The sequence below is a fragment of the Columba livia genome, chromosome Z (assembly GCF_036013475.1).
Source record: "Columba livia isolate bColLiv1 breed racing homer chromosome Z, bColLiv1.pat.W.v2, whole genome shotgun sequence".
In the NCBI taxonomy this organism is placed as follows: Eukaryota; Metazoa; Chordata; class Aves; order Columbiformes; family Columbidae; genus Columba; species Columba livia.
The window spans coordinates 24,560,563-24,848,920 of record NC_088642.1 but is presented as its reverse complement, the minus strand read 5'-3'; the positions used below and the strand labels follow the sequence as shown (position 1 = coordinate 24,848,920).

General features: G+C 38.3%; 1 protein-coding gene and 1 long non-coding RNA gene across 2 annotated transcripts; one reads left to right on the top strand and one right to left on the bottom strand.

Annotated features, from left to right (window-relative positions):
• Positions 1–76,739: 76,739 nt before the first annotated feature.
• On the bottom strand, positions 76,740–80,740 carry LOC110357668 (uncharacterized). The gene is made up of 2 exons (XR_002411433.2): positions 78,997–80,740; positions 76,740–77,809 (listed from the first exon to the last, which is right to left on the bottom strand). It is a non-coding gene; the product is annotated as an uncharacterized LOC110357668 (long non-coding RNA).
• Positions 80,741–81,132: 392 nt separating this feature from the next.
• Positions 81,133–277,165, top strand: HCN1 (hyperpolarization activated cyclic nucleotide gated potassium channel 1). The gene is made up of 8 exons (XM_065045178.1): positions 81,133–81,661; positions 104,569–104,992; positions 182,254–182,415; positions 208,650–208,868; positions 232,554–232,700; positions 253,308–253,548; positions 271,575–271,739; positions 273,679–277,165. Exons 1-8 carry the CDS (start codon positions 81,279–81,281, stop codon positions 274,485–274,487), a joined length of 2,550 nt encoding a protein of 849 aa, XP_064901250.1. The 5' UTR covers positions 81,133–81,278; the 3' UTR covers positions 274,488–277,165.
• Positions 277,166–288,358: the final 11,193 nt, after the last annotated feature.

Here is a 288,358-nt window from a genome sequence, read left to right as displayed (position 1 = left end):
AACTCAGTCTGTTTGTGTAGTGGGGAAATCAACTCAGCTCCAACAACTTCCCCTTGATTTTTTTAAAAGACGAGGAAAGTGAACTTGTGATGGATTTATTTGAAAGGCAGAACTGCAGAAGGTTACATCTAGCGGAAGGCTTTTTCTTATGCATCCCAGAAGCTTCCAAATAATATAGGTGATTCCTCTGTACAAATGTAAATAGTCAATAAATAAAGGTAATAATGAGTATAACAATGTTGATGGTATATTGATTAGTACAAACACAGTCCTGACAAATATTCAAACGGTCATGGCTGATATGCTTCCATTGGCTGGACAATGTTATTGGTTATCTTTTAAGACACCAAACTAGCTTTCAGGAAGATCTTGGAGACCAACACATCACACATGCTGGGATAGCAGGTGGTAACTCTGAATTTAATTTGCATGTTGATTTGCTGTGACTGCATGAAGATAGGGGCTAGCTGCTTATGGGATGCTATTTTATGTGGAACTGTCCAATCTGAAAGTATAATTGCAATAATTAGGTGAACAAATTAGACACATGACTACCTTTGCATTTTTTTCCTAACTTCTCTCAAGATACAGTCTCTTCCTGTCATGTACTTTTAGGCAGAGAGAAAAGCAAAACAAAACATCCTCCTTGCCCTGGCAAAACAAAAAAATTGCCCCCCCAAAACCCAACAAAATAAATCCCAAACCAACAAGCATTGTAAAGAAGCATAATGAATGTTTATTCTTCATATCTAAGTATTCTGCCTTAGGATGCTCACTTGGTCTTCCCAAATACCTCTGCCAGTATGTTCCATAAACTCATAAGGTCATTATAATTGCAGCTAGAGGGAAGTGATGAAAGAAATTTAAGCTCCTGGTCATCAGCTGTTTCCAATTCTCCGTGTTTTTCTTCCTGCATTCATCCCAGAGAATCCTGACAAATGAGTGCTGACATTTTGACTCCGATCCATATAGGTGTATACCTGGCAACAGCATGACATAAGCCCAGAGTTTGTTTTCTTGACTACTTGATAGAACATAAGAGTAAAAGGTAACATTGTGCGTTCTTGGTAATTACCTATAAATACTGTATGCTGAAAATGTTATCAGGATGTTTGTGGTGAACTATGGTTTACTTCCTAAAGAACCTGAGAAAAATAACCCCAAACATGCCTACTAAATGTCAGAGAGTAAATATTACAACTCAGCCCTACACTTAGGCTAAACAATTGATTTTTATCTAAGCAGGTCAAAGACCACGCATGTGCTGGCAGATATTCCTGTGGCAGCAGTGCTGCCAGACACTCCCAGCAACTGCAGCTGCCAGATCTCTGCTGAGACGTGTGAACTTCAGAGAATGAACATTAATGCTAGCAGGACTGAGAATCCCTACTGTGCCTGCCTTGTGTTGGCTTCTCCGAAAGCTTTGTTCTTATGATTTAATAAAAAAATCAGGATTTCAGGAAGGCTGTCAGAGCTGCACTCCCCAGCTACAGGAGTCAGACAGGAAGAACAATAAATATTCGGATTTGTTTGGAGTTGGTTGATTAGAAGAACTGATGCACCGGTTGCTGTAGCACAAAACTAGTGAATAGCAGAACATGGAATAATCTAGAGAGGCAAGACTATTACGTTTCAGATGTGAATAGGTACATTCAAATGATGGATAGGCCATGATCTCATCTTTCATGGATGCTTTACCTTAGACACATGGGCTTTTCAGCAAGACAGGCAATTGAAGCTTGTTCAGTTAACCTGAGAACTACAGGAAAGGAAGCTTGATGAGCTCTCTCAGAATTTCTATATTCATCAGGAATAGATCATAATTCCTAAAGGAAACTGCACTTCAATTACATATAAAATTCATTACCAGTTGTCCCATGAGGTGCTGATTAAATAAAATTCTTTTGAAGTTCTGTACATATGCACAGCCAAGTATTTCTAGGTTCTTGAAAAGACAAGGCTTTTTAAGGGATACAAAGAGTCATCAGCACTCAGCAGTCTGCCAGGTTTATAGCAAGCCTACCCATACACAGTTCTTGAAGTTATGTTTTCAGAAGTATTTACAGAACATAATGGTAAAATATTTTTAGTGCGTTTTTGTACCTGTTGGCATTTTTTGTTCAAAAGAGCTTAAGCCTTCATAATCAAGCTACCATTAGCATATTCTAAGCCCTGCAGATTAGCCATTTAGCTCCAGTGAATTACAGCATCAAGCCAGTTATTATGTTAAGCTAGTTCAAAACTGATACAACTGGAAGCTCTAGGCAAGCTTGTTAGGGTCCCAGTCCTAGTAGGAACGTCACATCTTTTATGAGGCTTCGCATCTCAGTGTTGTATGAACACTGCTCAGGAGATGGGAATGCCCAACATCCTGCAGATCTCAAGTGAGTACCGTGCAAGGTAACGTCCCAAGCAATCTACAGCATCTCTAACTCACTTTTCTGTGAAGTCATAGTGTACTGGTTACTCTTTGCTGGTTTTCAGCAACCTAGAGATCTCTGACAATGTAGTGCTGAATAAATCTCTCTGGGCTTAAAACATTCTACGGCAGAAGGCCTTTTCTGATTTTCCATACTCTATTAAAGGCCATCAGAGGGTGCAGGGTCTGCAGGTTGCTAAAGAGAACAGCTCCTCTTTGTCCCCTCCATTCTCAGGAGCAGCAAGAGCATTCTGCTCCAGAAGCAGCAGTTACAAAAGCTGGCTGTTCCTGCCACTGCGTTGTGGATTTATTCATTTTTATCTGCTCAGAGACATGAGCAGCTGTGTACTCACAAAGGTCCCTCCTAAGGGATGCTGAAGGGACACAGAGCAGTATAGATCTGGTGTTCCCGGTCCCACTCTGGTGCCTGAGGAGGTGTAAGAGGATTATGCCAACCCCTTCCCACATGAAGTGTCCGGGCTATTTCAATTAATTACACTTGACTTTCACTTAAAAGCTTTTCTGTGCAGCCAGGACGATTGTGTTGCTCTTGGTTTTAGGGGGAAAAGCTGAGACTGCAATGTTTGGCTATCACTCTAGGAACTAGGTCTTTGAATAGCAGCAGCTTAAAAGGTAGACGCACTTATGCTAGACCAGAGTGAATATTTCGTCTCGTATCTCCCAAATCATGAGAAGACAGCATAAATGATCATAGAGTTTTAGATTTTCTCACCATATGCCATGTCCTGGAAATGAGTGCTACATTTTCTCCTGATTAACAGAAGAGCTGATTCAAATTTCATTATTTTCCTTTTCCTATTTTTGACAAACGATATGCAAACACTTAGTGCCCCCACAGTTTCATGGTAAGTAAATAGTTTGTTGCATTGAAGGAAGAAAAATATATTTATGCTGGGGAAAAAAGCTGACTGCATATTAAATATGAGAACATAGTTCTGCAATAGCCTATGAAATGTCATATTGATATAGACAACAAATGCTAGATAGCTTTTCTGAGATGCAGATGACATGCAAAAGGAAAGAGGTATGAGTAAGAGCAATTCTTGCTACAGAAAGTGCCAGCACATAAAAGATTCTAACCAGACAGGAGTTCTGAGTCTGTCAACTTCTGCTTCAGTGAAACAAACAGGAGACAGATCCTCTGTTCCTCTGTTCATTTTCCCCCTGTTTTGACAGCAGAGAAAGAACACGATAATAATTACTGCTCTAAAATCTAGGTGGTGAGGCTCAATATTTGAAGTTATCTCCGCTTTAGCTCAAAAACTTTGCGGTTGGCACAGTAGTGGTTATATAACTCACAGAAATTTTATTTTAAGTTTTGATTGCATTTTTATATAGGAATATATAATTAGTTAACATATAGACAATCACAATGTGAAGGTATTTATCACAGCTTTCAGGTGTTAAAAATTGAGGGATTATTTAATTTAAGACCATCCACAACTGGATGGTCCCATGGGAGGGCTCTTGGAACTAGGTGACGTTTAAGGTCCCTTCCAACCCAAACCATTCTATGATTCTGTGGTGTCTTATGCAGCCTCTGGACATTAAAACTTTAGTCATATTTGCAGTGCTAATTCTCGTTTGCATAGAAACGACAGTGTCACACACAGTGTGCACTGGCTTTTCTTTTGAAGAATGTGTAACTCCCATCACAATGCAGACAGATCATACTGCTGTGGATATGACAGTGAAAAGAAAATTCTGTGGTGATCATGTTGTCTGTATTCTCTCAGTGTTGTCTGTACTTGCTACAATATTGTCAGGAAAAGGACACTGCTGTCCAAGATGACTCTATCTTCCATGCACAAATAACACAAGTGCAAAAGGATAAGATATGGCAGGTTCAACAGTAGTTGAATAAAATAAAGATAGATGTAAGTGACATGCATGCAGTTTCAAATATAGAACACATTATTCCATCTCTACTGTAAGCAAGTATCAAGAGAATAAAAAACAAGATTCATGCAGCCTGTTTTACAATACCCAGAAGTAACAGTGAAACTCACAAAATGAGCAGGAAGACCTTTTTTTTTCCCCATGAAGAACAGCGATTACAGAAAGATAATCAGTCCTGACTTGTAACCCATACAGAGACATATGCAATTAAAGCAGACAAAAACCCCTCAACATAAACACATAATCAGTTAATTACCAATAAAAATAAAAAAAATAGTATCTTCTTAGTAATTTTCCTTTAAGTGAATGACAAGTTCTTTTTATACTACTTGTACCAAACACTGTGACTCTCCAGTAGCTGCCAATGTATGAATTGTGTGGAGGGGCTACTTCTGAGGCAAAAAAGGATTACTCTCATGGCGAGTCTGTAGCTGCCTGCTTTATTCATTGTGATAAATTGGAGAATAAATATGCTCAAAAAAAAAATCAGATAGCTAATGACAGTTTACTAGGATAGAGAATACTTAGGTTATCTGTTCTTCTCAAGCATGTCAGCGATTCTCTTGAGAATACAAAAAAAAATTCCTACATCTAAAAGCTGCATAGTGAGTATATTCTTTCCTGAGCTTGTTTGTTAGAATATATAAAAACCCCACAATTTTTGCACTGGTTTTCATATGAAAAAGCCTTATTGTACTTAAAAATGGTATCTGGAAATTAGAGTGAATAGAGAGTGAAAATCTAAGCAAAGAAAAGCAGAGGTTGGGAAAAAAAATGAAGGACAAATTTAGTCTTTTTTTTTTAAATTTTTTTTCTTCACTCTGCCTGTAGGATCTTGATTAATACATCTGTTCTTCAGTTGCCATAATTATGAAATTTCTGTGCCCTTGACTGAAAAGTATCAAACTAACGAAAGATGAGAGCGCAAAATACATTTTTGCATACTTCTTAATTTATATTTTCATCTGTATTCATGAAATCTTAAGAATTAGACAGGGAAGAGACCAACTAAATCATCTAGTCATTCCCCCTACTGACAGCTCTGAATAATTCCTTATATTTTCAGGTCCTGAAAATACAGCATTTACATACAGATGACAAAATACATTTTAATGAGCAAAGTTCTTTTTCCTGTGCAATCTGAGCAGAACTGTTCAGACGAAGGCAGCCCTTTGTCACAACAGAAGACTTCTAAGGGAATATATGCTTCAGGTAAGATGAGTGCATGTTACCTGATGAAGTAGTGTATTTAAACAGTTTATCATTATGCTTTTTACCACATCACAGGAAAAGGACACATGGTAATTAAGATCAATCAGCACACTTTCTGCAGCCTAGCATGGCAACTGAGAGGTTAAATATTGCTTTAGACATGAGTGAACAGGATAAGGTAACTTTGGGTAAACTCTCTTCCTTGTCATTCAATTAAAGATCAGTGAGAATCCACCATTAGTTCAGTACAAAGTCACTCTGTCACTAGTGAGCAGCACAAACCACTGTTTGTTCGTAATTGTAATCTGAGAATTTTTAGCTATTAATAAATAATAACATTAGGATGAATTTGCCATTCAGAAGATGGCTGGCAGGCTGACCTTTAGTCATAATGTGACTCTCAGCATGGACTTACAATCTGTGTCTTGAACTTCTGTACCAGCCCTAGTTAGACACTACTGGCTTCCAAAAAACATACTTACTGTTTAAAAGCCAGGCTACATGGGATAAGTCAGAATATAAAGATTTATTGCAACCCCACCAATATTAAAAATGGAGTCTTTAATATTATTTTAAATAGAATTTTATTTTTAGACTTGTCTCTGTGTGACAATTCACAAGAAATACCCAGGCTCTGGCTCTTAGCTCTCTTTTCTCATCTGGTGACATTTTGATGATAAACAAGGGAACCACCATAAACTTACATGCAGCATTTCTGAGGAACAATTTCAGCAAAATTATTACAGATCAGATGCCATGCAGTGCAGTGCAGGATACACTCTAGACTGTTCTAGACCACTATCTAGGTCAAGGGCTTGACAACAGGGCAATTCCAGTAACAGGCAAGTAAGTATTCCAACACTGTTGAAAAGAGCTGGAGATTTGACATTGACTTCCCTGTGTCGAAAGTACTGATAAAAGTATGCTTCATAGCATTTAGGTATTTTATTAGACTTTTGATTTTCATAATTTTTACACCTTTGAGCAACAGTGATATAGTGCTGTATCAAATTGCTGGTAATATGATTCAAGCAGTCCCTGCATCAATTTTTCTTCTCCTACGGTGCTGTAACTGTATGCCTACTGTGATTTTACTATGTTTTGAAGAGCTAGATCTTTTTCATAATAATGGAATGGATTTACAAATAACCGGCTTAGCCTCTGAATCAGCCTAACACATTAGGATAATATATTAGAAATAAAGATATGAAGTGTTTTGATCTATTAGCAGTTGTGACAAGTGTGTGCTGTTCGAAGCTACAGACTAAGAAACAAGCACTTAAATATATCAAGTGTGTGGCTGACCTATCAGCAAACACTTTTATTTTCAGATACACATAACACTCGTTCCAAATTCAAAATATGGTCTTCATAAAACATGTTTTTACAAGCTGTGATTTAGTAAAGGCATTCTAAATTTATTAGATCAGTTTCTAAACCCATGTAGTTTTCTCCTTCTATTCATTTATACAGAGGGCAAGTGAGAAGCTCATTGAAATTACTAATCAATAGTGTAGCGTGAACAGGAGCTTTGTTGAAAAATATTAATTCCAGAAAACTAAGATACACATCCCCCTTAAAAACTCGTCTTCGTTTGATATTTCATAGAGAATCACATAGTCTGCAATTCTACATAGCACATGAATTACCTGAAGTAACAGTTTACTATTTTAATGTATTACAGAAAGTCATGAGAGTGGGCAGGTTCAAAGCTTTCTCTCCACTGCAAATCATTTCCCTCTGTGTTTATAAAGAGACGTGGACAATTTAAAGTTACCTTTAAACTGCCCACCTTCAGTGGCCCCTCAGTTCAAGAAGAACAGAGAACTGCTGGAGAGAGTCCAGCGCAGAGCCATGAAGATGATGAAGGGAGTGGAGCATCTCCCTTATGAGGAAAGGCTGAGGGAGCTGGGTCTCTTTAGCTTGGAGAAGAGGAGACTGAGGGGTGACCTCATTAATGTTTATAAATATATAAAGGGTGAATGTCACGAGGATGGGGCCAGGCTCTTCTCGGTGACAACCGAGGACAAGGGGTAATGGGTTCAAACTGGAACACAAGAGGTTCCGCTTAAATTTGAGAAGAAACTTCTTCTCAGTGAGGGTGACAGAACACTGGAACAGGCTGCCCAGGGAGGTTGTGGAGTCTCCTTCTCTGGAGACATTCAAAACCTTCCTGGACACATTCCTGTGTAGCTTCATCTAGGTGTTCCTGCTCTGGCAGGGGGATTGGACTAGGTGATCTTTTGAGGTTCCTTCCAATCCCTAACATTCTGTGATTCTATGATTCATCCCAGAAATCTGATCTATCATGCAAGAGCATGAAAAAACAAATAAAAATAGAGCAAGCATCCGACAAAATAAATGTTGATCTGGACAATCCCATGGGTCGTCACCTGTGCACATCCTGTGAGATGCCCATGGAACCACAGACACTATGATTAGCTCCATTACATTTTTTATTCTGTGTATTAGCATACACTACAGAACATGGTAATGTGTATTTTCATCATCTATGGGAGTAATTCAGAGACTTACAAACCTGTTTCCTCGTATAATATGGTATAAATGTTCCTTAGAAAACCCTTCCAAATTGTCAAGGCTGCTCATGGAGACAGTCCATAACTAAAGCAAACCGTTGCCACAATGATGACATAAATTAGCAGCATGATTTGCTCCAGAAATTTCTCAGCCTGAAGTACTGTTTGTGGCAGCAAGAGAGAGTTTATGCCAAAAATAAAATCAAAGCATTGTAACACATAATTGGACAAGCTTGTTGTTGTTATTTAAAACAAACAAATAAACAAAAACCAAATAAACACTGATTTCATAGCCTATGAGCAAAATGAATCTCCTCTTTCTGACTTTGCTATTGTACAATAGGAGAAAACAGAACAGATGGACAAAATAAGACAAAAAAAAAAAAAAAAAAAGAGAAGCAAGAGGAAGGAGGTGAAAATGATACTTCTCAAAAACGTTTTGAATCAGCTGAAATATGGAGGGAAAACTCGAGTATTTGCAGTATTTGGCTGTAGCTGGAGGAATTACCACCTTTCCATTACATTTTTCTATCTGCTTACTGTTTTTGTTGCTTTGGAAGTTGTTCATTTATTATACTACGGGAGCTGCTATTCAAATCAAAACTGAGCTGGCAGGATTCACAAGGCTCTACTCCACCCTCTCAGTAGATGACAGGGGAATCAGCTATTTTTGACAACTATACAGTATTGACAGTATTGATGTGGTTTTTTGTGTTTGTTTGGTTTTTTTTTGTTTGTTTGTTTGTTTCTTTTTAAAAAGAAGTTGCAAAGCAGCTATATGGAATGCATCTTTTATTCATGATACACCAAAGATGTGAATAAAGCTTAACTTCATTGCTTCAGAGGTTGAAATACTCACTGTTTGTGCAAAACAGCTGTGTGACATTCCTGTATTTTGACTCTGGAGTAATTTGTCTCCTGGGGTCTTCACTGGCATCAACAACCATGATCTAGGTTTTCTTTTGACACAGAAAAATTATTGCAGTGTGTGTGTGCTGTGGAGAAATAGAAGGTAAGCATTCCTATGATACATCTGAAAATGCCTGTCACAGAAGCTTGAATGTAGTTTTCTTTTCTAATCTACTTTATCTTGTTTTTAACTGGGACCCGGGAGAGTTTAGTGAAAAATATGCAAATGAAAATCTAGATTCCCAAGGGATATGCTTGAGTCGAAAATAATTCTGTCTATCCAAACTGTAACTAATGAACAAATGATTCAGTGAAATACATTCCATATTTCCATTCACCACCATCTGTTGTTGGCAAGATATTTTGTTTGTTCTCAGCTACAAAGCTTGAGCAAGTGCATAACCACCAAATCAAGGGAGAAAAGTGAATGCTGTGAATACTGCAATGAAGAATTATGGCTGCTTTTCACAGAAACCCATGTATTTGCACTTCAATGGCTAGCATAATTTAACATTTACCAGAAACAGGGCGATGAGGCATTGGTATCTAGAAAAACATCCAAGACAAGCAAAGTTGCTTTTTTTTTTTTGGCATGAAATTCCCTTTCATTGCAGGGAACAGCACTCTGGGCTCCATGAAGCTACAGAGTCTATTCCACTCATTGTCTAGACCCTCTACCTTTTTCTTAGGATCCTCTTTCATTTCATGCAGTACAAATCAAATGGGCACAATACTTAGCTACAACAAGTTGTGTTCCTGTTTCAATAATTAGCATCCTTCACTTAAAGGTATCCTCAGCATGTTAAAATCAGACTATACCACATATAATTCCACTTGGACATAGGTAGAAAAAGGTGTTGACTACAGTATGGCAATAGACAGCAGGATGCTTTGTGAACATGGGAAGAGGGTTATTTTTTTGTTAGTATTTCATACAATTTAAAATCCTTTCCACAGGGATATTAAAACTATTTATACTAGTTAAGCAAAAGTGCAAGGAAAAAACTCAAAAAAATAAACACAGAATTGCTAAGTTACGTGGAAGAAGAGGGAGAGAAATATATCATTCACTGTTCTGCTTTCAAAACCACTCAGTTCTATTTTGCCTTAATATTATTAGTATCTACAAAGATGCTTTACAAACATTATTTACTAAAGCAGGTACCAGCGCCTTCCACTCACACAGGAAAACTATATGATCAAATGCAAACTGTCTTCAACTAGTTCCATATGCTTGGTGAGCTGGTAGGAAGCATTGCCACCTCTACCCACAGCTATTAACTTAATGTATTTCATAACACAGGGGTGACAGCTCTGCCATGTATCATGCTGTTGTGGTGGCGTAACAATCAGACAAGTCAATGTGATGATACTTCACAGTGCAATTCAAGATTTTTTTGAGAATTGTTAGTTTTTGTATCTTAATTTGAGATAACAAGTAAGTATCAGAAAAGTTATTTTAAACAAGACTACCTCTAAGAAGTCACAAACTTGAAGATACAGCTTGAACCTGTCTCTGTTAGGCTCAATAATTTAAAGTCCAGCTGTCACAGCCAGCGTTGCCTTTATGAGCTGTTTAAACTGCATACACGTTAGTACTGAATGGTTAAAAACAGCATTTATGAACTATCATATGAATGATAGCCTTTATGAACTATGCTTATTTATAATTTATTTTTAAAGCTTTTGCTTTTTTCTTAGTGTGCATGCAGGTTAACAGACCATCTAATTTACACTAATATATATCATAGCAAATGCCAGCTATATGTGCAACATCTGGAATTCAGGCAGGAAATGCATTTATACTGACAGGAATTAAATATTTTACAACTCAATTTTCCTTATGTTTAACTAAACCTGTCCTTTCTTTTATGATTACATACTAGTCTTTCATAAAAAACTACAGAATAAGAAACTAGAGTATAAGAATCTGGTTCAGAAATCTGTTTGAAGATTTCTCTTTTTCCAGAGGAATCAGTTACCTGAGCCAGACTATAGTTTAGTTGATCCCTTTAATAGGACACTAGAATCAAGCTCAGTGTTGTACTTGTCTCTTCATTCAGTTTAACAAAGAAAAAATACTGTTTCTATAACTATTACTTTCTACCATAATTTTCCATGGTTGGAAACTGAGATTTAACTAAAATATCTAATCTGACTGCTTACCCTATAAAAGTATTTAGAATATCAGTTACATTCCATTCATTTTATGAGTTCAGTTTTTTTTCTGTCTGATAATCAAACTCAGTTTTCCTTTTTCCATTCAATAACATTTTGTACAGCAATGCAAGGTCACGCTGAAGGTCCATCTAGCTCAATATTTCATGTCTGACAGCAGCAAACGTTCATGAAAAAGTAAGAAGGAGGACAAGCACAGAGTCATACTGCCCACATTGCATTCTATTTAAAATTCGATCTTTCAGTTGTAGACTACCTTCAGGAAAGAAGATCAAGTCTTATTTAGATAAAAAAGCTAAGTTTTATAGAGCTCATATACACATTAATATTTTAAAAGCTGAAAAACAAACCACATGAGAATAATCTTAATTCTGTGGAAGAAAACTGGGGAGTAGCCCAGGGATGCAGCTTTATCATAGTTACCAGCATGTTGAGCTTAGACTGGGGCTTGCAGAGAAGTCACCTATTATTCTGGTCTTCAGGGCACCAGCCATAGAAAACACGGTTGATTGTCCGTGCTGCTGCTGCTGACACCAATAACTTGTGGGCTGTCCTAACAAAGTGATTATAAAAAAAATCATATGTCTGTTTTTCTCGGAAGCCGGAACATGCCTGGAGCCAGAGCAAGATACCTGTCTGCATTGTGGTGAGTGGCAAAATGGTAATGACCCCAGCAGTGACTATGTGAGAAAACAGGCAACCAGACTTGCTGCAAACTGCTTCTACTGTGAGAAGGGACAAGTGACTTGTCCCATCGACTGTCACGGCTGCCAGAAAAACAACCCTGTGAGCCAAGTGTCCCCGTCCCCTCCTGCCCTCCTCTTTCCACCCCAATTCCACTCCTTAGGAAAGTAAGAACAGGGAAGAGGGATTCTTTTCTTACCTCTGCTGATACAAACCCTAGAAATAATTTTCACATATGGTGTTGAATATCTACAGTAAGAAGAGAGGACAGGGAAGAAAGGTTCCTGTCTTGCTCATATGAAAGAATTAGGAGCAGTTTGTCAGTGAGTTGCAGAGGTTGTCCAAGGGGTTTTACACAAACAGCAAGGAGCATCAATAGAACCAGAGGCTGCTGAAGGCGATTTCTCCCTGAGGCAACACCCATGGGTGCTTCCAAGATTTCCAGCAGCATGATCCAGGCCCTTCTTTTGGGAAAGACATAGGTAGATAGTTTCAGCTCATAGCAGTCTAATCTGTTGAGATAACATTTGGAATTTAACACACTTTCACACAGCAGGAAATCTAGCTAATTCTAATGGTCAGAACAACTTGATTCAAGACTAAGCTGATCTCTTTTATATTTCTTTTGTTGATATATTTCCATCTGTTTGGTAGAAACCTGTACTTAGAGTAGATAGAAGAAATTTTTTAAAAGTCAGAACTTGAGCTTTCACTGAGTATGAGAATGCTGTTTGATCCACCTTTTGTGTACATTTTTATTTTAAGAAAGCCGAAGAACGTAAGAAGTGAAACATGTAGTTTAAACCCATGAATTGTTCCACAAAGTAGTATGACACTCGTAATTGAGCATTTAGATAAATCAGCTGTAAAGAGGGCTAGCAATCTTTAATTCGTCACAGCACTTTCTAAAGCACGTCATCCATGGTGGCAGTAATCCATGACTCTTCTGTCTAGGAAACAAGACACTATATCTAAAAATAGAACATAACACTACTTAAAACCTTTGGCACGATAGCGGTAATAGGAGGAAGAGGAACAATCCAACAAGGTTTGCTTTACTTAGAGGACTTGCAACCCATCCTAAAAAGGCCTCATCTTTATGTTCTTGTCCCAGATACAGTTAACAGAGTTAAATGGTGCAGGAATTCCTGCACCATACCTCATAATGCGATTCACACCCTGTAAAGCAGATTAATTGCTACACATAGCCATGTTAGCTATTAAAAAAGGTTTAGTTTACTTCAAAAAAAAGTACAGGAAAATTAACTTGGGCATTAGGAGGAAAAAAAATCATAATCAGGAACCTGTGTAATGAATTTGTACAACTGTCAACAAACTGGAGCAGAAGGATCAGTCTCTCAGAGCAGATGAGGCAAGAGAAATGACTGAACACATATGCAGTTCCAAATGCCATTATGCCCACAAATGGAACAGCTCAAGAAAATGTTCAGAAAACATTTAATATACATAACACTTTTGGAGGCAGCATTCTGGTTACTTGAAAAGGCCGTGTGTCAGAGCAGGTTAGATGTAACTGGTAGAGAGAGCCTAAGGAGAAATATAAGGACATTCCTAGAGAGACAGAGATGTTGGAAAGCATGCCTAACTAAAACTACAGAGCAAATGGTATCATGTTTGGGTACCTGGAGAATTCAGCCTAGTCTTCAAGAAATACAGGTAGAGCTCTACATGGGAAGATTTGACATGCACGATGATCAAATTGGATTATTGCTCCAGGGCTTCAATTGCCTCTAGAGAAAGCACAGTGGTAGGTTAAGTTAAAGTACCCTACCATGATATTGGCTACACTTGGTTGCCCTTCTTAGCAGTGCCCTGTTTCCAGGTGGCTGGAAAAGGTTATATCCATCCTGCTGGCTCATACTTTAAATCACAGATGCTGTATACCTTTCAGAGAGCACAAACTTGGGCTCATTTCCTATTCTACATACATCAGAATGTAGTAGATTTATCTGCTCCAATGGTTGGACATACACCCACAAGGTTTACCTAATTGAGCTTGACCAAACATCATAGTGATAGTTATTTGCATGGAAAAGGACAAATAAAAATAAGTAGGCTAAATTTTTGAACTGTTAGTATGGTGGGCATAGAAATAATGAAAAGAGAATACATTTGGAAACTTCAAGTCAAGTGATAAAATTATTAAATTCAGCAACACAAGGGTGACTTATGGGTAGAGCACTTCATAATGAAAGCACCTTGTGTTGCTACCCAGACCATTTTTGGCATTATTTGAAGTGATGATCATTACACATGAAACATAACGTGTAGTTAGAAAGACATGCAAGTAATCTGCAGTGCTATGGAATCCTTTTAAAAGTTTGTGTTTTCTTGGTCATTACTTACTTTACCTTTTCAGCTTTCACAATCCATTGTACCACAGCAAGAATCCAGGAAATGTTTTGCAGGTGGCAGGCCTGAACCTATGAAGATTTTTAACAATGAATTTTTATCCTAAAATGCTCATATTAAACTGAATTCCAGTGTTATCAATATCTTAAGAGCATGAAATTCTGTCTCCATAAAATAGTAATGCAACCTTGGCACCAGGGGACAGGCTTACTGATGGAAATGTAAATTCACTTTAGCTCACATTCAAGACTCGGTCTGCTGAGTCAAGTAGCGGTGCTAAATTTTATATTAAAACTGTTCCGATTGAAAGTATCTGCTTATTTCATAGCTGACAATTTGTCTCTATCAATACAAGCTGAATTTGAATCAATGACACAAAAGCAAGACATAAATAACTCCTTATTTTTTAATTGAACTGCTATATAAAAACTTGCACTTGTCCCTAACTATGTGAGAAAGTACATAAATGCAGTAGAATAAACCAGACTTAAAGTTCAAAGTTTCTATCTCTTCTACTCAAAAAGCAGAGAATGATGGGTCACAAGGTAAAAAAAAGTACTGTTCAGGCAATAAATGTAACATCAAAGCAGGTGTTATTATAGTCATTTGTAGCCAGTCTGAGGACTTGATGATAAAAGAAATTGATTCAAGCAACAGAAGCCTTGAAAAAAAAAACCAAAACAATAAACCGTGTTTTAAACAGTACATTAAACAACCAGAAATATAAAATAAAATTGTAATAGTGAATACTTAAGACTGCATATAGCTATTTGTACTGTCACATCATATAACCTGATGTAAGAGGCCATCAGTCCGACCGCTATTCTCCAGAAAGAAAATCTCATGAGAGGATTTTAAAGAACAAAGCACAAATTTGCTTAAGCAATTCCTAGACTATATTTCAGGTTTCAGGCCTCATCTCAGTTCCTCCCTTTTCTTGCCAGAAAACCAGAAACCAACCAAACAATAGAATTTTTGTTGCATATTTAGTTGCCCCAACCCACCTAAATAGATTTAATCCCTGATAGTAGCTCCACACTTTTCCATGTGCCCTCTATATCCAAATTCTACATGGAGGACTGTGAGATCAAAAAGACAGGGTAGCCTCACAAAGAAAGAAACATTACAGTTGCCGCAATAGTCCTTCACAGCCATACAGGCCACACAATATAGCAAATCACAGATTATTTTACCTAAGTGCACTTTGCTTTCTTGCCTCTCCCCCAACTTTAGTCATTGTTCTTATTCCACAGTGAAAATTTTGTGCAAGTATTTTAAGCTGCGGATTGTTTGACAACAGGAAATTGAACATTTGCTGTTCAATTATCTATTATTTGAGCCACTTCGCAGATCACAGAATCACAGAATCACAGAATGTTAGGGACTGGAAGGGACCTCAAAAGATCATCTAGTCCAATCCCCCTGCCAGAGCAGGAACACCTAGATGAGGTTACACAGGAATGTGTCCAGGCGGGTTTTGAATGTCTCCAGAGAAGGAGACTCCACAACCGCCCTGGGCAGCCTGTCCCAGTGTCTGTCACCCTCACTGAGAAGAAGTTTCTTCTCAATTTTAAGTGGAACCTCTTGTGTTCCAGTTTGAACCCATTACCCCTTGTCCTATCATTGGTTGTCACCGAGAAGAGCCTGGCTCCATCCTCGTGACATTCACCCTTTATATATTTATAAACATTAATGAGGTCACCCCTCAGACTCCTCCAAACTAAAGAGACCCAGTTCCCTCAGCCTTTCCTCATAAGGGAGATACTCTACTCCCTTCGTCATCTTTGTTGCCCTGCGCTGGACTCTCTCCAGCAGTTCCCTGTCCTTCTTGAACTGAGGGGCCCAGAACTGGACACAATATTCCAGATGTGGTCTCACCAGGGCAGAGTAGAGGGGAAGGAGGACCTCTCTTGACCTACTGACCACCCCCTTTGTAATACACCCCAGGATGCCATTGGCCTTCCTGGCCACAATGGCACAATGCTGGCTCATGTTCATCCTGCTGTCCACCAGGACCCCCAGGTCCCTTTCCCCTACGTTCCTCTCTAATAGGTCATTCCCCAACCTATACTGGAACCTGGGGTTGTTCCTACCCAGATGCAAGACTCTACACTTGCCCTTGTTATATTTCATTAAATTTTTCCCTGCCCAACTCTCCAGCCTGTCCAGGTCTCGCTGGATGGCAGCACAGCCTTCTGGTGTGTCAGCCACTCCTCCCAGCTTGGTGTCATCAGCAAACTTGTTGATAGTACACTCTGTTCCCTCATCCAAATCATTAATGAATGTATTGAATAATACAGGCCCCAGTACTGACCTCTGAGGCACTCCACTAGATACAGGCCTCCAGCTAGACTCCACCCCATTGACCACGACTTTCTGGCTTCTTTCCTTCAGCCAGTTCTCATTCCACCTCACTTCCCGATTGTCCAGACTGCACTCCCTCAGTTTAGCTGTAAGGATGCTGTGGGAGACTGTGTCAAATGCTTTACTGAAGTCAAGGTAGACCACATCCACCACTCTACCACCGTCTATCCACCTCGTTATGTCCTCATAAAAGGCAATGAGGTTGGTCAATCACTACTTCCCCTTGGTGAAGCCATGTTGACTGCCCCTAACGACCCTCTTATCCTTGATATGCTTTGAGATGGCACCAAGGATAAGTTGTTCCATCACTTTCCCAGGGATGGAGGTGAGGCTGACCGGTCTATAGTGACCCAGGTCCTCCTTCTTGCCCTTTTTGAAGACTGGAGTGACATTTGCTTTCTTCCAATCCTCAGGCACCTCTGCCGTTTCCCAAGACGTAGCAAAGATGATGGAGAGTGGTCCAGCAATGACCTCAGCCAGCTCCCTCAGAACCCATGGGTGCATCCCATTCGAACCCAAGGATTTATGGATGTCCAGATTACCTAATTGCTCCCTAACCCAGTCCTCATCAACTGAAGCAAACTTCTCCACTGTCCTGACTGCCTCTGGGGCCTCAGTGGCACAGGGCTCCTCAGGACAGCCTCCAGCAGAGCAGACAGAAACAAAGAAGGCATTCAGTAACTTCTCTGTATCTTCTGTCACCAGGGCACCCACCCCATTCATCAGTGGGCCTACATTGCCTCTGGTGTTAGTTTTATCTGCCATGTTATTTGAAAAAGCTCTTCCTGTTGTCCTTGACCCCTCTCGCCAGGTTTAATTCTAAGGAGGCCTTAGCTTTCCTAGTTGCCTCCCTACACCCTCTGACAACAGCCTTGTATTCTTCCCAAGTGGCCAGCCCCTCCTTCCATGATCTGTAAACTCTCCTCTTCCACTTGAGCTTAGCCAGCAGTTCCCTGTTCAACCACATGGGTCACCTGGCTCCCTTCCTTGACTTCCTAAGTGTCAGGATGCTCTGATCTTGAGCCTGGTAGAAGCAGTCCCTGAACACTAACCAACTATCTTGGGCCTCTTTACCTTCAAGCAGCATTGCCCATGGGATTTCCCCTAGCAATTGTTTGAAAAGGCCAAAGTTCACCCTGATGAAGTGATGAAGTCCAGGTTTGCAATTCTGCTTGCTATTCTGTTCCTCCCACACAAGATCCTGAACTCCACCTAAGACACATGGTATTTTTACGTTTGAATTAATTAACCTGATTAGTGTAAGAAACATTTCTTTTTTATAACAGTGTATTACTTGCAAATATTTGCATCTGCTTACTATATCCATGAATAAACCAAAAAACTTCACATACAGTCCACAAAGGCATTCCAGGGCTATTCCTTCCACAGGGCCATTCCTTCCACAGCTGTTCATTCATACATTGCTTTGCCTTTGTCTTCCGCTAATAGTTTATGAAAAAAAGCTGATTCCCCAAATACCTGAATGCAACTAAAGAACAGAAGAGCTGCCACAGCAGGTGAGACTTGACACCCATATGCTCTAGGATCCCACCACTGGCAGAACTCCGTAGCACCTATGCACAGAAAGCACACAGAGAAGAAATGGTTCTCCTGCCATGCCCTCCAAGCTTTAAATAGCCAGTGACTTACAGATAGGCTGAGCTAGAAAATTACACAGAGTGTTTAACAGTCATGCAGACACAAAAAGGGGTTTGAAAGTTTTAGCAGAGGAGTATTTCCATTAGTAGAGGAGTATTTCCATTTTTGATCTTTCGTGTCTAGGAGTTCCCCATTTTAACTACTGTGGTGTGAGAGGTTCTCCCTTTCATGGATAACTTAGTTTAAGTCTGTTATCTAATTATTTCTGTGTTTTCCATTACTCTATATTGTTCAAACCCCCAAAATGTTTGTCCTGTTATTTCCATATTATTTATGACTTCAAGGACCTGTATAATGAAGTCAGTAAATGATCAAAGATAAGGGACCTCTGGAGATCATCTAGTGCAAACTTCTGCTGAAGGCAGAACTTTATATTAGGTTTTCCAGGTCACTGTTAAGCCAAGTCTTGATTCTCATAGATTCCAATACTTCTTCAGGTGGTCTACTCCAAAGTTTAGCTGTTCTCACTGTGAAAAATATTTTTTTTTAAATCCAGACACAATTTTCCCTGAAGAAAATTGTGCAGTTGTTCAGTGTTTCTCTTCAGCTGGAGGGGACCAAAGCTGCACACAGTTTTCCAGGTTTGTTCTAAGATATGCAAGTGGCGGGGGATCATCACATCCCCCCTATCTCCTGGCTATGCCCCTGCTCCTACAGCACCAGATGCTGATGGCCCTGGCTGCTGCCAGCCCCAGGGTGGCTGCTGTGCCACTTGTTGTCCCCCAGGGTCCAGAACTCTTCTGCATATCTACTGCACAAGCAAGCAGGGCCCAGCCTGGGTGGCTGTTTAGGATTCTTCCATCACAGTACATGACTGTCTTTGCTGACCCTCATGCAAGCCCCAAGGTTAAACTCTGTGTCCTTTTTTCTTAATATAAAACTAATTTCGCTGTTTTTAGAGGTGGCTAAACTAAATTTTCTGCCACCTGGTTCAGAGAATTGAAGGTTGACATTGTAGTAAGAATGCCTGCCTACTCCTCAAGAATCACAGAATTTTGTCTTTTTCTCGTTCTTCATGATGGGTCAGCCAAGACACCAGGTTAATTAAAATATCTTCATTTCTCAGGCTGAACACCTCTGAGGTGCAGCTTATTTAAACCCAGGATGTGATAACAGAAAAGTTTGCCCTTTTAAAGCATCCAGGATATATGTATATGGTAGAGCTTTTTAATCCACAAATGAAAAGCTAAAAGGGATTTTCCTAGACTCCAAGTAAACCTATAGATTAACAAAAATAGGACTTTCTTTCAGTGCTGGAAGACAAAATGATTTTTAAAAATTCCTTGTTCTTTCATTCCGCCCTAGGGATTCACATTTGGCAACTGTCAGAAATAAGGTTCAGAGCTGAATGATCACTTCTCCTGTATTATTAATGGCTTCACCTATGTTTTTATGATTTAGTGTTGTTGGTAGGAAATTGAAAAAAACTTCAGTTTACAAAGGCGTTCATGTTTTCCATAGCTGTATCCCAAAAGGCCATGGTCATACAGATTTCCCCCAGTATTAGTGTAGGTTCCAAACCCTACGAACATACACTTCATCAAGAGAAAAATTTCTCTATGTTTGCTTACTAAACCTAACAAAGTATTCAAATACAGGCTGAATTCAAATGTGGATATAGGTTTTCTAGTTTAGCACTTGGACACTACATAAATAGATCTCTTAGTCTCATGCACTTTTGTTTCTCTTACTTCAGAAGTTGCCTGGAGTAGGAACATGTCAAAATTATTACCATTAAGTGCATTTCTTTCACTTTGAAATGTCAGCCCTGCAATTTATACAGAATTCCAGAGCTCTATAGCCTTAGAAAATCTACTGATTTCTCTGACACAGTACAGGAGAACAGAAGTTCTTCAGAACGTTACTAATTTCAGAATCAGGTCCTACAAAAATTGTGGCAGCTCACTGTCCGTATTGAACTCCTTCAGGATGAGCTTCATAGTCTGAATCAAAATGATGTATTTTCATAAGTTATCTAGGTACTTACTGAATATATTAACAGAATACAAACATTTTTGTCTCTCCTACTTGTAACAATTTGCTTCATGAATGCGCCAATAGACAAATTAAGGCCATATTGTAAAACATTCATATTTGGTTTTCCTTTTATGATAGATGGAGCTCCATAGGGAGACAGTTTTATTTTCAATGCGATATAAGATTAACAAAAGCCTCTGCCTTTCAAGAAAAAAATATAAAAGAAGAGCATTGATTTGAAATTGTGCTTAGTGCAGATGGTGATCATACTGACACAATTGCTTTAGAGTTACTGAATAAGTTGCAGTTGTAGGGTATAATGTTTGATCAAAATGAAATTCACATTCAAATGCTGGATTTCATCAACAGTTGTGGCTCCAACACTACTAATTCAAATCCAGCTATTAACAATTTTCCTATTTGTTTTGAGCAAAGTGAAATAGCAAAAATATAGAGCAGTCAAATTCTTTCCATGGTAGTATATTAAACCTAGCATCAACCTCAACTGAACATTGCAGAGTAGTTCAAATTCTAGAGGCAAACTAACACATAAAAGCACCTGGTTACTAAGTCTGAAATGTTAATTTGTAATATTAAATTCTTTGTAAGTAGAAAGTCCAGGAGACGATACAGAACAGATGCAGACAGTCCTGTACTACTAGTTTTTTGGGCGGTTTTTTTTTGAATCTAATAAAATTAAGCCAAATACCATTAAGCCAAAGCCTTCATCCAGTAAATTCTCTTATGACACTACAGAAATGAGGTACACTGAAACAATATTCTCCCCTACAACTTCACTTTCTTTTTATCCTCACCTCACCTCATTGTATTTCCCCAGGAGTCACATTCCTCCCAGCAAATAGGTAGGTACCATTTAATCAGTATAAACCGACTATTTTAAAAATGGTAATTGTTAGCTACAGAAAGTTCTGCTTTATTCATATAAATTAATATATGTAAATTTAAGCTTAAATAAATAACATGTTTTTATGTTATATATATTTTCTCTTTCTAAATAGGATAACCAGGATAAGACACAATGGATAATAATCAAGTTTTATGGCTATTTAAAGTTTCATTCTAATCTTCATTATATAAGGGTTAACATGATCACAGGAATCCTTATTATCTCTCCTTGTTACAATCTGATTTTCTTATTTGCTTTCTTAGTGCACAACTATGCTTTAGTTTCATGGATTTATGCACAGATCCTTTTCCCTTAAAGGTACAGTTAATTTAGAACACCCTCCAGATATGTTTGCAGTTACAATTATCCCTCTTATTGTGCATTTGTTTGCACTGACAATAGTCAGTCTCATCTGTCATTCTGCCTCCCAGGCACCTAACTTCATTACACTCCTTGAGTTCTTCATAGCCTTCTCTTTCCCAATAGTCACAAATGATTCCATGTGATCTAATCACACAAACTAAATGTTATCCAAACAGCCTGAGGAGAGGGAGAGAATCAGATTTCTTATCTGTTGACTTATTTTTTTAATATAAAATTGGTTAGGATGAAGAAATACATATTTTTTTCCTCTCACATTTGTTATTATGGTATAAAGTACAGGTGGCTGAATATGTCTTCAGAGTTCTCTACTACTTTACAAATTTTTCCGGAGTTTAGATGCTAGAGCTTCTTGTTCACTTGAGTTTTAGCCACCAACACTAGCAGTGATGAAGTTTTCAAGCACCTGGAATTTGTTCCACTGCCATCACCATCATCCCATGGTACCAAGCACTACATGGTGTCAGTGACGCACCAGCTGCAAACCCCTATACACAGAAAAAGTATCTAGCAAAAAGATAATCAGCTGCTTGTTCGTTATGGCAGTTACAGATTTACAAATGGAGCCTCTCACTTCAGAAACACAGGGCAGAGTCACAAGCAGCAAGCACCAAAGAGAGAAACGATATGGTGCAAAAGGTTGGTGGAGTGAGCTTTGTTTGCAGTGACAGCCACAAGAGGAGGCACAGCTGATTACCGCTCTTTAATAGTTTGGTCTTTACAGCACAAGACACATGGACTGGTGTTATGTTTTTGTAATGAGTGTCTTGTCACATACACACTAACTTCTCAGAAGTAATTACTGATTTTGTTTAGCTGGGGGTACGCCTGCCCACAAAACAAGGCTGATTGTTTGCTCAGGTTTTCATGAACTGGCACAGAAAACTGGATTAATTTCTTTTGAAAAAAAACCCCACCCAAACAGATTCAAGCAGACAAGGAAAATTAGAGAATGCTCTCAGAAATGTGAGAAAATTCCCACACCTAGGAAAGTGGTGAGACATGTAATCACACTTATCTTTGCTTTAAAAGCAAAACAAAATGACAGGCACTCATCTCATTATCATATTGGAGAACAGGAGAATCACAACCAAAATTCAAAACTGTCCGAAATGGCCCCAAACATTAACGGACAAAATGCATTAGAAGCCTGCTGAATTATTTAGGTGACTCATACTTTTGTTGATATGGAGCCTCTGATGAATGTCTATTCAGTCTTTTGTCTTCATCTGACGTGCTTTCGAGAACAATCCTATGGATGAGGTGAAATAAAAGGAAACGGCACATCAGAATATATACTTCTACTACTTTTGTTCATAACACACAATGAGGTTTTCCAGCAAGCCCCAAGTTTGTTCAGTGTCTTCACCCTCCTTTTAAATTTTGAAAATTTTTTGATGTCTCACGTTTATCAATTGTTAAAAAGCAGCAGAACAGGGGAGTAGAACTGAATATTTACTGTTTCAGGTTTTGTCCTGCAGGTGAATCAGAATAAACGTTTAGACAAGACTGTCATCCAGAAAAGCTAAAAATCCATAGATTATTATGCCACTAATAGATTTTGGAGGGCCTTCTCTTGTTCTTGAGAGCTCTGACAGGTTGTCTTTTGTGCAAGCAGGTGTTCTGGGAATTGAGTCCAACAATAATTGAATGCAGATGTAGATAGCCAAATCCTCATTCAAAGCAATGTGAAATATTCCTGTTGGATGTAGCTTTCACCCATCAGAAAAAGCTTAAAACAAGTCAGGCATGAAGAACAGAGAGCATTCACTGAAGTCAAGGAGAAAAAAATGAACAAAAGTGGAACTATTTAGGATGCACAAGATAGTATTGGTATCAAACTCAAAACATAGTCTTGATCAAAGTTCTGCTCTCTACCTCTGAGAAGTTCTTGATCATTTTCTCAAAACCCAGACTTTTATAGAATCTGAAGAGCCAAAGATGATCAGCTATATTGCCCATACATTTCATCTGTACTCAGGCTGTGACAAGGAGATTCAAGACCTGTTCATTGGTTATGTGAGCAAAGTAGCCCACTACGAAGTGGAACATGCAGTGCAGGCACCATACCTCAGTACACAACTGTCTCTTAACACCTCCTTTATCAGAGGATCCTATTCAGCCTTATGGGAGCTGAATGAAGTGTCAGATACTGCTAGAGTAATCGTGAAGAAAATTAATTGTAAACTTCACCTGGAACAGTTTTCAACACAGTTTCACATGCGATAGTCCTGTTCTAGTCACTGCAATCATACAGGTTAACTTCAAACAGCCAGATAGGGGCAGGCTGATTGTATAATGACAAGCAACTGCAATTTTAATTGCTGGATCAGAAAAAAGCTAAAAAACCCAAACAAAAGACTTGTCAATCTGTTCTCAAATAGAGAAGACAACCCAGTAGAAGTTGTAATATACAACAATAATATACAACACCAGTACTATATGAAGACCAAAGCCTTATACAGTCCAGAAAACCTTGTAGATCTTTCAGGTACTGATTTTTCCCTCAGGACAAGCAGCATGACAACCTGTGAGTGTTACAGATGCATAAAATGAAGGCAAGTCCAGACAGACTTTGTGGAAGTAACAGAATATTTGGGTTTTTTAATATAGTTTCACAGGAATTCTGTATATGTCTCAGGAATTAAGTAACAAAACACAAGGCTTAATCTATTCAAAACAGGATCTAATAGAGAAGTTCATGATACAAAGCTTCTGAGAGGATTATAGATGCTCATCAGAGAGCCTCCTGAACTATGCTGGGAGCAATCTAGCATAAACCAATGGCACTGTTTAGGCTTTGCCTTATGGTTGAACTTAAAACAGCTGGGACCTTCAATTCTCATTGCTGTGGGCTGCACCTAATGGATCATATTGAAGCACATTACTTATATTTTTTATTTCTATATTAAGATGTTAACTTTATTTTATTTAGGAAGAAAACTGACATTTGGTCCAGAACACTGTTAATCAGTTCAGCTGGTGTCTTAGCAAGCTAGTCAAGTGTGATGCATATGCTCTGTTTCAATTTAAACTACAAAATAGATTGACACAAATGAATTACACCCTCAGAAAGTTTTTTTCTTTTTGCTAATAGATTTGTACCTCAATATAAATAGCTCATAAAGAAGCCTAGAGTTAATTCAATCATATTAAAGGAACTGTCTATAAACCCAATCTATTTTCTAACTGAATGTCCACTCACAACCTGATTTTCAGAGACATCAATTAACCTAGCCCACCTCAGAAAACCTTATGCTCATTTTCTGTTTCCTTCAGGAATGTCATCTTTTTCAGGACAAATCTTTGGTTTTCCCCAGAAGACTGAATTGACACCACACATCTGACAATCCAAAACTGCTGAGGTGGAAGTGACTCAAATAAACCAGAGGAAGTAAAAAAAGATTCATGGAAAATTAGATTTTCTCAACAACTGGCATGGTCTGCATGATCAAGATGTCTAGTAGTTAACTAACAACTTTAGCTGCAGAAAGAATGCATGGCCTACATTTATGGTTGTTGTTACAGGGGCCACAGCACTGAAAAGTTAACAAAGGTAGCATAACCAGGACTTTACCATCAATGCAATTTTCTCAAAAAAAAAAGAAATAAAAAGTGAAAATATGAAAGTGTTTTTTCGGATATCTTTCAATGATCCAATATTAGTCTGGTTTATTTTGTATTCTGATGAGTGCAGATCATGTTTAAGGGCTGGAATAAATGTTTTGAGGACTAAAAATTAAATTATTGAGATTCCTTTGATTAACATATTTGTTCCATGTTAATTAGTGATTATACTATGAGACAGCAGAATAAATAATGCCATAAGCAACAATGAATACATAATAATACAGAGTCTAATGTCTTAAGGTTTTTTCACAGAATCACAGAATGTCAGGGATTGGAAAGGACCTCAAAAGATCACCTAGTCCAATCCTCCCGCTGGAGCAGGAACACCTAGATGAGGTTACACAGGAATGTGTCCAGGTGGGTTCTGAATGTCTCCAGAGTAAGAGACTCCACAACCCCCCTGGGCATCCCCTGGGTGCTCTGGCACCCTCACTGTGAAGAAGCTGCTTCTCTTATTTCAGCGGAACCTCCTGTGTTCCAGTTTGTACCCATTGCCCCTTGTCCTACCATTGGTTGTCACTGGGAAGAGCCCAGCTCCCTCAGCCTTTTCTTATAAGGGAGATGCTCCACTCCATCTTCTTTGTTGCCCTGCGCTGGACCCTCTCCAGCAGTTCCCTGTCCTTCCTGAACTGAGGGGCCCAGAACTGGACATAATATTCCAGGCGTGGTCTCACCAGGGCAGAGCAGAGGGGGAGGAGAACCTCTCTTGACCTACTGACCAACCCTCTTCTAATACATCCCAGGATGCCATTGGCCTTCCTGGCCACAAGGGCACAGTGCTGGCTCATGGTCATCCTGCTGTCCACCAGAACCCCCAGGTCCCTTTCCCCTATGTTCCTCTCTAATAGGTCTAATAGGTTCCCCAACCTGTACTGGTACCTGGGGTTGTTCCTACCCAGATGCAAGAATTTACACTTGCCCATGTTATATTTCATTAATTTTTTCCGCGCCCAACTCTCCAGCCTGTCCAGGTCTCTCTGGATGGCAGCACAGCCTTCTGGCGTGTCAGCCACTCCTCCCAGCTTGGTGTCATCAGCAAACTTATGAATAGTGCACTCTGTTCCCTCATCCAAGACATTGATGAATATATTGAATAATACCGATTCCTAATATTTTCACTGAAAGGAGATTTAGCTGGAGATTCTACAGATAATTCCTGAATTTCCTTTTTCCTCTCTAGAATTGCACACGCCCTTCTTTACCTTGGCTTCTTCTAGAACACTGGATTTTGATTAATATTCCATGTTTCTTTTATACATCCCTTTTTACTTAAAAGCTAATGATTTAGTAATTTGCTGTAGCTCCTCTAATTTAGTGGAAACACTGATAAAAGAATTTGCTTATTTAAAGGCTCCTTATTTTAATCCCTTCCAACATGATTTGTATTGAAAGTCTGTTTATTCATTTTTTTCGGTTTCTCTTTTGTGTTTTAAGGTAGTTCATGCCAACAGGAGTAAGGACATGAAGGACCAAATCAAGGCCTTACAACAAAGAACAAACTCATTAGAAGAGCTGTGCGACTTGTACCTGTTCTGTAGGCATTGCTGACACCTCAACACCAACCTGTGCTATCATGCAGATCTACAGATCTTATCCCAGGGCAAACCTGCCTCTGGAATAAGACAAAGCCTTTGTCTGCAGTTATAAGTGACACTACAGAAGGTCTGTTGTCTTCTGGAAGGACCCTGACAGGTCTTGAGAGAGTTGCCTGGCTTAGGTTGCCCTTGCCAGAAGAAATCCCACCACTTGCTTTTACCACATTCTTGCTTGAGGAGTGGAATGGGTTCTGGGTAACACGGTGATCGTGTGAAGGGTGGGTGGGAATGATGGCAGCCCATCTTCTTAATAGACTCCCGGAAAAAGTGCAATCAGGGAAAGACTGAATGAACTGCTGCAGCTGGTCACAGATACAACAGAATTAAATCATTGCTGACAAAGATGTCATGATCTGTTCTGCCAGACTAACATCAGCACACTTCAAATGCAAGTTAAAAATCATTACAGTCCTGATTTTTTTTTCCTTGTGTAGCAACTGAAGATGTTTCTGCTAGCTGAACTTGCTGTACCCATAAAAAAAGAAGCATGACCCCACAGCTGCTCCAAGTCATCGAGTTCTTTTGCCTCTGACAGTTCTGTGCCGATTTAGATCTTCTAAGACTCTCCAAAATAATTTCAATCACAGAATTGCATAGCTGTAAAGAGAGGATTGAGTAGGCACTGATGATTATGCTTATGGTCATTGTTTTGTCACATGAAACTCTGCAAAAGCATGTCATTAATGAGTCATGGTGAATTATGTTTAAATTACAGATTGTGACTCATTGATTTTCACATTGTTTTATCCTTCCAGCATTCTTCTGTAAGAATCCAAGAGACAAGAAAGAGCCTGCTCTGTTAGTACCTGAAAAAAAGAAAGGCGCAATTCATTTATACCCACCCCATCATGAAGGCCAAGAATGAGGAACAGATCACTCTAACCAGAGAAAGAAAAAAGTAAACATTTTCTTGCATCTTCTGTATGTCACAACTTGGGGGAGCTATGTGCTGGAAAACCTGAACACAGCCTTGTTGAGTAGGTGACAGAACAATCCTATTTATGGCATCACAGTATCGGAAGCTGTATTTTTCTTGGTTGTCTTGCCTGCTTTCATCGTTAGTACAAAACAAGCTAAATCACCTCTCTGAAGGAAGAAGCAGAGTTTTATATGAATAAAATAAGTTTTCCTAGCTGCATTTCTCCATTTTTAACTCTATAAATTCCTGGCCTGATTTTTTTTTTTAATTTTTATTTTTTTTTTAAGTATATCCTTCACCATTACTTTTTGCTTTAAGCAACACAATTCAGGCCAGTACTAGGTATTGTCCCATTTGCCCCATGTTAGCATGTGGCACTAATGACACTAAGAACATGTAGAAACTAGACCCACCATAGAAAGTCCAGGTTAGAGCTAACACAGGTTTGGGCAGTGACTTGTTGCTGCCTGCCTTCTGGGGATAAGTGTAACTCCTGTGGTAGGTGTCTCTCCCCTTTGTCAGTAGTGGGGCTTACCCCCTTTGCTTCAGTTAGGGTGAGGAATATGCCATCTCTAAGATAAATGCCCTCTGACTTATCTGCACTGCAGCAGCCTGCTCTGAGGGCCACTCCATGGCTGTGACACGCAAGGTACAACCGCTTCTCAGTTATGTCCCCACCATGGCTGTGGCTCCAGGTGTGCTCCTCATCACCAGGAGTGCTGCTGAGGAAGGATCTCAGCACTCTGGCCCGTGCTCTGCAACCATCTGAGGGGACACCAGCTCGCACAGAAAAAAAGGCCAGGCCAGTACCTGGCTAATGGTGCTTGAACCATAATGATAGAGTTTAATGATAATGAGCAAGTTAATCTCACTTTTAATTACTAAATCTTCTTCTCCAGTGAATAATCAAAATCTACAGCTGGTTGAGACATTTCAGAGCAGTAACAAACTGATGAGCCTATCACGCAGTCTCTTTTTATGGCCTATGGTTTTGTGATAATGGAAAATAAGAGTATGTAAACCATTGCTAACTGCAAGATCAATTTTATGGTGGAAAAAATATATTTATATATAGCAATGTTTGTCTATATAGCTGAAGATATTATCTATATCTAAATAGATGTATATTTAGATATAGATAATATCTTCAGCTATATATAAATATGAACAGAAAATATGTAGATATATAGATATATAAATACAGATATGTCTCTACAGAAAGAAGATATCATTAGATATGGAGTAGATATATATTAGATACATATGCAAATGGATATATTGGATATCTATATTTGTATACAGCGATCTATATATGTATATAGATATATCTATACATATACAAATATAGATGTATATATATTTATTTTTAAAATATTTAAATATCTAGATCAAAATATCTAGAGAAAACATATATTAATATATAGAAAATACATAGAAACAAGTTTAGGAAAAAATACATATGTGTCTGGAATACATCATATTTATCGCAGAAAAAAAGGCTTCAGTGTGAAGTAAGACATTCCAAAACATCTACATAGTAAAACGTCAAAAAAGAAAACACATTGTACATTGGATTTTATTAGAATATTTCATTTCAATAGGAAGCTTGTTCCTAATATTTAATAAAATACTAAATATTTTAATCTAGAAATCCAGGATGTTCTCAAATACTAGAAAAAAAAATGTATTTCTTTTCCCAGCTTTGGCTTCACGGAGTATTCAAAAATCAACAGAATCATCTTGGTTTTATGCTGGTATTTTTGATTGATATTCATTTGGTGATGGGAAGAAGGTTGGCCCGGCTGAATAGAGAGCTGAGGCTGAAATTTAGGAATAAAAAGAGAATTTATAACCTTTGGAAGGAGGGACAGGCCACTCGAGAAGAATACAAGAATTCTGTGAGGTTATGCAGGAAGAAAATCAGAAGGGCCAAAGCCCAACTAGAGGTGAGCCTGGCCACCGCTGTGAAAGGCAATAAGAAATCTTTCTATAAATCTATTAGCAACAAGAGGAGGGCTAAGGAGAATCTCCATCCACTGATGGATGCAGGAGGAAACATTGTGACAGAAGATGAGGGAAAGGCTGAGATACTAAATGCCTTAATTGCCTAGGTCTTTAATAGTCAGACCAGTTGTGCCCCAGGTACCCAGCACCCTGAGGCAGAAGACAGGGATGAGGAGCAGAGTGAAGCCCCTGTAATCCAAGGGAAAATGGTTAGTGACCTGCTTGGACACTCACAAGCCTATGGGCAGATGGGATATACCCAAGGGTGCTGAGGGAGCTGGTGGAGGTGATCACTGAGCCACTTTTCATTATCTATCAGCAATCTTGGCTAAATGGGGAGGTCCCAGTTGATTGGAAGTTGGCTAACATGATGCCTATCTACAAGAAGGGCCAGAAGGATGATCCAGAGAATTACAGACCTGTCAGTCTAACCTCAGTGCTGGGGAAGGTCATGGAGCAAATGATCTTGAGTAACATCACACGGCAGTTACAAGAGAACCGTATGATCAGACCCAGTCAGAAAGGGTTTACGAAAGACACATCCTGTTTGACCAGCCTGAACTCCTTCTATGACAAAGTGACCCAACTAGTTGATGGGGGAAAGGCTGTGGATGTCGTGTAAGTAGACTTCAGTAAGGCCTTTGATACCGTATCCCACAGCATTCTCCTGGAGAAGCTGCAGCTCATGGCCTGGATGGGTGTGCTCTGCAATGGATAAAGAACTGCCTGGAGGTCCAGGCCCAAAGAGTTGTGGTGAACGGAGCCAAATCCAGTTGGCAGCCAGTCAGGAGTGGTGTTTCCCAGGGCTCAGTATTGAGATCAGTTCTGTTTAATATCTTTATTGAAGATCTGGATGAGGGGATTGAGTGCACCCTCAGTAAGTTTACAGATGACACCTAATTGGGTGGGAGTGTTGACCTGCTGGAGGGCAGGAAGGCCATACAGAGGGATCTGGACCAGCTGGATTGTCGGGTTGAGGCCAATTGTATGAAGTTTAACAAGGCCAAGTGCTGCGTCCTGCACTTGGGTCACAACAACCCCAGGCAGGGCTACAGGCTCGGGGAAGAGTGGCTGTAAAGCTGCCTGGCAGAGAGGGATCTGGGGGTGTTGATTCACAGTGGCTGAAGATGAGGCAGCAGTGTGGCCAGGTGGCCAAAAAGTCCAACAGTGTCCTGGCTTGTGTCAGGAATAGTATGGCCAACAGGACTAGAGAAGTGATTGTGCCACTGTACTCGGCGCTGGTGAGGGTGCACCTTGAATCCTGTGTTCATCTCTGGGCTCATTGTCATAAGAAGGATATTGAAATACTAGGTTGATGAAGCTGGTGAGGGGTCTGGAGCACCAGTCTGATGAGGAGCAGCTGAGGGAACTGGGACTGTTTAGCCTGGAGAAAAGGAGGCTGAGGGGAGACCTTATCACTGTCCACAACTACCTGAAAGGAGGTTGTAGCATGGAGGGTGTTGGTCTCTTCTCCCAAGTAGCAAGTGACAGGACAAGAGGAAATGGCCTCAAGTTGTGCCAGGGGAGGTTTAGATTGGATATTAGGAAAAAATTCTTCATGGAAAGGGTTGTTGGGCATTGGAACAGGCTGCCCAGGGAAGTGGTGGAGTCACCATCCCTGGAGGTGTTTAAAAGGTGTTTAGATGGGGTTCTTAGGGATATGGTTTAGTGCTTGGGTTAGGTTACAGTTGAACTCGATGATCCTGAGGGCCTCTTCTAACTGAAATGATTCTATGATTATTACACATGGCTAAAAAAAACCCCAAAACCACAAAGATATCTGATGAGCCAGAGCAATCTTTCAGCAATGGAATTCAATCTGTTATTTCAGCCTGGAATCTAGGCCTGCTGCTAGAAGACAACTGTGGTATGAGGTACTGATGAGGTTACTGAGCTGCAGGAGGGGATTGCTCTATCAAAAACAGTAATAGCAACAGAACTTCAAAGAGGCTGTGTAACCACCCAGTGCTCAGGAAGAAGGTGGCTTTCCAAGGACGACCAACAAGCTGTTTTACCAGAAGCATCAGTTGCTGTTTCCAGTTCTGTCTGTGGAGCTCAAAACCCATTACATAGTCCTGGGATCTGGAAGGGAGGACCAGACTCCAGCAACCTGGGTGAAGAAACAGCATGCTGGTGGAAGTGGTTTTCAACATAGGAGAGAAGGTGGCCATGGTCAGTCTGCTGGCAGGACCAGAGGCTTGGCTTACAGGAGAGCACCCTGCCTGCATGGGGCCAAAGTCTAATTTTTGCAGGATGCCGAGCCTGCTTCCTGCCCATTATACCCTTGCAGGTAGAGTTTTCAAACTTTTTTGACATTAAATCGGTGACCACATAGTAACAAACCCTGCTGTGTCCCTTTCGATCCTGGAGGTCCCCCTCCCCGTTGCCTTGGCTGCCTTGCTGTTTGCTCAGTCTCCCACCTCCCTTCCACAGTTACCTGCCAAGCCGCCTTACTACACGACTAAGCTCAGCTGCTCCACTGGCAGAAAAAGTCTGTCCTATCTGCTCTTTGGGAAGACTCCAGTTTACTCTATAAATCAACATACATAAACACTGCTTAAAAAAATAATAAAAAAAGAAAAAACAAAACAAAGCAAGATGGGCTTTACAACATTAACTGCATGACCATGCATATACTACCAATGAAAAAGACTACAAGTGGCAAGAAGAATCAAGGTGTTTTAGGCACTATGCAGTGATTTTATCAATGCCTAAACTTACATGGACCTAAGTTCTTACATAGCTTTCACTCAAAATTAAGTCAGCTACAGTCATATTAACAGCTTCTTGAGGTCTTTCTGAAGGGGTTATTGCTACCAAGGCATCAGTCACAGGCACAAAATAGCATCTCACTACATTTTGCCCACCAACTACAACAATGCCCTACCAGCTGATATCCTGCCAGAGATGCCCTGACAGGATTATCTGCTTATTTCAACATACCATTTTAAAAACAATTACAACAACAACAAACCAAACCAACCAAACAAAAAACCCATAAAAAAACCACAGAAGAAAACAAAAGACAAAACAAATCCTCCTGAGACCACAAATAAAAGGCATACCAAAAACCTTATAACCACAGGTGTCTGATGTTTTACATGTGGAGAAATATTTGTGCAATACTTTCAGAAGCTTCTCCAGCCCATGCAAGACCTCTGTTGTGGGCTACAAAATTAGTCTGAGCATAAAAAGAACATAATAATTTTCCAAAGAAAACTACAATTTAAGTTGTATGGATATACAAGCATCCTGGATCAGTTCCCATTCTCTCAGAGACAGTTTTGCCATCTTCAGTAGCTAAGGTTCAGAAAGATGTAAGACTTGCTTCTAAAAGGCTTAATGTATTAAGTATTCCTGCTCTAGGAATTTGTCATTGTCATAATAGGTGTTGTATATAAACTGACAAATGCATAAATAAAAATAGAAAATATTTCACATTTTTCCTCTGCAAGAGACTTTATTTGCCATGGACAGGTCAAGACTTGTTCTATATTTAATATATTGAGTTTCTCAGAAGTATTGCTGTTAAATTATCTCTTCTGTATCATGCACATAAAAGAAGCTAATGGCTACCATCTATAATCAGAACAAGATAAATAAGGGCACAGAAAACAGAATAAATTCAGAAGATATATATTTTGAAAAAAAAACTGCTCCAGCTCAGATAATAAAAGATGTCTGGAAGTGGAGCATCATATTTTATTACTGAGGAAAGTAATTATACAAAAAAGAAACCAGACAGAAACATTTAATTGCTTGTAGTGGATGCATTTTCTGTAGGGACCAAGGTTAGGAAAGTAAGATAACACCTTCCTCAGAAAAACGCAAACGTGTCTCAAGATGTATAATACACATGTGACAAATTAAATGGCACTGGTAATGTTACTGAGAGTCAGGTGTCCTAATTATGTTAATCTGTATAGTTTATACTTGAAGTTTGTGACTAGAGTCAGGTCACCGCATTGTGCTCATGCCTCAGATTTTGTATATTAAGCCAGCCTTTCCAGGATCAACTTCCACAGAAAACATATTTCTACCAGAATGTATACATAAAGTTTGAATGAGGCAGAAATTATGGACTTTAACTTGGCACTCAAATAAGATTTTTGGAATTACCATGCAAGTACCACTTTGATGCCCAGTCAACTTCAAAAATGAAACAAACAAACAAACAAACAAACAAAACCAAACACAATTGAAACACCCTTGCTGAATAAGATAATACTTAAATAACAATAAATGTTTTCCATAGCTTTTCAGTTGCAATAATTCCCATCATCCTGCTCATCAAATACAACAGGAAGTAAAAGTGGAAAAGCTTCAGAGAACAGCTTCGAAGATAAAGAATGCCTTCCAAACAAAGAGAGACAAGAGGTCTTCATTTTGTAATAGGATACCAAGAAGGGAAATTGTAAAATCCCATGTAATCATGAAGAACTGGAGAGGACAAAAAAGATTATCTAGAAGACAAAAACACCCAGAAAGATTCCATTTCACACACAAGTTTTATGTTATGAAACTCATTAATATAGCCTGGTTAGCACAACAGACTCTATCCTCATTCATTACATTTGCTTGGAAGTATGTTTGACTTTGTATAATCTACATAGCTGTTTGAATTTCACTGAAGAGAACTCAACTTTTTGAAATATTGGAATACGACACAAATAGCAGCTTTGTATGAAACTATGTCAAAGAAAACTCTACTTCATCCTTTGGGGCTTGTTACCCAGATGTGAGATACACATATAATAGTTTGTGGAAATCTTTTTTGATACAGTTTTTGCCAGCTTAAGAAGAATTCTGTGAATCCAGAGGTCTTCACTTTTATATTCTGTTATCTTCAAAAGTGATTATAGACACTTCTACCAAATAGCTAAACAGATACAAAAACACATATAGTGTAAAAAATGCTAGGTCACATTAAAGAAAGGCATATAATTTTTTTTTTTTTTAGTAAAAGTACAAATAGTATTTAAATGCATAGCAAATATACAATTCTTGAAACAATGTAAAAGATAAAACTATTCTAATAAAAATTAGACGTGTAATACTGTAGTTCATGCAACACCTCTATGGCAATAGTTATAGAGTCTACTGGGCAATTCTTGAAAGAAGCCTTCTCTGGTAGATTGTTAAATTGCCAAGAGAGGGTTTTAAACTATTTTAAGAAAACTATTTGACATTAGGAAGTACTAGATTTATGGACTAATAAAATGAAACTTGGGTTTGTTTTTTTGTTGTTTTTTTTTTTTTTTATTTTCCTGTTTGAATATCATATTGAAATACATCTGGAAAACAGTAAGATCATTTTATCAAACTAAACATACCTTAATTCCAATAAGAATCTTAGGCAACAGAAAAACCTAAATCATTTCTCAAGGCACATAACTCCCAGGAACAATTTATTTTGACAAATAAAAAATTACTATTAGATCAGTATAAAGGCTCTTTGTGTGAGGTAGTATGAATGAAGTGCTTTCACTGACAAGCATTGGAAATAAACAATTATTTAAAACAAGCAAAAGAGTGAGGTTACCAGAATTCAGAAGAAAAAGTACTACATTTATTCCTCAAATGTGTTCAAATGTAAGAATAATGCTTCTATTATACCCACACAGAGCAACTCCCATTCCAAGTAAAGAATTTTAATCGTGATCAACTGGTCTGCAAGTCTAACACCCATCATATTATGGATATTCTTCTAACCAAGTAAGCATTCTCATAACTGGAGCATTATATGACAAATAGTCTGAACTGATTTGGGATGGAGACATCAATGTTTGCAGCCCAAATATTATGAAAGTATAGGGAGAAACATGACATTTAGTGTTTATAGACCTGGAAGAGGCTAGCTTAGTCTTTCTATTACTCATTTCATCTGTTTCCTTGGGGATCAAAACTTTCCAAAGCATCAAAACACAATACATGAGTAAATCAGAAATCTCATGGATGTAAGTAATGTTGTTCTTAGGAGACTGGTTATCATTTTAGTTTTGTCCAAGTTGCAACTGAGTCAGCTGCTTTTCATCTAAGTACTGTTTTTTGTATGTGTAATAAAATTCTTGCAGCAGCATTGGTTCTTACGATAAGTGCTTTCATGGAGCATATGAAGTAAATGAGAAGCAAGAGGTATAAAGAAACATTAAATGCTGGTGGCAGTGAAAAGAAGAAGTATTTTCAACACGTATTCTTCTCAGGTCTTTTCACAGAATCACAGAATATCAGGGATTGGAAGGGACCTCAAAAGATCATCTAGTCCAATCCCCCTGCTGGAGCAGGAACACCTAGATGAGGTTACACAGGAATGTGTCCAGGCAGGTTTTGAATGTCTCCAGAGAAGGAGACTCCACAACCTCCCTGGGCAGCCTGTTCCAGTGCTCTGGCACCTTCACTGAGAAGAAGTTTCTTCTCATATTTAAGTGGAACCTCCTGTGTTCCAGTTTGTACCTATCACCCCTTGTCCTATCATTGGTTATCACCGAGATGAGCCTGGCTCCATCCTCGTGACACTCACCCTTCACATATTTATAAGCATAAATGAGGTCACCCCTCAGTCTCCTCTTCTCCAAGCTCAAGAGACCCAGCTCCCTCAGCCTTTCCTCATAAGGGAGGTGCTCCACTCCCTTGATCATCTTCGTTGCTCTGCACTGGGCTGTCTCAAGCAGTCCCCTGTTGTTCTGGAACTGAGGGGTGATGGTGGCTGATTTAAAAGTGGTCGAAACCCGAAACTGGCACTCAGTCCCCGAGGTCAGCTGATTTGAGCCAGCGCAGCCAGAGCTGCGTCTGCAGATCCCGTGGTACAGGGGGGTTTTCATTTAGGTTTTGCGATACGGCAGCACCCAGCAGCCCTTGCAAGAGTGGGCATTACCACAGTGACAGCGATCACACTCCTGCCCCTTGCCTTGAAAAAGCCTCAGGGGTGCGTCGCTGCCCACCAGGTGCTGAGAGGTGCGACCAGTGTGTAAAGCGAGTGCGTACCACCCACGCCGTGCTGCAGCAGTGGGTGTGATAGCTCGTGCAGCAGGGTGCAGAGGTTGTCACTCCTTGCTTGTTAGACTCTCGGCTATTGCCAGTGTCCCAGAATGCAGCTGACCATGGTCTCCTCCATGTCACAAAAAGACTGGTGACCCAGACAGAGGGCCTGCCCCAAAATGTGGCTGTTCGGGTCTCAGGCTGCAGGAAGTGCCAGAGGCTGCTGCTGCCAGACAAGGGAGGCAGGCAGTTAGCCTGTGCGAGGTGTGAGCAGGTGGAAGATCTGCTCAGCATGGTTGTGAAACTTAAGGAGCTTGAGAGACTGAGGATCATCAGGGAGTGTGAGAAGGAGATTGACTGATGCTGTAGCTCCCTGGTGTGCTAGTCAAAAAAGCCCCAGGGAGATGACCTCTAAAAGGTGATGGACCCCACACCCTGTTGAGCAAAGCAGGGAGACATAGAACAGCCCCTGCCCCGTCACTGTCGGGCAGAGGCAGGGGACCAAAAAGATGAGGAGAGTTGGAAGCAAGTTCCAGTTTGGTGTCATGGGCAACACATCTCCCTATCTGCTTTGCTTCTCCAGCTGCCACTCTGTAATAGGTTTGAGGCCCTGGATCTTGAAGGAGAGGCAGGTGAGGATGTGGTCCAAGGCCCACCTATGAGGTCACATACTAAGAAGCGGCTGACTCCACATCTCAGACTGCCTCTGATAAGAAAGAAAGAAGGGTAATTGTAGTAGCCATTTCCTGTCTGAGAGGGACAGAGGGCCCAATGTGCAGAGCTGATTCTCATCATGGGGAAGTTTGTAGTCTACCTGGAGAACAGATCATGGAAATCACCAGGGCACTCCCCAGCCTGGTGCACTCAACTTACTACTACCCACTGTTGATCTTCCAGACAGGTGGGGAGCTAGCTGCATGAGCCTAAAAGAGGACTAGACTCTCTGTTCAGGGAATTAACAGACAAAAACTGACTTTCAACAGTCTTAAACTCAAACCCATACCTACTAACATCTATTCATAAAGGCAAAAAAGCTTCAGAGGAATTTCACAACATCCAACTTATGCAAATGTGAAACAGGTGCTACTTGGACTTACTCTGACAAGTGACAGAATATGGCGTTGGATCAAGTTTGTAGGACACCTCCAGTAAGCTACAATGGTCTTCTCTGAACTCACTGCAAAAACAAGTGTGGCAGGAAACAGCTGAGAGTGAAGTTTAAAAAAACCATTACATTATCTGATTTGACTGTGTGAAAATGGGCCTAAGTTCAATTCAGATAATTCTGCGGGTTTTGTTGTTACAAATGCTTTCTGCTGCTACAACAATCAAGTATGGGGAAGACTAACAAGGTGAAAATTAGGAAAAAATAAATGTTGGATGGAAAAAAAATGGCTTCAAACAGTTACCCATCTAAATTTGGGTTTTCCAAATTTAAAATATGATTTAGATGGACTGTGCAACTACATACAGTGTTACAAGAGAATGCCATGTACATCAAAATATACATAAGTTAATGTTAGTATATTGACACGTGTGAAGCCCAGACATCACTTTCTTCCAGTTGCAAATCACATTTAAATGACAGGAGCTCAATTTCAAAAGATTAATTTATTCCACAGAGTCTGTGTGTACTGAGATTTGTCAGATATTTGTCGGAAAAAAAACTGCGGAAGGTATTTTGGAAAAAAAAAAAAAAAAAGCAGATGCCTATAGTGAATTAAAATAATTTCACTGACAACTCCTTGAAAGTATGTCTTGAGCAGGTGCCTAAGTTTCCTAGACTAAAAGCTTAGCTAACATTTTCAAAGGTATATAAGTGAAGTGGGAAATAGCAAGATGATGAAAAACAGCAAGGAGTACATTACGTTCAAGAAAAGCTAAAAAATTAAAAAGCTCAAACTCCTAAGTCAGCTTGCAAGAATCTTTGTTAAGGAGTCTCTAGAAAACAGCGAATAATACTTTCACGCAAGAGCAGAGCATGAGTAGCTCATAGGTGTGGCCTCAGGAAACACAACAGTTTGATCAGTCAACCATTCCACATAAATTTCAGATTAAGCAGAATCTGAGCCTATTATTTTCACTGCAGTAATAAATCATTCATCTTTTTCTATAATCTATCTTTTAGATTTTGACTGTATTGAATCATGTTACTAGAGACTATATCATAAGCAAAATGACCATGACCAGATTGGAGATAATAGATTCATATAATAGAATCATAGAATGTCCTGAGTTGGAAGGGGCCCACAAGGATCATTGAGTTCAAGTTCTGTCCTTGCACATGACAACCCCACAGTTCACACCATGTGTCTGAGGGTGTTGTGCAATCACTTCTTCGTGGTTGCTGTGGCCAAGGGAGCCACCCGTCACCACTTCTCTCACAAGACCCTCTCTGTTGGTGAGAATCTGATCTAGAAAGGCACCTTTCCTGGTCGGTTCCCTTAGTACCTGCACCAAGAAGGTATCATCCAGATGCTTCAGGAATCTTCTGGATCTGTTGCTGCCAGCTGTATGATATTCCCAGTTGACATCTGGCAAGCTGAAGTCCTGCATAAGGACAAGAGCAAATGATTTGGAGGCTTCACTTAGTTCCTTAAAGAACAACTCGTCAGTGCCACCATCTTGTCCGGGTGGCTTGTCCAACTGCCAGCTCCATGCACTCCAGCCCATCTGCCTCATACAGTGCCACCCCCCTGCCTCTCCTACCCTGCCCTCTGAATAGCCTGTAGCCATCCATCATGGCACACCAGTCACAGGATTCATCCCACCAGGTTTCGCTAATGCCATTTTTATCATATCTTTGGGACCGGGCCAAGGCTTCCAGTTCATCTTGCTTGTTCCTCATGCTGCACGCATTAGTGCTAAAGCACTTTGAGTGTGGTTGATTGTGCCCTTCACCTCATGGCACAGACTGAGGAATCTCGCTGCCAGGCACCTCCTCAGGTTTTGGTGTGCCATCCCATTGCTCATCACTGACCTGCCTGCTACTGCTCCCTTCCAATCTGGTTTAAAGCCCTTGCTAGTCCCTGAGCAAACACCTTTTTCACCCTCTATGAGAGATGCATTCCATCGGGTGTTAGCAGACCTGGCAAAGGTCTGACTCTCCTGTGGTTGAAAAACCCAAAGTTCCATCAATGACACCAGTCACCTAGCCGATTTGCTGGGCCTGCCTGTTCCATTCTGTATTCCTGCCTGCTACTGAAAGGGTGGAGGAAAAAAACACTCGAGCACCCGAGCCATTGACCACCCACCCCAAAGCTCTGAAATCCTTTTTTGTTTGCTTAATAGTACTATTGCCCATCTCCTCCCCGTCTACATTAAAAACCAATAGTGGATAATAGTCAGAGGAGCCTGGGGAGTTGTTGAGCCGCATCTCCTACCCTGGCCTCAGGGAGGCAGCACAGTTCCCTTTGGGTTGGGTCGGGATATCAGTCCCTCTGTGCCCTTCAGAAGAGAGTCACCTATGACAATTACCCTTTTTTTTCTCTTTACGTGTGAGGTTTTTATGTGTTTGTTTGGTTTCATGTGGGGAGTGGGTTGCTCAGAGGACCTCTCCTTCCCAGAAGGGTCTTCATAAGCAGTTTCAGCTGCTTGCCCATCAAGTTCCAGGGCCTCATACCTGTTCTATACAGGTACTTGGGAAGGTGGGGCAGGCTGAGGGTGTGTTCACCTGCTGCTCTGAGCAGTAACTCATTTCCATTCTCCCCCATCTTCTGGGTTGCCCCTCACAGCCTGGTGGCAAGAGTGCGAGGGGTCCTTTGTCTCTGGTGCCATGGTTGGTTTCTGGTCTTGCATTAGGCATGATAGGCTGCAAGCCCACCAGTCAATCTCCTTTTATGACTCTCTGATGCTCCTCAGCGTGGACTCCTCCTCTCAAAGCTCTGTCACCAGGCTGAGCATCTCCTTCACTTGGGCACATCGCCCACAGGTGACCTTGCTGCTGCTATCAGTCCCCGAGCAGAAACTCGGGCACACTCTGCAGATCCAGACCTAGACATCTTCCCTCCCAAGCTCGGTTTGGGTGGCTGCATCGGTTCTTGCAGTCAGAGGAACTGTGACGGACACAGATGGTACTGCTCTTCTCTTGGTGGATACCATGCCTCCTGTTGTACTTTGCTCCTTGATAGCAGGTCGTAGCCCCTCTTTGAAGTGGCAGAGTCCCCCCTGCTTGCCCTTGCCACTCACCCTTCTGCTCAAACTGCTGCTTTAACTGCCTGTCCCTTTTCACTGTGGTTGGTTGCCTGTGCTCCCTAGGGGCCGTTTAAGTATTCTGGCAATGCCTCCGTGGCGTCAGCCTCCCATGCAAGATCAGCCAGTTTCTGGGCAGTCCCTCTGCCCGTCTGCGGATTTGCCTGGCACGGGGTTTGCCCCTCTATTCTCCTTGATCCGTGCTCTACAGCAGAACTTACCCTATCTGTTGCTGTGCTCCTTGCTCACTTGTTGCTGACGTTTAAATCCAAAGCCCCAGATGTCTTAAAATACTTTGCATTTACAGAGGCATGTTTTATAACTTATAAAACTAGGAGCCATCACACATTGAGAGTCACTAGTACTCGAGTACTGTAGACAAATCAGAACTCCCAAAGTTTACCTTAGAAAGATATTGTGGGATAAAACCTCCTTTTACTGCCATAAGCTTATATAGATCCATTATTCATCTGAGCGCTGTATAACCACGCTACTTATGCTACCTAATTTCATTTATCACATCTAAGTTCCCATTTCATATGTCACAATGAAATTTATGGAGAAGCTTTGGTCTAGCTGGTCTGATGCTCTGCATCATGACGAAAGAAGACTCTCTGAAGTGCGGGACATGAAGGACCTTGAACACTAATCAAATAATCTACTACAAAAAAAATATTTGACCTACTAGAAAAAATGTTTTCAACCTATAAATAGCTGTTACACATATTTTTAAGTTATTCATTTTTAAAGTATTCCTTGTCAGAATGAAAATTATGCATTTCATTCTGCATGGAATAAGCTTTGTTTTCAAGGGCTTATTTTAAACTATTATGTTCAAGATTGGTGAACAAAAATCTCATAGGTGTCAATTTAAGTCAACTTCACAGCTCTTCTCTGTCCTTTCAGGCAAGCATTCACCAGAACTCAGACTGAATCTGCAGAGCTGATCCAATTGCTTTGACTTCTAAGAATCTTATCACATGGTAACAGACTTTTCCATTTTTGGAAAAGGTTACCTCAACTCGCAGCCTCCTTCCTTGCAGATGGCATGGCAGAGAGCCTGCACTTCACTGTACAAAACCCTGTGAGGATCATGGGACTTCCTCAACTGCAGCCCCACAGAAGGTAACACTTACCTCCCTTCTGCAAATCCTTCAACATTCAATCCACGTGGATTACAATCTGCTGGCTGCTTCTATTTTACAGCTGATCTCAGAGATCCACTAGAGAGACATGCTTACTTAACTGGGAATATATCCATCCAGAAGCATGTTATACTGAATTCTCAGTATACAAAAACCTGACATTTTTTCATAAAAATGGAATGCATGAAGATTCATCATTCTGGGGTCTTGCTCTAGAGCCACCAATCTGGAATGCAGTGTTTGGCCACATGGCTTTGGCGTTTTTAAGACAATTTTGTAATTTTCACAGAAAAGGAGAAAAAAAAAAACATACCGTGGTGACAGCTGTCAACTTCAATAAATACAGCCTGACTGACCTGGATCTTCAAAGCTTACAAATTTATTCCTATCCATCACTGCTGTCCTCTGGAGCGCACTCACTGGTGGTTTCAGTACCAGCTCCAGTAAATCCTTTCTTTGCATTTCAGCCACATTTGCATCTGGATCACATTCAGTGTGCCTCATGCCCCAGGTTTTTAGGGTCACAGTCCAGACTGACCTACTGCCTGCAGAGGCAGCAAGTATCAAAATCTCAGACCCTATCAGCAAGTCTGAAATGTTGTCAGACGCAGAACAATATTCAGCATTTCACAGAAAGGGAATTATAACTGGTAGCAGCTTCTACTGTCCTTCCTGCTCCACATCTTTGTGTTCTGTATCGGACACAAGTAGCAGAAACCATCTTTTTATGCAGTTGTGGCAGATGCACTGGACGGCCCCCAGCCAAACCAGCCAAACCAGTTTGGTCCAGGCTCCATAGTGGGGGAAGGGCCTGAGTTGCAACCAGGCCAAGAACTCCTTCCAGGAGATCCACAAGGAAGCAGAACAGCACACTGGACACAAGGAGTCTCGTACATACTTTTCCTGCTGTATGCAATTTGACTACAAGTCAGCCACTTTATTCTATAAATACGACAGCCTGGATGAGCCCACTTTGAGCTCTCCCTGCTAAATAAGTGAGCTGTATGACAACGGTTTTCCTACTCAGAGGACAGTGGATGAGCCCAATTCAAGTTCAATATTAATCATTTAGCTTAAGCAGATGCATACTGAATGTAATGAATTATTTAGACATATAAGGTTGTATGATTTTTAATATACTCTTTGATTCACATTACTTGGTAGACTAGATTTGCTACAATTTTAAGCTGCAAAGTCCTGCTCCTATTTACCAAACGCACCTGCAGACTGCACTGAACGCTTGCAAGATAAAGTTTAGCTTGCATTTTGCTGGGAAAAATGGAAGTGACAGGGAAAGCAAACATCCAAGGCTAACACAGAGACATTACAGACATCTGCAAAGCAGGGTCTATTGTGCACTTCACTGAGAAGTAAGGATTTTCCAGACAAAATGGCACCTGCAGGGACATGGACCAAAAATAATGTCTACAGCTGAACAAAATAGAGGCCCACATGGAGTCAGAGAAAAAAGGTCCAATGGGGAGAAAAAAGATGGTGTGGTGAAATATTGCTATTGGACTGAATCACAGTGTGAATAAAGGTATAAAAATTTGTAGTTTTCTATGCTTGGGTAGACCTCTGTGCAGGTATCCAGCTTGAGCCAGGCCTCCTTCTATTGTACTTCACTAAAATGTCTTTTTTTTTTTTTTTCCCTGATAATTTTGTTTCCTGAAAGTATGCTTTTGCAAATGGCTACAGGCCGCCCCTGAAAGTTTGCCTCCGGAGCTCTAAATACAGATTCCAGAACAAACGGTTATCAGGGAGAGAAGAATCCTGAAAGTTTGCACTGTGATGGATACAGGCCTTGCCTGAAAGTTTGTCTCTGGAGCTCCAAGACACAGATTTCAGAGTGAACGCTTGTGAGGGAGGGTACATGCCTGAAAGTTTGCTTCTTGAATGGATACAGATGTCTGGAAAGAAGGAAAGCAGCATTTGGCTCGGCATATATCCCCCATGCAGTTAATAATAGAGTAAACCCGCCATCGAACTCTTCTAAGTCTCTCTAAGAAATCTACACACAGTTCTGCAGCAAGCAGAACCTTAAATTACTTCCCCATGATAACAGTATACAGGTCCTGAAACACTACATGTTCCAGCAGTATTTCTCACCATTGTAAAAGCCACGTGGACTGGGCTACTAATCTACATAATGTACAGTAATGTTTTAAAAGGCTGGAATTCACTTTGTTTTAGAAGAGAATCCTCTCTGACTGCAAAGGTCAGTCAAATTCATTACATGCAAATACCTATGGGACACAGGTGCCATGTTTGAACAGGAACTGAAGAACGTTAAGTTTTTAAAGGGATCAGGGATGAAATGCCTTTCTCTTGCCAGACACTTCGTAGTTAATTATGATAGATGGAGCTATTGCAAACATTGCTAATACAGATGAGATTAAATTTCAGATCAGTACGTTTTTGTACTTAGATGTTAGTTGCAGGATAAGACAACGAGGTAGCAGCATTGGTCTATTTTAGTTTTGATATATTTGGACAGATCTTAGAGATGTGGCCCCACTTGTAGCCAGCTACCTCATTACTTTGAGGTAACTTTTTCATCCCATAGTGCATGAACACATTTCACTCCTCAGAACACTTTACTCTTGAAAAAAAGTCAGCACAAAAAGAACAGAATATAAAAATCTCCAGTCTGTAATTTAGCTCTGATTTTCATTTCTGCTTTCTTATAACTGGAAATGTAAGCTTTAGGCAACGGCTGCATCCTTTTGAAGCTTTCTCTTGTTTAAGCACTGTTTGCCCTGAATGACAGCCTTCTTGGATCTTGTGAGACCCATTTTTCAGGCTATGCCCACAAAAGAAGATTTCATCTTCTGATTTTAAGAGAGGTCTACTTCACTAAAGGATTCTGTAATGATAGCTGATCATTACTTTCGTAACTGCAGCTGCAGAAGTTAAAGGACTGTAGAGCTTTTTTAAAAAAATGTGGCACCTCATATTTCACAATTAAGATTTTCAGCGGAATACCAATTCAAATGCTAATTCAAATCTAAATAATTCCATTGGGGGCTTCAAGTACAACAAAGTTTAGATCTATATTATTCATAGAAATAGTTCATTATAACTAGTTGAAATCTGTGCTAAAATATCAGGCCAAAAATGCCTAATAAAACAAACTATAAAACTTTAGATTTCAGCAAGTCTAAATTGCAATTCTTAATTCCATCCAAACAAAACATATAAAAGATACCTATTTAAGTAAAATCAAATTAACTTCTTATAGCTGGGTGTATATACAAATGACTTAACGCCATAATGCTTTGTGCTGTCATCATTATGTTTTGAAGTCTCCACAGAGCAATTACTGTATTTTTCTCGAACACATTTTTCTGCTGATACTGGTCTCACTGAGGTTATCTGTCTTCCAAGCACTGAATATTTTTGCTCTTCATGTATGGAATTTACTTCATACTTTCCTTTCAGGTGACTTCCATACGTTCAGACAGTGAATTGCATATACAGCTGTACCCCACACCTCTTTATATTATTAGTATCTTTTCATTACGACTAGTATCAACTGTCATGAGTTTCAAAAAACCAATTCAACAGAGCACACTAAAAATAACATCCTCAGCAGCCAACAATCTGTAATTTTGAATTGCCTTCATTTCTCTAAGTTCCTTTAAAGAGCATTCAGAACAGTCACTTTTAACTTTGCCCTCAATCTTACACCTAAATCCCCATCAGATTACAGTACACTCTGAGGAGGTTCCTTATCATATGGTAACTTACATAAAACATGATTGTTTTAAATAAAATAAATTCAATATAAATCTCTAATGAAAGCCAAAATTTAAGAAATATTTTTTCTCTATTTTTAGCTGTAGTTATATAACTCTAATTAGCTTTAATTTTGTGAGACAAAGGAATTTCTACATGGTGTTGCAGATATCCCTTCTGAGAAAAATTCAATCAAGCTAGTTCTCTTTAAAAGTAATTGTGCACCTTTCCCCATTTATCAGTACTCTGTTTCTTTCTGAAATTCTTTATGGACATGTATAAAGTGATATAGAACCCTCTGGGGTTCTAGCTTATTGTAAACCAGACAGGCCCCTGCAACTGTTTTAAAGCTAGTACAAAAATGTCAGAGAAAACCTCTGTCTTGGCAATGCCAGATGAGCTGAAAGGGGCAATGGTCACAAATTGTTGATTGGAAGGCTCAGGTTGGATGTAATAACAAGCAGCTTTTCACTAGGATGGTAACCTAGTAGTTAAAAAAGACTAATCAAAGAATTTTGTAATTTCTACCCCTCGGAGATTTTCAGATCTCACCTGGACAGGGCTCCAAGCAACATGATCCAACTTTGGAGCTAGCCCCGCTTGCAGAAGTAAGGTCCAATAACCACACATGTCCTTTTCAACAAACTTCTTTATTATTTTATGGACCTATATATGAACAAAATTGCTCAATTTTCAATAGCAAATGTCAAACAGGTACACTGGTCTCATTAGTATTTTTGAAACAAATCTTTACTAGGTTAAATTCCAAGTGCCTCTGAGTACATGAACTAGAAGACTGAAAAATCTGCAAATAATATCTTTCTCATTACTGTTATTATGCAAAAAGTATCCAAATTTGCACTTCAAATATCAAGAGTACGAAGAGCAGGTAACATTGCTACCAGAAGGGCAGACAGTCTGTTGGAGTTATGCAGGCAGGTGCAGGGACTTCTTTTTTATAGATGCTATCTGTCTTGGTTACACAGCATGACTTCAACTTTTCCCAAAATCCAAATCACCAGAAGCTGGTGGTAAGTCAGGGAACAGGAGAAATCTCTGCTGATTATGCATTGGACTATGAACAGCATTTCTCTGCATACTAGCAAAAGAATGATTTCTCTTGTATTCTATAGCATGTGAACAGACTTCTCTGAAACTACTTTAAAAAGCCTCTTCTCGTAGTGTGAGAGATGCAAAAGCTCTGCCAACTTTTTAGTACTCAGTTTGATGTGTTGCTCATTGAAGACCACATCAAAAAGAAGCTGCAGTCAAAAGTGTGTTTTGCCAGAAGCTATAGAACAGACAGTTACTTCAAATCAGTGAATCTAGAAACAAATTTAGCAATATTATTACTTCCTTCTCCTGCCTGTAGTGTTGTTTATGCTCCTTCAGTAACACACCTGGTGATACTTATCTAGAAGTATTCTTCAAACAACACGTATATTCTAAAATAATGAAAAAGAGATTTTTCTTATGAATTTTTCTGTGACATTTAAATAATCTGAGTAGCTTCTAAACTCCTGCACTACAGTAAGAATCCACATGTTCACTTTAGAAACAAAGGAAGGTTTTACCTTTTTTTTCCCCTTCCTGTTACACAAAGCTGAACGCTGCTTACATCACATGAATAAAACATTGCCTCCCTTAATTCTTATGTGCTACTTAGATGTTATCTAATACAAGGATCCAGTAAGTCGATTTTATTTATACGATATTTCCATAGTAGCTGATTTAAAGAACTTACTGTGTAGCAATTCCTTATTCTCTGTTCCTCTCTTTAAAAGCACTTCCTATTTAAAAAATTATGCTGAGAACACTAAGATCTTTGAAAAACTTTATTTTTGCTTTCCATGGATTTATGACTTTACAGTTGAGAGAGAGTTTGTCCTTTATACTGGTCACCAATTTGATGCAGTCATAAATGCAGTTTTCGAGCACTCCAGCATTTTGGAAAAAGGAAAAACAACAACAGAGACTATGCCACTCAACTCCACAGTAGCTGTGGGACTCCATCAAAGGTCATTCTAGAGGTTGCATGAGCTAAGTGTAGGATTATGTCATAACTCGTTATCATGATTTAAACTTAAGTTCTTTTTATTCCCATGCTAACAATTTTACAGTGTAATTTATTTTTAGTATACAGTTCCACGTGAGAGTGATAGCTGTCAAACTGTACTTCCAGCTGTGGCACTTCCCATTCACATTGCAACAGGGTCTAAGTCTGTTTGAAAAAGCCTTCAGAAATTGCTGGGTTTGGAAGGAAGCTTTAATGTGGATTCGGAGTAACCACCATGCAAAACAGACTCATTTACCACTCATCACCACCTCAATACAAAAATCTAGAAGGGTAACGTCATGAAAAACAGAGAGAGATGCAAATTTTACTAAATTTTCTCATTATGATGGAAAAGCACATGAATGCCGGTTTACATCATTACCAAATGTCTGCAAATCTAAAATGAGCATCCCCTTATTAAATAAAGACAAAAAAATCTCCAACCACATCAGTTTCATCTAACTCTGAAAGTTTATCTCCATGTTCAAAAATCAAGTCTTTATCTATTGGAAAGTACATTTAGCTATACACTTGAAGTGGGGGCTTCACACTCCCTCATCTTTGCCGTCTACACAGCAGTGATGCAGTGTAAACCAGTTACCTAGACTGCCCCTGCCTACAGTCACTGGGACAGGTACCTCCAGAGAGCAATTCTACCTGTTTTGTAATGTGAACCATAATACACCACTGAGAGAGCCTAGACAACTAACAGACAAGAGACCCACTTCACAAGGCTAATGATAAGTGGAGATAAATTCAGTGCTATAAAAAAGAAAAGGAGGAGGATTTGAGACAACACTAGAGATCACGTATCTTCTTTGCATGTGCTTTTTTTCAGAAAAAGAGTTGTAGCAGATTTCAGGGGCACGTTGATTTGCCAAACTATAGAGACAGCTGGCCAGTAGAAGACCATAAGTAATCACAAATACTGTCATTTGCAAGTACAACATGATATAGATGAAAAGAATTATTTTTTCCAAGGCCAGTCCTTTCAAGATATGCTTGTACAAGCTGTTGTAAGTAGAGATTAACTGACCTCATAACAGCCATGGAAGAGCAGTCAAAGTGGTACCAAGCTGGAGAAAGTAAGTCTGCAGAAGGCATAAGCTGAAAGGTAAAATGAGCCAAGAAGTTAGATTAAGTGGATTTGAACCACAGGCTTACTAACCTACATCCCAATTATAGCAAAGTATAAAGCTCTGAAAAAAAAATATAAAAAAACAGAGCAGAAGGATTAGTTCAAGGCAGGACAATATGAAAAGAGAGATCTAACAAACATAGCAACGCCACTTAACATTATGTTCTCGTTGTTGTCTCTAAAGACCAATTTTACAAAAGAAACAACGATCAAATTTCTGTAAGATTTCCATGACTAAATCTCTCACCTAGAGTTTGGAAAAACAACAAATTCCCCATTTCCTAATCCAAAACAATAGTAAACCTTTGAGAAGTAAAAACGAATAGTCATCCCTGATATGTAGGCCTGTTTGTAATAGCACCTATATTTCATTGGAATATAATAAAACAATCAGTATGTTTTATACCTCCAACTATCTTCCAGCCCAGAAAAAAAAATAAAATAAAAAGAAACAGAGCTCCAGAGCTCAGAAGCTTCACTGCACCCTTCTCTTTCCAAGATGAAGAACACAAACAGAGCCTGAGTGTTCCCACAACATATGCAGTGTCTCAGCATGCTTCTACCTGCACCTGAGCAGCAGAAAATATTGGAGATTGAAGAAGCTGTCAGGTGCTTTACTGCTTGTTCTCAGGGTTAGTACTGCACACCTGTGTGACCACAGGTAACACTGCCATGAGAACCGTGGCCCTACCCACTCCACGCACCCTTTTGCTCAGGAGCTGCGTTTAAGCATGTGCCTCAGTCCCTGCTTGGCCTGTCCGGTGCCATGTGTTGGTCTGGGCAGAGGCTGATGTGTACGTCTGAGTTGGTGAGCTGACCTCAGACATCCCCATCGCTATGAACTTGCTGAGCAATCTGGACTCTCTGCTAGACTCAGCTGCCACCAGACCTGCCATGCTCACTGTGTTTGGGGGACTGAGCCTTGGTGAGGCTTTGCCAGCTGCATTGCTGGGTTTAGTTCTCTGTTTCTTCTGGAGAAAGCAGCCCTTGATGCTCCACAACAGGAGCCTTGGGAGTGATAGGGACTCTGCTCATCTTCTCAAGGAAAGGACAGAGGGAAACTTGATTTAAATTGCTGACTGTGCATGTGGTACATTAGTATCGTATTTCAGACCAGGTGTGATGCTGAAGCAATCTGCCAGTTACCCTTGCTGCTCTCTGCATTACAGAGCAGCCTTGAGAGAAGAAACTGAATTCCTCCTAGGAGGTGAACTCTAAGTGCCAAGAGATGGGCACTCTATGGGACTGGTCCAGAGTGTGCCCACTACATTGCTCACTCTGTGACGTGCCTTTTAATATGACAAGGGATACATCCCAAGAAAGCATGAATAAGATAAAACATTTTACATGAACGCGAACTTGTTTAGTATCCTAACAATGGATATGTAACCTGCATCTATAAAGTTCGTTTGGTAGAAGACAAAGTTGCAAGCATATTTCTGAACTTTTTATTCATAAGTAAAACTACACAAATAATAGTTGTTGCACAATCACACACATTAGGATTCCAGAAGGAAACTTTGGGAAAAAATCCGACTGCAGAAGACTCCCCATGTTTTCTGCCATATTAGACAATATTCAACCTGAAATAAATGACCACAAGTTATCAAGAGCTTAGCAGTTCTCTTTGGCATATGTGAACTGAGCTGAGTGGCACCACTGACATTCTCAAGGAACACTCTCACCAACTATTATTTACAGTGGCACTAATTTATAACCTTATTGGCAGCCTCAGAAGATGAGATACATTATATGCTGGGTGACATTTACAAAAAAGCAAAAGCCTTAACCAAACTTTGCCATATAAAATATGAATAAATGGATTAATTTCAGCCACAAGGAACTAACTCCATTACTGTCTAGAGGCGAGAAACCTAGATTTTCTGAATGATACCTTGGCTGTGGGACCTTCATGAGGAGGATTTCAGCATCCACTTTTAGTTTTCTAGAAAGATGCAAAGACAATTCTCTATCTGCCAAACCATGCTTTCCATTTGTATCTATCCTTTTAAGTGATACATAATTATCATGCACATGCAATATTTAAAGGACTTTTCCTTTCCAATCTGTTCATTAAACTTTGTTTTAAAGTGAGGGTTTTGGTATGTCATTACTTTTCTAACAAAGCCGGAAAGATGTTTTGCTACCAGACACACAGGAATCTTAAGGAAGTAAGTACACAAAATAATAATCTAGTCCATTTAGTTATTAATGAGAAACACATGCAACAAGCAAACAGACACAGAAGTAGTAAATTAGCTCAAAAGTTCACACAGTTATTTTTTTTTAAACATTAAGAAATGATATTGAAGACATAAATAAATTTTCAGGACTTGATATAATTTTCTAGATTCACAGAAAAATTAAGATTTTCTTACAAGTCAATTAAGAAGTAGGAACCCAATTCAGCTGCTATGAAATAAAATGCAAAGATTATTATAAAGAAACTGAATTGTGCTCTCAAGAAACAGTGTAGAAGCATAAAGACATTGCTTTGCAAAGTGCATAGCAGCTGTTTTCAGTATCCCAGGTTTTGCCAGGATTTTTTGTGACAGTGCAAGCAGCTGCTTTTCTAGTACACAGCACGCTTGGCATCTTTCTATCAAATTATTTCATTTCAGCATAAACAAGGAACAGTTTGGTCTCAGAAATAGGACATAGATAGCAGTCAATAGGAGAGAATGCACTGAACCCATTATCTGTAAAGAAGATTCATTATTTCTAGCTCCCCTGCTTGTAAATTTATTTCTTGCAGTAAATGTTTTGTGTTCGCAATTGCAATGACCTATTCTCCAATGCAATTTGCAGTTGCAGATTGTTGAGACTATGTGTTATATACAAGCTGGGGCTTCTGGCTAAGGTGTGAGGGAATCAGGTCTCTTCAGTTGTGACCGATGGGCAGTTACTTGCTGAGGTCTCATCAAAGGGCCATGCTGATTAAGGAAGTGGCTTATTGACTGCAAGTGCTCTGTACTGTTTGAGTGCCCTGAGCTCCATTCTCCCATTGATATCCAAGTTGCAAGGGCTATCATTTTCCTTGCCAGTGCTCTTTACAGGACTGAGTCCTAACAGTCTCCCCGTTTGTGGTGTATGCATCACTGCCAGCGATGTAGTTTCCAAAAAGTAAAGTGGGCCATGGCGATGCTTGGGAAATTAGAGTATGACACAGTCACAGGTTTATGAGCTAGCTGCTACCACTCAGAAAAGAAACTCTAGAGTGATAAAAGGCTTATGAAAAAGCAATTTTATTAAAAAGTTCATAAGATGTCAGCCCAGTGTGCAGCAGCAGTGAAAAGGCAAAAAAAATGTAAGGAATAATTAGCAAAGGAACAGAACAGAGCATCATTATTATACTGTATTAATCTGTATAGCACCTGCAAACAGTGCCTGCAGCTTGGTTCTTCTCTCTCAAGAAGATTATAGTAGAACTGGAAAATAGAGGAAAGAAAATATCTTCCAGGGAAGAAATGGCTAAACAAAACAGCTTTCCATGGCTTAAACTGGCAAGGGGAAGGAAAAATGTCATGAAAGGTCTACAAAACCATGACTGGCAAAGGAGGAGCTGAGCTCAGCTGCACCAAGCAGGGGCTGGGCATGGACCGTCATCTTGTCCAGCAATCATCGGCTCAGGGCTTGACTGGAGACTCTGAACAAGAATCCCAGTGAGTGGTCCGGTAAGTGTAGAAAACCAACACATCAGAAAAGGAAGAAAATACGATAGAAAAGATAGTTAGCACTTGGGGCCTAAACTGATTGCAGGCTGTGTCTCTAAGGCATGGTGTAAGTGATTTACATCTTCTGCCACTTTGTGCCCCCGCAAAAATTCTCATCAGCTTTAACACCTTTCATCTGTATTGGTACGATGTATTTCAGCGAAGGGTTATCTCCAACTATAATTTAATAGATTTCTTAACAAGTATATGCTATTTGATGCTATTTATTTCCACTTTTTAGCATTTCAATATATATCTGTTTCAAACTAAAAGTATTCTAATTATTTTTAAATGTTATAATCATAGGCAATGGAAAGGCTTTGATTCAAAACTTAAAAATTAAATACAACAAATTACTTCATGTAATTTGTGTGAATTTGCCAGTCCTGTGACTCATGGTTTCACATTGTTTCATTTAAATTGTTGTGACAGTCAGCTCTGTAGCTACACTGAAACAGAGAGGAGGATCTAATAAGGCTAAAGTAAATACTTGTATGTCATTACCACTGCAAGAACAGACAGTCACAATTACACCGGCAGATGAGAGGGGAATATCTAGCCTTATGTTTTGAGGCAGAATAGAAATGGGCACATGTACTTGTGGAAAGAGAAATGGCTTGAAAGGTAAAGGAATACTAAAGATCCAAACACTTTCTTCTATCAAAATAAGAGGATACATACTTTTAGAAAGTAGAACAACTTAAACATTACAATGATTTTACGTGATTATGAATCAAATTAATGGCAAAATACAGTACTAAGGGTAAATGGATTAATCCCACATTTAAATGCATGAATGTCAGCTGCATGTCTATACTCAGATTTAGAAATACAGATTTAAAAATCAACGTATAGACATTTTAATTAAAACCTCAGAGCCTATAATCCAAAAATAAGTCTTAAGTTTTATTAAATACCCACATTTGGAAACTGACCTCTAAGTCATACTTGCAACTTTGAATTTTTTAGTATTTCACCAATTTACACTTATCTTTGGGTACTCATGAGGACCATGTTCAGCAACTTTATTCTGCTAGCACAGTGTGGTTCTAGAAATAAAGACAGAGCTTGCCTTTTCAGAGGATAATGTGCTCTCACAGCCCAGCCTGTGACTATGGAGGGGATGACCACAGGAACTATGGACTGTCACAAACCTCACCATTTCCTGCTCCAGCTGCAAAATGTGTTCCCATAATCTGTCTTTATCTGATGTATAGATCAGTCAGATTGATATATCTATTTGTGCACATCAATAGTACATAAAAATACAGAACACACTTTCCAAGTGCATGCACTTCCCTCTCAGGGGAAAAAAAATTAAAGAATAAGCATGTAAGAGATGGCAGTCAATTTGCTTAACGCATTACTTGAAGGCACTCAGGCTTAAGTGATAAGAATAGCAAGAGTGGATGAAGCCTGTATTAGCAGAGTAGGATATCAAAGCAAACAATTAGTAGAGATGTTGCTGTCCCTCTAACACCTTCTCATAAAGAATATTAATTTATGTGAAATTACCATTCTACGCTCATACAGTAAAAACGTCTATCTGTTGGTTTGCTTTTCCTTAAGCTAATCTGGTTTTCTCTGAGTTATTTCACTAATAGCATTTGCTTGACTCAGCAAAGTTCTGGACAACTGCTACACAAAAAAATCCCCTCAGTTCTAAGGTTCTGTGCTTTAGACTTTAATTTGTTCATTATTGTAGTCCAACATAATTATATTTGGGTATGTGTTTATCCTCAGGTTGTGAAATACTGACTTTTCAGGTGCTATTCCAGCAAGTGTTTCAAAGTTTCTTCACTGTTCATTAATGATATGTTAATATTACTACTGACATGCACAATGCAGTATGTTTCAAAAAGATGGACCCGATTTGAAATCACACTGCTTTGAAATTGAGTCCATCTTTGTGAAACACCCTGTACTTTCCAAGCACAGAAGGCAGACAAGGCTTTCTGTCCGGAAATTTGTATAAGCAAGTTCACAAATTATAAAAGTCTGGGTGGTACATAGGGAGGGGGTTTTGCGACAGAAATACGCAAACACAGTACATGATACTCTGTTGCATCTGATGAATAACCAATTAAAAGAGGCTGTCATTTACACACCTCACATCCAGCTTCTAGTCCAGAGAAAGGTGGCAGGGGGTGAGCATACCTACAGATTCACCCTCCAGTGTTTTCAAGACTGCAGCATGGGCCTGAATAAAACAGAAAAAAACTATTTTTTTTTCTCATTTATATATCTTTGTACTTCTTATGCCTTTCAAATACCAGGCAGGGACCCACCACGAAAATTATTAGTGCAAGTAATGTGACTGCAATGGTCAGCACAAGCTGAAATAACATCCGATTTTTTTATTAAGTTATTTTGATTAATTATGAAGTTATTATTAAGTAGTCTTGCAGTTCATTTAGCCTGAAAAACTAAGCTCTGTTATCCGACTATAATAAAGACCCCAAACTGAAGCTAGCTGTGACAGCTCTAAATTGTATTTCTTAATCTGAAATGGGTTTGTAGCTTTCTAGGTAAAAAAGAAAAACAAAAAACCACAAACAAACAAAAACTCAACCCAAACCAAACAAAAAACCCAACAACAAGCAAAAAAACAACCAACCAAAAAAAAACAAGTATTGCATAACAGAAGTATTTTATCGCAGTACCTCAAAGAATGATTTCAACTAAGTTAAACCCTGTATGTTTAGTATTCAGAAAGCTGACAGCAAAAGCAAAGTGGAATTTTGTTTATCCACAGTAACAACTGATGCATTATTCTTGTGCTAAGATAATCAGCTATGTGAGACAGACTTGTTTATGCAGTATTATGTGCTATCACTAGGAATTCACTTGATGCTGGGAAATATTTTTGAGCATCTATCAATTGCATTTCAAGATTACCAAATATCTAATTTTCAACAACATACTGAAAAGGCTATTTTGGCTGCTTTTGGAACTGTGTGATCAGAAAATAAGTTCATTCTGGCTTGTGTCAGAAATAGTGTGGCCACCAGGACTAGGGGAGAGATCGTCCCACTGTTCTCAGAACTGGTAAGGCCCCGCCTTGAATCCTGTGTTCAGTTTTGGGCTGCTCATTACAAGAAAGACATTGAAGTGCTGGAGAAACCTTATCGCTCTCTACAGCTGCCTGAAAGGAGGTTGTAACCTGGAGGGTGTTGGTTTCTTCTCCCAAATAACAAATTATAGGACAACAGGAAATGGCCTCAAGTTATGCCAGGGGAGGTTTAGTTTGGGTATTAGGAACAATCCATTCACAGCAAGGGTTGTCAGGTATTGGAACAGGATGCCCAGGGAAGTGGTAGTGTCACCAACCGTGGAGGTGTTTAAAAGATGTGGAGATGTGGCACTTGGAGACAAGGTTATAGTGGTGAATGTTAGGTTAATGGCTGGACTCAATGATCCTGACGATCTTTTCCAGCCTAAACCATTCTACAGTTCTGTGATTCATAAGAGGTACAGTTCCCATCCCTAACCACTGGGAGGTAGCAGATGTACTGTGCATTCATTATTTAGAGCTCTCTAGAACTGTGGTTGGTACTTGATGTAATATGTAACGCTGTTGATGCATGCTGCCTAAGGATGCTTTTGTTTGCTTTAGGTTTACCTAGTTTTGCTGAAAATTGTATATCAGATGAAATACAATTTTAAAAGTCGCTCAAATATTAGATATATATATATATATACTTGGATAGAAAGCTTTGAACTACTACTACTACTACCGCTACTGAAAATACTAGAAAGCAAATTGCTTTTCGAAATCTGCAACATCCATTGGAAAAATGAATGATTCAATGATTTGGATTCCACACAGAGTTATCTCTATAATATGGTAGCTGTTGTATTTTCTGATCTTGTTTTGTATGAATACCACTTTTGAGGTGAGAGACAATGTCTAGGCACTACAGATCTTGCCATTTTACTTAGCAAAATGTACATGAACAATTAAAAATCACAATTTCAAACACTCTGATAATAAAATCTTTTTCTTTCTATTTTGGTTTTCTAGAGAATAAAAGAACAATACTACCATAACATTAAATAATCAGTGTTTACTGGGTGACTGAACACCTTAATCAGATAAATCAGTCTAAACATATCATAAGAAAGGGCTACTATAAACATTTCAACACTTCTTTGTTGTTCTGTAAATATCATGAGAATAGCTCTTTCATATTGTTTATTAAAATGTAAAAAGCCCACTTGCACAAATGAATTATGGATAAGAATGGAAAAAATGTGTCATACGAAAAATGTAGCTGGATTTTGTTACCCCTTGAATAAGAACATGTGAACAGCTCCACTGATTTAATTTACTCGGTTCATTAGGGACTGCAAGAAGAAAAAGACATACTACAACCAGATTTAGGGTTATATTCCCAAAACGTGAATTACACACTGATGTATGTGATTAAGGGGGAGTTACAAAAAAACAATGTGACATTATCTTTCAGCATGCTATTCTTATCAACTTAAAATGGCAATATAACCTGTCTTCATAACTTCTCTTTACCCCTAAGAAAAATCTGTAATTATTTTCCCTACTCCATCCATTTATTAAATAAACCTAAAGTTAATCACATGGTATATGTTACTATCCCTAACTTGTACCGAACATATATTGCTTCCTAAACAAAACAAGGCTTGACAACAGCAGAGTAAAGTGAAAGTTCACAGCAAAATTTTAGAAAGACATTTTTTTCTGCTCAATTTTATATATATTCTCTCTTTTCAAACTAGGCTTAAAACAAACTGGGTTTTGCTTCCAAAAACTACTTGGAAGTTCTGCTCTTCTCCTTCCATTAAGACTTCACGGTGCTTCATATTGCACTTCAAGTTACCACTCACACTGTCAGTACTTTATTATTTACTTCATTATTATGAAACTCTGTTTTTTATTGTATGCAATTTCGACCGTTGACAAAATAACAATTTTGAGTTAAAATCTGCCTTTTTTTTTTTTTTTTGGATATTCAGTAATAAAGAACGCACCAAAAGCCACATATGTATCCTGAGTTTAATGAGAGTAGTTTTATTTTATTTTAGACACTACTACTTACAAATCTAAAATTTCATTATTGCTCAAATAGGGGTAAAGCTATTGTTCAACATAAACAAATGCTTTTAGAACAACATTATTTTGCTCAGCTAGATGCTTAGGCACAATTTATTTCAATTTATCTGAAATGTTTTCGTGACAATCTAGAACTAGACTTACAGAATAATTTCAGAGCTTCCAGAGTTCACAAGGAAACTAAACAAACTATAGTTCCAAAGTAATTTATAGATGTAATTTTGTAATTTCCATTTTCAATTCTAGGCAAACGCAGGAAACTAATAAACAAAAAATCTTCAAGAACTTTACCTTAGAGGTTTGATGATTATTTTTTAGCCTTACAATTTTAATGTAATGACATTAAAAATTCAAATTCTTGCAGTTCTAGTAGACACTAGGATATGCTCTGGAAAATCTTTGTGCTTCTATAATTTCCATTTCCCTTATGTCTGGTTTTTCTTTGATCTTCTATTTTAAAGTGTTGAACCCTAAGTAACACCTCAAAGGTGTGCTATATTCTTGGTGAAAATTAGTCTTGCTATGATATTGACAAAACACACAACTATACAACACAGTAAACCCTTTACTTATTTCAGTAGTCTTTCTAAATTCTATCTATCTATCTATTAAAAGTGTGGAAATGTTGTTAAGAACACCACTTCAAAATGCCAGATTCTAAAAATCCAAAAATGTCTAATAGATTTTAAATGTTCCTGTATAATTCTTCTCAAAAAAAAAACTTCAACGGACTATATTCATTCTTGAAAAACAATCAGTTTTCATCAACTGTTTGTTTTGGTTGGTTGGTTGGTTTTGGTTTTGTTTGGTTGGTTGACTGTTTTTTGTTGTTTGCTTGTTTGTTTGTTTGTTTGTTTTTTCGAATAATGACAGGTTAGCAAATGTGGTCATGTCCACTTTTTATAATAAAATGAGATCCAAGTCAAATTATTTTCTCAGTCAATGAGGTTTCTAACCTCTTAACTCTGCCACCTGTCTGGAAAGTAGGTTAGCAAAACCTATTTTCCAAAAAAGGAATTTTAAGTTTTATTAAAACAGAAAGAAGAAAGTTCGAGGTCAGTGATTAGGGCTGTCACTTATGAGGGAGAAAAAAAACAATCTGCATTCTTTTGTTATGTACAGAATTAGTCCTTCATTTCATCCACTGACCTTCTAGTGTTACACTTCCAAGAAGACCTGGCCAGTTTTCCGTTGAAGTGAAGTGAAGAAGGCAAAGGGTGAAAGCATAAGTCTTTCTTTTGATTCATTTAATCTCCATATCCTCAACTGTTTTATTACTAGCTTGCCTGTGGATTTTTACAACTCAATTAATTTCATACCTAGGAAATCTAAAAAGCTTTCTTGACAATAGTGCAAGATCTGCACAGAATTTGTTTCATCATTGAAGATCTCATCACAGGGTGGAGTCACCTTCAATGAGGTAGTGCTGAGGACAAAACCTTAATTAGATAGAGGAAGAGACTATTTGATTTGGGGATAAGTAAATCTTGCCTTTTTTTTTTTTGTTGAACAGCTGTGATGGTGAATTCAACTCCTTCCACAGAGGAATTTGTAGACAACACTGCAATTTTATTATGTTTCAGAAATATTTTTGGCAATTATGTGATCAATATTGGAAACCTCTTGCCATAAGAAGAGTACATGTTTTATTGAAAAATTGTATGTTTATAAATCATTTTTTTCTGTACTCAGGTTATAGAAAGGTGGTGACATTCACTTCACATGAATTTTATGATTTACTTAAGAATTAGAAAGCAATTATGCCAAAAAGGCTTTGAAAACAACCATCAGTATTATTTCTTATTGGTATGATGTTCAAATAGGAAGTATTGGCAAGAGAAGACAAAACAAGTAGAAGAATAATTACCGTTACACAGTGGACTTTTCTCATAGAGTTCTAGTACTGACTTGATTTATAACGTATTTTTGTTTGGATCTATGACTCACTCAGTTTGATCTATTGACTCTTCAAAAAATACGTTATGTTATTTAGACTAACATGCCACGTTTAGGGAAATTTGTCTCTTGGCTGTCTATAGCATATGACCTGCTAATTTGAAACATTTGCTACCAGTTGGTAAAACAGCCTAGAAGATGTTAAAGAATATCAGCTAGTGTTTTGTTCATTTCAGAAACTCGATGCCAACTGGCACATCAGCTTCAATTTATCCTCAAGGAAATGCTTTGCAAGAGAGGCCCAGGAAAAGCTGAATGATTTACTCGGTCTATGAGAATATCAAGCTTCACAGCCATGGTCAGTCCCTTTCAGAGTTCATTTTCAAGTCAATGTCCTGTGCTACATCCAGTTTTATCACATTGAAGAGAAAGTTTGTGGAACATACAAAAAGATACTAATATTTTAAGGCTGTGAACTCTACACCATGAGTCCTTTACTGTTTCCATAACAATCATTCCTATTTTGAAATCAGTGATGTGACAACAAGGCACACACTGAGCTGTCATTTGAGATTTACCAAATTGGACAGCGGAAACATTTTAGGAGCATTCCTTCATATTTTGGTGTATTTTTACTAAAGTAGGAGATAATTTTATAGATTTTTGGTTGGTTGGTTGGTTGGGTTTGTTTTTTTATTCTAGTACGGAACTTCCATGTGGCAACCCTGAAAGGAAGACATGTTGGTGCTACTGCAAGTGAACCCTGCATATGTTATCCTTACCCATAACTCAAAAAATCAGTGATAGTTGTATTATTTCTTGCTTTAAAAAAAGAAAAAAGAAAAAAAAAAAAAGAAAAAGAGGCTTTTATTCTTATTAGTAAAGACTGAAACTCAAATACTGCAATATTTCTCTAGATAATTTTTGGCAGTGCTATTCTATCCAGTTTGAATTCAATCTGCATGCAAGAGTACTAGCTCAAAGATTTTCATCCTCATAGTTTATATATAGAATTTAGCGTATAGAATTTACTATCCATTTGAATTTCACTGTGTACTTCATAAAATCTAAGCAAGATGCATGCCTCAGACACACAATGAAAATGTGTCAGAATTAGATTCTCCTGCCACTTGTAGTGAAACAAGTCCACTAATTCCATTGATTTCAGTACAATAATTTCTAATGTATGTATTTACATTTAAGACAAAACATTCCAGGTTTTATATTACAGATACTGAAGGAGAAACCTCTGGCTTCGTGGTTGATAATTCAGCCTGATCCTAAAATTGCATTTTACAATGCATAATTGTATGCCACCTTCAGATTAGACAGTGGGGTATGCTGAATTAGTAGAGAAAAGTGAAAATCTAAAATCTCAACACTGCATTCATGAATTGATTGTTATTAACTGCTTTGGCACCTTATTAGCTGCCATTGATAAGGTTGCATGAAACATGATATGTAAGATGTATAGGTAACCTAGATCAGCAAATAGAATGTGCAGTTCTTTTTTTCAAATATTTCTATCAGTGCTCTTAAAAAGTAGGTGGAATTTTAATTTGTATTAAAATTGCTATGTAGCACACTTTGAAGGGAAGTTTGGAAGGAGTATGAAAGTAGAAGACTAAAGAGATGTCCATACAATGACCATTGGTGTATACAAAGATGGTCACTCTGATGAACAGGCAGAAGACTGTACATCAATCTGAAATAACAGGGAGATTAAACTCAGAAAACTGTAGCTTTCTTGTTCTGGAAAGTAATTCTACAGAGAATGGTATATTGTTCTGCTCATCATCTTATCTCTGAGTCTTCAGAAAAAAGACCAGAGAACATGAATGACTAGACGAATCTTCTGAACAATCAGACAGGACTGAATGGCACCAGATATCCTGCTTAGATTTACCCATGTCCTGATGTTTCTCTGACTGAAAAATAGGTCCTGAAAAATGTTTTGGTTTGATTTTCTTTGCTTCATTGAACATAAATTGCTTAATTGTTACATTTTTGTGTATTCTTTCTACGAATTATTCCGTGGGGAAAAACATGCCAAAGTGTCTGTGCTCAGAAGCTTAACCCAAACCCACAATATATTTGGATAGATGTGATACTGTAACATTAATATTTGCATCTCTGTTCCCCACATTACTGAGGTGTTTATCAAAACCTGAGCATGTGCATGCTCTCTGTGAAATCAACAAGACTACCTAAGCTTAATAATTTTGCTGAATCACACAGTAAGTTAATATAGGTAGGTAAAATTAAGTATGGGATAGTCACTTAAAAATTTCAGGAAACTGCTTACCAGTGCAGATAGAGTGGGCTTTAATAATTTATTATGTTGTAAAAATTTGTTTTAAAATAACATGACTAAAATGAACTTTATTGCTTATTTCTAAAAGTTACAGAAATAATTCTGCAAGCTCTGCAGTGTTACATGTTCCTGCTAGACGCCAATATAATATCTTTAAAAGTATGACCGCAGACAGTGACCTCCCTCCGAGGTTTGCATTGATTATCTTGTATAAGCAAGATAAATAATCTTGTGCAGTACAAGGTTTTTTTTTTATTATTTTTGTCATAGAATGCTTTGTTTGATTTATGACTGAAAGTGTGGTGACCTACATGACTGCATTCTCTTTCAGAGTTTCACAAAAGAAGGTCACTTTTTATCTCAATGACCACAGATCAAGGCATCATATCATAAAAGGTGAAGAACATTCACAGTTTAAAAAGCACAACCAAAGAGGTCAGTGGTCAAACAGTTTATTTGATGCCCATCACACCTCACAAAAGTGATCCATATTCTGATGTGTTTGTCCTGTTGAATACTTGGGGTCAGGGAATCACACAGATTTGCTTAGGGAAGACTAGCACATATGTAGGATTTAGACATGGTCTATCCTATAGGACTGAAACCAGAGGGATCTCACTTAGACAGCAGAAATATATGAATTGCAATCATAGTACAATTCTTAAAGATGGTTAAAAGTGTTGCCATGTTATCTTTCTTCATTATATGACAGCCAGAGCTGCTCTAACTTTTACAGTTAACCGAAGTCTTTGCTGTGTTTCCAGTGATCATCGGATCCCACATGTGATGCAGTGCTTATACAACATAGACTGCATGACTTCTATATTAACAACGTTCAGCCTTAAGGATTATCAACAGTCCATTTATCCACATTTGCCAGTTAAAATAATGAATTTCTACTATTTTTTGAAATACTAGCTGTTCACTCAGCATTTCTTTATAGGTAGTCTCAAACTAGTATCATACTTCAAAACAAAAACAGTATAGGTGACTCACCATAACTGCAAGTATGGAAGTCTCTTTAAGCAACATGAACGGACCCACATATTCGAAAGGCAGCATTATATAAAATCCTTTATTATGATTAAGAGTAGAAGTTCTGACCTGTTAGATTGCTTCTGTAAATTAAAATTCAAGCTGTGTATTTAACATTTGAACTCTAGAGGTCAGACCAGAATTTTAATGAATGTTTTTTCCCTGTGGAAGATTTTTTCCACAGTCCTATGAGTGTTACTAGAATTCCACCATTGCTATTTGTATTTTCTCTTACAGTCTCCTTCTAAAAGTGTGTATTTTCCATTTTTCCTCCTCCTTTTTCCATGTGGTAGGCAAAGATATTCCATGACTCAAACAGCATTAGCAACTGAATAAGCCTTTGAGAGTACTGAGAAAAATGGAGAGATGTTAACAGCCACATTTCACAGCACAAGAAAAAGTGCTTGTGTAGCATTCACTGGCATAGCTGAGCATATGCTCTCCATGGTTCTTTAGTCATCTGCTTGGAGTGGGCAGCAGTGCTGAGGAAAAGACAATCTGTCTCTCTGTTAATGAAAAAGTATCTCTATGCAGTAGAGTCGATTAGTTAAAGGGTAAGCTGTTCAGTGACTTAGAAACCAAGAAACATGAAAAAAATTCACGGTCACTGTAAGAAAAATTACCTTTCTGCATGAGCAGCTCATATATTTATGTTATATGAAACACAAATATGGTAAAGCTTGTAGTACTTGAATACTTGAAGACAGAATGCAAGAAATAAAAAATATTCTTAACTAAATACACCTGGAAAATTTACCAAGTTATAACTTATATGATCTCAAGAATACTGCTACCTTCATTTAAAGTATGCCTATAGCTCAGTAGAGGGATGCACAAACCAGATTTAAAACAGATAGCAGAGGCAATGGAATAGGTTTAAATTTGTTAGGGAATAAGCTAATCATCTCTCATTTCTCACCTGAATACCTTGCTCACATAGGATTCCATGCTGCTGCTACTCGACTGCTTCATATAAACAAGTCCAACTGTGCAGATAGCTTGACTATCTCTGTACTTTTCTGTTGGCTGCAGGGCAGGAGAATTCCTTATACAGATCTGAAACAGCAGGTGGCTGAGCAAATAAAAGGGAAGGTCCAATTCAGCAGTGTTACCACGTTCTTTCTTATTTTTCTCTCAGCAGTGAACATGCTGCTGGCATTTTAACTGACAATAATAGTGACAACATAATCACATCATAGATGGGACTAACACCTCCTTCTTTTAATAACATCATCCAACAGTGAAATCCGTTTGAATTGCTGAAAAAAAGGGGCAGAAATTTTGCCAGCTGCACAAAACCACAGATTTGAAATTTTATATTTTTCGTGTGCCAGGAATATGCCTGAGGCTGAATTTTAGCAGATGGACAAAACAACTCAGATTTTTTTTTTTTTTTAAAGGGTTATACAAAGCAAAGCATATTTCTCTTATATTCAGTCATGATAACTTTTTTTTACAATTTCCAGAATATCCAAGATTTTGAGAAAAATTTCACATTTGCTGAAGTCTCTTTTGGGCAGCAAGTAAACCCTGCTCTCTCTTCCAAATATGTACTCATATTTTTCCAGTTTGAGTCCAGTCAGGAACAGAACTCACTGAACCCACTGTTCTCCTGCTGCTAGCAAATATTTATCAAATCCAGCAGCAAAATGTCTCTCCTCCCTGCATAGCACCAACTCCATGATGACACCAATTTGGGTGGCCGTGCTGATCTGCTGGAGGGTAGGAAGGCCATACAGAGGGATTTGGACCCATTGAATCGTTGGGTTGAGGCCAACTGTATCAGGTTTAACAAGGCCAAGTGCTGGGTCCTGCACTTGGGTCACGCCAACTCCAGGCAGGGCTACAGGCTCAGGGAAGAGTGTCTGGAAAGCTGCCTGGCAGAGAGGGATCTGGGGGTGTTGATTGACAGCAGCTGAAGATGAGCCAGCAGTGTGGCCAGATGATCCAGGTGGCCAAAAAGGCCAACAGTGTCCTGGCTTGTATCAGGAATAGTGTGGCCAGCAGGACTAGAAAAGTGATCGTGCCACTATACTCAGCACTGGTGAGGCCCCACTTCAATTTTGGGCCCCTCATCATACGAAGGACATTGAGGTGGCAGAGAGAGTGCAGAGGCGGCGACAAAGCTGCTGAGAGGCCTGGAGCACAAGTCTGATGAGGAACAGCTGAGGGAGCTGGGGCTGTTTAGCCTGGAGAAAAGGAGGCTGAGGGGAGATATTATCGCTGTCTACAACTACCTGAAAGGAGGTTGTAGGTTGTAGCATGGAGGGTATTGGTTTCTTCTCCCAAGTAGCAAGTGATAGGACAAGAGGAAACAGCCTCAACCTGTGATGGGGAGGTTTAGATTGGATATTAGGAGCAATTTATTCACAGCAAAGGTTGTCAGCCATTGGAACAGACTGCCCAGGGAAGTGGTTGAGTCACCAATCCCTACAGCTATTTAAAAAATGTACAGATATGGCACTTAGGGACATGATTTAGCAGGATTTGGCAGTGTTAGGCTTACTGTTGGACTCGATGATATTAAGGTTTTTTCCAATCTAAATGACTCTATGATTCTAACTCTAGGTAGAACTTACTTCTCCTCTCTCAGCTGGAGAGGTCTGCTGATGGACTTAAGCCTTTCAGAGATAAAGATGAATGTAATTGTGAGGCAAAGAAAGGAACAGTGTTTGTCTGGAGGAAAAAAAAAAAAAAGGCAAATAATACATACTACTAGAAAACAACTGTCATTGTCAGTCATGAATTTGAAAATTGGGAGTGCTTAAAGTAATGTCTCCCATGCTACTCTTTTTTTGTTAGTGGGATATTTCCCACAGTTTTTAAAGTACAAAAGAGAACAGAGTACCTAAGTCCATCATTCCCAAACAGATCCTCACTGATTAATTCTTAGTAGAAAATACATATAGGTTTAAGACATTAGCTCATGTGTGCTTTGATCATAGGCAATTTTTGAAACATATATGTAGGAATAAACCTATGCCTACACTAAACATGTCTATCACAATGCACAAGATACAAAGCCTAGACAAAAGCCTAGATTTTGTATATAAATCATGGCACAGCACATTTTAAAGAATTACAGACTGCTTACTGTCATTTTCAGAAGACATAGTTCTTGCAAATTGCATGATGCTCTACAAAGCCTCTCATGCAAACATAGATAAGCGTAACAGTGATACACGGATTTAAAAAAATGCTATAAAGCTTGTAATACTTAGAAGAATGAAACAGTGAATGTAAGATGTAAATTACAACATGATTTTTACTTCAGTGTTTCAATGTGTAGAAGGGATTCATCACAAACATCTAATAATATTTATTTGAAGATAGACATTGGTAGCACTTTGAGGACTTTCTGATTCATGTTAAATAGGAAGTGTTCAAATACAGCAGTACCAAATAGCAGCAGAGAACTAAAAGAATGGTTAGACAATAGCCAATGCGAATGAAGATATAGATTATAAATCAATCAAAGTTGCTGAAAATACAGAATCGAAGAACAATCTACCAAGTCACTAACTTACAGAACATTAACTGGCAACTGATTCTTCACACAAGTGACATTCAGAGAATGTACTACTAGAGCACCTACAACATGATAAAATTGTAGGATTGTCATTTGATTAGAAATGTTCTGTTTCGTCAGTTTTGTAATTATACTGGAGTAAAAGCTTACCTCTTTTATAGTCTGGGCTAAGAGAGGCTATTCTTCTTAAGGACAAGAAAAAAGGTGAGCAATAAAAAACAAACCCAAGTTTAGGACATAATAGCTCATCAGCAAAATCATTCATATCTTTTGCAACTTGCCACCTCGTGTATTAAGACAGATATTCAAGGATTTCAGAAAAAGCAAGTTTTGGATAGAGAGCTTTACAGACCTTTTTTTCTGCTGCTTCCACTACCTAGTTACAAGTTGCATTACAGTATTCTACTTACCAGATTTTTCTTTCCAGCTTGAAATCGTACACTCTGAAATTCCATGTCTTCCTTACAAAAGGAACTGAGATAATGTTATACCATCTAAGATCAACATCATCTACCATCTGTATAGCATTACTGTCAGAGAAGGCTGTTGTGCTTTTGAATACCATTACAAATAAGATAGAAGAAATCTCCATTAATAAAGCACCAGATACCCATTTCGTATGTTTATCCATGATTGCTGCACATAGTATGTATTTTCTCACTTTGGAAGTCTTCCAGGATACTCTTTGCCTCCAATTTATCCTCCTTCTGTGTCAACTAGTATCTTGACATAACCACTTTGTAAGATCTCATCTTTAGGTTAATGGTTGGACCTGGTGATCTTAAAGGTCTTTTCCAAACAAAACGGTTCTATGATTCTATCTTGCACAAACCGCTATCCCCATTTCTCTGGAAACATTTTCAGTTTTCTGTCCTCTTTATAATATTATGCTTCCCCTGATGCTTAACTTTTCCCCATAGATCTGATAATATTCCGCTTAGTTCCTAAGTAAGATTCACAATTTTTTAGGTAAGCTTTAAAGGCAAATATGCACTCTTTCTTATTTTCCCCTTTTCTCTCTGTTGCATCATCTTATTTTCAAATGGAGATTGTTCAATGCTGAGGAACATGCCCTCATCTTTCCGTACAAAACAAAACAAAACAAAAACCCCAAACACTCACCAAAAAAAGAATTGTATTACAATGTTCTCTGAATTTTGCTAAGATAAATTAAATACTGTAGAAAAACTGACTTATTGGTCAACCTTCTAGTCCAGTTCTTCCATCACTCACGTAGATGAAGAAAGATACATACATGCACAACAGTCTCCACTGTTCTGTGTGTCAAACACATTTTTATATCTCTGTCTATTCATAGGTACAAAGATTAATGGTTATCTGGCAACTCTATCCATAAGTGTTTCTGTCTACCTAACTTCTATGCAAAGTAGTCTTTAGCAGTAATTTTTACTGGACTGAAAGTCCATTGGGAGAATACAGTAATTGAAAAAAAAAAAATCTTAAATGAATAAATGTATAGACAAGGCTATAAGAAATAAACATCACCAAGTGTCTTCATTTTCTGAATCCTTATATACACTTACTGTACTTTACTGTTTGGGATACCTACTGTGCATATCCTTTCATAAAAGTTACGACTTTTATGCATTTTTTCCACTTACTTTCCTTTTAACATGATGAAGCCTTCTTATCTGCTTCTGATATCACTTAGAGGGAGTGTTTGTAATCATCTTTCTCTTATTTTTCCACAGTTGCCACCACTTGTTCAGCAATACTTTGGTTACTAGTACATTAATAATTACTGCCAGCATTAAACTCTGAATTTCTTTGAGTTAGATTGGATGTTATCGTGGTTAAGAGCCTCTTTGCACTTCATGTTCCTAATGCTTCCGCCACAACAGCCCTGAGGAAGCAACCAACATCATTCAGTTCACAGTTTGGGTTTTCTATCCGATCTCTTCCAGAAGACCTGAACTTGCTACAGATACATATGGTCCCTTATGGTTTTGCTGAGTCTTATGTGTAAGGCTCCCATAGGCACGGAATTCACATCCAATAGCTCATCTACAGAGCACCACAAATGCTGTCTGCATTCTCTATGCACAAGATTTATTTGCCATATAGACACCTGTTACCAATGTTCATATCCCCACTATTATCAAAAAACACCTTCCCATCAGTGATCAAACCATCTAATTTTAGGGTGGGTATCTAAGGTCATGTGTTTTGTCCCAGCAGTGGCCTAGGGAAGGAAAAGAGCGACAACTTTTTATTTTCCGTTCTTGCCGCTAATTCATTGAGATTGTTATTTTATTCATATTTCTCTTTAATAAAAGAACACTACACCTGTAGCAGGTATGACTCCATTAGGTACTAGAGGTACTAGAGAGAGTGCAGAAGAGGGTGACAAAGCTGCTGAGGGGCCTGGAGCTCCAGTCCGAGGAGGAGCAGCTAAGGGAACTGGGGCTGTTTAGCCTGGAGAAAAGGAGGCTGAAGAACATACTTTATCACTGCCTACAACTACCTGAAAGGAGGTTTGTAGCATGGAGGGTGTTGATTACTTCTCCCAAGTAGCAAGTGATAGGACAAGAGAAAATGGCCTCAAGTTGTGTCAGGGGAGGTTTAGATAGGATATTAGGAAAATATTCTTTACGGAAAGTGTTGTCAGGCATTGGAACAGGCTCCCCAGGGAAGTGGTGGAGTCACCATCCCTGAAGGTGTTTAAAAGGTATTCAGATGAGGTTCTTAGGGACATGGTTTAGTCCTAGAGCTAGGTTACGGTTGGACTTGATGATCCTGAAGGTCTCTTCCAACCAAAACTATTCTGTAATTCTGGTAGTTTCCATTTCCTCATGTATTGATATCACAACCAAAAAGAGGAAAAATAATCTCAGAGGTAAAAATTCTTTATAATCACTAATTCATCTACTTTCCAAGTAGGATAAGTCAAAGAGTATTGGAATCTGCTTTCAAACCTAAACAGCTGGTGTCTGCAGTAGCAGTATTTACCCGAAGTACTTGTGGCAATTCAGGACGTTTGTTCTGCTGTGTATGTTGTATTGTTTGCTTCTGCCAGTTGTGATAGATTACTCCTCTCCTCTGCAGCAGAGATGTCTTTATCTGCAAGAAAGCTGCTGGTGTGAACTGGGGAACAAAAGTCTGACAGCAAAAAGTGGGACAATCCTTCCTGAGTTGTGTGTTCAATGTCACCATTTAGCCTGCCTCTCTGAGGCAGTCCAATCAGCAGGGAATAGTGCTGTGTGTTCTTCTAATTACACATGCTAATTAATTGAAATGTGCCTACCATGAGCACAGCCAGCTATAGTAACCCAAGTACCTCTGAAAAATCATTAAATGAATAGGTATCTCAAAGATGGCAAGTGAGATACAGCTCTGGATTAGTGCTGGGACCATCTCTGGACTTTTCCAGACGACTTTCTTAGTTGCTGGTAAGGCTGAAGATTTAAATCAACATTGAAAAGATTTATGCATTCACACTGTTTTCCTTAAAGTACTCATTAAAAACAATAACACTTTTTCACATTTGGAACTTCAAAAAATATTCTGGAACGTTGTAAAAAGCAGTGTAAATTTAAATAGTTGTTTTGAAAGTCTTCCCTTGTGATGCTTTTTTCCCCCCATTGTTGTCTTAATAGCTGAAATTTCTTGATTTTCAATAACTTGAAGATTTTGCCTTTCAGAATATCTTCCTACAACTTAGAAACAACTGGAGCAGGCCTTCCTTTTTGTAAGCACATAGAAACCATCAGATTTCAAGATTTCATGTTTATTTCCCTAAGAAAGATTCTAATGAACTTTTAAAAAGCAGTATATTTAACTCAATGAATATTACATTGAAGACACATATTCAGGCCAGACATGAGGGAGACATTTTTTACAACGAGGGTAGTAAAACACTGGCATGTGTTGCCCAGTGAGGTGGTAGATGCCCCATCCCTGGAGACATTCATGGCCAAGCCAGATGGGGCTCTGAGCAACCTGATGTGGTTAAAGACGTCCTTGTGCATTTCAGGGGGATTGGACTAGATGAGCTTTGAAGGTTCCTTTCAACTCAAACTATTCTATGATTAGTCCTGCAATATATTGCTCTGCATAAGAAACAGAATACAAGACACATGCATTCTGCTTGCCTCTAGTATCTACACCATTAAAACATGATGGTGAGGTGATGGATCTTAAGTGCTTAAACTAAGTCAACCAACACACAAGAGCAGATTGCAGGATTAAAACTGACAACTATTAAAACTTTATCTAATGAATTCACAAGTCAACAAGGGGGCACTTTCCAGCTATCTCTAAAAATACTCTACTAGTTCCAATAACCTGAACAAAGTTAGGATGAGAAAATGAACAAGATTATTGATTTCTGGAAAATCAGGACCATGGAAGAAAATTATTTAAAAGGTAGTGTAGTGTCTGTCATAATACATGCATATCGCAGCCAAATATTTGACAATATATACTTAGTCATTCTTTTTTATGCTGATCTTCACAAATTATTGAAACATACAACTTTAAAAAAGCATTTCTTTACTTGGCCCTGGAACTTCCAGACGGAAGAGATTTCTAAATCACAATAACTTGTTTTAGTGGAATTATTATACAATTATGTAGGAAAAAACTACTATTAATGAGAAGTCGCAATCAAGGCATTTGCATTTTTAGAGAAATAATGTCTTTTTCTGATATTACAGAGAAGGGAAAAAGAAGCCTGAACATATTTGCTACCCAGCACAGCACTTAGCACTCTGAATATCATCATGTGACCTTTCACGGCTGTATACGCTAGTTTTAGAAATGTTCATAGAATTAGCCTTTGTATTAAACAGGTACCATGTTTTTTACAGAAAGTATTCAGAAGTGTCTACAGCTGTTGTGTTAAATCACAGTTCTTCAAATCAATACAACCATAAGATCAATATTATTTTAAATAAAGTTTTTATGGAGGACACTTGCATATGAACTAAACAACAAGAACAATTTATTTTATCATAGCACAAATTCAAAGTGCATTGTCAAATCAAAGCTGTTTAGCTGGTCAGCTGAACATTCATCAGAGAAAGTGCTTTCCTAAATAGTTCTAAAGCACTGCAAATACTCAACAAGGCAGACAACAGCAAAGAGTAATTAACAATTATCTATACACACGTGACTCAAAAAAAAAAACCCAAAAAAACAAATCAGAATTTCTCTTCAACCTTTCACTTTCCTTTTGTGGTGGTGTTGTCTCTATAACAATGTGGCAGGTTATTAAACAGATTAATAAACACTGGCATTACAATATTGTTCTTCAAAAAAGAGCACTCAGAGCACACAAATATTCTACCAAATTTAGAAGGGATTTGCATAAGTAAATGACACTCCAGAGAGCTGGTAAAAAAATAGCAGGAATTTTCTGTGCTCTAATTTCACCCAGGGACATAGGCAACAATAAATCCTTCCTGTCTTACCTCACCTGTCACTGTTCTGAAGCATCACACTCAGCTGCTCTAGTTTGGTTTCCAGCACCAGGCCAGAGCTGAACACCAAGATTTTCCAAGAGGTAAAAACAGCTAGGGCATGTAGTGAATATGCAAGCATGTACTTCTGTAGAGTAAGTGTAACTGAGTAGACAGCTTAGTAGACCTCAATGCGCTATAATTATTCTTGGCAACCAGAATTTCATATGACCCAGAAGATTAGGTAAACTACACTTCTGTTCACACGCACTGTGGTGTGTTTCTCTCTGTACAGATGAGCATGACATGCACCTTAGGTCACATCTCAGAGGCATCTCCTATACGTACGAGTGTTTACCCTACTTTTTGTTCCACAGTACACCACTGCCTGCGATTTCTTTCAAATCTTGCTTTCAACTTTCAGAGAGATGGATTCCCCTAAAAGCATGTTTCGGGAACCTATCAGATCACTGCTTTTGGGAACAGGTAAGAGAAGAATCACAGAATCACAGAATCACAGAATCACAGAATCAACTGGGTTGGAAAAGACCTCAGAGATCATCAAGTCCAACCCTTGGTCCAACTCTAGTCTGTTTACTAGATCATGGCACTAAGTGCCATGTCCAATCTCAGTTTAAAAACCTTCAGGGACGGCGAGTCCACTACCTCCCTGGGCAGGCCATTCCAATGCCTGACCACTCTCTCTGTAAAGAATTTCTTTCTAATATCCAGCCTAAATTTCCCCTGGCAGAGTTTAAGCCCATGCCCCCTTGTCCTGTTGCTAACTGCCTGGGAGAAGAGACCTATCCCCACCTGGCTATAACTTCCCTTCAGGTAGTTATAGAGAGTGATGAGGTCACCTCTAAGCCTCCTCTTCTCTAGACTAAACAACCCCAGCTCCCTCAGCCTCTCCCCATAGGTCTTATGTTCAAGTCCCTTCACCAGTCGTGTTGCTCTTCTCTGGACCTGCTCCAGCACTTCAGTGTCCTTCCTGAACTGAGGGGCCCAGAACTGAACACAATACTCCAGGTGTGGCCTCACCAATGCAGAGTACAGGGGAAGGATCACTTCCCTTGTCCTGCTGACCACGCTGTTTTTGATACAGGACAGGATACCGTCGGCCTTCTTGGCCACCTGGGCACACTGTTGGCTCATGTTGAGCTTCCTGTCAATTAGTCCCCCCAGGTCCCTTTCTGTCTGACTGCTCTCCAGCCACTCTGTGCCCAGCCTGTAGCGCTGCAGGGGGTTGTTGTGACCAAAGTGCAGCACCCGGCATTTGGCCTTATTGAACTTCATCCCATTGGAATCAGCCCATTTTTCCAGTCTATCCAGATCCCTCTGCAGAGCCCTCCTGCCTTCCAGCAGGTCGACACTCCCTCCCAACTTGGTGTCATCAGCAAATTTGCTGATGATGGCCTCAATCCCCTCATCTAAATCGTCAATAAAGATGTTAAACAGGACTGGACCCAACATTGACCCCTGGGGAACACCACTAGTGACTGGCCGCCAGCTGGATGCAGCCCCATTCACCAGCACTCTCTGGGCCCGGCCCTCCAGCCAGTTCTTAACCCAGCGTAGAGTACACTTGTCCAAGCCATGGGCTACCAGCTTTTGCAGGAGTATATTATGGGAGACAGTGTCAAAGGCCTTGCTGAAGTCCAGATAGACCACATCCACGGCTTTCCCCTCATCAACCAGGTGAGTCACCTGATCATAAAAGGAGATGAGGTTGGTCAGACAGGACCTGCCCCTCCTAAACCCATGCTGGCTGGGTCTGATCCCTTGTCCATCCTGAAGGTGCTGTGTGATTCCATTCAGGATGATCTGCTCCATAACCCTGCCAGGCACCGAGGTCAGGCTGACAGGCCTGTAGTTGCCAGGGTCAGCTCTGCAGCCGTTTTTGTGGACTGGGGTAAAATTGGCCAATTTCCAATCATATGGGACCTCCCCAGTGAGCCAGGACTGCTGGAAGATGATGGAGAGCGGCTTGGCAAGTTCTTCTGCTAGCTCCCTCATCACCCTAGGATGGATCTCATCTGGTCCCATAGACTTGTGAGGATCCAGATGGCTCAGTAAATCACCAACTATTTCCTCCTGGAATACAAGGGGCCTGTTTGGCTTCCTATCTCTGTCAACCACCTCCAGAGATGAGTTGTCCTGAAGGCCACCTGTCTTACTGGTAAAAACCGAGGCAAAGTAGGTATTAAGTACCTCAGCTTTCTCCTCATCTTTGTTAACTATATTTCCCTCAGAGTCCAACAGAGAATGGAGGTTTTCCTTGGCCCTCCTTTTGTTATTAACATATTTGAAGAAGGACTTTTTATTATCCCTGACAGAATTGGCCAAATTAACTTCAAATTGCACTTTTGTTTCCCTGCTTTTTTTTCTGCATGATCTAGCTATTTCCATAAATTCTTCATAAGTAGCCAGCCCTTTTTTCCACAGTCGGTAAAGTCTCTTTTTATTTCTGATTTCATTCAGAATCTCCCTGTTTAGCCAAGCCGGTTGTCTTCCCCGCCGGCTAGCCTTTCGGCACACTGGTATAGCCTGTTCCTGTGCACTCAAAACCACCTGCTTGAAGCATGTCCAACCCTCCTGGGCCCCCTTGTTTTTAAGCATTGTTTCCCAGGGTATGCTCTGAACTAGACTTCTGAATAGGCAAAAATCTGCCCTCCGGAAGTCCAGCGTAGAGGTTTTGTTAATGGTTCTCCCTGCATCTCTGAGTATCGAAAATTCTATTATTTCATGGTCGCTATGCCCCAGGCGGCCTCCAACCACTACACCTCCCACCAGCCCTTCTCTGTTTGTAAACAGTAGGTCTAGCAGGGTCTTGCCCCTGTGGGCTCATTTACCAGCTGATGAAGGAAATTGTCCTCTATACACTCTAGGAACTTCCTAGACTGCCTCTTCTGTGCAGTATTGAGCTCCCAGCAGATATCCGGCAGGTTAAAGTCACCCACAAGAACAAGGGCCGTCGATTTTGAGGCATCTGCCAGCTGCTTGTAGAATAATTCATCTCCTTCATCGTCCTGGTTGAGTGGTCTATAACAGACACCCGCGAGGATGTCAGCCTTGTTGGACTTCCCCCTGATTCTGGTCCACAGGCACTCAACCTTGTCACTGCTGACCTCAAGTTTAACAGAGTCGAGTGACTCTCTAACATATAAAGCCACCCCTCCACCTCTCCCACCCTGCCTATCTTTTCTGAAGAGCTTGTAGCCACACAGAGCAGCACTCCAGTCATATGAGTTATCCCACCATGTTTCTGTGATGGCAACTATGTCATAGCTCTCCTGCTGCACGATGGCTTCCAGCTCCTCTTGTTTGTTGCCCGTACTGTGTGCATTAGTGTACATGCACTTCAAGTGGGCTGCTGATTTCCCTCTTAATTTGGGCTTTCCATCCTTAGGCTGATCTTTGGAGAGCCCAGTTTCAATCCCTCCCCCCTTCAAACCTAGTTTAAAGCCCTCCTGATCAGCCCTGCCAAGAAGCTGCCTTTCATGCTTTGCAGCAAATGTAGGTGCCCATTACACAGTCAGGCAAATTTAGGACTTCAAACTTCTACAGATCGATCACATTTGCTGTTGTTGATCTTCATAGAAATCATGAAGATCATATTTACATCAAAGTTCACTGTGGATATTTAGAGTGTACGACAGGAAAAAAAATCACAAAAATACATGGACGGCTACCACCTAAGATTCACACTTGTAGGTACACTTGCTTTCTGACAGTTTTATTAAAGGGATACTAATGATGGCAAAAGCTAGATTCTTCCTTCTTCAGGCAAACATTTGTTGCCAGTAAGTACGTATGACTAAATATTCATGGAAATAAGATTAAAAGAGTGGGACCAAATCAAAATTATTTATTGCAAACTTAAATGACCAGACACAGAAAACAGCAGATATTATGAACTTGGATTAATTCTCAATTTAGCTTGCAGAGCTAGTCCTATAATGGTAAGTATTATTTTACTTCCTTGCTAATCCTGCTTTAGCATTTGACTTGGTGATCTTCTATTGAGAAACAATCTTAAACAAAAAATCACAGGGGATGAATCTAAAACTTGAGAGACAAGAGCTTTGTTCTGCAATCAGATGCACCTTGCTGTGTCATCTCACAGAAGTCCTGTTACTTCTCTGTGCCCCAGTTTCCTCGTGGAACAAACTAAATTTGCTTCAATACATAGGCTGTTATATTTTTCATTGCTACAGCTGAACTGTTCTGGATATGTTCAGGTTATAATAAAATGAGAAAATATGAGAAAATAAAAGAAGTGGGACTGTATTTCCTACAGGTATAACAATTTACTCTTTCACAGAAGGAAATTAATTTTGAGGTATACATTAGTATTGCAGTCATATAAAGCACGGAATCAATGGTGTTATAATAGTTTTATGGAGCCCAGTAGTTAACAAAAATTATTTAATACAAATAGAAGAGCCTACTATTTATTAATGATCCATTAACCTAGGACACAGCAAAGAGATATAAAAGGTTTTCTCCTTATTCTGTTAACACTGATTTAATGGCAAGTTCATTTATCAATTTCATTTTTTCAGTGCCTTTCCTGACATGGTCACAAAATCAAAATCAAATTTGACAGAAAACAAGCTATACCTTTAGCTCAAGGGAGTCTGTGACCTTTCTACCATACGTAGCGGTCTCCAGAAATATTCACACACACCATGCACCATTACTTCTCTTTCTGTGAAACCAAAATGCTCTCATCTAAACATGTTGGCCTGTGCCTCAGGAGAGGTCAGTATCCTGGATGAAAACAATGTATTAGGTTGGTGCAAAAGTAATTGCAGTTTCAGACTGAATTTTAAATCATTATAACTAGGCTCATACACCTCTTTATTAATAAAAATAGGAACCATTACAATCAACATATTTTTGCCAACAAGAAATAAGTTTGCTCATTCCTGTAGCTTATAAATCCATGCTTCGGAATTCGATGAACTCTTGGAAAGCATTTTCTGCATCCTGCTGGTTGTGGAAGCATTTTCCCTGCAAAAACTTGTTGAGATGCTTGTAGAAGTGGTAGCTGGCTGGTGAGAGGTCACGTGAAAACAGCAGATGAGGCAAAACTTTGTAGTCCAATTCATTCAAATTTTGAAGTGTTGGTTGTGCAATGTGCATTTGGGTGTTGTCATGAGGAAGAATTGGGCCCTTTTTATTGATAAATGTCCATTGCACATGTAGGAGTTTTCATTGCATCTCATCAATTTGCTGAGCATCCTTCTCAGTGTAATGTTTTCACCAGGATTCAGAAAGCTGTGGTGGATCAGATTGGCAGCAGACCAACAAACACTGACCATGACCTTTTTTTGGTGCAAGTTTGGCTTTGGGAAGTGCTTTGGAGGTTCCTTCCAGTACAACAACTGAGCTGATTGGTCATTGCCAATTGTCATATGAAATCTACTTTTTGTCACATGTCACAATCTGATCAAGAAATGGTTCATTGTCGCTGTGTAGACGAAGACAACACTTCAAAATGACAATTTTTAAAAATTTTCAGTCAGCTCATGAGGCACCCATTTATCGAGCTTTTTCACCTTTCCAATTTGATAAAACTGCTGAATGACTGTGGAATGGTTAATGCCGAGTTCTTCAGCAACTTGTCATGTAGTTGTAAGAGGATCAGCTTCAATGATTGCTCTCCATTGGTTGTTGTCAACTTCCAATGGCCGCCACTATGCTCCTCATCTTCAAGGCTCTCGTCTCCTTTGTGAAACTTCTTGAATGACCACTGCACTGTACGTTCTTCAGCAGTTCCTGGGCCAAACGCATTGTTGATGTTGCAAGTTGTCTCCACTGCTTTATGATCCGTTTTGAACTCTAATAAGAAAATCGCTCCAATTTTCTTTTTGTCTAACATCATTTCCATATTCTAAAATAAAAATAAAATAAACAGTAAGTAATAAGTCAGTAGCAAAAAACCCCAAACCATAAAGTGAGAAAAGCGCATTAAAATGATGTATAACATAACCACGTTTATTTAAGAATGTATTCCAATATCAAATGGCAAATTTCAACAATGCAAAAACTGCAATTACTTTTGCACTAACTTAATAAGTTATTTTGACCTGGAGAAGAATCCATTGTCCCACATATAAACTACAGATTATGAAAATCCTTTCTCATCCTTACAATTGCAATATTACTATTAAAAACTGCAAGATGCTGAGATATTAAGGCCACTCAGGCCATGCGGATACTTAAGACAAATAGTACCCAACCATGCACAAATAAGCATACATTTCTTCTCTGTAGAATAAGAACTATAAAAATCGAATATTTGATCACAGGGAGCAGAAGATATCAAAATATAAATTTTATTAAGAGATTTGTACCTGTGTAGTTTATATATGCTGTCTTTGAGAAACATGCAGAGAATACGTTACAGATATATTGCAAGTTGTTTTCTCTCATTAGAAACGTCTCTTAAATAATGACATTTAGATGTAATAAACCACTTTTGGGTTTATATACTGCCACCAAAGGAAATACAATATTTCTAGATTCTTGTACTGTTGTTCATGCTAAGTAAGCATAGATAAAAGCAGAGTCTCATAAAATAAGAAATTGGATGTTCTTGTTGTGCACAGTTTTCATTATTCAGAAATGAAGGACCATTGCCATTAACACAATATCACTGCTTCTCCAGTTAAAGACATGTACATCAGACTCTGCCTATTGCAGATATAAATGTCTCCATTTCACTGTTCCTATTTACTCTGTTACAAGTCTGTTTTCTCCTGTACTTGATTAGCTGTTGTTTAGCTTACGTTGGAAGAGACCATTGAGGCCAAGGGCTGCATGCAGAAGTCCTCTGGAATAATGAGTGAACAGACAGGAAAATAGGTTGCTCTTAGAGAGGAAAGTCAAGGTTGCAACGTATACACGACTGAACCGTGGAAAGTGTCAGTTACAGTGACACTGATGTGGTAAATGGTGTGAGTACGTGAAACAGCACAGCGTGACTTTGCTTTTTTATCCCTCGCCTTTGTGAATTTCTGTCAAATATGATGTGACCTAATTCTTTCACAATGCTGCAAAACAATAATAATTTCTTACTTTTTAATTATAATTTGGTGACAGACACTGCATGAGAGAAGAAGGAGGACATCATCTGGGGATAAAACAGTAAGAGGGTTTTGTCTATCAGCAGCTGTGCATGAGCCATCAGCAGCTGTGCACACACTCTCCAGTGTTTTAGGATAAAACCACACAGAAAAGTATCACTCCAGATGGGGAAGGCTTATGTATGTCAGCCCTCGACCAATCACACTGCGAGCATATTCCTTCCTGTGCTGGTCACTGCCCAGCCTCCAGCAAACCATCCCAGTGCATCTACACTTGCCATCTTCTTCCACACCAGCATCATGTTAATGTTAATATCTTCCACACTTAACAACACACTAACATCACCCGAACGTTGTGTGTTTGAGTGCACTAGGCATAAACATTCTGTGAGCTGGAATTGCTGAGAAAAGCCCTTGGATCCAGTTTAGAAACAGAGCTCCCCAATGCACCTGATTTGCACTGTGCAAATTGTGGCGTGCAGACTTGCACACCTGTTTCTCTATCAAGTTCAAGCATCTGTTTTGCAAAGGATTAAGTGGATAACAATGAAGTGACAAATAGCATTGAAAATACTGGAGCCAAGCTTGGGAGACTTTACTAATTCTTTCTTATCATATTTGTAATGGGCAAATTGAAGTGTGAAAAACAAACCTATGTCAAGCCAAATGGAGTCCCAGGACCTATGTATACACGCTGTAACATACGCATTCATGCGTATGCAGGTACACATAATGCTACAGCTCCTGTGATATCATGTGCAGATATTGATGCTCCATCATTGTGTCACCCAGACAAACTCACCCCCATTAGGGGTAAATATCAGCATCCTTCAGTTTTCAGAGCAGAGACCAAGGCCCTCCTCCTCACCCACTGCTCTCAGATCCTATGCCACCCCACACCTCCCCAAATACTTGACACAATCAGTGGTTAGGGTAGTATGTGTAGAGACACCCAAGGCAATACATATTCTAATTCCTTTGAGTTTACTTAAAATATCTGCGAGCTAGAAACACCCGCTGTTTCTTCCCTGTCCGATAGCCTTTTCTCTCCTGAAGGCTTCTTATCTGATGTACCCCAGCATGAGGTAGAGCGAGCTGAACTCCAGCTCCCTCTTTACAAACGTAAACAAAACCAAAACCGCCTTTTGGCATCTGTGAAAAGCGCGTCTCAGCACTTGGGTACACCTGCCATTTTACGCCGTGCGGTGAGACACGCAGGCACCCGCAGCGCACGGCCCTCCCAGCGGGAATCACACCCGGGGCTCCGCAGCAGCCCACGCGTGATGCGCCCCTATGCTTGTGCGCTCAGCCGCGTGTTTGCAGTCAGCGTAAGGTTCAGGAGGCGGCAAACCGCGAGGTGCCACCGAACCCCAGTGTCTGTTTTGCGTGTGAAACCGAATGTCACTCAAACCTGGCCTTCCCTCCTCACTCACACCCCCTCCTCCTTGCTCGCTGTCGCGCACGCACCGCACGAGCAAGAGGCAGGTCCTGACTTCACTTTCAGCAGCCTGAACCTCGAATGGCTCTGCCACCTCCAGTGGCATCACTCGGCCGCTTGCTCTCTTCCCGTCAGCCATCTCCCGAGAAGCACTCCAGAGGCTTCGCAAGTGACAGGCGAGCCCGAGCGACCTCCCACAGCTTCACTCCCGGCCATCGTTTCCCACTCCGGGTGTGCAGACACATCCATCCCACGCCTCGCCCAAGGTGAAACACACACCGCTCTTGTCCCTGCCTTTCTGTCGGAAGGGCCGGCAGCCGGCCCCTCTCTTCTCCCCGTCCTTCCGCCCGTCACAGGCCGCCCCGCGCCACACCAGCCACCGCCATACGGCGGGAGAGCGGCCAGGTCGGGCCGGGCCGGGCCCCCACGCCGCTCCACCCCGCCCCGCGGGCCACCCTACCCACGCCCGAGCGTCGAGCAGCCGCTGGGCTCACGCTCGCCACCGCCCCGCCGGCAGAGCCCGCCTTCCCCCTTCCCCGCTAGCTCCTCTGCCCCCGGCCCGGGCGCCTCAGCCCCTCAAGGACTCCGGGGCGCTCAATGTCAAGCGGGCGGCGCCGCGCGGCCGCCGGCAGGGGGCGGGCGAGGGGAAGCGGTGCCAGCCCTGCGCCGAGCGCGGCTCAGAGTCGGTGGCGCTGGCCATGCCGGGCAGCGCGGCGGCGCGGAGCTGAGCCCAGCCCAGCCCAGGGCGGCCGAGCCCAGCCGCGCCGCTGAAGGGCACCGGCGGCGGCGAGGCTTCCCCGCGCTCTCCCGCAGCTGGGGCGCGCCCGCTCCGCATCATGGAAGCTGGGAAGCGGAGCTCTTCTGCCGGCAGCCGGGACGATGGCAGCGCTAACGCTTTCCCATCCAAGCCGGCGGCCCCGGCGGAGAAAGCCCAGAGCAGCCCCGGCGGCGGGGGCAGCGGCGGCGTGAAGGAGCATGGCAACTCGGTGTGCTTCAAAGTGGACGGCGGCGGGGGCGAGGAGCCAGTGGTGGGCTTCGAGGATGCCGAGGGGCCCCGGCGGCAGTACGGCTTCATGCAGCGGCAGTTCACCTCCATGCTGCAGCCGGGGGTCAACAAATTCTCCCTCCGCATGTTCGGCAGCCAGAAGGCGGTGGAGAAGGAGCAGGAAAGGGTTAAAACTGCGGGGTTCTGGATCATCCATCCCTACAGCGACTTCAGGTGAGCGCGGGTCTCCCGGCGCCCCACGGGGGGTGGCCCCGGCGCGGGGAGCGGAGCGGCACTCCCGCCGGCTGGCACCCCGACCGGCGCGAACTTCGACGCGCTCCGGCTTGGAAGGGAGCGGGGGGAGCCCCGCGGAGGTGAGGGGCTTCCCCCGCCGAGCTCGGCCCGGCCCGGCGCTCTCCAGCGTGCTGCTCCCGGGACGGACCCGCGGGCCCGGCGGCGGTCGGGCACTGGCTGCCCGCAGCCCGTTCCCCCTGCCGGCAGCGCGCTGCCGCCGCCGGGCCTGCGGCTCCGTCCCGGTCTGGCCACGCCGCGAGGTGTGCCGGTCCCTCGGGCGGGGGGAGGGCAGGGGTCGCCACCGGAGCGGGGCACGGCTCTGCCCTGGGCTGGGAGAGCTCGCCGGGGCACGGGCAGCGGCAACTAAAGCGATGAAGTCCCGCGGTCCGCGCTGGCCGCACGCCGGCCCCTTCCTGGGCGCCCGCCGCGAACACTTGTTCAGGGGGTTGCGTTAAGGAAGCGCGTCTGGGTCAGAGTCGCAGCAGAATAACTTTATCCAAGCTGACGCTGTGTACCAAGCTACGTTTTCATAGGTAGATGGGTAAATGTGATGTTAAATTAGTTTTTCCTTTGCAGTAAGTTGAACATATGCCAAATTGGAATATTCAAATGAAAAGCAGTGCAAATTAGTTTCTGGGAAGAGATACTTCCCTCTAAAATTACATTTTAAGCGAAGGATTATTTCATTATGTTCTCTATGCTAACTGGCCACATGGCTTTGTAAATTTTACACTCCACAATATTTGCTTAAGAACTATGGGTGTCATTAAGTACATTTAATCAATAGTCTGTATGTATACAATAAGTGAATTGCTGTGGAGACCATGTTTAAGAAGGAAAATCCAGAGCGTTCAACAGTTACATGGATCTTCTAAGAAAAAGTAGGTTAAATAGGACACGCTTCCAGTGGTAACTGGAGAAAATACTTCCAAAAAATACTTCCGAAGTCCAGGTTTCAGTGGGACCGTTTAGAGTGAGGTGCTATGCAGTGAGCTGTGCCTACACATCGCAGTCGAGCCCCAGAGCAGTACAACTACAAAAGCAGAGGAGCAGGGCAGCACTCAGTTATGACTCAAGACCATGCTTCAAACCCCTGCTTTTTTCCTGGCTCCCTGGAGGCAATGAGCTGCACTCATTCTTTTCCTGGAGTACCTTTTCCCCCTCGCATGCCAGCTCAGCTGCACTGGCAGGTGCATTAAGTGGAGGGAGAGCCAGGAGTCCACCCGCTCCCTTTCTGCCAGCCCGAGAGGGATGTAGCAGGTCACATCTGGTGTTGTGGTAGCAAGCGCAGCGGATTAGGAGGGTCTGATGGCCTCATCCATGTGTGTGCATGAATAACTTTATTCACGTTAAAATTGCACTATAATGAATGAGATTATTCTTGCAAGTAAATTCCCTGGTTTTGTTGTAGGATTGGTTTCTGAACGAGGTGCACAACCCAACTGTTTTGGGCAGTAGCAGGTTATGCATTATGTTGTGTGCAGCATGTAACTTTTCAAACCGATGGTTGAAATAGGTGATAGGCTTGTTAGTTCTGTCTCATTACAGAAATATCTTCTAATTCTGTCGTAATTCTTCCTGTGGGAAGGTTTAGGCATCAGAGCATATGTTTAGTTTTTTTTTTCGGTAGGAATAAATAACACTGCATCCTTTTCAGTCCTGTTTGCATATTCTTAAATTAACTCTATTTTCTGAGGGTTTTGTTATGTCTTTATTTATCAGAATAAGGTGTTTGTTTTTTAAATAAAGTTCGTAGTCTTTCATTAGTCTTGGGATGATGTGACCTGATCCAGACCCATTTTTTTTTAGCCAGTAAGACTGTTTCAGTGAGAAATGTGAGATATTTCTCCTGAAATAATTGCAGCTGTATAATAGTAGTACTCTTTTTGGGTGGCAGTGTTTATAGAAATGGTTGAAGAAGTTGTACTATATTGTATATGCGCTTCCTATATGTGAATCGTGAAAATGATAGTAAGTGCCTCCCAACAGTGTCTCTGTACCAGAACAAATGCATTTGTAAGGATGGATTTGATCTGGTTTATTTTTGTGTGTGATTTTGTAACAATGTAATGCATGTATGGAGACAAGCCTTAAAACATGCAAAGAGACAGAGGTATCCTAATTGCACAGTGTTAATGTTGATACCACCAAGGGAAAGAACTAAATTTTCTAAGAAAACAACAAGAAAAAGGTAAAAAGGTGAATATTTTATGGTATCCAAGTGGGAGGATTCAGAATAAGTTTGTAAATGTAGCTATCATTACGGTGTTTGTAGCTCATATGAAAACAGACATCACAGCAAATTTTAAATATAGGCAATAATTAGGACAATACTGGGTTAACCACATAAGGCAGAGGAAAATTCTGGAACAGACTCCTATGGACTTTCATTTATTTTTGTTTTTCTAGTTCTGGATGCTTATATGCGTTTGTTGGGATACTTTGAATGCATTTGGTTACATTTCTTGACCTCTTTCTCAGGATTGTTATAAAACTTCGTACATTTTTCTACACAGCAATACTTTGCTGTGTTGTCAGGAGGGTTGGGCAGTGTCCCTGTGCCCTCTCGTCCCTCTTTTTTGGTATGAAGAGAGTGTGGAAGCTGTGTTTGTAAATTCGGTGCTCTGTGTATCGGCTACTTGTGTCTTTGTGTGGCTTGGTCTCTAGTTCTATGGCTCTCCATCCTCCCTGTCTCTCTGGGAAGGATTTGCTCTTCATCAGGCAGATATACCCTTGGAGAATTAAATTCAATAAGTATTACATAATTTTTCCACAAGAGGACCATTTTGTTCCTGGTTGTCTTTTTCCAGCCTTCTGAGGTTAATGTCTAATTTGGAAGCTGTTATGTAAACTGAGCACCTAATGCTCATCAAACCCAGCGCAAGACCTCTGTTTATCTCTTCGCAGCTCTGATTACTGTGTCTCTAAGCTTGGACAACAATTCTGTGTAATTGCATTACTTACAAAAGTGAATTTATTGTCAGTGCTTTGGTTGGGGTTTATTGAAGTCCTGCGTGCTTTCTGTGAGATAGGGAGTGCCTCTGGCCACTCTTGCACATGTGCAGAAGAACGAGCCCACGGGAGAGCATCCCTGGTCCAGCCCCGTGGCCTCACAGCCATGGGACGGATGAGAGCAGCACAAGGCCGACGGGAGATGGGAGCAACTGCACGTGGTTCTGCTGCTGCCGCCATACACATTCCATTCATTTCATAGCACAGTTGCACTGTTTGTGGGCTTTGAGGGACTTTTATATTGTACAGCCTTCTAGTATTAGTGGAAACGTACGTGGCTGATTTTTCAGATGATTAATTATTCAGTGTCCTTCAGCATGTCAGGAGTTTCTTTAATGCTCAGAGGGCTTCCTTGCCTGTGCCTGCGCTGTTGATCTGGCCCTGGAGTGTCTGCTTCTCTCCCTGTCTATAGGTACACAGAGAAACTCTGGAAATCTTCGTTTTAGTACCGCATCAGCCAGGGCATCTGTAGTCAGCAATCTACAAAGAAAACTGTTAGCACCTCCAGACTCACATGGGAGAGGCATCTTTTGACCAGAAATAGCCATCTATGAGGAGGACTGAGAGGAAATAATACGTGTATGAGTAAACGTAGCCTTCACACTCTGATGGTTACAGTTTTTAGTTTGATGTTTGGGAACAGCCTTTGACTGGAAGTGGTGACAAAAAATTTTAACTGGCTTTCAAGATGAAGTGAAGTAAGACTGTGATGTGGAGTGGACTGGCGCAGCAGCGGATAAGGAGGTGCGGTGCGGGCAGCGCTGAAGGTCTTTTTCCTGTGTAGATGAACACAAAATATCAACTGCTTTTCAACAATAGCAAAAAGCTCTTGACATTTTATGTCGAGAGAATCTCTCTGGGTAACTTCTCATCTATTCAGAGAGCGCAAAGCCATATTTTAATGATAGCAGAAAAGTAAAAGCAGAGTTAATTCTAAAGCAGAAAATTTCAGAGCATAGTGAATAGTAAACGTATGCCAGATTTTTTTAACAAGAGTGGCACTCCAATTTCAAACAGTTTTTCTATACACATTTGATGGTCATCATGTAAATGTATGAGGTTTATCATATAAATCTTTATAAATCATAGAAGGCTCTGTTGATGCTACCTTGTAAGTAAATTTAATGCCAGGTTTCAGTGGGTTTTAATCAGGGTGAAAGACACAATATTTGCATGTGTATATCTAGGTACTTATGGAACAGGGTTTTTTGTCTATTGCTATTAAAAACCATTCTGTTATTTTGTGCAGTTTTATGTAACCCATCCATGTTGTCATGTACATGTGCAGCTTAATTTTTCAATTATGTGCCAAACTGTAAGTCATAATTGCAACGTATTGGTGTACCTCATGTTTTTTATTATACTTTCAATTTTGGACTTATATTTGCCTTATGAATCAATTTTATTTTTAATATGTGCCTGTCTTTTGGGCCTGTCTTTGACTGCCGGTGAAAGGCACCCTAACATGGTAGACTGTGCATATGTGCAGCTCACATACATGTTTCTATAATTTGTGCATATATTGGTTTAAAACCTGTTATTTGGGACCAGTCTCCACGTGTCATACCTATCCTTTATATTTTAAGAAGCTTAGGGTAAGCACTTTGTCTCTCTTTTGTCACATGTCTGTAATGTCTCCGTTAAAGCTAATGAGATTTATCTTTTGTGAGCTGTTACATGCTTAGGTTTATATTGAACAGTAGAGTTGGAAGGTAATGCTATATGTGATGAAGACAAAATGTGTTGTATCATACTTCAGTGTAATTGATATAGACATATGTGTGCAAAATTAAGTCTATAAGTAATGTTGGTTTGTATTAAGTAGATCAGATACAAATTAGCGTGGGTTTTCATGGATACATTATATCACTAGCAGTGTAGGAGTATGAAATGTCTGGTTTTCAATTGTCTAGGTAGTCATCTCAGTCTTGTTGCTCAGGATTTGTCATGAGGTTCTTTTACAGTGTTAAGACTTTTGAGTTATTTGCTAATAAACTGATAATCATGGATTTATAATTATACTACATACATTCTTTGCACAAAGCATTTTAAAAAAATTATTTATATTTTTATGACTGAAGTACAATTTCAGCTAGAACTATCTTTCATATATCATTTTCAAATACTGTTGTGGCAACTATATTTTTTATTTCTATTAAAGAAAAACCTTGTACATTACACTATTCCTGTTACTTGGACATTCACTCTTTGTACTTGACTAAGCATAGAGAACCATTAAGTATGAAAAAGTAGTAGCATTTGGCTTTTTAGTTGCTGCATTCCAACAATTTTTTGCACTTTACTTCTGTAAATGCCCCAAAGCATAAATTGACAAAATGGTAGCATTAAACTAAATAATGCATTTATAAAGTCTGAAAATACTTTCGACAGTAAGTTATATATTAAGCTTTATAATAGTTCCCCAGGTAAAATGTGTCTCCCATAAAGGCAGGCTGAAAAAAAATATGTTAACAGTCCTCAAATGCATAAATGGATGTTACAAAGTGGAAAAAAATTGCATACAAGTAATAGGGTGAAATTGCGGCAACAAATATGTAAAGGAGACATTTAGGAAGCAGAACCAAAAATAAGCAATAAAATATTCTATTGGAAATGCTTTGATGTGGAATAAGGGCCAGAAATGCATTAGGTTGTTTTTCATCTTAAGTTCCTATTATTTTTGATACTGAGTAATGTCTCATCATCGGCTGTCACTGATTCATTTGATATGAAATCTAGTTGATTAAAGCTAGCTACTGGCATTTCTTTTTGTGCCACTGGTAAGCATGTATAAATGAAGATGGATATGTAGAGGTGCACATGAGGGCCATGTGCTCTTGTCCCCTTGGAGGTTCTGTCCAAGAACCACAAAAGCAAGCCATCTGAGTCCACCTGAGCACTAGCCTTCTTGACCTCTAAGGGATGTGCATAAGATTATGCCTTTGTTCCAGACAAGCAATAATTTTATTGATAAGGCATCTTTCTGTCTCTTGATAATGTAGAATACTAATGTATAGTTTGAGCTCACGTATATTTTGAACATTTCCCAATTTTCATGTGTCCATTATAGTCCTGGAATGACAGTCCATTCATTGCATTTTCTTTCATGTTTTTGAAACGTTATATACTTGAAAACAGAAAAATGTTAACAGCAGAGAACAAGCTTAGTAACTCAAATAATTCCTCAGTTTCGTTTTATGAGGTACTTTTAATTTAACTTCAGATGTTTCGAAGATTGTGGAAAGCACCTATGAAAAAGTACATAAGTATATGTATATATATATTTTTTTTTTTTCTGCAAGATGCTTAATTTTAGAATATTCATTTTCACAATCTAAATAAACGCAAATACTTTTATCATTATTTTGAGATGTGTTTTTTAAAAAAAAACAAATCAGAACAAAATCAAACCAAAATGTTACACAATTTCTGTAAGTAATCTATAAGATGATGTTTTGGGGGACTGCTTACATGTGAGTCTTTAAGCTTTGACCTGGAATGCTCATCAATATCATGAGACTCCCTTTTCAGTTTTGTTTTTTTTTTTTTTTTTAGTTTGGCTTCAGTGATTAAAAAAGCATTTGATTAATATTATCTATATATATACACCTACCAAAAGTAAGATCATAAGATTAGCACCATGCTTGGGCCCATGGGGAAAAAGTACCGATTTTGTTATTCCCATTGGTTATTCTAGCAAGACTACACATTTTTGATGGTGTACCGGCACTTTATTTGTTAGCTCATCTAAATAATTTATGCTTACAATCAAGTTAGTAATAGTTTTTTTTTTCTTTATGTTAGGTTTCTTGTACTTGAGTATACAGAGAGAACTGTGAATTGGAATACTATGTAAAAGCATAGAATAGTAAATAAAAATGTGGATTTAGGATTTGGTTTGAGGGTTTCGGTGGCTACAAAGATACATAAAAAATGCATAGCATTTGATAAATTGCTTGGGTTTTTTTACGGTTACATAATCAAGTTAAAATTTGAGTGGCTCAGTTTCTGATTGTTCAGCCTGGAATAGTAGAAATAGAGACATACGAAATCAGAGGTCACTTAAAAAAATGTGAATCTTTACCTCTGCATTTCTGCCTATGCCTAAGATCAGTGACATTGTAATATTTAATTAAACTTCGTCAGCTTTTTTTTGAGAGGCTCGGTTGGAAGGTACTAGAAGGCAAAATACTATTTTTAGAGAGGGGGTAGAGTATGAAAATTAGTAGAGAAATTTACTTCATTTACTTGTAAATAAGAGGTATCCATTTCTCATCTCTGCTTTCAGTGAACAGTATGCCTGAGAGCTGTCTTCTGTGTCAACATATAATTTCTGTGAGAGAAGAAACTTTTAACCTACTTTGCAATGTTTAATTTTTAACCTGCCAGTACAATTCTCATTAATTGCTTGAAAGTCCTTTAGCTGTCTCTTCCCCGATTCTTTCCCAGAGGCATGATTTAATTTTAAAAATCATAGTGTATTCAGCTCTAATTATTGGAGAGCTCGTTCCAGACACATAGTAAGGTACGTTAATGACCAAAAACTGTATCAGCTGCAGTCAATGTCAGTACTACCTCAAGGACACTGTCATCTAGCTTCCGTAAAATCTCTGTTAATATTTTTTAATCTGATGATAGGCAGATTCAGGCAAGCTGCGTGATATTTTGCAGTAATCTTATTGCCTTTGTTTGCAGTGCAACTGGAATAAGTCTGGAGTAAACTTGTGTTCAGAAAACATTCGTTTAATTACAAAATAAATGCAGTCTGTTTCCATTATATGTTTTAAAGACCCCCAGACAAAGGCCAAACCCTTTTTAATTTATGCCAGTGAAGTTCCCACAGCTGGAGTTGTGTCATATAGCTAAGAACAGGATTTTGTTATTATTTTGTTAACATCTACGTTGTTTATGTGGATATGAAGCACATTATTTAACAAATAATTTGATAGGCTGATGGAATTTAACATGCTGCTGACATTAATAAACTATCTCTAAAAATGTAGCATTTATTAAAAATTATTATTAAGATACTTTGTTTTCAACTGAAAAAACACAGGTTGCTTTATGCTCCCAGTCAATACTAGGTCACGTGGTGGTTTTTTGTGTGTTTTTTTTTTTAATGTACTTTAAATAGCTAATATGCATAAAAATTGTTTTGACAGTAGGATTTTTTTTAGGTGGTACTACTCTTTTTCATCCAGTTCTCAGTCTTGAATTCACTGAAGCTTACACATGTGCTAAAGCTCTGGTACATGAAGAGCCCCACAGAAAGAAAATGTCCTCTCATGACATCAAATTTTCCAATTCTATACATAGCATACTTAGGTTACCTCCATTTTTTTTTGTCTGCTGCCAGCAGAGTAAAGTATGGAGGTATTGATGTTTCCTTGGCTAGTTCTGTCATGTCTTACAGTAATTTACCCGGTCCCTAAGAAGCATCTCTCTTTATGGCAAGACTGCAGCAACAGGTAGTGTGGTTCTGATATGATCTGATGTTAAGCAAATCTGTAGACTGCAGTAAATTTAGCATGATATAATAGGATCCTAAAGATAAATGAGTATTCAAACTTGCTTTAGGTCAAAGCTATGGAGAATATACAGAACTTTTATAAGATGCATGGAGTGAGATCTATATAATCCTCCCCAGGAGATGGAATGAAAGTGTGGCTGCAAAACCATGGGGATGCAATCAAGTTTTCACATGAGTACTGAGAGGTTTTCCATTGGGCTCTTGAGTTGCTTCTGCCCATGCGTTCATTCCAGGACAACTTCTGATTTCTGTCTGGTAGAGAAATTACTATGAAACCTGTAATACTACCCCCTAAAACACCTTATTACTGCCTGACAGTACACACTTGCAAGCCTCTGGATTCCCCAGACACATCCTGGGCTATAAGTTCCTTGGGGTGGCTGCATATGGGCTTGTTTGCACTTGATTTCTCAGTGAAGATGACAGCCAAGCATGTCTGTCACTCTGATTCACCTTGTCTTTGGTGCCAGACAAGCTCAGTAGTAACACAAAGATTTCATTTTCTAACTAGGGATTAGTCTGTTACACACACACAAACTTCGAAACAAAACATAAATAGTAAAATAAATCAAGCATACATGTCAAGCTTCTTGGGTGCCTTTCTCATTACCCGCCTTACCACGTATACTTCAGAGAAGTTTGTTTTTCAGAGCTATGTGTCCAGTGTTCATGGAAACTGTTATCTAGGAGACTCCCTAAAAACTGAAAACTGGCTTTTTCTGTCTTTCATTTATGGCATTTCGTATGGTCTAATTTTCAGACAGTGAAATTCTGCTATAGACAACTTGCACTTCTCATTTGAAGGTTAGCAAGAGCATGGTGATGTTGTCCCTGACAGATTTTTTTTTTAAAACAACTTCTCTTTTCCCTTATTCTGTTTCTGCTTCTCTCCCTCCTGCATCTCTTCATGAAGAGATAATGATTTTTTTTTTTATATAAATGGAAATCAAGAGTTTATTTTTTAATTTTACAGTTTGTTAGCCCTGCTATATGGTTTTCCATTCTTACTGAGTCTGTTAGCTAGGAGCTATTGAGCTGTTTGTTCAAAATAGCAGGGAGAAGTTAACCTAGTAGTAATTTGTAGTTTGTAAATAAATACTTTGTAATAATTAAAAAAAACATAATTGTATGGACATCTTTTGTTTCCCATGACTTGGGCAGGTTGGAAGTTTTCTGTTGAGAATTGCAACCTGATGCAATTGAATATATCGTTACCATAGACCTAGTAACAAGATACTTCACCAAGATTGTTTCCTCAGCCTGTTTATTGCCAGCTTGGGAATGCTGTTGCATACATCTATCACATTAAAGATATAAGAAGCACACTTCTGTAATGCAAAGGGTGTGTGGTATCAAGAGTAAGAACTGCCAGATGGTAGGTAATCTAACAGAACATTTAAAGAGGGTCAAAATGGAAAATATCTGAAATCCGATGACTTATTAAGCAGTAGATGTTGCATGTGTGGGACAAGTGAGAGATAAGTAACCTAATTTAGGTGCCCACATGACCAAAATTGACTTTTAATTGCTTGCATTCTGTCAGTAAATTTCTGAAATACATGGTTTTACTAACTTAAAGGTGTTTTTTGAAATATGGAACAGGATATTAAATTCAGTACTATACTGGTGGATGTTGAAAACTTGAGTATGATATATTCATATTCTTATTTTGTATTTATTGAAGTAATGAATTTATTATGATGCCTTATCTCTCAGAAATGGAAGAAGAAATTCAAAAACAGTTGCAAGGTTTTTGATATTGAAAAGAATTACATCCAGAACCTACTGTTTTATTATTTCATATGCATATTACTTAGCTAGGCGTGAACAAAATACAAAATAAATAAAGGCTGAATCTGATTAAATGTTTTAGTTTGCTATTTAAAGAAATTTGGTGTGAGTTTAAAATGTCTTGCTTCCCTTTGAGCTGTCCTCTCTTCTCATTTCCTGAAGTTATATTTTCCTGTGGTCTGCCTCTATCTGTACTCTGTCGTTCACACGCAGGCTAATTTTCTTTTGTCAAGGGATGATCCTTGTTAAGGTGGGTCTGAGGAAGACTCCTTCAGCTTTATACAAGCTGTCAGTGTTACTCAGCAATTTCCACCACCACCAGCCATGTTACCCAGGACCGTATGAACATCGCTCGATGTGACCATGGTTGTTTCTACCATTTCTAAGCCAGAGTCAACTCTTACATTCTCCCACAGGCTAGACCCAATTTATTTTTCTGTGGAAGGGATGGGAGAGCTGCAGTGAACTTCCACTCCCACACTTGTTCCTCACAGCGTGACTGAGTTCAGACCTGTTCCAGAGAAGAAGAGCTAGCTTTGTATCCCAGGAATGCGGGTAGTATGAATCTGCATGAAATGGTAACAGATGTTCCTGCTGGGGCCACTGACTTGTGATTCCTTGAAGTGTCAGCAGCTCATCTTAGCATTGAATGTACATACTGATTTTATGCCACTGGCAATATGAGCAAAGGGAATACGATATTTAACTTGGTTTCATGTTTCCAGTACAAATTTTTCCATTTCTGGAATGTCTTTGAAAATGACAGTTTTACCCAGTGCTCTGTGCAGAGTGTGCAGATCCCTAGGATGTTAGATGAAGATCTGAGATGGATGTCAGGAGCCTATCTATCTTTGGGTTTCAGAATGAGATAGGGACCTAGATACTTGTAAGCATCTGGACTCTGTGCCTGAACATCTTTCAGAATTCTAGCCATAAGGAGCTGTAAATGGTAAAACTGATTTTTAAAAAATGTCATCCATGGGTGCTTTGAATTTGCAGAACTAGTATATCAGAATATTTTGAATATGCTTCATGTTCCATTTCTGTCATATTATATATTTTGATTTGCAGAGTACAGATCAATATCTTTTTTAAGATTATGACGGAAAGTTCTATTAATCATTTGTCGCCCTGAATTTCTTGCTGTCCTACACCATTGAATTATTAACATCTGTTTGGCTGTTCTAATTGTTGCACATCTTTAGCTTAAACAGTTTTGAATAGTTCATAACTTACTGTCCTCCAGAAATGAAACAAACATTTGGCTAAATTAAATTTTGTCTTTCTGAGGAATATTGGCTTGTGGCTAAAACCTCTCCAAGATCTCCACAGTAAAATGTTTTAATTTGCAGAAGGCCAGAAACCTATTTATTATATGTAGACAACTTAATTTTGAGTGAATATGGATGGAAGATAAAGATGGACATCTGGTGTTTCATTCACCACGGTCAAGAGAAGCTCCTGTTATTGTGCTGTATCAAAGCAACAGTCATCTGTCTGTATGGGAGTAAATATCTTCCTTGGTACTTCTGCTGTTGTTTATAGTTCAGGTCATAGACCCCTGACCAAAGTTTCTTTTGAGTGCTTATTTTAGAGTCAGTTATCAGTGGCTACGATTATAGGCAACTTTACTTGCAGGCAAACACATTTCCCCGTCACCCTTAACCTGTGCTGCGTGGCTGATGCTGAGAGCAGCGTGTGGGCCGTGCCATTGTTCAGGAATACGGACTCTGTTTAAGCGCCCGAGGATCAGAGAAAGAGAAGTTTTGGACCAAGAGACTTCAAAGTCAACTGTGAAAAACAAAACACTCCACCAAAATATGAAGTGGAGAAGTAGATTATTAAATAATTCCCTTTTATATTTTTTCTGATAAATATTCATAGGTGAAGCATAAAACAAAGCCTGTGGTAAAGTTTGAATATGTTTTCAGATCTTAACATTTTTACCAATCTTTTATTTTCAAGCTGAAAACTGACATGTTTTTCCTGAAGCCTAAAGTGCTAAAGTGACTTCCTCTCTCTCTCTCTCTCCTTTTTTTTTTTTTTTTAGAAAGCAACTTTGGAGGAAAAAAGCTTTCATACACGTATTTTGTATAATAGGTTTACTTTAGATGGTTCTGTCTCAGTGAAGATCAAGTAGAAGTTTAAATTAATCTCTATATTGTTATCAAATATCTTCAACTGATTTAACAACCATTTCATATGACTAAATTAAAACAATAATTAACAAATGTATTTCAAGTTTGTAAGCTGCCATAGCTCAATAAATACTTCCAACACATAGTTTCTAAATGTAATACCTGTTGTTTTTAGAAATTGCTCTTGGACATCTGTTTCAGTGTTGTGTATACCTATGACAAAATATAACGGAACCTTGTTTTTTTAATTACAACCATACAGTGGATATGACCTGCAGTACTGCTGCTGGCAAAGAAAAGGCCCATTGCATGTAAAGGCAATCCCTTGGAGTGTTTGATATTGCAGGTTATCTCCCGTTTTGCAAATTAAAAAAACAATTAATAAATAAGTATACGAAAGTTATTTTGTAGGTTTTTTTTTGAAAGCATTTGATTGTTTGCTTTTGAAAGAATAACCAAAGCCATTTAATTGGCTTCCTTGTTCAGTTATATTGAATTAAACTGCAAAAGGGCCATTCAGCAATCACATTTCATTGCACTGGCCAATGTTCATAAATGTCAGATGTGGATTTTGCATCCCCAGAAACTTGTATTCCAAACCTCCACCCTTCACTGAGCTGCTCACAGTGGCAGTACATGAGATTTTGCTCTGATTTGCTTGCGTGGAGCTTTCTGGAGCATTATAGGGTAAATAGCATGAAAAGACAATGAAAGGAACAGAGGTAAAACTAACAAGGCTTCAGTTACTTAGGCCAATAACCAGAACATCTTTGAACATCGTGTATTCTCTTTGTTATTTGGTTTGTTTGCTTTTCTGAGTTTTCCTTTTTCTTTTAAAAAAGTGAGTATTAGGTCTGTCTGATCACTGCTCTGTCTAGCTGCATAATTAGCTGATGTGTTTTGGCAATGCAGGCAGAATGCTATTCTCTAAAAAAGAGTGGTAAGACTGGAGCATGCAGTAAGTAAACCGGGAAATTTTAAATAAATGTTAAAATTATGGTGCATCTGCTTAAATAGTGTAGAAGGTAAATGGCTAGCAAAGAGATCTGGATACAAGCTGAATGATGAAGATAATGGGGACTCTGAGTGTAGATGGTATAGACATGAGAAACATGCAAGAGCTGCATTTTATTTCTGGTAGGGAAAAGTGGTGTAGTGTATGAGGTATGAAATTTTGTTTTCAAAGATAATGGTAAAACTGCATGTGGAACTTCTTAGCTGAGCATCCTCCTTCCTATCTGCTCTCCAGTGCAGAACTCCTGAGGTGTGTCACCCTGTAAAAAGACAATCATCATAAATACATGTAGGGAAAGGTATAAGAGGCTTGTAGATGATTATTGCTTTAATTGCTTAAAATATTTTGTATTGGGCACATTGTGTTTTCAATTAATTGCTGTTTTAGAAAGATAAATAAAAGCAATGAATTCAGTTAATTAAGTTAACAAAATAACAAATAATCATACTAATGCTATTTTCAGCATGTATTTTTGAGCGTGTACATGAATATCTCCTGTATCTGCTTAGGAATCCGAACCATTCGTCCCTGATGTTGGAAGTGCAGAGTAATTTCCATCCTCTGATGGGCAGAATTGAAGCCTGTACACTTACTTTGCATAACACTTCTGGCATAGATGCGTTCAATAACAATATTGCCTCTCAGTGCTGATCTGCTTCGACAGAGCAAAAGAGTGAGAATTCCTCTGTGGTGTAGTCGTCACCTTCCCTGGGAAGAAGGTTTTGGTTCCTGCTCTGGTTTATATTTGTTCAGGGAAAGAGAACAAGGAAGCAGTGTACCTCACTTCAGGAGACACAATATGGCTTGGGGGTGATGAGTTTTCCAGAGAAGGGGGAGATCCTGGGCTCAGCTACCCACAGATAGGTGAGGAAAGTCAAATGGATTTTCTGAGGCGTTGGTGAGAGCTGTAGGTATCGAGCTGTTTTGCAAAAGGGAGATGCGCATGACGTGACCCTAATTACTTATCATGTTGCTCGGTTGTGAATTCGATATTTTTCCTTTACTCTTCTAAAAAGTGTCTGAAATATATTTTTAATTCTTTTTCATCAAAGTATAAGTAAAAATGAAGAAAGCGGTTATTTTGATTTGTTTTGAACACCAGTTCCTCAGTTTATTGCGTTATTTTCACAACAAACACAAGTTATTAATGATTTAACCTGTTATATTCATGGATTACAGTAAAACAATTTACTGATTCTTAAAATGGTACTTCCACTTGTTTTAAAGGGTTGAAATCGCAGGCCTTATTTTTAATATTTGAAGAAACATAGGCTTTGGAACCAAAGATCAGCTGTAAATAGTTTTAAAAGGGAATAATAATTTAGCATGATATATTTATGCTATCTCAGTTACTTGTTCTTGCACTAGAATCTTGTACATCCATGTAGATATATGAGGTGTATAAATATTCAGTCATGTATATTTGTTTTCAGTCATGATGTAGGAATACAAAATCTGCATGTATAATCCATCAACTTGTTTCAGACCTATACATAGTTCTTTTGCACTTTTTTACACCTCTGTACCTTTTTTTTTTTTTTTAATTTTTATTTTCAGTTTAAATATACCACACAGTCTTGCCTTTAGTGAACTTTTCAATAAACGATGCACCAATTTCTGGGAAATGAAAATTTGTGTTTGAAGTGGCTTCTCAGGATGTACTGTATCTTTGCACAGTTACATGCACAAAGTGAGTTTTACCTCTGACTATCAGAATGAAATTGTTAGTATATATGTCAAATACCAGAAGTCTTGCAGTCTTACATGAACCAAGTTGATGGCCCTAGTCTTGTTTTTCTTGTCGAAGGTATTCACCTCTAAAAACTAATTGCTCCAACTCATTCAGTGGTCACAGGCCAATCTCCTTGCCAAACCTCTGACTGAGGTCTATCAATGCTACTAGCTACTGAGCAATGTCTTCTCCATCTTCTTCTCTGAAGATAGCAGACAAAATGCACTTTTCACCATCAGCAGAACCTGTAAAGATTACACTGATAAGAGACTGAATTAGTTAAAAAAAATCTGTTAAAGCAAAATATTAGGTGAAATTATCTGGCTTTTTTGGTTTTGCGAGGGGATGCTGGTTGAGGTACCTTCCTTTTCATGTGATGCTTTTTTTGAGAAGAATTACAGAAGGCTTCTCCCAGTGTAAGCCTCTGAATTTTTACTTAGTATGGAGGCACCCTGAATGTTGTATTTCTAAATGACACTCTTAAAATTACTGTCACTACAAAATTCTTAATTAACGCAAGTGTTCCGATATGAGATTATTTTGCAGCTGAAATATTTTTAGACCTGTCTCTTTCAAACTTTTTTTGCGCCTGTAAAGCGGTCATTTCTAATTTGAGAATGTGAATGCATCTTTTGCAGTGATCTACTACAGAAATTTGCTGACACTTAACAAATCAGTATGTTGCAATTAGCACTTGGTGTAAGGGCTGGTAATATGAAACTGAAACAAATCAGTTGGAGTCCCTATATGAAATGTTTCCTGATACTGAGAGGCTGTGGTCTGGCAGTTTGAACCGGGCAGGGGGGAGTAATTTTGAGGAATATATGTTACTTGAGCTGTGATGTGTGTTGATGCAAAAGCGATCTTGATAATCTGAAATAAATAGGTTTTGATCAGCATACAGGTCAGCGTAGACAGATTCAGCTTTTTCCAAGATAAAACTGATTTGTGAGTTTCCAGCTGGTAGCTATCTGGATGGGACCATTACCCTGCTTTTTCACTAAGGAGTGGGGCTGAACAAAGAGCAAACTGTGTAAAGATGGGGAAGTGCAAAAGCAATATCAGAGCTCCACTGGCAGTGGTGCACTGTTCTTGCCCAAGGTTATGTGGAAGTCAGGCATTAATTCTTTCTGCTGTAGCTTAATAAGTTTATCTGAGGAAAAGCAATGGCAAACATGAGATGTATTCAGGCACTTGTGGTAGGGGATTATTAGCTAAAGTCAAATAGGCTCAATATTAAATAAAATTGCCATGTTATATAAATTTCTTTTTGTCCTGTCCTTCCACCCCTCACATATGCAATGAGGGCATTACTCCTGTGCCTTTTTGTTTCAGAAATCTGAGACTTAATTTTTGTTGCGTGTAAAATACTATAAAAACTTTAGACAGAAGCTATTGAATCTGTAGTGAGAATTAATTTTTTTTTTAAATGTCCACTGATTAAATATTAGTTGAATTTATTGAAAATATACATATATATTAATATAGTGTTAATTAGTTAATTTTATAGTCACTTTCCATGGACAGTACTGTGATTTTCTTCTCTAGTAATCAAACCTTTGAAGCACTCAAACTTTAAACCTAACCAAATAGTGCAAACAAAGCCTTTTGAACCTAGTAAATTGCTCTTCATTGGCTTTACTGGGCTCTGATCAGGTGCCCCCAGAGCTGCATTTATCTATTAATCTGCCTTATGCATAGAATCACAAGTGAGCAAAAAATCACTGATTTCCACTACTACGTGTGTTTAGTTATCAGGTAAAACTAACGAAATCTGTTTGAAATTGTGCGAGTTTGCAATTTTTAGATACATTCTATGGCTATATGAAAAAGAAGGCTCAGTATTGGTGAATTTTATTAATCCATCTTTGAATTCCTTTTCTGCTACTGGGTAGGATGTTGCATCAATATTTAAAAATTAAGAGCAAGGCACATAAATTGGCTCTCTAAGTACATATGGCTAACCTTGAAGTGAAGGACTTCAGTTATTAGTCTGAAATCAAATTAAGATTTTGGGGAGGGTCTGAAAACTTCATTATTATTTTATTTTTAAAATTGCTTTTAGTCTTAATCAGAATTAAACCATTAAGCAAGAAGATTCCCAGGTCCAGCATTGCTCATAACTCAGTTAGGGAAATGGAGTTTTCAGAACATGAGCCTCTGCCTCATCCCAGACTGGCCAGTCTCAGGCAGGCAGAGAAAGCCTTTCTGCTGCTTCAGCAGGATACCTAGCTAGGTCAGTGAAAGTTAATTAAGCTTGATGTGTTTTACATTAAAAAAGAATAGCTAATACTGATGAAATTTTCACCTGAGAAAGTGTCACAGGCTTCTACTTAATAATTTCTGCCCTTCAACCTCAGCACTTGAAGTGCACGAGATGCTGTTAGTGCTCGGCTGTGGTGTGTGCTTTACAGTCAAGGGGTGAGCCGCGAAAGGGGCTCTGTTTCAGCCTTCCAAAGTTCCTCATTTGTGTTTACTCAACATAAGCTAAAAGCTATCAGAGCAATAATAGAGGACAAGAGAGAATATAAATCTACAATTTCAGAAGAATAGTTTATCTTTTAAAAAGAAACCAAACCCAAACCCAATCTTCTGTCTTTCTAAAGCTTTGCAAAACTGGGTACATTCAGATGAGGAAAGTTTTACCCATACAGAAGGACAACACAACTGCAGAAGTGACCTCTTTGCCAAAGCAAAACTGGCCAATGTAAAGAAGTGACACTTCACTAGCCTTTTTAATGCATTTATATTAATGCAAACAAATCGGTTACAATAAATTCTAAATTTGGAAATTTGAAAATTAAAAAATTGCTGCAGGGCCAAAGTCATGGAAGCGTTCCACAACAGATTTGCAACATTTAAATATAATTTGTTCCATGGAAGATGTTGAATGCAATATTTCTTGTTAAAATAGAAGGATTTTCATATTTGATTTGTATTTCTTTTTCCCAGAAGTGTGTTTTCCTCTAGGTGTGTATGTGTAAGAGAGACAGATGGGCAGAATGAAAATGGATAGCTGGGCAGAAGGGGATATCCTCACTTTCAGGTTGTGAAAAAAAATGGTGATGATTTTTCAGAAAATTTTCAAGTACGAACACCTGTGCGATCATGAAGATAGTTTGTGTCTCCTGAAAAAAATCCTCCCTTCTTCATCCTCCTGTCCTTTCCAAAACATCCGAGTAATTATCTGCAAGTTGAGAGGTTTTCAGGCATGTCTAGCTTTTTTCTCTCTTACTAAAAGAATAATATAGTTGCAAAGCAAGAGAAAGATGGCAGGTCTGGTGAGAATCAAATTCTGACATGGATAATACCAAGGTTAGTGCTTGTTACAGTATGTTGTAATGAAGTTTTAAATTACTGTTATATATACTAAGATTGTTTTGTTATATATAGGACATTGATTTCTCTGTTAGGTGAACTGATGATCCATGAAAGCAAAATAAATAAAGCTGCGTTTGAAGCTGAGATAAGAAAAAGTCAGTTTTCATTTCACTGAGCATCTGCTAGTCAAGAAAAATATTTAAAGAGGAGTCAAGTTTTACATGGAAAACTTGTAAAAATTTTGTACTGTTTAGGGTTCTTTGTGTAGAATGAAATAATGTCTTAGATGCATCAGGTTTGGTTTGAAAGACATTTTACAAGCAATTTGAATTAATATCTTTTTCAAAAACCCTCCGCTTCATAATGTGGCTAATAAGGTGGCTGTTGAGTATATGTGACTGCTCTGTGACCTGTAGTCTTAGCACCCAGTGCCTTTGAGATGCTGTTCGCTTCGCTGTACGGTTTGTCAGACCACTGAGAACTTCCGCTGGGTCAATCTGTGTGTACCACAAGGATAACCACATATCAAACTCCACCGATTCAAGGTCATTGAGACTCCTGTGTCAATGGGCAGCAACCAGGAAATAATAAAGAAAGCAGATCTCAACGACTTTTTATGCAGTTGTATGCACAGCAGATTATTCAGCAAATTAACTTAGAACTGAAATTTCCTTCTTTAAGACTCAGTTTTCTTTGGGTTGGACATACAAAGTGGAAAATGAAGTGCCTGTTAGAATTCATAGTGCCTTACATTATTAAGCTTAGTACAAACATTGATTAATTAATACTAAATCTGTATCGCTGCTTGTGTAGGCACTCATTTTGAACAGACTGTTCATCCTATTCAGGATAGCCTGTGGCAATAAATAAGCCACCAAAGCTTCAGCACCATGTTCCAGAGCTGTAAGGAACACCATGCTGTTACTGAAAGTTTTGAAAGTACAGTAGATATTATAAATTTAGAGTGAAAAGATCACTGAAAGAGTGCTATGAATCCAACTAGTTTTATTTGAGAATACCAAAGCAACAATTAGTGTGATTTTTTTTTTAAATTTTTGCATAAAACAATTCTTTACAATTTAGAAAAAATGTGCCTTAAAACTGTTTTTTTATACTTTTTTTTTTCATCTAGAGATATTAAATATCTGAGCTATTTAGAAGCATTTAAAATTTTCAGGAATAGTTCAGTGCAGTGTGGTGCAACCTCTGTACTTTCAGTAAACAGCAAGTAGTAGTAGCTGTACCGAGTTAGTTTTAGAGTAGTAGTAAGCTCTGTGGCAGTTTGCTATGGGGTTAAGGTCAGTTCTTCCTTCTCATTATGAGCTCTGGAAGATCTCATTACTCCCAGGTTCTTTTTTTTTTCTTTTTTCCCCCTCATTCTTGAAAATTTTGTGTCACAGGCCTATCTCTTCCTTGCTTATAGTCAACATTTCGTAAATCCTTGTATAAATCTAGAACTCTGAGACTGTAAGTGTTAAATTTATAACCAGCTTCACTTCGGGGGAGGGGGTTGTAGCAAGTAGCAAAAATAAATAAACAAAACTATAAATAGCTTGAAACAAAGGGCCGCCTCTGTGCTTCAATAGCGTCTCCTTTCACTGCCTTGTGAAGCTTCTCAGCTAGCTCTTGGTTACATGGATAGTAGGATGTTCTGAACAAGTAGGCAGGGAACGCATTGTATTACTTTCTCTGCACAGGTCACAGAAGGGCAATACAGGGACTCGTATCTAGTTTTTTTCTCACCTGAAAGAAAAATATCATGTAACATTGCCATTTAGAAACATTTTCCTAAAAGAAAATGTCCGATTGGTTTCTAAATGAAAAATAAAATGTAATATAATAAGAATTTGTCTTACAGACTAACCAGCTTGTACTATACTGTGGGCTAGAATCAAAATACAAAACTGGTGCAATCTCATAGTCCTTAGCATTCAATCTTATTTTATTACTGAAGCCCTGACACTACCACTTTTGCTGTCATTCAGCATCAGGAACTCCAGTGTATTTTACGTAATCGCAGTACATAATGATCCTTTAAACCGTGGATTACTGTGGGATAAAAACACCTTGTTCTGTATAATATTTTATGTTGGCCAGGTGGCTGGTTGTTGTGCAGCTTTGGTTCGCCTTCCTTGCATAACTGCTCCCTGTGCTGGTGAAACATGAAGGTCAATCGGAAATCAAGCAATGCTTTGCTTAGGAGTGAGCCACAGATACAAGTACACCTCTGCTGTTTATTTCCTAGTGGTTTTTCGCTCATTTTGGGGGTTCCTTGGAGACATTTATTCTCCAAGAGAAGAGTTTTTTGAAATATTTTGATCAATAGCATTGTAAAAGTGTTTGTGGTGATTGTACCTGTAGATCATAGTAGCAGTGATATATTAATTTAGTGATTCCTTCTGTATAGTAATTCTAGATTATTGAAAATAAATCTAGCACAGCAAGAAACCTATTAAATGAGTTTAAAAAGACAGGAGAAATCAGAAAGTTTTTGTCAGATATGGTACAGAAATAGTGAATACCATTACATGTGAAGCAAAAATACATACAGCCTGCATAAAACTGAATATTTATAGCATTTTGTATGCACATTTATTGTAAGACTAAAGATGTGTAAGACATAAATCACATTCTGGTATACAGGGAATTATGTATAAAGTCTATTTCATGCAGTTTCTGAGGACTAGTTTAAGGTTCTTTGCCACCTACTCTCTCAAATGATAGTTAAGCCTAATCTCTATAGGTTTATCTTGGAATAAAGAATTCTAAAACTGGGAGTTCTTATGCCACTGTCAATCCTATGCTACTCTTCCTTTAGTGTATTTTGCAGTTACAGTTAATGACTTGTAAAACTCAGAAGTGTTTTCATGGATAAACATGAAACAAAGGGAATTTATAAACCTGGATTGTTGAATACAAGAAGCAATCTCCTAAATTTAGTGTAATCCATATGCTCAGTTCCAGTCTAGCAAAAACTAAACTTGTGTGTATGAAATGTTCCATGACCATTTGAACTATCATTACGGTTAATTGCCATGAACCTTTACCAAGACGATGGTATTGGTCGCATGCCAGGAAGCTGGTGGTAGTGTGATTGAAGTGGCCTGGAAATCAGTGCTGGAGGACTGTGTTGGTGACATGTCCATCACATGTTGCCCAGCACAAGGCCCTACTGTCATGGAGGCTGGAGCAGGGAGGTAGTGGTGGAGCTGTTGCTGCCTTCAGTCTTCTAGGAAGCCTAATGAGTCCACGGGGAACTGTTATTGAGTGGTTTCTGTGCCTCTCCAAGTCAAGTTTATTGGAGCAGATCAAGTTCTCAAGCAGAATAAGAGGTCATGCATCGTGTTCAGGTTTTCTGAAGTTCATTATCGGTTTTTGTATGGAACTTTCGTTGACAGTTTAACATTTAGGAGTTATCATAATTTGCTTAAAATCTGTTGGGTATATACTACTCTGGAAATCTTCCATCAGGGTAGATGTATATTTGATGTAACAGGTGGGTTTACTCATCATTTCTGTAACAGATGCTAAAGTTATGAGTCTCACTCTTCACAATCTGTATTGGGCACTGTAAGCTGCATTCTAACAGTGCTAAAGGGGAGACTTTAGATGCTTCTGGAGTAGAATGGCAAAGTCTCCAGTACCCATTTTATACTATGCAAGTTGAAGCTATTACTGTCTAGGCTTCTTAGCTAGCTCTGAAAGGAGGTAAGACTAGGAGGCTGTAAAAATGCATAAAAGTTCAATTAGGGTTGTAAATGTGGATGGAGGTTTTGATGTTATCTAATTTTTGTTTCTGTTTTTTTGCTTCAGTGCTTTTTTTTTTTTTTTTCTTTTCCTGAAATTTTATTCCAGTACTGTGATGTTATGAGCATATTTGCAAAGAGGTAGATATTTGGGTTTCCATTTGGATAGAGGCCTTAGAAAAATACTGCATTGCTAAAGCAGTTCTGGTAGGCACCAGATATCAGTTGGAGTTGTATAAACCCACTAACAGGTTTTAACTCAAGTCTGTATAAATCTACAGAGTACCACGCATGCACAACTTTCAGATATGCTGTGTAGTGAAAAACCATAGTACTGTGTTTATCCTAGATGTGTATTCTTGAGAAGGAAGGCACATAATGAAATGTAATAATTACTCTGTCTCCTCTGCTGACTGTAAATATATTGCATGAGTTGAAACAATGAGAGTTTCCTTAGCATTAACAAAATATCTTGAGGTGAAGTTGGTGACATGTTAGAGACCATTTTTCTAAGCATGTTTTACTACAGCACATCAACCATTCTATTTTCTCCTTTTTTTAGGTTTTACTGGGACTTAATCATGCTCATAATGATGGTTGGAAACCTTGTCATTATACCAGTTGGAATCACATTCTTCACAGAACAAACAACAACACCATGGATTATTTTCAATGTGGCGTCAGACACTGTTTTTCTATTGGACTTGATCATGAATTTTAGAACTGGGACTGTAAATGAAGACAGCTCTGAAATAATACTGGACCCTAAAATCATTAAGATGAATTACTTAAAAAGCTGGTTTGTGGTTGACTTCATCTCATCAATACCAGTGGATTATATCTTTCTCATTGTAGAAAAAGGAATGGATTCAGAGGTTTACAAGACAGCGAGAGCACTTCGTATTGTGAGATTTACAAAAATCCTCAGCCTGTTACGTTTATTACGCCTTTCAAGACTGATTAGATACATACACCAGTGGGAAGAGGTAAGATTTATATGGTTATAATGTAATTCACCAAGATCTTATTCCTACAAAAAAATATTCAGGACTCTCCAAATAGCTACACAAGAACCAGAATGCAAAAAGAGATTTTACTCACCAATTAGTCTAATTACATACAGGTACTAGTAGAAAAGTCTTTTTGGAAAAACAAACGAATGCAGAGTAATCACCTTCTCTCTGCTAACAACAGAGACCAAAAACATGTTTGAGACCATCAGCACAATAGTGTGGATGGGCTCCTACTGAGAATATTAGAAATTTTAGCAGCCACATAAATCTGCATTTGAGTTGGTGACTAGCACTTACGCTTATGAGCTTAATACTCTTATAATCACAGAGAACTTAAAACATGTTCATATTTTTCTATTTCAGGAGAAATTGAAACCATTTATAATTGAGTAGATTTCCTAGAATGCTCACTGAAGGCTGTGTGTAGGCCGAACATATAAAATTCTGACCTTCTCTGTAAAAAATAGGTAGTTCAAATTTTGAGTCATTGCCTTCTAAACTGTCAGCTCCACTCTTTCCTGACATGACCTTGTGCTGCCTGCCAATTTGGCATGGTGACATTTCCAGGAAATGTAGCATTCCCTAATTTGGCATGCTCATGGCTAGGAAGCATTTAATACTTTGGCGCCTACCACTATGATTCAGTCATTTCACTTCTTGCTTGTCCCCATTTCTGTAGTTCTAAATATCATAATGTATTTTCAAAGGATCTGCTAAAAACCATGGGAAAAATAACTGCTGTTTTCTAAACCTTTCTTGCAGCAAGTGTAATGAGGATTATTTTGTAAAGCATTTTCATGGAAACACTATTAAAATAGATTTGCATAAATTTATTTACCCACTTTGATAAAGATTTATTAAATGAATACTGAAAGATGATTTGGTACCATTTCTGATGCTTTTTCTGCTGGTTATCTCCAGTATTATAGCCACTTACTGGTTTAACAGAAATCTAAATGCGAAGCCATCTTACAAATAAAATCAGATTATATTTAAAAATGGAGTGATGCTGGATGATACTAAATATGGAAAATCTAGTAAATTTATAGCTTTTTCTCAAAAAGCTCTTCAAATAGGTCATTATTTTTTGTTTCTGTATTTTGTAAATTGTTTCTTTTTACCTCCCTATAATGCAGTGTTATTCTGTTTTTGACACAAAAATAGAGCACTGCAATTTGGTACTCAATTAAACTAAGCTGAATGATTAAGCATATTTTGCAGTTCTACCATAAAGCTGTGCTTTTGTCTCTGTGCTTTCCAGAGAGACAACCTTCTGAAATGTGTTCAATGACATTATTTTCTGGCAGCTTGAATTAATAGCTTTTGACTATAAAGCCCTTCTAAGCAGAGAGTTGAATACCTGCACCCCCCATTCCATCTGCTATCAAAGAAAAATCAGGTATTCTACATCAAAAATAGCTGAACTGGCCACTAAGTGGGACTAGAAGTGACCAGAGGATATGGTCCAAACCATGGATTTGGCCCATTTGATCTTTAGTTAGTGGCTGCTTGATTACAACTTCACCTTTGATTCCAGCAGTAAAACTTGTGAAATATTTCCTGTATGATACTTTATTTGACAAGTATTAAAAAATAATTGGAGTCTGTATTTTTGTGTTTGATAGCACAGTATGGTGTTCTCTGGATGTTCTCAAGACGGAGAGCCTCAGGCGTATTTTTTTTTTGAGCTTGCAATAAAGCAGCAAGAAGCTGCTTGGCTGCTTTCAAAAAAGGTTTCTGATGACTGCGAGAACATGTGGAACAGTGTTAAATATCTGAATCAGGTTCTGATAAAACCCAAAATGAAATGTGTGCAAGAAAAGGAATTTATTTTTTCTGTTGTTTAGTATTTTACAATTATCAGAAATGAAGGTGGTTATGGATCTTCATACGTGGCTTTTGTTATGACAGTGGTTGATGATTACTCTGGATGTAGCTTATGAAACTGGTCCGCGTGGTGATCCATTACCACTCTAGAGAAATTGCGTGTTACAGTATTGTAGTGTTTTAACATTAAAAAATCTGTGTAGGGATGAACTTTGCTGAATTAGGAAACAATAGCTGGATGATCCCATAGGGGCAGCCAGTGTGACGGTTGCTGCTGATGTTAATCTTTTCTGTATTGTGTGTGTTTGCACATGCACCACAGGGAGCAACTGTTAACCAACGTCTATGACACAGAAGTAGAGTCTGTTAATGTGTGGTTAAAAGGATTTAGTAGTTTTTGCATATGGGCTGACATGTTGGTTTAATATGGTGCAGATAAATCTGAAATACCATGTGTTTGGAACCATTATAATGAGCATTATGTCAGAAATACCAAGGGGACAGCAAGCAAACTCATTCTTCATAACCTGCCAAGAGGAGATTTCGTTGAAAACTGATTGATGACTGAACCAGGTTGTTTAATAAGGCTGTTATCCCACTGAGGTATTTATACATCATCCAACAGAAAATGAAGGCTGAAATTGCTTGAGCTTTTCCTTTTTTTTGTGCCTGGACTTTATTTGGTTGGTATCCTGAAGTTCACATGAATAACCAAAAATTTAAAGCATTTTTATATGATACTGGTGAAACACGGTCTCTTTTCTTCATTTATTTCCACATCATTTAAATCAATTAAATAAAGATCAAGTTGCTAACAGCCACATGGAATAATACTGAGGTAAATAATACAAACATTGCAGAAGCTTTCTCCTTAACTGTTACGAGGGAACACAGCTGTAGCCTGTGGTGCAATATATACGAAATCTGATTGATATTTTCATATCAGTCTGATGTTAATAGCTTATCTAAGTGAATGACGAAGTGGAAATGGGAAGAAATGCTTTAACAAATGAACAGGAGATACGTTGGTAAGAATTAATTTACTGAGTTTGCAAATTCACACTGTCCTAAAACTGCTTTTTAGCTACAATATCTAATATTCCAGGCTTTTACAACTCAGATGTTGAAAAAAATATCAAAAACAAAATTACATACTATAACATGAAATAAAAAAAAAATGTTATTTAAACTGGTGATTGCACAAATTTAACTTTGGCAGCACAGGTTCCTAAAACCTGAACAGGTTGTACTGGACCTAATTCTTGTTTACTTTAACTTACTTTGTGAGACTGCCTAAGCTGCTGGTCCCTGAATATTTAACATAAGTTTGCATGCAACTAGTATGTAATTCTTATTCAAATACACTCATGGATAACTGAACAATTAAAAAGATATGAACAATTAGAAATAAATACATGGTTACATGTCAAATGATATGCCACTGTGCTTTACTTTTGTCTATGATATAAATTTACTGATTCTTTCAAATAGCTCTATTTTCCAAAAGTTGCCTAATAATCAGACTGTAATAGCTTTGCTCACAGCAATTCTTGTCTCAGGACAAGACCTAGCAGACGTATGAGTAAATAGGAGTGGTACTTCTAAAACTGTACCCCGAGTCTTTCTCCTTCTGAGATGTCTGATTATGTAGAATTAAAAGCAGTTTCAGTGACTGAATGCTTATTGCAAGATGTGCAATAAAGGTTATATTTTGCAGGAAGCCATCTAGTAATATATGTGATAATTGTAAATTGCCACTATGTCTTTTGGTTTGACTTGTATTGAAATCAAATTCAATTTGCCAAACCTTTTCAAGGATCATGAGCCTGTATAAGTGTTGATATTCATTCTAGCTATTGCTAAAGCTTAGATGTTTAATGAAACATATTTCTGAGCATATCACACAGACATGTCTTATTCTACTTTTTACTGTTTTATTTCTAATAATCACAGTAATGCTGATCCAGAAAAGCTCATCAATGCAAGCTTGCTTGAATGCCAAGTTTTACTAAAGTGCTTAAAAATTAAGTAAGTGTCTAAGAGCTTTGCCAAATCAGATCCTGCCTTAACGATTTCATCTGTTGCATCCTCTCTACCAGCCCTAACGACGACAGACCAACAGTAGGTGTCCTCTCCTCGTTGTCCTGCTTGTTGCCAATGGTACAAAAATACATATTTTGTGTGTTTGCTGTTGAGTCATTATTGTTGCCTAAGTAAAAATATTGTAAAAGAATGCTTGTGTTGTCCAGACCACAGAAGACAACTCTTGCTATAGAAACCTGCTGTTTCTGTGGTAGGTGTACACATGGCTTTTTTTCCCTATAGGAGATCAAACCACTTTTTCTTTACCCTGCATCTGGGTGAGAAGTGCAGGTTTTCTGTGTGGGAAGGGAGAGATTATGAGGTAGGTGGGTACTTGCTAGTGTTGGATAAAAACACATATCTTTACTGATTGGATTATTTATTTTATTTTAACAGGACTGTGTCTACCATATGTGGAGTTTTCATATCAATTATGTTATTATACAGTTTAACTTTTTGAATTAATGGTCCCATGGAAATGGGAGGTGACATAATAGACTATTTTTTATAATTCTAATACAGTTTTAATTCCTGCCCTCCAAGGAGATAGTTCAAAGTATATTTTCTAGGCCCTATAAAGCTGTGTCAATTAGTGAAGTACTTCAAATAAGCATACTAGTACAGGTTGAGTGGCATTTTAAAAATAAATTAGCTTAAAGTGGGACACTTTTTTATTGCCTATTACAGATGCATCAATCAAATATGAGTTGTCTAGCTCATAGGGAGTGTGGGGGGGAAATTTGTTAAATAACTCTCAGGGAAAGAAGGCGTAGGGGAGCCTACCTTCTCTTACTGGCACAAAGTCTGTGAATTCTGCAACAAAGCCTCTGTGTTGGTGTCTTCTGCCTTCCGACCATTAAGAAGATTGAAGTAGGAGAAAATCCCGACTTCCTACTGGTTTCTATGGGAAGGAAACAGAAAAGCAAGTTTTGCATTTTTTTTTTTTAAAGTCATGCTTAGAAAATGCCTCTAACATATAAATTAGTGAATTTGTGTGCTCCCACATAAAGTCTATGGCTGCGGCCAGGTTGTGTAGATCAATGAGAAATATCCAAACCTGAGCTGTTTGGTGGTTTGTTTTTGTTTGCTTGTTTGTTTGTGTTTGTTTGCTTGTTTTTTGTCCTTTGTTTTATTTTTTTTTCCTAAGAAATATTCCCTAGCAGGACTAACTAAATATGCAAAGCAGTTATTCATGTTGTTGTTCAGTGTGCAGGTGCTTGCGTATGTACATCTGACACACCTGCACTGCGAGGTTTGCCTGGAGCTCCCTCCTTGTTCTGCATCTTCTGAACCAGGTGAAGCTGTTGTCATGTGTGCTCTACATCTGCTGACCAGCTCCACCTCTTGTGTAATCTAAAAACCTATGCTGTTTGCTTGCAGTTTGAATTACAAAATTCGAGAGTGCCCCGTGCTCAACATGGCTGTGGTAGAAGATGAGCTCTCTACCTTCACTGGGGCAGGGGGTTGCTCAGCCTGGTTCCCCAGAAGGATCACTGGCTGTCAGGTTACTGGTTACGATTCTTAGTACTGGTATTCCTCCCTAATTCAACTGGGATGTTGGCTAATGGATGGTCTGTCTCTACGACAGCAGTTGACAGCAAGGTATTTTATCTTCAGACTAATACTTCTTATTTCATATAAATCTCTTTGTTTACATGGAACTATACCTATTTTAACATCAGATGGTGCTCAGTTGTGCCAGTGCTTTTTGATTTATTTCAATGAGAATTATTTGTTTCGGGAAAGTCTGTATCACTGCAGCTGAAGCATACATCCATGAAATTTCGCTGATGTAGACGATGGAGCATACTCTCGAGTTTTTATTTTTCACTTTTCATTTTTTATTGTTCTGTACAGCAGTAGGAAAATACACATAACCCATAGAGACTATTAGAAGACATTATGATCCATGCTCTCCTAATAATAAATACTAACTGCCAAAAAAACCCAGCACAGTTGTACAGCAGGCAATTACAGAAATGCAAGCAAGACATGGGGTATTTTGTTTTTTAATTTCCTACTTAATGGCCTACACATAATCACTTTTGTGGAAAGAATAATCCGTCCTCCTACAGATTAAATAGGAAGTGTAACGAGTTTAAAGGTTCTTCGTTGATCTGTATACCCCCTTTTTAAGGCTGAGCAAACTGAGCTGCCTTTCTTGTATGCCTATGCCAAGAGAGTAATTGTTTGGCGATGATGTTTTCCCTAGGAGATAAACCATGTGGAACATAGCCTGAGATAAATTTCCCTGAACTCAAATGCTGGAAGATAATGTTTTCTGCTTTACATGAGTTTTGTCTGCTTTTATGGTAATGGGCCTGTTGCTGGCAGTCTTGGCTGTTGAACCCAAGAAGGTGGGTTCACTCCTGCAGTAGCATTTCTACTTAGTGGCAGTCAATCAGTTTTGAAAATTATCAGAACTATATTAGCCTGTCTTTGATACTGAAGTTTAACACAGTGTTTTAGAATAATTTTTTAAAGGCTGATTTTTTTTTTAAAAAGTAATTCTGTAGATAATTCCTTGTTTTGCATTTGCTAGGGCATGCACACATTACTCCTGGCTGCAGATGTGGAAAAAAAAGACTCTTGTTCTTCCATCCCAACCTTTTAACATGAGCAGAAAGCCCACTTAGCTTTTGTGGGGTAATGGCCTGATGGATACACCCCACGTCAGGCAATGGGGCACCCCGGAGCGAGACAGAGCTGCCAGCTGCTTGTCTCGTTGTCCTGCTTCCTTCTTGGAGCTGAAAATCCATTGGAGAAGGTTATGACGGCTGAATAGCTGTTTGAGCAGTCCCCGGTCTGGATGGCGGTCGCCGTGCAGGCACTGCGATGCTGCAGAGTCCTTCCTGCGTGAGCACAAGTGTTACCAGCTGCCTTTGGTTCCAGCAGTGAAGAGCCAGAAGGGGGAACCTGTGAATTGGATTTTTCCATTTTTTTTTTCCCCCAATCTATTTTAATAAGAATGACAATTTCAGGGTTTATTCTTTGCAGGCTAAGCAGAATCCATCCAGATATCTTTGCGTTTTCAGCTTTGTATTAATAGGGACCAGTTCAGAATGCCTGTTTACACTTCTAAATTACTCAGCAACAGTTATTTAACTAAAAGATATTCTCCGCTTGTCACTAATACCTTGTAACATCCTTCCCCTCTGTGTTTGTTTGCATACCAATAGATCTTTGCATGTAAAGAAGCCAGTTGAATAACTACCTTAGATTAGCACACAGATTTTAATTCTTCTTGTTATTCCCTATATGTAGCGACTAGGGCTAGTTATCTTTAGAGATTGTTAGGCATACCTTGTGGCCATTTTATGCTGTCTTAAATAGACTTACTTTTAAAATAAATTTTTAAAAGGCAAATCTGAAGGTGGCTTGTTAGTCTACATGATAAAATAAACCCAGTTATCTGTTGAAATAGGAGATTTATACTCCACAGTAATAATATTTAATATGTTATTTATTTAGTAAAGAAAGCAACAATATGTCGTTAAAGGGCATTATTACTAATTGAAAGTTGAGGAACAAGTTATACAGGAAAACTAAATCAGAAGCTGAATATGAACAATTTTAACCTATTCCTAACATTTGGCTACAAGAGGCATTTCATTTTTCAATTAGGCAATCGTGTTAAAGAGTGGGAAGATGATTTATTAGATTTCAAGTTGATATAATTCTATTACTATGTTCTGACTTAAGGAGAAAGTTGTCAGTTGCTGTGAACACTTTTTAAATAAAAAAACTCCTTATTCTCTTATGCAGAGAAGAGTGTGTTGGTGAATTTTGTGGGGTTTTGTGGGAGAGCATTGCCTCAGTTATCTCAAAAAGGCCTGAGGGTAGAAAAAGGAGGTATCTGGAGAACTTGTGCTGCGCTGTGCTGGGTAGACCATCCATGCACAGCTGCCTTTATTTATTCTCCCAGTCTGTCGTGTTCCTTAGCTCACCTGGGCATTTTATCAAATAAGACTGGGACTGAAATGATACAGAATTCACCATATGTCAATGGGTTGAGGATCATGTTCTGATTTTCTAGTACAACAAAATACCTGGACACTACTTGTTTAAGTAGGTTTCTGTTGTTATGGTTTCCCTTGAAGACAATGGAATTGTGGTTTAATAGTTACTTAGGAACAAGGTTCTGCTTTATAAGGATAAAATGATCTGAATTAACCACTTAGGGAGTAAGATGCAACTGTATAAACCTATTTAGAGAGGGATGAAGAACTGAAATGACAGTGAGAAATGGCTTTTCTAGCTGCAAGTTATCTTTAATGAGTTATTTCATGGAGTTTATTCCAAATAACCATGACATTATCCCACATGCGTAATATATGATCTAAATATAGTTGTGACCTGAAATGAACAGGAAAATAACCTAATTCAGGAGTTGTCAGAGCTGTGCTGCTTGCTTCCAAGCAGAAATGAAAGCTGTGATTGAACTGTTAGGCGCTCCTCACCACACTACACAGGAATGTACCCTCTTTCTTGACATTTTCATCTTCCTGAACCCTGACACATGATTTGCTATGGCCTGTCTATGTATCTAGGCTTGTAGTGTTTTCCTTTTAGTTAGTTATTAGTTAGTTATTATCCTCTTAAAACAGGTGAGAGGGTTTTTTTGTTGTTGTTTGGTTGGTTTTGTTTGTTTGTTTGTTTTTTCCCCAGCCTCTCTGCTTTCACAACCAATATCAACGAGCTTAATCGTACACCTGCATACCCGGATAGGGTGCCTTGTCATTGCGTTGCCTTTCTTTCCAGTGAACCTTGCACCTTGTGATCTAGTGGGAACTGCTGCCATGTGGTGTATCGGGTGTCATTTCAGTCTTGGTTTTGTGTGACAGAACGGTGTGCAGCACTGGAGATCCTGCTTTGCATCCCAGTGGGGGCTCCTAGGTGAGGACCAGCGACAGCAGAGCCCTGAATAGCACATATATGTTCTCCCTGTACAGGCATGGCAGAAGCCATCTGTAAAAAACTGAAAGCAGCTGAATGCTTCATTATTTTATAACTGCTGTGATCTTTGCCAGAGCCATGAGTGTTGTACAGCTAGGCTGCCTGTAGGAAAAGGAAAGACATGACTGTCACAAAAAAACCCCAGAAGTGGGAAAATAATGGTAATTCAAGGAAATGTGCATGAACATACTTATGTGAGTATGTCTCCAGGTGTGAAGGTTCCTGACAGCTTCTACGTACCTCTGAATAGAAACCAAAGAAAATGGTCCTGTCTAAAATTTTTATCTCCCCAGAATAATTTTCCATGCATCATATGCTCAGTTTACCTTAAGTGACTGGCAACATTCAAAGGCTCATGACAAACAACCTTTTACTGCCACTAAAAACTGTAAGTTTTGCTGCCAAGCTGATGCTTCTGTTCATACTTTTAAGGCAGTGGCATACAAGATTTATGGACAAAACCTGAATCTGGAGAGAGAACATTGCTGTGTGTAATTTAAAATGAATCTATTTTTAAGAGTACCTTCCTGTGGGATTTCCAAAGCACATGATTGAAAAAGATGTAGTAGTTCTCTGTAGGATGATCAATTCTTCCCTCAACCAAAGACATGAATTATATCTTCATCTGTCTCAAAAATGACTGGGCATTCCACATGAGAATTGCTTTCCAGCTGGGGAAATTTAATGTAAAGATATGTTTTAACGAGGAAATGGGAAAAAAAAAAGCAACCAAAATGTAATTTCATCTGGGAAAGGGTGACTTCTAGAACTACTGCATTGTTTGGTTGTCAAGAAGTTTTAAAGATACTGAACTTAAAAAAGTAACTTGCATTTTTCTTGCAGAGACTTTCAAATGAACTAAGCGAACCAGTTTTCCTTCAGCATGACTCTTATAAATGCTCTTTTCCCCATCAGTTATTTATTTTGCCCATGGCAAAACAAACCTATACCATAAATGTGGTTTTCTCTTTGTTCATTCTATGATGTGACAATTGTGGTAACTTAGCCATAGGTGGATTTTTATTTACGTTTCTGTTAATGATTGCATATCATATATAGGTACTTTTATTGATCTTTTTTCAAATAATCTTAAAAAAATCAGTCTGTTTATGGGGGTTTTTAACTGGCATAGTAACTGCTAGGCACTGGAAATGAAGGTATCTAAATACTTTGCATGAACAGAATTAATCAACACTGTAACTTTTTTAACAAGTAAATTCATGAACAGACAGCTTATTTTTAACATAATTATCTAATAAATAATTCCAGTAAAACTTTACATGATTTCTTATTCATTTTTAGCACCCCATGGCTATTCCCATGGAAGCTAGTGAAAATAAAATTAATTGACACCAAGATTTTTACATAAGGTATTTTTCTGTTTGTAACTGATTGGACTGGTTGAGAAACTAGTTCTTGTCAAATCTTGTTTAACAGTTAAGTAAGTTTATATTTGAAATAAAACCTTTTTTTTTTTTACCTCAGCAGACCATTTAGAATTGATAGCATTTGACAGCAGCTATACTGGATGCTTTCCTTTGACACAACAATTCCCATGCTGTCTGCTTCAGCCAATTACTAGTGCTCTTCAGGGTGAGCAAGTCATTTTTGCAACTTTAGATTTTGCCTCTGGGAAACTCTCCCCCTTTTTAGCTGTGTATGTATCCATTGTATAAAGTAAACATAGTCTGAATACCAGCTGAAGACATGAGCTCTTCAGCAACATAACTGTAGAACTATGTGCATCTCTGTTGAACAACCTAGTTAGAATTAAGACTTTAAAATTGTTGTGACAGTACAGCAGCATAAATTTTGGGCATTATTTGTTACAGAGGAATAAGAACATCTTTTATTCGACTTCTCAGCTATTTTAAGGTGCTTCATCTATTGAATCAGTTTCTTTCTCATATTTTTGAACAGATAATGAAAGAAAGTTAAGTGTTTGGTTTCCTAATTTAACATTGAAATACAGAAGTAAGCATCTAAAATAAAAATTTATAGGTCTTTGTTAGTTAGTACAGAATTTTGTTCCTCCCCTCATGTAAACAACTTTGAAACTTGTAGTCCCACATGAGTCATTACCATGTTCCTGTGGATTTCCTTCCACTTTCTCTAAAAGTTCTTCTCTGATGTGAAGAATATCATAATACTTTTTAGACATAGTGATTATGTCTTTCAGAATTAGAATGTTTAGCCCAGTAGTGGATTTTCATCTGAGCAGTGCAAAATAATTCCCCACCAATACAAAATGGTAACTTTTTGCTAAGTCATGAAGGACGTATAGCTTGAGATATTTAAAGCTTGAATTTCAGGATTACTATACACATTGGAGGAGTTTCATTTTCCTTTAATTCTCCTTTTTGATCTTTTGACAGTAAGCCTTTTGAAACAGCAGTGCATTTTGTGACAGGTGTAGGTGCAGGTTTCTGGCTAACACGAGGACTTCAGTACAGTTAGGTACACACAGACCTGCCCAGGGGTGGCCGGTAGCTGAGCTGGGCTGTTATTGCTATAACTGGGACAATAATAAGTGTTGCAAGTGCAGTATTTACGTCATTTTCCCACTCTGTTTGCATGTTTGTAGCATATTGCATGTGTGCTATTCCGGTTGGTTAGCAGAGTAGGTAGATGCTATTTTGGGGTGTGGCACTGGTCTTTTCACTGGAGGATTTATACTTGAAAATCTGATTTAGGAATACAGACATATAAATCTGTTAGATGTCTTTTAGCATTTTCACATTTCTGATCTTTTACATGCATAAAAGTGATTGAACTGTGGTTTATTTTTAAACTGAGCTACAGATGTACTCAAGTGACCTCCAGCTGTTTTGTTTTCACACCAAGAAATGCCCCCAGACATTTATCCTCCAACATCTTTCCAGTCTCCCACCTCTTCCTTGACATTGTGTAAGAGTCTTGGGAGGAGAGAAGGCCTGTCCTCTGTGCCTGCAGGCGATGGCTATGGAGGGTCAGGGAGTTCTATCAGATTCGTAGCGCCAGGTCCTTCAAGTCTGTTTCTGTAGCCGGAGATGCAAAACACAGGAGGTTTTAGTGACAGTTTTTACTTAGACTAGTACAAATAAGCATCCAAAGAAGACATATGCTTCAGTTTCTTTTTTTATGTTTGGAAACAAAAGAGAGAAAACCAGTTTTCTAAACTTGTCATATTTGCTGAGTTAAACAGAGTATTTTTGTAAGACATCCCAGATGAAAGCTGCAGAATGTAGAGTTGTGCCAATCATCACATTTATTCCTAGTTAAAATTCTTCCCCTATAGTAGCAATGCTTTATTTTATAAAGTGAAACAAACCAAAGAAAATCCACCATATTGTCCACTAATGTCTTGAAGAAAGGAAGCGGTAGACTGGGAATCTCTTCCCTTCTCAGTCTGGAGGGCTTTGGGCAGTATTGGCATGGGACAAGGTTTGCACTGGCACATTGCCCTAATCGACCTGACGCAATTCCCTGTGCCAGAGCAGGCGCCTGATGGAGTGCATGGCTCTGTCCTCGTGGTGGGACCACTCATGCCAACAGAAAGGCAGCGTGGGCGTGGAATGACTGTTTCGTGCGTGCACAGCAAGGGCAATGCCTCAGCCCTGATGTTTCCCATCGACTAGCTGTCAGCAGATCTGCGCTCTCCTTTTTGACTCTTAGCAGCACCATCTGAAGTGTCTGCCTCTCTCCAAAAATTGGGCAGGGAGCCCGGAGAACCATTAAGCGCTGGAGAGCAAGCACTTCAAAATATGCTACCTAGGGGCCTTCTTATACTTGGCTATTAGGGCTACTCTCAAGTTCCAACCAGTGATAGTGCTGAGAATTTATTTGTGTACAGAAGAAATATGGTGTATGACCTGGAGAGAATGGAAAGGTGAAGCCCATTTAGTTTTGCTTTGTAATGTTTTGTATTCAGTGATCCAGTCTGTTGATCTCAACTGATTTCACTGAGGCTACACTGGTGGAGATTAGAGAATTTCCCATGTTACTGATTGAAACTCTGGAGTCTCCATAAGGCTTACCTTGATCTGACCCATTTCATTCATTTGCAAGATTGAAAATAGATATGTCTGCTGAAAAACTCTTTTAAATGTGGTACAGAAGAACAAATCTAACTGTTTTTAACTTTTCTTTTTAAGTTGCTCTTGTGTTTAAGTGTAAAGCATGGGATTGCCATAGCCTGTCCCAGCTATCAGACTGTGCCAGAGCTTTGCAGGGATACTGCTAGCATTTGGTTACTTTAGATGATGTTCTCAGAATATTTCTAAAGTAGTAGGTAAAGAATGATTAAGTAGGATTTTACCTTTTCACAATCTTTTGCGTGGCAGGTCAAGTAGTTGTACTTGAAGAACAGAGTTATGTATTCTGTGTTATGTACTTTGAAAGAATTATCATAGATTCCTTGGATATAGTGAAATGAGTTCATCAGCTCACTACTGTTGTTTGATGAATGCTATTCTGTAGGTAGAACAAAATCAATTATAATAACTCCTAAATAGATAGAGATGTATCAAAATCATCAGATGATTTGACCCATTACTAGGCTTTCAATCTTTTACTTACTGTGTCTACTTTACAAAAAGTATTATTTCTACCAATAAATAAAGCACATTTTAATATGCCCTTTATCCTTAGGTACTCAATATGAAGTTTATGACAGGGTGTAAAAAAACACATCTCTGTAGGAGCTTGGTGGCTTAATCTACCTCCTGGTTGAAAGTATGATGAGATAAACTGTCCGTAATTGAAAGATGATAGGGGGTGGTCTAACATTGACACAGGTCTGCTGCCCTGATAACTAATCAGTATAAGAAGAAACAGTGAGCCAAAATGGCTCAGAAAAAGATGGAATATTATATTCAAAAGGCTAAGATACAGATTGCTCTGCATACCCTCAGAGCAATGCCTGATATGGCATATCTTTTATACTGTTGTTCAAAATGTATTTCTACCCTAAATAACAGCTTTGTTATTCAAAGTGCTGTCTTTGCTAGCATGTAAAAATATTGCACTCTGCCTTTTAGTCAGGCTAAGTGCACCAGCATCCATAAGGGCTGCTGTTCTATCTGTTGTAAGCTAATGTTTCTTTCACTGTTTACAGTTTCTTCCCCTGAAATCCAGTTTCAAATGCAGTTTCTGTTGCATTGTGATTACCTTGGGAAATTTTGCCTGTTCCGTGCATCATCAACAATTTTCAATTTTTTTTTCCCCCAAAATGACATTTAATCAGGGTTCCTGATTTGCCACATCTTCACTTGATTCCTTGAAGGAGTGAAGTATGAGTTATCTCAAAGTGGACTTCCAAATTTGAGATTTTTAAAATCACTAGGCACCTAAAGGTTCCCCTGCCTTCACAGATGCTTATTTGCTATGGTGTCCTTGGCATATAAAAATGCATCGTAAGGTACAAGGCTAAATTCCCCTGTCTCAGCCAGTTCCTAGACAGTCAGCACTTTTTGAGTTGGGAACCAGTTGGGGTTTGGCATTCTCAGAGTAATGCAGATAGGCTTATAACCTTGACATAGTTTATAGCAGTCCAGAACGGTATTTAATATATACCAATGCTTACATGTAATTGTTGTCAGATTGTTGTCAGTGATTTCCCTGGTGCTCTAGCAGCATTCTTCAACAAAGTGTCACAAATTCACTTAGTTCCCTGCCTTTTAGGTATGCCATCAATAAGAGGTTGTGAGACTCAGCAGTGGCCAAAACAGATTGCTAAAATGTTGTTTTTCTTTGTAGTGCAGATTAACTACCACAGATCCTTGACTTGTCAGTTTTCACATTTGTATCCTTTTATCATGTTTATTCCTGTAAGATCTATGGGGTTACAGCAATCTTTACCCCTAACAGGGAGCAAGTCTTTAAGAAACTGAACAGGCTGTTAGAATGGACCTCTTTTTGATGCTCTGGGGGGTCTTGTTCCCATGTGCCCAAGCCAAGCCCTGTGTTACATGTTCCACACATCTGGATGGTTTTGCGATTGCTGCAGTTCTTAGGGAAGTAGATTTACACACCTGTTGCATATGAGTGCAGCTGGTAGGGAAGTGCTGTATGCCTTACAGGTCTCCTCTCCTTTCTATTAATGCTTCTGTGAGCACTGTCTAATGCTAGCCAATTAAATTTTGTTTCTTTAGTCTGATTTCTCAAGCTACTTAGAATGGATTGAGATTTTAATTTTTTCTTCCTCCAGCAGCAGTATGTAATATAAATTGTCTTATTTTTGTATGGTTTGTTATTAGTTGCTAAAGACCTTATAAAGAAATGCAGGTTTTATTCATGTTGTGAGTTCTGCTGGGGAGCATTGTTGTTTGCTACAGTCTTCATTTTGGAGCATTTCACAGACTTTTAGGTTTCAGGGCTAAAACATGGAATATTTTGAAGACATTTTGAAGGTCTGAATTTGAATATAGCAAATTCTGAAGAGAAGATAGGCTTCTTGTGCTTTTAATAACCTGAGGAGACATATCACTCACCGTGTACTATTTCAGGAAAAGCTTTTTCATAGTTTTGAAACAAAAACAAAGTTTTATTTGGTGTGGGGTTTTGCTTGTTTGTTTTTTTCTTCATAATCTTCCAAATTCAGAGATTCCCTGTAATCGATAGAATTACGAGGGATACCATGAATAAGCACATAGGGAGGGAGGACACTGGGAGGCTCCCAGGAGGTCTGTCTGCTGTAACATCTCCTACTATGGTGGAGGAACTCCAGGATTTCCTTGAAGATGCTTCATGATACGAAGTTCTCTTTTCAGTTCCATGAGTGATACAAAAATAACGAAAAATGCAACTCTGCTGGGTAGCTGTAAGACTGGCGAGATTCAGTTTTTTGGAAAAACATTTAAAATTAGTAATATTTTCAGTCTGTTATGAATGGCGTGTTCCATGTATGTAACTTGTTTAGGCTTGGATGTTTTTTGTCCACTTGTTTATTTTCTTTGGGAAAAGGTAGAAGTGAGGTTACTGTAATCAATGAAAGGAAAATTCCACTGTTAGGCTATTAAATATTCCTTACACATTAATAGGGATTTTCTTTTCTTGTTCTGCTATTCTTAAGTACCACAGACAATTCCAGCAATAGCACTAGCAATGCCTGACCTTGTGTTGTAACACACACAAGCATGCCAATCTTGCCTTCGCTTTGGCAGTGATAAGTTAAGGCTCTAGGATAATTAGAGCTGGCATTTTCTGCAAATGTGAGCTTTCAACAGAGGATGCCAATTCATGGTTGCCAATAATAATAATAATAATAATAATTTTCTAAAAAGAAAGTGCGATGCTACCAGTGACAGCTCTTTAGTGAGGAAAAACCTCAGCTCTGAATATTTTTTATCAAAGCTGGGGGAGGGAGGGAGGAGAGATGCCAAAAAGAATGATGTTCAGTAAATAAGGCATCGAGAATGCAGAAAAATCAGATAAAAGTCTTTGCCTGGCTGCACTCCTATACTCCCTAGTGAGCGGTCCGAATTATCAGATGACGATCTTCTCCCTTTTTGATCTGTTGAAGCAGCTCCATTTTGTTCACTAGGCAACTACTTAGGAAATAATTCATCTGTTCCTTATCTCAGATAAGCGGTCTGGCCTCCAGGCTGCACAGTGACAAATGCCTGCCTATTTATTTTTTGTTATATTGTGAAAATGTCTTGGACCTGTAACAGTTCACATAGAAGTGTCTGTGGTTCGTTTGAGGTTTTAGAGGCTTTTGGAATGAGAACCTTTCCTGCTCTTTCCTAAAGATAAGCAGATGTTATGTCTTATTTCAAAATTTCAGTATCAAATTGAAACTACTACGTCTAATAATTTTTCTGCACTTGTGTTTCCACCTTGTTTCCATTGAAAATTATCTTCATTGGCTTTCCTGAGCCTTGCCAGTTGTCACTTTACTCTAAGGTGCTTATAACCATTAGTGACAGAAGAGGTGGAAGCAGTTGCTTTTGAAGTGTCGGTGCTGGCAGCTCATGAGAAGATAACATTAACAGTGCTACGAAATAGCTGCTTGTTGCTGAGAAAATAATTGGTGACAGTACAGTGTAATAATTCTGTTTCTCTCTATTATTAGTGAACTCTGTAAAGTGAAGAGGCTTTTTGATACATGTTGTATTGGAATGTTTGCTTACTAATAGCCCTTCATATCTAAAGCAAATTGATGTCCAGATAAATTTAATAATTGTATTTTAAGAAGTGTTCTCAGTTCCATTGAGTTTGATATTATTTCATTGCTGGTACAAAAAAGATATAGAGTATAAGCAAAATGGTAACTTTGTAAAGTCAGAAGGGGGTCCATCTGCTTTCTGCAGCCTGCAGCTAGAAAAAAGAATCAGGAGACTTGCTTCAATTGCTATTATTGGGAAATATGTCTTTTGTCATAAAAATAACAGAACACAGAACCACCATCCTTACAGCAGCTTGGACTTCTCTGTTTTCCTTTTTATTCTTCTGCTCTCTACTTCCCAGTTATTGCCTTATTTTCTCCTTTTTCTTTCTTCCTACCCCCCCTCAATAGGAGGCAATGTTATTTTGTTAGCTCAAAGCTCATTTTCGAGTTCAAAGGTCGGTTTGTTAGCTTGGAAAAATAAATCAGTAGAGTAAGAGACATATATATGTTATGTGTGTATGTTCATGTAGATGTGCAATCTAGCCATGAGGAAAGACAATACAGGAACAATTTGTTCATGACTCTTTAATATTGATTGATTTCCCAATGCAGATTTGTGATTATTTATTACTTCAGTGCACTCTGAATGAAGTCTTTCACTTCTCAAAGCCTTTTTTTTTAATTTAGAAGATGATGGCACAGAAACTTTAATGAATGTAGGACCACAATTTTATATGTTCAGGCTGTGACTTTAAGAGACAATAACTACAACTGCATGACAATCTCCTCTTGAGCAATTTTGTTTTGTCAAAGATTTTATGACTTGGATATCTTCCTTTGCTTCAGTAATGAACAAAATTTGGTAATGCCAAGTTTACCAACAGGATGAATCAAGAAGAATATTTTTCAATTAAGCTAGAGTATTTTAGCTGGACAAAATTCAAACACTTGATTTCACCTTTATTTTTTATTGCATTATTATATATACAGTTGTTGCAATTCTAGTTTTAACTGAGAGACAGGATATTTCAACATTGCTACCTCCTTAACTTCCTTCTCTCCGCTCCTCCAGAAAATATTAGAAGAAGTAGTATTCCTCTATTTCCAAATAAATATGTTTCCAAATATGACTTTTTTTTTTTTTAATCAGATCTGTTACTGAGTCACATAAAACCATAACAGATTCGTGGCTATGCGTTTGCTAAAGTATAATGACTCATTTTCAGGAAAAGATAAATCCATTATACTGCCTGGAACACTTTTGATGCTGTCTGGCTTTTACTTTTCAATTACAGCATACATTATTTAATATACCTTCTCTGCTCTTTGCAACAGTAAAAAGCTAATAATATGGAAAGCACAAAAACTACCATGGAAATTATGTTTAGGGAGAACTTGTGATACCTAATATTTATGCCACTAATTGTGCCACGGAATTTGTTTCAGAACAGGATTCAAAACCATCCTAAAAGTTGTGTCCCCAAATGTATACATCCTGACCCAGATGTGGTAGGGTAAATAATATAAAACGCAGAGGCCAGAGCAATGTAGGATTCTGCCATACAATAGTCTGTGCAGTGGTGGTTCAGGCATAGGTCCTGTGAATTATAACCAGGTCTTTCAGCCTGAAACAGGGGCTCACCTCCATCATCATGAAGTAATCAACTTACTATTATATAAAAAATAGTTATATTATTACTAAAACTGAGCCACTAATAGTCCCCTATTAATTCTGTGAAGCGCTGATTCCCAATGGTTTGTATTAGGCTGCTTTGAGAAGACATACCAAAGTGGCCTTTGGAGAATTAGGAGAAGAAATAACATTTATTTAAAATATTTAAACCATTTGAAAGTCAGCATTAAGCTGTATGGGCTGTTGCAAAACCTTACCTATCTTGACATTTTATTATCACCTTCAAAGAACCTGAACAAATAGGCAGCAGCTTTAGTGGGACTTTATCCATCATAAATTTATATCACAGTTTAGGTTTTATATCATGCCCAAAACTACACCGAACTCTATTTCATTTAAAGTGACAACAACGCTGACACCCCGTGTATGGTATTATTTTAGATTCTCCTTCAAATTACGTTTGAGCACACTTTATCTTCATGGAAGAGGAGATCATGCTATTGGGTGAGCAAAGTGTGATTGTATGGGAACTAAACTGGCTGGAAAAAAATGCCTTGGGAAGTAAAGAGTGCTTCAAAGACCTTAATACATAACTGGAATTACTCCGTGGAATCCCGTCTTGGCTCTGTCCGGGTCAGGTAAACGCTGTAGGTGTAGGTAATCCTACCTTCAGACTGACTGATCTCTTGGAGAGCTTCCAGCCCACGCTTCCAGGGGCATAATGAGAATTGTGTCCTCACCCTGAGCTTTCGTTTTATCTCTTTATCTCTCTTTGCTGTAATCCAAGGTTGGTTTTGAACCTTCATGCTTTTACTCTTTTAGATTTCATTGTTTCATTATTTGTAGTAGGAATAAGAGTTTTAATGGCTATATGCTTTCATCCCCCCCACCACCCCTTTTCTTTTGTTCTCTACTCTCTCATTTGCTTTCACTGGGATGTACAATGCATTTGAAGGCAGAAGCCACTGTTGGCTCGTCTTTAGGCTAGATTTTGCACAAGCTCCCCTGATATGACATCTCTCTTTGCCATGGGACTGTGGGACAGGGTAGAAGTGTGTAATCTTTGGCTTACAACTGATAGGAGTGAGTGTGTGAGGGTAAGCCTGTTTGCATCTGTAAAGAGTTTTTGTAAAATGGACCGGTTAGTGGCCTTTTGTTGGTAGTTCAATATTCATTTAACATTGAGCTCCATTCCATTCTCTATTAAACCGCTAAGCTAATCCTGAAAAGCAGTAAATAAAGATTGATATTTTCTAATTAATACAATGGAAGCTGTTCATGAAGATAGCAACATGAAGGCTTTTGGGAAAATATGTTGTCCTAATTTCTCCACAGTAAGCAATTTGGTATTGTTAGACATTTAACATATAAGGCCAAATTTTGTCACATCCATTACTTGAGTTAGGAACTTCATAATTCATCAGTTTTCCAGTAAATGGAATAAAATATATGTGTTTTGATCTTTTGGAGGAGCAAGTGAAATCAATATGAATAAATTGAACATACTCATCAGTATTTCCATAGAAGTAAGTAAGTTACATTAGCTCATTAAGAGACATTGGAGAGAATCTTGTTATTTAGTTTTAGTATTGCCTGATTCAAACATTTAAACAAAATCTAAGCCCCCAAATGATGATATTCTAGTCTAATAATGGATTTACAGTATCACAAGACTGCAAGATTAAAAAAGCCAATATCACAAGCAGTACAGTTAAATTGCAAGTGCAGGCAACAAAGACTTGCTTCAGTTTTTGTATTATAATGGATAATGCAATCTATGCCCTTGTCTCGGCTAAGTAGGACAAAGACATTCACATCTTATGCAATCCATTGACAAGTTCTTAAGAAATCTCGCATCAAATAGCGTTCTATATTTGTTCATTAATTGCACTATAGTGCTACCTGAAATACTTTATTTGATGTTGGAAGTCACATTGTTTCAGATGCAGCAGGAGTCTGCCCAAGGTTGTTAGCTGCTGGAGAGGCAAATGGAGGGTATCCTATTGGCCTATTTAGTTCACTGTGAAGGGGTTTTTCAGTACATCCAAACTTTTCCCTTGATATACTTATGATATTTCTATTTATGTACAGTATTACAAGCTAGACGGAATGTAGCTGGTCTATTAAAATTACTAATTACAGGCAAAACTAAATAAACCAGGCATAATTATAAAGCCGTACAGAACAATTAACAGGAAACATATCCCAGTGTACCAGCCACTGAAATACACACTTCCTGACATACTTGTAGAGTGAATGCAATGGCACAGATAAGGCTTACTGCCTCTCAGTGGAAATAGAGAAATTATGTACTGATTGTATGCACATTTTTAATAAGGAATGAGAAACACAAGGTCGGGTTCCAGCAACAGCTTTGAAGGAGCAATGCCAGTAATTTATTCTGTGTCAGAGTTGTTATTTTCTACCAATATTCTGCTCTGCTAGCATGTCAGAAAAAGGTAGACTTCTGTTTTTCTAGACTAACAGCAAAAGAAACATAAGGAAAATGACTGCAACTGTTCACTTATATTCAAGCCAGGAACTACTGTGGTTTTCTTAGAAAAGAAAGGAAAATGGAAAAGTCAGTATTATTCTGTAGGCAGAAGAGTTTTGTTAGATTACTCTATCTGCCACTTATGTAATCTATGACATATTAGAATTTACAAAATTAAGCTGCTTTTGTTTTCTGTAACAATTCAAATAGTACAGGTTCCATTTAGATTGCAAAAAATGCATTAATTTTATGCAAGGATTTTGCTGAGTGTTCTCACTTTTTATAGTATATGCACTGTTTGCTTTTATTAATTAATATTTCAAATCACACATGAACTTGTACTATTGGTGTTTATTTTGCATTCATTACTTGCAAAAGTTTTCAACACAAAACCGACAAGGAATAAGCTTGTACCTATCACAAGGAAAAGCTGTGCAAGATGTAGACAGAGCCTCGTGGGGCGTCCATCTGCTTTCCTCTGCCAGAAACAAGCCAAAATTCCTCTTCCAGCCATGCTTACAGCATTCACAGTGCCTTAGTAGCAGCAGTGTAGATTTCCAAGTTACAGAGCTATAAATTACTTTTAATCCCTACCGTTGTGTTGTTATGTTGTAGTCTGTTATTACCTCGGATACATTTTATTAGAAACTCTCTTTTCATCTAGAATAATTCATGGGTTCTTTATTGCTTCCTCCAGTAAATGTGGCTGATTCTAGAAATGCTAATTTCCACATTTATAAATGCTTCCAGAAATGCTAGTTTCCTTATTTAATGCTTGACTGTGCTTGCTTACACTATAGTGCAAATTTGGAGTTACTGAGGTACACAACTAATAGAAGAGATGTGACCTGCTGCTATTTGAAGTACGGTCTCGTTACAGTGTAAGCATGTCTGCTCACTGAACGATTCTGAAATGGAGATTAGTTGATTTTTCCTCTAGATTAGTATTAAATAGTCAAAACTAATTTCCCCTATTTATTATTTACATGGCTTTTTTCCAAATTTATTGAGTATAAACTGCTTGCTGGAGTATTTCTAAAAGCAATTATTCATCTGCTGGAATGGAAGGTGAATCACCTTTCAGATGATTTTGACTGAACAAACAAGTCACATGTTTCTGTGTTCTCTGGTCAGAAAAAAAATATCAGTCATATTTCTGGTACAAGTATTCCTAGCTATAAATAATTCTGTTTTCTAGTGTTCTCTAGTACAGATTTAAAATGGCCTTCTTTGGCAAATTATTCCTGCGATGCAAAGAGATGGCTGTGAATAGATGTGAAATGGATTTGATGGAAAAGCAACATTAATATTCCCTGAAACTGTCAGTATTTACCTGCTTTTAGACACAATGTTCCTCCTCTAGCCATGTATTTGTACCTGTCTTTTTAATCCCTGTGACACTACATTAATGTAGTCAGTTCGCTTTTTCAGAAGCACTTCAGCTTTTGAAATCGTGAATAAAAACATAAAAACTGCTTCCAGTGTCCCTACTGTGACGGCTCTTTCCTAAGTGCTTAGAGGGATGCTATCATAACCCGTGCTTCTCTTGCTGCGGCATCATACCCTGCAAGCACGTAGGCTGCGGCGCCGAGGAGGTTATTGCAAGGGTGTCAGAGAGTCCCGACAGTACCTGAGGCCACTGACAGCTTTTCAGGAACAGGATAATTCCCGTATTTTGTTCTTTCTTGACTCAATTTCCCAGACAGTTTTTATTTCTAATTGGATTATGCAAATAGAACCCTGAATCTCCACTCTCTCTTCTAAACTTTGAGTTTTGTTGCTGAATTACCTTCTAGTTCGCCCTCTATCCAGCAAGTCTATTTTGGCCATTTATTCTGCCTTATCTAAATTTTAGGTCTTTGGAGCAGGGACTGTTTTCTTTTGCTGTCTGTAAAATACCAGCACAGATGTGCACTGGTGTTCAACTAGGGTTTGCATGGACTGTCATAATATAATTAATAACTGGTATTAATAACTTGATGTGCATTCTGATAGCTCACTCACTGAGTGAGCACTGTAACCTCCAAGGTTAATAGTTGTTACTATTTATACTCTGTTCCTCTTATTGCCTTGAGAATTAAGCCAACATCAAAGTTGTATGGACACATGGGATAAAATTCATCTGATGAAATGTAAATGTCTACTTCAGGGAGACCTCAGCTTTCTACGTAATTAAAATTATGATAGATTTTGCTGTTTGTCCCTTGACAAAGTCAGTGCTGTTCATCTACTGGTCTTTTTTTTTTTTTAAGCTTCTTCTTTTTAAACTTCTTTCTGTTTTTTGTAAGAGTATTTCCTTTCATTTACTTATTTCTGAAATAAAAACAGTGAAATGACTATTTGAAATAGAAAATGGGAGTAGTGTAATCACTGAGTTTTTAAGGTAAAGACACTCTGTTCCAAAAAAATTTTCATTGAGAGTCTCATAGTTGTTGTTTTTTTTTCCTGTGTTGCTGATAGCAATCCAGTGTTTTGTTTAGCAACTCTGACCCTTCTGATTATGAATAATAGTGGAAGACAGATGTTAGAAAGAAACTGTTGCTGAGTGCTGAGTACTCTGTCACCAATTTAAGCAAACATATCTATTTAAAATGCAAGAAAGCCACAGGTTATACCACAGCACAATGATCTTTATTTTGCTCTCTCTTTTTTTCTCAATAATTTCCAACATATGATTTACTTTTTCAACCAGAGCTGAACATTAAGCTGTTCTTTTCATGGCAGTATCTTGCCAGGATCTTGCTCTTGATATAATAGTTAGCGAAGTGCTCATGATCTTGGATATAAAGTTAAGTTTGTTTGTTTGTTTGTTTTTGGTTTGTTTTTGTTTTTTTTAACCTTGTGTGTTAAACAATAATTCTTCTGCCATTTTTTGCTCATTTTGTAATGTCTTTCTGCAGTTCTTCTCTACTAGTCCTTGCCCTTCTTATCCCAACTAATTATTATCAGCAGCATTCTCACTCCACTTGCAGGCTGTGCATGAGGATGAGGATCAGCACAGTCCCAGCAGAAGCGGTGGTGCTTCCTTCCCCAAGGAGCAAAGTGGCTGGTGTGATGGGCAGTGCTTTCCTGACCCACAAGCTGTGCTTAAAATTAAGTGTATGAATTAGTTCCATCCAGCTTCAAGGCAATGAAGCAAAAGCTGGGCATGCATATTAAGCATTGAATTACTTTGATGTTAATTTTGGGCTTGGTCCTGCAAAACCTTGTATTTTGTTAAGATAAGACCACATAGCACTTTGCAGAACAGAGTGAAGTGTTAAAAGCATGGTGCAAAATGTTGTCTTGTTTTCCATACTGGTATGCTTTTTTCCTGTTTAAAGATGTTAAACATGAAAACTGCAGAAATAATCTGCAGTAGAATTTAGAAAGTACATATGGCTTTGCATGAGATCTTCAGTGTTGCTTATTTTTGATCATATCTGTTCAGTGCACATCTAGATTTAGGCAATAGCTGTTAGAATTAAGTCGTTGTTTATCTTCTTTCAACATTGCCTCAGGGTTTATGAAGAACATAATACTGTAGTTACATATGCTTTAATGTTTTAGAAGACAAGCCATTAATGGCATACTTACGAAAGTGCATTTTAAACCACAACCAATATTTTTACAGGACAAGTAAAGAGATTTGTTTAATCTGCCCTATTTTTAAAGTGATATTGCCATGTGACATAGGGTATTACTGTTAGAGAACTAGATAAACACATTAGAGTAATTAACCTTCCTGGAAAGAGGGAGCTTCTGAAACTTAAACATACTGTTCCAAAAAATAGTCACTGTTGAATTATCAGCATCTGCTGGATAAAGACTAATGATCTCATTATCATTTATTTTAAGAATATTGGACTGATTTCCTTTGGAGGCAATTGAATTGGAATCAAATTAAAACAAGGGAGCTGAATCAGTCTTTTCACAACAGGACTGAATTTAGTACATTTTTTACCTCCAATACTTTTTATTAGCTCCATTACAAAGCAATAAACGGCAAACAACTGAGCATCGGAATTCAGATTCAGACCTCTTAGCAAAAGGAGAACATTGTGCAGTTGTTTAAGATGTGGTATTTCATGTGTGACATTTCTTCTCTTTTTAAAATATAATAATATAGATCTTTACAGCTTTTCTGACTCACGAGTAGCTTGACATGAAGTGGCTGACATTTTCAAATGGCTTCCTGGTCAACATTTTATTTTTTACATCATCATACTAGCAAACTAGCTGAAGTATTGTTACAGTATTGTGACATACAATTGCAAAGGTGTTTTTTTTTAAGTTACTTGCTTTTCTTTACCCCTTAACTCTATCCCTTCATTTACTTCCAGTTTTTCTAGTACTGAAAATACTTAAAAATCTCTTGCTGCTTTTATAATTGTTCCAGTGTGACCTTTCCCCAGACTGATTGATTTGAAGCAGTGTTGTTCTTGGTGCCCATGAAAAGAATAAATATTGTTCTGCATATGAGCAGATTTTATTTGGAATGTGACCCTGTAACAAGTATTTCAATAATTAAACTACAGCATTTTCCTCTGATTTTTTGAGCACACTGTATTTTACTGGAGAGGTACCAGTCTAACAGAGCTCAAAGTATTCACTCTCAGCGCACTCTTCAGTTCCTTGGAAAGTTGCTTAGCAGCTGCAGAGATTTTCCAGCTTTAGTGTCTCATTAATATACCTCTCCGTCAAGGCTCAGTGAAGTTCTGATGAAAACTGAACTTGAAACTTGCTAATGTGACCACACTGCTCCTTATCTGGGTGTGAGTCCCGCTTTTCTGTTAAAACTGTGCTGTTTAAAAGTAGCTGAGTGGAAGTAACCCTTCCACTGAAAAGCAAAAAAAGAGCTCCATGTGAGGTTGCGTATGAAGGACTGATATGAATTTTTCAAAATACAATTAATATATTACATTCATGTTTATTAATTCAGTTTTGGACGATTACTTGGTAGTTTTATTAAGCTGAAGAATACCATTACATAATTTTAAGTTTGAGGAGCTGCTCTAAGTTTTATAGAGATGGAATATAATTTTGTGGACTATTGATGACGTTTTTTAAAGCTGTCAGCACAGCAAGACAGCTAGGTACTTTTTGAAATTCATTAATATTAATTGCTAAAATTGCTAATATTTAGTGGAAATATCCTGGCATTTTTTTGTCTTGGAAACATCTGATAAAATGTGTCATAATGAACCTGAAATTTTCCCAGAGACTACACACTCTCTTTCCTTCCTCCAGATTAAGTGAAAAAGACACAGAAGAACTCAATAAATAAAAATGGTAAATCTTCCCTCCCAAATTATATGCCTAGAGACTTTGTTCATATTTTATTTTACATATGCAAATGTATTCAAATAGACAAATGAACACTTTAATCATCATTGCTCTGAATCTGTCAAATGAATGACACCTTCAAATGCCAAATGAATCCAAGAATTTAATTGAAATTATTTCATTTTTGGCTACAAGACTTACAATAATAATAAGCATGAAGAAGACCGTAAGTATGAGCTCAAGCGTTTCTTAGCAATGTGTTAAGGATGTCACATTTAGACTGAAAGCACATTCCAGGTGGTGATTACAGCTGATTCTTTTTGGCAATGAATTGATATTAGACTCAGGCTTGACAGGAAAATATTTAAGGCTTTTGACCTAACGCATAGTACACACTGTTATGTATCTGTTACCATGGAGAAAATAAATGCAAAAAGTAAACATCACTTCAAGCATATTTGGAAAAAAAAAATGTCATCTTCTGCTCAAAAAATATTTCCAGAACTTTTTATTTGGTTAAAGGAAGGAGGCGGCTGGAGTTTTTCTTGAATATAGGCAAGACCAATCCTTTTATACTTTAATTTCAGTTTTAGGATTAAGACAAATTTTGTACCCAGTCCAACTCAAGATGTCACTATAAATGTATGGCAAAGCATTCCTGTCTGGCACTTTTCCTCTGAACGTGATCTTGGAGACACACAGCAAGCTCTGGAGAGTCATTTGCTTGCTGGGTCTCATAACAGCTGGTACATTCTGAATAGTTAACACACAAGTGTTTTACAAATGTAGAAGTAAAGGATGCCAGAAATAAAGGATGTACTCTGTTGATGTGTTCATTGCAGTAAACAAGCCTGAAAACAATAAACCCTCAGCCATTCTGCTGAGTCCCTTGCTGGTAAGGTTCTTCTCCCAGCCCATGGCTGAGGACCTCAGCTGGCAGGCATAGATTCAGTAAGTGTTATCTGTGAAAGGGGTTAATTGAGCACAAATGTTTGCTCTGTTTTACTCTTGGCATGTACTTCGTCAGCTTATAGGACTAAATATTTGCTCTCCCCATTTATTGATTTTTGCTTCACTTCTCTCCAAAAATATCTTCCTTTTCAGTTGAGTCTGTTCATAAGCTACGGTTTCACCAGTACTTGCCAATGTTGATACAGTTCTGGTCTTTCAACAGCTGAATCTGTTAATTTTGAAATGCAGTATTCCTCTGTTGACAGAGTCTTTATTTCAAGAGGTACTTAAACTTCTCCCTTAGCTGTTTAATCGTGCCGTTTAGAAGACAATGGTTAGTCCAATGATGTCTAGTTATTCCCTGGCATTGCTAGGAAAAGTCCATGCTGGGCACTGCCTGCCTGGGCAGCAACTCTGCAGAGATGGCCCTGGGGGACCAGGCCGCACAGGGCGCACCCTGGGGCTGGCACCAGTGAGAACTGGTGGCATCTGGCACTGTAGGAGCAGGGACACAACTAGGAGCTGAAGGGTAGGAATCCTTGGCCTTTGTTCGACACTTGTGAGCATAAATCTGGGGTGCTGGGTCCACTTCAGTCTCCTCAGTACCAGACAGATGTTGCAATACCCAGAACAAGAGCAGAGGATAGCCATCAAGATGCTTGAGGGCCTGGAGCGCCAGGTGCATAAGAAGCAGCTGAAACACCAGGGCTTATTTAAGGCTTTTGGGTATCTTATGATTGTCTACAACTGCCTAACTTTAGGTAGTCTTTCAGTAGATGGAGCTAGATATTTCTCAGAGGTGCCAAATAAGAGGAGGTTTAGTGGACACAAGTTGCAGTAATGAACTTGGATTAGACATTAAGATATATCTGTTATTTTACCATAAGACTGGTGAAATACTGGAACAGGGCCCCAGGGAACTTGTAGAATCTCAGTCCCTGGAGGTATTTAGAACTTCATGAGATGTGGACCTCAGCAACCTGATGGAAGGTGACCTTTGTTTGATCAAGGAGCTGGACCAGATGGCCTCTGGAGGTACCTTCAAACTGATGTGATTTTATGAGCTCTATTTTTCTAGTTTGTTTTTTATTTATATGCCTTTAGTACATTTCTACAGTTTCACCTATTTGCTGTCTTAATAGCCAGTTAAATTTATCCTGGAAAAATACTAGCTTATACATCTTCGTCCAATTTAAAATTAATAAATGTTTTGTGCTGTCAGACTGATAGCAATTTATCTACACTAATGCAACAGACAACATTATGGCAGATGATGTAACTTGGACTTCTTGTCCCTGCTTGCAAATTCACAAAGCAATGTTATTTATTCCCTTTCTTACGTCTTTTCATGTAAGATAAACATCATTTTTTATACTGCATTGGTTGCCACAACTGGGTATGTGCTTGTACGGTTTTGGGTAGATTTCAGTTTTGGATTCCAGAGGTCTTTCTCTCTCGTTCCTTTAGATTCTTTAAAATGCCTATTTATGTCAGAATGCTGCCCACACATGCTAAGCCTCCTCTCCCCCACTCTTTCAAAAATATACTGGACTTCTTCAGCTTTTAACCAATCATGGACTCCTTTATGTTCCCATTCTTTCTGCATTCTCTTTTAAAGAGTGTATTGATCAAATTTCATTTTTGTGCTTAGTGCCATGTATCTCAAATGTCTTCTGTACTGCTTTATATTGGCCTCTTCTTGAGATAAATTATAATTATAAAAAGCATTATCATGCTCAGAAATGGCTGCTACGAAACATTTTTCTGCATGTCTTGTCCTCTGCTGGTGTCTGTTGCAGTTAGTTGTACTTTGAAAGAGAGTTGTTTAGACAATTTTCTGAAGTCAGTGTCGGAGACAGATGCAGCTCAAAATGTCTAACTCACCTGGTATCCATCACAGTATCTACTTGCATGTCTGTCTCTTGAGCTGCATGGACTTGGTTGTTTCTTTGTCATCACACTACAAGACGGGTAATGCTAGGATGATTAAGCATTTTCTCAATCTGCAGAAACACAAGACGATCAAGAACAGTGTATTAAAAGCAAAGTGTATTTAATTAGAAGCGTAAAGACTACGAAACTGCTATTTTGGTTTGCAACCTTCAGCTCAAAGCCAATCTTTCATATACCAATTGTTTAACTTCATATTGGGCAGCTAATATTCCAGCTTCCCCTATTCTATCTTGTCGTATTTTCTTTTCAATGTTTGTTGTGCCTTTTATTTATTTTTTCTTTTTTTTTTCTTTTTTACACAAGGTATTCATTCAATATAAAATGAAAAGATTTTTCGAAATCTCAACATTTTTCATAAAATGTAATATTCTTGGTCATTCTTTCTGGCCAGACCAGATCTTTACCATTCTATGCTATACCTCTTATTCTAGAATTAATCCCTTTAACACAGCATTTAACACATTTTCTTCAGACTTTATGAGATGATTGTACCAGATCTGAGTTCATGTCTAGTGAATGATAAACTGTTTTTGCCTGTTCTTCCTACTTCTTTCTTTTTAGAAAGGTTGGACTTAGCAGTGTGAAATAGCTTACAAAGTTCAGTTCTGTTACGTTATGGAGTAGTGTCCCTTAGCAGAAATGACAGTTGTGGCATAGTTAATGTCATTTCAACAGGCTACCAAAACCCCCAACCCAAAATATATCAAGTCAACAAATGTCCATTAGCAAGTCAAAGGTCTTTACCACCTGAGTACATATTTTTTTTCAAGATTTCAGACTTCTGTTTGAAGGTCTTAATGTCATCTGACAGAAAGCAAGTTTGAAAACTGGATGGAAGTTATTAATAAACAGCAATGTGCACAGAAGAGAAGATTTCCCCCCTGCCCTGAATATAATTAAAAAGTAATGTATGTCAGATTCATGTTGCAGTAAAGGACGTACAACTGTAAATAAGTAGTTACTTGAAACCAGAACATGTGTATCAAAGAAAAACATATCTGCTATATGATAAGTCACTTTTGCACGTTTTCAGTGTTTGGATACCTTCATTATGTTTCATTTTGAGCAGCAGCAAAAGATAACCATTGTAATGTGATACCTGTAAGATATTTCCACAACAGCAATTTAGCATTGGTATGCTGAACAGTCAGTACTCCCCTGAACTCAGCTTTTTATACAAGTAGGACTTTGTTACTGTGGCGATGGCACAGCACTGCTTCTGACTAAAACCAGAACTGATTAGACTGCATTATATTATTCATCCATATTTTATTATCATTGAGCAATATATTTTTTTGAATTTTGGCTGCCACAAATATTGTTATTTAATGGGACAAGTTCTTTAAAAAGGTTGGCTGCAGGAAAAGAGCAACAAGTCTGTTTGTATTTTTCTGTGCTCTTTAGTTTGTCTTCATTCAGTATATTGTCATAGAATCATAGAATTGTTTGGGTTGGAAAGGATCTTCAAAGGTCATCTAGTCCAACCTACCTGCAATGCGCAGGGACATCTTTAACCAGATCAGGTTGCTCAGAGCCCCATCCAGCCTGGCCTTGAATGTCTCCAGGGATGGGGCATCTACCACCTCTCTGGGCAACCTGTGCCAGTGTTCCACCATTCTCATAGTAAAAAAAAAAATATTCTTCCTTATATCTAGTCTAAATCTCCCCTCTTTTAGTTTAAAACCATTAGCCCTTGTCCTACAGACCCTGCTAAAAAGTCTGTCCTGATAGGAGAGGTGTTCTACCCCCCGATCATTTTTGTGGCCCTATTCCAGACACACACACTCTTAATATTGCATCTTATTCATTTCTGCTCTTCAAATAGGTATACAACTGTTACTCTCTTTGGCAGCCTGTCCACACTCTGTCTCTCACTCCCTGTCCTGTATTTCTCCACCAGATTATCTTACCCGTCATAGCCATTAAGAATTACCTTGTACTCACTGAGTGCATCTAAGTGCCCACCCACTCCATGTCCTTTCTATAACAAGATACTGTATATCAGGGAAGGGGATCCTCGTTCCATCAGAGCATTATTTGATCAGCTTCTGGCTCAGCATTGCTTAACAATGGTGACGTGGTGCTTTAGGGAAGTGAAGGTCTCCTGAATTTAGGTTTTCTGTAGCAAAATCAAGGCCTGCTAAAGCTATGTTATTAAATTCTATATAGGGTTTGTTCTTTGAGGCAATTTTCAACCACCTAAATGCATTGCAAAACAAGATAGAATTTAAGCTTAATTATTACAGCAGTTATGAGGCACTGGTCCAGATGTAGTGAATTAGAGAATAAAAGAATGAAAAACTATCTGCAATCAAGATAATATTATTTTAACAATTGATTAATATGAATAATATATTTTTTCCCAAGTGTTATTCTGTTTTCATTCTTCACCTGATATGTTTTGGGAACAACTAAGCATTAGTTGTTAGAGAGACATTATGTCTACTACTTTCTTTCTGTTAATGTTCAGCTGTATTCTTTCATGTTTTTTATTGCACTTCACCATTTCAGAGTTTTAGTTTATATATTTCTTGCTTTTATAAAACGAATTCCCTTTTTTCAGCTATTGTATAAAAAAATCTTGAAGCTCCCTGACACTACTTTGACCATTTTAAATGAAATATATTTAGAGATCTGCAATAACACTTCCACTTGACAGCTGAAGGAAATATCTAAACTTCAAAGCACTGCAGTTTTGAGATTGGACTGCAATTAAAGTGTCAGCGTTTCATACCTGTAATAGTGCATACGTATACTATAATCACTAAAATCAGTTCAGTATTTGCTTCCCTAGCAGGAGGATTTCCTGAGACTAAAAAGCTGTTTGTTTCATAGAAACCATGTATATAACTAGAAGAATGGTGCTGAGAAATGGGGAATGATAATCGTGTTGGTGCTTGTGAAGAAAAGCTTAATTATTGAACAGTTATTCTTTTAGTTTCGATGGTATGTGAAAAGATCATGTGTTAGCTCAGCTGAGCTAAGCTTAGAGATGGATTTTAGGGCTTTTCTCTTGATTTTAATGTTGTTGCAAGTAATTGATATTAAAAAAAAAAAAAAAACGTGAGCAGAATTTTGTATTTGCTCTTAGAAAGAACAACACCTGTATTCTCAACCTGTGAACTTCAGCTTTTGAGTATCATCAGGGTGACATAGCAATTTTCTTGAAATCCATACTGTTAACAGGGGTGCTCAGTCTCATTTAGGTAAGGAAACTGTATGTTTGGTTGAAGAATAGCGCCGAATGATGTATCAGATAGACATACCTGCCTTCAGCAGGATTTTTCAGAACTATGAAATTCCGCTTCCCCCATCAGCTGTTCTAGGAAAGAAATAGCAGAGGAAGTGATAAGACAATCCACAACTGTTTTCCTTGCCCTGCCCCGTGTGTAGTTGCTTCTCAGATTTCTAACTCAGGATACCTTCCTCCCCATTATTTCTCTCTGCATTTGAGGAGTATCAGAGACAGGGCATCAACCACAGGGAGTGATACAGCTGATACAGCTTAGGAATTTGTTCATATGACCTCAAAATGCCCCTTTTTGTTTTCAGGGATGTTCTCCAATGGCCTTTCATAAGAGTATGTTACAGTCACAGAAGGGTCAATGAATTAAAGGCACTCTTTGCCCTTCTGTACTCTTATAATTTGTATTTCACTTTTTCTACATATCACAGACCGTCTTTTCTTCAGCTTTCTTCTGTTTAAAATGCAGCTTAAGGGAAGGGGGGAACAGTGTGTGAACTAATGCTTGAAGCACTAGGCTGTGTTATCATATTGCTAGTAAGATTCCAAAGCATGGTTTCCACAGTATTAGTAATGCCTATATATCTTAGTAACATGTGGGAATCACCATTTAAATTTCAAATGGTTATCTTAAAATAATAATACATGCATTGGTACATTTTAAAAAATGTAATTAATTTAAAGGTTTGCATTCAGATTGCTGCGGATGAACTTGGCTATATTCTTTACATGAACTCTCTAAATGAAATAACCGAGATGATCTACTGCACAAAGAAGTTAAAATAACAAACATACAGTACAAAAAATATTAAACATTTTACTTATTTTTCTTATCATCCTATGACCTCTAAATTTGTATTTCAAGTAAAATTGCATGTAGAATGTCTCCTAACTGCAATTCACATTGAAGTTAACAAAAACTGAATGGTTGATTTTAATGAACCAAGAAGCAAACTGTATTGTTGACTGAAGGTTAATAAGAGCAGAAAATTGTTGGTTAGTCTGACAACAGAGCTCCTGCTACTTCCTTTTTACTTCAACATTTTCTGTCTAGATCAGATATAGATAAACAAGTTTTAGAAATTAGAATAATTATGTTATGGAATGGTCGCTCCTTGTTACCTGAAACCACAGAGGAGAGATAAAACATGAATTGGGTTAGTGGACTGAATGGCATATTCTGAAGAAAAATAGATGCAAATTAAAAAGCAAGCTATAATTTTATACAGTACCAATTAGCAGATAATGCATGTCCAAAATCTGTATGCTGTAAAAAGTGCTTGTATTGCAAATGTAGTGAGTTGAAATAAATTAGATTTTCACTAATATTGTATTTAACACCAAATATTGTGGCTTAAATTTTCCTAATGAATGTAGTGAAAGGATTTTAGTATTATCTTAGAGTACAGGATAGAAGTTGCTTCCTTCAAAATAAGAACAGGACTCACTATGTTCCTTTAAATTGAGGCCAGAGGAGACTCTGGTGCCAGTACTTTTGAGTGATGGCCTGGTGGTTGGAAATCTCACCTGGAATTAAGAAAATGTAACTTAAGGTCTGAAGAGGTTCATGGTGGTGTCTATCACTTCTTGAAATAGTATTCTTCTGGACCACTGGTGACTCAGTCATGAAGTATGGAGGAGTACCGATTCTGCCTAATGCTTAGTTTGTTTTTCTGCTAGATCGTTAGCTTTTGGAAGTCAGATCTGAAAATAATGACCATCACAATTCTTGTACTTGTCACTCTCTGCTGGATACTATAGGGAAACTCCAAGTTTGAGTTATAAAAGAATTACTAAGCTCTCTGAGACTCCATCTGGGTTTTTATATCATCTTCAGTACCAAAGTATTTAAGAGCTGTCTCTTCATATGCATAGCTGGGGTTCATTGGGGTTGGTCTTGTTTTTCTGAAGTATCAATTAATCCTTTCCACCACTATTTTTCTTTTAAATAAGGTAATTCAGGTTAATTACTTTTTCATTTTGTGAATGCAGCAATATGTCAAAATGTCATTAAATTTCTTCTTCATCCTCTCACGACTTTTGCATTTGGAGCTTATCCAGAATAACAAAGCAGTAAAATTTCACATTTTCTTTGTTGCTTGAACACTGTTTTCCAACCACGAGTAACAGCAACATTTTGTGCTGTTGAAATCCTCAGAAGTGCTACAACATTCATCCTTTGATTGCTTAGTTCTTTGGTTGGGCAGTATAAAAAGGTGTATGTTTAGGATATTTGAGCATTTAAAAACCTCTAGATGCAGTATAAGAAGGCTATTCGAAATGAAGGATAAAAGTGATAAGCAAAACTATTAGGAAATTATTAGCAAACAGCAGAATAACTGTTGGAGTGCCTTTTTATCTCTTCGGTGTTTGCACAGGACCTAACATTTCTGTTAATTAGCAGATCAAATATCTATGTAAAGTAGAGGTGTCTCTGGTCAGGATAATACCTTTCACCAGCCTCTGTCCTCATATTGCCATAAAATACCTCAAGTCCATTCGTGACTACTCACTTCTTTCCGATATACAGTATTAATTTAAGCTCTTCTTATAAAAAGCTTTAAAAAGCATCCTCTTTTGAAAATGCATCATAAATAAATAAGATGGGATTGAAAGAGTGGCTGATCCTTGCTGATCCGATACAGATGCTGAAATACGTGAAAGTAGATCTGACTTAAAACACCATTTGTTACAAAACGCTAACTAATTTGTTGGTTGCATCCTTGCCAGGCTGCCCTCTGTAATCTTTCTCCTGATTTTGTCTTTTGCTTGCCACTTTTAGAGGTCCTTCGGCATTGTATTCACAGAATCTGCTCAAAATAAGAATTTGCCATTTGTACTGATCTTTCTCAAGTTTGTTTATTATAAAATAGATTTTGGGGTTTTTTTTCCCTGCTTTTCAGGCATCTGAACTGCACAGAGGCAGTGTCTTCCCAGCAGCCTGGGAAGCCTGTCCCCAGCTGTCCCTTTATCGTGCTGTTCCGTCTGGCTGGTGCGACGCGGGTCCATCAAGTAGAACAGCACGCAGCTTCAGTTTCTGCGGTCAGCAACCACAGCACTGCTCGTAAATGCATTGCACACAGATGCCGATGCCTGGTTTTTTTGTAGTGTGAATGCTATTTTTTCAAATAGTAGAGCCTTCTTTTAAGTAGAAACGCCCTGTAGTTATGGCTTCATATTTTTTTTTTTTTCAGCTGTGAAGAATAAAAAAAATGGCAACATACAAAAGTTCTGCAGCCACAAAAGTCACAGAGTATTGAGATACTTTTTGCTCCCTCAGCTTGAGGGCTGATGGCTGGTTTGTAGCAGCCCATTAAAGAAAAGCAACAACCCTCCTCTGATTTTTCAAAGCTTTACATGCTAGGCGATATATTTGACCTTATCAGTTCCAATTTTTAAATATGTTGGGATTTTTTTTCCCATATTCTTACTTAAAATAGTGAAAAAACAGCTCTTTTTAGATGTCATGTCATTTCTCAGGTAATTTGATGGAGTACGCATATGCATGTCACAGAAGAGGTTATATTGGGTGGGTTTCACCTGTTTACTTGCCTTTCTGAGAGTTTTGTTTCTTTTTTGACCAGGTTTGCTAGCTGGATTATAACATGCTGCTTAAAATGGAAACAGTAGATACATTTTGTGCTTAGAAACAACTGCCTTAACAAATAAGGATAATTTTCCCCCTTCTCCCCGCCTTATGCAAAATCATTTCAAAATGAGTAGAAAGTATTCTAGGCTAAGGCAGTATTTTTTAACTGTACTGCTCGTCTAATTTTAAATAGTGGAATCGAGAAAATTGCAATCGGTTGTAATTCCTCTAGACTCGTTACAGTGAGTTAATGTATTTGTCTTTATACATTGCCTCCCACTGAAGAGTAAAATTGAAGATGAATGCTATTGTGTGTCCCATTAAAGTGTCAATCACTGCATCTGAGAGAGTGAAAGCAGGGGCAGACAGAAGTGATGACTTGGTGGGCCCAAAACAGAAATCGCAAACTCCCCGCTGGTGTCTCAGTTGTAACAGAAAGCTTCTTCAAAATCACAAATATTAAAATATTTTAATACTTATAGTATTGTATGCATACATTGTAAAAAGTTTTACACATGATTGCATTAAAACATAGTTCTACCGGGATAATTAGGAAAACAGTTTGCAGGCGAAATGATACAAAACTCCTTGCATCTTTCAGTTCTTCAAGAAAATTCTACAGTTTTTCAATATTCCTAAGTCAAAAATAAACAGCTTGGTGGTGGTTGTTTTTTTGTTTTGTTTTTTTTTTTGCCTTTTAATGTGACAGGAAGGTTTCTTGTGACTGCTTTCAAATTCAAGACTCTTTCAATGCCAAAGATGCAAAGCTGGAAGAAAAAAATAAATATTTTAAAACTAGATATAAAACAAGATATTTTAGCAAGCAGTATATCATAAATCAAAAATCATTCAAGATTGCCAGTGGAAGTAAACAGTATTGTGGCAGTGATAGTATTTCAGAATTTCTAGAAAAATTACTTAAGATAAGATAGCCTGAATTGGAAAGTTAACTGTTTTAAGCTTTCATGAAATTTAGCTTGTATGAGAATCCTGATGGAAAAAAAGTGCAACACATCTCCAGCTTACATTTAGGCTGCCCTCAAATACATTTGGAAAACGAGACTCCAGAACTAGGACAGATAGTCTGATAGTATATAAGTTACTTTAGTGAAAGAATCATCTCTAGAAGAAGAAAGTTTTTACACTATGCATTATACCTTACTTGATACGGTAATTTCATCTGCATTTGGGAACGCCACCATCTAATATTCAGCTACCTTTTGATATGCTATTAATATTTCCTTCCCTTGTACTTTTGGTAAGACTCCAAGGGATGAGCTGGACTTCTCTTTGATCAATGTCCAGGCAGGTAAGCATATTGACAGAAAAAATACTCAGGGCCATATTGTGGAAAGTATTTAACAGGTTTTTTTAAAAAGGACAAAACCAAAAGTAGTTACAAAGATAGTTTAAAAGTCTTATTGCTAAATGTGCAATGGTATTAAGATTTTTATCACCAACCATTAATTGAAAATAATTTCTCAACTGATGTATGCATTGTCATTGTAAGTAATATTGATTGAAGCATCTTGAACAGTCGGCCCTTGGATAAAATGCTAGTTTGATGTCAAACACCATAGTCTAAAAATTCTATTAATGAGTTTTTATGAAACTAATACTCAGACTCTTCCTTCCTAATGTCAAGTATTTGTTTGGATTTATTTTATCATAGCTGTCAAAATTAGTTAATAAAAATAAATTTTGGCAGGGGAGGATTTTGCATAGTTAGGACAGCCAGATTTAAGGCCCTGATCCTGTCAGGCTGACACATACAGCTTGAGTGTGCACTTGGCTTCTTTCAGATTTAATCTTTTCTTTTATCATAGATAAAATATGAGCAGCAGCTTAGTGCTGAAGATGTGAAATTGTCCTAACTCTTTGACAAATGAAACATATGTTTACTAGTGGATTTAATGGAGCTTAACATGCAAACAAACTTACTAATTTAGCACTAACAACTAAACATGAAGAAAATTACAGCACCACAGCTGTTGCTAGTGACTTTGCTAATGATTTCAGTGAGGTCAGAATATAATTCAAGATTGAAAATGCAAGTGAAACAAGCACCATTTGACAACATAAATTTACAGATTAAAAACTTGCTCAACCAAGATTAAGAAAAGTTTATGAGCTAAATCCCTGAGAAGCTCTAAGATAAGAAATCAACATAGAAAAGGTGCTGACTTACCTAAAATATTTTCCAAATGAGAAACACTATCACCACCTGCCATATCTGCCCATTTTATTCCTGTATGAATCATCTCTAGCCACTAGCTTTCTTCATTAGTAAGTGGGAAAATACAGGAAGCATCTTGTGACTTGCATCAAAAGAGGGAAAGTGAAACCAGCACTTTCTTCTGCTCTGCTTTGTAAGAGAACTGGCATGGTATCATGGAGTTCCTTGTCATTCTCATTCTTTCATGGTTTGCTTATTCAAAGATAAGTTATGCAAGAATTAGCAATTATATGTGCCCTGAAGAAAGAAAATCCGTGTCAGTCAAGTTCAAATCTTTATTTTGAGACTCCCTAAGAATATGAAGTTTTGAAACAACAGGAGTTGGGGCAGATTTTTTTCACCCAGCTAACCAATTTAAATGAAATTTTACGTCAGTGTTTGGGTTTGTTAAGCTTTAAGGTTGTCATACCTGGAATTTGTTCTGAGTGCAGTAGATATGTGGCAATAAGATACTGGTTTGGTGCATTATAGGAAGATAATTGACAAGCACTTCCAAAAAACTTAATTGATGTAGAATTAATCACTTTTGAAGAATACTTGTAGGAGTCAAGAATTACTAGTGTACCATTTTTGTTACTTAAGTATTTTTGGTGATAATAAAATGACTCAATACCTGATAATAAAAACTGTTCCACAACAGAATTAGAGCTAATTTCAATTATTGTTGGAATGCATTCCCATACAGATGAAAAATCTATTAGAAAATGCACTAGCTGTGTTGGTGAGATATGATGATACGTATCTTTCAGCTGAGTGTTGTGCGTTTTATTTTTTTTTAATTTGCATATTGTTTAATGTGGATCCATGACTACAGAATTCTTATTTCTTGTATGCTTTCTTCATCCTGCCACCAACACATTTGGCAGGGGTCTAATTTTTTTTGTCTTTTTCAAATGCAAATACTTTAAGACTAGGAATTTCCTGACCACCTTTTTCTTCCTCAATGAACTACACTATTTTCATCTTGAAAAACATAATAAAAGAACCTGTCACTGTAACCGCTGCTGTCAGAAGTTTTAAACATGCAGAGGCCTCTTAGTCACTCTGCAAGTATCAGAATAAGTTCAAAACAAAGTTAGTACTGGTATTGGACAGAGAAGTTAGCCGAATTAGACTCTCACTGGCTGAAGATGAAAAGTGAGGTTGAAAGATATCTGTGCCAAAACTGAATGTATAAAAGTGTTATTAGAAAGAAAAAAGGGGTGGTAAGAGCAACAGGAGATTGTATCTTAGAGGTCTGGCCTATGTTATAAACCTGAATTTCTGAGATAATGAACTTGCTTTTCAAAGACTACTTCTTCAGTGGTTCTGTGTTACTGTTGATGCCTTTTATCATCACAACAGTATCACAGAACCATGCCAGTCAAGGAAATATGTCCCTGTTTGACAAATTGTGAGGAGGACTGTCTAGGACTTTGCAATCTGCAAATTAAAAAGCTAGAAATAGCGGACAGAGACTGTTCCTGCAAACTGAGCAGCATCTCAAACATTGCTGAAAATGCTACTCAAAAAATAAAAATTTGGACAACTGTCTGTTAACTCTGTTCTCTGACCTAAAGGATACGTGGCCTGACCATGCTGCTCCCTGACGATGTGAGATACCGTAGTCAGCTCCAGCAGGAAGGGATAAAGCACAAAGAAGAAAAGGAGATAAGAGCTGAAAAGAAGCAAATATCATTTTAGCCTGATGTCTGTACAACACTGAAGAACAGAAGAGACACAGTTGGTAAAACTGAAAAAAAGCCCCAAACCTTTTTGCTGACTGGGGGCCCAAAAATTGTGGTTTAATGTCTGGCTAAGCTGTGGGCTGATCTATATATTATAGTCAAACTTACAGACTTGGGATTCTAGGTCAACCCAAGTCTCCTGGAGAAAGCAAGCAATACAGGATAAAACCATGGAAGATTAAGGGAAGATGAAAGTTTCAAACTTTAATTTCAGTCCAAAGCATCTGTTCACTGCAAAAGTATCTGACTACTTAAGGAGTCTGAAGTTTCTTTTTTTATGCTATGGAACAGGACAGACAGTTACTTCTGTGTGTGTAATACCAGGACAATTATGTAAACATCTTTTTCTCTCCGCTTTGTTCACAGAAAGGCAGTAAGTCAAGGTCAGTTTAGAAAGCAAGTTACTGTTACTTCAATGTGGAGTTATGTGTTTGAAACCACTCATTTTTTCTGTATACATCGTTCACAATTTGGATGGATAAATTCTCAAAGTGCTTGTATTTGCCAGTATATGGAAATACTGAGGAATTTGTCAGTATATACTGATGAAAAAGAAATTCCTCATAAAATCAGTTAGGACACTGAAATGGTAAATCAATTATACTATGCTTTATATAGCTTTGATATAAAGATAAATACATTTGTTTACAAATACCTGGGACCAGGTCAGCTACTTCAGTGATGATGGCAAGAAAGTAGATAGATTTCTGTATCTGTCCTTTTTTCTTTTTGCTGACAGTTGCAGCAAAATCAATAAGAACAATGCTATGGAGAACTGTTAGCATTAAATTCTGGTCTTGAAATGCAAAGAATGCACATCAGAGTTATTAACAGAGGCATGTGGCAAGATGCATGGTTGCTCCTTCTGCTTCTGGCTGGGTAGCACAATACTAGTAATAAAAATCTGCCTTGAACCTGTGTGACTTTCCTGAATGATTATGGTGTTTGTGGAGTAGAGAGAGTACTCAGTGGGAATACAAATTTCCTCTCCTACCATTAAATGTCTTCTGCCTCAAGGCTGGAGAAAGGGGGATGCTGTGGGCAGCATCCTTGTTCTTCAGTCTGTCGTGAATCTCAATAATTCTGCAGCGGTTGTGATTCGGAGACCCTTCTTTATGCTACATTTCTTAGTTGTCTCTAGGTGTATAAGCTCTGGTGTGAAACATAAGACCTGGTTCATTACTCTTACTTGAGCTAGTGGTCTTCTTCTGCAGAGAAATGAATGAGCCTGATGGGTGAGGCTGAAGGTCAAGCAAAAAGGAAAGTTCTGTGAACAATTTAAGAGCAGATCCAGAGAGGAATAGATGACTGGGACATGACATAATGGACTTCTAGGGAAAGTGCCTAAAGTGATAGGCTGTTGTCTTGATAAGCTGCTGTAATGCCTATAGCTGTAGCATTCATGGAAGACAAATAAATTAAGAGGCTCTGTAATTGTAACTTCAAGTATTTTGTGCCCTTTGGAAAGACTGCAATGAGGGAGAGTTAGCTATTTTTTTTTTTTGCCTGCTTACAAAATAAAGTGTTCAGTTGAGTGTTTGGTATGAAATGCTTGAAAGATTTCTGATGCTCAGGATACAGCTGTGTGGAGGAGTGCAAAGATCATTCACTGATGTAGGCTCTTTAATTACTGGTTTGGTGTCAGATCTAATAGTCTGTTTTTAGCAGATATGAAATAGAAATTTGAGTATTCCTCTTTTGTTTCTTTAAGGAAGACATGAAGAGAAAATAAAATTCCATTTTAGAAGAAGTCCTTATTTGTTCATTGTTCCTTCTGCTTAACACTATTATACATTCTTCATGGATAGAAAATGAGAAATAAAGCAAGCAACACCATATTTGAAAGTGTGTAGCACAGAAGAATGTGGGACAAAACAGATTGGTAACATAGCTACATTTATAAACTGGTGAGCAGAAGTAAAAACTCACTGAAAAATTATTGCAGATACACAGGTACTAAAGCAGACAGGACAGCTGGATACAGTAATGTGAGCAAAACAGACTCCTGTTTTTAGTACCAGCAACAAGAGTTTACAGCTGATTATCCTGCCTGAAATTGAGAACATTCAGGGCAGTATTAACTGGTCTGTGTTTCAGTCTTTCTGTCTTAGATACCTGTCACCGGGGGCTGAGTTTATAAATCCATCTAAATCCCATGAAAGTAACTCATGAAAGCCAGTGTCACTGCATGACTCAGCCTACAGAAACATTGCCAGGAGTTCAAAATTCATGACTTATGCCCCTCAAAGGTCATGATATTTCCCTTGAGAAAAAAATGGTTGCATTTTGAATTTTGAGCTTCTGAGACTAGTATTTCCTAATCATTAAAAAAGAGAGAATTCCAGGTTAAGCTGTTAGGATATGAGGTTTAAAAGGGCAGGAACCATGAGACTCACAATGACTGTGTGACTTCTGGCAATGCAAATGTTCGTCAGGGGAAGATGTACAGAGTCTGGCCCTTACCGAGGTCGACTTCACTAGTCTTCTCATGTTTTAAAAAGCATCACCATCTACTGAAGAGACATAAACTGCTGAAGTGGCATGTTAGCATTAATAATACAATAAAATTTAAAGTTTTAATTAAAGTAATTTCTATCCTCATGTTAAAACAAAGGATACTCTTATACAATCCGTTACATCTATTAAATCTAAATTTATAGTTTTCCTCTAAGTCCTTTGTAGGAAATACTAGCCATCCACAACTGCAGTGTTTCTGTTGTCTGCAAGATAAAGTAGCAGATCTCAGACAGAAGAAAAGAATTGTGCCACAGCTGGATATAATGGAGATGTCAGGTTTAATAATTTGACTTTGCAGGCCCAGAATGTGATAGATTTCACAGGGGTTATTTATAGAATCGAGTCTCACTGACACAGAGTTAGGAGAGTTTTGGACATATTTTCCTGGGCAAGCAAGTTTTCTTTTGCATAGGAAGACCGCTAAGATTGTGAGCCTCAGGAGACATTAATTAAATTGAGGAAGAAATGTCACAGAAAGGGGAATTAAACTCATAATGAATGTCTTCTTATTTGATTTGGTAATTGCTTTTTTTTCCTTGCAATCTCCCTGCTAGCAACGTCACCTGCTTTACGCTTTTATATGCCATCCCTTGAATAGTGTCAAATTTGGGAAAAAGCATGGGGAAAAGACAAATGTAGCAAGTCTCCACATTAAATATTGGCTGCTTTATGATTTGTTTTCCATTTGAAATCTAAAGGACAAACAGCTGTTAACAAGCTTTTCAGAGTAAGCCTGAAGAGACTTTTGTTACAGCTTAAATATGTAGTGGCCAACTTTCCTAATCGTCTTTGAGTTACTGAACAGTACCAAAAGAAAACATAATTGTCAGCAATGTACATTATAGCAGAAAATGATGCCATCAGTGCAAAAGGAGTGTCCTCTTGCAATCAGACAATGTTTCCTCATTACTGAGAGTACAAATAAATATTAATATTCTTTTAACGAAGAAGAGTTACACTTTAAGGAAGAAGGTTTCAGTTGCTTGTTCTGATGGAAAATAAATAGCAATTTTTGAAGCCTTGTAGAAAAATTGTTTCATGCTACCTATTCTACATGGTTGATGCTACAAAGCATTAAACTTGAATGCTCTGACTAAACAACTTCAACACCGAAGCCTAGATCTTTATTTTTACATAGTCAATTGCAATTCCAGATTATGTACCAAGGATTACCACCTGTTGAACTGAGTAGGCAGGGTTGAATTTTTTTCAAATCTGCAGTTGTGGTGGCAGTTCATAAACTTAGAGGAGCAGCAGCTTGTCTTTGAGTTCTCAGACAAATTTTCATTTAGGTCGATCTGATCCACCTCACATGGGCTGATGTTGACTGGACTGAAATTCCACATCCCTAAAATACTGGAACTTTTTTAATTTGGAATTTTGTTTCTGGAGAGCTGCTTTACACTATTGTCATTAAAATACCAAATTAGAATCCGTCAGAAAATAAATGTCTTCCATCTCATTCTTAGCAACAGAAAAGGAAGGCTCCATACACGGGTGGGTGCTGCAGAGATTCAGAACCCAGTAACCTTATACTCCCAAATTCAGCAGGTTACTCCGGAGTAAATAGAATATATTAACCTGTAATTAGTCATTGATGTTAATCTATAATCAATAGATCAGGTTACCCAGAGAGGCAATGGAGTCTTCATCTTTGGAGATACTCGAAACCTGACTCGGCACAGCTCTGAGCAACCTGCTTTAGGTGACTCCACTTTGTTTGGGCATGGGGTTGAACTAAGCGATCTCCAGAGGTGCTAACCTACCTCAGCAATCCTCTAGTTAATACATAACCCAAGAAAACCTTCCCAGAGTTTCTCCAAAGTTAGAATAACTGTTTCAGAAAGTCCTGTGTGAAAAAACGGGTCCAGCCTAAAGTTGGACATTATTCTGAACAGTTAATTATGAAAGCTGAAAAACCATCACTGTGCAGATTGCAGTGATTAGCATTTAGCTGTATTTTCCATATGCAGATGAGGTGATCAGAATTTAGACCTATATGAGAGTAGTTTTCCAAAACACTCTGCCACTATACTGAGCAGGGCTTTGCATTTAAGTTAGGCTAAATCTTTAAAAAAAACAACTGTTCAGGGACATCCTCCTGAAGGCCCAGAAAGCCATGGATCCACATTTACTAATGTATTATTATGAATCAATCAGAAACCATCCATGTCAAAAGGACATATAAACCCAGTTATACTTGTATATTTCTAGTAAGTATGTAAATTAAAGGAAAATGGGAAGGCATTGAATAAAAATGTCAAGTCATGTGGCTGAGAACTTCTAAGAAGTGCTAAAGAAACCAAAGCTAATAGGGCTAACCATATTGAATACACACAGAAAAAAAAAAAAAAGAGAAAGGAAACCAATGTCATTTAGAAAATTAGTAGGTTTCTAGAAGAATCTGCGTATTGAACAGTGCTCCTTCATATGTTTATCAGCAACCTGAATGAAAATATAAAACTTTTGCTTATAAGACTTGATATTGAAAGAAAACTGGTCATTTTAATTCAGCAGTAGGGAATGCCACAGATCTGGAGACAAAGAGCATAGACTACACCTCTGCATTATGGAAGGACTCCTTCTCAAAAGCTGGAGCTGACAGTGTAGTTCAGAGAATATGCTTTGTTAGAAAAACTAGCTTGAAGTGCCCATCTTGACCTCTTTTACCTGAACTCACTCCTTTGGTTGCACCAGTGTAGGTGTTTGTCAGGTCATTTTGTAAAGCAGATCAGGGAGAAGACCGAAGCTCAAAACCAAAATAGTATACTTGTCTTTTTATTTTTTTAGCAAATCATTGCCTCAGTTTGCTTTATGGCAGTGCCTACTAGTTGTCTTGAAAAATACAGCAGGAACATGTGAGTACTGTGAAAAACCCTCCACTTACTGTGTGCAGACCAGGGTGTGGAAGGATAGGAAGACTCTTTCAGCTACTGGAAGACCTTTGGTTAATAGTGTACCTTTGCCATTACATATTTATTGCCTTTAGTTTTTACTTAAATAAAAACAATTTATATTCAGGGATAAAAGCATCTATAATATCTCTTTCTGACATATTGTTTGCTGGCCATGGTCATCCAGGTCAAAAGGAAATATGAATCAATGACACGTGTTCATTAGTGATAAGTGTGTAAAGGAAAGAAAAAAAAGGAAAGCACTGAATAAAAATGTCACATCAAATAGCTGGGAACTGATGAGAAGGCCTAAAGAAAACAAGTTTGATGCAATAGATGTGTATTTTGTTGATACGGGTCTCGTTTGTAGATAGTTGCATCATCTGTAATTCTTTGTCTTATCCTGTTATTTATGAACCACATTTCTTTCAGGACTCTGGGATCAGTCTCTCATTTTTTTATTATCTTTTGCCTCCTTAGACTGTGAAGCTTAGCATAATGTGGTCATGAGTTTCTTTGTGTATATATGGAATAATACAGAAATTATTTATAAGTAGAACAATCACTAAGGCAGCAATTTGTGCAAGTCAAAAGTGCAAGGGAACCTCAGAATAGAAACATGATGATACAGCCCTTTTCTAGGAGTATGTGAAAGTGCTGTCAATTAGCTCTAACAAGGGAATATTTGTAACTAGCAGTAGGGAAAAATGATGAACAGAATTTACAGGAGCTATACATTGTGCACAAAAAGGAGAAAAAGTACAACTCCCCACACCGCCAACAACTGTTAATCTGAATGGATTCAGTGTTTTCTCTAGAGCTACTGAGATTCCTTTTTTTTTTTTTTTTGGCACAATGCGATGATACATATGATTTGTACTCTTTTGGAAAGATTTCTGTATGTTCATGGACACTTAGTTCTGCTTCGGTGCAAGTCAGCAAGCTGTCTCAGCAGTTTGTATTTCAGTCTAACCTCAAAGTGGAACCAGGCTACAGCTTCCCCAACACTCTTGCTGTTTAAATTTTTTACACTTTAGCTTTTTGTGCTTATGTACAGCATGTTCTGCATCTCAGTGAAATTTCTTTCCCTATAGCAGAGGGGAAGCATCCCTGGCATACTTTAACTTAGAATAAGAAATTACAGCGTTATAAGAAACAGTAGGGTCTTGGGTTGCAGAAATTCCCTTTCGCTTTTTGGAGCTGCCCATTAGACCATGATCAGGGGCTGACTGATTTGCTGTCGCAGGTTCCCGGTTTTCTTCCCCTTTCATTCACAATGCAGTTGCGTCCAGCTTTCAGCCGCTCCTTTAATGTATCTTTGAAGTATAATACTTGCCTGAGTTCTTAATGTATACCTCCAAACTAGAGTTACAGAGTCACAAGACAACACTTTGCTGCTGCTGCGTCACTGTCACCTAAGTGACATTCATTCAAAAACACCTCCATAAAAGAGCAGCAGTGTCCATTCTAGCTGCCAGCTTGAAACAAAACAGCCTCACTTGTGAGCTCACTCCTTTTTCTGAGTTTACAAGGCTAGTTTATTGCAAAGGCATTAAGATTCAGTGAGCTTGTGATAAGGAAAACAAATTTTACAAAAAACTTGCTTCAACTTAAATAACTGTCGAAAAAGAGAAGGCACCATAATATTTTTGTCTTATGGTCAGGGAGAAAGAAAGAGTTTTGGCACAAGCATTTCCCTGAAGTGAGCAGGAAGGAGCGATGAAGTCTCTGAGGAGCAAGAGGCATACGCAGAGTGCTGCAGTGCCCCCATTGCTGTGGTTTGGGAGCAGTCCTTTTGGAGCTGAAGGGACGGGCCACTAATTTCTGTGCTGAGAGAGTTTGTATTTACAGACTTACATGTGAAAATTCCTGCTGTGAGCTTGTCACTGGCAGCTGTTTTCATACCCGTCTCACCTATCCTGATTGTAAAGCTATCAAATTGCACAGTCACGTTGGAATTGGATGTGCTGTGGACAGTGATATAGAGGTGTCTGAGCTGGCTTTTCCCCTTCATCCCATCATGTGTGCTGTGCCCCATAGGCAGCCACCCTCTCAGCCAAAAGCCGTGGTAGTGTTGACTTGGCTTGATGGGTTTCACACCTGGACATGGGGGCTGAGGCTCTCCTGGGGCAAGATACCTGGCAAGGTATTGTTTGAGCTTCTCTCTCCATCCTTTTCTCTCTGAGCTCCTTTGAGGTTGTGCAGCTTTTATCATGCAGCCTAGCAAATAAGTCTTAAAGGGATCTTTGAGCTTGAGTGCAGCATCACATAAACCTGCGTTGCTTACAGATGTAAGATTCTGCATTTTTGTAGCACAGCTCAGCGTTGTGTGAATTCACTGGCTTCAGTCAATGGTACTGTGGAGTTCTTTGCCCCTGTGCATTTAAGGTCTGTAAAAGAGCACCTTTAAAGAAACAGAAACTTTAAGGAGAGCATTTTACTTTACAGTATGTAGTTTTAATGGTATTTAAAGAAAATCTGACTTTTCTGTGATTTATAAGGTTGCTCTTATTGCTTTTCTCTCTCTGAAATGGCATATAAATTAATTTGTGTGTGGTCCCTTAATTCCCCTAAATCACAATGTTTAAAAATGAACTTCATGCCTCTTGTTCATCTAATTTATACCTTTTTTTTTTTTTCTTGAAAGTCTTTAGTTCTGTTGAATAAAGGAAAAAATTCCTTCCAGCTTAGCAAAGTGCATTTGCAGCCTGCTGTCATTAAACAGCTAAAGCTGAACATCATGGGGACTTCGCTGTCCCAGTCCCTGTCACTATTCTCTTATTCTGCAGCTACAAAGAACATGTTGTTACATAACTAACATAATTTTTAGTGTCACAGCAGGCAGCTAGCAAAATGGAAACGGAGAACTGGGTTATTTTAGTTAGGAAAGAAAATTAATATATAAGATTATTCGTATCCATTTTATTTACAAATGGAAAAGTTCCATATTTTGAAGAGCTCCAAAGAAAGTTGTTCTTAACAGCAAAATTCTTAGCAACTCCCTTAGGGCAACAGGAAGTGTTATTGCTCAGGTATCTCTTTTTCAACTCCGGTGCTGCTGGGGGTTCATTTGCAGATCACAATCTTTATCTCAAAACTCTGTGGCAGAACTTTTGGCTATTGCTTTTAAACACAGATGCTTAAAGTGGTTCTGGTATATTCATGTGCCTGTGCCTAGATAGAAATGGCCTGATTTGCGAAGTGCGATCAATTCTAGGTGCTATTGAAATCAATGGGAACTGATGAGTGCTCAGTTCTTTTGAAAACCAGGCCATTTAAATATAGGTGCCTATAGATGCCACCCAATTTTGAAAAGCTTGCCTTTAGGATCATATACTATCTTCCTCCTTCTGATATCTGGGGCCCTGCTGTGAGTAAAGGTAAGAAGGGTAATGGCAAAACAGTTGTAATGGAGACTTGCCAGAACACCCGGGAATATTTCTGTGTAGTTAGTACCCTGTGACTGTAAAAATAATTTTTAAAATAATTGAAAGCAAGTTTCCACTGAGGTAAATTTGCCTCTCCTGTGTTTCCTCTGCTTTGTACTGAGAAGTCAAATCAAAGCAAATGTCTGCTCCTGTGCATCACTGTCTGGTAATTATATTCATAACAAAATAAAATTCAGATGGAAGATACAGACACAGAAAAATCCTGATACCAGGACAGTCCCTCTGTACAGATTTAATTTTTCCTTCTAATTTTCAACAGAGGAATAGATGTTGAAATGCATTTGTGTACAAACATTTACTTGCTGACTCTCTTGCTTTCCACAATATCATGAAAGGAACATTCCTTCAAAAAATTTACATTTTCCATCAATTTTTACGGCATTTTTATGGCATTTTTACATTTTCCACTCAATATGCTGCAAAACAGAAAAGAATTACGTATCTGCCAGATGATATGGTTAGAGGCTTTTGTAAAGCTCACTGCATCCTGAGGAACTCATTTCAGCTGTGCCATTAGCGTCCTCCCAAGGAAAGCATTCAGAGCCTTCAGGACAGATTTTACTCATGGTTACACAACTGGATGAAACCACATATAACTGACTCAAGGAATTGAACACAGGCTGAAGTGTTAGACACAATTTGTTTTCATGTCATGATCGTAAGATTACAAAAATAAACCATTTGAAGTTTATGTTAGGTTTATGAGTCCCCAGATTCTGCATTTCTGAGCTTTTCAGGGCAATCATGAGAGTGAGTGACTTGCATTTTTCAGTTGGTAGTTTGGGAAGCAGCGGTGTTTATTAACCTGTTTTCCTGTGGCTTTGTTCCATGTGGATCCTCCTACATCTAATAAGGTATAATCACTGAGCCTCTTTTGGGGTGAGGACTTCTTTATGGATTTGCTAGTATCTAATAATGTCTGAGCTGACTTCGTGGCCTTCGTCTTGGATGAGGAGGAAAGATGACAGAGAGAAGGTGAACTCTTCACTTTCTGGCTAGCTATTTTCCTAAAAGCTGTAGAAAACAGATAAACTAAACCCTGTCCTTTTGTTCCCTTCTGTTGGATTCATTTAAAAGTGCAGTGACAGACATTATGAGATTCACAGAAACAAAACACCCCCTTTTTTTTTCCCATTAAGAAACTGAGCTGAAGTGAATTTGTTAATATATTATCACACAACTCTAGAAGTTAATGTTTTGAGAAAAAATGTTACATTGGATGAAGTTTTGAGCAAGGAAAGAGAATATTCCTTTCAAATAAGTATTTTTTTTAATTTCAGGAGTCAAATTTTGAGACTGAATCACAAATTTCTGGGCAGAATCAGTGCTATCTATTTAAAACTGAACCTATCTGTAGGTCAGGTTAGGATGGGCTTACTTATAACAATGACATTGGATCATATAATCAGTATCTCTGAAGTGCACTCAGATTTGAAACAAACCTTTTTCTCAATTTAAGGAGCCCTTTGAAGTGGGCTATAGGAAAGTGCAATGAGGTTCACCTTAGTTTAAGGTAACAAATTTTTTTTAGAAGTTATGTCATGTTCAGTAATGTAAATGCATTTTAGCCATGTCATCCCTTCTTTGACTGGTATAACTTTATGAATTTCAATGAAGTAAATGGAAATTCTCTAGTTTAGAAGAAGTAAAGACATAGTTTGTTGTCCTTCAGTGTATTGTGGAGCCTGGGAATATTCAGACACTATTTTAGGTATCTTTAATGGATTACATGTTTCAATGTGTAAAATATGGAATACTTTCTGGAGAAATAAAAGCCAAGAGGGATAATTAGTATAAATTATGAATAATGAAAAAATTAGGTAATAAATTTCACATAACCTACCTGGACTGCATTCAGAGACCTCAACAGCTCTGAAGACTCTGGTGTTCCCAATAACTGTGGGCTGTTTGTGGAAGATGATGCATTCTTACCCAATGAATCAAGTAGATGTGTAAAGAATTTGCTGTTTTGAGACAGATTTCCCCCTCATTCTCCCCAAATCTTTTTGTTGTGAGCAAATGCTCCTTTTCATGTCCGGGGCAGTAAGTGACTTTGTCATTTCTGTGACAAGAGGCACTGATCTCGGCACAGACCTGCTAAGCAGATCTCAGTGAGTGGCAGGGTGCTAGTGCCTAAGCCTGGCTCTGGAGGGAGCAGACTGGGGACATTGCCCCTGGGAAGGTGACAGTGGGCAGCCTGGGCAATGAAGCAGGTGCCCTTGGAAGGCCAGGTGGAGCTTCGGAATGCAGCTGATTCAAGAACTAGCAGCCACACTGCTTCCATAATAAAAGTCTTTAGTTGGCAATTTTAGTTGTCTGTACAGAATTATCTTTTATTCACCAAGGTCAAGCAGGAGATCCACTGTCATAACAATAAATGGAATTGGGATAGAAACATTGGCACTTCTGCGGTTTTAATGTAATCTCACTTATCTGCTGTGATACACCTTGGGGTGTTAGTCATGTAAAAGCAAAGTAAAATACTGGCATCCCAAATCCTTTTTTGTGGGGTTATCTGAGGGAAAGGGAAGTATCCGTACAGTCGAGAGACCTTGGCAGTGTAGATTAATTTTAGGACATGTAACCATTTTTAGATTTCGAGGTTGCTAACGGGGATTTATTTTCATTCCGTGAAATCCTTATAGACCACACAGAGTCTTGATTCCTTTGGCTTTCTCCCAGAAAATCTGTTCCCTCTGCCTAGCCTCCCTAAGCCTCTCTGTTGCTGCTGTTGTCTTCAGCTGCAATATACTGGCCTCCAAATGCAATTAGTTTCCATGTCACATTGACAGCTTTACATGTTTATGGTGTGTATTACCTGAAGAAACAGCTTCTCTGCACAGATATTATTGTTCTTTTAAGAATTACAAAAATATGCACTGGCAGAACCACATGTCCAAAAGCTGGTGTACCTTCCCAGCTGTATCAGCTAGTCTGCAAGCCTTGTATTTCTTATTATCATTGCATATTGTAGCACAGCTACAGCAACAAACAGATTAAGCTCTTTTAATTCAATTGGAGTTGTGCATAATACTGTTTTGAGAATCTGTATTTGTGTCAGTGATGCTTGCTAGAAGTTGCCCAGGAAAGTCAAAGCTGCTGCAGCTCTGCGTACCCAGGTCCAGCCAGTATTGAATACTGAACATGTATTCCCAGTGGTTTACACATGCACACAATACATATACGTATATGTATACATAGACAGACATGTCTATGTATACATATATGCAGCCACACAGATCAACCCAGGCAGAAAACACAGTCCTCACATAAACACAAACGGCCCATTCCCACCTCTTGCAAAACATACCTGTACGTAAAAATACACATATACATGAATCCCACCAGCAGCTGGCTTGAGACACTCAGTGTGCCTTGTAGCTGCCCCTGGGTCCTTGGTCTCCCCACTTGCTGACAACTGGTCACGCAGACCATGAGGCCCACAACCCTACACAAACACAAGCAGACACACACATACATAGACACGCATGCAAACGTGCACGCACACGCTCACAATGGCTCCCTGAAAGAGCTCGGCTTAGAAGCTCAGTCTGCCCGATAGCTGCTCCTGGATCTCTGTGTCCCGGTTACCTTGCACGCAGACATGCAGATACATGCACATATGTTTGCCCAGTAGCTAGTCCAGGTGTATGACCTTTCCACTAGCCAAAACCCAGACCCCACAGTCTCTCTAGTAGCTGGCTTGGACCCCTGGCACCTCCAGGAGCCAACTCACAGGCGCTTTGGTCTCTCCAAGATCCAGCCCAGCTCCCACTCCAGTTGCTGGCCCTTAGTCTTCCATGCACGAACATGCACACATGCCTCTGAAGCCACTTAGAAAAATTAGACATGTTGTTTAAAGAAAAGAGTAGCTGTTTTGCAGTACTGAAAGATTTATTCTTTCTTAAAACTGCCACTGCTTTCTCAAAAATTATTTGGAATTCCCAAGAGTAGTGGGATAATCTTTAGCTGCTTTCTCTGTTAGCCTCTTGGGAAGAGAAGACACTTGGAAATTGCAAGAGTGAAACGTATTTTTCTATCCTCTTCACTTACCCCGATGGTCACTAAACTGCGATGATGCTGCTTCCTTTCTATTGCTTTACCCTCACAGTTAAGTTTTCAACAAATATACAAATCCGGACAAAACATTCTGCCATATGTCCTCATTGCCATGGTGTCCTCTGCAGCTTTCCCAAGGATGATAATGAATGGGGTATCAAGAGGAATCAAGGAATAATTTGGTTGGAAAGGACCTTCAAAGGTCATCTAGTCCCCCCTGCAATGTGCAGGGACATCTTCAGGTCAGGTTGCTCAGAGCCCCATCCAGCCTGGTCTGGAATGTCTCCAGGGATGGGGCATCTACCACCTCTCTGGGCAACAAGTGCCAGTGTTTCACCACCCTCGTAAAAAAATTCTTTTCCATGTCTAGCCTGAATCACTACTCTTTTGTTTTAAAACCATTATCCCTTGTCTTACTGTAACAGGCCCTGCTAAAAAGTCTGTCCCCATCTTTCTTATAGACCCGTTTTAAGTACCGAAAAAGCTGCAATAAGGTCTCCCAGCAGCATTCTTTTCTCCAGACTGAACAACCCCAACTCTCTCAGCCTGTCCTCACAGCAGAGCTGTTCCAGCCCTCTGATCATTTTTGTGGCTCCTCAGGCCCCTCTCCAGCAGGTCCATGTCTTTCCTGTGCTGAGGGCTCCAGAGCTGCACGCAGCACTCCAGGTGGGGTCTCGCCAGAGCAGAGCAGAGGGCAGAATCACCTCCCTCCACCTGCTGGCCACACTGCTTTTGACGCAGCCCACGACATAATTGGCCTTCAGGGCTGCAAGTGCACATTGCCGGCTCATGTCCAATCTTTTATCCACCGGTTTTCTTATCCTCTGCTCTGATGACTGAAAAGACAAAGCAGGAGACTGTTCAAGTGAACTGAAAAATGCAAAATAGGCATGGGAAAAAAACCCCACCAACTACCTTGTAATATTCAATATATTGAAAAATAGATTTTAATAAATAATACTTAAAATTTATGATTGCAACATTATTCACATGCTTGTGACTGAGAAATTGGACTACATAAATTAATACCTTAATGTCAAGCATGAATAAATTATAATAAAATTTTAGTGCAAAAGTATGTCTCATGCACAGAAAGATGATAGCAATGTAACCATTTTGGTACCTTAACATTAGCTGATTGTGAGTTCAGAATAATGAGACATCATGAAAAGTAATTTTCAGCTTTTAGAGGGGATTTAGACGAAGGCAGAATGTAAAATGTTAGACAGGTGATCTTGAATGGCATGTAAGTCTTAGCAGAATTTAGTATATTTTGCTATTTTTTAAAAATCTAAATTTCATTTTCCTAACAGTCTTAATTTCTGTGTATTGGAATGCAGATTCTCATATCCTAGGAAAGAGCTTTGCCCTGTAACAGCAGCTTCTGATGTAGAAAATGTGAGAGAGTCTAAAAAGGACCAGCAGATGTATAGGAATGTCTTATCCCCCTCTTCCCCCAAGTCATATCAGTTTGCTCTGCTGTGTCAAATACATATGAATTTGCTCAAAAGCTATTAGCCATTAGGCTACTTTATAGCGTCACAGTTATGAAAGATAGGAAATAGGTCCAAAGGTCATTTTATGCATATATCTGCCTGAAAAGCATTATCTAGTGTCTCGCAGTTGTAGTGCACTGTGTTGGGGGACGCAGGCACGCACACACACCCTTCATGGTGAGCTCCATGTGTGTTGATGTAGCTGTAGCCTGTAGCTAGAGCATACATTGTGAGCACAGTTACTTAACATTTCCTCTGGGTCTTTCTGCTGCCTCCCCCAATTTGCTTTTCTCTTCTTCTCTTGTTTTGTTTGCTCACAGGAGGGTGGTAAACGGCACTGCTCCCTGCATGAGTTGGCTGAGGATAATTTGAGGGATTCTCTTGCTCTTGCCCATTTCTTTGCGTGACAAGGAAAGTCCTATATTTGTCTCTGTTCTCTGCTCTGAAGATATTATTTGTCCTGTCAAAGGGTAAACCTCCTGGATCAGGACTCCATTCTGATTAATGTATCACAGTTGAGTTCTGTGACAATACAGGTTATAATAGCATCCTGTTTCAGTGAAACAGACTGCTGATAGCTTATTTTCCATATTACCAGAGGGGAAGTGAGGAGTGAATGAAGTATGTGATGAGCAACTTAGTAAGGTAATTTAGAATCTCATTGTGTTCTGTAAAAAATGATATGTTTTCAAGTGCAAACTGAAAGTCTGTTTGAAAGATTTGTGCTGGGGTTACAGTTGAGAAATATCCTTTTCTTTTTAGCTAGGTTTCTTGCAGCTGGATTTTGAATTACTTGGAGACTACTAATCGGCTTTACTGGTAGACCTGCTGAGAAAGCATTGCAATCATCCAGGCGAGGCACAAGAAAGAAACATATGGATTAGGTTTCTGAATACTTTTTAGACACAGGTAGTATGAATCTGTGAGGAATGTTTCGTAAGCATTGACAGGCCAATTTAACTGTAACAGTAATGAGCTAAGAACCAAAAGAATTAAATTATTTTTCCTTTTTCATTTATTCTGGGATTTGCATTTTGTTAATTTTCTTAGACTGGATAGAAGGAGCATTCAGTGCTATCTTCCACTGTCTAATATCATGGGTTGGTGTGTGAATTTAGCTGTTTCCTATTTTCATGTGAAAACCTGCCAGAGTCTGCATTGGATAGGGTCATCAGTACATGTTCACCTAAGTGTGTACAGGGCCATTCCATTTTAACCCTCAGGTGGCCTATGAGTCCGAATGCAAGCGTCAAAGCTCCATTAGATACGTCATTTGGGGCATAATTGATGCCAAAGCATTTGCCCTGCATTTGAAAATGAAACTGAGCATTGCGGTTCACTGCATATTTTGGATGTGCCTGCATCTTCTGTGCAGGAGTGTGGAGGTGAAGCGTTGGTGTGCAATCCTGTTTCATTTATGTCTGGGCCTGCGAGAACTGGTGGTGGGAACAGGGGAGCTGGCCTTTGGTGCCTGGGACTGTCAGAAAGGAGGCGACTCCTTGTAGTTTGCCAGGAGTGCTGAAAGTCCTTATTCTATATTCTGGCTGGCTAGGGACAGCCTGGATCTGTATGTGAGATGCAGAAGAACAGAATTTGACAGAAGCTTGGTGCTAGAGCTGTTATTTTGGACAGAGGATCATAAAATTGTTACAGATGGCTTAACGAAATAGCAAAATAGGCCTTTAGCCACATATCAAACATCAAGTATCTTTGCTTGCTCTGCCGTTGAGTCTCAGCAGGTTACTGGGAACCTCTGGAGCAGTGAATTTAGATCTGGGACTGCAGCTGATGCTCAGGCAGGGCAGCTTGCCCACCAGATCGTCATGTGCTCTGCAGGAAGAATTAAGAAAAACATTGTTTATTTCTGTCCTTTGATACTCTCTTTCCCAGAAAGTACACTGATATTGCTAAATGCCCCTGCCTAGTATCACCAGTCCTTCAAAATCTTATTGGAAGGGACTTATCTTGATTCCTCACATGTTTTGCTCCATCATGTCTTACTGTACTGATGTTTTTACTAGGCTCTCCACACTTGTTATTTATAGGCGTTTGTTGTTTAGTCCATGCTGATTTGCAAGATTCATGTGCTAGCTTTTGCATTGCCTTCTGTTGCTTCTCAGTTTGGTTTGAGTGTGGTTTCCCTCAAAAATGATAAGAGTTTATATATAAGAAAGCCCACAATGCTTATAAAAAGGGGATTTTTTTTCTTTTTTTTTTAATGTTTTTATTCCAGTTTGAATTCTGGGTGTGATCAGTGCAATGACGTCTCACAATACAGACGCTGAAGAAATAAACACATAAATGCATAAAATGTCTCAAATAATAATAAAAAGGGAAGGAGAGGTGGCTAAAAGCACCATATCAGAAACCATTACTCAGGGTGCTACGCTGCCTGTGCAGAGCAAAAGAAGAGGCAAATAGTGTATTAAGCAGATCTACCACAGAACATGGGATTTAACTAGGACCATTGTGTAACTTTCTGGGCAGACTGAAAAATATAACAGGTTGGGAATGCGTTGGAGATAGACTGGCCTAGATTGTCCTTGACTCATAAAAATTTCACTTTGGGTAGATGAAGTCAGTAATTCATAAGGGAAAACAAAACAAAACAATACAAATCTTTAACCACTTTTTTTTTTTTTTTTGTAAGAATGGGAAAGTAAGTAATCAGTTTATCAAAGAGAGGTACTAGGTTTTTTTTGTATTTTTAGGCCTTTCTGTAACTTGGAGAGGTCAGCTCAACAAACTCTTAGAATAGGTATTGAACATAATTTCAAATGTAGTTTTCCCTTTATCACTTAGAGTAATTTTAGTTGTCCTTAACTGTTCTCTTGCCACGCAGGTGAAAAGTACCCTAAGAGAATACAGCAGAGAGGGGTTATTTCCAAACAGATAATTAAACCATTCCACTAGAAAATCAAATTAGATTGGAATGAAATTCAGCTATGGAAATGCTATTACTCTGGTAAATTGTATGCAGGGACCCTCATACAAGGGTGTAATAGGATTTTCAGGATCTAGGTGCAGAAGTACCAACTTCAGAGAGGAGAAATAATGTAATTGAGGGGGCTCTCAGGTCTGGTAGATGACGTAAAACAAAGATTCTCCCACTAGAATGTAACAGAGTGAGCTAAAACCAGAATGGATTTATGTTTTGAGAGGTAACAAGAAAACTTTCCAGTGATGCCAATCTAACCTTTGTTTGGTTTGTTTTGTTTTTTTTTCTCATTGAGTCAAGACAACTCTTATTGTGCTTAAAATAAGGTACTTGCTAAAAGCTTTCCTGGATTGAGACCAGGGAGCCCACCCAGCATTTTTGCAGGATTGATCCCTCATGTAGCCTGTGAAAAATCCAATATTACCAGGGTCTATCAATTTACCAGCCTTTTTTTTTTTTTTTTTTTTTTTTCCTTTTTAGCACTACCAGGATTAGTAGAATTTTATTTGGTCAGTGTTGTTGTATCATCTGAATGCTTAACAGTAGAATATGAAGATTCCACGGTCTACATTTGCATTGCTTAAAAGTAAGACTTACATCCCCTCTCTTGTGCTTATGTTTCTAGTTCCTGCAGTTTTCTAAGGGAAATGTTGAACAACTTATTTGGAAAAAATCAATTTTAATACAGTGTTTCTGAACAGTGCTTATTGAATAATCCGTACAATTTCACAGATTGTTTAAACCTCACCAGATGTTCTGGTAACATCTTTGAATTACTTGAGCATGGAGATGAGTGGATATGCTCACCAGAGAGGAGGAAGCTGTGGAAAAAACCCTGCGATGTGGAACATAGATTGCTCGTTAAATGACTTGTGTAGTTTTCTTGTAGTTTGCACTGAACAGGCTCTGCCACTTCTGCATTTAGGTGTTTTGGGTTTTTTAGGTTATATCCAGCAGAACTGGATGATTACTATGTCACTATGATCCAATATGACTGAAAAAAACAGATGGACTGAAAGTGAATGATAAAATAATTCAGAATATTAAAAAACAGCCATTCATGCTCTGGTGGTACTTATGAAAGTGATACCAGGGTATTTTACAGGTGCGGTGGCACATTCAACTGAGAGCATTGCTGCCTTGTTTGGTGCCTGATGAAAGAGGCAGTGTCAAGAGAGACCGATAACCGCACACTTTCCAGTGATGCTACACAAAGCTAAAATGGTGGGCAGACACCTACTCAGTTTGTTGCTTGTGTGCTTAAAATAAGGTACCCGCTAAGTGCAAGGAGGAAAACAAAAGAAGGCAAAACAACCCAAGCAATAAAAACTGAAGTAAGCAAGTGGGTTCTGTAGCTGACTTCCCCTTTGGCTTCATGCCGCTGCTGAGGAATCCTCCCACCTGGCCCCTCGTTTGGTGGACTGGAGGAAATTAAATGCAAACTAAAGCATGTGATATGAAGTTTCACACGTCCAACACAGCAAATCAACGCAATTCTTAGTTTTCCACTGTTTTGGTAGGGAAGGACTTTTAATGCAAGAGGAGAAGAATTTTTTCTTCCCTGTTTATTTATTTCCTTCTAACATGCATATTGTTTATTTTGTAATTTTCTGTGAGAGGCAGATACTTTAGAGTTACTGGCTGAAACAGAGAAAAAACCTAATTCCATGGTGTTTCCATAATTCGTGTACTCTACTGCCAGCCTGGCAAAACTGAATTGCATAAACCTTTTTTAACATATATATTTTTTATTCCTAGTAAAACGTGGAAAGTAAACCTAATTCAAAATATTTGAGCTGTCAATAATTCAAATTCATAGGCTTATAAATACCCCTAGGTGGCACTACATGCTTTTTTTCTTCAAAATCAAATATATGTAAATAAAAGCAAAACCATAACGGCTTAATACACATGATTTCTAAAATGCCAGTTGTATAATAGAGTGCATGTTTTCTCTAATAAAGGTGGCTAACAAATTTTGTTACAACTCATGGAGTAACACCATTTTTGTGCGAGGACTGCCTGATGTTATACTAGAGTTTATTTAGAATTTTTTTGTAGGAAATATGTCCAAGGACTTCTTTTAAAAAGTATAAACATTTCACTACAATATGTTTGCAGTTCTTATTTAGATTTCAGCATGGTTTAAAACTTCCCTGCTTAAGCCATGCCACGAGAGTGGACTGGGTCTGAATGGTTGACCTGTTTCATAAAAATACAGGGTCTTACAACAAAATTCAGATATAACAAATCAAAAGTGTTATAAAAAAATAGTGTTTTTCCTGCATCAGGTGACAGCCACATATCTCAAGATACTAATGACTTGAAACATTCAGCGGGATTTAAATATGTAGACTTATAAAAGGTAGATAGCGGGAGTTATATGTGACAAGGTCAGTCTTAGTATATTAAAATCAATAGGAAACAGGCAAATCATGAAACTGTTGATCCAGAACAAATCATTCAGTTTTGGTTTCACTTGGTTATTTACTTCTTTAGATCCGTGTTTAGGCTTTTTTAATGGAAATTAGCACATTGTGTATAGATTAATCCTTCCTGCAACTGTTGGTGGCCAGCTAGAGTTCCAGTATGTTCATTATGATGTTCTTTTTCATCTGTTACAGAATCACAGAATGTTAGTTATTGGAAGGGACCTCAAAAGATCATCTAGTCCAATCCCCCTGCTGGAGCAGGAACATCTAGATGAAGTTACACAGGAAGGTGTCCAGGCGGGTTTTGAATGTCTCCAGAGAAGGAGACTACTTTTAATGAGGAGTTATCTTAAAATACAAAATCCGGGCAAGACTTCCCCGTGGATTTGCGTGTAGCCGGATAAGCCCCAGGAGCTGTGTCAGCTTTGCATGCGGCACCGGGGCATCGCTTCCTGAGCACCCAGGCTGGCTCATCACTCGCATCCCTGTGCTGTGGGGTCTAGTTGTTAAAAAAGCCTCTCAAGGGGGCAGAGGAGCTGCATGTGTTCTTTCCTACCCTCTCTGTCCCCCACAACCAGGGAAAAAAGCCCTTGCAAGTTGGCACAGCCCTTTTTCAAGTTTCTTACTGTGGAGAACGAAGATCTTGCTGGTCCTTGGAAAAGTGGAGAGCAATAAACCCAGCTATTGCAATAAAATAACGTAGGAAAACCTCTGCATGGGTATTTGGGTGCTAAGACTAATATGTGAGTCTTCCCAGGTGTCTTTTAAATTCAGTGGAACAGAGAGACACTTTCAGAGGCCAGTTTCCATCATGCAGGTTTCCTGCTCTAGCAGCACGGAAGTATTTTTCCATTGGGAGTGCCCAGGTGGCTCATTTGGTGAGAAAGGCAGGAGGCTGTGGGTGGTCTGTGTGTGATATGAGAGGACAAACAGATGAGAAAAGTCTTCTCTGGTGCTTTCTTTTGGTGTTTTATACAGAGGTGTCTGTCCTCCACATGAGCTGCCATTATTGCTGTGCTCTACTTGGTAAATGGTATGTAAAGGTATAGGTCTATATACATTTATGTATAGGCTTTTCAGTGTGATCACAAATGTCAGCTGTATTAATATGCTTCAAAAGGTAAAGCATGACAGCTGAAGCTGCTAGTGATAGCCAAGAGGAATCTTCATTATAGTATTTCTTAGCAATCGTTAGTAGTGGTGACACCTGGGCCATTGCTGAAGTAGCTTCAGTCCTGTTGGCTTGGGGATAATGATTTCTGTGACATCTGGTGTAGAAGAGCTGAGAGAGCCAAAGCTGAAAGACACAAAAAACCTTTAACTGTGTCTTAAAATGGTTAATGATAGTCACAAGGCACTTCTACAAATAACGTAGTGTTTCAAAATAGTGTATGTGAGACCTTTGTTACACCAAATGCAGTAGTGGAAAAATAAGTCTGAAAGCTGAAGTGGTGGGGAAAAGAAAAGAAAAGAAAAGAAAAGAAAAGAAAAGAAAAGAAAAGAAAAGAAAAGAAAAGAAAAGAAAAGAAAAGAAAAGAAAAGAAAAGAAAAGAAAAGAAAAGAAAAGAAAAGAAAGGAAAAAAAAGAAAAGAAAAGAAGAGAAAAAAAAAGAAAATAGAAAAGAGAAGAAAAAGGCAAAAGACATCCAAAAGCCTAGTGAATTAAAATGAAATAGGTTATGTATTGGAGAAGAACAAAATGTTAAGACATTTGCGTGTTCCTCAGACATTTTATGCATTAAGTTGCATGGTATTTTTTCTGAATCCTTAACTAGCTGGGTTTAGGTGATGTTGCAAGTTGCTTAGCAAGGCAGTTTTTGTACATTGTTTAAAGTTTGTGTAAAATAAGTGATAATTATAATAGGAAGAACAAAGAAACTTTCTAATACAGCTGTGTATGTTCTCTATGCTGTTTTTCAGTGCTTGGTCATTTGAGCTGTGGTTTACACTCTGTATTTATGTACACAAATTTATCAGGTAGCAATGACCCTTTCCTCTCAGTTTCCTGCTAAATATTGTTTAAACCCACAGCACATATAAAACAATATGTTTATTTTCTCTTAGGTCGTCAGGTGATGATATGAGAATAGTAAATACCCACATGACAGCAGTCTTCAGTTGGTTAGATAAAATCCAGTCTCCATGTGAATCCTATGTAAACTGCAAAAGATGCAAAATCTAGTAGTTTTTCTCTAGTTTGCTTTTCAGAAAGTAGTATGTTCACCAGCATGGCCTGGTATCCTGGTGCTGTCTGTTGGTAAGGGAGACGTCCATGTTCTCAGTGCCAGGAGTGCAGGCTCACAAATAAAAGCCGAATCCGGATGTTAATGGATCATTTTGTTATTTCAGGCATAATACCAAAATGTATGACATCTTATAAAACAGAGAATAGTATTTGAAAGGAACTAAAATCCATATGAAGCACATTTCTTATGTTTTTGCTATCTTTACGACACAGTTGTCTCTCCCTCTTGGCTGTCAGATTCGTGCCTCCCAAATCCTTTCTCCTCTTAGGGCTGGGACATACTAGCTGCCACTTAGTTCAATTCAGACATGAGAGGAAATGCTAGATCCACTGAAGGCAATAGCAAACTCCTACTGACTTCTGGGAGGCAAGGATTTCCCCAAGATACCTGAAGGTATATGCATCCTCCGAAGGAGCTCTTCACATTTTAGGTAAAGGGCTTTTTGAGAGCGAAGAAGAATTGGGGCAAGTGGAAAAGAATTGTGTGTTGAGCATGGCATTGGTTGGTGCTGTGTTTATACACAGAAATGGTGCATTTGGTGGTGAAGGACTGTTGAGGAGAGCGTGGCTGAGGTAGAAGATGGGGTTTGATTGCTTACAAGCTTCAGCCACGTATCAAAAGCCCAGTGTTACTTCTGCATACATCACTGTCATTTGTCATCTGTATATATTTATGTGTGCATATATATATATATATATCCATGTACAGATGATATCATACATACGTTTGTATATTATGTCCACAACCAGAAAACAGACTGGACACTGTTTTTCCATTTTAACAGTTGCACTTCAATAAGGAGAAAAGATCTAACAGTACACTAATGGAATAACATGCTACTTCTAGCTGACAGGCAAATACTGAGAGACCAGATAATTGTTTTATAATTGTGCTCCTTCAGAAGGGAAGAATCAATAATCACTGAAGTGTGAAGGGAAGACAAATCAATTGAGAGGAAAACTAAAAATTTGAAAGGAAGATGTTAGAGAGACCTAACTGTGATTTAAGGAGGATTTTGTCTGTGATTACAAAACCTTCTCCATCTTTTGAAAATAATTATGCACTTCTTCAGTTGTGTTGTTTTGACTTTCCGAGTTAACATTCACTTTATTTTTACTCTGATGTGATGAATTCCTTGGTTCTTGGAAAAAAAAAAAAAAGTAACTATTTATGCTTTTTTAATTTAAGTAATGTTTATCACTGTTTCTTATAATAACTGTAAAGACAGTGAGCACTCTCACTTTATAAACTCAAGGGAGTAAAGAGGAAGAGAAGTGTATGACTTCCTTGTACTGGGTGCACAAGAAAGGGTGTAGCAACCTCAGAGGGTCCTCTGGCTGCTGGCCAGCTGCTCTTTGTCCAGGCAGATGTGGGGGGCCAGGAACAAGCCATGGTGTCCCTGTCTCCTGCTTCTCAGCAATGAGCCGTTCTGCAGTTCGTACTGTAAAGACAAGCAAGTGAGCAGAATAAGTGGAGGTCTTGTGCAGAGCACAGTCTGAATATTTAACGTGAGGCATGCTAAAAAAGTAAGACAGCCTCTTCATTTATTTTTAATGTGTTTATTCCAGAAATAGAAGTCAGATGGTAGCTGATCAGACCGTAAAGGTTTTCCCAGAACGATCGTGATTGTGGTTGGGTTTTGTTCTCCTTCTTCTATTTAGCAGTGAAAATGATGACATTTTAATGTCTAGAAAACATGTGGGTGACCCAGGAATGACTATTATTTGTTCTGAGCATCAGACAGGGATGAAAAAGCTGTATTTGGCAGGTTGATTTATAAAAAATGGCAGTTGTTTATTGCTGCTTCTGGGTCTGGGAATATTAGAGCAAGTTCCAGGCAGATGGACTAGCCAAGTGACAGGGTCATTTGGGCAGGTGATAAATTGTCCAGAGTAATTTCAAAATTATACTTGAGGGAACACTGCCTGGTAGAGAATTGAGTAAGTGCTACTCCACATTTCAGCAGTCTTTCAGAAAACTCCCTGCAGCCTGTGTTCATTGCTTATGGCCTGTCTCTGCAGGGGAAGGACTGGGTAGGCAAATAGTTTTCATAGCTCTGTAAAGCTGCGGCTTCTCCTTTCTTCTCTCTTGCCCTTTTCCCTTCCTTGAATGATGCCACGCACACACACAGCACACAGGCACACAAAAGTTAGGCAGCTGGAAAAGGATTTGGAGATAAAACAGTGTCTGACTTGTGGGGTGGGGTTACTTGGGAGCTCCATGTAAAAGCGCTCAGTTTACATGCCTGATCATGGCATGTGGGCAAACCTGGTCAGTGGGAAAAAAAAGGACAAAAGCTGAATGTCCAGCTGTTATTACCATATTAGACAACATCAGAAGAGGTGCCTGGGGAAGGGGCAGCCAGCAGCCCCAGTGGCCTGGGGCCGGAGCTTCTCCTGGCACTTACCACCTTTGCTACTCAGGGATGTGCTTCCACACTGCTGCATTCTCTATCCTTGCTGACTGCGGTGAGACACTGTCATTCAGTGCTCCTGATGGCACTACCTGAGTGGTGTGCAGTCTTACTGAGCCGATTTTCATGTGTGCTGAGGTGGTATTTGCATGCCCTGGTTACACTTGCCCTCCTCCCTCCTGCTACCTCTCTGTTTTTTATGGTTACTTTCCTGGGCTATTAGCTCTACCATGCGCAAACTAGGCCTTTTAAAACATTTGAAGCACACAGGGCTTAACTGGTGCTGCCGAACTCAATGATAAAAATAACTCTCCATTTCACTCTCACTCTGCAATTGCATAAATATCGTTCTTGCTATTCAGTCTCTGTCACAACACTGTCCCAGAGATGCAAACTGCGGGACTGAAAGCACACAGGATAAACATTTCCAGGATTTAGCCTTCTGGAAATAAAGGAGTTCTGTAATTTAGGACTAATGAGTAAATGTAGTAAATGATTGAAATATCAGCACAAACTTGCAAACTCTTTCAATTTCACTGTAGGCCTTGCAGCATTGCTTTTCTCTCTATGTCCCAGTCCCTGGAGTTGTGTAATTTTGTAAACATCTCAGATTTATTACTGGTTTGTTTTTTTTTTTAATAGCTATTTTTAGCCTCCCACCAATTTCTGAGATAAGTTTGATAGGCACACAAATATGAGAAACATAAATCATGTTATTAAATTAATCTGAAGTTTTATGGGGTCACCTGAAACACAGTTGCATTGGCTTGGGGTGAGCAATATTACCATGATGTGGTAGTTGAAGTACTAAACCTTTAATGGCAGCCATTGGATATGATCACCCTGAAAAAGGATGGACAGAGTTACTTTCTCTAAATTGGACAACCATTTCTGGATGTTTTTTTGGATGCAATTTTCATGCTCTCTGTGGGCGTGTATCAAAACAATGAAAAACAAAAGAGGATGTAGTACAGGGTCAGAGTATAGAAAAATTAGAACATTTGGAAGGGATGGGCTGAAAATGTACTGCAGGGATGCTCTGGAGAACAAAAATAAGAGAAAGCACAGAAACCAGAAGGAAGTTCTGGTCTACTTACTGAAAGTAAAACCTTTTCCTTCAGGTATTTAGTAACATAAGAACCTGCCTTTAAAAATATGAGTAAAAATATCAACACCAATTTGGGTTTGCTTATAATCCACAAGCAGAAAGTAAGAATACTCTTTTCTTTACAAATATTACTTGATACTGCTTTAGCAGTCTTTCATTTGTTTTAGATGTGAGCTATATAAAGAAAGCAGAGATAAAAACATCAGTGGTTAGTTCTGCACAAACTAAGGGCTAGTCAAAAACAGACTGAAAGAGAAAGAAAGCAGGAGATTGCAGCCTGTATTGTAGAGGAATACGCTCAAACAGTAGGAAGCAAAATCTCCATATTTTAGCAGCAATGGAAAGAGAATGGAAGGTAAAACTATTAAATATCCCAAACAAAATGTCCCAGTGTTTTCCTTCTGTTCAAGGAAGAATTAGAAAAAGCATGGGTACATGGGACTGTATTCAAATTTTTAGCCTCAAGTTTTGCTTCACTATGTGTTCTCTTTATTGGCTGCCAATCATTCGGCTGTCATGTGTGGGTTATGTTGCTGCTCAGTAGCCAGTTTGATGCCAGCTGGACTGTGGAGTCAGTTTCAGTATCAGAAGACAGAGAAAGCAGAAACAGGAGACTGGAAAAAGGCTGTGCGTGGGCTAGCGTACACTAAACCCACTCAGTAACCAACAGGGGAATGTGGTCTGTTCTTAAGTAAATGTGATACGAGAGATGGTTTTCCTTTGCACAGGTGACAAACATGAGTATTGCTTGGTGTTTTTCCCCATCAGAAGCAAGGATTATTTTAAATTATATTTGGAAATAGGCAAAAATCAACACAAATAGGACCATAGAACAGCATTGCTTCTTACTGTGGTTACTCTTTCCTGATATCACTTGTATAGCTTTTTTGTCCTGTTTTTTTTTTTTTTCAATCTCTCACTTTTTCATAGCCTATCCATAGAGATCTGTAGAGACTTTTGAGTATTCCATACTGTGTGCAAATTATGTTTGTGGGTGTACAAACATACACTCACTTTTCATAATAATGATAGTCATGTTGTAGGAAATAGGAAATTAGGATTTTAGGCCTATATCAGTGTTATAAGCTGCGCTGCTAAGGCTGAAAGTCTCAGCTTGTCCCCTGTATAGCCCTTACCCAGAACCACGAGCGTGGTTACCTTATGCTTGCTTTGTACCCTTGGTTAAGACATTGATAAATGCTATTCTTAGGGTTGCTGATTTCCATGCTAGACTGATGAACTATGGATAACAAATGAGACAGGTGGAACTTCAAAAGAAGCTAGCCCTGCGACCCGATGACCTGTCGTTCGGTACTTGCCAAGAAAGAAGAAGTGGAACCCGCAGACCACTGGGACGGAAGGAACCTGAGGATATCGACAGTGATAGATATCGACAGTGATAGACAGTGATAAATTTTGCTTAGTTACATAATACCTGTTAGAACCCTATATAATAACTAGTTATACTGCTGTAAGATTGTCACTCTCTGAGGAGGTGACCCAACGCTGCTGTTCCTGCGAATCTTCTACAATAAATACTGCTCAGAGTAACCCACAAGAGTTCGAGTCTCTATCCAGCGCCTACCTACTACCTTTTTCAAGTAATGTATTTACCAAATGTTGAACACAGTTACAAAAACAGAATAATTCAGGATCTGAAATTTCTGCTCAAGGTAGTTTTATGTACTAAACCAAGTAAACATAATTTAGAATACAATAGGATAGAATAGAATAGAATAGAATAGAATAGAATAGAATAGAATAGAATAGAATAGAATAGAATAGAATAGAATAGAATAGAATAGAATAGAATAGAATAGAATAGACTGTTTCAGTAGGAAGGGACCTACAATGATAATCTAGTCCAGCTGCTGGACAACATCAGGGCTGATCAAAGGTTGAAGCCTCTTATTAAGGGCATTGTCCAAGTGCCTCTTAAACACTGACAGGCTTGGGGCAACAACCACCTCTCTAGGAAGCCTCTTCCAGTGTTTGACCACCCTCTTGGTAAAGAAATGTTTCATAATGTCCAATCTAAACCTCCCCTGGTGCAGTTTTGAACCATTCCCATGTATCCTGTCACTGGATAGTGGGAAAGTGAGATCAGCATCCCCCTCTCCTCCTCCCCTCCTCAGGAAGCTGTAGAGAGCCATGAGGTTGCCCCTCAGCCTCCTCTTCTGCAAATGAGACAAGCCGAAAGGCCTCAGCTGCTCCTCACAGGACATTCCTTTAACATTTTCAGCAGCTTTGTTGCCCTCCTCTGGACACTTGCTAGGACCTTCACATCCTTCTTCAGTGGTGGGGCCCAGGGCTGCACAGAGTGCTCAAACTGGGGCCACCCCAACGCTGAATGCAGCAGGACAATCCCTTCTACTGACTGGCTGGTCATAGCATGTTTGATGAACCCCAGCACTCTCTTTGCCCTCTTGGCTTCCAGGGCACACGCTGCTGCTCGTCTTGAGCTGCTGTTGACCAGCAGCCCCAGATCCCTTTCTGCAGGGCTGCTCTCCAGCCACACATCTCCCAAGGTCTGCTTGTACCCAGTGTTAATCCATCCTTATATTTTACAAGAGAGGATATCATATGCAAATGTCAAAAGTAGTTTCTTTAAACTTCTGACTACATGAAGTTTTTACCAGGCAGCTGAATTCTTAATTTCGGCTGGCAATATTTGAGGTAAATTATTAAGACTGTGATTCTGGTGTGTTCCTTCTACCTGCCTAGGCATCAGTTATTTTTTGTATTTAACTTTTAAAATCAAAAAAGTGGGTCCTTTATGTGATTCTGAGTGACAGTAAGATTTCAACTGTAAGCTTCACTTGTACTTCCCAAAAATAGGTTTTCTACAATGCAGTTTAATTTGCCATATAATTTTTAAAATAATTTGTCAATATTTTGAAACACTGACTTAAGCCTCAAATCATTGGTATGTAATTAGCTCAATAATTTATTCACATATATACAGACACTTTTTTTTAAATAAGGATTGGCCTCTGAACCCTTATTTTTGATTGCTGTAAAAAGCAAAATTTAGATTCTAATGTTGTATGCAATGTTGCATATTTATTCACGGTTTATATTTAATCTTAACAACTTAAATATATAAAGATTAATGTTGTCCCTCATAAAACAACATTTCAGGGCTTTTTAAGATTAAGGTATAACATGCATAAAGAAAGCATTGCAAGTCAATTTTGTCTCAGAACTTTTGTTCCAGAGGAAATTTAATGTGATTACTTTCATTTTCAATTCTTTGCCCGTTATTTCCATGTTTGGAAGATTAACCTCAACAGCTTCAGTAAGACACAAACTTCAATCCCCAGGATAAATATTCCTCATTATTTCAGTTGTTTGCTATTGGATCATCATGTTGCTGTACTATAATTAGGACAATTAGTTTGAAGCTCAGATATGCAGCAGTGTGACTTTGAGGGTAGGCATAATGTAAAAAGAACTGGTGATTTAAGAACATTAATGAACCATTCCCTTAAATTTCCAGCTGGTTCTTTTGGATGTTTGGAATGACGTAAGTGAAAACTCTTACTCACACGCTTTCATTTGCTTCCCAAGCCTGATTCTGGCTGAGATAAGAGAAGCTCCTTGAAGTATTTGAAGCCTGTCATGACACACAGATCTAGTGAAAAGAAAAAACAAAATTGTTTTACAGAAACAGCAGTTTTAGATAAACTTTTGCAAACATGCAAACTTTCCAGTTTCTGTGTACAGCCAGTGCTCTAGTGCTTCTCCTGCTATCAGAAAGTATCTGATTTCACTTCGTATTCACTGAGTTTGGCAGTTAAAACATAACTACCTTAACAAAAAAAATGAAGTTTAGGAAAATACTGAGGTTGAAAGGGGGTGGTTACAGGTGTTCTGTTTGTACAGTGTTGGTTGTAAAAATATATATTTTTCCCATATAAGCTGTTACTTTGTATGTATTTCTAAGCACTTCCTGCAGTGTATGTACTTTGCATTTATTAATTTTTACTGAATTTCACTTTTGGGTCCTGGAATCTGGATCATGTCCTGCTGGTGTCAATGTCAGGTGCAGCCAGAGCACTGCTCCATTCGTCTCCTTCAATAGGTGACTCAGAGGAAAAGGCCTCATGTGTGGGGGTGGAGCGTGATTATCTCCAAAGTTATGCTTTAAAAACAGAAATCAAAAGACTCCAGGCTTTGTGAGACTTGGGTGATCAAAACTGGCGTAAAATGGTTTTATTGGATGTGGCACTTTTGGAAGACTTTGGTAATTACTAAGAATCTCCCTAAATTGTCTCAGCATTTTTGACATGTTTTATGATATATTTCTTTGCAAATGTGTATATGGTATTTATTGTTTTATTTCTTATTCATTAAGGATGAAAACTGTTTGTGTATTACAACTGAGAAACATAGGATTCAGAAGCTGATATTAATTCCTAAAAATGCAAACAGCTTTCTGACTTCATGCCCTGATATTTTTAGGATTCACATCGTTTGCTCTGCTGCCCTTTTCAGTGCTGTGAGAGTTCCTGCCTTGGCCTTTCTGTGGGCAGAGCAGTGATGGTGAATAACTTATTTTTTCTTGTTGCTGCCAGAATACATCTGCACATTAATATGAAAAACAGTTGTTCTTGTTCGAGTACTAAGAAAAATAATAGGTTGGGCCATTTAGAGTCTGCCTCTATCTTTGAGCTGCCTTCTTTGTAAGATATAAATAATTTAAAAAGATAATAAATGCAATGTTCTTTCAAGCTCAGCTCCACTCGCAGAGGTCTCCAGCTTGAGTTCAGTGATGCTGTCACTTGAGATACTTGGCCCATCAAGAAGCTTGAGCTGAAGGTCAGACAGTGCTGGTGCTTGAAATAATGCTGAAATGGGAATGGAGCTGTATTTCAAGCGGACAAAACTCTCAATCTCTGTGCTCATGTGCAGCTCAAGTATTTTTTGCCACATGGTAACTCTTGATTTGGTACTAGAAATCAAGGAGAAGAGCTTCAGCTAAACTTTGTCACAGAGGCAGGGTGTTATTATTGCATGGTTGTGTCTTTCTGACAGCTGTGAACTGGTTTTGGTTGGTTTGTTTTTACATTGCTTCAGTTAACAAAGATAAAAGCTTAGCCTAATAAGGTACATTCTGTCATCAGTGTAAGTGATGAATGAGACGTCCACCTCTGTAAAAAGATGGTGAAAATTAGCACTGTGTTTTTTATTCCAGGATCCTGAGGTCTGTCATTCTTGGCTTGTTTTCTTCATCACAGAACTGAAGTGACTGCTCCTTTCTATTTAGGTGTCAATACAGGTCAAACACATTAATCACAGCAGGATAACAAAAACACACGTTTTGGCAGTGAAGTTGCAACCTCTGTGAGAGAGGTAATATATTAGTATAGCATTGCCAAATTTAAGGTGGGAAATACATAATGCAGAATTTATATATAATAAATAAGTTTTGCTTCCTGGTTTTATGTGACCTTTTCAAGGCTTGCCTAATTCTTCCCTTAGCAAAGTAGTTTTATTAATGCTTTCAGGTTTAACCTGGACATAGCACACTGTCACATTTATATATTGTTGCGCTGTTCTTTTTGCTCCACAGAAGCTGGCTTCCGTTTGTACATGCCTTGAAGTAGAATAAATGGGACTTCTATTATAAAACCTAATGTCAGATTGACTCCATCTAGAAAAATAACAATTTTTAAAGGTCACATAAAATAGGCCATTCTCCTATCTTTTTTTCCGGATATGTTTGATTAAAAATAGTTTGTTCTGTTTATAAAATCACTGGTGTTTTTCCTTCAGGGCCAACTAAAGAAGAAGATCTTTGCATTTACCATCAGCTTAAGGTCACAAACACAACTAGATTAAATAGCGCTACATACCTTTCCCACTACTGAATTATCAATGATTTATTATTTATCATAAAATTAGGCACACACATCAGGAGTCAGCTGAGTGTAAAATGTTACCCTGAGGACATAGCCAGGCATTTCAATCAATGGACATTTACTTGTGCAGATGTATTTCCAGTGTAGTGTGTAATAACTTGCGACTCCCAAAGAAACTGGCTTTGGTAGGAATTGGATCAGACCCATAGTTTCCCAAGTGATATTTACAAATAATGTCTTTTAATATCGATTTGTAGAATATGAAATGGCTGAACAAAAAGCCATGATTGCCTTTCATTGTTTAAAGTAGATGGAGTGATGGATGCTCAGAAAGAAGCTTTGTGCTCTCCTCCCTCTTTTATATTATTTTATTTTCTGTGGAGCTTTGTTACAACCACTATCTTAAAAGTGAACATTTAGCTCAGGTGGGAAAACTCGGATCCTGCTCTTCTTAATGTCTGTCTAGTTGGTGCCGTGAGGGTTAAACCTAATAATTATGGACTGACACAGAGGCTGAACCAAAAATCCCTTGTCATTTTTGTAACTGTTACTTTGCCCTGCAGTCCGGCCTGAATTTCCAGTGTTGTCCTTGGTACAGATTTCAGTGTGCTTTCCAGAGTCTCCATGCACGTGTGCAGCTCTTTCTGCCTCCCCACTGTGGCTATTTAACATTCCAGACTCCACACAGCTCGCTTAGTACAAGTGTCATTTCATTTTGCCTGAGGCATGTTGCAAATCCTAATTTGAAGATTAAACCCAAACTAGCTTTGTAATATTGAGCACCTTTAGCACTTCTGAGGGATGGAAGAAAAGAGGTATCTAAATGAACTCAGTGATGTGAGAATTGAATACATTTTCCAGGAAGTCCTAAGACTTACTTGAGTTAGTTTTCCTTTTTTTTTTTTTTTAAATCAGAATTAAATTATCAGAGTTTATATAAACCAATTTGCATATAAGCTGAAACTAAAAACCAAGCTGAAATAAAAATCATAACTGAACAAATACTACATGCTAATTATCAGAAGGCAGAAGAGGTTACCTATGCATTCCAAGACAACAGTTCAACAAATTTTGTGTTCATTTAGTTAAACTAAATGTTCTCTATTAACTTAATGTGAAAGCACTCAAATACTATTAAGTAAGTGGGTTGGTAAGACCGGGACAGTTTTTCTGTGTCAGGCTCAGAAATTGGAGTTAGCAGGATTTAAAACATACACTCCATTATAAATGGGAGGAAGGAATAGTCTACTTCCTGCTTCACACATAGGAAAAAAAAGAGTCATTAATAAAGTATGAGTAAAAACTGAGATAAAATGTGTGAACTCTGACTTCTTCAGCAATTTCTTATTCTCTGTGAGCAATATTTTGCCAAAATATTAGAAGCTGTTAATCTGTGGTTACATTTCAGCCTTTGTCAAAGACATTGCCAGCTCTTTAGGAAAAAAAATAAGGTTTTGAAAGAGACAAAAGGTTACAAAAATAATGTAGGAAGAAATTCTCAGTTCTCAGAAGTGAGTTCATAAACTAAATTAATTATTAAATCTGATTTTTAAGTATATGGAAACTAAGAAAAATGACACTATTTTAGTGTGCCCCCCCGCCAACGTGGTAACATAAAAGGTATCATATATACTTGAAATGAAACTGTGTAGTAATGAGAGATATCCATTAAATCTTTTGTATAATGAAAAATAAAAATGTGAAGTTAGTTTATAAGAGAATTTCAATTTTTTCTCAGTTGCAGTAATCTCATCTCACGCTAGTAATTTTTTTGAAATGTGTTTTCCAAAATTTGCACCTTTTGCTGGTTAAGCCGAATCTTCAGCTATGAAATTAAGAGTCTAAATGAAGTGGACAGATTTTAAAATGTGTTTTGCAGCTGCAGTTCTGCTCATTTGTATTTGCAAATGGTAAGTGTTTAAGCATAATCAGGCTATTTATACTTAACTACTTGAGTCATGGGTTTAGGACTTCAGTTGTGTGCAAGGTTTGAATTATTTTCATTGTGAATATTATCTTGATAAGATATCCATTCAAACATAGAGATTTGATTTGAATGATGTACCATGCTGCAAAATCAAGGTAAATTGATTTTGCTGTCTTCCTCTGTTTCTTCTTGTCCCATTGGAGGAGCAGCTGGTGGGCAAGCCACTATCTGGTGAAATGAGTGGCATTAGCCTTCTTTCCTCCAGTTCCTCTAATTAATACAGAAAATGTACTTTGTGATTACAAAAAAGAAAATGCTATAAAAAAATGTCTTCACTTCTCTTGTTCCAGAGTGTCACAATCGATTCCTGAATGGAAGAACATAAAATATTAAACATTTAATTTATAACTTCAGTCCACAGGGTAGTTACTATTACTTTTAAAAAACGAAGCCCCCTTTCCAAATGTAAATATGTCAATAAACTGCTATGAACAAATATTATTGTCTACTTACAATGTGTGCTTTGGGTATTTGAATGTTCTTTGCAACCAAGCACGCATTTCCCAGTGTTTGTTTACTGGAGAGAGAATACATAGAGATGTTTAAAAGATTTTTTTCAACATTTGCTTAAGATTTTTCTTACTAAGTTATTTTATTTAATGCGAAATTGTCACAGTCATTAGACTGTGATTACACTAGGCTATATAAGCAAAAGATCAGCCATAAAACACTACAATTAATCAGTAGTATGGTTGAAATGCTGATACAATGTTACCATGTTAAGCAGTCCAGATAATACCAGAATATGTTCATGCATTTTTAATAATACAGATCCTGAATACTAAGCTGCACAGGAGCTATTTCTGGAGTGAAATTCAGGTTTCAGAAATGGTAGAAGGCTGCAGTGTCACATACAGCCAGTTGCAGTCATTTCCTTTGTTGGATTTGGTTTCACATGAAATTTTCAATATGTTGTTGTTCTTGCAGCACATGACCATTTCTGCAGAGGCACACTCCTTATGAAGAGGTTTTGAGGAAAAACTATGGTTATTCAGTCATACCACTGTGACAAGACAGAATAGTCCTTGCAAGAGCCCAAACCCAATGGCAGATCTCTTTGCTTCAGCAAGGCCTTTTAGTCTAAACACACTGCCCCAGATGTTTGGTTTGAATTTTAGTCTCCCTTTGTAATATCTCCTTCTGTGTCCTGATTCTGCTGGCTCACTGGGAACCCCTACTGAGCCATTGCGTGATCTTGTGGAGTGGGCAGGGAGTAATATGTCTGTAAGAGCTAGGCAAGATCTTGGAAGTGCTGAAATGTATACCTTTTGGGGTTTTTGCAGTGCACATTATCCAATTAAATAATTTAAAAATTTGAAATTGAAATGTACTAGCACAGAATGCTCTGGAATGTTGGAAATTCTGTATCAAGACATGGGCTTTGCAGTTTAGACCATTTCTGTAATCTGAATTGATGCCCAAAGATGGGCTCCATCCAAGTGAAAGAGCCACAGAGTGGTCATTTTTATGCAGCTATGATCACAGGATGCATGCACAATCTGTCTTGGTGCATAAGCCCAACGTTGCAGAGGCATGGTAAGGATTCAGGAGCCTTGGGTATATGCAAGTGCTAGTTTTTGGACTTCAGATGGTTTTGGAGAACCAGTTCTTTCCCAGTTTATCACATGCACCTTGGTGCATGTTTTCAGAAAAGTTCACGTTCTAGGTATAGAAATGGAGATGTTTGTGCTCAGTTTGGCTCTGATTGTCATATTTGTAACACATTTTAAAAAAATACTCAGTATCCAACACAGTGAATTCTTTTGAAAATCTGGTCTCTTTCAGTAAAGCCTAGTAGGAAGCTTGAGGGAGTATGAAAACAGCGTGGGTGGGAACTCAGAATTTTGTCCAGCCTTAGTGTAGAGATGTTGTTGTCTCTGTATAAAATATGTATTATTTCTGTCTGATCTTCTGCACTTTCTCAGACAGATAATCTAGGGCAGATCCTGCTTTCTCTGACAAAACTTCTGAAACTTTTCATTTGGTTAGGAATTCATCTGTACTTTGTGGTTATAGTATAATAACCATGTGGATAAACTGTTATCTTCATGGGTGTTAGTATTCCAAACCAGTAGTAATCCCTGCTATTTTTTCCTGTTCTTTAAAATGAAATTATTTCAGTGCACACAGCTACTCTCTCATTCTGTATTATGCTACTGAAACTATAGCTATTGAAATAGCTGTAACATAAATAAATTTCTTAACAACAGAAATGTGTAATGGTGACATTTTTCTTTTTATTTCCATTTACAGTATATCCTAAATACCAGTGTCATCTTCTCACTTTTGACAGGAGGTACATGGTATTTGGATAAGACATGACATTTTGAATATTGATACAAGTATCTTTTTCCAGTGTCTATCAGACCGGTATTTGGAATATATACTCTTAAAGTGGCCTAGCGTGAAAAAATGTGTTGCACATAAAGTTAATAACTGAGGTGTGTTTCTACTATGTAGGTTTTGCATTTTGGGACTCAAAACATATGCCATCATTTTTAAACAAGGGCAAACTCCCACTATCAAAAAATGGTGTTGAAAGACCATAACACACTCTCTGTATTTGCACAGTGTGGGTACATAATCTGTGCTCTCACTTTAGATACGTAAGATGTGGGATACAAACTTTCCCTCTTCCGTATGTGAATTCTTTTATTTACAAATGCAGTATGTTGTGTGCCAATATTCCTGTATACTTCTAGCAATCTGATGTTTTCAGCACTAAAGCCTCTGGTTTCTATGTCTGTCTGTACAATTAAATACTATTTTCTACTTACAATTCCAGGAAATACTCACTGGATATTCTTCATCTTCTAAATGGAACTCCTGGGTAGTGATAATTACGCATATTAAAATGTAACATATTTATCTTGAGTTGACTGAATTGTATAATAAGTAAAGAATATGCCTGTATTTATAGCCTGGAAGTGCTTTAAAACCAAATAGCAGAAAAGTGTTAAATACCTTGTTTATCTCCATACTATTTGGCAGCTGACTGCTGCCGTTAAAGCTAATTCTCCAATGAACTTGCCCATGACAAGCCTGAAAATGTTTGTGTGGTTTTTAAGACTATATGTGTGATTGTTGTAAGACACTTTTCAGATGCAAACATTCTTTTGTCTATGAAAGGAGAAATACATTGAAATCCTTATATTAGTTTGATATAAACTTACAAGATTCTCAGTGTTTTAGAAAAACTGCTAATGATTAATAGCAATGAACTATATTTTTGTCATTTTGCTTTGTTGACTGGTATGTGCAATTTGGATTAATAAACACACAGTGTAGAAATAGAAGTCCAAAAATATGTAGAATTACTTACATTGTTTCTTCACTCAGATTTTGATGCTTTTAAGAAGGTAAGAAATATGAAGGTCAGTCTTTTCTGAACAAGTCGTCGAATTTCTGTCTCTCACAGCCTTATGAGTATTTAAGCATCAAGTTCACAGACAAGTAGTGATCTCATTGCATTTACCAAGCTTTTTAAATTTGCTGTAATTGGAAGGAGTTGTAGGCTTCAAGAAAACACTTTAGTTGGTGACTTCTTATCCAAAAGATGTCTTTTTCAGCAGTTTGTGTAGCACTGGTGTGCAGCCAAGAATCAGGTGTCTCAGCACAGCTCTCTGCCTAAATTAGCATGACCAAATTATTGGGCCTTTCTGAGAAATCTCAGCTTTTCTAGAAGTTCAGGATGATACTTCTTTGTCTTTAACCTGCTTATTGACAAGTAAATGTTTTGCATTTCTCATTTGCATCAGATACATCACCTGTAATTTTTGCCCACAGATTTTCCACATGACGTATGATCTGGCCAGTGCTGTGGTGAGAATCTTTAATCTGATCGGAATGATGTTGCTGCTGTGCCACTGGGATGGTTGCCTGCAGTTTTTAGTACCATTACTCCAGGATTTCCCACCAGATTGCTGGGTGTCCCTAAACGGTATGGTTGTAAGTATTGTTCATTTTTCATTGTGCTTTCTAAACATTATTTTTCTAAAGAATTAGCTCCAGACTTAAGTGTAAAAATACATACCTAGTAATACGCTGCCCAGCAATTTATTTGAGGTTACTTTTGGGTGTTCTTGGCTGGCTTGCTAATGAACTAAAGTTTGTTTTGTAGCCCTTACCACTGATAAAATGACATTGACTCATTATTAGTAAATAAGCCAGCAAATATTTTCAATTTGAAGGTCATTTTAAGTTATTAATCCTCATTCCTTCAAAAAAAGCCACCAAAAGAAATCTGAAAACACTCAGTTCACTAGTGCTTTCATTTTAGGCTGTAGCTTCAGAATGCTCCTGAAGGTATATTTTTTCATTTTTTTTTATCTAATGTTGTCCTCAGTTTGTTTTGTACATCACTTCTGTATCATCTCATGAAGCCCTTTAGCAAGTTGTTCCTAACTTGAGAGTCAACATGTGTTTTTCTAAGTAAAATAAGTGAAATACACAGATTTACATTTGTGTGTGTGAACAAAGTGTTCAAGGAGGAAATTGGGCTGTGCCCGGTTTGTAAGGGAGTGTGATGATGGGTCTGGTTGCTTGGCATGTGCCTTAAAGATTAGTGGCTGTGAAGAATTAATAATTTTTCATTTTGTTCAAATACCAAGAAGAAAAAGCCCCAAGCAACAGTCGCATTGGTCATCTGAAAACGTGTCTCTCCGGTTTTTACAATTTTAGAATCCTTAAAACAGGGCCTTTACTGTAGATGGGCATCTTGCGCAGTTCTGCGTATTTCTATCGTAGAAACATAACAGCGTTTATTCCTTTAGGAATGTGATACTGCACATTACTGTGGGAGCTCGTTGACTAAAGTTGTCAGTCATACAGACAAGTATTTACAGTCATCAAGTTACATCTTTAATGATAAGCAGCATGTTTGCTGACACCTCATTGTGCAACTTTCCTAAAAAAAGTAGTGACATATCTTCAAAAATGGGATTGCTACAATGAAAGTAGGTCACCAGGATGCTGACTGGCATGTCTTTGCATTCTGCTGCTTTCTGGGTTCTGCTTTGTAACATCTCCCATTCACATTTAGAAAGGGAACTTTTTCTACCAGCTTGCTAAAGATGTGGATTAAAACAATGCTGAAAGAAAGGAAGCCTTGGATTACACTTAATTGAAGTATTTCACTTTCAAAGAACACTGAACTATTAAGGTCCCACTTTCCATACCAAGAGCAACATCTAATCTAAGAAGACTGTGCATGCTAGGCACGTGCTCAGGGAGACACTTTTTACCGACTACCCACAGTCATTTTATTTTATGGAAACAATACTCTCTCCTTACTGGCCACATACTCTGGGAAAGATCCTTTTTGAATTTGCACTTTCCTTTTTTTTTTTTTTTTTTTTAAATTTTATTTTTTAAATCTAGCAACTGAATCTATTGCTGTTGATGAACTCTGTGGGGTGATCTGAAATTGAGCAAGACTATGTTCACAGTATGGGCAATCTTTTAGTCCTATGGCAAGAGAAGGAGTCCTGGACTGCCAGCCTGGAATCTGGAGTGTGTCTAAGGCCACTGTTGGTGCAGACAACTAGACCTTTCTTCTGATGCTATCAAGACGTTATGAGACATTTCCTAATTGCTTTCCAGGCTCTGGAAGTGAATTCTTTAGCACTGAATACAAGCAAAGAAGCCTCAATGAGATATCAGTCCTTTGAAATTATAGAGGGAACAGAAGGGTGATAATGATGATGGTGATGATAGTTATATGCTTTGTTGGTGTATTCAGAGTCTAATGGACTACTGACTTTGGAGTTTGGAAGGGCTTCAGGTTCCTGACATTGCAAGAGATTTGGGAAGAGGGGTGCCTTACTCCCCTGGTGTGCTGTAGCATATAACTCTTTAATCTGCTCTGAATTTTAAAACTTGTGTTACTGAAATGACTGCGCGTAATACTGGGGTTTGGCCTCAAATGCTGTTGAGACAGAAATTCAGATAAGAATCTTATCATTTCTTCTGCCCTTACATTCTTTGTTTGTGAACTGATAGTTATGGCCATGGCTAAAGGCCAATATTGTCAGGAAAAAGAGGTCTTTCCCTAACCCCAGCTAATACATCTTTCTGTCAAAGTATTGCCTTTTACTCAGATTTTAGTCTGAGATTTTAGTAAATTAATAGGTAAAGATAACTCTTGCATCTGCATACATTTGGAGTTTTATTTAAATTTCTGAGTCAAATACTTCTGGAATACAACTACTCTAAGAAAGGCAAAATTGCCTCTCTTTGAATTTCAATCTTTTTTTGAGCAGGGGAGGGACTGTGTGAGCATTTCCTGGGTTTTGCACTGTGGCTACAATGTACATTCCTCAAAATGACATTGTTACAAGGGCTAACCTCAGGCTAATACACCAATTTTACTTTGAAATAGAATTTTAACACTTATTCATGGTGATCATTGGCTTGAAGACTTATTCAAGCCAATGTGTGCTCAGCCAGAAAAAGTTAGTTTTCCAATACACAGCACAGCCAGTGGTCAGCTGCAAGCCAGAGCATCTGCAGATAACTTGATGCTAAAGGAAGGGAGGATGCCATGAGGATGACATGCTGTCTCCTCAATTGACACAGCCCACTGTGCTCTTCTAGCCCATAGATCCATTCTGTCTTGCACATTAGTTGCTTCAGGCTGCAGAGTGCAAGAACTTCTTCTAAAAGCCTTCTCCTGAAAGCTGTTGCTTTGGTATGAGCTGATATATGAAAGTATTTGAATTCTGCAGGCATGCTCATGATTTTACTTCACAAATACCGTTAAGAAAAAAAAAATATGTTAAATTTAATGTCACGAAGGAATAGGACAATGAAACAAAGCTGCATTTTGCTTACTGCTTTTCTGTACAATGTGACTGAATGCAATTAAAGGAAAACAAATTGGTTGGATTTTTCACTTTGAAAGGATAATAAAAATGTCATAGTGCACCGTGAAGTGGACTGTAAATTAAATGGAAAGCCTCCTCTGTAAAAGAAAATAAGATCAGCATGGCTTAATAGTGCACCAACCTACAGCCCAGGTAGTTCAACGAACATGTTCAGACCACATTGGGATATTATCTTCAGTAATAATTAACCCAGATTGTAGCTGTACTCCCAGACTGGCCTTCTTGGCCAGTTCCTAACATTAGCCTTCGTGTTGCTATGAAATGAAAGCCAGAACTCACATTTTCCTTTAAATTTTCTAAATGTGATCCCTCTTGCCCACTTCTATATTTTTACTGCCATTTGATGCACTGACTTTATTTAATACTGAGTTACTACTGGCAGGCAGGACCTTGTGTTCTTGCAGAATACCAACACACTTCTCTTTAAAAATAAGAAAACCAGTTAATATAAAAATGAGCAGCAGCAGTGGTTTTTGTGTTTTGTTTTGTTTTGGTTTTTTTTTCTGCTTACTTGAAGTCATGTTCCAACCAATCCATTACAGATAAAAAACCTTTATTTGAGAGTATATAGCTCTCTGATGCTGTTCCCAGTTTGGTTTTGTTTGTGTTTGCCTTTTTTTTTTTTTTTTTAATATTAGGATTATTTCTTACCAAAAAAGTCTCCTCTGAAGAAGTTTCACAGACTTTCCTAATGATAACTGCCTGATTTCTCCTTGGCTCAGAAAGCCTGTTATCCGCAGCTCCTTGTGTGACTTATCCTCAGCTATCTGATCTGCATTGCTCCAGACTGGTGCACTTCCATTATGACTCATAGACCAATCATCTTTATCATAACTCAGAGCTTGAGCCAACAGTTCTTCAGAAATCAGGAATAAAATTTGCTGCTGAAACCAGGGGAGGCACAAAAACAAAAAAGTGTAGCGATCTTCTCCTATAGTCAGCCTGTGCAAACTGAGATTCTGCATTTTGATTTGGTCCCGAGTGATGAGCAGCTGTAGACAGGTCATATATGGGATAGAGTTTTTAGACAAGTAGAGATGAGAGGTGACATTTTTGTCATCTGGCCATCTAAGCATGACTGCCTGTGGTAAAGCATCCCTTGCAGTAAATTATTACTTTTTGTTGTATTGGAAGTTTGCTCTGGCTTTTCATGCCACCTATGGCAAAGACTCAAGGCATGTTAGTCCTTGAAAGTAACAGTATCTGAAGGTCCCCAACCTATATTTTCCTGTCTATATTTGTAATAATTGGTTGTATGGTTAGAAAAACATATGGTCCTTTAAACAAGATATTTACCTGCATTTCCAGATTTGTCATGTATAATGTTCCCTCAGTGAGATTAAAATCTAGCTGGGAAGTATAGAATTTAACTTGAAGGCGAGTTTTTAAAAGCCAAAAGGGATTTTAAAGCTTTTGGAAAGGGGTTGCTTTGCTGACATTTCTCATGGCAGTCAGTCAATGTTTGCTCAGCAAGAACCCTCCAGGTACTCTGGTTTCTTTGTTTTGGTTTTTCCTTACTGTCCTTGCAACTCTTGGGAGTTTTAAGTTTTGGGTTTAGTGAGGTGGGATTTTGCATTATATTAACACCTCTTTGCGTCACGTATTTCCTCATGGGCAAAAGAAATCAGATGTTAGACTTCAGATCTTCATCTTTGACAATATGAGCGTTACTAGTAAAAGAATTCGGGCACTTCAGCCATAGAGTTGTAAAGTCTCTCTCATATAAAATGAAGTACTTAAATGAATACTTGATGGGGAAATTCAGAAATGCAGGAGATGGTAAGGATTTATAGTGCTCTAAGAACTATGCTAATATATTTATAATATGCACAAAACTATTTAGTAATAACACACACAGAAATTCAATTTTAATTCTCAACATTTCTTAGTAATGAACACCACTTTCAGTTAAGCAATTGCTTTTTTTTTTTTTTTCAATAAGATCTCTAATTTATTGAATGGAGCTCAAGGAATGCATTATAGTAATTTGATGTGTTATTCACCATTGAGTTTTCTCCTTTCTGATAATGCATCAGCCTAGCACCTTCTTCTCTATAGTTGGCCATTAGGGCAGGTAATTTTCTCATGAGATTTTTCTGCATTTGATCATTACATGGTAATCATCACTTGGAGCTTCACAAGTGTATTTTAGTGCCTTTTTATTATATGGAAAGTTATTACAGAGCCACGTTTAAAGCATTAGATTCTTCTGACTTCATTTGCAGTGCTGAGCAATAAATGCAATAAATGTAAAACAGATCTCACAATCTTAAACAGGGTACCTAGAAAATATGGAACATATGGGAATCATCAGATTACTAGAGGCACTGAGAATCTCGAGATATGCTACTACTCTAATGCATTTTATACTCATAAATTTATATTTATGTATGTCTATTTAGTTATAGCAAATGCTTCTAGGAACAGATAAAAGATTGAAATTACCTAACAGAGATGAGCTGGGGTCAAAATTGCCCAACACAGATAAGTGTTCTGTTTACAACACAGTTTAGAAATACGGTAATTCCAGTAACAACAATATGTAACTGACATTCTTGGGACTGAGGTATGCTTAGTTTAGGAATCTAAGGTGAACAATAATATCCCTTCTAGTATGTACAGGTACTCAGAATTCAGTTATTGCTCTCTTGCACAGAGCAACAACCCAGCTGCTGAGATTAGTCCATTTCCCCCTGCATCAAGATGATGAAGTAATGACCTGTTTCAGTGGGTCGGGATCAAGTGTTAGGCCTAAAAATATATTAGCTCAGGAGAATATATTCGTTCACGTGATTTGGCACTGTAAGAGACTGTAGAGCTAAGTTTTGTAGACGTGCAGTACTAGATAACAAGGTATGTTTAATGCAGACTGTGGACATGTGTTAATTGCAATACTGAAGTTTTATGCCAAGCTAATGAGGACCAGAGAAATGGGACAGCTGAGGACTTTGTTGATTTAACTCAATGTGTCATGATCAATGAAAAGGAAAACAAACCAAGTTCTTATTTTTAGAACCACTGCTGAGGCTTTAGGAAGACCACATAGGTTTTAGTTTATGCTTTTTTCTGTCCTCTGACAGGTTAGCAGGTCATTCACTGTTGCAGGGCTAGAAAGGGAAGTAACTTTTCCTTCCTACCTTCTGGCCTTTGATATCATATTCTGTATAATTTTGCTGCTGTCACCTGTACTTTTGGACTATGTATTTTTGACAGTAGATTTCTGATGTGCTTGCATAAAAACAGTTATTAGACTTCCTCTGCCTCTTACTTATTGGAAATATTTCATTATTTCTGTTATTTTTCTATGTACTGATTTCTGCCAACAGGAAATTGATTCAAAATAATAAGGAAGTTCCTGTGATCAAACCCATAGTCAATATGGTATGCTTTAAAAGTTATATCCATTATGGCTGCTGTTTCACAGAATCACAGAATCATAGAATGTTAGGGATTGGAAGGGTCCTCAAAAGATCATCCAGTCCAATCCCCCTGCTGGAGCAGGACCACCTAGGTGAGGTTACACAGGAATGTGTCCAGGCAGGTTTTGAATGTCTCCAGAGAAGGAGACTCCACAACCTCCCTGGGCAGCCTGTTCCAGTGCTTTGTTACCCTCACTGAGAAGAAGTTTCTTCTCAATTTTAAGTGGAACCTCTTGTGTTCCAGTTTAAACCCATTACCCCTTGTCTTACCATTGTTTGTCACTGAGAAGAGCCTGGCTCCATCCTTGTGACACTCACCCTTTACATATTTATAAACATTATTGAGGTCACCCCTCAGTCTCCTCTTCTCCAAGCTAAAGAGACCCAGCTCCCTCAGCCTTTCCTCATAAGGAAGATGCTCCACTCCCTTCATCATCTTTGTTTCTCTATGTTGGACTCTCTCCAGCAGTTCCCTGTCCTTCTGGAACTGAGGGGCCCAGAACTGGACACAGTATTCCAGATGTGCTCTCTTTCTTGTAAAAATTGTACTAATTTGTTTCATACTGTTTTCTTACTGTTTCTTTTTTACTTTCTAGTTGAGATTTTATTATTTCTCTCTTTCAAGCCATGAAACACTGGTGCAGAGCAGTGTTTTTCTTCTTTCTAAAAATCTGAAATATAGCAGAAATTGTTTTAGATTCTGTGACAGTCAGGCCTTGCTGGTTTCCTAACCTAAAACAATTATAAATGTACTGATCTTCATGACTTACTACCATTTAGGTGTTGTCAGGTTATCCATGAACTAATTGAGATGTAGAAGGTCAAAGTTTGAAAAGAAAGGTGCAAAATCATTTACAGGGAGGTTTAAAACTTCCTATAAGTTTAAAATAGTCAACATGTTTTACAGCTGAGACAGAAGTGAAAACAGTACTTCAAAGAAGGAATTCCCAGTTGTAATCCCATAACTCCACCAATTTTGGAAAGGGTTTAGACTCAGCTACTGTCATAACCCCTGCTGCCTTACTTTACTCTCATTAAAATGCTTTAAACTCAATATGGTAGTCTTGATATAATTATTTAATGCTGATGGTGATAGTTACTTCAGTAGATATTGGTGGTCAGAGCTATGGAGAAAGTTTTTAAATTAGGACACCCATGTTTGTAAGCGTTGATTGTAGCACTGTGCTACTGATGTGATAATGGGTGACAAAGCAGAGGATTTCTGTACTGAATTAGTTGGCTGCCTTGCATGCTTCTGTTTCTTTCAGATTGAACGCTACTCTTTCTTATATGGGATAAAACTAATAAAACGGTTAGTTAGAGGAAGTATGCAAAATTAAGTTGATGTACCTAATAGATACTTATTTCCACAGTTTTTCTCTGTTATTGTAAAAGGTAGCAGGAAACTATCAAAATGTGGATGCAGGGAGGGACTTGCTCGTTAATCATCAAAAGTTAATTTCCATTTTGCCCCCCGAAGAAACAAACCAACTCATAAATGCATATACTGCAGTATGTTTGAAGGGATTTCTGCTAACTGTAATTTACAAAATATTTTATGTCAGCCTTAAACTTGAAGAAATACTAGGAACTGCACATAACGTGGTTATAATGCTGTATTTGATAGGCATTCTAGGGAAAAATAATAGACATCATAAAGCATGCCTTAAGCCATTTATTTAATAAAAAATGTTAACTAAAGCAGAACCATAAGTTGGACCTGTCGTATTTTTGAACCTTGGATCCCCCATTTGCCTAAGAATGAATATTCAGGAGGAATTACAAGCACTTCATGGCCAAATGCAGCTTTTCTGTTGTAGAAGAGAGTGTTCCATTTGTTCTGGGGGAGCTGGATCAGTCTCCTTGCTCTGTCTCTATACATTTAACAGTAAGTGTTTATCTGCGTGTGGTGGCATTCCAGGTTGAACTGGGATATCAGTATGGAACAATTATTCTCAAGTAGCTCTCCATGACTTTTCTCCTGTGATTAGAATATCCCAAAACTGAACCCTTGAAATATTGATTCCAGAGCAGATATCCCAGAATAAATCCAGGTGTAGATAAATCCAGATAAATACCATTCATATACAGCTGTTCTTCAGCAAATCTTTGTCTTTTTCATTGCAAACCTGTATTAATATGCACAGTCTAATTCTTGATCTGTGTGCTTTAAGACTGTATAAAGATAATTGCCTTTGCACAAGCAGCACATTATTGCCAAGGGGTCATTATCAGCCATATCACCATCAGGTTTTCTCAAGCGCAGTGACTGTACTGCTTTAGATGGAGGGGTTGAACTTCTTACACATGGCTATTCAGCACCTGACTCATCCTAATATCCAAACTACATCTGGAGAAAAGTCTCTATTGAGATCCAATTAGACATAAAAACTGGCCACCTGAAAATGCACCTTTAGAATGCTTACATTTCACATTAGAAAAAATCAAAGCAAGATACTTTGTTCTGGGCTGTGTAATACCACTGATAACATAAAGAAAAGAATAAAGCCCTGTGTTGAGACTTTCTCTGGTCTGTGTACCACTTCTAATAATTTACAGTGCTTTTTTTTTCTTATATGGAAGGAATAGCAATCTTAGCATTAAAAAAATTGCTGAATATCTGTTTTAAAAAGCCTGATATAAATAATTTACTAAGCTGTTTAATCTAGCTGTAAAAATAAAACCACTTTTGCCTAGATTTCAAAAGACCATTATTGACATTACCTTAATATATTTTGTCTCTTTATTTTGAATGGCTGGATTTTATTACAAAGGTTCATGACAATCTCATATGAATAGGTTTGGAGCAGAGAGAGACATACAGTATCAGGTCTAGTTCAATAACGCAATTTTACCTGCATTTTGCGCTACTGCTAATAGAATGAGAGAGGTCCTTTGAAACAACCTCTTTGAAAATCACCAATTGTCATTTGAGACAAGATAATAGTTCCCATATTCATTACAGATGACTCATGTACCTTTTCCACTCCATCTCTTTTATCATTTTAGTCCATCCAAGATGCCTTAATCTGTAATAAAATAAGATAATGTAATTGCTCATGGATTTCCGTAAAATATTTTTGTCCTTTTCTGTGTGTGTGTGGTTTTTTGTTGTTGTTTTATGTTTGTTTGTTTGTTTGTTTTAAGCAAAAATACATTTAGAGTGTAGGCATTCTATTTGATCTTTTATATTTGGAAGAGGATGAAGTTAGCTTGCATTTGAGGGTAGCCTGACACTTTGACAATAGTACATATAATCAAAGAAGGATTATCTATATTGATAGGGAGGGACTTACATAACTGGTTTTGAACAACTTTCTACTTAGAAGTCGTATTTTCAAGCAGACTCTACTCAGACTGGTAGTTCTGTTTTACATACAGTAATTGAGTAGTGATCAGGAATAAAGCCATAGCATCAATCATTTGTCACTCTTTCCAATATTATGCAATATAACTATGCTTATCTCTAATAGTAAAAAACCCTTGAAATTTATCTCTTAGATACAATTAGAAAAAATATGCAAAATGTAAACTCGGTTAAATGTTGCTCAAACAACACTGAGAGAAGAATATTTGAGGGAGTTTTCTCTCTGTAAGCTCTCATAACCCATACTATTCACTTCAGGGCAGCCTATTTCTTGCCCTCATCTCTGTATATTCAATGCAGATGCAATACAGCATATATCAAATGTGCTTTTACTTTCTTGTTATTCTCTAACACTGGCTGTCATGGTTTGATGCTTTCAACATGATCTTCCAACTTCTAGATAATCTTTTGTGCCTAAATGGAGTGGTTATAAAACTTACTCTAAAAGTTTATGTCTTAGTTGTATGAATATGCAAGGATGAGGTTCCCCTTAGGCCTTTGCACTTAGTATTTTTACAAAGTTTATGGAAAGGATAATGAATAAATGCTGACAGGAAGTACATCCTGGAAATGCCATATGCCCACAGAAATGTGGGTATAACTGCACTGCTCCTATCTGAACATGTTTTGCAGATCAATAAAATACATTAACTCTACACCAGCTTAGCTGAAGTGTAAAGGCAAAACACACGCACACACACAAATCATGTGTGGAGGAGAAATAAGGAATGAGGCAGTTTAAATAGAAATGCAACATCTGAAGTTGAAGTCTCTTTTTAAAAAAAAAAAATAAATGTGGGCCAGTGCACTCATCCATCTCAAGATGATTTGGGGAAGCATAAAGTTCGAATGTGGTCAAATAAATAAAAGATGAAGGTAGACTAGGGTTCAACAAAGCTTGCTGGTATTACTCTTTTACTTTTAAAATCTTTCAAATTTCAAGACAAAAGAAATGCCATTTAAATTATTCACTTACAGTAGTGACACTGAGTGCATAATCTGGATGAACAACTAAATAGGCATGGTATCAATGAAAACTCACCTAAATACAATGTAACCTGTGTTTCTAATCAATAATAGCTCTCAATTTTATTTTAAAATATAATAAAAAAAGGACATTTTGCTTTTTTGAAGAATGAAAGCTCCTTTCATATACTTCCTCTGATGAACTTCTTCTCATAGAGTGATTTTTTTTCTTTTTTCGCAGGTTTGATTCTAAAGGTTGAAACTGAAACATACTTTAATATATTTTAATTTTTTTATCAAGAATTCTGTGATTTTTAATGTAAATTTCAAAACAAAGAAAGAGCCTTGTGATATGAAAAAAGAAGTGTGGCCAGCAGGTCAAGGGAGGTGATTCTGCCCTCTGTTCCACTCTGGTGAGACCCCATTTGGAGAACTCTGTCCAGTTCTGGAGCCCTCAGTACAGGAAAGACATGGACCTGTTGGAGATGGACCAGAGGAGGCCACAACAATGATCAGAGGGCTGGAACAGCTCTCCTGTGAGGACAGGCTAAGAGATTTGGGGTTTCTCAGCCTGGACAAGAGAAGGCTCTGGGGAGGCCTTATTGTGGCCTTTCGGAAAGCTGGGGACAGACATTTTAGCAGGGCCTGTTGTGATAGGACAAAGAGTAATGGTTTTTAACTAAAAGAAAGGAGATTCAGACTAGCTATAAGGAAGAATTTTTTATAACAAGGGTGGTGAAATGCTGGCACGTTGCCCAGAGAGGTGGTAGATGCCCCATCCCTGGAGACATTCAAGGCCAGGCTGGATGGGGCTCTGAGCAACCTGATCTGGTTAAAGGTGGGAGGGATGGGCTAGATAACCTTTGAAGGTCCCTTCCAACCCAAAGTATTCTGTGATTCTATGAAATTAGATTCAGTTCAAGACCACTTTAAACTTAATTTCAATGAAATGAGAACTTCAGTCTGTAAATTTTTGGTGGGAATTACAAAACCGTTTCTCTTTGTAAGTCAGCTGAAACTTGTCTGTACCTATGTTCTTGGAGGAAGCAAAACATGTTTGCAGTATAAGGAAATTATTATTTATCACTATTCATACTTAGTGCCAGACATAATGCTGTGGGTTGCTAGATTTATTAACATAATCAAACATGACATGGTACTGGTTTCAAAATACACTTTACTTAAGTGAATGGTTTGATTACTTTGTTTCAGTTGACCAACTAATAGCAAAAAAGACTGTTCTTTTGATTGTACTAAATATATGAAATCTGTCAGATTCTTAAGATCGATCTTGCCATTTAGCAGGTGCCCAGTAAAGATGAATCTTCTAGTTGGGAAAGGTTCCAACTATCTGAAAGTTAGATAACACAGTTCTTTCTAAATTTACACTATTTTCATTAGACTCTGATCCCTTTAAGGTGCTTCCAATTTAACATCCTTCCCAACCTTTTTAAAGCAAAGTAAATGCCATGCCTTCAAATGTGGATATTCAGATATGTGCCCTGAATCCAAGAACTCTTACTCTCATTGTGTGCTCTTTGCTGTATTACTTTATCTATATAATTGAATAATTATGAAGTTTGCATTCTGAGCATTTTTCTGTTCTCATTAGATATCTTTTTTTTTGTCTCTAGTATGCTTAAATTAAAGCCAATGCACTGGAACCAAATTAATCTAGGCAAGTCTCCAGCACCTCTTACAGAGCCCCACTGACTCTTCTCAGCTCTTGCACTGGCAAACCCATTTCTTAATCTGAATGTCAGGTTCAATTGTGAAAGTAAAACCATGTAACATAAAATAAAATTGTCGCTTGAGAGAAGAGGCCATCTTTAAGAATTTTATTGTCCCCACTGGATAGGAGCAAGAAAGAAACGTGGAGGCATGTCCATCCACTAAAGCACGGGTCCACTCAGCAGGGGAGATCAGGAAACTAATGGAGGTGACTTTAGCTAAATAGGATCCTGCTGCAGCTGATTCAGAAAGAAGCTCTCCCCTGGAGGCAATAGAGAGTACCTGCATTAAAGTTCTGCTCTGAATCACCATCTGCAGGAGTGTGATTTTTGCTGACTGTGTGGGGAGCATAGAGATACTGGCCAACTCAGCCATCAAAGTGAAGTTCCTGAAGTTAGCTGATATGAAATGTTATTATACCTTCCACCCTTATTGCTCATCCTCACAAACAAAACCCAGGACAAGTTGGGCCACTGGTCATTGTAGATACTCACGTGTGAATGATACAAAATGAAATGCACTCTTATTATTCCTGTTCATCCTCCATCACTCAGGATTGTGATGTTCTCCCTGTTCCTCTCTCCCTCAAACATCAGTGCTATACTGCCCATGACTTGCTTCTCCCCAGGGTTTGTCCCCTGGGCTGAGCCATCTGCTTCAGCCTTACCTATTTCAATCAGAGTATTTTCATCCTCAGTATCTAGTCTGAGGAACCTGAATTCCTGTAAACTGCTTAGCAGGTGGATGTCATATTTGCTCTGCAGGGTAGTTTTGTGCATCTTGCTGTAATCAAAGTGTGCAGTTTAATTCTTAAATGCAGCAAGAGACTCTCTTACCTTTTATGTTGCAACTGTGAAAGTATCCCATATACTTTCCAAGCTTTTCTGCACAGTTAAATGGAATTTCCATTGCTATGTGGATGGAATGGATGTCTCATAAATACTTACTATGGAGCTGTGAGAAGGCAAGCTGGCTAAAGAAAAATTAGACACAATAAAAGTAGGCAATTTATTACTTGGTCCTTTTCTCTATTCACTAATCTGTGGAAATAAAGTATAGAACAATGAAGCCTAATTATGACTTGGCAATAGCTCTTTCCAGATTGACTTATTCGAAGTGCATCATTACCCTCTCCTTTATCTAAAGAAAATAATAGAGGAGGATAGTTTAGAGTAAGGAATTAATAACTTTGAACTGCTGTTTCTCTGATCAGCAGCAAATAATCTATTTGTTTGAAAACTATGTGTGATAGTAAGAGAGGCTATATCCCACATGATCACTAATCTGGTAAAAATAATGCAATGAAACAGTCTATACAAGACTGAATGTAACATTGGGATTATGCATCAGTGGTTTTAGTACACCTCACTTTTGGGTGAGGATTACAAGAGGTTTGGGGGAGAGGTATGAAGAGTAAAATAAAGACAAAATGAATGCATAGCTGCATCCGAGTTAATGATTCAGCTGTTGAGAGTTCATTCAGGTGGGATGACAGGACTGACGGAATGTCTATGGGAAGTCTGGCCCACTGTCTGCCTGGCTCCTTTCCAAGGGTGACCAAGGAGCAGGTGCCCAGGGAAGATCAAACCACAGCAAGCAGAGAGTGATGTTTCCTTTAGCGTATCCTACAAGCTTTCAGAAATTTGCAGTTGAGGGACTTCTGGATCCAAAGCTGTCGTTTATGTGTGTAATAGCCATCACCATGTGTTTCTTCCAGTAGTTTGTCCAATTACTTTTTGAGTTCATGTGCATTTTGCTATTAGGCCAGGCAGTTGGGCATGGTGTCACAGTGTCATGACTCTGCCAGCTGTTATGGTTTTGAGCTGGCCTTGCTGGCTGGCCTTGGCACTGGGCCCTGTGCTGGGTGACTTCACCTGAGGAGGCTCAGAGTAATCGAGTGGGCCTGGGCTGCTGGTTGTACAGGGACGTCCCCGTCTTTGCTGCTGGAGCTGGGGCCTGGGTGCTCCTCACCTCTTAGATGAAAACTGTGGGGTCACTTGGATGTTCTGTCAACTCCCTCAAGGGCTTCAAAAGAGAAAAGGAGGATGTTTCCCATCCTGTCCTTCAGAATATGAAGCTGGTATCCCAAAAGTTAGGATATTCATCTATGCTTTAGGTTAACCTCCCTTTGATGGAAGAGGGAAATTAATTTTTTATGAGTTACTCAGTCTTTTTTTTTTTTTTAATGATATTAATGCCTAGACATAATTTTGTGGGTGATGTTTAGGCTGGTAAATAATTTTTCCTTTATATTATTTTATTACCTTTCAAGTCTTGCAGACTGTGGTAAGCACCTGTGGTTTTAGAGCAACTGAATTTAAGAACAGGTCATCAGCAAAGCTCAGATGAGTTCTCAGAAAAAGAAAAGCCTCTGACCTAGATCCAGCCTACTTACTTTGACAGAAAAGGTTTGTTCTTTTCATAGAGCCAAAATAGAATTTCAGCCGCAAAACTCTTTTGCTTCCTGCTGTCACTACCTAATAAAATAACACACAGCTTTTTATAGGATATAGTATTGGATGAAGGACTGTGATTTACCAAAAAAGCAGACCAGCCGCTTGAGGGCTCAGATACTGTAGTAAGTTAATTTCCTGAAGAACGATAAACTAACTAGATGTAGCCTGAAGTCTCAAAGGCATCACATTAGGAAATAAATGGAAAAACTGACAAGAAAAGTGTTACTTTCAATATCAGCTAAGTGAAGAGCAATACGTAAAACCAGCACTGAACCTCTGCCTCAAAAGGAATGTTACTTAAAGAGAAAATAAAACATTATTAAAATTACATCTTTAGAATAAGGAGAAAAAATATTTTAATTTGCTTATGTGGTACCAAGCATCACTTTACCAGGGAAAGAACCTGTTTTTTAAAGGACTGGAACTCCTGAATCCTAGGCCCAGCCTTTACTCTGCTTCTCCGTGTGAAAGTAGCATTGGTTCACCTTGATTCATTTTTAAGCAGATTAAAACATTCAGACTCTACGTGGACACATTTGCCTTTATGAGTGGATTATATTAGACTGTTTTAATCCACTGTAATCCTGGTTTGGTTTTGTTTTTTATTTTTGTTTTTGGTGTATTTATTTATTTATTTATTTCCTAAGGACATGTTCCTACAAATACTTGGAACAAAAAGTTATTTTGCTAGACTATGTATGTATATAGAAAAAGGATGAAGGTATTTATTGGAAAATCAGTCTTTTAATGTTTTGAGATGTTCTTGGGGAATAAGCATTGTGATACTCTGATTTTCTGCATGCCTATTTACCTTTCAATTTATATGTCAAGTTGGCCTAGTCTTTTCCTAATAATAACCTTTTCTGCCACTTGCTACGTTAGTTGTTTCCTTCCTTGTTTTTATGTAGCTTGAAAACCACTTTGAGTCAAAGAGAATAGTGATAGCATTCAGAAAGCTAAATGTCCACTGCCAAAAATATATCATTTTTATTTGTAATTTTATTTGGGATCAGATGCATCACATAATTTGCTGTCTAGTCTGAGTTGTTCACAGAACAGAGAGATGCAATCCCTTCTGCTGAGTTCCTTTTTCTAAATTGGTTGGAAGTATTTTCTGTGATGGTGGAGGTTCTTCCTAACAGTTTTCAGTAAACCAGTATACTATGGAGTCATGAGTCGGGTTTATGTCACTTTGCTGCTTCAGCTGTCTCCCAGAACTGTAGTGTATTAAGCCCACAGTATCGTCTGCCTTCCTGACTGTCCGATAGTTGAAAATTAAAAGCTTTTCTCCATGGTTGCACTAGAAAAACATTTCATAAATGGTTTGATTCAATGCTTGAGGCTTGTTAAGTAAACTGGTTTGCATTGTATCCAGCCCCTTTCACCAGCTGAAAAGAGCAGAAAAAAAGATATGGTGTGTCTGATTTTTTACGGCTCCTGCATAGTGCTACTTCGTGAACTTTAGTTTCTCATTGAAAATGCTTCTTTGCAGGATTTATATATTCTCTTATTAGACATGACATTGTTTTGACTCCTGCTTTCTTTTCTTGTAAGAACATCATTCTCTCTGGCATGCATTGTTTTCCAGTGAAATTAAGTTTGCTGAAAACCTGTGGATGTACTTGTAATCACTTATTGTGACCACACAATACTTATTGTGTACTTATTGTGATTACTGCATATTTTCTCTTTGGCAAACAATGTGTATCTGTTCCAGTTAGTCCATTGTAAACAATAGCACTTCAGTTTCAAGATCAAAAAACAGGGTGATTTGAACTTCATCAAACTTTGAATGTGCTGTGAGACCGGACAACAAAAGCCAAATGTCTTTCTCAGAGTTTTAGGTTATTTGATAAATTCAATAAAAGGATCTTGAAGAACATAGATCCACATAGAATGGCATGGTAACATCTGCATTTTCGGTGATATGCATTTGGAAAAACTGAATTTTTTTGTACATATTTTGTAATAATGAAACTGGTTTTAAAGGAGAGGAGAGGGAATGCTGGAGCAGTGGTAGCAATTGTTAATAAGACGATGCCACCTAATAGGTTTCAGAACAGATATATAAAAAAATAGTCACAACTGGTAGGCAAAGTCTAAAGCCCCTCAATGTACCCGTTGCAGAAGCAGTTTGCATCCTATAAGAATTCTTTAAGGAACTGAAGCACAAACCCTTTTAAAATGCCCAGCTGCTTCACTGCATTCTGATCTCACTTCTCCTGCAGAAGGGCATGAGGTGAAGTAGCAGGTGCATTTTAGCAAGTTCCTTCACCAGAACTCGCCCCTTAGTTTGTCACTGATCGGCATGGGGGCTTTATTAATGCCGGTGGATTGATCATGTCCAGGCCGGTTTTCTCTCCTGGAAGTCAGCTACCTCGACAGCCTGCTTCAATGAAACTGGCCTTCTTTGTTACCAAGGCCTCGAGTGAACTGGTGACGACTCTCAGGCTGTGTTCAGGAGTTGTTTGGGAGAGTACTAATTGGCCAGAGCCAAAAGCATCGCTTTCTGAAAAATTCCGAGTACCAACAATCAAATTCAATGGTGGTAGAATGTTTCCTAGCACAGTAGAATTTTCACGTGGGAAAAACAGACACAGTCTGTACTGTAAACATTTTACTCTAAATGTTATAAAAGCTTTGTAACAGCTTTGTAGGCTGTAATTCCTTAAAAATTCTTTGTTATTAAATGCTAGTTTAAAGAGGATACATGTATTACAAACTTACTTCAGTCTTCTGAGTTCAGTTAAAGGAGGACAGTGACCAAAACAAAGGATGAGTCAGAGCAGGCTGATTCATAGGCAAAAGAATAGCAAAAGTATTTTTAAATAAGCTTTAATTTATTATTTCATAACTTTATATATACAGCTGTAGGAATTAATGATTTTACCTCTGATTAGATACAGATACACAGAACAAAGGGCAGTACTGAGCAGTGTACAGGGAAGCCTCACCAATGATATTCTGAGCATTTGTTCTCATGTGAACCATCCTTTTGAACACAACAGGCCTATTCATGTGAACATAATAACTCATATGTGAAAGACCAGGCTATGTGTTTAAGCCAAATACCTGCACTTCTTTTGCTGTCTGTGAATTGCCACACTGATTTCCATACTGAAAATTATTCATCCTTACCATTAAAAGGTGATCACAGGCAGATATTCTTGCTACTTGCAAATGTGTTAGCAGATAGCTATTCATTTTTTTTCTGCATCAGGGCAAATAATCAAAAGAAAAGAAGGTCTGTTACACAACATTGTTTTTGTTTGATGGCTAGTGCCAAAGACATAGCACCAAAACATGAATAAGCTGTAATGACAGCAATGTCTCGTAAGGACTCTGAACAAAGTAAATATATAATATTTAGTCATTCTTCTCCAGTCAAACCTCTTTTCCTGTGGAACACAATGCCAAACGCTTTTTGATTTTTTTTTTCTGCCAGTATTGGTCTTGAAAGTTTTGCTGAGTCATCTGCACCATCTGTTATCTGTGCACATATCAGCAGAGAAAAACGTTAAGTTTCTGAAGACTTCTGCTTATTCCACTGAGCCTACTGTTTTAGGGTTATTTCCTTGTATCGTATGTACTTACACACTTCCTAAAATATACTCTACTTCTTGCACTTAGATTTTTAGAATAACAGGAGAATTTTTAGTCTTCCAAGTCTGATCCCACCTTGCCTTTACTAGTTTTAGAAAACAAGAGTTTCTTAGTAATAATAGCTGTGACAAGTAGAGATTTTGCATGATAAAACATTCACCATTGCATGACTTTTGAATCAGTAAATATTGCACAACTTTCCCATTGGCCAACCTGGATATTCATTGCAATATTCAAACAACTTATTTGAAAGTTGAAATGCTGAGATGGTATTTTGCTGTAATTTCCTGAAATTTTAACTAATGTGTCCTTCAAAGGTATTGTATGAAGCCAGAGGCAGTAAATTATGCAATTGACTGTGGGACAAGTATGTAAACTATATATCTATTAATATATCAAAATGTATATATGGATTACTGTTGAAATGGTAGCTTTCTATGATGGCATGACTGGGTGCGTAGACGAGGAGAGAGCAGTGAATGTTGACTACCTTGACTTCAACTAGGTTTTTTGCACTGTCTCCTATAACATCGTCATAGGTAAGTGTGGGTTGGATGTGCACAGCAAGATGGATTGAGGACTGGCTGGATGGCAGAGCTCAGAAGGTTGTGATCAATGATGCAGTCTGGTTGGAAGCCTGTAGTTAGTGAGGTTCTCCAGGAGTCAGTACTGGGTCTAGGAGGATTATTGTTCTAGGAATTAAGTAAGATATTTACATATCCTAAGTGAACCCTGGAGTTAAGTAGAAGAATGAGTGTTCTAAAGTATAATAAATTACTAATACATTTTCAGGGAAAATTTAAGTACTAGATTAATGTAGGATAAGGTGCAATGGGCACAGACTGAAGCATAGGAAATTCCGTCTTAATATGAGGAAAAAACTTCTATATTTTGAGGGTGCCAGAGCACTGGAACAGGCTGCCCAGAGAGGTTGTGGAGTCTCCTTCTCTGGAGACATTAAAGACTTTCCTGGACACATTCCTGTGTGATCTGCTCTGGCGAACCTTCTTTAGCAGATGTTTTGGACTAGATGATATCCAGAGGTCCCTTCCAACCCCAACCATTCTGTGGTTCTATGATTTCCTAGTTTCATAGGCCCAGTTCTAGTCTCTTGCAAGTGTTATGTTCATATAACTAGCTGACCTGGGGAAATTACTGATAATGGATGTAACTTGTATTCTGAAATTCAAAAGCAGAGCTAGAATTTGAAAATGTATAGATGCCAAATCCAAAGCATGAGAAACTTTTGAGGACAATAGAACTTTTATGGAAAGTTAAGTGTAACAGTTGGAAGGGTTTGGTGATTAAACTTCGATCTTTCCGGATTTGCTAAGAAATGTACCTTTTTTTCTAATTCTGTCTGGTATACCTATTAGAAATGGCATTAACACACAGGTATAGCCTTTTCTTAGAATTCTTTTTTTTTAATTAATTAAATTATCTTTTAAATAATTCTTTAGTTGAAGAAGTCTTTAAGAAACTGTTGGAAATAATATATTGTAAATAAATATATATAAATACATCATATTGTGATATATAAGACACAAATGCAGCTTAATTGAATTCCCATTGGAAAAACCTGTAATTTTTACAGTAACTTTGACCAGCAGTGGCTCGTGTCCTCCATATTTCAGGCAGTTGTTTTCTTGGGGCTACTACTGCATTACGGTTTGTGCTGCCATACAAGCAGGGGTGCTTTGTGCTTTCTTCAACTTTCAAAGTCCCACTCAAACTTTACATTCATTTTGTGCAATAACTTTCTGTGAAAATGCTGAAACTAGAGGGATTACTTATGGACTGGCTACCTCCCTCCATGTTCGTAAATTAAAAGTGCCCACTTCTAATGGATGCTGGGGAAGGACTAGGATAGGAGCTACCTACATTTTCCACAGTATTAATCTCGTTTGGGCTTCATCACAGGATGAGATCATGCTAACTGCCTAGAAGGAATGGTTCATCACCCACACCAGCTCCAAAGTAAACCTGGTATTGCTTGTGAGCATGCTATGTGGCCAGTGCCACAGCAGGGCATTTCTAACCATATACCCATCTGAACCAAGTTCCAGAGCTTGGAAATTATTTCTGATACTTTTTAACTTACTAGGATAGACACAAACCATGTAGATCTTGTTAAGATTTGTATCCAGCTTCCCTCTTTCAGATATCACTTTCAGAAGAACCTGAAGGAGATGGTGGGCATAAATGGATATGCGTGACTAAGTATAGGGCAAGCTCTTTGGCGTAGAGACAGCCTCCTCCACCTTTCCTACTATAGTTTTGAAAAGAAGAATCAGGAGTGTGCATTCAGGAATCAGTTTCATTTAGTTCCTAGGTCAATCTTTGTTCCATTATTGTAAAACATGCTCTTGCAAACTGAGAGGGCCATTTATGTGATACATGCAGCACCCATGATGTGAAAGGAAAAAGAAACTGAATCAAAAATGTGGAAAACGCTGTCTGTGCAATAGCCTGCTTGTTAATGACATTTCTAAATCAGTTTATATCTCAGTGGACACATGTGGCTGAGGGAAGATAAGCTGTGCCTGAAGGAATGACCACAGTATGGGAGTAGAATTGATTTGTCTCATGAAAACAAAATATCCTGGTGAAAACCTCCATAGATCCCAGTAAAATAGAATACCTTTCTTAATCCACTGAGAAAAATAATTTGTGTTTTGTTGTTGTCCCATAGAAGGTGCTGTGTGACCTTACTGTGATTTTTTTCTTATGAGCTGCAAAGATAATATTACAAAAATATATTTGTAGCAGGTTGATGTGAAATTATAGACAGAGGATAGCATCCTGTGATGAAGGAAGTGGCTTGGAAACAGACTTTTAAAAATCAGATGTGCCCTGTGATTAATGTATTCTTCAGGATAACGGCTAAGTTAATGTCTATGCTCACAGAACTAATTGCAAATGATCAGTGATCATTCCTTTCACAAATGTGAGGATTTTCTAATGTCATCAAGCTAGATTATCTAATCAGTCCTTGGATAAACAGCTTTGGTATTTCTCACAATTACAGTCTTTAATAGTTTTTCCAAATTAATGTAATTTCATTTAAAACATTTTAAACCGATTACTGCTAATCTGGAAACAGTGATCAATCCATTGTCAACTAAGAAATTAAATGCCCTTTTTTACTGATTGGTAGGAGATTTTTTCAGCTCATAGAGGTTTGTGTTTTGTTTTGGTTTAATTTTTGCTTGTTTGTTTGTGTGTTGGGTTTCTTTTTAATGTATACATTAAAGCCAGAATATTACATTTAACCTGTATTTGTATGAATGTTAATATTTAAGAATTATGTTAAAGAAACACTGGCTATGTAAACACAGGATTCTTTATTTCATAGAATAAGCTTTTATTGTCTCAGAGATATTATCTGTGACTGTGTTACGTAAAAATCTCCTTATGATGCAAGTGCAAAAATGCTTTTCATTAAAAAAAAAACATCTCTGTAGGCTAGTAGCAGAGGAATGGCCACTCCTCACTTTTGCACAGCAAAGCATGTCAGAATGGGGTTGTGGAAAATTCCAGTGTCTCGCATTGAAACAAAGTTAGTTTGTCCTGCCAAGCCCTTAGGTTATACAACACAAGTAGAAAAATAATTAAGTAGTAATAATTATTCATATAGTAATATTGGTAGTAGGATATATGATTTATAGGATTTGACATTAGAACCAGCATTCTTTTAAAGTGGTTTCTATATTTGGGATAAATCATTAAGCAGCACAAGTAACTGTATTGAAATTTATACCCTCCAGAATGGTATTTGTTCCCCATAGAAGCTAAAAAGAGTAATGTTTGCAACTGGTTCTAGAATAACAGGTTGATTATGTGCCTGGGAAGATCATGAATCAGATCCTTCTAGAAGGTAAGCTGAGGCACATGGAGACAGTGAGGTGATTCGAGACAGCCAGCACGGCTTCACTAGGGACAAGTGCTGCCTGCCCAACCCAGTGGCCTTCTACGATGGAGTGAATACATCAGTGGATGTTGTCTGTCTGGGACATCTGCTCCACCACAACATCCTTCTCTCTGAATTTGAGAGGTATGAATTTGGTGGGTGGACTGTTCAGTGGATGAAGAACTGGCTGGATGGATGCCACCGAGAGAGACCTGGACAAGCTTGAGAATGGGGGCCATATTAACCTCATGAGGTCTTTCACCAGGTCTTTTTCTGCTAAACCCTTTCTACCCATCTGAAGACCATCTGCTCAGGACCATCCATTCACAAATGTCTGAAATGTGCCCGGCCTGTAACAAGGTTATCACAAGTTAAATAGTAATATCTAATGCTGCTTGTATAACAAAATGGCCATTTGAGAGGGCCTTGACCTCCAGTCTGGATTCAGATACAATCGTGACTGAAGTGTTAGATTCTAGATACATGGTAAAACATAGATTTGTTTGTTTTGTTGTACATTTTTAGTTATTTATCTTCTGTCATTACAGCTTACTTATTCCCTCATAGTGATACTTCTCAAATAGTATTTAATATATTTTTCACTCAGCCTGTTCCATACTTGGTAGAAAGCCGTGCTTGTATTTTGTTTCTTCTTGCTTCTACTCACTCCCTTTTTCTTATTCTTTCTTAAAGACAATGGTATTTTACGTAAAACTGTAATTCATAGACTTGGAAAGGATCTCAGTCAACAAATGAAATCAACCAGTGTTTGGATTAGCTCAAAAGCCATGATGTAAAAATATAATTTTACTGAAATAATTTTAATTGAGGTTTATCACAAGAAGGGTATGATAGACCAGATCTAGATCAGCTTTGATTTTTATTTAATATTAATAATAGTTATTCTAAAAAACACAGTTTATGAGCAAGTTCCACTGTATAGAGCCCTGCAGGAACTGAGGTTTTGATCTTACCAGCTTTTGAATACTGTGGCTCTAACAACGCTACTTGTAGCCTAAAAAAACAGGCTATTATTTTTTTTTCCCAGCAGGCAGTTTATTGTTTTCCCTAATGTATTCTATGTAAAGCTGCAACTGCTAAAGACTTTGGTATGGGTCTCTAATAGTTCCATTATTAATTATTTCTACCCAAAGGAGACTGATACCAGCTGGAAGGAAAGTCCTTCAAAGTAGAATGTGCCTTCATTGCTGGAAGCTGCATTCCTGAGAGATCGGGGACTTACAGTAAAATACCTGCACTGACTGAGACAGGAAGAAGTGTCTGTGTTTCAACTGCATATACAAATCCTGAACTGGAGATTTTTCAGGGAAGATTCTTCCCTTCATTCATTTTTTAAAAATATTTTTATAAAGCCCCAAAGCAAAGGGAATTCATTTCCTTGTTATGCAGTGAAATCTACCTGATTCCCAGCAGTCTAAGATAATTCTCCTTTTATTTTTTTTATGTTTTTTTTTTTTTAAGTACAGAAGTTGTAAACCTGTTCCTTAGCAATATTTACAACACAAAATTTTCACTTGTGAAGACAGAAACAGGTCACAGATCTGAAAAGCTTTAACTTAGAAAATGAAACAACATTAAATAAAGGAATCATTAATTTGTAAAACGTCTTATTAGTGAAGAAATAGTAAGTTTATCATCTGCAATCCAAGAATTGTTAGCTTCTTTCCTATTACCAGTTATTTTAGCTAATAGAAGGTATAGAAAAAAGCATTTTAATAGACCAAAACCAGAAGAATGGTTAGTAATGTTGGCATTTAAATGGCACAAGGGCAAACCTGCAGCTCTTTTGAGAAATGAGCATTTGAGCAAAGCTTATATGGGTGAGAGACACAAATACTGATATTTTATATGTAAATTTTATATATACATGCTACTGCTGATTTGGAGATTTGTTTATGCTAACAGGATTAATTTTGGTCCTGTATAATAGACTATGTACTAGATAACTGCCTAATCTTACTAATGTCGTCTCAGGTCTTACTTCTTCATTTCTGAAATTATTCTCAGTTCCGTGTGGTAAATACCGCGTTTTCTCATGTACACTGTGTGCCTCCAAGCACAATTTGTTTTCTTGGATACTGGATGCTCAACAGCTATAAAATTGATCTTGTTTCATTCTTTTGGCAGGGAAAATAGAAAAATCTGACAAGGAGTCCCAGGGCTTTTTGGAATGTGTTAAAGTGACTGCTTTTCTCTGGGAACACTGCCTTTGACTGTCTCTATGTAAAACTAAAGGGAGGATGCTGACAACACCTTTGCAATTTTAAAAGCTTGTGAGTGAGCTGTTGCGTCCTTCTAATCTGCCAGAGAGAAAGGGAAAGGGTTGCTACAGATCAGAAATGCAGGACCCAGATATTCATCTTTTCTTTTGAGCTATGTTTCACAGACCGTGGCTATGAACATGGGTTTGCTATGACTGCAGAATAAACAGACTTCTTTTAAATTAAGATGCTTCTCGTATAAGCACAATATTACAAGAAAAATCAGGAAACAGGTTGAGCAGACATTACAAGAAATAATACTCTTTTTTTTTTTTCCTGTTCTCTGAAAGTGAAACAGCTGATAAGATGAAAAGTGGTTGTGTGGACAACTCTGAAAAGAAATGGGGCCATGAGAGTACGTTCTTGCACGTTAAAACAAAATATTACCTTCTTGCACTTGATGAGTCTTATTGCTCAGTTCTTTGTGATCCATCTGAGTCATGTCCTGCCCAGAGGTATGGGTGGAGGGAGAGGTGACTCGGATTCGTGGGTCCCCTTGGTTGGAAAAGAGTACACAGGATACTTAAGATCTGTCAATGAAAGACTTGAATTTTGCAGCGTGGCCCAATTGACAAATGATTTGATGGCACAAGGATTTACGTTATTTAGGCTCAATTAGTAAACATAAAAAGTTTGCAGCACATATGTGGCTGTAAACTTTACGTTACTGTTTTACTTATAAAAAGTAAAATAAAATAATAGGAAAATAGAAAAGAAAGGGAAGAGAGAGACAGGTTTCGCCACCCTTATTTCTCTGCCATGTGTATGTTGAGGCTTGTGGTCTTGGATCAACATGCAGCTTCCTCTGGTGCCTGGTTTGATTCCTGCGGTGACACTGGTGGGCAGAATGGTCCTCAGGATGGTGGGCATGCTGCCGGTGCTGGTATCAGAGGGCTTCTTATAGCCCTCTGGTTTGCCTGCTTGCTTGATCTTCAGTCTTTTGCACAGGTGTCACTGGGGGGTGATTGTGAAAGATGGAAGAGTCCTGAAGGGTCGTAGGCAACTTTGAAGAGTCTTGAGCAGTCTGGGTTATTCCCCCCTACTGCCATGCTGGGCCTATCAGAAAAAGGATCTGTGTGACAAATCCCCCCTGACTCCTGTACCAGCTGGCCTTTTGTCTGTGGCTTGTTAGCTTGTCCTTGACTAATGGCAATTCACCTTCTCATGATGTCCCATCTCATGCTTCTAGGGATGGCCCATCTCCTGTGGCTGCAGAACTGGTTTTGCCACAATGTTTGAGACACTACCCTTTCAGTCTCTCTGCCATGGGCTGTAAAATAAAATTGACCTTCAGTCTCTTTGTAATTAGGTTAACACCCACATTTAAGAATACAATAATGTATAGTCAATTTTATTTCATCTCACTGTGCTAAGTATTTTTTGGCAGAATCTCTGATGCTTTATCTAACAGTTAATTTAGAAGAAATATCTCTTCTCACGCACAGAGAATACATTACCAGACTGCTCTTTCAGAGCCAGTAATCTATGATCCCGCTATACAGGTACAAATGTATTTTTCCCTTCAGCTGCTTGCTGGCTCAGTCACTTGTCTCTTTTCTTGCAGAACGATTCCTGGGGGAAGCAGTACTCATATGCGCTCTTCAAAGCCATGAGCCACATGCTCTGCATTGGTTATGGAGCCCGCGCCCCCGTCAGCATGTCCGACCTCTGGATAACCATGTTGAGTATGATCGTGGGGGCTACTTGTTACGCCATGTTTGTAGGTCATGCCACTGCCCTCATTCAGTCTCTGGATTCCTCACGGCGACAATATCAAGAAAAGGTAACTCATTTTAACATAACTCCTTAAGTTTTGACATAAATTAAGGGAATGTTCTGACTGTGGAAAAGGCTGTACAAGATTACATGAAATAATCTAGTAACATCTGAATCCTGCAGCATGTTTCATTGAACATGAAGGAGTTCAGAACATTCCATGGGCTCACCATATTCCTGCATGTACCCACTTTTATTAGGGAGCAAGCAGTTCTGGATGTCGCATGCATTGAATGAAATCTTGGATGTGAAACTTGCTTTAAACTCTGTAAAATCTTCTGTGAAAACTCTGTCCCCTGGTTCAGACTATGCTATGTACCCCTGTGTGGCTTTCTGTAGGTACTTGGTTTGGGTAACTTGAACAAGGGCCTTGAGCTCCGTAGTTTGGGTGTCTGTTCAATTTCTTGTCATTCCTTTGGATTGCAGTTTAGGGATAACCTTGAACATGTTAATAGAATAACCTTTAAATGAGGACCGAACCAAATCGGTTAAGTTTTGTTTGGAACTGCCTCACAGACGTGCTTACAAGAGGTCTTTGCTTTATAATGGTATTGTTTACCTGCTGATCCATGACCTGTTAGGTCCTCTCCAAGGACAAAAGGATCGTGGTGGAAGGGTAGATAAGTAGACTTTAGTAGAAGAAAGAGAGTTCCTCTTGAAACAGGAGGAAAAAGGTTGTTTGATTCCTTGTAGGTATGATTGGAATTAAAAATATGTAAATGGGTACAGGGTGGGATCTTTCTTGAATGAGGCTGTGTGATGAAAGGCAGAGGTAGGGTGTGGGTGAAGCTATTAAACCAGGTGATGAGGTGGCATAAGGAAGAAAGGATCAGAGTGAACCTCAGCAAGGGCAGTAAGGATGTGTGGCATTATTGGGGTGCTTAAAAGAAGCCAAAATTGGTTATTATAGTTAATGGGGAACTGGAGAGACCATACTGGGAGAAAGGTCAGCTGAGCAAGGTAGTGAAATCAGAGAGTTTGTATCAGCAAATAAGAAACACAGGCCAAGCAACAGTATTTGGCATATGTTCATAAGAATGTCCAGAAAGTCAAACTGGGCAGAAATCCCAGTGTGATATAACACAAGCCTCGGGGAGAAACCTGGCAGAGAGTAAGCAGAGGAGAGGGTGACCCTGGCATCTGCTGAAGATGAAGAGGAATGGCCTGAGTTTGCTGGGCAAGAAAAAGGGAAAAGTCCAAAAAAAGATTTGAGTAGGAAGGATTGAAGTGTTTTCTTTACAGGTAGGCAGAGAAGGAGGAAATGAGAACGTGTGGGAGAAAAAGAGTTTACATTCGATTTTGTTAAGCTCAAGTTGCAACAAGACCATGGCGTCAGTGTATCAGAGACAGGAGGAGGTAAGGGATGAGCTAGGAGTCCAGTAACAGAAAAATTAGCCAGTGGCTGACACATTAATTTTACAGCTGTTTAAAGCAGAAGTTTGAAAGCAAGAAAGCCCACACAGTGTTATCTTGAAACTTCAGTGAGAATGCAAGGTTTAGAAGGAGAACATGACTGAGCATTAATACCTCTAAAAATCTGAGCTCTGTCAGTGACCATGTGAAATCCCCTAATCCACCTCAGTATAAAGTCACAGGGCTAATCCTGGTAGGTCATGTCACCAAAATGGACTGTCTCTTTGGGCCTATTCTGCCAGCTAAAAGGGAAGGAATTTTATCAAAATAGGACACTTGTAGGGAGATATGGAGCAGAAACATCTTAACCATGGACATGAAGGAAGACATAGAGAAAGAAATACAGTTTCTTAGAGGTTAGGGTCGACATATTATACACATACACAGGTGTATGAAATCAGCAGAAATGTCACCATCCACTTGAAACCTCATCTTAATTGTTGTTCTCAGACCTTGCTGGCTGCAGCATGATACTACAAAGTTTTTGAGTGCCAGAAGTATAGTGCATGTGTAAAAATATTCATATATTTTAAACTATACTGAGTAAAGCCAGTTTCATTTGAGATTTTGGTGTAAATTAAAACCCAGCAGCAATCAAGTGGTATTGCATTTCTCGTGTTTTCACATGAGAGCAAACAAAGCTTTCTTTTTTTTTTTTTTTCTGCAATTTTTATGCACACACTTTATTAAACATTAGCATAGAACTGTCTGGCATTTTTCAGTTCCTGCAGTTCTCAACATTTTCATCGTTCTCTTAGTTTTCGTTTCTCATTTGTTTCATGACATCAGAGGCAAAAACATAGCATGGCATTGACAATCAAGAATGAAACAAATAAGTCAGAAATTGCATGTCTCTATGCTTTAGAAGAATGTTTTTGTTTTTTCGGCAGCCATTTGTATGCCAGTTACTATGGGCTAGATGTAAAGGTTGTGTTAATTAAAGATTTTTTTTCTGCTGATTTCTGAGACCCTGAAATCACATGTTATCAGCTATAACAACTATACTGGTATGCTTTTTTATTCTTGTCTCTTGCTTTATCATAGTTTAATTATCTGTTTTGAATAAATCTTTGATTATAGCCTAAGAATTATAAGCATTTACTATATACTACTGGTGCTTATTATATATTTTTCTTTACTCTGCAAACTAGATATATGGGTATTTCAAAGGCCAGTCTGTGTTACCCATATTGTCAGTGTATTTTCTCAATTATTAGCAGATAAAAATAGCTCATTTTTCACTTACCTGAGATATGAGAAAAAAAGTAAATCAAATTTCAAGCCATAGGTTTCAGAGTTTTAATATATATGCTGCAATATTTATTTTTGCCTAGTGCATTGCTTTCTCCTCTCCTGGAATTAAAACACTGGAAAAATCAGGAGGCTGTGACTTGTTCTGATTATTTGGGCTTAAATGCTAGGATCAGTTTATTTTTTTTCAGTCTTATGTGTACAGGATTATGTATTTCTTGGCCCTGTTGTTTCCTGTATAAGAGTTACAGAAAATCACATAATCAATATGAACTGCTAGGCCACATAGAATGATAGCAGAGGTGAAGAAAGAGGTTGTTCTTTTGTTCTTCTTTAACTTCATGCCAAAATTTTATGTGTGTGTGTCCCCATTTTTTTATGACTGTGTTTTCTGCTGTAGCTAAAATAATATTTCATAAGTGTATAGGTCAAATGCAACTGATGGAAGGAAAGTTCTGGTCCTCCTCACACAGAAAGCAGCTGTAAGTGACATATTTGCTGAAACACCTGTATCATCCTCATTCAGATCCTCCTAATGTTCATGGTATGCAAACCTAGAACGTACATAATTCAAAGTGGAAGAAATAAAACAAGAGGGAGCTTTCATTAAGTCAGATATGTCGAACACCATCTGAGAGCACGAGCTAAGAATTTGACCTGTGCCAAGCACTGCATGCTGAGTATGGTAAGAAAGCAAATACGTTCCACGTGCTTACTGTCATGGGCCAAATACATCATTTATCAGAGGAAATTAACAATGATTATAAGCTGTCAAATATGGAAGGTGGACAATAAAACCATGTACCAAGAAATGCTGCAAAAAAAGGCATGTTGGTACATTTTAGTCACTTTGAGGAAGTTCAGATGTTTTTCTGCTGAAGTAAGTGGCACTGTTCTCTGAGGAAAATACACCTCTTGGATTCAATACATACATCAGATGTTGGTATCAATGAGTGAAGGACCAATACCTGACAAAGGAGAAAGACATATCCAAGCCACATATACTCAAGGCATATTCCCTTTTCAGTAAGAATGTCTGACAAAGCATTCTACCTTATAAAATGACGGAATGAATCAATGGCATCTTAGCACTCTCCCATCTTTATTGTAAGTCAAAGATGAATGCAGTAATAAATAAAAACAATATTTTAAAGGATAGCTCCTTTGATGTTTTCTAGTATCTAAGAAGTGACCACGTCTGAAAGATGTTTGCTTTTGCAAAGGCAACATTTATTTGAAACAACCAGAAGAACTTCTGCACAATGCAGAACTTCTTCACAAACTAGTGTGAAACAAAGCAGCCAAATGAACAGCCACTGGACAAGAAGGTGAAGATGATTAGGTGAAGATGATTAGTAAAGTATTTCTTCCCTTAGAAGTTGGAAGTTTTTAATAGGAAGATGTTCACCTAATGCTGTGGATGTCATTGAATAACCTTGGTTGAAGACCAGTTTATATTTCTATTTCTATTCTGTTCCAGTCTGTTGTGGACGTAGACTGTCCAGGAACAAAGTCACAACAAGCTAATAGAGACAAGATTTGTACTAGCATACAGATTGTTTCATGCTCGTAAAGATTTTTAAAATGGTTTGATAAAGTGACAGCTATTAGATCAATTTTCATTGTGCTATCATTTTGTATATTTTGATTTTTCTCTATTGCTAAGCAACTCAAACAGTCACACAAGGTTTCAAAAATAGAAAAAACAATCAAAGCATTTTTACCAATTGTAAATAGTAAAGAGACATAAAATAGATTTAGTTCAACTGCACACATATCATAGGAAATGGAAAAAATGACAACTATCTCCATATAGTGCTTGCTTTCCCAGTCATTGGAAGACGTGTTAAATCATTATTGAAGCCCTGAAATAATTCTGGCCTTGACTTCCACTTCAAATGTCCCAAAGGACATCTTCTTCTAACCCTATAATCTTCTTTTATCTTATCGCTTCATTTATGGTTTTTTAGCACATCTTCAGTTAAATAAGTCTGGTTCAAAGGGAGAAAAGGACCTAAACATACTTTTCTACAGAGAAAAAGCAATAATTGCATATAAAGAGAATTTGAAAGCAACTTACTAATTGGTATTGGATATTTTTACACAGACAGCATCAGGATTTGAAGCACAGATGGCTCATTTTTCATTTCTTAAGCATCCAAAGAAGTGTTTACGAATGAATAATGGGTTTAGGGCAGGAGTGCAGCTTTAGATTTTTCAGCATGAGGCCTTGCACCAGCTTTTCAAGTCTACTCCTCACAGCTCCAGTTTGGATATCTAAATTGTGCATGTGGTCCATGGGAAGACACCCGACGTGCACTCTCAAGAGGCATCAAGCTCTCAGGGGCAGGTTTGGGGCAGTTGCCGAAATGTTTCCATCACCCTTACCCATCACCAGGCTGGAGTACCTTGTGCAATGAGACATCTGAGGTCCTTCCTTCAAGGACTGGGAAGGGGAACCACCTCTGTGTGCTTCTTTTGCAGAACTTGAGTTTGAGACACTTGGACAAACTTGCAATACCAGAATTTTAGCATGTAATTCCTGGATCTGAACCAATCAGCAAAGTTTCTCACTAAATACTGTTTTCTAAATTCAGTAGCTTTTCATGCTGTCCACATTCCTTTTAAAAGCAGACCTCTTGCTTTTCCAATGCTGGTTTTTAGCAAGCCTGAAAGTAGTGCAACATAAAAATGTTATGTGACTGGTCTCAACTTCTCTTTACAATAGCCCGTTTTCACTCATACAGCATGATTTTAGCAATAGGTCATGTCATGCTCAGATTGCTGGAGGAGGTTAGTGAGTTGGCAGATGAATCTTATCTTTTCTGTGCAGTTGTGCTACAATATACATGCCACCCTGAAGGAATTACTTATTTTGGAGAATGAGGGATGGACGACCATATCCTGTAGCTACATTTCCTCATGGGAAAACAACAAAAAAAACCCAAAACAAAACAAAACAAAAAAAAAAAAAAAAAAAAAAAAAGAAAATAAGGAGGAAATAAAGCAAAATACTGTCAGTGACTATCAGCCTGTAGTTTTTCAAGTCTTTATAAAAATCTCATCAGCTTGCACAGAGAGCTTGCACAGAGCTATGTCCTATTTAGCTTTGCCACAGCACAGTGTGTTAAATAGCGAACAGTTTTTGAGGTGTGTTACCAATGATCAGGTACCAAAGGTCTGGGACTCTTGTACCGAGTATTGACTGTGCCAAAAGTATTGTAGTCATTGCATGATTGCACAGTAGAAATTCTTTATTCTCTGACTATTTAGTCATAAGTGAGAGTGATTGCCTGATCTGGTATCTGTGGATTGTTTCTGTAGTTGTAATTTTTGGTTTTGTGATTCTATTTGGAAGTCCGGGGTGTCATATAGTAAGAAAAGGGTTTGGAAGTCTTGGCTTTTGGCTTATTTCTGGGTGATCTTGTGCTGTTTTCACAAATATCAGGTGACAGGCTGCTAAATGGGTAGATGTAGTATTCCTACCTTCTGAGACACTTACTAATCTTTGTAGAAAGCATTGAGATTTCTTAGAACAAAGCAAGTTATTAGAAGATGTTTGGTAGAACTGAGATAGAAAACATTCTGAAAGGGACAAAACTGCAGCTCAGAAAAAGCTTTTCAGATATGCTGTTTCACAGAGTGCATACTGTTGTTTAAAAGAACATGCAAAGAAAAGAACTTGTAGATACGTTAATTCTTTTATTTTTGTGCATTCTTTAAATATTTTGATGCATAGCTAAGAACATTGTGGACTCAACCCTCTGACATATAAATGAATATGTATATACAGCCACTAGAGCCAGTGTGGGCTGCACAGAGACTTATTCATTGCACATGAAAACATCTGTTGTGTCAGGATAGAACCTCTACTGGCATCGCTTGCTTTCTGTAAGCTCATCTTTATCAATTTGCATTTATTATAATTTCCTGAATTTTTACTGCGTGTAGTTGTGGTATTTAATTTGACCTTGATCTTCTGAAGTTTTGAAATAGGAAAGAATAACAGATGTTATTTCAACAAGCATGGACAAAAACTATTCCCCCTCTCCTCCTAACAAAAAATGAGAAGTTGTTCACCTTTAACAATACAGTGATAACAACATAAACGTGTTTATTTATTTTCAAGTGGAACGGAATAGTATGCTCAGTTCGAGGGCAACGCTTTAGGAGAGGAATATAAATCAGTCAGAGCATTCTCACTAGACTGCTCTCCTCTTTTGTCCTACTTCATTATTGTGTTTCAGCTTCTCGTTACGGTCACTCTTGCTAGGGTAATCATGTCAGTTATTTTTGACTTGTATCTGTAAAAAGGCGATTGGTTCCTCCCAATAGCAGGTACTGTGCAAGCCAAGTGCAAGCCACCCGGCTGCATCGTACCTGTGCCAAACTGTAATAGACTCCCACTGCTTCTAAAATGACAGATGGGACTTACTTTGATTTATTGCTCTGTTGTGGGTAATTTACCTGTAAAGTGTTCTGCTGTCTTGCATTATGGATTAGGTTTCTAACTGTTTTCCATATGAAACTGCAGAGCAAGCTCATTACAATTTCAGCCATGTTTATGATAACTATATAAAATTAGCTGTAAAGACATGAAGTTATACCAGAGCCAGATTGTACAACCATCCTGCTTTTAGGCGGTTTTTTGTTTGGTTTGGTTGGTTGGGTTTTTTTGGTGGGTGTGGGTGTTTTGTTTTGTTTTGTTTTGTTTTCCACAGTGATCATCGTAGGGTTGGTTACATATTAAATTTAAAGTACTTAAAAATAAAGAAAGGAAGAAGGAAAGGAAAGGAAAGGAAAGGAAAGGAAAGGAAAGGAAAGGAAAGGAAAGGAAAAGGAAAGGAAAGGAAAGGAAAGGAAAGGAAAGGAAAGGAAAAGGAAAGGAAAGGAAAGGAAAGGAAAGGAAAGGAAAGGAAAGGAAAGGAAAGGAAAGGAAAGGAAAGGAAAGGAAAGGAAAGGAAAGGAAAGGAAAGGAAAGGAAAGGAAAGGAAAGGAAAGGAAAGGAAAGGAAAGGAAAGGAAAGGAAAGGAAAGGAAAGGAAAGGAAAGGAAAGGAAAGGAAAGGAAAGGAAAGGAAAGGAAAGGAAAGGAAAGGAAAGGAAAGGAAAGGAAAGGAAAGGAAAGGAAAGGAAAGGAAAGAAAAAAAAGACCAACTTTTGTTTTTCAATGTGTCTGTTCAAATATAGCACAAATTACCTTTTAACAAGAGAAAACTCTGTGATTCACACCAGATAGATATAACCGGTAGCAATTATCCCCATTACACTAGAATTATTGTGCTTGTGTCTCGTATGTGTAGAAGAAAACAGCACTCAATATTATCTAACATAATATTTTGAGTGAGAAAATAATCGTTGCTGTACAGTTTTGTTTGTTTCATATGCCTTGTTAGGGAGCAAGCAAAGAAAGGATTGATTATTTTAATCTTGACTTTTAAATCATCATTCTCTCCTGACTTCACCCTGTTTCTTGAGGTTTGAATAATTAAAGCATGTCTGTTTTGAGAACATAATAATTTGTATAACTAAGGCATGCAATGTAGGTGTATAAAGGTTTTGGAGTGCATAGGATAGCAGTAGAACTGAAGCTTTTTCTCTGCAAAAAACTGTTTTAAGCAGTCCTTTGTATTGTGTTTTATGCTAAATTAACAGTTTGTCCAAGTGGTTACTAACCTTGAAAAAATATTCTAACACTAATCCAAGAAAAGACTACTAAAACAAAGACTCTGTAATGAATATAGAGTGAAAATGTTTTTATCTCCATGTATTTTCATAAAATGCACCAGACTTACCTTTTACAGCAGATTTCTGCAACGAAAAAAAAAACATCAACTAAACCTTTAGAACACATTTTTCTAAACACAAAAGTATTTACTGAAAACATAATATCTTTTCATAAAAATGCACAATGCTAAGAGTTTGTGTAATACCTTTTGGGATTAGGAGAATGTCCTTTTTCGCATAAGCATCTATACAATCTCCTTCTAGCCAAAATATTTGTTCATCAGCTGTCCTGTATATACAGTGCTGGATGCCTGTATATATTCAGACCTGTATATACTCAGGCATTGCAGAATCCAAAGTAAATCTAGAAATAATTGTATAAAGTTTTGAAGAAAACACTGATCAATTTTTAAATGAAAAGCGAAGGCAAGTCTTTGCATCTTTTTTACTAGACCTTTGATAGGAGCTGGTAACGAGAGTTTAATGGAGATGATTCCCCTAATTAAGGCACCTCCCTAAACTTTTTCCTTTTACAACTTTTTTTCCTTTTTCTGGCATAGGCCTTTCTTTTCTCCTGACTTTGTAAAGCATATAAGCAGGCAAGAAGAGATGATGATCAGCTGGCAGAAGAGTAGCTCCTTTTGATGCTGCCTGACTCCTGCACAGCATTGGGAGTTTTTCAGCCCTTGTTTGGGCAGCATCTGGCAGCATCAGAAGATGGACTTGGTCTCACCTCTGCCAGGAGTACTGACACCAGCAGCAGCCCAGAAGGCTAACACAGAGGAGACTGAGGCAGAGAGCCCCCAAAAAATATCGATTGGTGTAACAGAGGTAGTGGAAAGGCATCTGTGACTTTTTCCTATTATGAGATGTCTGAGATGAAAAAAGAAGCTGAAAGTAGCAGGAGCCAAAGGATATGTGAGGTGGGAGGCAGGGAGGGATGAAGAGGGGAAGGAACTCGGGCTGCACCACCAGGAGAGGCTGGTGGCATGTCTTAGGTAAAACAAAGACAAAGGAGCTTATAATGGGTCACTTGTTGACAGCCCTTGAATTCACCTGCTGAGAAGAGCCTCCCATTGGGCATGGTATGACCTTATCTGGAAGAAATTCAGAAATTATTTGGTATGCCCTATGATTTTTTTGGAAAAAGTGATAGAGTTGAGACTTTTAATTCCACCCCCATTTCCCCTACTTGCTTTGAGCATTGTAGTTTCTCAGTCCAGCAATCTGCCCCACAGTCCCTACGCCCCTGTCCAAGGCATCCTCTGCATCTTACAGAGGACATTTGTCCTCTTTTTCCTCAAAACCCACCACAGAAACCTTCTGGTTTGTGGGCGTTAGAGAAGACAGGAACGTTATCTAAACCTTACCAGTCTTACCATGGCAGGAAAAGAATGTTTTCATTTTCTGAAGGATGCTGTGCCACTTACACCAATGAAGTGAGAGCTTCCTGGGGGAAGGTGCAGTGGTATAATTACATATAATAATGTGACAAAGCAGGAAAAAAGAGAAAAAATTGAATAATGAAAGCATTGTACTGTGGCATATCCATTGCCGTTAGGTGTGTGACACATTGCATGTGACATTTAAATCTGCAGTACAGTTATGGGCAGAGTAGGGAATGATCCTGTGGCAGGCTGAGAAAATGAGCTGTTGCTGTCTGCAGTGGCTGAAGGCGATTCCTCAGTGGGGTGGCCTGGGTTTCTGCATCACACCAAGGCCAAAAGGCATGAAATTAGTTTAAAAAGATATTAACTTTGTAATTTACATTGTATGAAACTTCTAGATAATGTACTTTATATAGTATATAACATACTTTCCCTGTGTGGCAGAGAGGACTTCTATGCTGGCCATCTGTTTGAGAAAATGTTAGTATCAGACATGAAAAACAGAAGGAAACACCAGCCCATACTTGACGTGGCTGCTGCTTTAGCCCTTAAAATCATTAGGTTACCACAGGTAGTTGTTATTTAAAGTTAGGTTCTTGCATAACACTGATGTTTTAGCCAAAGCAATATTCTGGTTTTGTGGTCCTCAGGAATTAGCATCATAGAGCCCCTGTATTATTATATATTTGATTATGACTACTCAAAATGGCATTTCACTGTCTACGCAGCTTTAAAGCATATTGATTCATTATGAAGACATTCAAAATTTTTCCAGCTCTGTTTTCCCATTCAGTTGAGGAACAAAATACAAATGAAAAGCCTTTCCTTGCCTTAACAGCTTGTTACCTGTGTTTGTTACCTGTTCTGTTCTCTTGGGAAGTCTCCTCTACAGTTTCGTGGCCATCACACAAAACTTTGCAGTCTAGGCCACATGGCTGTGGAAGATTGAAGAAGGGCCTGGTAATCTTTTATTTGTCTATCACATGCTTAAAAACCAAGCTCTTCTCAAGACAAAATTGAGTCTATCTTACTCAAAGCCAGTGGCACTATAGTGCAAATTGCTTCTCTTGCCATGGAAACAAAGGCTTCTTTATTCTACTCTAAAACTAAGGTAAATTTTGGTAACATTTCAGATGCTCAGCAGTGCTTCCAAAATGCTTAAGATGGGAAGAAATAGATACGTATTTTATGAATCCGGTTTCTGTTAAGTTGAAGAAAATCCTTTAGATCCTTTTAGTCTAGAATTCTTTGTAGAATTTTTTAAGACCTCTCTGGTAGCCTTTCATTACTTTCACATTTTTTCATAGCCTTTTATAGATGTTTTGCCTACTTCTCCAAAGCTCTCTACATTTCTTCTTCTTGTTATGGAAGAAGGAAAAAAGGAAAGTAAAGGTATTATTTGGCAGCTATTTCTCTTTCGCAGTTACAGCTTTGTGACTTCACCCCTGGGCGAACCAGCTACACTTTCCCTGAGTGTTTTTTGCAGAAATGATGAGCACAGAAATACAGTACCATCATTTGTTTGAGAGTTAAATCTCCATAGAGATGTGGGAAGTAATCCACTATTACTAAGAACTTTTTGTCTGTCTTTTTGGAGAATAAAAAGTAAGACTTACTCTTTATATAAGATTTGGTGCAATTGGATGGTTGATGCATCAAAGTACTTCTTCACAGCCATGAGTATCACAAGAATTATTAATCTATTTGTTTGAAGAAAGCTATAAATTGCCTTAAAATATGTTCTTTGCAGAATGTGTTCCATTGGCTTTTCTATCCCTGATAGGCTTTTGGAGCTCTCTTATTTGTCATTTTTATTCTAATTAAAGAATTATTTTTAAGTCTTACTAAAACTTAGTAAGTTTTTTTTTCTGTTCCTAGTGAATAAGTTTCATAATTCTGGAACACCAGAAGATACATTCTGTCACTCACAGGCATTCCTCTGGAAATGTAGACATCAGGTCTACAATGATGCTTTTAAAGGGAGTACAAAAGGCTGCTTGGAGTATTACTTTAGTGCCATGGCTGTCATTTATCAGAGAAGACTCCAGGTGCCATAAATTCATTTCCCTAGGGATGTCTCTGAAGTATTTGTACTTCGAGACTAGATAAAGACAAAGTAAGGAGAAAGAGAAGATAAGATTACATTTATTTTGTAAGAATGGATGAAAAACAACAGCCGTGAACATGAAGAAGAGGAACAGTTTGTCAGGCTGTTGCAGTTTTTGGTGCAGAAGGCTCAGAATCATGAATATTGTGTGATATTATGTGTTAACCTCAGTGACTCAAGTGAGGCTAGAGACTTGAACAGTCTGACAGTTTTAGATTATCTAAAACAATAAATTATAATCACCAGGTCTCCTGTGTAAGTGGAAGGGCTCTTTGCATCATGCAGTAACAAGCTGTATGCTCAGAGCAGAGGTTTTCTGGTCTCCTCTAAGCTCCTTTAGTTTAAAAAAAAATGTTAGTACTGCAGCTGTCTGACACTGGCTCAGGTGTTTACATGTTAAATGTCTCAAGGAAGTTGATTAATTGCAGCCAGTGGTCCTGTGCAGACTGTTTTTCCCATGAGTACATCTCCATGGGATGAGTCTCTGTCACTCTTTCTCACCACCTTGATTCTGTGCAAGTAATTATACTTTACTGGAAAAGCAAAGTGAAATGTGATAATCTACATTGCTATTCCTATCTCTACAAAGAACAAGATAACTTTCTGTCTCTCTCTACCTTGACAGACGCTTATCAGGCAAAGCAGAAAAGATACTGATAGATGCGCAGCCTAGAAGAACCATTTCCTCATTGTTAGGACACTGCTGTGAAATGAGGGAATGGTAGTTTCAGGTCTCTGATCAGAGATCAGGAAAAGCAAAACATCCTATAACAGAGCAACTGGACCATCTTTGTTTGCTGAAGAATTTCTTTGCCTCTTCCTTTAGCTTTGGGCAGACCTCCTCATGCATGATAAAGTTATTGCCATGCAAGTGTCTTTGAAATGGGTCGATTTTTAAAGCAAGTGCTTCTTGATGAATTGGCATTTTCCACTAATTAACACAAGAAGAACTAGCAAGCCATAATTAGGTCTTATCACAGCCAGAATTTCTAGGATCAGCAGCTGTATCATGCCAGTGTTTCTGTCTTGCTTGTGCTGGTGCTTCTAGTAGCATTAGCTGTTGGCACAACACCAAGCAGATGTAACAATTATGGTGCAAATAAAACTTTTTTTTTTCTTCTTTTCATTACAACCATTAAACAATAGATATAAAGTTACATAATTTCAACCTAATTATACCTTTTTTTCTGTATTCCTCTTCTAAATTACTGCTTCAAATTGCTTCTTGAAATAACTGGATTTCTTGTGGGCGAATTGCTAACAATGAAGCGTGCCCATTTAGCTAAAGGCGTGGTAGCACAGGCCGAACTCAGCGTAGTGCAATGGTCCTGTGTTGCGTGCATTCATTGCCCAGGGACAAATGTCCCATCGCAGGTCCTTGAGCTTCAGGAACTGCTGCTTGTGCCAGAATGGAGCTAAAGGGGTGACTGAGCAGAGGAGCTGGTCTTCCTCATCCCCTACTTCACCCAGAGAGAATGTGGGGAATAACTCCTTCTGCCTCCTCTCCCTCCACTCAGGGCACGTTTTAAAATATATATATTTTCTTACCAGCATAGGCAAATTGAAAAAAAAAAAGAAAAATCCAAAGCATTCAAAAGATAAAGGAAAATTGTACAAGATCGTATTAAATAGGTATTAAATTTCACTTTGAAACTGGCACTTTTGAGAACACCATTACAGCATATCTGATATTTTTAAATAAGCTGTCATCTGTACAGTATTTTTCTCATTAAAAAATAAAATCGTCCTGCCTTGGACTTGATGCATTTTCACCTATAGTAGCATGGAGAAGAGATGCTTTTCTTTTCTTGCCTTGGGGCTTTGATCGTTGTTTCATTAAATTAGTTCATCTCTTCACAGAGGCAATGACAGAACTCCGAGTTTAGTTTTCGTGCTCCTTCCGTCCCCTCCCCTCTTTAAAACAGTAAAAAGCAAATTTGCACAAGATAAAGAACAGACTAAGGAAACAAATCCTATTCAGAAAATTCCCTATAACTTAATTAATTTCTCAATTACACTAATTGAAAAGAACAATAGTAAGAGATTGTGTATTTTGAGGCAATTGAAAGGAAATGTTTAATTACTGCGTCTGAGTAAAATGACAGCTTAAAGCATTCTTGCAAGCAACAGTACTCTTTGGGGGGTAATTAGTGAAAAATAGATAGTGAACAGATGATAGCTTTTAGGCTAAACAAATCACTTTGGTTTCGTCTCATGATAAGAACATAGAAGTGAACCTATTCCACCATTAAGCGGGAAACTTTTTATTTTGATCTGTAGTTAATTATAAAATGGTTTTGTTGGGGTTTTGGGGTTTGTTTGGGGTTTTTGTTTGTTTGGAGGTGGTTTTATTGTTGTTTTTTTCTGTGAAGATATCTGTAAGATACAGAGTAACAGTGAGTAAAGTAGACTGTACAAATATAGCTGAATTCATAGTGAATTCAGCCATTTGGTGACTGTGGGATGGATGGGTGAGCTTATTACTTTGCCACTGCTGAAATAAGATCATCAAATGGATGGCAGATTCACTGTTTGGTGTCCTTTCTGAACACAACCAGATCTCCGGTCATTTGAGAAGCGTCTGTGTTTACTTATTTTTGGTATATACAGTTATCATTACAGATAATAATCCTATGGGTAAATGTTTAGTGCTGACATCAAGTTTGACCAAATATTTGGTTAGAGATCATCCTTCGATGCCTCATCAGTGAGATCAAGAGTTCACCTGGCTCATGAAGTAGCCTGCCATTGTGGGCCAAAGGACTGCTCATAAATGAGAGGTGTTTCTCCAGTGTAACTGGGAGAACTTGTACAAAAGGGATGGGGAGTTGAGTCTTGTGCCCATTTGAAACATGGAGATATTTCCACATGCAAAACCTTTCTTTGTTTTCCTAATACTCCCAGCCAAAGCTAGGATGAAAAGTATTTTTAAAGGATGAACTGTACAAACACGAGATGTACAGTAACCCTTGCAAGGGGTACAGGAAAGTTTCTTGATTCCTAGTTGAATTTCCAGTGGAGGACTAGAGTCCCCCTTGACCAAGTGCATGGAAACCATCTGCATCCCTCTAGTGAGGATGAAGCAAGAGGATAAGGAGATTATTTTAATTATAGGGCAGAATCGATGAGTCTGCTCCTATACAGATGAAAAAACTGTTGACATATGGAAGCAAATGAACACTACAAATAGAAAATACATAGTATCAGCTGCTGAAGATAATGCTTTTAAATGTTGGGTGAGACTAAATAGAGGTTGAGCTTAAAAGATTTAGGAATATTTATCTAGAATTCTTTATAGCTTGGGAAGGTGTTTGTGACCTTTCTTTCCTTTCTGTCCTGCAGAAATATAAAAATCATTCAGTTTCTCAACCAAAGGGAGTAGGTAAAAGCTTAGACCTATGCTGTGTTTGCTTAACATGAGGGCCTTGCAGTAATGAGGAATACTCATTAGTGAGGCAGGATTCTCTTAACCATGGAGGAGAGCTAATGGGTGATGTTGTTCTCCACTCTCTTCTATCTGCCAGTAGCTTAAGCTGCAGTCTGGAGGTATCAGCATAGCTATTCCGGAGCAGACGACCCAGGATGCTATTGTTTGGTTCTGTAACTGTGAATCAAGGCACCAAACAGTTGGTGAATGTATTGTAGGACTGACAACGACTGCAAGAGAGGAGATAATAACTTTGGAGACCTTATATCACCCAGCTGACAGGTTCCTTATATAGCACCGTTTGCAGTCTGAGATGGAAAAGATGCATGAACCAGCATCCTGCAGTATCTATGTGCCCTGCCCAGGCCCCCCTGGTCAAACAATGGCTGGGCCAAAAAGAGAGGTCCCCATCTTTTGTGAGCAGGAATAATGAGGGTTTCCCTCATTTATACCACTGTGTGTCAGGAGTGATGCTTGCAGCTGGTAACATGTTACGGAGTTCAAGAAGAGAAAAATACCAGGTTCTCAGAATAAATGTGACAAGAGAAAATTTAATCAAAAATCTGTTAAATATCCATTAATAAATATAAGCTATACAATTATTCTCATTCCTTTCCCATTAATCTGTAACTTAATGTCTTTTATTATTATTTTAACATAGAACCCACTTATGAAATTTGCCTGAAAGTTCTTGGAAAGGGATAAAAAATGCAGCCTCTGCTGTCTGTGATTGTCTCATGTTATTAAAAGCCTTCATGGGAGAATCAAGCCTCAGGGATTTTTTTCAGACATTATTTTTGTTTATACAGATTAGATTATTCATTCAGCAAACAGAAGAAATATCGTGTGATATTTAGACATATAACCCTGATGCTCAGCTAGTGAGCTGGAACTGTTGAATACTGGGTTAAGAGGTCATTTTAAAAGCTTGTAAACAACCTATTATCTAATTTCTCAAACGACTGAGTGCAAAAAGCAAATTAATTTATTATTTCATGTCAGAGGGAGCTAGATATAATAAAAAGGGGGAAATGTGCCATAGAAAGTTACCCATTCTCTTTTTTTCTGCGGGGGGGACACAAAACATGTAGTTTGTACATACCATTTAAATGGTGATGCATAATAGAATATATGGAATTTAATTGAAAACGTTTATGAAGTTTTAGCAAAGTGGGTGCTTTAAAATACACAATGTTTTAATTCAAAATAGTACCTTTAAGTGAAAGTTATGTACTTTCATTATGTCGTCTTTGCACAGAATTTTTCGAATATTATCCCCCTAATTTTAAAAAGTATATTTTGCCGAAAGGTTGTTTTTAAAAGGTGATATTACACCTTTTGCATAAGGAGAAAAACTTCCCCTTTATACTCTTTCAGTGCTCATTCACTGCACTTGCACTTGCCCTTCTGCTGCAGAATGAAGTCTCAATGAATGAAATATAGATATACCACTTAAAAATTAATTGTCTGTGAATTTTTGGTCAGATAAAGCTTCAGTTTTTAATTCCTTCCTCAATGTAATCTGAGTGATAAGTCAGCATTCAGTTGAATACCCAGTTTAAGGATAGTAGACATTACAGCTATTTCTGTGAATTGTGAACCATAAAGTTATTTTCATACGTTTCATTTTTAACCAGGAATATGTTTCCTGCATATTTAGTAGTTTGTGTAATTCCTTAAGTATTTGCTTTCCAAGTCCACTTATGCATTTGAATAATTTTGAGTAAGAGGCAATAAAACCTGGCAAAGCCTCTCCCCAGCTGTTATTCTTTGCAAACGTGTGATCATCGTTCAGTTCTGTCCATGTCCATACAGCTCTCATCTCCAGAGGCAAAGCTGCTTGGTTCCGTCGGCTCATTTCAAGGCCTTGCAGCACAATAGCAGAGAGAAAACAGATCTTGACATCAATGATGCCTGCTTATATTTTGTGGAAAGTGCAGGAATTATATTTCAACCCCGGAGGTGTAAATCCAGTGAACTTTCACAGGGATTAAAACATACTAGAAAATTGTTTCATAACATTTTAAACTCTGTGTTTATAAAAACACTCTACCAAGAAAATGCTGTTTGAGTAACATGAACATATTTGGGCTCTACCTTTTTATTCAACACTTACTGGAAAACCTATTAAGAAAAGCTGGTTGTTGAAATGCCATATGTTCTGCCAGTTAAGATAACTGACAGTCACCTCAATCATGGTCTTAGTCACTACTAAAAAGTTAGGGGTTAAATTTTATAATTCTTTACTAAAATTTAATCATTTATGTATCAGACAGTTCTGTAGTTCAGTGCAGTCTGTTGTTATTCAGTGATGTGTTGACATACTAACAACCTTTCCCTTACTTTGATTCAGAGAGAATAAAAAATTGCCCTTCCCACTCAGAGAACCCATTTTTTTTTTTTAATGAGGAATTTGGAATACAAATATAAAATCCTCACCTGGCATTTGATAACTAAAGATTTATCAATGCCACCCTGTAGCGTTTACTTTCTTCTTTTGATGATCAGATTTATTAAATTTATTCCTTGAAGCCTGAACTTTTAGAAGCACAGTTATAAGAGCAAATGCTTGAACTTGAAAGGATACCTTTGGTATTTTCATGTTGGATCAGATGCTATAAATATGTATATTACAATAGAAAGGTTCTTATTTTAGAAACTTCAAATAATTTATTTTTTAAAATACACGGTTACAGTTGATGATGAGCAAATTGGTCATTACTCGTCATTTAGACCTCCCCTAGCGTGAATGGAGGGAGAGATAAGGATGACAAAGGTGAGTTTCTTCCATCTATGCAAGACATGAATTTTAGAATGAGATTAATTGTCCCTTCTTATCTCGCTCTGGTTACATGAGAGAGAATCGGGATAACTGGTTGAAATTAGACACTTGACTTTTAGAAAGCTGAACTAAGGTATCACATGAATAACCTTCCAATTTTTGTTGTCAGTTCACATTTTTCAAGACTGTTTAACACAGAAAGAGAGCAGTCTTAATTTTATAATTCTAAAAGTTTCGGTTCAAAGTCCAATTTTGGTGATAGTGGTTTGCTATCTTTTGTTTCGCTTGATTTTTTTGAATTAGTAGATGAAAGTTTACGAAGATGAGAATCATGTAAGTATTAAGGTGTATCAGAAGTTTCTGGGATCTCTTCTATGTGTCACTTGCTATGCAGACTGTAACGTGTCATCTACACAAAACTTATTTGCTTTAGGGTGTAATAACCTCATCCTGCTCTCACAAACAAAGACAGAAATTTTATTTGCTTTCACATGTACTATTGCCAATGCTTCCCCTGCTTTGGTTGTGGGCCCTTTAGTTTTCCAGATATCCAGGTGGACCAAGCCTTGTAGAAAAATACTTAAAGGTATATTGACACTAGGCTTGGATAATACCTTCAGGAGTGAAAAAGACCTCACTTCTCTCCTTTGCCTTTTTTCCATATCTATTTTTTTTAAGAATAACTCCAGTTTCCTAACCAACTCTACCAAGGACCTCATGTGATTGATTTCATACTACTTTGCTGTTACTGGAGGAACACAGTGGCAGAATTTTACCATATACAAGGATCCCATTAATAAGATTATGGCTGAAAGAACAAGAAACAGTTATTACTGGACGGTGCTCTTCAGTAAAAGTCTGTGAAATATTACTTGACTTCGAAATCCACTTAGTTCGTCCCTATTTCAGCAATTTTATTTGCTTATTTGTGTAGCATTTTGGGGCATTTTCATTTTGGCAATGAATGTAAAACACTGAGATAGAAATTATAGAAATTACAGCAGTACATATATAAATCACCTTAATAAATGTACTTATTTTAGGAGAAACAATTCAATAGTCATCTTAAAAAAGATATAAGATTGGAGTGGTCAGCAACACAATATTTTTCCATTCAGTGAGATATTGAAAACATCATGAATGTGTAGTTGTAACAGGTATGGAAAACAGCATCAGCATTCAAAAATACTGTTTACTTTTATGAATACATAGGGTAAGCATGTAATTAATTTGAGAGAGAGTAAAATTAAAGTGCAAAAATAATATATTCTTTATACAGGCCAAACAAAAGTGTAGATACTATAGAAGCACAGCGGGATCAAAAATATGTATTTGTATGCGTTACAAAAGCATTTAAAATTGCATCAAGTAGGATCAGAAGGCTTATGATCTCCAGAATTCAGAGTATAAGCCAGGTGATCCAGGGGAAAGAAGGAAAGGGGAAGGGGAAGGGGAAGGGGAAGGGGAAGGGGAAGGGGAAGGGGAAGGGGAAGGGGAAGGGGAAGGGGAAGGTCACAGTCTTTCCATTTAATAGCAATCAGTTACATCATTATGCATTAAGAAGTGATTTAAAGCAGTCTGAAAGAATTTGATAACAGACAAACATATTTAGGTTAACTTGACCATGTTTAGAGTTTTATGGAAATAAATTCATGCTTGAGTGTAGTAACATCAGACAAAACAATTTAAAAACATTTTTCTTATCTTTCCTTTGTCATGCTGTGTCTTAATCCAGCACAGTCTCTGCTCAATAGGCTGGATGCCTCTTATTTTTCTCCTCATAACTCGGGAACTGGAGTTAGTTTGCTGTTGCCTCTGACATCTCTTCGTACATGCACGCATGGAGTCCCTTACAAAGTGTTTTTTCCTGGAAAAACATAGTTCTCAGTGTCAGGCATTAGCAAGAATCACGTAGAATCACAGAACGTTAGGGATTGGAAAGGACTTCAAAAGATCATCCAGTCCAATCCCCCTGCCAGAGCAGGAACACTTGGTTGCACAGGAATGTGTCCAGGCGGGTTTTGAATGTCTCCAGAGAAGGAGATTCCACGACCTTCCTGGGCAGACTGTTCCAGTGTTCTGTCACCCTTCTTCTCAATTTTAAGTGGAACCTCTTGTGTTCCAGTTTGTATCCACTACCCCTTGACTTATCATTGGTTGTCACCGAGAAAAGCCTGGCTTCATCCTCGTGACACTCACCCTTTATATATTTATAAACATTAATGAGGTCACCCCTCAGTCTCCTCCAAACTAAAGAGACCCAGCTCCCTCAGCCTTTCCTCACAAGGGAGATGCTCCACTCCCTTCATCATCTTCGTTGCCCTACGCTGGACCCTCTCCAGCAGTTCCCTGTCCTTCTGGAACTGAGGGGCCCAGAACTGGACACAATATTCCAGGTGTGGATGGAAAAGCAAGTTTTTACACAGTCATTTATATTTTAAATGTAGTCTGTGACTTCTTGTGAGCCATAAGAAAAGACCAAAAAAAAGAAAAAAAAAAAATAGAAAAAAAAGTAATTAAAGTCAGTTTTGAGGGAACCTGCCGTGACACTAACAGTTATTTCACACAGATAGAAGAAAAGCACCAGAAGTGCTTTTGTGAGTGTGGAATTCAGACATCTATTTTCTGAATACAACAAAACAAACAAGAAAAAAAAAAAAAGTGGGGGGGTGGAGAAATGAAAATTTTTAGAAGTAAAAAGATACAGCATACAGTGCGATGAGAAAAGTCATTAGAGAAAAATGATTCCACTTATATATGAAGATGCAGGTTCAAGTGTCAGGTCTGATGAATGACTCAGGATCAGCTACAGTTCTTTTAAATATGACTATAATACAAAGTTTTGACAAAATTTAACTTCACTGACAATTTTATCAACTTCATATGTAAAATCACACTTGGGAAAATCAGGGGAAGAAGCTAGAGGATTTTTGTATTGATTCAAGGGATTCACAGTGCTAATGAGACATTTTAAACCATTTTGACCTGTAATTTTTTTCCCAGAGAGTAGTTCTGTTCTCTTTAAATTATTTGCTATTTTCACAAGAGCAAAAAAACCCCAAACAAGCAAACTAAAAAAACCACAACCAAAACAAACAAAAAACTACCAAGAAATCAGTATAATTATTTAAAAGTAAAAAAATGCCTCCATTTCTAACCATTATTGATATCTGTGGTACTCACAGATAAACCATTCTTTTAAATTAACTTGAGAAAATTAGTGGTTTATTATATTAAAAAAAAAAAATGAACAAGACCTTATCAATTTTGGTCTCTTTTTGTTTTCATTTTAGCACAGTTTTTTGCCACTGGCATGTGACACACCAAAGTGATGACTCATCTAGGAGATGCTCAATATGGCTAATAACATATAGCAAGGTTGAAAAAAATGAACTTGCTTTTCTGAGAAATAAAAATGAATTTTTACTTGGACTGAGTTAGTGAAAGATATCAGTCACTGAAGAAAATAATAATTTTAAAGTTTTGAGGGGAGACTTCACATGAAGGCTATAACAGAATGTCAAGGAAGGGAGTAATAGTAGCATGAATGATACAGAATATGAAAATCACACTGAGAAAGATCAGGAAAAGATTTATTACAGGGTGATAATGATAGTCAGATATTTTGGCATAGAAAAAGACCTTGATAGTATTTTGGATGGCTAAATATTTCTGGGAATTGTGGAAGACTTTAATTCCTTGTTGTACATTTTTTCAAGATAATATTACTTATATGCAGCTGTCCCTATTTTTCTACGTGTTACTTGGAAACATTCTGAGACACACCAGAGATAAGCTCTACATACATAGAGCTACGCAGTTTAATAATTTTTCTTTCTCTAAAATTCTCATGTGTAAGCGTAAACTCTGGTAGAGAAAATAACTTGCTTGTGTGGGAGAAAGCACCTGTTCAAATAACAGCACTAATGAAAGAGTGCAATGTAAATGGCTGGCAAAGCAAATTGCTTTTAGCATGAATGTTCTCTTCTTCAAGGTCATTCTGGTATCAAAGTCCTTTGCAGCTCGCTTGTGTTATACATCTCCATGAATGTATATTTTTTACTGGCAAGGATTACTTCTGTTAGTGTCACTCAAGCATGTTAGTATGTGAATGAGATTGGGTAGAGGGGTGCAGCCGCTGTGCTGAGGAGCACAGTGAAGTCCTTTCCCTGCCCGCGTGTGCTGAGACGTGTGGCCTATGTGACACGTCCATACGTGAGGCCACAGCCATGGTGGGCTGGACACAGGCACAAAGACATTGCACGGTGCACTGCACAGCAGCGGGGACTCTCTGGGCACCTTGGAAAGATATTAATACAGAGAGCACTGGGCAATCTCATACCCCTCCCTTCCAGGTGAATCGGTGTCTAGATTAGCTGCAACTGATTAGTGGGGCAATCTTATAATAGAGCCAATACCTTGTTTATGCTAGAGCATGTCTGCAGGTGGCCCAGAACTCTGATTCATGCCCACAATATACGAATAATCTTTTCCAAATCAGAATGGAAACCAATATGAGCATGCAAATTTAAATCTTGCTTCTAAATGATGGGGACGAAGAATTGTTGCTTCAGAGGTGCAAAATAGCTGTGCAAAGGTTGAATCAGGCTTATATATTCATCATACTTTGTTAAATAGTCCCATGCCAAATTACTTTCTTCTTATTTAGGGAATGCATGTCATACATGTGGCTCCATCTAAGATTTAGCCGCTTTGTAAAGCAAAAAACTAATTTCAATTTGAGAGGATGGAGCAGCGTCCAATTATACATGTATGTTTTTACATACATATTTATGCAATGTATATATATTCAAAGTTAAAGGATATGTGCTGCATTTCATAAGGAGTGCCTGTACATTATAAATTCATTCAATTACACTGCAGAGATGCTGGTCCTAATTAAGACTTCATTATGTTTTTCCTTGAACACAGATAAAATTGCCTAAATATGCAGGAAAAAAAATGAGGAAAAAAAAAAAAAATGAAGTCTCTTTACGTAAATAAACCAAGTTTCTGTCAAGTTTTAACTTACCTATAAGCCTGGAAGGGGTTTTATCCTCTGCCTCAGTGCCTCATTCAGCTGAGACCAAGACAGGGTGTCATCTTATAAGCATATGTAACATTAATATGTTGCATACTAATACAGCACAGACAATTCCTGAAATTTCACATGTTAAACTCCCTTGGAATGCAGCACTGGACGTATGGATATACACTTCGTTCAGCTTCCCTATCTGCTACGTGGAATGGGCTAAAAATTGTAGAGCTGTGATTTTAGGGAACATGTGACAAGTGTGAGGTTTGGCTTCTAAAACTTGTATGTTAATGTGGATATCAGCTTTGCCACTAAAGGCAGTTTCTGTAAGTTGTAGTTGTTGTGCTGTTACATGAGTAATACCAAATTAACTAATATTTGTGTGAGAGTTCTCCAATATATTAATAAAATGTTAGCTTTATAAAATATGTCAATCTTAAGTGGGTACATAAATGAATTTTCATTTCGAAGACGCTTTTAGACAGTAAAAAAGGCTGTGTTGTTTTTTGTTATTTTTCTTTTTTCTTTTTTTTTAACTGAGTCTTCCTTTTGTTGCCCTGACAGTACAAACAAGTGGAACAGTACATGTCATTCCACAAGTTACCTGCTGAAATGCGCCAGAAGATCCATGATTACTATGAGCACCGCTACCAGGGGAAGATCTTTGATGAAGAAAACATTCTCAATGAGCTCAATGATCCCCTCAGGGAGGTAAGATTAAAGCATTTGGGTGGTTCTTCATGGTACGGAAAGCTTCCATGTCTTCGCTGTTTCTGTTTTGAAACACTCTTTGTAATTCCATTCTGTAGCATTTAATCTCATTTGACCTAGTCAATGAATGACCAGGAGAATGAATTTTATATTAGGTTGACACAAAGAAATAAACAGACTTATACTGTATTCTAAACCAATCTGCCAGAGTCACTGCAACACAAACATATCAAAGAGTAAAATCTCATCCTTAATTGTTGAGGGACTATCTGGACTAGAATGGTACTCAGTGAAGGGTTTTTTCTGCCCTCCCTGCTTGCTAGCCATGGATCTGTGCAGATGAAACTAGCGAAGGGAGAGCTGCTTTGTTTCATTCTGCAGAGTAGCATCCTTGGTTAAGACGGTGAGATGGGGAAGTTAAGACTTGAGATGGGGAACCTGGCATAAGATATGTAGGTCATTAAAAAATTATTTCGGTTAAAACAATTTCCAGGTTTTTTGTTGTTTGTGGGTTTTTTGGTGGTTGTTTTTGGGGTTTGTTTTTGGTTTTGTGTGGGTTTTTTATTTTATTGATGGCTTTTTATATTGTGTTATATGTGGCAGCAGTTGGAATTTTCTTTGGCAAGGTGTTTGTGTGGGAGGAAGGCAGCATTCTTCTTGCTATAACAGAGGTAACTGCTTAATGAGAATGCAAATCTGACTGTCTTCTGCTGGGTGATGCTCATGCCTGACCTACTCAGGGGTGTTTGTGCTATCAGTTTGCTAATATCCTTTACTGAAAGGAGGAAGAAAAAATCCAAAGGAGAAGAATGAAGTTGAAGAATTGGGAAAGAAGAAAGCATAAACAGGGAAAGGAGAAAAGAAACAATAGAAGGGGATAATAAGGGAGGAACAGTCTGATACGTGATGAAAACTATGTCATTTTCAGTAATGTCTTTTAGTATCTTCAGCCATGGAAGGAGTGGTGCTGAATGGGTGTGTGTGCATGTATATACAACTATTATATATATAATGAATACAATAACACCCAGCAGAGCACCAGATGTCATCTGTACTTTTGGAGAGATATGTGAAGGTTGTTTATTTTTTCACAAGTTTTGTGTCATAAGAACACAAGTCTGTGATGGATTGTTTGTACCACTGAATATTGCTCTTTGTTGTGGAGGGAAAACGTGTAGTACAATCCATTGCCAAAATCAATCAAGTTCCATATTTAAAATAGTTACAAGAAATAATGCCTTGCCTGTTCATGGGCTGTGAGGCCAGCTGGTGCAGTTTGGCCACGTCTGTGTTATTAAAGTCTGATGGTGGCCTCTCTCCTTGCAAACTGCCAACTGGGACTGATGAACCCTGCACAAAGCTGCTGGGTCATTGCTAGATAGTTCAAATCAAAATCAGGCCAAACCCTGAACAATTTAACAGTACAGACAACTGGATCCCAGTGTGTGGACCCATTTAATTCCCTAACATAGAGGCAGTCTGAATCTATTAATTATATTGTGAATTTGTGTTTTGGGGGGCAGGTGGAGGGCTCTGCCTTCTGCACTGCCTCTGCCAATTTACCCTGGGGCTCCCCTCAGTATCTTTTGAAATATCTTGAGGAGAATGTACTATAAAAATCTATCATGTAGGATGAGAAAAGTTACAAAGTTATTTTTTAAGTTATTAAAAATTATCCCTGGAGTGCAGTGGCAGCCAAAACATGAATCTTGGCCACTATGGAGCTTTGTTAAAAAACAGGTGCATATCCAGATGCATCAGTCACTGACATCAGAAATGGTTTCATCTATTTCTGCTTTTAAGGAAAGCATTTCTCCATAAATGACGTCTAAAATGCTCCTATTGCAAAACTTTTTCATTAATAATTTGCAGTTATATGACACCCTAATACCTGTCTTTTCTTCCTTTCCTTCTCCCTCTCTCCTTGTTTCCTACTTCGCTCCCCTATTGTACTGTCATCTTCCTTTCCTTTTTTTCGTTGCTTAAGAGCAGCACAGCAAATTTGGTCAAGCATAAAAAACAAACAAACAAACAAACAAACAAACAAAAAAGCACTTCTGGAGAGAGATCAAACATGGAAAATCTAAAAAATTAATGAGCCACTAAAACATGGAGTAAAAATAGAATTTCTCTGAAGGAATGGCTTCTGGTTTTGCTGTGATCATGCAGTAGTTAGCATGTTTCCTTTGTTCTCCATGTTACATGAAAAATACTTATTTACTCAGTAGGGTGTGTTCCTCAGACACTACAGTCAGGTTGCACAGTGCCCTGATGACAACATGGAATTTGTTCGAGAAAAAGGTAAGAGGAGGAAAAAAGAAAAAGTAATAGCTGTACAGTGCCAATGCCAGAACAGGTTTCCAGTGAATCTGTCCAGATTCCGATGGCAGCTCCTGCCCTGTGCCCTGGGAACGCCACCTGGCTGTTTGCTTAGTTTAGCAATTTCAAAATATGTTTTAGGTACTATTTCAGTATGCACAGCTTGTTAGTGCAGGTAGGGGCTTTTTGGTGTTACCAATGGATAATAAATTGGACCCTTAAAGGCAGAACATATATTGGATGAGATATACCATCTTATGTCTCAATAACTGCAGAAGGCTATAACATCCAGGTGATAGCACAGATATCCTAGTTACATCATTCAAGAATAAGTATTTACTGCATTTCTTAAGTTTTTCATTAATCCTACATTTTGTTATACCTTGAGTTTAGCATAGGATAAGAAATAAACATTGAGAGTCTCCACAGGGCATGCTTAGCCTGATGAAAGCAGCTTATGATGAAGACATTAAACTGAAACCGTAATTTCCTCACTTACAGCAAACAGAATAAAAGAAACCACAGAAACTACTGCATAATTATAGCATGAATATCATCAAATGTTATAAAAAAGTTATTTTCAGTTCCTGTTGTTCTCAGCCATTCAAATTTACTGTATGGGCTGGAATTTTCCACAGCTAGGTTCTCTTCAGGAGTGGTGACCTTTTAAAATTTTGACTCATGCTTTCTTAGCAGATAACTAAGTATTCATGATACAAATATGATCATTCAACCTTTAAAAAAAGTTGAAGAACATAGAATTATCAGCAAAAACCTGTTGTAAAATTAATTGTTGAATGAGAAATGCTACTAATAAATCTGTATAAGTTTATAGTAGAGGTAAGACTTTTTTGGTGAAAGAGCATGAGTGTTCACTTTACAGAGCTTCTGAAAATCGTGTATGGAACATTTTGGTTGATTAAAACAATGAAAAGCTAAGAAAAGGTTTGATATATATGTGTAAGAGGCAAATTTTGTTGGGTAACAGAAGTAGAATCATGTTGGTTGTGAGGAATTAACTAGAGCTTCATAAAAAAAGAGAAAAAGGACATTGAGCATTTTAAAATTTTACAAGGCTCTCTCTAGGTGATCCATAGCTGAGTAAAGCAACTGATAGCTGACCTGTGTCACTCAAGGATAATCTTGTATTAATGAAGAGATTCCCTTCAATGACAGAAAACTAAGGCAGACACTGATTAGAAAATGGGACTTAAAAACTTTATCTTCTCCCTGCTTAAGTTAGTTGCACAATTTGGGTATATTAGTCCCACGGTAATATAGTTAATTAGATATTCTCAGCTCTACACACTCAAACTGAATTAAGCATGTGTTGCCATATGCGGTGTGCTGCTACCTGCTTGTGAGGAAAAGTGCTGTCTGGTGAAAGTAAAGAATTAAAGGTTTCTTTTCATTGAATTCAGAAATTTCACTCTTACAGAAAAGCATATCCCATTTTTAACAGTTACACTTATCTGATAATAACTGTCCAGCTTTCTTGAGAATCAGATAGTCAGGAAACTCCTGGCAGTTACAATTTCAGTAGACACGGGAGATTTTAAATCACTTATTCCAGGCCATGCAGGGTTGGAATCATCAAACGTATCTGTAGCTCTGTACAAGTTCTGCAGCAAGTCTGAGCTAATCACCAGGCTCCCTCTGCACATCCCACCCCCCACAGACACTCTCTTGCTGTGAAGAAAACCTAGCTGACTAGCCTAGAAAAAAAGGCTTCATCTTCAAACAGCAACTGACATGTGAAATAAGTGCTGTCTTTAATAGAATTTGCAATTAACTATCTCCCTCCCTCATTTCTTGAGATAGTAATTAGCAATTGGTAGCAATTAGCATATTTCCCTTATATAAATATAATCTCTGGTTCTTCAGCAGAGATACTTCTAGACATCTCTAAAGTTCAAATATTTTTACTGAGAGTTCTTGCCACCTACATACTTGAATGTCATTTGGTGCCAGAAAGCCATAGTCCCAAAAGCGGTTTGTGTAACTGTCATTACATGAAGTGGAGATAGTACAGACAACAAGAAAAACAAAACCAAACACACACACACACAAAAGCAAACAAACAAACAAAACCACAACACCCAAAAAACCCAAAACCAGACAACAACCCACAGCTAAAATAAATCTATTCTAAAAGGACACGTGAATTATAAGAGTTTAAAGACATATACATAATCATTTCAGTCTAAGAAGAGAGTGTAAGCAATGTCCAAGTGGCTCAGCTCTGGTGTCTGTCTAAGCCTCCCGCCTCCCCAGCGGTGCCTGTAGGTGGATGCCCATGAACAAGAGCAAGGCAAGTGTGGCATTTCCCTTAATGACTCTCCTAGACTCCCAATATTTTCAGTTCAAGGGCTTCTCTGAGACTAATGTGTTGTTTTCTACTGGGTAATCCTTAATACTTAACACTTCCAATTACTTGAATCCACGTTTGCTCTCGGCAACCATACCCTCCTTTCGCAAGGACCAGACCTGTACTCTGCTGCATGAGAAACCACCTCCTTTGGGATTGAATCGTTTTGTTTTGTTTTGTTTTGATGGCCGTTAATTCTTGTAGCGGAAGTTATAGTCAATTTCTACCCATCATTCACATGCCGGTTATGATTTAGTAGACTTCTATGATGACATCCTTAAGCTGTATTGTTTTGAAGGTAAAGAGACCTATTCTACTTAATGATTTCTTGCATTGAAGACAGCTCACCCCCATGATCATCGTTCTTGCCATTCTCAAAGCTTTTTTCTTTGAGTCTACTATGGCGTTTTTGAGATGAGAGCACCAGATTTGCAGCCGGCATACTGATGTTATGATAGTAAAAACAGTTACTTTCCTAATAATTCCTAACATTAATTCGCTTTTTTAATCATTTCCAACCATCAAGTTTACTTTTTTTTTTTTTTTTAATTGTAACTGTAACGGATACATTATTTTATGTATTTGTCTAGATGTATCACTTAACACTGCTCTCCAGTAATTTCCAGCCAGCCCACAAGAACCTTCTTTTAGTTTCTTTTTAACTAATTTCTTCATCTTTACACAGTGCTGTTTCTGACATTGGGCAGAACTGTGTGAAGTTCTTGGCCTTTGTTGTTCCCATAGGGATAGTGAGTGGAAGTACATTATGGTACCTATTACAGCCTAATGAGTCAAGTGTAAGACTCCAAAAAAGATCTTGCACAGTGCTTGGTGTTGCGTCAAGGGTGGCATTTTGTGACAGTTCTTGTAAGGGAGGTACTCTCACAGCAAAATAATGGAAAGCTTCCATTACTGGATTTATAATTGATAATAGTGATTGTATCTAAATAGAAGCAGGACTAAAACCACATCAGTTTGGTATGTGTAGACAAATTGAGTACATTTTTGGATAAAGTGTTTTGTCCTTCCAGAATAAATAGTAAATTTATCAATTTGGTAACTTTGCTAACTTTTTTCCTATTTTTTAACCTTCTCCTTTTCCCTATTAAAACTTACTTCTTTTTGTAATATCTTTCCTTCTATTTAATATTTATCTTCAGAAATCACAAAACATTATGTTATCAGTTAGACTATACTGCAATCCTGTGCAAAAAGGATGAAACACCTCCAGAGTTAATAGTATGAGGTGAAAACGTGGTGTGATTAGGTGATACTATGCATCAGTCCTTTTTAATAGTGTAGTCATCATGATTTTTTGATATAGGTCATCAAACATTAAAATAGTGGTAGAAAATAAAATTAGTTTATTGAACAAAAATTAAGTGTCAATATTAAGTTACTGGAGATTCCAAATATTTTGTTTCTGTATCAAATTATGTCCATAAATTCAGGTAATTATTTCCTTATAAGCCACTGTACTTTTATGCATTTTTGTATGCAATGAAACTTCCTCTGAAGCTTAAAGAGGGTAACTAGGGAAAATGCATCAAAATTATAGATGTAATCATACTGGAACTCATTTAAATATACCTTTATATAACTATATGGAAAGAGTGAATCCTTCTTTATATAGTGCATTAAAAGTTTTTTCACATAGGCACAGATAAAAGGTAACTTTAGTTCATACTCTGGAGTACTGAAGTTATGAATGAATTATGTAGGATGTCAGTCTTGCAGGAAAAATGCTGGTATACCACAGCACTATTTATTTGACAAATGCTGAAAAAATAAAATGCTGGTTTTCAAAGTTATGTGTAAGGTATGTCCGAAGAATAGTCTATGCATGCAAGGCTTAAGCAAAGCCTTGAAAACTTCTTAGAGAGGACTATAATTACATTTTTAAAATTAAAAATAGTAACAAATAGGCCACTTTAATGTTGGAAATGGCAGACAATCACCAGCTGATTGGATTATTGTGTTTTAAGATGCTTTTCCACATGGATGTGACACAGTAACAAACTATATGCACTCTTAAATCTGTTTCTCAGGGACCTGAGACAATGCAGCTTAATTTCCTCAACTATGGGGAGTGTGTTTGCCCCTTGATGTGTGCTTGTACATACAGGAGTGTACACGCTGCAATTGAGAAACAGCTTTTAAATTGCCACCCACTTGCATTGATGTTGATAATACGCAAGAAACTTCCATCATAGTCCCTTCTGTGTTTGACATGCTTTGTTATCAAAACCATCCTTAGCTGAAATGTTATTTGTCAAGTCCAACTGCTTCCAATAACACAGATAATAATACACCATCAGTTCTCAGTAAATATGATCTTGAAGTCTTGTTACTGCACCTGTAAGATTCCTTTGTCCTAATTGTTTAATAAATACTTCAGACGTGACAGCTCTTCAAAAATACTGATCCAAATCAAATACCCAAATCTTTGTGCAGTGGTTGTCCTTTATAGAAAAGTAAGTTGCTTGAGAAAAGTACCAGACTATTTAGATGTAAACTAAATGTTGTGAGAGATGTAAAATCCCAATATAGAGGAGTAAATCCAGTCTGCACCTGCTCCTGTCTGAACTGCTGTTTGTCTGAAGAGCAGAATCAGAAAGGTTTTTGTGGGCACGAGGTGTGGTGCATTGAGATAACAGCAGCTAATGCACCAGGAGTGCTGTCCCACAGAGGAGAATTTCACACTCTTCGAGTCTGAGATCATGCTTCCAAGTGCCCACCATATCTCAGTTTTTAATGGAGTGAAGAATTGTTCAGCTAGCTGATACCCAGGTAGCGCTGGGGGCACCAGGTGGAAAAAGCCGGACACCTTTTTTGTGCAGTTTCTGCTGAAAGCCAGGAAAGATTACTACATATTAGACAATGCTTACCACAGCATGTTCATCCCTATTAGGTCTGAATAGGCTGTTGCAATTTTAGATGGCATTGCTGATTCTTAGGAGGTTAAAACTGGTAACAAAGTAATTCATATGACTTCTGAATTAGTTCTTGCGTAAATGCATTTTTTTAATGTTGTGCTTGTTTTGTCTTTTGAAGCATATATGTTTGGTATCGGTAAAAGTACTTTGGGGGTCATGTAATTCAAAAGTTTCTGCGTTGAGCTGGCACCCTTTAAATGTGACAGTGTCCATGAAAGTCACCACAAATAAAGATTATCATTGTGACTCACCACCAGCAAGAGGAAATAAATATGCCATGCACTGTCTGATGCAGAAGCAAATGCATGTGCCTATTTTTGTGCACTCAGTTGCACATTATGATTGTGGTAGTAACTACATACAGAAGGCTACACACCATTTCCTGTGCATAAATTTGGAATTGCCTTTTAAAAGCACATGATCTCAAAGGCAAAAACATGGAGGACAAAAAAACACCAGAGCACAAAATCTGTTCTGAATGCACGTTAATGAACTTAATTTCCAGTTGGTACACTGGTGATTTAGGAAGGCAAATCTTGTTGAAGCTGTGGAAGATATCCAAGTTAAACTCTGAACTTCATGGCTATGCTAGGTCATTCTTTTGCTTTCTTCCTAGTGCCACTTGAACAAAAAAAAATATATTTATTTTGGCACCTGCACAGAACTCTGTCTAATCCATAGTTTTGGACTGTTGCTGTTCTCTAGCAAGCACAACAAGCAAGTAAAATTTTCTCCAAAAATTGTCATGTGGGTAACACAATGGTGAAATACTGATTTTTTTATTTTTTTTTTTCCTAAAATCTTAGTACCTGAAAAATCAGGGTTCTCTTCTTCAGTTGCAAAATAATCTTGTGGAAGTATAAGCTCTTCTGATGAAGTGTCTTTATATAAGACATTAAATGAAAATGAGAATTGCTAATAAATTGTTGAAATTATTTGTAAATGGACAGAGAATGAAATTTAGCATATATATGGATGCACAAGGTGTTGAATTACACGTTTAGTTTAAATATAACTGTCTAACACTGGAGGTATTTAGTGTCTGGTATTTTTAATGGTTGACAAGAGTCTTCCTCCACTTGGTACTAAACTACTGTGGTACAAGGTTGTTAAGAAATGAGTGGAGTTAAAAGCTGGTGCAAAATGTGGAGTCTGGTGCTGTGAGTACAGGTACAGACTTCTCGGTAGCTCCTGGCCTGAGTTCAAAGCAATGGTTTTTATCTGTTGTCTCTGTCTCTTTCATGAGACCTTCACAGAGTCCTACTCAGCGGTGGCCCCGGATCCTAAGCCAGCCTGGGTATGAGTGGAGCTCTGACAGGCAAGGAGTTCCCCTAAGAGGATCTTTGTCTCCCAGCTTGTCCAGTGGAGCCTATATTTGTTAATTTTCTTTTTAATAAATCCTTTTTTCTTTTCCGCCATGTGTGAAAAGCAAAAACTCTGTGGTTGGTTGAGAGGATACTAAAAGGTGCCATGAAGCACATACAGGAGCATGTTTTACTAACTCATTGAGTGTTTGTGTGCTCTGATCACTGTACTGTATTCGAAGCATTGGACAGTGCCTTCCTAGAAGGCTAAACTATTTTGTGGATAAAGTAAATACCTTTGTGGTTATATACATTTTAAAGAAAAGCCATATTCTTTATAATTAACAGTTCTAATTTTAGCCTAGATTACAGTCATTACTTAACTGTGCAACTGAAAACTATTTCATATTTGTTTTTGTGATCTCGTGAATGTCACAGGTACTAAAAATAAGTTTATTTCACAATGAGTTTTTCTGCTACTGAATTGAAAAGCAGGAAGCAAAGATGAGTCTGTGTCTATTAAAAAAGTAAGAAAAGAGTAGAACTACTAAGAATCATTTGAAAAATATACCTGAACATGATGCTGTTGGAGTTGTAACAGATTATTTGGGAAATACAATGGGAATATTTGGGAAATATTTCAGACATCCTGAAACAATAAACTAGCTGTCGTTGTAGCACTCATTGCTGCACATTGTATAAACACTTCTGTATTTATGCAAATGTGAGATTCCATAATCAACCACATTTCATCAAGAGTAGAAAGTCTCCCATCTGTAGGGGCTGGAAATGTAATAGCTCATGCTTTTTAGTATCTGTCACAAAATAGACTCACTACTGAGGAGAAATTCTGCCAATATTATGTGAGCAGCCTACTATATAACAGACCTTGAAAGAACTTAAGAGGAAATTACATCTTTAGAGAAGCAGAAATGGAGGTGTATGTAGCTTGCTTTGTCATTCTCTAGCACCAGATACGTTCTACATAATATTGATACTTACAGCAGTGGGACAAACTTAGAATGTGAGAAAGAGGTTAATACCCTACCTAAGCCATTATTTAAAGTTCATGGCTAGCCTATTTTTAGGCCACCATGTGAGAAGATGTTTGCTGAAAATAGATACAGATCATGTGTCCTTGCAGAATATAGGACATTAGGACGTTTCATTTCCAAAGAACATAATTGGGACTGGGAGCAGAATCTTCTTTCCTTTCACCTTTTTACTTGTAGATTATAACTTCAGTTATACAAGCACACACTCTTACATGAGTTATGTTAACCTCTAAATATTTAACTAAAACTGTTTTGAAATATAGTTCTCGTGGGACACATTAATTGAACTTTGATTTTTTACATTAAATGTACAAAGACATACATTTGTACACATATAGATATGTCCATGTACACATAAAATTATGTCTACAGGAGAGCATATCTATCTGTATATATACACACATAGACAAACTTTCAGGCACATACATGGAAACACGTGTCCAAGATGTGTGTGTGAGAAAAATACTATATCATACTCTTTTGATATCTTTGCATAGTACTAGGGACATACATCGCATTATGTACTCCAATATGGTCTTTATGTTTTTCACTATTATGGTGTATCTCAACACATATTTCCTATGCCACTGGTCTATGGCTACAATATATCACCTTAAAATGAATGGTAATGACAACAGTTTTAAGGACTCTCCTATGATATAAAATCAATGCATATAAATTTATTCATAAAAGCAGAGATTAAGATACAGTCTTTAGATAATTTGAAAATCTTTCTGAATAAATTATAGGAACATATTTCTTATGGAAATAATCCTCAACCTATAATTAATTCATGAGGTGAGTAATGTAATTATACTTAAATGCTATTAATGGTTAAAGAAAATTAAAACTTTGGGCAAGCAGATGAACTGAAATTGTTTTGAGAAGAATATTTAACTGATGTAAGGAATGTGGTACTGGATATGCACATTAATCCTGTGGCTGCCAGGTCCTATGCACAGATGCTAATGGCAGTTCCCAGGCACCCTGCTGTCATCAGTCCCCCTTGCTTTTAGTGCATGTCTAGTCCTGGAAAAAAAAGCACAAGCACAAATATTTAAGGCCTTAGTGATTGCATGCAGAGAGCAAGCACAGCATAATTACTAAATGTAGATGTCAGAAGACTACGGGTGTCTCCCCTGGTTCTTGTTTATTGTTTCGTAGCTGCTTTCTCTGCATGCTTTTCAAGATGCACAAATGCTGAGAATGTCCTGTGCATCCTTGATCTGTCAAGTCTTGATCATTATTTTGATCCTAGTTGTAATGTGACTTTCTTTGTTACTCTGACACTGTACCGTTATTAAGTGTGTCTGCCTACTGGATGTTTAAAGAGTCTGATACATTACTTATACTCTAGCTGTTATTACTAATCTACATTGACTAGTCTGTCCCTGCCAGTTTGCCTTCTCTTTACGCCACATCATCTGCTATCGAAGCTGTTCTTGCTGTCACCATGCCTACTTGCACTTCAGAATTTCTTCCTCTCTTTACACCTCCCGTGCCATTCATGCATCTCTTTCCCCTGCAGCTACAAATATCATCCAAAGTGGCACTCTCAAACAAATTCTATCTTCAGAGCTGTCTGGCTGTCATTCTACTAATGTATTCCCAGAGAATTCATCTTCATTTTTACCATCCAATGATACCTCTTCCGGAGCCAGCTCTCCGTGTCTCACCCTTGCAGCTGAACATCATCCTCATGTTTCACTGTAAAACTGGGCTCCAGAGTGAGCGCTTTCAGTGCTTTTCCTACTTCTGCATTCTTGAGCTCCAGCGCAGTGCCCTGAATGTGGGTCATAAGCTTCTTAGACTCCTTATCAGAACTTGCTACTTGCAGCATAACTTCACTGAGCCCTCGTGCCTGAAGCCACTCCAGCACTCTTTTCAGCAGCTTCCTTTAGAAGGCAAATTCAAATAGTCTCATCATTAACTTGCCCCAGTTCACATAACAAAGCGGTGACGAAGGCTGATTCAGATCCTCCTTATCTTTCTTTTTATATCCTTCTGTTATATATAGATGTGTACATCTATAGGTGACATTGTAAATATTCTTGCGCGCACACACACACACAGAGGCATTCAAGGTTCTGTCACATATTTGTCTAAGAAAACTAAATAAATCTCATTACTTACAAATGCTCTTTTTTGCCACTTTAAGATGTGGATTATACTTAAGTAGTAATGTTTAGATTTTGTGTGTTAGATAAATGTAGGAATTTGCTGTTTCTCCCATATCCTAATGTAGGGTAGGCCTTCATTGAATAGTTACAAATCAAATTAGATGCAAACAGAAATGTACTTTAAAACTCTAAATATCGTTTCATTGTGAATATTTCAAGCTCAGCTAACTGGGATTTATCCAGTATAATCAGTAACATTTAATTTAAGCCACTTAATCATTTTATAAAGATAGGCTTTGAAGCAAGTGGGCTTTTAATTCATAATAAGAAGTAAGTGTTAACCTAGCAATTAACAAGATAACAGTATTTCTGCTCCTGAGATCTTGGAGAGCTTTAAAATAACTCAGTGAAAAAATCACCACTGATTTTTAAATAACTGTTTTCCTGGTTGTTTTTACTGTGTCAGCTAACCAGACACATAGGGTGTAGATAAAACGTGTTCTCTTGAGAGCCACCTCTTTGTGGACTCAGTTCTTTTGGCCATTTGGGTTGTTGGACACAGAAGACTGGAGAAGGAAGGAGGGCACAAAAAGGGAGGGATGGCATGGCAGAAGGAATTTCTTGCCTGTTGCATAGCTCAGAATAAAATCTCCCTGGAAGCATTACTATCTTCGATTTCTGGTCTTGATCAAACAAGTGTGTGTTAGAAATAAGTCAACACAAAAATTCATATCCAAGCCATGGCTTTCTTTTTCTCCTAAGGCACGCTGATTTTTTCCTGCCACCTAGTTGTTTGCTTCAGTACTTTGTTTTAGCACCCAGTCAGCTCCCTGCTAGCTTCAAACACAGCTTTTTTCATCCCTGCTTTCATCCACAAGTTATTCTCTTCATGGCCTTGTTTTTCATCAGCAAGAGAGACTGTACTGTTGAGTCATAAAATGCTGTTCTGCATTCTGACTGACATATTTTACACAACAAAGCACCCAAATCAATATATTTTATCTAATAAGTCACACAAATGTAAGTGTAACTCAGGCTGCCTTTGTGAAACTCCACTGTCTTTTCCCTTTTTTCTTTCTGTCACGCACAACTACTCTTCCTTGCGATCAGGTGAATCAAACAGTGTCCTGAGCATAGCAGCGTTCTTTCCAGCACTGTTCTAAAACAGAACCTTTTTTTTTTGTTTCCCTGGCAATCAGGTGAAATCTGACTGACTCTGGTGAATATCAGAAGTACTCTTCATTCAGAAAAGCTATAAGTAGCATTTGAGCTTTTTTTTGGAAGGATGTAGTAGGAAAAAATAGTAGCTGCCACACAGATAAACACTGATTGATGTTACCAAGTGGTATCACTGGAGCTTCAGTACAAATTACAAATGAGTAAGGATGAATATGGTTTCCAGAATCATCAGATTACCAGATAGAGAAGGAGACAGGAAGCTCCAAATAGAGTGGAAAAGCAGTGCTTCAGGAAGTATTAACTTCTGAGCAAGCAGATTTGACAAAGTTTTTCAATTGTTAGAAAAACTAACTTCCTTCTGTTTCTTAATCACTGTTTTAGAAAAAGTGTGAGATATGCTCCATTAATTTGTACCACAAATATGATGACTAGCTCACACCATTCTTTGGTACTTACACAAGTTTCTGATATGGATACCAATAGGATATGAATACCAATAGGATTTTGCAAACTTCACATCTCTTAGGATTCACCTTTCTGCCACAATTTGACAAAACACATTTAAATCTTTAGTCTCATTGCCATAATGATACAACTTCAGTATTTAAAATGCCTTACTAAACCATTATTTCAGTCTTAAGTACCCTCTGCCAAAGATGTTATTTAGTAAATACTATAGTATTAGTGAATATAACACACAAATGTACACACACGTAATTGGGAATGAAGATACTTGGTTATTGAGGGGCAGAAAACTGAAATAATGATTGTTAAATACATTTGCAAATTGCCATTTATTTATTTTGTCAGCAAAAAGGAGCAGTCTCTACAGCAACTGCTGTGTTGTACAGCACTAATTCTGTATTTTCTTCTGTAATGAACTATGGTTGTTTTTTTACTAAGAGCATTCAGAAAAATTGGTCATCAGTACAGTTCAGAAGGTAAAACCTGCAAGAAGTAAAGGTTGGTCAACTGGCCCAAACTTTAAGTAGTTATCTGGATTATCAGGACTTCTCAAGCTCTTGAAATTAGGCTGGCTATCTCACAAGTACAGACCACCTTAAAATGTTGCGTGTATTGCTGTTCTCATTTTGATACTTCTCATCCTTTCCCAGATGGAAACCAAACTTAAGAGACATAGCGCATTTCAGAACATTGAACAAGATGAAAACTGAATTCCCTTTAAAACTAGCCCAGTTAAGGAACAGATGGACAGCTGGGTGAATAAAAGGATGGATAGTGTCTCCTTCCTTCCTTTCTTCCTTCCTGCCTTCCTTCCTTCCTTCCTTCTTTCCTGCCTTCCTGCCTTCCTGCCTTCCTTCACCCACTCTTTTTCAAGGCAACTGAGTTCACATGTGCTGTCTTTGCCCTAGATATGAGAGTTTTTTCAGGTTTTATGCTTTGTCTGTAGGTCAAACACATAGTTTATCTCAGAACAGGGCATTGTTGGTCTTTAAAGTCAAAAGGGCTAGACAGGGAGATTTTCTGAGACACACACACCTGCAGTATTCAGTTATGTTAACAGAATGGCAAAACAGCAAATTCCTGAAGAAAAAAATAATTGTGTTTCTCAATACAGCTCTAGACTTCAGTTATGTTATCCAAAAACTACTCTAAGTAAAATTTAAGCAGAGTCTCTGTGTTAAATTGATCAGTCTAATTGAAAAATCATGGAAATCCCATTCAAAGAAAAACATATAAGGTTGTTAGTACTCATGTGAAAGCCTCTAAGTAAAATTTATTTTTCAAGTCATACACTATGTTTAGATGAGTAAACAGAATGTGTCAAAGCAATTTGAACAATTTCAGTGCACCAGAAATGAAGAATATTGCATCCTGTTGCCACATGCAGATTTTCTGGCATTAACTAAGTTGTGAGCTAATGATGTAGTCATTCCCTCAGTGGGGTACTAATCCTAGTTCTCCTGACTACCTACTGTCATAAAACCTGGGAGAACTTAATATCAGTGAGATGTCTGTTTTCTGCCAAAGTTTACTATAATTGACCAATGGGTTAAAAAATTGCAGAAAATCATGAACACGTACAGAATATGACTCCTTAAAAAGTGGTTTAAACAAATTTAACCTGCTCACACAGCCCCAAGTCTCTAAATATGCTTTTTCCCATGTTTTGCTCTTAATCACTTCTTAGTAATTTTTCTTTTGTGAGTTACTTCTAAGAGAAAAAAAATAGGTTTCTCAGTGAAGAGAGTTTCAATGGCAAATAAATTAAGACTGATTTAGTTTCATATCCTTTGAAAGCAGAATCGAAAGAAGGGAGACTCAGAAAAGCAAAAAGTGCATTGTTAAAGTTATGCACTAGATTTTTACAATATTATGTAGAAGTGACCTAATGAAACTAAGCTATTTTATTGTGTAGGCACAGACAGGCTTTGGTGGCCTACAGATAAGAAGGACATAGGGTGTAGATGGAAGTAGTACCTTTTATTAGCTCAATTTTATTAGTGGGAAAAAGCAAAGAACCTTTCAGGAGCACTGATCTTTGAAGAACTTTGCTTTTTTCTACTCCATCCATCTAAAAACCTTCTCCTGGAGAAAAGATCCTAAAAAGTGTTAAAGTTGCCATCAGAGAAGATGGGCACCTTTGTGGCTTGGTCACAGCTAGGACAACCTTGCAGCCGCCTCTGTAAATGTGACATCTTGAGATGCATCAGAGCAGTCATCCAGAAGTATTGAACCCATGCAAAATAATGATATCTGGTCATTTAACATCAGTTTGAAAAAATAGCCAGGAAGGCCAAGGTGAGTAATAAAAACAGCACACTATAAAGGAGCAGGAGCCAGTGTAATTACCGAACAATCTCTTATGTAAAGCAGACTATTGCACCACCGACTTAGTTCTTGTGTAACAGAGACCAATACTTGAACTGGATCAACACTTGCTCCATGTAGGTCTGAATCACTCTTGCCCTTTAACCAGTTCAGCTATGTAATACCTTCCTAATCCTTTCTTCAGGATTCACTTGGTATTATATTCATGTAGAGGTGAGACAAAATCATTATTCTTTCATTTAATTAAGATAGCATATTGGGCAGCATAATCTGGTTCCAGTCTGGCTTCAAGTAATTAACTCAAAGAAAATATGAGTGAAAGACTTTTCTCTGCACAAAAGTCAGTTTTTAATTTGACAGTTTGTTCTTATGTTACCTTTCAAAACACAGAACTATTTCTCCTAATACTTTCTGAATTACCTAAAACACGTTCATAATCTTTACTGTTTCTTTCTCCCCAAGATGGTATTTAAAGTAATACATAAGAATCTGAAATTGCTGCACTGCCTATGATTAAGACTCAGGGAAATGTATTTTACTTGCTCTGAATGATCTCATATTTAAATAGAAGAACACTTTAAAGAAAAACAAAGCACTTAAAATGACACATTTCTTTCTCCCTCAGTAATTTTCCACCTTCTAATGTCTTAAATAAGGAAAGTTTGTACTTTAGCATAAACTTGCACAGAAAACTAGCCAACAAAATGAATGCATTACTGGGATATAATGGCTGAAATTACCACAGCAGGGTGGTTTTATAGCGATGTTGGTGCCTTCATTAGGCAACTCAGGCTGAGCAGGTAATGTGTGTGTACATGGGCATATCCAGATATAGATCACATATTGAGAGAGAAAGGTGGGCAGAAGTTGGAGCCATAAGAGGACATGATGTTTCAAGGATGAAAATCCTGTGACAATGGTGTGTTTTGTTGGGATTCCCAAGATGAGATAAATTTCTTTCTGGTTGGACTGGCTCTGTGGAGAGGAGTCCTGCAGGTCTGAATTCTCCCCTCTGTCTATATCATTCTCTCCTGTGATGCTATTAAGATGAGTTATTGATCACTTCTTTTTTTTTTTTCTTTTTTCTTTTTCTTTTTTTTTTAATTTTTTTTCCCCAGTTTCCCTTTTCTTTATATGCCCCACTTCTCAACTTCCACTCCAGCCACCTTTTCTCCAGGTTTGTGCTCCCATGTTCTCGCTTTTCCAGGAATTTCATTTTCTCAGTCTCTTTTTAAAGCCAACCTTCCTGCCTTCTTTTTTCCCTTTCTTCTATATTTGTATCCCTTCTTTTTGCTTTCCTGCCATTCTCTCTGTCTTAATACAGCTCCACCTAGGTCTATGCTGCTCTTTCTTCCTGATCATGACTGGAGTTGAACTTTCCACTCTCCCAGCTTTCTCTCTTCGTCCCCACCAGCTTCTGTATAATTTCCAGTCAATTTTTGCTTTCTGTAGTAATTCCCTCTTTCTGCCTCCTGGACACGTAAGACAAGCTATTCACTTCAGAAACAGAAAACAAGCAGCAAGTCTACTGAAAAGCCCTTGAGAAGGGCAAGAGAAGTAATAATTACTTCCAGCTTTCCAGCATCAGCCTTGCCTTTCTGCAGTCTCATACAGTGCTGAGGATGCAGTCTGGGACTCCTCGCATGACGCCACCATACCGCGAGCAGTGGGAGCAGAGAATAGCTTTCCCTTGGGAGGGAGGTGGTGGCTGAAGCTTTACTGAGGAATGGAGCATTTAGATTGAAAGGAAAACAGTCTTTTCCTCATCCCTTAGAAAGACAGTCAGCTGGAATCTCTTCTTAGTATTTTTTCCCTCATACAGAATATACTAGAAGGGGTAGCCTGGGATTATTCCTTTAGACTTAATGACTCAGCAGGCATCACTGATCTTGAATGCCAATGACATCTCTCTGGTGGTTCACACCTTGCAGTGCTGTTCCTTCAGATACTTTAGGATTCAGCAAACAGCAGACATCTTGCATCAAATTTTCCATGTGCTTTTACAAGCAATAGTAGTTTGTGGGTTTTTTTTAAGCTCTGATTCTGATGTCGTGTGCGTAGATAGTATTGTTCCATAGTGTGACACCAATAGCATCCCTGTCTTTGCCTGCACTGGGTGAGAGTCATAGCCAGACTGCTCTTCTTTGCTGTAAGTGGAAGTCTCCCATTATTACACATCTCAGTCCTCTTTTCCTCACATCTTTTCTGTTTCTATTCCTGCCTTGTATTCCTGTACCTTTCAAGTTTCATGCAGCCATGAAGAAGTCTACTCTTGGTCTCAGATCTGTTTCCTCCTGTCTTAATCCAGCCCATTTGTGCTTAGCCATGGAGTCCATACATGATGCAGTGTTTCAGGCATGCCACAGTAATCATAAGAAGGGGATGTTATGGCAAGCATAGAGGCTGAGGAGAGGGAGGCAGTAGTGTGAAAACCGAAGGAAATGAAGTGTTGTTCTATTTCCATCACTTATAAATAATTCTCAGATAAAATGTTTGTGGTGGAATTGTATCCCTGCTGAATTCAATTGGAGTTCAGTGACTGACTGAAGATGTAGCATCTTACTCTTCATTCACTCTATATTTAACCCAATAATTCTGGAATTAAATCTGCATTAAATTATAATTGTATAAAGTCGTATTTTTTTTAATCACATTGACTTATTGCAGAGGAAAAAGGAGGAGGAAAGGCTTATATAGTATTTATTTAAGTATATAGCTGTGATGATATTGAGACCAGGGTTAAAGAGATTCCCTGTACTTTGTTACGAATCGATGTTCATTTCTGCCTAGAGACACTTCTGTTTCCACTTTGTCATCATATAGTGACACTTTCTTGCAGGATTGTCAGAAGAGACCATAAATCTATCCTAGGACTAGCACAAGGACATAATTTTGCACTGTTTTTTATTTTTTTAATGGAAAATAAGACATTGCTGGAGATAACAGCTTCCTGCTTCCTAGGTGCCTGTTGAGACAGTTTGTTTCACATTGTTTTTCTGAGTTCCACTGGATTTATTTTGAAAGGATGTAATTTCTCTGTGAAAGGTGGTTGTTGCATTGCTCTTAGATCATGCCCATGCCTCTTAATTGCCTCAGTAGCCATTTGCTTACCTGCAAAGGGAGATTCCCACCTCCTTCCCACATGCAACGGCACTGATTTGAAGAACCCACTATGGTTTGTTGCTTATACTGTGGGAAGAGCTCAACTTCTCCACTGTGCCTGCAACCAGGACATCACATGTTGGGGGTGGGAGGAGAAGCAAGGAGTTTGTCTGAACTGTGGACAAAGATATCTGAGCTTCTTACGCAGAGAGATGGCTGCATGGGATGTGTGAGATATGTGAGTGTGAGACAGCGGATGCATGGGAGGTTAAAAAAGCAACTTCCAGCATGGGTCTCAGTCAAGGGGGTGAGAGCACTGGTAGATGGGATGTCTCCTTTACACCACTCACAAAGCCTTGGCGTAGTGTAAGAAATGCTAGGGATACTCCACTGATGGTGAAATTATGTTTATTTTTCCGAAGCAGTTAGATGGCTGCTGGTTGTATTTTTCTTTTATTTGCTCTGTGTGTGTTTATATACGGATGATCATACATGCTCTCTGTGTCATGTTTGCATTGCTAACGCAGTTGATGTTGCCTCCCTGAGCCCCTCTCCATGTGTAATACTGATTAGCCTCAGCTCTTCAATACACTGTTAAATCTGTATGACAAGTGGCCATGTTAATTTTCCTAAGACAAAGAAAAGTCTGTAAGAATGAGCTTGAAAGTCTTTCAGAAATTGTTCCATTTTTTTGTTTAAACAAGTAGGATATTTATAGCTTTTCAATACTAATACTTTTGTGTAGATGTGCTCGTAGTTGGCTCTGTAAATATAAGTATTCTTGGTGGGAGACGCCCTTAAGGCCTGTAGCAATCTTAGGAAAATACCAGTGCTTTCTGCATATAAGGATCTGCTATATATGTATTTCGTTGAAGGGCAGGATTGTATGCCTCTGTATTCATAAAAGGAATTAAATTCTGGGAAGGAAATTTTCCTGTTGATTTCAGCTAGCCCTGCAGCTGACTGTAATGTGCATTTATGTTACCACTGAAGTGGTTCTGATCAGAAAGATGTTACTGGTGGAATGCTTGAAAACACAGGGCTTGCATAACTTTATCACTTAATACAGCTATTGCAGCAGCTAATCTTGTGGTCAGGCAGTGTAACTCCTATTTAATTTTCATCTTTCTGTCGTATTTTTATGCTTAAAATCTGAGGGGAATAATAAATAATGTGAAAAATCGCCTGAAGAAGACGACCTTTCACTTCAAAAGTACAAATCAGACTGAACTCTGTTTCAATCACTTCACTAGAAACAGAACAAAAATATAATTAAAGATTTAAAAAACAGACACAGAAAGAAACACAGGAAAGTCCAATATCAGCATAAAGAACTTCTTTGTGAAGAAAGCAGATTTTTTTTTTCCCAATGCCAATCATATTGTATTTATTCACTGACAATTATTATCATTTTGCTTCCTTCCTGTTTAGGAAATTGTCAACTTCAACTGTCGGAAGCTGGTTGCTACAATGCCTCTTTTTGCTAATGCAGACCCAAATTTTGTGACCGCCATGCTAAGCAAACTGCGATTTGAGGTGTTCCAACCTGGAGATTATATTATCCGAGAAGGGGCTGTGGGTAAAAAGATGTATTTCATTCAGCACGGTGTTGCTGGTGTCATCACCAAATCCAACAAGGAGCTGAAGCTGACAGACGGCTCTTACTTTGGAGGTGAGTAGGAAAAAATAAATGATACCATTGGAGTGAATGCATTAGAACAAAACATGTTCGGATATCAGACAGAGACATCAGAACAAGTCTGCTGAGTGTCTTTTGCTTGTACAGTTCCAGCTGCAGAGTGCACAAAATATTTCTGAATAAGACATTCAGAGTTTGCTTACTATTGTGAGGATAGTTATTGAAGATGCAGAATGACCTTCCTGAATTTTTAAGTTATTTTGAATTAATTAGTCTGTTATTTAACAGACAGTATTTAAATAAAAATATCGTAATTTACATAGTAATTTTACAGCTATTTAAAGCTAAAATAACAAGAGCCATTTTCTTTTAAAAGGGATAGTGGTTTTGAGTCATAAATGTAAAGTACTTCTAAAAGGTAAAAATTGCTGTAAGAATTAAACAATCAGGCAGTGGATAAAAGGCGATTATTTATATGGGTTATTTTGGTATTCATGAATATTTCAAGCTGTTATTAGTGCTTTTTCACTGAATTTTAGTGCACAGCAATGTTTATCCTTCCAGTATGTACTATAAGAAACCAGACTCCCTATCTGACTAGTTGGCTATGTATCTAACATATATTTTAATTAAAACCAGCCATGAATTTTAATCCAAATTAAATTAATCTGGTAATCCTAATGAAAAATAGGTTTTCATTTAGATGAAGACATCTGAATCTGGATTAAAGCAATCTCTTTTTTTAGTATAACAATAGAGCATATGAAAATGTTGTTCCTTGTGACTGTAAATTTTCTTTGCGCAATAGAATAGGTGTCTGCTGCTAAGAAAAGCAACAAGGCTACTTTCCAGAAGCTGACCGAACACTTCTGTGTACCACTGCTGCCCATGACAGTTACAGTTACTTGGTCATTGTATTAATTTTCTGTTGAATACCTTGAATCACACTAGAAATGAGTGAAAAGCCTGTCAGAAAACATTCAATTGAAAGCCTAATCAGTGGCATTTAGCTGGTATACAGAGGTGGGAAGCTTAGAAAAGCTAATTGGGTTCAGTGTTTGAATTGGGGTGCAGGGTTGCTTAACTAATCCCATTTTAGAATAATATGCTAAAGCAACCCCTACTGATCTGGCCGGGAGGCCTTGTCACTCTGCAGTAGCCTCTGCAAGGTGATTTGTACCAGTTATCCCACAGGCTTAAACTGTAGATGCTGAAGACAGGAGATTAAGGAGAAAGAAAAGGTGAATGCTGAGGGTGAAGAAACGGAGCAACCTTGGTCTTGGTCTTCTCTATGCTTAGCGGTGCCCCAGTTTTTGAAAATGAGTTTGCAAGAGCCTGCATGCTGAATCTGACCATAATACTCCTCTGAACCAGCAGCGGATCAGAGGAGATTGCACATGAAAGTATTTTACATAACTGTCAGCCTGTTGTTGCAGTGCAAATGACTACTTAGCTCATCCTGTTTGTCCGCTACCCTTCTTAGCAGGAATGCAGACAAAAAGTAAGCTATTTGCAGTATCCAGACACCACAAGAACTTAGTAGGCTGCAGTTTTGCTCATCCACACTACAGCTGGGATGAGACAAGGGGTGAGAATATGAGGGCAAATTCATCCCTAGCCTGACAGCTGCTGGGGCAAATGGGAGATTACAGCTGCTGCTAGATACAGCCTGGAGAGGAGAGACAAGGAGAGAAGTGCAAACGCACAGGGAGAGGCAGCCTGCGAAAGGAAGTGCCCTGAGATCCAAAGTGTTGTGATTCAGATCTGTTTTAAAAAAATAACATATAGCATTGTGAATTCCCAGGAGGGGATTTCAGACCCCAGAGAAGAATGACCTATTTGACTGCAGCTGAAAAGAGAGGAAACAAGCTGCACATCGGTTAACTGCGAATTGTAAAGGTTTGGTTTGTCAAAGCAGAAAAAAAAAGGCTCTAATATTCTCTTCTCTTTGGAAAAGTCACTCTTTTCCTGAAATGTGTATCGGAATATGGGTAGAGCTTCCTGACCAAAGGAGACATGAGAGAAGTTGAATAATGGAACAGTAACCTGGATGAATAAGCCTGTGTTCAAATTCTAAGACCAATAACCCCTTTTTTGCCTAATGGAGACATGGAAGGTTTGAGACTGAGGTACCATTTAAGCAACTGCAACTTGAAACTTCAGCTTCAACTGTATAGCTCTCAGGTCTGACACAATAAATCAATGTGAACACCCCTGCTCTCACAAGCAAGGAAAGGGCACACAGGTGGGAGCGGTGTGCCATACCTAAACAGATAATTTTTCAGTTTTTAAATGTCTTATGCGTTGGAAGTTCCCAGTCGCAGCTCAGACATGCTAACTGTTGCATGTCAGGTATTTCCCAGAGCTGAATTTCCCAAGGGCCCTGACTCTGGGGAGATTCAGGAGGAGTTTGTGGGCAGGCAGGCTTACCCCTAGAACTCACGGAGGAGTTCACCAACATCCTGCCTTGGATTTGGAGAAAGTTTTTCAACCTTACAGTGTGTAAAATGTTCAGGTATTGACACATTGTATTAATAGAAAACTTACGACTCTGTGGAGTTGTGGGAGAGCTAGAGGTTAGTGTGAAAGGCAAGATTTTTGAAGAACCACAGCCATATCACCAGTATTTGGGAGAGGCTTGAATGTAGACCGTTGGGAGAGTGAAAGCCTGGAAGACAAAAGATTTAAACATTTAAATTATCTTGCCTGATCTTTGTTCTTAATTAAAAAACAAGCTTCTGTGTGGATCTGGGTGTTATGTGTCTCATATGAAACTAGATAAACCTTAAAGTTGCTTGGAAATTCTTCTCAAAAAGAATGTGCCTCGATAATCACCAATGGAGTAGCTAAATCAGATTGCAGTTCACCTCTGTTTTACATTCTCTGTTGATTTTTGAGAGATGTGCAGAGTGGTGACTGTAGAGGGACATCGTAGATGTGGTTTAGATTGCCATGTGCCTTTTTCCTCATCTGTCCTCACGGGTTTCTCCTTTCTGGAGGGAAGGAGTAATACAAGACAGTAACCACAGACATCATGTGATTTGTTCATTGCTAGTCCTGTGGGAAGAGCATCGTATCCCTTAACCTTCCTGCGTGTTCATGAATGTAATCTTTTTGAACTTTGTGTGCAGGGGCACTACTTAGCCCAGCAGCATATAGGATGCTAATTTTCATCCCAATAAGTTTTCTTAGACTACTGATTGAAGGATATTATAATCCTATGTGTCTACTCCAAGTGCTAGTAGGAATTTGAAAGTATAATAATTTCTGGTGCTGTCTTTTTCCCCAGGCCATGTACACCCTACCCTTGCCCCCACTCCCCCTTTGTTGGAATACACAAAATGTGTATGGGCATGTGTAAGAAATGCTAACTGGTCTATACTCCCTCCAAATCTGCAGTCAACATACAGAAAACAATATTCCCCCAATTGCTAGCTGTCAAATATGTCCAGAAAAATGTATGATTTGAGGCTATGTTCTTTCAAATCTTTCAGTAGTGACCACAGAGGAAATGTTTTAAAGAGAATGCCATAAATTATGTCTTGAACAGACATGGATCATCAGAAAGGTTGTTTCAAAAAGATTCAGAACAATCCGTTTTCTTTTGCCTTTTACTGACATTTAAAGAATTTTTTTTTATTGCGTTACCTTAGAATCTCTGTGCTCACGTGGTGTGCTCATGTGAATTTTCATAAAAGGGACAGGAATTAGGCAATAAAGAATACTTTAAGCTATTTTTTGCTATATTGCACAGTTATATAGCCATTTCTACATCAATGAAATTATGTGACCCACAGTTACCAGTGGAGGATTTCAGAAGTATTCCAGGATTTTAATACTCTACAGATGCTTTAATTGGATTTCCCCAGGACCATGTCTGTTATTTTTGAGGAAATACAGCAATACTCATTTTTCCTGAACATCTATGGATTTTTTGATGTCTTCCTTCACTTTTCCCTCTGTTTTCTAAAATGTCTCCCAGTTTCCTGTAATTAGGAATGAGATTTGCAGCTAAACTGAGGGAGTGTGGACTGGATGATCAGGTAGTGAGATGGACTGTGAACTGGGATGGCTGAAGGAAAGAAGCCAGAGAGTCCAGCGCAGGGCAACAAAGATTATCAAGGGAGTGGAGCATCTCCCTTATGAGGAAAGGCTGAGGGAGCTGGGTCTCTTTAGCTTGGAAAAGAGGTGACTGAGGGCTGACCTCATAATGTTTATAAATATATGAAGGGTGAGTGTCATGAGGATAGAGCCAGGCTCTTCTCGGTGACAACCAATGGTAAGACAAGTGGCAGTGGGTACAATCTGGAACACAGGAGGTTCCATTTACATTTGAGAAGAAACTTCTTTTCGGTGTGGGTGACAGAACAGTGGAACAGGCTGCCCAGGGCGGTTGTGGAGTCTCCTTCTCTGGAGACATTCAAAACCCACCTGGCCACATTCCTGTGTAACCTCATCTAGGTGTTCCTGCTCTGGCAGGGGGATTGGACTGGATGATCTTTTGAGGTCCCTTCCAATCCCTAACATTCTGTGATTCTGTGATTGCCGCTGCTTTCAGTAAAGCAGTAAATGCATCTTTGCACAAATAAAAGAGAAACTTCTCCCACTGAGACTGACACAGTTTTCATGTGAGGCAAAAGAAGGTTGCCCTCAATGGAAATTATGACCTTCTCCTTCTAGTTGCTTCTGTAGGGAGAGTAAAGTGTGAATGAATAAAGTCAGGAGAGAGTTGATGGTCAGGGTTATGCTAGCACATAGGACAAAACCATAGCGGGGGGTCAGGAGAGCATGTGGAGTAAGATGGGGGTCAGTGGAGAGTGGACTCTGCGTGTGGGTGAGAGTCAGGTTGTGAGTGGTACAAAGAAATGTGAGACAGAGGAACTGCAAGTGCATGAGATTGATGGGAAAGGGAAGAAAATGCAAGGGGCAAGAGCACACTTGAACAAGATTAAAGCAACCTTCAGAAACTGGAAAGGAGTGGGAAGGTGCTTACAGCTATCCCTTATATACAGCGAGCAAGAAAAACCTGACTGCATGTGTGTCTGCAGCTAAGTTGAATTGCAAGCTTGAGATTCAGTCTTCCTGGGATGAAAAATAAAAATCAGGAGGCAGGTAAAATATGGAAGTAATTGTATTTTGAGGATGTTGTGATGCCTAAATTATTTTTTTAGTCTGATTCATGTCTTTGAGTATCTGCAGTTTACAATACCAAAAATGTAAAGTCTTTCTTAAGTATGTAGCAGTAGAGACTGAGCGCTCCCCTGTTTTTTTTGTCTGTCTCAGTGCATATTTGTGGTTTTCTTCTTTAATACCTCAGTAGTTCAAACTCATTTATGCTATAATCCCAGTAGTAAATGGTAGAGAGGAAATTGCCAGGTTTCAATCCTGCTGAACCTTTTCCTCTCAGTGCCAAGTGACTGTATTAGAAATTACTCAAAGGTTTCTTTTGATGAGAGAAATTACTGAACAGATTGCATATGATTTTTTCACTAGACACATAAAATTGGTAAAATGCAAACATTTTGAAGTCTTTACAGATGAAGCACAAGAATGTGAGTATTTTGCTTATAGAGGAGCACAGTTCATCATTTATTGAGGCTTTACAGAGCAGAAATAATAATGTATCTAGTGAGCCTAACACTAATCTAATTTTTATTGTACCTATATGTTGGCAAAAACTGGAGTATTACCGCTTCTACAAGGCAATTTTTTGCTGGAGTAAATTATATTAGAATCACTCTTTAATGTCACATATGTTGATGATTCAGAATGCCTCATGCTTAATAAACATGCAGGAACGTAAGAAACTAAAGAGAAGTTTTCCTTAGTGAAAGAACTCCTTTCCAACAATTTCCTTCCTCTTACTCTGTTGCCTCTTAGGGCTTCTTTAGTCATCAAAATGGGATCTGGCTCTGCAATTTTTCCTTCTCTTCTGGAAAGGCCTTTTGCTCCCTGATGCCTTGTGATCCTCCACTTCTCTGCACACTCCTTATCTTAGCCCCAGGATGTGGTCACACACACACCGCTATGGACTGCAAGCTCCTGCTTGGGGAACAAAGGAGAAATGCAGGTTTTTGCTATTTTATAGCTCACCTCAGGTTGTTCCCCCACAAGTATAAAGGTTAAGGCTGTCCCAAAGGTACTGCAGGGCACATTGATGAGCAGGAGTGGTTTTGTCCGGCTGCCAGCCCCATGGTGTCAGGGCAATGAAGTCCTCATACTGCTGCACAGGTGCTGAACCACCCTTGTGCTTCACTGGTGTGCTGGTGTGAAGCTAAAACACCTACAAAGAGGAAGAGAAAGGAATAAATCCAGCACTGCCCAAGCAGCAAGGCTCAGGGCAGCTTACTAAAAAGAGCATTTCTGCGAACACATTCTGGATTCTGCTGTTACTTCATTTGCTGCCTTGCTGGTGGACACAGGACTGATTGTTCACTGTGGTCTCATCCTGCTCCTGCTGCAGTCACTGGCAAAATTCCTCTCAGCCTCGAAGAACACAAGATAAGACTCATGTCCCTGCTATCCCATCCATCTGTTTCCACACCTGTGTTTACACAGGCTTCCCTTCATTCAGCAACCCAGATGTGTGTTCCAGGAAATTATAAGCCCTTTTTTCTGTTTTTAGCAGACACTGTGTTATTGCTGAAGGAATGCCGATATTGCTAGGGAAATCCAAACTGAGTGAATAAGAAGTGGAGGTATATATTTATGAATTAGGTCTGGGGGCCCCACAGAGATTTCATTGTGTTTGCAGTTGGTGGCGGCTTTCCAGATCCTGTAGCTAAATGTGCAATAAGTCATGGTACTCAATTTGTGATGTGTCCATTGCAGTTCCTTCTCCCCATTGTTTTTTTCTACGTTTTTCCCCCCCATAGAGAATCCTAATGGTATCATGCCACTTGTAGGCATTCAAGAAATCAATTTGTAGACTAACTAATACTCGTATTGCTTAATTTTTATTTTTTTTTTCTATGAGCCTCCAGGTATGATGAACCTGAGGAAGTGCCTGTGGTTTTTTAAAACTCTTTATGATATGTGTATGAGACTTGCTCTTTGTGAATATCAATATGAAAATGTAATGGTCTACCTTTTGCATTGTAAGAAGAGACAAACACACGGCTTATTTTACTTATCCAAAGGCACGTATCACTAATTTTGCTGAATATCATCATCTGTATAGTAAAATCATATATAAATCAGATTCTCATCCTCGTTTTCCCAGAATATGTCCCAGAGACATATTGTCGCACTTTTCTTTTTTTGAAAATGTAGTTCATAGAATACTTTAGATTTTTAAATGTTTTATTTTGCTTAAATTATTTAATACCGTTTTAACAGTTATCCTTCTGCACTTGAAATTCTAACAAATTGTATCTTACATTTGCTTTAGCTTGTAGAAGGCAAATTAGACAGTACTTCCTTGACCTACCTATTATTTGTGGAGCTTTTCCCCATTTCAGAACAGCAACTGTCAGTATATTTTAGACCAGTGCAGTGGAAAATAATACCATGGGAAATATTGAGTCACTTTAGGTTATATTTTGCCACTTTTTTTTTTCTGGGTACACTCTAGGTACTTCCATTTGATAGACTGCTTTTGGAGATTTGGAGTGTATTACTTAACATATATAGAGAAAATGCTGATAAAGTGCCTGGCTGCTTACTGTTTTACACCTGGACAATATGACATGACATATAGTTTCACATTTTGCAAAAATACTGCAGATGCCCACTATTTTCTCAAGGCAGTGGTGAATTAGTGGTCTCTCAGTCTTCATACTCCAATCCAAATAATTAATTGTAAGTAGCGTCCCTGAGGTGTGATTATTCACATTCTTAATGGCAAGTACACAATGAAATACATTAGGGAGCAGGATCTCCAGATCTCCATACCAACTCATTTGTAAAATACTTTTCAGGTGAACAGTACAGAACATTTTCCTGAAAGTATTGTCTGCAAAATATCCTAAAACCAAAATGCCTTTCTGGCACAAACTAGTCTGCCATTTTGAGGATACATTTCCTCATGATACAGTATAATTTCTTCTGAATTATGTTCTTCTCTTGATACCATATTTTTTACAGAAAATACTATGCAGTCAGAAGGACTTCTTGCTATTCAGACAGAATATTATTTTTAGAAATCTAAGAGACTTTTTAAGAAGACAGAATGAAAATAATTTACTCTGGTGTGCTAAAAGGTAGAAGTGGGTCTGGGTTTAGGAGATTTTTAAATAGCAAATGTAAATGTGTATTTAACAATACTAATGATAATAATTTAATTAATAATCCTTGATACCTAAACAACATAGTCTTCAAACCAAATTATAATTATGATTTACTGAATTCACGAACACTATAAATTTTTAATTTAATAATTATACCTAAGAGAATTAGACACAATCAAAATATCACATCAGCGTAGCCTAGAAATCTGAGGTGGCCAACACAGATAAACAAGAAGGTGATTTTGCAAGTACTGTCAGTTTTACACAGTAGAATTTAAACTAAATATTTGAGTTTAGATTAAATATTTCAGAACTGACAGTCTCTGATCATTGTTTTAATAATTTAATGGAAAAAAATGAAGTGCAATATTTTTACAGTCCACTTAAATTTGAGTTGAATAGTTTAATTTGTAACTGTTATTGTTTGCCAAATTCAAGATGACAGGAGCATAACACTGAATACATAAGGAACTAAGTGGCTCTTTTCAATGGGGAATAGGCATCCATGTGAACAAAAGTAGACATAAATGAATTAAACAAAGTCATTTTTGACCTTCAACCCAGCCAGTAGGAAAGCAAAATAAAATGAGTTTTTACAAGATAATAAATAGACTATCTTAGTCTCTCTTGGTAGAAAGAATGTTTCATTAAAGTAGAATAAAAATGTATGGATGCTCTTTTATAAATTACATTGAAGATAAAGTAAGGACTTGCATTTCTGTTTTATATAATGATCCTAAGCTTCTGTCCTATCAGAGATTTCTCAGAAGAATTTGAGTTAGCAATAAAAAATAGGCAGGTTGTAAGTAATAATGTTGCTAGCCTCTGTTTCCTCTAGTCAGGAAAAACTGGCCACAACTGTTTTCAGTACCTTCAGATAGAAACAAAACAAAACAAAACAAAACAAAAACAAAACACAAGCAAACAAAAAACAACAACAACAACAAACCGCGACAACAAAAACATGCACAGGTCAGGATGGGATATGAAATATCTCTGGGCAGATAACTATGCCAATTTTTATAAAGGCAATTGTATTCTAACCATGTATATTTGGCTGTCTTTCTTGATGTAAAAGTAATTGTAAAAACAGCCTTTCTGAAAAGAATTAAATTATACTGTCAATACATATTAAGCATATTACATTGAAATATGCCTAATAGCATATCAGCATTAACTACAGGAAAAATGAGAACTTGAACACATCCAGTTATATATCAGTCTTGTCAAAAAATTATGGACGTCATTAGACAATGGCTAAAATGGATTGGCTTAGTACATCCAAATGTGCCTTGAAAATTAATTTATGCCCGAAATGTCTTTTTCTATATCAACATTTACTTATATCACAGTAGATAATATTTTGAAGGCTTGTTTTAATGAATTTCATGTGGGAGTAATAAGAGTCCTGTTCTGAATAAGTCTCAAAGCATCCAGATGTTATCACACTGCTTCTCTCAGAGCTTCTAGAAAGTAGTGCATTAAGCCTTATTCAAGGAAACAAACTGATAGAAATTATTTCCCCTGGCAAATTTGTGCCATCTCCAATGAAATAAATGTACCTCTCTGCCAATTAGAAATACTATTAGAAAAAAAAAAAAAGAAAAATAGAACCTCTCTGATTAGACTGCTTACTGTACCAAACATTTGACATATATATGTATATATAGAAGTTAAGCAAATGAAGGCTTGGGAGGGAGATGTTTAGGGAAGAGAAAAATGGAAGGAAATACAGCAAGAGAGTTAATCGTCCTTCACCTGTTTTTTTTATCAGGAAAATGGTTATAAAGTGCCCATCACTGATACTGATAAGTTGCTTCTAACTCATCTGTTTTAAAGGTTTCTTCTTGTCTTGGGGTGGCTTTGGAGACAAACTCTCCTTTTTCCAAATGTGGGGATTGTGTCCAAAGGATAGCAGTCTGGATAAAAGGGACTGGTATATTACTGTTTGTGTTGGGTACTGATTTCCCTTGTCATCTGCTTCTTTTTCCTGCTGACCATTTCCTGCCTCAAGGAGACTGAAACTCCTATTATTGTTATTGACTATTACCCTGTAGCATCATGTCATCCTCAAACATAGAAGCAAATATAATTTTTAGTTGCCATTGCATTCTCTTCTTCTCATGATACATATGGGACATCTTCATAACTGAGAAGTTATCTCAGCCAGTAAAGGCGTGGACAAGCAGGGACAGATTATAGCAAACAAGAATTGTGTTCCTAACTTGCAATGAGGGGACAATTCCACAAGTCAGTAAGCACGAGTCTCTGTCTTACTAAGTGAGCTATATTTTTTGCTGGAGCACATATTCTATTTATTTTATTTGTCCTGATAAATTAAATAATACTAAAAACAACAAAAACTACCAATGAACATGCTGAGAACTCACGTGTCAGGGTCTTCAGAGCCAGAAATTTCAAATGATTGCAAACAGGCTATAAAAATATTAAATACACTAACCTGGGGTTTGTTTTGTTTTGGTTTGTTGTTTGTTGTTTGGTTTTTTTTTAATAGGATGACTATATAAGGGCAACACCTATCACAAACAGATGAATTTTAATTAGGTTTATGTAAATAATTCAAAAAGTGACAGGAGACTGAAACTGAGCCATTAAAGAAGTTGTTTTGGACCTTTAATTGTAATTGTCCATTTTCAGTCCTTCTTCAAAATAGTAACCACTCAGCAGTATATCCAGGCATCCTTCATGAAGCCTCTCTCTAGCCCAGACACCTGAAAACAGCTTTACAGACAATTGTTGTTGGCAGGTTTTAAATGAAGAGGTCATACAGGTAGTGTCTGCTATTGCTCACTTTGACAAACGCAGACTGTCTTGTCTGCAATTCCATATTTAGTGAAGGTTTGTGCAGCTTTCTTTTGGGCAGCCCAGATTACAAACCTGGCTGTAAAAGGTATCAGTTGTCTCCATTTTCTTTTCTTCTTATGTTCTCTCCTTTATAGCAGGAATGTTCCTGTTGACCAGTGGCTGTATTTTGTTTCTTAAATATAGGACTGAATGCAGAACTAAATGTTACCTGAGCTTTTCAGCTTCCATGCTTAAGATCTGGTCTGGATTTGGGACATATCACTTTTTTTAAAATTTCTTCCACAGTTGTGACTAATGTGAATGTAAATACTGTTTTGCAAAACAAATGCAAAATAAAATCTGCATAGCCATGTGGCATAGAATTTAATACCTTTTTTTTTTTTAATAGATTACTGAAAGTGATCTGATTGGTATATTCTGACTAATCATAAGACCTGGTGCTAGTAATTCTAGTACCTAGAACAAAAAGCAGCATATGCCTGGATCTTCCATTTTGTGCACTAGTGATAATATATCAAAAGATAAAAAGAATACATGAAAACTTAAAAAAAAAATAGGTTGATGCATTTTATGCTCTCCAGAGTTTAATAAACAAAAAGGAGACAGAAATGCAGAAGTACATGTTAAAGCAAAAACAATTTTATCATATGAAACAGCTTTTCCCTCTTAGAGAAGGATGAGTCAACATGAAACTAGGAACTCGCTCCATTTCTAAAAGAATAGGGTGTCTAGAAGCTTACTCTTTGTGTGTTTGTTTGTTTGTTTGTTTTAAAGGCTTGAAGTTTATATAGTCCCTTCCTAAAGAAAAAATATCACTCACATTAGCTGTTGTAAAGCTGAGAGCAGAATATGCTGAGCTGAAGGTCTCTTCCTGTGACTGGCGCACCGACAAAGTGCCCACTAGCTAGTTTCTGCTCAGTGGACAACTTCAGTAGCTTGAAGGAAATCAAGAACTGTTATTCTTTGCACCATGCCAAAGAGTTGCTGTTATGAAGAGTTACTTTAGAAAAGAAGAATAACCTAAACCTGGTAGTTTTGAGAAACTTGCTCTGTAGATTTACAAGATGGGTGGATGAAAGAAGAATCTGGACTGGCTGGATTGATGGGCTGAGGCCAATTGTATGGGATTCAACAAGGCCAAGTGCTGGGTTCTGCACTTGGGTCACAACAACCCCACGCAGCACTACAGGCTCAGGAAAGAGTGTCTGGAAAGCTGCCTGGCAGAGATGGATCTGGGGATGTTGACTGACAGCAGCTGAAGATGAGCCAGCAGTGTGCCCAGGTGGCCAAAAAGGCCAACAGCACCCTGGCTTGTATCAGGAATAGTGTGGCCAGCGGACTAGGGAAATTATTATCCCCTTGTACTCTGCGCTGGTGGGGCCCCACTTTGAATCCTGTGTTTTGTTTTGAGCCGCTCACTACAAGAAAGACACTGAGATGCTGGAGAGAGTGCAGAGGAGGCGACAAAGCTGCTGAGGGCCTGGAGCACAACTCTGATGGGGGGCAGCTGTGGCAACTGGGGCTGTTTAGCCTGGAGAAAAGGAGGCTGAGGGGAGAATTTATCACTGTCCAAAACTACCTGGAAGGAGGTTGTAGCATGGAGGGTGTTGGTCTCTTCTGCCAAGTAGCAAGTGACAGGATGGTAGAAAATGGCCTCAGGCTGTGCCAGGGGAGGTTTAGATAGGATATTAGGAAACATTTCTTCACAGAAAGGGTTGTGAAGCATTGGAACAGCCTGCGCAGGGAAGTGGTGGAGTCACCATCCCTGGAGGTGTTCAAAAGACATAGAGACAAGGTTCTTAGCATGTTGGTTTAGCGCCAGAGTTAGGTTAATGGTTGCACTCAATGATCTTGAGGGTCTGTTCCAACCAAAATGATTCTATGAAGGAGCTTTTGTACATCTAAGTTTTGTTTATAGTAGTTTAGTAACTCATTGCTCTCAGTTAAATAACCAATATTCTAATCCACTGTCCCATTGTCTTAAAAAATTCCAAAATACTTTAGGCACCCTGACCCAAGCCTTTGAATTGCTTTGATTTTCCATCTGTCTTCTGCTACTGAAAATTACCAGATGGTCTTAATAGCTTCTTGCCCGTTTGCACAGCAATGTATATGCCTGCTACAAGATGAAACAAGTTTCCTGCTGAGGAACTAAAGCAATATTCTGCTGTCCTCAGCTGGACAGACACTTCATTAGATCCTGTAATGTTAAATCTGACAGATGATAGGAAGCCTGTCAAAGCTTTGGAAAGGGACAGAGCACTTAAAAAACTGCTGTATTTCAGAAATGCATGGAAAATGCTAATTACTAGGTTGGTGCAAAAGTAATTGCAGTTTTGGACCATGAATTTTAAATCATTATAGCTAGGCTCAAACGCATTTTTATTAACCAAAGTAGGAACCATTACAATCAACACATTTTTGCTAACAAGAAATAAGTTTGTTCATTTCTGTAGTGTAAAAATCCAGCCTTCAGAATTTGATGAACTCTTGGAAAGCATTTTCTGCATAGTCCTGGTTGTGGAAGCAAAATTGCTTCAACTTTTGAAGTGCTGGTTGTATGATGTACAGTTGGGCACTGTTGTGGAGAAGCATTGGGCCCTTTCTGTTGACCACTGCTAGCTGCATATTCCCTGTTCTGTGAAATACAGGTATGGACAAGCTTCTTTAGAAATTCATGGTGTTCCAAAAACTGAACCTGATACTAAAATACTGCCGTACAATCATAGAAACATTTAGGTTGGAATAGGCCTTTAAGATCATCGAGTCCCACCATTAATGCAACATTGCCAAGTCCCCTTCTAAACCCTGTCACATGTATGTGTGCAACTGTTATATTAGTGATGAGTTTTTATTATTATAATGATGACTTTTAGACCAGGCTTACCTTCGAACTTCTGTCGTTGCATTTTTTTAGTCAACATCTTTACAGCAGAAAGTATATGGTGTTTGAGCCCTTTTCCATGTTTGAGAGCTGCATTGTTCTTTGTGAAAGATCTGATGTTAGCAGAACACAAACTGTGATTTTCACAGACAAATTAATTATATTTGTATTAAATATGGACTGTAAGAACAAATGAATGTTTTTAGCATTGTTTAGGACTTTCAACTGGTCATTTTTCATCAGTGTAGTGATTGGCATTCACTTCAGAATGTTCTAAGGAGCAGTTGTCCAAACAGATTAAATTGAAGTTGAATTACAGGTTCATTGTAGCCTACTGTATAATCATTAATTGGAATTGAAGACATTATTTTGTTTGGAAAGGAAAGATAGAATTGTTTCACACTTTGAAAGTGTCAGCATGAAGGCAACAGACCATGTCTACCACTGATGGGAATGTTAGTGAATAATATGAGGGTGGGAGGTCCTGGAAAAGTTTGCCCATAGAAGCTGTGGGTGCCCCATCCCTGGAAGTGTTCAAGGCCAGGCTGGATGGGGCTTTGAGCAACCTCGTCTAGTGGAAGGTGTCCCTGCGTATGGCAGGGGTTTTGAAACTAGGTGATGTTTAAGGCCCATTCCAACCCAAACTGTTAGGATTTTGTGAATATGCTGCTGACACTTTCTTTTTATGCTAATAGAGAACTGTTTTTGCCCAAGCTGTTTGAAAAGAGTATGTTCCCTTTGTGTTTCACTGCACACTCCTGTACTACTGTTTGTATTTCATAGTCTGTTCAAATCAATTGAAGATCAAGGAGAGCATAATTGTTTAGGGCACCTTTTGTACTTTATGTCACTAAGAGTTATTTTAAATATATCATGTATATTTTCACTATTTTGTTCTCTTTATAAAATCTATTGTTTGTTTATATGTAATCTAAAAAAAATATTTTATTTAAAAGCACACAAGTGTTTGATAGGAAAACATTTTGTTATTCTGTGTTCTTCCTTTCTGGACCAAGTAAATGAGATTTAATGTATTTTGTCTTATTATTCTTGAGAGTGTGTTCCAAACAACTAGCTAATTGATGAAATAAACTTAAATGCAGGACACATACAATTAACAAGAACATTAGTCTTGTGGCCAGAGTACAAATGATGCTATTGATATGTATAACGAAAAAATACAGATGATATATCAGAGACTGTAATACAACCTTAATCAGTCAAAAAACACTGCTGGAAATGCATTACATAGGTATTCATCACATGGTTCTTTTTCTGTCAAAATGTTGTAGTTCATGTTTTGAATGAGACCATTCGACTACGCTTGAGAACACAATGTTTTCCCTTCTTACTGAGCAGACAGGCTCCATGGTGGCACTCCCTGATTAGTTTCTAGGCACTAGAACATTTGTCTTATCTTTTCTGACCCACCCATTATCATATCTAACTAGAAGACTCTATTGTGGCTATTAAGAGCATTCCAGAAAGATATTCTTCAACCATAAATTGTAGGTGGACAGAATTTGCAGAATACAATATATAGCTTTCAGTATTCTTTCCGTTCTCCTTACTTGACAAGAATAATAGAAGATGAAAGAAGGGGAAAAATTATTACATTTATTGCAGTAATGTTCATGAATTCCATGGTTCCACTGTCCAGTGACGATATCTAATATAATCTCTTATTGTTTCTCCCTTCTTTCTTTTTGAAGTAATCTAAAACACAGTGTTCTAGATTAATAATGCTGAAAATGGCACTTTCTCAATTTTTTTTACACTCTTCATAGAATCACAGAATCATGGAATCATTTGAGCTGGAAGAGACCCTCAGGATAATTGAGTCAAACCATAACCTAACTCCAGCACTAAACCATGTCCCTAAGAACCTTATCTAAACACCTTTTAAATGCCTCCAGGGATGGTGACTTCACCACTTCCCTGGGCAGCCTGTTCCAATGCCCGACAACCCTTTCCATTAAGAAATTTTCCCTAATATCCTATCTAAACCTCCCGTGGTGCAACCTGTGTCCATTTCCTCTCATCCTGTCACTTATTACTTGGGAGAAAAGAGCAGCACCCTCCATGCTACAAACCTCCTTTCAGGTAGTTGTAGACAGCAATGATAAGGTCTACCCTCAGCCTGCTTTTCTCAAGGCTAAACAGCCCCAGCTTCCTCAACTGCTCCTCATAAGGCTTCTTCAGAATCCTTGGGATCCATAGTCAACCTTTTTTGGGGGGGCATGTGGTGGTTTCTAAACTCAAGTACTTTATTTGTTGAGTGCAACAGAAGATATCTCCTTATGTCTCTAGTACTGTTTGCAGCAATTTTAAATGACAAAAGCTGAAAATCAAGGTTTGGCCATTAGTCATACAGATTTTCCAGCTAGTTAAGTTATCTCTAAATTCAGCCATGTATTGTAAACCTTCATTCTTTGTCAGATCTAAAGAATACCTTAGGAAATGGAGCGGGAATTCAGTGCATTTAACTTCTCCCTTTGGGCAAGATGTCCTTCTCACTCTGTTAACTAAAATGCAGTGGGTTCAATTGAAGGAGAAAGGGTCAGGGGGAGCTAAGGAATAGAAGAGGAGAGGACTGACTTCTGTTAGACCTCATCAGCCCTTTACAGTAAACTGTCATTATTTCATGGGCATCAAGTTTTGTCAGTGACATTAGGTCAAGACTCTTAAGATACCCATTATTCTCTATGACTTCTCCCCAAAGCTGCTGGGGTTTAAGTACATTCAGTGCTAGTAGTGGTCCCACACTAATGTACTTTGATTTATCCACTATTATTTAAGCATCTTAGCCCCCAAGCCTTCAGGGTTAGGTGGCATGTGGAAATACTTCAACAAGAAGTATGAGATGAAAAACCTTCAAGGTTCTTTACATCCTAGATTAATACAAAACGTATTTTGTTAGACATACAAAAAAACCCAAACCAACCAAACAAAAAAAAACAAACAAAAACCACCAATGCTAGCACTTTATAGATCTGAAGTAAAGCCCACATAATGTTTCTTTTGCTAATGAAGAATATTTGTTTTTCCATACTTGAGAATGATGGTTTGATTGAGATTGAGAATGAAGCAGCGTAGGACACAGTTTCCTAACTAGTATTTAAATATGAACAGGTATGAACTCACTGCTCTTGACTGCTAGAACTGAGTAGGGAAACAATCACCCTGCCTGAGCTCGAGAATTGTTCATTTTTCTAAGGATGTTCTTGTTCTGCAGCTTGAAAATGGCGTAAACTCAAATATGCCTTTTTGCAATTGACTTTTAAATTTTTTGTCTTTTAATATAAATAAATAAAAATTCTACCCTATATGTTTTGCTGTTACAAGCCTTGGACATTGACTTTCACCTTTATCCAGTAATCCTTTTCCTGTGGGTTTGGGAATCAGCAGTCACAAGTCTTGGGCTCTTTCTTGGGACTCTGCATATGGCTTTGGTCTCTTATGTTCCAGAATGATGAGTTCCTGTTGGAGGCACTTGCAGAGAAAAATTAATCAAATGAAGTAAGCAGAGGTTAAAAGGGTTGTGTTGTTTAGCCTAATGAGGAAAAAAAAAAAAAAAAAAGAAGTTTAAGATCATAAATTTACTCTCCCAAATACCTAGGACATGATACCCAAAGAAACAGAAGGTATTTGCATAACAGCCTTTATATTAAAGTATCATTCATTATATCATGTATTGAATTAATTTAGTAAATCTGGTGCATGATTAAGGAATTGTTCCTCTATGTCAGCTGGATATTAAAAAAAAAATCAATAGAATCATTTGGGTTAATTGAGTCAGCCAGTTGTGTTTGATAGCTGATGCGTCATTTCTTGTAACTTAAAGAAGAAATTTTTTTTAAAGGCTTGATAAAATCAGTCCAAACTGAGAAAACCTATAAGCTGGGCTCTTAAAGGACATTAGTTGTTTTTTTCAGAGTAGCAAAAATAGAATCAAACACCTTCAGAATTGTCCCTGCAACCTTGCATTAACAGCAATAGAAAAATTGCTGCTGAGTACTGAATTATTACTTGTTAGCACTGAGTCACTTCCTAGCTTTTAAGTTTCACACGGTTCACTAACTTCTTTGTTTTCTGTGTGTGTTGAATTTTTCTTCTCACAGAGATTTGCCTTTTGACCAAGGGCCGTCGAACTGCCAGTGTACGAGCAGATACATACTGTCGCCTGTATTCTCTCTCGGTGGACAACTTCAATGAGGTTCTGGAAGAGTACCCCATGATGAGAAGGGCCTTTGAAACAGTGGCAATTGATAGACTTGACAGGATAGGTATTACCTTTTTTTTTTCCATATTCGGGATTCTTGAAACTTTTCTAACTTTTCCTCAAGTTGCTGGAAAAAATCCTCAAATTCAGCTGTTCCTAAAAGTTTTGTTTCTGTTACACTGCAGTAAATGCTCTGTTGATCTATGAATAGGACATATGTCCAGACAAGAAATTCTGCAATCACACTTTTAGAAAACTCTCATACTCCTCTGAGGATTATTTTGTATACTTCAATTATGATTAGTATTACTTATTAGTTCAGTGTATTTCTTTTGCTGCCCTCAGCACTTCGTAGGGTTTATGCTGTTTCATGAGCAGATAACATTTTCCTAAATAAATTCTTCACAGAGTTCATCTGTAATGCTGGGAAGAGCTGAAGCCTCTCAGCACTCAAAAAACCTGCATTTGTTGAAGTGAATCAATCCTTTGCAGCAGGGCTCTCATTCTCCTCACAACATGGGCTCTGCTAACATCAATGTCTGCTTACTGGCATTACTCAGATCTGCTTGCAATCAGAAAAGCAGGTCAGTGATACCCATGTGAAAGGCAGAAGGATATGGCAGATCATCAAGACATGGTGTGCAAAGTCTGCTGTTGTGCATCCAGACATTCTGGACCTCTCTAATAAGACTTACTAGGTAAAATATATAGTCTTCGGTCAGGAGAAGTGAACTCTGATCATCATTATTGACACTGGTTTTAAAATGCAGCTGTGCATAAAAAAATCATTAATCCTGTTTAGTGGTGGTTCCTCAAATTCACAAAGAAAACTACACTGTAAGGATTATCCCACGTCAGTCTTTCTCAATACAGTTACATCTGCCGTTTCTTCGAAGTGAAGACAGAAAGAATTGCAGGGCACTGTTGATGTGTTGTCTAGTCTAAGCTGAAAATGTGACTTAGAAGAAAAAATTTTTTAATATAGCAAGATTTAAAAAATACAAGTATACAGGTTTCCAGTATTTAATAGACCTGTTTTATTTTCTTGCAGATTGTGAACACTCAGTGCATTTATCAAGACTTATCAAACTCTTAAAATTTGTCTCTCAAGACTCTCTGGAAATGTAGTCCAACTCTAAGTAATATGTGCTTAAATAATATTGATAGTAAAGTCTAGCCTGCTCTTGCAGTAGCAATCCTATCTGAAGTGCTGCGTTTACAATATGAAATCTACACAGGACGAAAGATAAAACGTGACCCATTTTATCTGAGAAAGAAACAGTTGAGTGCAGTTGTGTTCCTGTGTGTCTGGTGGCACTGAATGGTGTGTACATCTTGCAGACACTGAGAGCATCAAGCAGGCAGTAGGACTCAGTGTACCACAGTTGCTATTGTGCAAGCAGGTGTCACATTTTCCGTGAGTTCATATTCGTTCACAAACCTTTAAAAAGATGATTTCTTGCAAGCTAGTGGTCACCGGTTACTAATGTCTAATAATTAGTTCCATGGAATGTACTAAAAGGCAAGTGCATTTACAACTTATGTAACAGTTCAGTGGGAATGAGGACAGTTTTGCAACGCGAGAGAAAGACATACATGCAGAGCCGGATGGCTTTTTCCACTCTGTTGTTTGGTAAATTACCATGGTAACATTTTCAGAATAACTGTAGTAATAGCAATGCACTACAAGTGAAGAGGCACAGGAAGTCCAGGTGTCTTTGAGCACAGTGGTGTTTAATAACAGCGTCAGCATTATTAAACCAGGCTGACGCAGAGAGAGGGCACTGTGTGTGCCGGAGGCCGGCGTGGGTCGCTGCAGTGGTGCCTGGAGTGGCACAGCCCATTGCAGTGGGCCCGTGGCCAGGCTGTGGCCCCACTCAGCCCACTGGTTGCTGAGGCTTTTACAGTGTATAGCCCTTGGTGATGGGAGCTGAAACACGAAGTCAGAGCGGGGGTCTTCCCCTGCATGTCAGGCTCACTAACTCTTCTGCCTCTCTGTGAAGGGAAGAAGAACTCGATCCTCCTGCAGAAGTTCCAGAAGGACCTCAACACCGGGGTTTTCAACAACCAGGAGAACGAAATCTTGAAGCAGATCGTGAAGCATGACCGGGAAATGGTGCAGACCATCGCCCCAGTGAGCTTGCAGCAGATGCCCGCCCTGAACTCCAGCACCTCCGCCTCGTCGTCGCGCACCAGGACACAGTCTCCTCCCGTGTACACAGCCAGCAGCCTGTCCCACGGAAACCTGCACTCCCCGTCCCCCAGCACGCAGACACCCCAGCAGGCCGTCGTCCTCTCGCCCTGCTCCTACACCACCGCAGTCTGCAGCCCGCCCGTACAAAGCCCTCTGGCTGGCCGAACTTTCCAGTACTCCTCACCGACCGCCTCGCAGCTCTCCCTCATGCAGCAGCAGCCACAGGCGCCCCAGCAGCCCCCCAGGGCCACGCAGAAGAACGAGGTCCACAAGAGCACCCAGGCCCTCCACAACACCACCCTGACCCGGGAGGTGCGGCCCCTCTCCGCCTCACAGCCTTCCCTCCCCCATGAGATCTCCACCCTGATCGCCCGGCCTCACCCCACTGTGGGGGAGTCCCTCGCCTCTCTGCCGCAGCCCACCCCTGGCCCCGGCGTGCCCCCGGCCAGCCGGGCCACCGTCCCTCAGCGGGTCTCTCTCTTCCGACAGATGTCCTCGGGAGCCATCCCCCCGAACCGGGGGGCCGTGCCGCCCCCGGCCACCCTGCAAAGGGATTCTTCCACAGTCTTAAGCACAGAGCCCGAGGGAGACAAACCGCGGTTCGCCTCAAACTTATGATTCCTGGTAACTGTGAGCAACAGACTTGAGACAAACCGAGCACCACCCCCAGAACTGTTTTAGCCTGTTTCCTAATGTACCCCAGCAGTCTACTATGAGAAAAATACTTTAGACAGCTTTCCCCCACATAACGAATGTAAAAATTATATATATATAAAATATATATATATCAAAAAAAAAGAAATTTAAAAAACTTGTTTGAATTCATGTCTTCCTTTCTTGTAACCGTGTAACCAGCTGTAACATTACTTATTTTAAATGTGTCAACTTTAAAATCATTCTAATGGGGATTCCTCTGTTTGATGGTTGCTATTTTCATGGGGAAATTGTCAACACAGTAGCAAACTTCAAACAGATACATTATTTTTAAACAATCTAACACATAGCACTGACTGAGTGATGCTCTGAAGCTTTTCATTTATTTGAATACACCTTGTTAATTTATTGTGAAGAATTCAGTTTTTACTTCCATTGCATTTCGTGTGTTAGCATTTTCCGTTGAGAATTAGATTGGAAAGGAAAAAAATGGCAAACACCTGCAGTCGAAAGGCTGACAGTAGCACTCCTCTGGACAGGTTGTAACCTCATGACATGTCAACCCTTCTTTTTTTTTTCAGAAAACTGAGTGGACTTCAATCTTCACATTGCTAAAGACTTTTACAAAGACTATAAATATCTCCATTGTAAATAATTTTTAGACCAAAACAAAAATAGCTGCTGTGTGGTGTACCATTGCAATGTCTTTGTTTAGGAATTTAGGTTCCGCTTTTCACTTCAAAATTTACAGTTTTAAAATTTGTTAAAGCTAAGTGCAACACAACTGTTAAATTGTAATGCAATGGCTTAAAACCTGCAATGTTACTTTTACAGGCAATGTTTTATGCAAAATTGTACGCTTGATCCTGCAAACTGCTTCTACTTCACCAATACCATCACTTTTCTTCTCCTTGCCCTCAGTAGTATCTGAGAATATTCCATGCATGCTTTGGGGAGAAAAAAAAAAAAAAAACAAAAAGAAAAGAAAAAAAAAAAAAGATAAAAAAGACAATAAAAATAGGTTTGGTCAGCCATTGTAGGAAAAGGCTTTATGGTATCTTAGAAAATAATAACCATTCATTAATTGTGTCTACCTTAAAATTCCTGTGATGCTGACTTTGAATCTCTGGTTTAAGTCTAGAAGTGAGATTTTTCATTTAAATGATTATTTGTAAACCACAGCTTGATTTAGACTTTCAGGTGCTTTCTCTGTCTTCACTGTAGTTTTGTAGTTGACTGTGGTGTTAATTTACGAAAATAAATATAATATAGCATCAAGTCTGTCTGGAAATGCACGATTTGCTCTGTGTATATTGTTATTAAATGGATAGTATATCCTAAGGCATGTAGTGTCAAACATAGCCATAGGTACAAGGTTTATTATTTCTTATGTCTTCAAAACAGAAAGGAAATGATGACAGAAAGCAGGGTTGAAGCATACTGTTTTGTGAACATTTTGTTTTGTTTGCTCAAACCTTCACGTTATCCACAAAAAGTTCTTTCATAATCATTTGTGCCTGATTTGTCACATTAAATAGAGATTGAAACTAAATGTGTCATAATTTAACTCATTGAAAAATCAGCATTATGGATATGATACAAGCATATATTCTGTTCCTTAAGACCCAGCTGACTCATGTTGAGGAAATTAATGCAAAGAAGTTCTTTTCCCATTAATGCTGAGTTTAATGAAGCATGTAAAAATTAAATAACATCACTAACTACGTAATGCAGTGAATCCAGATGTACTTGAGAGGCAAGTAAATATTCTAAAGCTAACAGAGCTTGAACCCATGCTGCCTGTTATGCCTTTTACCAAAGTGGTACATCAAATAAAAATTTTTAAAAATCTTCCAGTTTTTGCTGACTCCCACTCATCGGTAAAAATTGATGTAATTAACCCATTAACATGCTGCTGCCATTAATTTAAGTGGCCCAGAGTAGTATATGGGGAAGTGATTGTTTAAAAGTGTTTGGAACATTATGGATACGCTGCAAGACCATTTATTTATCAGTACAATATCCCTTCTATTATTTTAATACTAATGAATTCTGTCAGTTAATTAAGATCATATACTGATCTTTCAAACTCTTTAAGGTTTACATTTAACAGGAGAAATGGGGTTAGTAGCGAAATATTTTTATATATATTTTTATTTTATTTTAAGCACTATGAAGTATTATTAATTCACGTGGTCTTTCAGTGAAACCATAAATAATTTTTAATGACTTTGTAATAGAGTGGACAATATCTAGGATTTGTATGTTAATTTAAAAAAAAGGTACAGGGTATAAAATTATATACGTATATATATGTATGTATGAATGTATATATACTTAGATTAAGAAACAAATGACTCACATTCCTGTAATATAAAGGTCCATTGCTAGTCTCAGAACTGACCTATTTTCTCTGTACATAACTAAGCCCATAAGTATGAAATCTCACATCTGTACAGGATGAAATGTATTAATGAAAAAGGTTGGATCTTACTGCTGCTGGGAAGACTATAGATCTGATTCTTACAATAACTGTATGATCAGGGATGAGTTAGATTTTTTTCTTTTGTCTTTGCTCAAAGCCATAAATAAATATATATAAAAGATGATTAATAAATTGAAGAAAGTATATTAAAAATAAAACCATGAATATTTTTTGGTTCGAATATCTTCATAACTGAGCAAGTTTTGCATTACAATGATAGAAAAATTGTTTGCTTTTCTCCTTTCTTTGTTCTGAGCCCCAGAATTGATATGCACCCAGTACGGGGAGGTGGGGAAAAAACTGCCTGAATGATTATGTACACTGTAGGAAAAAAGAGGGCTTCACAATTTAAGGATACTAACTGATTTACTCAAGCAATTCCTAAGCTATATTTCCTTTGTAGATTAGAGGAATTAATTGTGCTAAAAACATTTTCCCCTCAGAAGTCTCATTCAAGCCATTTCCACTAACCTGTAATATTTCTTGAGTACAAACATTTGAAACGGAAATTTCCTTAAATATAAAATTTTAAATATCCTGGGAGAGAATCTCAAGTATTGTTGGTGGAACTTATGGAAACTGTATTCTCTCATATTTTCATCATATTTTCATTTTATCGTACTACATACGTCAATCCCAGATGATTTATTTCTGAACTTGTTCATAATAATTGAGGTTTCAAGGGAACATTGATGTGGAAGTAGCATTCATTAATTAGGTTTTAGGTTATTATAAACAAAAAAAGCATAGCCCATTCAAACTAATGGTAGATTTTTTTTTTTTCATTAACTTTAGTAGAATCACTACAATCCTAGGTTGGTAAACAGTGATTTTAAGCAAGCATGAGTAGCTGCATTTTCCAATTGCAACCTAAAGTGTATTGTGAATTCTTTTCAGGTGATTTTGTGTGTGTGTGTGTGGTTTTTTGTTTGTTTGTTGGGTTTTTTTGAGTATATTTATTTTGCATTAGTAAGATGTAGCTCCAGTCCAATTGTAGTCAATGAAAAGGTTTCCAAGAGGATCAGCACTGTACTAGAAAACTCTTGTTTAGCAGCGTAATTTGGTTCTCCTGACTACATTTGAACCGCTGCACAAGGTATGCTTTGCTGTTTAGTCCAGTCTTCATACATTTGTGTACAAAAACAAAAGAAACAAAAAAAAGATATTTCATATCAGTATATATGATATCAATGTATACTTACATAACAATATATATATTTTTAAAATCTGTCTGTTTCTAATATCTGTATCTACCTCAACTTCCTACCTTACCTTCATTTTAATTTAAAAAGCAGCAGCAGAACTGGAAACAAAGTAAATTTTATTTGAAACAGCAAACTTTCATGTCTTGATGCATGTCATTAAGACTTAAGCTTAATATTTCTATTTTTGACATTTACTCATGAGTTCTCACACTGACTTAAGTATTTCTATCCATGTGAGTTCTCTTCTGCTTTATAGGTAACATTGTCTAGAGAAGAAAAATATTTTGTTTAAAAATAGTTTGATTTTTATGCTCTGGAATTACAGTGTCATTAGTAATTTCTGCTGTTCTGAAGTCTTCTGTTCACACCAAAAAAATGTTACAAGGTAGGAACAGTCATGGGTCTGAGCTACATTTTAGAATATGATGTAAGAATTGGGTGTGCAAATTTATTTGTTTAGTGGATTTGGACTTTTTTTCTTTTTTTTTTTTAATCAGGGAAGAGTAAGAGCATTAAAATTGCCCTAGGCCATATCGTGTGAGAAATACATGTTGTGGATCTTGAATCGATACGTTTTCACCAACAATCAGTACCCAGTGCTCCTTTGAATACTTAACTATTTGAATCACCTACTTTTGGGGTGTGGGGGGGTCACACAAGCAGATGAAATCATTTCTGGTCTGTGGTTACATTTCCTTCAACTCTATGAAGACATGCGGTGTCTTAACATGCAACACCTTAAGAACTTTACGATAGCATTGATTTTTTCAGGTCATGATATGGGAACATTAGAAAGAGAAACACAGTGACTAGACAAACAGAATTTCCAACTAACTGAATTGATTTTAAATCTACCTATGTTTTAAAACACTGCTGTGTGCACTAAAACACTGTTTATGTACTCAGTTTAAAAAGATATATGTTGTAAGAATAAAAACCGCATCTACCAACTTCGTTAGATGATTTAAGATGTACACTGTGTCTCAGGTGGTCCTTGGCCTATGAATTGGCTGCTTAAGTACACATTGGAACCAAAACTAAGCTTGAAAGCATTCCAGATATGTGGTGTTATTTCAACTTCTGTCAGAATATACCATATTTTTTACCCTTCTGCATTTTACATGCCAGATTTGCAGTATGGTTCCCCCTATGCTACGCTTTGAAGACAGCGTGCAGCACTGAGTTAGTTCTTGATGGAACATAATTGGCAAATTTGCATCAAACAGATCTGCAGACCAAAAAAGAAGGTGTGAAATACCAAATCTACAACCAGTCCAAACTAGCCTATGCACAAAAGGGAAGCAGGTACTTGAACTATTTCTCTTGAAAGTCAGCAGGCATATGCAGGGACTCTGATACTGAACCATGGATATCAACGAACACAGGGTTCAATCTGAAAATATGTCTCCAATGTCAGCTATCTCTGAATTCCACACTTACTGAAAAGTTTACATGGGCACACACAATAGTTCCTACAACACAGAGCAAAGCATCTTTTCTGTGTCCTGTTTCATGACTATTCTTTATAGATTCTATATGGCCCTTGACATATGGGAGTGCAAAGCAATGCAGTAGGAGAAACACAAGGGTTATTGATGTGTTAGAAACCACTGAAGCACTTGAGGATGGGCACAAATGAATTAGGGCTTCTCACCAGAAAAAGGTGGCAGGATCAATAGACCAGATGAAGTGCATCTATATGAATGCACAGCATGGGCTACAAACAGGAGGAGCTGGAAGCTGTTGTGAGGCAGAAAACCTATGATATATTTGCCATCACAGAAACATGGTGGGATGACTCTCATAACTGGAGTGCTGCATTAGATTGCTACAAGCTCTTCAGAAGGGATAGATGAGGAAGGAGAAGAGGTGGAGAGCCCTGTATGTTAGGGAGTGTTTTGATTGTCTGGAGCTTGATGAGCGTGATGATAGGGTTGAGTATCTATGAGTGAGAATCAAGGGGAAGGATAACAAGGTAGACTTTCTGGTGGGGGTCTGTTACAGACCACCCAACCAGGATGGAGAGAAACATGAAATATTTTGCAGGCAGCTGGGAGGAGTCTGCCAATCGCTAGTGCTTGCTATTATGGGGGATTTCAACCTACCAGATGTCTGCTGGAAACAAAACACAGCAGAGAAGAAGCTGTCTAGGAGGCTTCTGGAGTGCATGGAAGACAACTTTCTAACACAGCTAGTTAGTGACCCAACTAGGGAAGGCACCCCACTGTATCTGTTGTTGGCAAATACAGAAGGACTCATGTGAAACGTATCAGCTGGAGGTTGACTTGGATATAGTAATCATGAAATTATTGAGTTTTCTATCCTTGGAGAAGTTAGAAGGGTGGTCAGCAGAACTCCTGTTTTGGACTTCCGAAGGGGCAGACTTTGATCTGTTTAGGAGGCTGGTTGGTAGAGTCCCTTGGGAGGCAGCCCTGAAGGACAAGGGAGTCCAGGAAGGCTGCTCTCTCTTCAAGAAAGGAATCTTAGACGTGCAGGAACAGTCCGTCCCCATGTGCTGGAAGGTGAGCTGGCAGGGAAGAAGACCAACCCAACTGAATAGAGAGCTGCACTGGAACTGGAGGGGCAGGCCACTCAAGAGGAATACAAGAATTCTGTGAGGTTATGCAGGGAGAAAATCAGAAGGGCCAAAGCCCAGATAGAGCTGGCCTGGCTACTGTTGTAAAAGGCAACAAGAAATATTTCTATAAATATATCATCAATGAAAAGAGGGCTAAGAGCAATTTCCACCCTCTGGTAGATACAGGGAGAAACATACTTACAGAAGATGACAGAAAGGCTGAGGTACTGAAAGCCTTCTTTGTCTCAGTCTTTAATAGTCAAACCAGTTGTGATCCAGGTACACAGCCCCCTGAGCCCAAAGACAAGGATGGAGAGGAGAATGAAGCCACAATAATCCAAGGGGAAATGGTTAGTGACCTGCTACACCACTTGGACACCAACAAGTCTATGTGAGCAAATGGGATACACCCACAGGTGCTGAGAGAGCTGATGAAGATGATCACTGGGCCACTTTCTATAATTTATCAGCAGTCCTAGCTAACTGGGGAGGTACCAATTGACTGGAAATTGGCAAATGTGACACCCATATACAGGAAGGAGGATCCAGGGGACTACAGGCCTGTCAGTCTAACCTTGGTGCCAGGGAAGGGCGTAGAGTGGATCAATCCTAAGCACCATCACATGGCACATGCAAGAAAACCAAGCGATCAGGCCCAGTCAACATGGGTTTATGAAAGACGGATCCTGTTGACCAACCTAATCTCCTTCTATGAGAGGTGACCTGCTTAGTGGATGAGGGAAAGGCTGTGGATGTTGTATACTTAGACTTCAGCAAAGCGTTTGACAGCATATCTGACAGCATTCTCCTGGAGAAGGTGGCAGCTCATGGCCTGGATGGGTGTGCTCTGTGATGGATGAAGAGCTGGCTGGAGGGCCAGGCCGAAAGAGTTGTGGTGAATGGAGCCAAATCCAGTTGGCAGCCGATCACGAGTGGTGTTTCGAGGGCTCAGTATTGGGGCCAGTTCAGTTTAATCCCCTTATCAATGATCTGGATGAGAGGATTGAGTGCACCCTTAGTAAATTTGCAGATTACACCAAATTGGGTAGGTGTGTTGATCTGCTGGAGGGTAGGAATGCTCTACAGAGAAATCTGGATGGGCTTGATCATTGGGCTGAGGCCAATTATATGAGGTTTAACAAGGCCAAGTGCTGGGTCCTGCATTTGGGTCACAACAACTCCAGGCAGGGCTACAGGCTCAGAGAAGAGTGGCTGGAAAGCTGCCTGGCAGAGAGGGATCTGGGGGTGTTGACTGACAGCAGCTGAACATGAGCCAGCAGTGTGCCCAGGTGGCCAAAAAGGCCAACAGAATCCTGGCTTGTATCAGGAATAGTGTGCCCAGCAGGACAAGAGAAGTGTTTGTGCCACTATACTTGGTGCTGGTGAGGCCCCACCTTGAATCCTGTGTTCAGTTTTGGGACCATCATCATAAGAAGGACATTGAGATACTAGAGAGAGTACAGAGGACAAAGCTGGTGACGGGCCTGGAGTACCAGTCTGATGAGGAGCGGCTGAGGGAACTGGGGCTGTTTAGCCTGGACAAGAGGCTGAGGGGAGACCTTATCACTGTCTACAACTACCTGAAAGGAGATTGTAGCATGGAGGGTGTTGGTTTCTTCTACCGAGTAGCAAGTGATAGGACAAGAGGAAATGGCCTCAAGTTGTGCCAGGAGAGGTTTAGATTGAATATTAGGAACAATTTCTTCACAGAAAGGGTTGTCAGGCATTGGAACAGGTGCCCAGGGAAGTGGTGGAGTCACCATCCCTGGAGGAGTTTAAAAGGCACTTAGATGAGGTTCTTAGGGACATGGTTTAGTGCTAGAGTTAGGTTATGGTTGGACTTGATCCTGAGTGTCTCTTCCAACCAAAATGGTTTTATGATTTTATGATAACAAAAACAAATCTGAGATGTTCTCTGGGTGGTACACTGAGTGTGACCACTGCTCATGGATTTACTTACACCTTTTCTTTAGGGAGCAACATGTGTGCAGTCTGTGTCCTGTTTTGTTGCTGCAGTGCTAGAGGTTTTAAATGAGATCTGGTTTTGTAGTAAGAAAAGTTTCTGTATTTCAGAGACAATCACTGCAGATCTCAGTCTTCATTGTGGACAGTTAGGAATTTTGGGGTTCTAGACCAGGCTCTTTTTGAAGTAGATTTTTTTTCCTCTGCAAAGTCAAGATAAAAAGTGAGTTTGCTCTGCATGTTACACCAAATGTGTAGTCTGCATTGTTGAGGAGATGACTGCAACATTTTACATTACTGAATTTTTTCTATGTGATGAAGGTTTTATGTCCAATTATATCAGTTTCTCTAGTCCAAGAGGCAATAACAATTCCAGGTCATAATCCACTACAACAGGGTGTTGCAGCAGGCACACAGAGAAATAAACTTCTTTTATAGAGCTATGAGAGCCTTACAGCAGCTGGCACATGGCAGCAACAAGCAGGTTTTTAGCTAGTGGGAAAAAAAATTGTTGTTCACCATTGTATACATGACTGAAGATGATAACTGCCCCTAAATGCTGTAGTCTACTGTGCGGGCTAGATCAAAGGAAACCTCTGAGCCAGAAAGTGAAAAACTGTGTCCTTGGGCTTTTAATCTCCTGTTTTATTTCTATATATTAAAGTCTTCTAGAATAACAAATCCGAATTGAAAAAAAAAAAAAGGATTTGTGACTTTACAAATCATTTAGATTTTTATGCCCTATAAGCAAACATTATGGTTGTGTTTCTGGTTTCTATGAGAGCTGAATCAATCTGAATGAAAAAGTCACACATAAGACATCTCTCAGATATGGATTTTGAGAAGATGAATATTTTATAGCCTTAATGTTCTTGCTCAGGTCTAAGATGGTTTAGTGTTCTGTGAAAGAAGAGACATGTTTTTAACTGGTCTTTTGCCACTTACTTTACATCTTGTTAAGAAAAAGAGAGTTGTTGTTAATAGCTGACATATCTGGGGTGAACTTCTATAGTGTAGGCACTGAGCGCAGACTGATTATTTCAGGTCTATGATTGTCAATGAGGTGATATATTGTTTATTGCTGCACTTTTCTGGGTCACTTTTTGCTCTCTTACCCTGTCCCTGGTAGTCCTGTGCAAGAGAGAGATACTGAATATATGGAACATATAGACATTTTTCTGTCTTCTAGAACAGGCTTTTGATAATTTTAGCTATGAAAAGTGATAAAATATATTAAGACAAGTTGAATGATTGTTCTCTGGGGGTTTTGTTTGTTTGTTGGTTTTGAGTTTTTTGTTTGTTTTGTTGTTGTTGTTGTTGGTTGGTGGGTTTTTTTTCTTTTTTTCTCAGATGTTTGCGGGAGCTTCTCAACAGTGATGGGACATACAGATGTCATTACCAAAGAGCAGTGAAAAGAGCAAAAGTAACAATAACAATGAGTAGAAAAAAAGGCAGAGATAAGTGCCAGAGGCAGAAAAAATATATTTCTTTGAACTAAGGCATTTTTGTTGAGATTCCCCAAAGGATAAGAAAGGGATAGGGAGCAAAAGGTGACAACATGTTATGTCCTATTTAAGGCTGCAAAGAAGCTCTCTCATGAGGGTAGCAATAAAGCACGAGAAGCAGGAGAAATCAATCTCTCTTGTTTTCATCACAAATACATTACTTCTTTTAGGTGATTCTTTTCATTCATTTTGAGAACTGAAAGCAGATAGATCCATGTTGCTAGTTGCTTCTGTTGGTATCAAAATGAGACTTGGAAGAAGAGAGAGTGTCCAAAAAAATAACAAAGCTAGTTGGTATCCCGGTCACATTTTGTCACTTGTCCCATACACCTCTTTAGCAGATTTTATATATTTAAAAATTCTGTAGTATTTTTTTTTTTTGTTATAATAGCATTGTACTCCATGTCCAATGGTTACTTTTATGAACATGGAAAATATGCACAAGCTTTGTCAACATTGCTAACTAAGCTTTATTGTAGGCTGAAGCAAGCTTACTGAGTGGGTCCAAGTAACTTAGACGTAAAGCGCAGATCAGGACTTGGTCGAGACTGCAACACAGTGTAACAGGCCTATAAGATTTCCAAAGATGTTTCTTATATTCCCACACATTCCGCTATCTTCCTTATTTGCTGTGGCCAATTTGCTCTAGCTTATCTCCCGTTTCTTTTTTTTTTTTTTTTTGCACATCATGTAAGTCATTTGTTGGCTTCTGGGAGTGAAGCCAAAGCATCACTATACTGGTGGTGAAAGGCAACTAATCATGACAGTGCCCCACAAAACTATGATAAACTTGTCTCTGGCAGGCAGAGACTAAAATCAGAAAAGGTTACGTGTTTGCTTGATGGTATGTCCCAAACATTAGGAGTAAACAGAGACACACTTTATTTTGACATCCATCTAGAAGAAAATATCCAGAACATGATTAAATTCAGTCTATTAATACAATAAGTTTTGTTTTAACACTACAATTGGGGGAAAGCAAGCTTATTATAAAGCAAGTCTAGGATAAATAAATATATTACTTATTGACTATGCTTACCACCTTATAACAAATGACTATTGGGAAGAAAAGAGATGTAACTCCTTTAACTATTAACATCTAAGAATAGTCATGAAAATTGCATATTGAGATAGAACATCTTATCTCAATAAACATTATGTAAATTTGTTAAAAGTACTAGCACTTTGAAGTTGTGCCCTTACAGCAAATGATGGAAAGCTTTTCAGTAATATATAAGGAAAAAAAAACCCACTAAATTATAAAGAATATAACAAAACTTAAACATATCCAGTTATATATCTAAATGTCCTGCATGATCTTTTATGCAGGACAGCAGCCCAGCCTTCTACACCTTGAATCCAAAACATATGCATTAGGGGTTAAGTTGGTTACAACCATCTGTGATCTCCAGCCATTTCTAAGTGGATGCAATACTATCCTTAGTGGCTGATCAGACAGTTTTTCAAATGGCAGAAGAATGCTGGGAATCAAAACTATTGCTTTCCAACAGTAGGTGCAGGAAGTGTTTTAGCCAAAAGTATTTCCTAATCTTAAACTCTACTATTGCTTTCCAACAGTAGGTGCAGGAAGTGTTTTAGCCAAAAGTATTTCCTAATCTTAAACTCTTAAGCAGTTATGAAAATACTAAATATAATACTTTATATATTTTATTTCATATTTTTTCAGCATGTAGTATCTAAAATCCTCCTTTATATCATGTATTAAGATTATACTGTATACTAAGATTAAAGTTCTATCAGTAGGCATAAGTTTTCATTATTACCTTTATTTCTTTTATTTCCTGTTGGCACTAGAGAATAGTGTTTGAGTGAAAAAACAAATAAACAAACAAACAAACAAACCCAGGCCACAAAACCTCAAAGCCTAACCCAATAGAACTGAACAAAGGGATTTCTTTAAGGGCTATAGTGAAGAAATCTCACACTCTACCAATCACTATGAACAAAAATGCTTCGGCTCTGCTCCCACAGTCTCACTGCAGCACCAGCACTTCAGCTTTTGTGCATCTGTTTTGCACTGGATTATTCATTTGGTACTTCATCCACCAGCCTTTTTTTCTTCCTAACTCCTGCTTGAATTTTCACTCTCTTCTCTAGGACAAACACAGGCCATTTACAGTCATTAGGTGCCTTTTATTGCTGTTTAAATGGTGCGTACAGCCATTTCATGGGTGTTGGGACTGGTGGATAGTCCAGTAGCAGCCAGTAACTAGCAGCATCCCTGTGGGATCACTGTTCAGGTCAATACTGTTTAATGTGGAACAAAGTTTACTCTCAGCAAGTTTGCCAACATCCCAAATTGACGGAAAAGGGTGCGGGGTGGCAGCAATAATTTACACTGGAGAAAGAGGTTGTTCAATGGGTCCTCAACAGGCTAGAGAAATGGGCTGACATTGATCTTATGAAGGTCAACAACAGCAAGTGCAAATTCTTGCATCCAGCTTGGAATAACCCTACTCGACACTACATGATTGGGTATGGCTGTGTAGAAAACAGCTTTGCAGAATAGCTGGGGGACCAGGGAATCCTGTGGACCAAAAGGTGAACAGAAGCCAAGGTTGTGCTTCGGCAACAAAGACAGTGCTTCACGTGCCAGGCCGTGTTTGCAAGGCAGAAGCCCGCGGGCTGAGGGGAGTGATTCTTCCCCTCAGTTCAGCACTTGTGGGACTGAATCAGCAGTGTTGTGTCCAGCTTTGGGCTTCCCAGTGCAAGCAAAACATTGACCAGCTGGAGTAAGTCCAGCAAAAGATCCACAACATATCCAGGAGGTTGGTGCAAGTGAGGTAGAAGGAGAGGCTGGGCGAACTGTGCTTCTTTAGCCTTAAAATGAAGCTGGGGTATTTGGACTTGGGGAGGCCTTATTGCTGTCTCAGAACACCTGATCAGATGAGGATACAGATGAGGTGAAGCCAGACTCTTCTTGCTGGTGCACCACAATAGGTTGAGAGGTGATGAACGTAAGTTGGAACATAGGAAGTTCCAATTAGATACAAAGGAAAATTGTTTTTTACTAGTAAGATAGACAAACACTGGAACAGGGGCTAAGTGAGGCTATAGGAACTCTGTCTATAGAGGTGTTCAGGACTCAGCTGGGTATGGCCATGGGCAACCTGATCTAGTCAGACCTGTTTTGAGCAAGGTGTTGTACTGGATAGACCCCTGAGATAATTTTCAACCTTAATTATTCTATGATTGTATGACTGCAATGTTACCATCTGTGCCCACCACTCCTGTGCCCTTGGCACCAGCCACTTAGTTTGAACAAGCTTGGATCCAATGGCCTGTGTCACAAGCTGCAGCAACTACTTCGTTGTTAATATGAAATCTTTTCCTGGCATGGATATTGTAGAGCTGCCCTTGTATGAGGAGCTTTAGGAGAAGTGGAGTTTCACAAAGTCTATTTAAAAGATAGGGATAAAGAGAAGTATGCAAAAGATTGGAGAAAAGAAAATAAAATGTCTCGGTATCCTTCCTGCTGAAAAATGCTTAAGTAAAACTGCCAATTCTTCCCTCAGGCGGTGTTATTTCTGCATGCACTCAAGCTTCTCCTGTTCGCTCAACTGACAAGTATCTTTACTATCTCTCACACTTAACACTACCATGCCAGCAGCCTGAGCTGCACTCCCTTCTGTCTCCTGCTACAAACCAGAACAAAAACTGTCAACAAACTTGTGGTTATACAGCCAAAACTCGGTTTTCATTTGTGACAGCGGTGCAACAAGCAAATTAAAGACGATATATGCATCTTTGTTATGCTTCTGTGTGGATTATAGCCCAGCATCCTTATCTGTAATACAGAAGCGAGTGTATACTTATTTTGTATGCATTGTCACTCTTTGCATGCAAGCTGAACACAGCCCTGCACATTCAAGCTGTATTGAAGAGAACTAGCTATTTTGTTCAGCCACAAATCAATCTGATTTTGCACCTGTGCAATGATTGTTTATGGCCCAACAGTACAAAGAAATTAAAGGTAGGAAGGAGAGCTAATACCTGTAAATGCTGCTATGTGAGGAGGCAAATGATCAGCTGGTTGTGTGATTCTTCTAGACATGCCTGGATGGGGTTATAGCCCTTGC

Bases quoted from the DNA above. Each gene is read 5' to 3' on its own strand.
- HCN1 (XM_065045178.1), top strand. From the start codon at position 81,279: ATGGAAGCTGGGAAGCGGAGCTCTTCTGCCGGCAGCCGGGACGATGGC. The intron at 81,662-104,568 runs GTGAGCGCGGGT...TCCTTTTTTTAG, and splicing joins CATCCCTACAGCGACTTCAG to GTTTTACTGGGACTTAATCA. The intron at 271,740-273,678 runs GTATTACCTTTT...CTCTCTGTGAAG, and splicing joins TGATAGACTTGACAGGATAG to GGAAGAAGAACTCGATCCTC.